Source organism: Coffea arabica, chromosome 7e (assembly GCF_036785885.1).
Source record: "Coffea arabica cultivar ET-39 chromosome 7e, Coffea Arabica ET-39 HiFi, whole genome shotgun sequence".
Classification (NCBI taxonomy): Eukaryota; Viridiplantae; Streptophyta; class Magnoliopsida; order Gentianales; family Rubiaceae; genus Coffea; species Coffea arabica.
The window spans coordinates 5103995-5378714 of record NC_092323.1 but is presented as its reverse complement, the minus strand read 5'-3'; the positions used below and the strand labels follow the sequence as shown (position 1 = coordinate 5378714).

General features: G+C 37.2%; 37 protein-coding genes, 4 long non-coding RNA genes, 1 other non-coding gene and 1 pseudogene across 81 annotated transcripts; 18 read left to right on the top strand and 25 right to left on the bottom strand.

The window, feature by feature from the left end:
- The first annotated feature begins 3411 nt into the window (after window positions 1-3411).
- LOC113701624 (patatin-like protein 2) lies at window positions 3412-5820 on the top strand. The gene is made up of 6 exons (XM_027222372.2): window positions 3412-3975; window positions 4090-4271; window positions 4402-4585; window positions 4675-4836; window positions 4990-5292; window positions 5446-5820. Exons 1-6 carry the CDS (start codon window positions 3796-3798, stop codon window positions 5668-5670), a joined length of 1236 nt encoding a protein of 411 aa, XP_027078173.1. The 5' UTR covers window positions 3412-3795; the 3' UTR covers window positions 5671-5820.
- Window positions 5821-8188: 2368 nt separating this feature from the next.
- LOC113701626 (peptidyl-prolyl cis-trans isomerase CYP40-like) lies at window positions 8189-13347 on the bottom strand. Of its 3 annotated transcripts, XR_011818335.1 has the most exons (10): window positions 12924-13345; window positions 11752-12252; window positions 11393-11480; window positions 11230-11282; window positions 10064-10168; window positions 9372-9447; window positions 8936-8973; window positions 8748-8820; window positions 8606-8671; window positions 8189-8403 (listed from the first exon to the last, which is right to left on the bottom strand). XR_011818335.1 is itself a non-coding variant. In XM_072059273.1 (9 exons), exons 1-8 carry the CDS (start codon window positions 13092-13094, stop codon window positions 8761-8763), a joined length of 1092 nt encoding a protein of 363 aa, XP_071915374.1. In that variant the 5' UTR covers window positions 13095-13345; the 3' UTR covers window positions 8441-8671; window positions 8748-8760. The 3 variants fall into 3 exon arrangements, 1 of the variants encoding a protein (XP_071915374.1); XM_072059273.1 differs by lacking the exon at window positions 8189-8403 and having other exon boundaries at window positions 8441-8671; XR_011818336.1 differs by lacking the exons at window positions 8189-8403; window positions 8606-8671 and having other exon boundaries at window positions 10069-10168; window positions 12924-13347.
- A 2106-nt stretch (window positions 13348-15453) lies between these two features.
- LOC113701432 (peroxidase 10-like) lies at window positions 15454-17214 on the bottom strand. 2 transcript variants are annotated; one of them, XM_027222086.2, is made up of 4 exons: window positions 16928-17214; window positions 16374-16565; window positions 16103-16268; window positions 15454-15960 (listed from the first exon to the last, which is right to left on the bottom strand). In XM_027222086.2, the coding sequence occupies exons 1-4, from the start codon at window positions 17150-17152 to the stop codon at window positions 15551-15553; spliced, it is 993 nt and encodes a 330-aa protein (XP_027077887.2). In that variant the 5' UTR covers window positions 17153-17214; the 3' UTR covers window positions 15454-15550. The 2 variants fall into 2 exon arrangements, with proteins under 2 accessions (XP_027077887.2, XP_027077888.2); XM_027222087.2 differs by lacking the exon at window positions 16928-17214 and adding an exon at window positions 16662-16900.
- A 2683-nt stretch (window positions 17215-19897) lies between these two features.
- On the bottom strand, window positions 19898-20767 carry LOC113702271 (uncharacterized). The gene is made up of 2 exons (XR_003451099.2): window positions 20326-20767; window positions 19898-20165 (listed from the first exon to the last, which is right to left on the bottom strand). It is a non-coding gene; the product is annotated as an uncharacterized lncRNA (long non-coding RNA).
- A 974-nt stretch (window positions 20768-21741) lies between these two features.
- On the bottom strand, window positions 21742-28851 carry LOC113701294 (mitogen-activated protein kinase kinase kinase 5-like). Its single transcript, XM_027221880.2, has 11 exons — window positions 27967-28851; window positions 26330-26947; window positions 26169-26256; window positions 25360-25422; window positions 25117-25280; window positions 24745-24820; window positions 23811-23870; window positions 23606-23731; window positions 22771-22980; window positions 22589-22686; window positions 21742-22378 (listed from the first exon to the last, which is right to left on the bottom strand). The coding sequence occupies exons 1-11, from the start codon at window positions 28506-28508 to the stop codon at window positions 22318-22320; spliced, it is 2106 nt and encodes a 701-aa protein (XP_027077681.2). The 5' UTR covers window positions 28509-28851; the 3' UTR covers window positions 21742-22317.
- Window positions 28852-32493: 3642 nt separating this feature from the next.
- Window positions 32494-35858, bottom strand: LOC113702350 (uncharacterized). The gene is made up of 3 exons (XM_027223514.2): window positions 35421-35858; window positions 35096-35225; window positions 32494-33197 (listed from the first exon to the last, which is right to left on the bottom strand). The coding sequence occupies exons 1-3, from the start codon at window positions 35802-35804 to the stop codon at window positions 32977-32979; spliced, it is 735 nt and encodes a 244-aa protein (XP_027079315.2). The 5' UTR covers window positions 35805-35858; the 3' UTR covers window positions 32494-32976.
- A 9808-nt stretch (window positions 35859-45666) lies between these two features.
- LOC113700475 (uncharacterized) lies at window positions 45667-48535 on the top strand. Its single transcript, XM_027220952.2, has 2 exons — window positions 45667-46094; window positions 47501-48535. Exon 2 carries the CDS (start codon window positions 47541-47543, stop codon window positions 48516-48518), a length of 978 nt encoding a protein of 325 aa, XP_027076753.1. The 5' UTR covers window positions 45667-46094; window positions 47501-47540; the 3' UTR covers window positions 48519-48535.
- Window positions 48536-52473: 3938 nt separating this feature from the next.
- LOC113701667 (transcription factor HHO5) lies at window positions 52474-54846 on the bottom strand. Its single transcript, XM_027222429.2, has 5 exons — window positions 54486-54846; window positions 54123-54370; window positions 53650-54031; window positions 53093-53169; window positions 52474-52996 (listed from the first exon to the last, which is right to left on the bottom strand). The coding sequence occupies exons 1-5, from the start codon at window positions 54703-54705 to the stop codon at window positions 52730-52732; spliced, it is 1194 nt and encodes a 397-aa protein (XP_027078230.1). The 5' UTR covers window positions 54706-54846; the 3' UTR covers window positions 52474-52729.
- A 4594-nt stretch (window positions 54847-59440) lies between these two features.
- On the bottom strand, window positions 59441-64092 carry LOC113700492 (uncharacterized). 2 transcript variants are annotated; one of them, XM_072059638.1, is made up of 8 exons: window positions 63527-64092; window positions 63117-63167; window positions 62136-62250; window positions 61860-62031; window positions 60487-60540; window positions 60038-60213; window positions 59778-59899; window positions 59441-59665 (listed from the first exon to the last, which is right to left on the bottom strand). In XM_072059638.1, exons 1-8 carry the CDS (start codon window positions 63862-63864, stop codon window positions 59626-59628), a joined length of 1068 nt encoding a protein of 355 aa, XP_071915739.1. In that variant the 5' UTR covers window positions 63865-64092; the 3' UTR covers window positions 59441-59625. The 2 variants fall into 2 exon arrangements, with proteins under 2 accessions (XP_071915739.1, XP_071915740.1); XM_072059639.1 differs by lacking the exon at window positions 63117-63167 and having other exon boundaries at window positions 63527-64088.
- Window positions 64093-66859: 2767 nt separating this feature from the next.
- Window positions 66860-67517, bottom strand: LOC140011430 (uncharacterized). Its single transcript, XR_011818587.1, has 2 exons — window positions 67383-67517; window positions 66860-67261 (listed from the first exon to the last, which is right to left on the bottom strand). It is a non-coding gene; the product is annotated as an uncharacterized lncRNA (long non-coding RNA).
- LOC113702163 (serine/threonine-protein kinase SRK2I) lies at window positions 67442-72727 on the top strand. Its single transcript, XM_027223196.2, has 9 exons — window positions 67442-67802; window positions 69308-69382; window positions 69472-69573; window positions 69687-69740; window positions 69874-69966; window positions 70277-70369; window positions 71300-71404; window positions 71497-71595; window positions 71992-72727. The coding sequence occupies exons 1-9, from the start codon at window positions 67617-67619 to the stop codon at window positions 72280-72282; spliced, it is 1098 nt and encodes a 365-aa protein (XP_027078997.1). The 5' UTR covers window positions 67442-67616; the 3' UTR covers window positions 72283-72727.
- Window positions 72728-73021: 294 nt separating this feature from the next.
- On the bottom strand, window positions 73022-76886 carry LOC113701944 (probable disease resistance protein At5g66900). Of its 2 annotated transcripts, none has more exons than XM_072060253.1 (5): window positions 76020-76886; window positions 75125-75525; window positions 74521-74891; window positions 74185-74369; window positions 73022-74033 (listed from the first exon to the last, which is right to left on the bottom strand). In XM_072060253.1, exons 1-5 carry the CDS (start codon window positions 76645-76647, stop codon window positions 73192-73194), a joined length of 2427 nt encoding a protein of 808 aa, XP_071916354.1. In that variant the 5' UTR covers window positions 76648-76886; the 3' UTR covers window positions 73022-73191. The 2 variants fall into 2 exon arrangements, with proteins under 2 accessions (XP_071916354.1, XP_071916355.1); XM_072060254.1 differs by having other exon boundaries at window positions 75125-75457; window positions 76020-76472.
- A 3804-nt stretch (window positions 76887-80690) lies between these two features.
- Window positions 80691-81149, bottom strand: LOC140011088 (RPW8-like protein 2). Its single transcript, XM_072059233.1, has one exon. The coding sequence runs from the start codon at window positions 81147-81149 to the stop codon at window positions 80691-80693; it is 459 nt and encodes a 152-aa protein (XP_071915334.1).
- A 1005-nt stretch (window positions 81150-82154) lies between these two features.
- On the top strand, window positions 82155-84701 carry LOC113701349 (pentatricopeptide repeat-containing protein At4g37170). Its single transcript, XM_027221951.2, has one exon. The coding sequence runs from the start codon at window positions 82390-82392 to the stop codon at window positions 84523-84525; it is 2136 nt and encodes a 711-aa protein (XP_027077752.2). The 5' UTR covers window positions 82155-82389; the 3' UTR covers window positions 84526-84701.
- A 548-nt stretch (window positions 84702-85249) lies between these two features.
- Window positions 85250-85321, bottom strand: TRNAW-CCA (transfer RNA tryptophan (anticodon CCA)). Its single transcript has one exon. It is a non-coding gene; the product is annotated as a tRNA-Trp (tRNA).
- A 171-nt stretch (window positions 85322-85492) lies between these two features.
- On the bottom strand, window positions 85493-87057 carry LOC140010936 (reticulon-like protein B13). 6 transcript variants are annotated; one of them, XM_072058602.1, is made up of 4 exons: window positions 86694-87057; window positions 86357-86552; window positions 85969-86180; window positions 85493-85890 (listed from the first exon to the last, which is right to left on the bottom strand). In XM_072058602.1, the coding sequence occupies exons 1-4, from the start codon at window positions 86797-86799 to the stop codon at window positions 85670-85672; spliced, it is 735 nt and encodes a 244-aa protein (XP_071914703.1). In that variant the 5' UTR covers window positions 86800-87057; the 3' UTR covers window positions 85493-85669. The 6 variants fall into 6 exon arrangements, with proteins under 6 accessions (XP_071914703.1, XP_071914704.1, XP_071914705.1 ...); XM_072058603.1 differs by having other exon boundaries at window positions 86357-86540; window positions 86694-87056; XM_072058604.1 differs by having other exon boundaries at window positions 86357-86537; window positions 86694-87055.
- Window positions 87058-92388: 5331 nt separating this feature from the next.
- On the top strand, window positions 92389-96634 carry LOC113701640 (L-ascorbate oxidase homolog). 3 transcript variants are annotated; one of them, XM_027222394.2, is made up of 9 exons: window positions 92389-92635; window positions 92870-93063; window positions 93163-93272; window positions 93600-93870; window positions 94486-94582; window positions 94715-95063; window positions 95557-95922; window positions 96001-96079; window positions 96222-96634. In XM_027222394.2, the coding sequence occupies exons 2-9, from the start codon at window positions 92917-92919 to the stop codon at window positions 96423-96425; spliced, it is 1623 nt and encodes a 540-aa protein (XP_027078195.2). In that variant the 5' UTR covers window positions 92389-92635; window positions 92870-92916; the 3' UTR covers window positions 96426-96634. The 3 variants fall into 3 exon arrangements, with proteins under 3 accessions (XP_027078195.2, XP_027078196.2, XP_027078194.2); XM_027222395.2 differs by having other exon boundaries at window positions 92389-92640; XM_027222393.2 differs by having other exon boundaries at window positions 92389-92669.
- Window positions 96635-99672: 3038 nt separating this feature from the next.
- On the top strand, window positions 99673-103062 carry LOC113700448 (L-ascorbate oxidase homolog). Its single transcript, XM_027220900.2, has 9 exons — window positions 99673-99768; window positions 99899-100074; window positions 100318-100427; window positions 100586-100856; window positions 100979-101078; window positions 101191-101539; window positions 101731-102096; window positions 102255-102333; window positions 102734-103062. Exons 2-9 carry the CDS (start codon window positions 99931-99933, stop codon window positions 102926-102928), a joined length of 1614 nt encoding a protein of 537 aa, XP_027076701.2. The 5' UTR covers window positions 99673-99768; window positions 99899-99930; the 3' UTR covers window positions 102929-103062.
- A 1772-nt stretch (window positions 103063-104834) lies between these two features.
- LOC140010861 (uncharacterized) lies at window positions 104835-106457 on the bottom strand. The gene has a single exon (XM_072058413.1). The coding sequence runs from the start codon at window positions 106135-106137 to the stop codon at window positions 105094-105096; it is 1044 nt and encodes a 347-aa protein (XP_071914514.1). The 5' UTR covers window positions 106138-106457; the 3' UTR covers window positions 104835-105093.
- Window positions 106458-115649: 9192 nt separating this feature from the next.
- On the top strand, window positions 115650-119595 carry LOC140011033 (autophagy-related protein 101-like; annotated as a pseudogene). The gene is made up of 7 exons (XR_011818259.1): window positions 115650-115967; window positions 116103-116139; window positions 116760-116845; window positions 116920-117015; window positions 117891-118056; window positions 118157-118319; window positions 119350-119595. The product of XR_011818259.1 is annotated as an autophagy-related protein 101-like (transcript).
- A 717-nt stretch (window positions 119596-120312) lies between these two features.
- LOC113701387 (geraniol 8-hydroxylase) lies at window positions 120313-122818 on the bottom strand. The gene is made up of 2 exons (XM_027222007.2): window positions 121868-122818; window positions 120313-121183 (listed from the first exon to the last, which is right to left on the bottom strand). The coding sequence occupies exons 1-2, from the start codon at window positions 122741-122743 to the stop codon at window positions 120578-120580; spliced, it is 1482 nt and encodes a 493-aa protein (XP_027077808.2). The 5' UTR covers window positions 122744-122818; the 3' UTR covers window positions 120313-120577.
- A 4040-nt stretch (window positions 122819-126858) lies between these two features.
- On the bottom strand, window positions 126859-128726 carry LOC140010951 (geraniol 8-hydroxylase). The gene is made up of 2 exons (XM_072058657.1): window positions 127792-128726; window positions 126859-127690 (listed from the first exon to the last, which is right to left on the bottom strand). Exons 1-2 carry the CDS (start codon window positions 128665-128667, stop codon window positions 127085-127087), a joined length of 1482 nt encoding a protein of 493 aa, XP_071914758.1. The 5' UTR covers window positions 128668-128726; the 3' UTR covers window positions 126859-127084.
- Window positions 128727-132124: 3398 nt separating this feature from the next.
- On the top strand, window positions 132125-133617 carry LOC113701609 (salicylic acid-binding protein 2). Its single transcript, XM_027222356.2, has 3 exons — window positions 132125-132582; window positions 132707-132838; window positions 132951-133617. The coding sequence occupies exons 1-3, from the start codon at window positions 132208-132210 to the stop codon at window positions 133236-133238; spliced, it is 795 nt and encodes a 264-aa protein (XP_027078157.2). The 5' UTR covers window positions 132125-132207; the 3' UTR covers window positions 133239-133617.
- Window positions 133618-138689: 5072 nt separating this feature from the next.
- Window positions 138690-140059, top strand: LOC140011410 (salicylic acid-binding protein 2-like). Its single transcript, XM_072060214.1, has 3 exons — window positions 138690-139149; window positions 139318-139458; window positions 139584-140059. Exons 1-3 carry the CDS (start codon window positions 138769-138771, stop codon window positions 139866-139868), a joined length of 807 nt encoding a protein of 268 aa, XP_071916315.1. The 5' UTR covers window positions 138690-138768; the 3' UTR covers window positions 139869-140059.
- A 1803-nt stretch (window positions 140060-141862) lies between these two features.
- Window positions 141863-143624, top strand: LOC140011087 (protein FAR1-RELATED SEQUENCE 5-like). The gene is made up of 2 exons (XM_072059232.1): window positions 141863-143416; window positions 143559-143624. Exons 1-2 carry the CDS (start codon window positions 141863-141865, stop codon window positions 143622-143624), a joined length of 1620 nt encoding a protein of 539 aa, XP_071915333.1.
- Window positions 143625-143941: 317 nt separating this feature from the next.
- On the top strand, window positions 143942-144445 carry LOC140011005 (uncharacterized). The gene is made up of 3 exons (XR_011818219.1): window positions 143942-144127; window positions 144214-144279; window positions 144370-144445. It is a non-coding gene; the product is annotated as an uncharacterized lncRNA (long non-coding RNA).
- A 4735-nt stretch (window positions 144446-149180) lies between these two features.
- On the bottom strand, window positions 149181-150835 carry LOC140011485 (methyl jasmonate esterase 1-like). Of its 2 annotated transcripts, none has more exons than XM_072060458.1 (3): window positions 150323-150835; window positions 150085-150240; window positions 149181-149789 (listed from the first exon to the last, which is right to left on the bottom strand). In XM_072060458.1, exons 1-3 carry the CDS (start codon window positions 150689-150691, stop codon window positions 149505-149507), a joined length of 810 nt encoding a protein of 269 aa, XP_071916559.1. In that variant the 5' UTR covers window positions 150692-150835; the 3' UTR covers window positions 149181-149504. The 2 variants fall into 2 exon arrangements, with proteins under 2 accessions (XP_071916559.1, XP_071916560.1); XM_072060459.1 differs by having other exon boundaries at window positions 150085-150216; window positions 150323-150830.
- Window positions 150836-158070: 7235 nt separating this feature from the next.
- On the bottom strand, window positions 158071-164974 carry LOC113702115 (uncharacterized). 6 transcript variants are annotated; one of them, XM_072059001.1, is made up of 15 exons: window positions 164662-164974; window positions 164475-164537; window positions 164323-164382; window positions 164073-164171; window positions 163624-163710; window positions 162940-163542; window positions 161614-162096; window positions 160840-160892; window positions 160655-160757; window positions 160491-160570; window positions 160026-160349; window positions 159068-159268; window positions 158688-158824; window positions 158367-158583; window positions 158071-158278 (listed from the first exon to the last, which is right to left on the bottom strand). In XM_072059001.1, exons 1-12 carry the CDS (start codon window positions 164725-164727, stop codon window positions 159211-159213), a joined length of 2079 nt encoding a protein of 692 aa, XP_071915102.1. In that variant the 5' UTR covers window positions 164728-164974; the 3' UTR covers window positions 158071-158278; window positions 158367-158583; window positions 158688-158824; window positions 159068-159210. The 6 variants fall into 6 exon arrangements, with proteins under 6 accessions (XP_071915102.1, XP_071915104.1, XP_071915100.1 ...); XM_072059003.1 differs by having other exon boundaries at window positions 164329-164382; window positions 164662-164971; XM_072058999.1 differs by having other exon boundaries at window positions 158071-158604.
- Window positions 164975-165822: 848 nt separating this feature from the next.
- On the top strand, window positions 165823-168072 carry LOC140011113 (pentatricopeptide repeat-containing protein At3g50420-like). The gene has a single exon (XM_072059333.1). The coding sequence runs from the start codon at window positions 165945-165947 to the stop codon at window positions 168045-168047; it is 2103 nt and encodes a 700-aa protein (XP_071915434.1). The 5' UTR covers window positions 165823-165944; the 3' UTR covers window positions 168048-168072.
- On the bottom strand, window positions 168024-172867 carry LOC113702118 (nuclear pore complex protein NUP58). 2 transcript variants are annotated; one of them, XR_011818346.1, is made up of 7 exons: window positions 172369-172867; window positions 172166-172280; window positions 171106-171573; window positions 169200-169491; window positions 168987-169101; window positions 168534-168574; window positions 168269-168427 (listed from the first exon to the last, which is right to left on the bottom strand). XR_011818346.1 is itself a non-coding variant. In XM_027223123.2 (6 exons), the coding sequence occupies exons 1-6, from the start codon at window positions 172719-172721 to the stop codon at window positions 168392-168394; spliced, it is 1518 nt and encodes a 505-aa protein (XP_027078924.2). In that variant the 5' UTR covers window positions 172722-172866; the 3' UTR covers window positions 168024-168391. The 2 variants fall into 2 exon arrangements, 1 of the variants encoding a protein (XP_027078924.2); XM_027223123.2 differs by having other exon boundaries at window positions 168024-168427; window positions 168987-169491; window positions 172369-172866.
- A 1416-nt stretch (window positions 172868-174283) lies between these two features.
- On the bottom strand, window positions 174284-175729 carry LOC113701425 (dof zinc finger protein DOF3.4-like). The gene has a single exon (XM_027222077.2). It carries the CDS (start codon window positions 175366-175368, stop codon window positions 174640-174642), a length of 729 nt encoding a protein of 242 aa, XP_027077878.2. The 5' UTR covers window positions 175369-175729; the 3' UTR covers window positions 174284-174639.
- Window positions 175730-182341: 6612 nt separating this feature from the next.
- LOC140011207 (GDSL esterase/lipase At2g23540-like) lies at window positions 182342-184216 on the bottom strand. The gene is made up of 5 exons (XM_072059912.1): window positions 183907-184216; window positions 183660-183790; window positions 183180-183428; window positions 182797-183052; window positions 182342-182686 (listed from the first exon to the last, which is right to left on the bottom strand). Exons 1-5 carry the CDS (start codon window positions 184169-184171, stop codon window positions 182463-182465), a joined length of 1125 nt encoding a protein of 374 aa, XP_071916013.1. The 5' UTR covers window positions 184172-184216; the 3' UTR covers window positions 182342-182462.
- A 3441-nt stretch (window positions 184217-187657) lies between these two features.
- Window positions 187658-191383, bottom strand: LOC140010865 (uncharacterized). Of its 10 annotated transcripts, none has more exons than XR_011818017.1 (5): window positions 190545-191383; window positions 190356-190469; window positions 188965-190279; window positions 188407-188841; window positions 187658-187901 (listed from the first exon to the last, which is right to left on the bottom strand). It is a non-coding gene; the product is annotated as an uncharacterized lncRNA (long non-coding RNA). The 10 variants fall into 10 exon arrangements; XR_011818022.1 differs by having other exon boundaries at window positions 188471-188841; XR_011818016.1 differs by lacking the exon at window positions 187658-187901 and having other exon boundaries at window positions 188494-188702; window positions 188788-188841.
- A 681-nt stretch (window positions 191384-192064) lies between these two features.
- LOC113700339 (uncharacterized) lies at window positions 192065-195689 on the top strand. 2 transcript variants are annotated; one of them, XM_027220762.2, is made up of 7 exons: window positions 192065-192568; window positions 193032-193271; window positions 193556-193639; window positions 194515-194644; window positions 194726-194798; window positions 194901-195279; window positions 195360-195689. In XM_027220762.2, the coding sequence occupies exons 1-7, from the start codon at window positions 192288-192290 to the stop codon at window positions 195418-195420; spliced, it is 1248 nt and encodes a 415-aa protein (XP_027076563.2). In that variant the 5' UTR covers window positions 192065-192287; the 3' UTR covers window positions 195421-195689. The 2 variants fall into 2 exon arrangements, with proteins under 2 accessions (XP_027076563.2, XP_027076561.2); XM_027220760.2 differs by having other exon boundaries at window positions 192066-192568; window positions 194901-195689.
- A 6248-nt stretch (window positions 195690-201937) lies between these two features.
- On the top strand, window positions 201938-206287 carry LOC113702293 (uncharacterized). The gene has a single exon (XM_072058755.1). The coding sequence runs from the start codon at window positions 203063-203065 to the stop codon at window positions 205898-205900; it is 2838 nt and encodes a 945-aa protein (XP_071914856.1). The 5' UTR covers window positions 201938-203062; the 3' UTR covers window positions 205901-206287.
- A 1337-nt stretch (window positions 206288-207624) lies between these two features.
- LOC140011199 (uncharacterized) lies at window positions 207625-212901 on the bottom strand. 3 transcript variants are annotated; one of them, XM_072059873.1, is made up of 11 exons: window positions 212405-212901; window positions 211896-212074; window positions 211591-211813; window positions 211365-211506; window positions 211092-211292; window positions 210753-210884; window positions 210470-210598; window positions 209840-210243; window positions 209422-209638; window positions 208930-209120; window positions 207625-208267 (listed from the first exon to the last, which is right to left on the bottom strand). In XM_072059873.1, exons 1-11 carry the CDS (start codon window positions 212767-212769, stop codon window positions 208090-208092), a joined length of 2361 nt encoding a protein of 786 aa, XP_071915974.1. In that variant the 5' UTR covers window positions 212770-212901; the 3' UTR covers window positions 207625-208089. The 3 variants fall into 3 exon arrangements, with proteins under 3 accessions (XP_071915974.1, XP_071915975.1, XP_071915976.1); XM_072059874.1 differs by having other exon boundaries at window positions 208976-209120; XM_072059875.1 differs by lacking the exon at window positions 208930-209120.
- A 1077-nt stretch (window positions 212902-213978) lies between these two features.
- Window positions 213979-215797, top strand: LOC140011500 (putative B3 domain-containing protein At5g66980). 2 transcript variants are annotated; one of them, XM_072060500.1, is made up of 4 exons: window positions 213979-214136; window positions 214340-214703; window positions 215073-215194; window positions 215312-215797. In XM_072060500.1, the coding sequence occupies exons 1-4, from the start codon at window positions 214014-214016 to the stop codon at window positions 215558-215560; spliced, it is 858 nt and encodes a 285-aa protein (XP_071916601.1). In that variant the 5' UTR covers window positions 213979-214013; the 3' UTR covers window positions 215561-215797. The 2 variants fall into 2 exon arrangements, with proteins under 2 accessions (XP_071916601.1, XP_071916600.1); XM_072060499.1 differs by having other exon boundaries at window positions 214340-214718.
- A 1398-nt stretch (window positions 215798-217195) lies between these two features.
- Window positions 217196-219482, top strand: LOC140011182 (B3 domain-containing protein REM5-like). 2 transcript variants are annotated; one of them, XM_072059804.1, is made up of 4 exons: window positions 217196-217492; window positions 217729-218107; window positions 218504-218607; window positions 219276-219482. In XM_072059804.1, the coding sequence occupies exons 1-4, from the start codon at window positions 217361-217363 to the stop codon at window positions 219330-219332; spliced, it is 672 nt and encodes a 223-aa protein (XP_071915905.1). In that variant the 5' UTR covers window positions 217196-217360; the 3' UTR covers window positions 219333-219482. The 2 variants fall into 2 exon arrangements, with proteins under 2 accessions (XP_071915905.1, XP_071915904.1); XM_072059803.1 differs by lacking the exon at window positions 219276-219482 and adding an exon at window positions 218763-219143 and having other exon boundaries at window positions 217202-217492.
- Window positions 219483-223669: 4187 nt separating this feature from the next.
- Window positions 223670-227344, top strand: LOC113701736 (B3 domain-containing transcription factor VRN1). Its single transcript, XM_072059230.1, has 7 exons — window positions 223670-224099; window positions 224226-224703; window positions 225097-225113; window positions 225684-225911; window positions 226017-226515; window positions 226624-226751; window positions 226875-227344. Exons 1-7 carry the CDS (start codon window positions 223989-223991, stop codon window positions 227121-227123), a joined length of 1710 nt encoding a protein of 569 aa, XP_071915331.1. The 5' UTR covers window positions 223670-223988; the 3' UTR covers window positions 227124-227344.
- Window positions 227345-227537: 193 nt separating this feature from the next.
- On the bottom strand, window positions 227538-231889 carry LOC140011111 (protein root UVB sensitive 4-like). The gene is made up of 10 exons (XM_072059325.1): window positions 231115-231889; window positions 230805-230951; window positions 230554-230700; window positions 230069-230131; window positions 229907-229983; window positions 229477-229582; window positions 228795-228897; window positions 228571-228722; window positions 228403-228468; window positions 227538-228208 (listed from the first exon to the last, which is right to left on the bottom strand). The coding sequence occupies exons 1-10, from the start codon at window positions 231640-231642 to the stop codon at window positions 227981-227983; spliced, it is 1617 nt and encodes a 538-aa protein (XP_071915426.1). The 5' UTR covers window positions 231643-231889; the 3' UTR covers window positions 227538-227980.
- Window positions 231890-232237: 348 nt separating this feature from the next.
- On the bottom strand, window positions 232238-239400 carry LOC113701655 (extra-large guanine nucleotide-binding protein 1). Of its 3 annotated transcripts, XM_072059201.1 has the most exons (9): window positions 237477-239400; window positions 237248-237385; window positions 237060-237164; window positions 236690-236875; window positions 235676-235856; window positions 234587-234828; window positions 233999-234162; window positions 233526-233574; window positions 233215-233382 (listed from the first exon to the last, which is right to left on the bottom strand). In XM_072059201.1, exons 1-8 carry the CDS (start codon window positions 238824-238826, stop codon window positions 233568-233570), a joined length of 2373 nt encoding a protein of 790 aa, XP_071915302.1. In that variant the 5' UTR covers window positions 238827-239400; the 3' UTR covers window positions 233215-233382; window positions 233526-233567. The 3 variants fall into 3 exon arrangements, with proteins under 3 accessions (XP_071915301.1, XP_027078210.2, XP_071915302.1); XM_072059200.1 differs by lacking the exon at window positions 233526-233574 and having other exon boundaries at window positions 232238-233382; window positions 237299-237385; XM_027222409.2 differs by lacking the exon at window positions 233526-233574 and having other exon boundaries at window positions 232238-233382; window positions 237477-239399.
- Window positions 239401-245562: 6162 nt separating this feature from the next.
- On the bottom strand, window positions 245563-247068 carry LOC140011086 (protein JINGUBANG-like). Its single transcript, XM_072059229.1, has one exon. The coding sequence runs from the start codon at window positions 247045-247047 to the stop codon at window positions 245563-245565; it is 1485 nt and encodes a 494-aa protein (XP_071915330.1). The 5' UTR covers window positions 247048-247068.
- A 2357-nt stretch (window positions 247069-249425) lies between these two features.
- Window positions 249426-274251, top strand: LOC113701943 (uncharacterized). Of its 4 annotated transcripts, none has more exons than XM_072058732.1 (36): window positions 249426-249934; window positions 250046-250145; window positions 251449-252926; window positions 254072-254189; window positions 254762-255571; window positions 255731-255998; window positions 256072-256589; window positions 257150-257276; window positions 257359-257483; window positions 258427-259094; window positions 259181-259298; window positions 259377-259493; window positions 261154-261248; window positions 261880-262028; window positions 263388-263443; window positions 263537-263750; window positions 264554-264970; window positions 265040-265317; window positions 265389-265474; window positions 265563-265649; window positions 265861-266119; window positions 266216-266644; window positions 266725-266821; window positions 267781-268103; window positions 268978-269094; window positions 269229-269396; window positions 269553-269681; window positions 269837-269926; window positions 270109-270215; window positions 270295-270443; window positions 271488-271570; window positions 271653-271748; window positions 271837-271959; window positions 272136-272219; window positions 272428-272571; window positions 273586-274251. In XM_072058732.1, the coding sequence occupies exons 1-36, from the start codon at window positions 249654-249656 to the stop codon at window positions 273919-273921; spliced, it is 8844 nt and encodes a 2947-aa protein (XP_071914833.1). In that variant the 5' UTR covers window positions 249426-249653; the 3' UTR covers window positions 273922-274251. The 4 variants fall into 4 exon arrangements, 3 of the variants coding, with proteins under 3 accessions (XP_071914833.1, XP_071914832.1, XP_071914831.1); XM_072058731.1 differs by having other exon boundaries at window positions 250702-252926; window positions 254075-254189; XM_072058730.1 differs by having other exon boundaries at window positions 250702-252926.
- The last annotated feature ends 469 nt before the right edge of the window (window positions 274252-274720 follow it).

Here is a 274720-nt window from a genome sequence, read left to right as displayed (position 1 = left end):
AAATCGAATGAACAGTCGATCAAATTTAGATCAAAAATTGGATACGGATGAAATAGAATTCGAGAAAATCGATTAAGATCTAATCTTAAAATTTGATGAAACATTTTGGAAATGGATATTGAAATTCTATTTCTGAACTCCTGATTTTACTAAATTTCATATTTTAAGTCAATATTTTATATATTTCATGCCTAATAATATGTCATATTACATATTATTGTTATATGCTATAATTTATGCTCATAAACAAATATGTGACCTTAAAAGCACATTAATTAACATATTAATAACTTTTATATTATTAATTACATATTAAATGTACTTAACTAATCTATATTAGAAAATCAATATAAAAATCTTGGGTATTTTATCGAAATACCGATTATTCGACTAAAATTCAATTACCAAGTAAAAGTTTGGACGATAATTGAATGTTGACGTTATTGAAAAAAAATTGAAAAAAATTAATTTTTTTTTCTTTTTACTGAATTACCGATCACCGGGCCGATGAACAACCCCGCCAATTAGTAATATGTACATCAATAGTTGGATGTGATAATCTGGTGTAACTAATTCTTCGGTATGGCAATGTTAGACAAAGATATCATTCCGTGCATATTTTCTTTTTATCTTTCTTGAAGTCTTACTAAAGTCGGTTTTGCTACTAATTGGAAAATCGAATTACATGCTTTCTATATCCTAAATGGTTCTTCTCTATAGGAAAAAAAAATTCATAAATGGTTGAATTAAAAGAAGCATTTTGAAGATAGAAAGGATGAAATTATGAAATTCAAATTAAGGATTGAGATCAGTTTTGATTCGACTCGGCCGATCTCAGCCATTAATTGCCTCATGCGATTGCATTTACAAATTACAATCGCAGAGGATCCAATCTCCAATGATTGAAGCCCGACGGTGCCTCAGCTATCATACATCGGAGAAGTCATTTCAGACTCCCAGCGGTGAATTCACCCTAGAATCATGGAGTCTTTTCCCCGTGACACTTTACCTCCTGCGACAACGTTAAATCAGCTGACTAATATGCTATATTTAGTTATAAAAAGTGCTCAACCTGAACTGTTTCATACATTCAGATGTTTTGAGTGTTTGATAAATGAAAATCCATCTATTGAACTTGTTAAACAGTGCTAAATTTGTGTGTATTTTTTTCAGTACAAGAATCCTAACTGAATGCTTAATTTTGATAAGAATCAATATAATTATTTCAACTAACTTATTTTATCTATCAAATCTACCATTGTTTGTTAATTATGTTCAAAATTTTTATCTAATTAAATAATTTGATATTTTCTATCTAACGGTTCTCTATTTCCCTTTTCTTCCTTTTTAATAACTTTCACACCTTCTCCATACTCCTCATATAATATATTTAATCTTTTATATCAATTTGATTTAAAAATAAATATTATTGTCATTTTCATACCTAACAATTTTAAACTAATTAAATCATAGGTTCTATTTCTTTTTTGGATGAAAAGATATAAACACAAAATTGTCAAATTTAACTTATTAAGCATTTAGTTATAAAATATTTATCAAACAGTATAAATAGATTTAACATTAAAATTCAGATATTCATGTATTTATTTTCAGTACTTAAAATTTAGCAAATTAATTGTTTCAGTATTCAGATTTTAGAATTCAGACTTAAGAATTCAGACGGAACCTTAGTTTGAGTTCAGTGAATCAATCCATTTTGTTTCTATTACACACAACTGAATTCGACATGTCTATCGTTCATCGTTCCAACTAGGGCTGCAAACGAGCCGAGCCGAGTCGAGCTTTGAGCTAATCGAGCCGAGCCTCGACTAAATTTTACCAAGCTCGAGCTCGACGAGCCGGCAATTTTCAAGCTCGAGCTCGACTCGAATCAAGTCGAGCTCGAAAAAAAAAATAATTATTTTACTTTTTAAAAAATAAATAAAATAATATTTTTTTCTTAATAAAGAATAAAATATTAAGGATATATACGTAATTTTACTATGAAAATAAAAAATAAAAATATATAATATACGTAATTTTATTATTAAATAAAAAATAAAAAAAAATAAAAAATATATATATACTCAAGCTCGCGAGTCAGCTCGCGAGCTAACGAGCTTAATATTCTGAGCTCGAGTTCGAGCTCGAGTTTAACTCGAGCTTGACTCGAGCCGCTCGCGAGCGGCTCGATTCGTTTGCAGCCCTAGACTTCCAACCCAAACATTTTAGCAAAGAAGAACTTATTGGGTTTTCTCATTCTCAAACATTTTTTCGTTAGGTGTGGACAAAGAAGGCAAAGATAAAGATGATTCGCCCACAATGCATGCGGGGCTTTTACACTTTACAGCGAATGATTCATCCATGCTTCCCACTCACAATTTTAAGTGGTTATCACATGTTGGTCAGGAATATTTATGTACCTCTCACAATCAAGAAAAAACCGATGCCATTCGGTCGGAAGTTGCAAAGGAAGAACACTTCTTGGTCGGGTCAGCTCAGCCCTTGAACAAGATGCTTTGTTGACGACGATCAAAAGGACGCTTTTGAATTCAGGAAACTCCGGTTCGTAAGTAACTCGCCGAGAAAAGACTAAAGAGAGAGAGATAGTCGAGCAGAAAAACGCGTTGGGAAGACCTTTAGATCAAAAAGCGATGCTGTTATTGCTATTGAGAGACGTATGATTGTGAAGTTCAAAGGAAGCATTTTATTGTGACTGGGTTTTCTACGCCCTAATCCTTTGCTAAGGGCAATAAATAATCCAGGGAATAGAAAAATCAAGAAGGGAGAAACTGTACTATTTTACGTCTCATTTCATGTAATTACAATCCACGTAATATACTTGTCATGATCAGTCAAATAATTGGGTCACATTATTGAGATTGTTGCGGGGATTAGAACATATCAACTTCCTAAATCCTCACTTTATTATGTTCGTCATTCTCCTGAAACTCTTTTATTTTTTGCTTTTTCGACATTTAAAAGAGAATTAACTGGCTTCTCCTGTGGTAAGCTTCAGTTTTTCTCCCCAAGTTTAGGTTGTGTTTGGATTGCATTTTCCATGATTTTTCGTGAAAAAATTACTGTAGTGATTTGATGTATGTGAGAAAAAAAGATAATAGGGAAATGTGATCACGAAAAACGATGTAATTTTTCGACGAAAAACGTCTGAGCTCATTTAGCAACGGTATGGTATGAAGAAACGAAAAATCATCCAGATTTTTCTTACAGGTCTAATACGTAAGTGCTTTTACAATAAAGAGTACGCAGCTTAATTTGCTCCGCAGCCCAAAAGAATAGTACTTATTCAATAATTGATGACTGCAAGAAAAATCAACAAACTATTATGAAATCCTACGGTTTGAAAAAAAAAAAAAAGGAAGACAATTGCTTTGTCAGCTTTCATATATGGTGTACCATAAATGTAGTATGGTACCGGATCGAAAATAGCTAGTCAGGCGACGAAAGATAAGAAGTTGACACGTGAAGAAACTTTCACTGCCAATCCCATTTAGGAGGAAATGGGACTATTCTTTTTCCGTAAACAGATGGGACGTTGATGATGGAAAAGTCTACCCATGGCTGCAAACCAGAACTGAGATCATACTCGTAGAAATCTCAAGTACATATAGATCCTTCTCTGCAAAATACTTGCCAGTTTCTTGATTCCCCCTGATGCATATTTTAGATTTGAGAATATAAAATCCAGTTCCTCGCCGAAAAAAAGGAAGAAAAGGGAAGTACTAGATTATATCTGTGTATATATATAGATCCTGTCGGAATTTGGCCCAAAGCATGAAGATGAATCAGCTAATCCTAACACTTGCCTTATTAACAACCTTCAACCTCCTACAACCTCCTTTGACAGATGCTATAACTAAAGGAAGGTTGGCTACAGTTCTAAGCATAGACGGAGGGGGTATCAGAGGCATCATTCCCGGCACCATTCTTGCTTTCCTGGAAGCCAAACTTCAGGTATTTCAGATAATCATGTTTTGAATTTTTAAGTATACAACATAAAACCCCATTTACAACCAATCTAAGTTTGTAGTAGTACTTAAAAGTACGTCATACTTGACTGTTTGGTAGGAACTCGATGGACCGAATGCAAGAATCGCAGATTACTTTGATGTAGTTGCAGGGACTAGCACAGGTGGGCTTGTCACCACCATGCTCACTGCCCCAAATAAGGACAGCCGCCCTCTTTACGCTGCCAAAGACATAACCAGCTTCTACTTGCAAAACTCCCCCCAGATCTTTCCCGAGAGCAGGTATACAAGATAACCAAAAACTTAGTAAGACCAAAACTTTTTAGTTCCTCGAAATTCAGATTCCTTTCAAAAGAAAAAAAAAAAATTTCTGCCTCTATTTTATTGTTGAACGTTTGTGTAATCAATCAAGCCGCAAGGACGTGGTAAAATCGCTTACAAATTTGTTGGGAGGACCAAAGTACGATGGCAAGTACTTGCACTCGTTGATAAAGAGACTATTGGGCAATCTCACCATGGAAAACACGTTAACAGACGTGGTCATACCCACTTTCGATATCAAGCGCCTTCAACCGATTATCTTCTCCACAATTGACGTATGGTCCCTGTAAACTAGTAGTGCTATAAAAGACTTTACTGATGGATGCTAGATCACACTAACGTGCCTGAATATACTTTTAAGCAGGCCAAAGCAAATGCTTCTAAGAATGCTCTGCTATCAGATGTCTGCATCAGCACTTCCGCAGCACCCACCTATCTTCCACCGTACTACTTCGAGACCAAGGACGCACAAGGGAACACACGCAGCTTTGATCTCATTGATGGAGGAGTTGCTGCTAATAATCCAGTCAGTATCTCTATCACCATGTGTTGCACATCTTCCCTCTCCTTAATTTAGCTGCTTATAGAAGAGACTTGCTTTCTGGTACTTATAAAGCTGTCTAAAAGGAGCTGATTTATTTATATTTTTTTTCCTTTGAAATAATATAATTCTCCATAGACTCTGATGGCCATAACCCATATTTCCAAACAAATTTTGACGGGCCAATTTCAATTGACGGATTTGAAGCCCATGGAGAGCAATAGAATGCTGGTGTTGTCGCTAGGCACAGGAATGGCCAAAAACGAGGAAAAATACACTGCCGCAGCGGCTAACCAGTGGGGGTTGCTGGGATGGGTATACAGCAATGGTGCCACGCCGCTGCTGGATGTTTTTGGTGCTGCAACATCTGATATGGTTGATATACACGTTTCAACCCTCTTCCAATCACTTGGCAGTGAGAAAAATTACCTTCGCATCCAGGTAACCAAACAAACACAAAGCCAAAATAACAAGTGCCGTGCTAATTAATAATAATAAGTTTCCATATACCCGTGACCATATTTTAATGAATGTTAGCATCAAACCACAACACGAGTGCATGCTAATTGAGGCCACTTGGTCTTTGAATAACAGGAAGAGGGATTGACTGGGGATGCATCATCAGTTGATGTCGCAACCACGGAAAATATGGAGACTCTAGTCCAGATTGGCAACAGCCTGCTGAAGAAGCCAGTGTCGAGGGTGAATTTGGAGACCGGAAGATCTGAGGCTGTTCAAGGAGAGGGCACCAACGAAGAAGCTCTTACACAATTTGCCAAGCTGCTTTCGGATGAAAGGAAGCTCCGACTAGCCAACTGACGATTCTCGTCTTAGAATGTTTTATTAGCATTTTTTTTGGTTTTGTTTTGTAGGCATTTTACTAGCATCCAAAGGATTAATATCCTTTTCTCGCCGGGCTAAAAAATTCCAAGCATTCATTTCTCTCTCAGATGGTTGAGAGATCATTAATTGCTCGATTCTTACGCATGTCAAAATTTATTTTTCACTGAATTTTCCCACAATGAGTTTCAGTGTATTACCAACCAAAAAAAAAAAAAAAACCAAACTCATAATTGACGCAGGTATCAATATCAATTTGCTCAAAAGTAGGAGAGTTCGCTAGCATCGGGCTTAGAACAAAACATCATTACCAAAAAAAATTATGAGCTAAGATACGTGAATATGTTTTGGAAATATCTAGTAACTAATGCCATGTAATATAAAACTTACCGATTAATGGAATAAAACAAAAAAGTTTAGCAGGAAAAAGATGGTGGAGAGTTTGAGTCAGATCAAGAGTAAGTACTCGATCAAATGTTACTTGGCTGGGCTGGCGTTCTTACCCTATAAAACTTTTGATTTTGTGAGGAACGCTATGGAAAAATCGAGTTGAGTTACCAAACAGATTTTGTACAGTGTCAACCCACTCCCAGGCCCAGGGTGAGTGGTGGGCCTAGTGGCACATCTCTGTCGCAGGCCAATCTCATTTTCAAAAGACACGCAAAGGTAAATGCATAGTAAAGGTGCGTTTGATAAAATTAAAATATAAAATATAAAATTTAAATTTATTAAATTATTGAATTGTTAAGTATTAAATTTAACATAATTGAATACATATCACATTCAGTGAAAAGTGAATAATTTAACACTTAATTTTGAGAGCAAGTTTTACCTAAAAAATTCAATGCCAATTAATTAATTCAGATACTCAATTTTTAATTATCGAACAATTTAAATATATTAAAATCTAAATTTATTAAATTTAAATGTTAAATTAACTTATCAAACAGGCCTTGGCGACATCAGCGCCAGGCTGCATGTTCCCCGTCCCCCTAAACCCCACCGCACCACATCTCCAGTCCCCAGCCAGAAAACATTTGTTGTTTCTGCCCTTAAAAAGCAAATAAAATCGCAAGACGCTTATTGTTGTCAATTGTTTAATCTGCTTAGTATCAGTAACCAACGTCTTTAGACGAATGGCTAAAAGGGGGTTCGAGCTAGCCAAACCAATTCATTAGGTAATAGCTGATTCGGGGAAATTAAAGAAAGCATAAGACAGATGATGCTGCCCCGGCCGACTGACTGGCATCTTGTCCTACGTAAATGTTGAACCAAAATTCTAACGGCTAGCGTCCGATCCCAAAACCTACAAAACAAGGCGATATCCCCAAAGCTCCAAACCCGCTTAAGGAAAACAAATCCTAAGATCCTCAGAAGCTCATGTCGAGTATTGTTCATCGAATATTTATGGAACCTGTCAATTCATCGTAGTCCAATCTCGCAGGGAACCAAACAGAAAGGAAAAACCAATAAACAAGGTTGCTCTACGTCCACGCATTGGAAACGAACTCAGCTCAATTCAACATGAGTACCTTTCTTCATAAGCGCAAAAGCTAAATGGACTCCTATGGCGAAATGGAGGATCAGTCTGAAGTGAAGGAAGGAAAACCAGGAGAAACTATTGGGACCTTAATGGGTGCCAAGATGGCAGAACTACAAAAACTGAAGGAGAAACTCACGAAGGCTAAGGATGAGGCGGTACAATCCTGGTTAGATTCCAGACCTGTGATTGATGAGCTTGAAAAGCTACAGTCAGAACTTGCAGATGCAAAGAGCCGAACATCCCCATCCAACGTTGCTATTTCAGAGCTCGAGTCTCAGCTTGAAAGGTTGAGTATCTCTATCAGGGCTAAGAAGGAGGAAGAACTGAAGATCCGAACAATGATCAACAGGATAAATCAGGTCTTGCAACAGACGCAGGAAGAGATGGAGGAGCTCAAGATGGAAAGAGACGAAAAACACAGAACAAGATTGAAACTGAAACAAGTTCTACGTCTAAGGAGGCAGACTCTTCGCACTTTGCAACTCACCCTTAGAGCAATACGATTTGAATCAGAAGCTTATGCTGCATCAGCTCATGAAGCACAACGCTACATCAGCCTTTTCCAGACAGATGACACTGTGGTCAAGCTTACTCAAGAAGAGTACCATGCGTTAACAAAACGAGTTAGAGACGAAACTTCGCTGGCAGAATGGCGAATTGCAGTCTCTATGGAACAAAAACAGGCAGCCGAGGAAAGTCAAGAGACAGCTGCCAGAAGATTGCAGAACTTGTGTTCAAAGAATGGATCAAGCAAAAGGAAACATCCTGCTCATGGGGTCATTAATCAACATACTGCAGCAGAAGGGGAAGAACAAGAGCAAAATCTCAAGGCAAGATTCCACTCCAGAAATGGACAAAACAGTCTCCCAAAAGTTCAGGTCAACTTACAGGCCAAATCTAGCCAGAGGCAACCACAACAGAGCTTTAAAATATCAAGAAGTAAAAACAGCTATCTGTCCAAGAAAAAGAAATTATCCACATTTTGCGGAATAAGAGCTTTGGTAGTCAAGATCAAAACATACTTCAGATGATGTCAGATGCATACATGTACTTGCGATCTACTTGACACATAACATCGCTTTGAGTTCAAGTCTGTATAATTATCCCTATTTGGTGTTTGAAATTTCATGTTTGTGTTCAAAATAACTCGAACTCCACAAAAAGACTGCCTGTATGGAAGAAAGAAAATGATTTGCCATGTTACTATTGAGAGCAGAAACAAATGTACTAAATTTCATATCTTGTGCAATTCAGTATGTCCAGCAGCAATGTCAGAGGGAGAAAAGTAGAGGCCAGAGCACAAAAAGTCATCTTCTGAAAGAAACAAATAACGATCTTCACGTTGACAAAAGTAACTACAGGTGAAAGTACCTGATTTCAGTTGTTAATCAATGTATCCTAGCATGTACAGAAGACCTGACAACTGTTGAATACTGCCTGCAAATGAATTTGTAATTCAAAATCTCCATCTATCCATGTCAAGAAGAGTATCCAAGAAATCAATTCAAATTACCATTCATCTGCATTTAGCTCATCTGGAACATTCTTGAGTAAGTCTTTTTCTCCCTGTCACGTCTATCAGCAACCTGCAATTTGAGAAGCCCTTTTGGGAGTCGGATTACATTTTTGTATTTGGATATTTTGACAAGAAAGACAATGTCTAGCATGAAGCTGTTGATATCAAGATTCAAATTCACTGGCCTTTTTCCTTGCTGCTGCAAGCTCCTTCTTTATTCCACCTGAAAACAGTATGTGTAATGCAATTATTGATCATTTATAGGAGACGGTAGATATTTTAACGTACTACCTCTAAGCATAAATTTAACCCTGCTCTTTCAGATTAGTCATCTAATTGCTGTTGACCCGAAATACAAACCTTCACAAAATCTATGGATATTATTACATTCTAAACAAATTTTTTTCTGCTAAAGCCAGATAATATCAACTATTTTCCAACAGTGGAGATTTGCAAGTTGAAAAAAAAAAAAGAAGTTTAATGTCTAACTATCCATCTAGTCATATGTCTGGAATAAATCTACGCAGGACTGAAATATTTCAATTAGTGCGTCAAAACTCAATACAGTTATCCAAAATTTGGTCTTCCATTTCATGAACATCTATAGTGTATGCTATTTACCATCATTTGGCTCCAAATCCAGTGCCTTCTTGAAACTTTCAACTGCTGCATCGATGTCGTTGAGTGCCATGTATGCCTGAGAATTTAGTGAGGACAGATTAAAGGCCTTCAAAACAGTTGATCAAGTGCAAATGTCTACCCAGCTGAAGTAGATCAATCTACAAAAGAAATAGTGCAAGCCATACATGCTAAAACATGGCATATAGATGACGCAGATAAGGATATACATATAAAACACAAGTGAGAATGCACACAAGCAGCAAATAGTTATGAATAAAATTTGACCACTCCTTCTTAAAAGTTCTCTCATACATTCCTGTGTTTTTTTTTTGGAGGGGGGGGGGGGGGGGGGGGGGGGGAGGGGGAGGGGGAGAGGAAATTTTCATTATTTTAATTGAATACTGGTTTATCTCAAGTCTCAACAACAGGTAAATACTTATCCTGTTCAAATCTGTCTAATCTTTACAAAAGAGAAAATATTGCTTAAACTACATTATAATCACCAGCAAGAAAGAATGCCAAGTTCTTTATAGTATGGCAAGCAACCTAAATGGTGAAAGCACAGCAAGCAAATACTGCAAATAAGCGGCAAAACATTGCAATTAAATGGATGAGAGTAAAAGTTGAGAAAGTTAAAAAGACAAAATGGTTAGTTTTAGCCTATTTTAATTAAAGCTACTGAAACCACTGACCTGACCTTGGCGATAGAAAGCTTTTACATTGTCATCTGCATCACGAATGGCAAAGTCTGCATCTAGCAATGCTCCTTTAAGATCTCCTAACTTCAACTTGCAGGCCTGGAGAGGAAAAGTAAAGACATTGGCAGAACAAAATAGAACACTGACTTTGTTATTTCTCAAGATACTTTCCAATACAAAAAACGGAGTGGGTAAATGCTTCACATGCATTTAATTTATATGCAACTAATGCAAGTGGCAGTGTTCATATTCAACTAGGATACAATAAATATTTAGGAAAATAAAAAGTGTGGACAAAGTACACGCACGCACACACGTGTGTGTGTTCCTCTGTGTGTATGTGTATGTATACAGCAATTAGAGTCTGACGTATAAAAGTTTAAAACCACATAGCAGCAGTTGAAAATTTCTATTGTTTATTTAACAAGAATTCTGCTATTTGTATTTTTAGGTTTAGATCAAATTCTGAAAAGACAGCCATTGAACAAATATATGAGAATAGTGGAGTTTTATACACAAGTAAAGTAGAGGATGCTCCTTGGTTAGAAGTTCAGCATTTGAATAAGAATGTGCTGTTGCACAAACTAGTTGGAAAAAAAGATGTTGGAGACATTCTCAACACATGAGATACTTTCAGTATCAAATTATGCTGACAGATGGTACACCATAAGAAAATCTTAATCAACCATGTTGCTTGTGATACAAATGTTGCAATGTTGAAATCAGTAAAAAACTGCTGCACAAAAGGAAAAAGAAGAAAGGAAGCAAAATAGCTCAGCACTGGTGAGATGTTTTGAATAGTTGATGGAACTTGGATAGCATAAATTAATCGTTCAACCAGGACAACAAAAGAGAGCATTTAAATCGCATGTAGAGAACTGAACTAAGGTTGCAGTAAAGACAAAAATTTAGTCAGAATTCTGTATTTTCGTTAGAAAGCAAAGCAAAGTATCCCAATTTTCAAAGTACTAGCCCAGTACAAATGTACGTTATGGTTGAACAATTCAAAAGATGCTACCAGCCAAATTTGAATATGTGGATAGTAATTTTGAATAATATTGTATGAAGATCTTCAAGGTGTACAATCGTCTTGAAAATTTGATACATTGTCAGTTAACTTGGAGCAATTACAATTCAGACATCACGGTAAAATAACTTACAGAACAATTAGTAAATATCTGAGACTTGGTCTTCTTCAGGGAATCACTTTTCTCTGTCCAATCACACAGTTACAAAAGTTAGAAGGACTTGTCATCTGGTGATTCCTAGTTTCTGCTTGTCAAAAGTTTTAACTGTCATTGGGCAGAGAATGAAGTAACTAACCTTCATCAACATCATCCATTTCCCAGCATGTATTCAAATAGCGAAGAGCCTTACAGTACTTTCTGTGAGCCATTTTGAAGTCTTGCTTCTGTATCAGAGTAGTTAGGCCATCCAGTAATATGCAAAATAAAGAAGGCTTAAACAAATATAAAATACAGGCCGATGATCTAATTTGGTGGCATAGGTGAAGGATAATGTGGCCTATTTGGAGAAATTACACAAAAAGCTGTCAAGTAAATGGGAATGTTATTGTACTTTCTCGTTTCACAAAGCTAACACCTAAGCAAATACTGAAAGACCAGCATGCTTAAATTTACACGGCTATTATATGATGAATAGGCTCTTAACTAGACGTGTACCTTAAATCTTTCATTTCCAAAAGCTTTTACAGAGTCTACAGCGGTCATCCACCAAGAAATGTCATCTGGTTTCATGCTTAGATCAGCTGGCCAATCAGGATAACAGTCACCATCTTTGAAGAAATTAGATGTCCCATCATCTGCACCTTCAGGAATTTCGCCACAATCAGCTATCATGACATCAAGAGTCGGATAATAAGCCTCCGTCGTGGTGACATGCTCAATTGAACGAATCACGCCCAATCCCTTGATTACTCTCCCGAACACAACATGCTTTCCATCCAGATGAGAGGTTTGAGTTGTAGTGATGAAAAATTGAGAACCATTAGTATCGGGACCAGAATTAGCCATGGATAGCATCCCTTTCCTTTCGTGCTTGAGTTTAAAATTTTCATCTTCAAATTTCAAGCCGTAGATGGATTCACCACCAGTTCCATTTCCGGCAGAAATGTCACCACCTTGTACCATGAAACCCCTAATAACACGATGGAAACAAGAGCCCTGCATCCATGAAACCACACCTTTCTTTTAAATAATTTTTTCCAGTTAGACAAACATTCAGAAACGACATAATTTTAATTTTTTTTGCCCAGTGACTTCACTTTGTCAGAGAATTACTTACCTGTTTGCAGACATTCTCTGCTACTCAGACGGAGCCTAAAGGTGGGAGTTCCTCACTATAACTTAAGCCTTTTAGACTTGATTTACCGATTTTTATATTTTCGGCGATGCTATCTTTCTGTACTAACTTTTTGGTTAATAAAATATGCAGATAATCACAATGTGAAACAGTAGAATGCAAAGCCGTCCACTCGAAACAACATTTACATCACAAACACGCGAACTGCACAGGTTCTAAAAACAAAAAAATGCAAGCTTGTAACTTCATATGACACCACCGAACTTGTAAAAAAGCTCGTAACGAAATTGAAATTTCTACTTCGGTATTAAAACGGAAGCAAGTAAGTCGAAACTCGAGAAATTATGTCATAATAAATATAAAAATAATTTTAGTGTTTCACAAAGGGGAAAAAAATGAAAAGCAAATTCTGATACAACACAAAAACCTATACAAAAAACATTGCAGAAAGTTGGCATATGTAATGAATATGTTGAAAAGAAAACTGTAGCATTAGAGTTGAGATAATCACTAGGACAAGGAAAAGAGAAACCTTGAAATGGAGGGGAGCGCCGGTATGAGGACCGATGCCTTTCTCGCCAGTGCACAGAGCCCTAAAATTCTCGGCAGTTTTAGGGACAACGTCACTGTAAAGCTCCACCACTATCCTTCCTTCCAACTCTCCCCCAATGCTCATGTCCAAGTAACATCTCGGATTCCCCATCTCTCTCTAACCGGGAAAAAGCTTGTTCGCCACGCCTTTAGCTTTTCTTTTGCTTCTCTGCTCTGCTGCTACCTAGTGGCGGTGGTGGTGGTAGTAGTGTACTAGGAGAAGCGGTAGAGCATCTGCAGAAGTAGAACTGTCTTTTTGTTTTTCCCCTTTTTTTTTTTTTTGTCGCGGAGCTGGGATTTGGTGGGGCCACTTTTGAGGAGTGTACGAGTCGTGCAGCGAAGAAACCGTTTAAATTTTCCAGTAGGCAACATTCGTCTTTACCAGGTTATATGTTATGTGGACCAGCAATGGGCGGGATTAGGGACGCGAAGGACACCACCAAATCGACGACTGATCTTGCTCTGGGGCCTGGTCTGCTACTGGCCCATGGGAATATATGGTGCTGCAACGACTAGTCTATTGCCTCCGACAAATCCTGTGTTCAGATTGGATTGATTTTACATTGTATCACATCAATTATGGTTAATTCCAGAAGTGAATCTTATGTACATATTGATGATTAGTGTGTATATTACCATTACACAGTTAGATACGTAACATATGAATAAAATTTATATTTTAAATTTAAATTCAAATAAATTATCATATATTTAATAACGATAATTTATACACTGTCAATCAATATATATAATTTTAATTTGAGCAGAAGAATTTCTTTTTCTTCCAAATCATCCAACATTCACCTTTAGATTGTGTCAAAACGATTATGGACATAGTTAACTAAATATTCTTTCAAAACAAAAAAAAAAACAGCTAATGCAACTAATCGTTCTAAGCCCCAATTCTTTAATTTGTTAGCCAACTAAATATATTGATGAAAGTTCAAGGCAAAACCCAGTGAAGCACAATGTAGTTATTTAAATTCAATTATGTCTTTAAAAATAGGGAACACAAGATATCAGTTAATCATTTGGATTCGGCTAACAACAGCTGTTCAATAAATTTCAACTTTCAGGTATTAATTTTGATATAACCAGTGTGTGAATACACGAGATGCAATAAATGGGATGTGTGTGCTCATATCGTAAATTAATTATAATTAGGTGTATTAATAAATTTTCAGTGGACGCTGATAAAAAACAAACTCCTACTAAAAAAATAAAATGCAATGAAGTGGACACCGATTAGAAAAAAAAATCTCATTTTGTTTTTTTACTATTATGCATACAAAAGCCATCGGCTATCAAAATGCATAACTTGTATTACCATAACTAACTAGGTCGTGTGAAGAAGAAGAAAATTCCTTGTCAGAGTGCATTTCTTTTCTTTATCACTTCCTCGCCATAATTGGCTCGTGCATAAATTATCACGACCGCTATCTCGAGAAAAACCAACCAAGCCGGGTCCTGGTGGTGGCGTGGAACTGGCAATAGACTGGTAGGAATAGGATAAGAATTGAGCTTACAGGATTTCAGCCTTAAGCCCGGACACCGTACGGGAGACCTCCAACCATACAGCGGGCTTTTGTCTGTCTCCTGCAGCGGACTTGTCATTTGACTACTGGCAAAAGTAGGACTACTGCTTTTATAGCACTGCCTATGGCTATGGCGCGTGGACTACTATTCCTGCTGGGACATTGATACGGATACAAGCAAGGCCTATGGTTTCGGGCCTTAAATGAATGGTAGTACTAGTACAACTACAACTACTTTTTGTGCAAAATAAGAACACGGCGAGAGCGAACAACTATTGGTCCAACAAATACTACTTGCGTTTTTATCCCATCCCATGTACTATGGTTTAGGATTGTAATCCAACTGAACTGTTCAATCAAAAACTTGATTCGAATTCGGGTTATCCGAGTTCAAATTGTTAGATAAATCAAGTAAGTCAAGTTTGAATATCCAAATACAATACAATAAGATTCGTTCAGTCTTATCGAGCTTTTTAAATTTAATTTTTTAATATATTATTATTATGAAATTATTCTTATATCCAAAAGAGTGATTGTATTTACGAAATGTTTCGGATCGGATGAAAATTTTTAAAGAACAATAATGTCTTTTAACTAAAAAATTATTAAAAAAATAAAAATTTCTGACTCAAACTCAATAAGGCTCGCATTGACTCGAGCCAATGCGAGTCGAGTTCCAGTTCTGAAAGCAATCATCGAACTCGAAACTCGAACTCGAGTTTCAATAATACTACTCGCTCGAACATCTTTCTTGCATATCGAGTCAAACTCGAGTATAGTTCGAATATAGCGATACTCGAATTCGATTCGAATCGATTACATCTCTGGTATGGCTTCAATCTCCAACTCAACTGAAGCGTGAAGCGTAAATAGAACATGTGTTCTATGGAAAATGAATAATTTACTAATGCATCTGGAAAATGCAACTTTGGGGGATTTATAACAAAAGACGCATTAATTCCAAAAAACAAAAAGCACCATGAAAACATAATTGACAACCATTGATGATTTACAGGAATTGAACGACATTTTTCTAGTTCACAACTCTACAATTCTTCCTTATTTGTCCATCCTGCCCCGTCAGCACACCAATATTGCCCATCTTTACCATTGACACCCCAAAGTCCTTGGAGAAGAGGAAAGGGAACTTGCTGTAGTAGGAGACCATTGCAGCTGTAGTGTTGTCGCTCATAAGAACTTGGTCAGACCCAAGAAGCCCAGAATTGTTCACGAGATTCTTGTAATAGGAGTTGTCGAACTTGCTCACGCTGGCTGCGTCCAGTGGAGCCAGATTGGAATCGGAGCTGGCTTCATTTGGACACAAGCCACGCAAACTGGTTAGAAGCGTTGCGTCTAGAGTTGGATCAGGATTTCCCGCCCCATCAAAATTAAATAGCCTCGGCTTGAAGGTGAAACATTGAGCGAACCCAATGGTGTGTCCACCTGCAGGTTGAAATTGCAAATTTCGAAGAATTAAAGGATTAAGCTTTTTTGCATTAAGGTATTATGAAAGGAGATATCATCATATCAGGACAATTGAACTTGATGATTCCCCCCAAGGAAAAAAAAAAAAGAGAGAGAGTACCTGAAAGCACGACCACGTCTTTCATATCGAGTCCCTTGTCAGTAAACTTTGCGGTGATGTTAGCCAGGGACTCGAAAGGTGAGGGTAGCTGTGTGTTGGCCGCGTCTTCACTGGCAGTAAGGCCGTCTCGGCGGCCCAAAAGCACAGGCCAATACGGCCCTCCTGCCTGAGAAAATTGGTGTTATGTACTTGGGTAAATTTATTAGGAGAAGAACATTGATCAAAGAAATGCAAATGGAAGTGGAACTCAGAACAAGGAGAAGTTCCTTACAAGGTAGACGGCTTCTCGAGCAGCAAGTGCCAATATATCAGCGCAAGAAACAGTGGATGGACAGGCTTTCTCCACATTAGCCTTTATTGCATCAATGACTTCAAATCCTCTAGCTGAATTCTTATTAGGAACTGCATTCTTCTCCCCCTTTATTGTGCTGCTATCGTCCAGTAACACAGATCCCTCGCACCCCTTTACCACCAAACGTAATCTAAATTAACCATCAAGCTCTAGAGACTTGTGCAGGCAAAGTACTTTACTGTGAATTCAAGATTATTCTTAAAGTACCATTAATGCGGATAGTAATTAGTAATAGCATCAGTTGATCCTGACATATTATGCAACTCGTTCAAGACAACATTAATTTCTTCTTTCGTCACACAAGAATGAAAAACTTTGCTGTATGCTCAGTTCCTTCTTTAGTTGAAGTTTTTGGCGTCTTGATGCGGACGGAAATTCGCTTCGGTGATTTGTTTTTACTTTATGTAAAGTAGTTAGTGGTGTTCAATGTGCACGAAGGTGAGGAAAGCATACGAGATAAGAAGTGTGATCACATTAACAAAACAGTCATGAAAGTGCAGGCGTAGAATAGAGGCAGCCATTCGAGTTTCGTTGTAGATGGCAGACCAGACACCATAGCGAACGATCCTGGTTAAGTTGGGACAAGCATCATCGTAAAACTTGTAATCAAGTTGACCATGAACAGAACAACACAGAAAAAAGATGCAGAACCAAGCAAAAGTTGAGGGTCTATAGGCAACTATTCTACTAGGACTCATATTTCGGTGGCACAAGTGCAATAAAACTCGGATTCGAAAGTTAATTGGCTGTGCAGATGAAAAGGAAAATCTGTCCAATTTATAACGGAAGGGAGCAGCTCGTTCTAATATGCATGCTCCCTCGCAAAGAATTGAGAGCGGATAGTGGCAAGGTCACTAAGAAGTAAGATGTCACTTTCAAGTTCCAGTTTTTCAACCCAGTTGGGCGGAACACCACAACTTCTCTCATGGGAGTGAAGATAACAGTCAGCAGTGCACCACCTCAAGGTGTTTTAAGTATACAAATCCTGAGTGCTGGGATGAGGCATATATTTCTCCACAATACACCGAGTCATCAATAATAGACTATCTACCTACATAAATCAAACCTCAAGATTCAGTCGGACATAAAAAAGTTTTTCTACGGAGAAAAACTGGGATGCTGGTGCTCTGCATTTGTCTCCCCAATTATTGTGCTGAGAGAACTGTACCGACCGAGCTCTTTTCATCATTAAAAGGACTACTTTTTTTTTTTAACTAGCTAAGTAGACTGGATGATGAGACGACGAAGACTTAATCTACGCAGGTAATAGCAGCTCGTCAACCTGTGGCCTGTGCAGTGCTGAAATGCTGCTTTTTCTGGACCGAATCATTTCCCTCCACATTTGTTACTACTATGGTCGTGACTTATCTGTTAAGAGTCTAGAAGCGCTGCAATTTGCAACTTACCTGTTAAGAATCTAGTTGCATCAATATATCTTCTGCTCAAAACCAAAACGATCAGCGAATGAGATGAAAGATCTCGCTGATGTGCAAAGAGAACAGGCCAATAATCATATGCGCCTATGTTGGAATCGTGCAAATATTCAGGTCAACTGGGAGATTTTTATTAATGCAGACGCACCATCGCATCGAGGGACATTGGATGTGGTTCAGTTTCTTGCTACTGTGACCACTTGATTAATTAAAAAGTGACCATGACGGCCGGGATATGTATAGTGGCCACGAAAAATGTTGATAATTTGTTGGTATTGTGTTTTGTTCCAAATGAGACACAGAAAAAAGTAGTAGTTTACGCTGCACTCTTATATCTCGAGTCATGTTACATGTCTCTTGTCAAGTTTTGCTTGCATGGCCACTAATTTCAAGAGTGGTTTTTGAAAAGTCAGTTGTGCTATATTCAAAATAGCCTCAACATCCGCTCTTGATTCATTAAGCACGTGATTTTCAGTGGTTGAGCATTATTTCGGATTAGGGTTATTATTTAGTTTGACGAACAAAGATATAGATCGAAATTTTAGGCTTGGTTTGGGAGTTTAGGTCAGAAAAGAGAAGAAGGGAAAACTTAAGTTATGAGAGAAGAGAAGAGATTGTTATGTTATTTAGAAGTTTTGAGAATTAGTGAAATGATTTTGGACATGAAAGTCATGAAATATTTGTTCAAAATATTTTTAAGGATAAAATAAGAATTTTAAAAAATTTTCACAAGCTTCCTCTAACTTTCTCTCCAATTTGGGAGGAAAAATTTTGCCTACTATTCATCATTCCATTTCCTTTCTTTTCTCCCTTGCTAAAAACTCACAAACAAAAGAAAATCAAACTTTCTCTTTTTTCCTTTCTTTTCTGTTCAAATCGTCAACTCCCATATGAACCCTTAGCTTCAGTTTGCAAATTAGAATTTAGCTGGCTGGAGTAGCTCCAGCGGACTGGTAAAAAAGGGGCCCAATAGGAAGTTTGGGCTAAAATTGCTGCTCCAACAGTATAGCACAAATGACGGGCTTGCACTTGTACCTCTTAAGGGAAGAAAATGGAATTAAATTTAGTTTTTACCAAGAAAAAAACGTACGTGTGTGTGTAACAGGATTCCAGTAGCATACCTCAAGATTTTAAATATTCGCGAAAGATAAGTTAATCATAAATTTGCGAAGAAATTCCCAGCCGAAAGTGGTTTATAGTTTAAAATTATAACGTGGGTCACATTCCTATTTTCTATTCTACAAATGATAAAAATCATTGTTTTAAGTAGTTACTCGTCAGCCATTTGAATAAAGTATTATTTAAAATAATTATTATAACACTTTTTGTGATATAATGTTCATGAGATGAGATAAAAATGTGATTAAAAATATAAAAAAAGTGGATTGAAAAATGAGTTATTTGGCAAATTTGAGCTATCCAAATAGATTGATATACCTAATATCCGGCCATGAATTGAGGCATGAATTATACACATTTAAGAGGCGCAAATGACAATGGATTCGGGAACATTGGCTAGAAAGCGAATAAAATCCCCTTACAAAAGGAGAAAAAAAAAAAAAAAAAAAAAAAGGAACAAAATCCCTTGATGCCTTCGGAAGCTGTCAATCTTTCACTTTTTTATATCTATAAAAATCTAAAGATATATGCATGGAAGTTCAATGGTAATACCTTACAACTTGTGGTACTAACATTGAATTAAGTTTACATCAAAACCATTGATCTTAGTACCCTACCAATGCGATACACAGTCGACCAAGCATTTAAAAAGGAATGAAGTAGTAGCATATAAATCTTGATTTCTTATCTATCCTTTTCTTATTTTATTTTTGCATGATTCCTCCCTTTTATTTCTTTCCATCCCCAGCAGCATTCAATCACAAGTCGGAGTGAATTTTTCCCGACAAGCTCCTAATGGGTCGGCCGAATTCCATGCAATTTTGTTTCAGAACAAGGCCCAATCAAGACAAAGAAAAAAAAAATAAAAAATCCCATGATTCGAGCAATCAATATCCACAACGCAAATGATCATATCATATCAGCCACAAATAAAAAACGAAAGAGAAATAAAAAGTTAAACAGATCTGAAGAACGAAGAACAAAGACCATAAACTTGTTCCTTCCGTTGAACACCAAGAAAAATGACAGCTCTTATAACTAAAGCAAAAGAAGTCGATAAACTGTAAACGTACTCCCGTGGCATCCTAGAAACTAACAGAGGTCGTAGCAGCAAAAGTACTCGAGACGGCTATCCGAGCAGTCATAGAAGCAAGAACAACTGCATCAAACAAAACCCATTAAAAGAACCAAAAAATTTATTAAAAAAAATGGCAACAGCTAACTAGCAGTATTAAATCTTGTAATTTTACTCGAAAGGATTGATGGGAATTTCAAGAAGAAACTAGAAAGGATTAACAAGAATGGAGAAGTAAAAGTACCATTCATTGATAACTTTGTCCTGCGCATCTTCCTGTGGAGGGTAGTTGCCGTCTATTGCTTGGACCTGGGGAGGTTCCATCTCAAAACTTGCACTCTTTTTTGTCCGTGAAGACGTAGAAGCGTGGATGGATATGGATGATGGGCCAGTAGCAGTAGTGACTACCGTTGTTGTGTTGTGGGGAGGACTTTTTTAACTTTTTAGATTGAGTGGATATATATCCGATTCCTAAATTCCTAATCAATGGCTTTCCCGCTTACCTTTCCGGATGATTCAATTAGAATTAATTCTTTATTCTTACCATTGTTAACTAGTAGTTTTGACGGAGGGGACTTTACTTTGACCTGGGACTTTACTTTGACCTAATCTTACACAATTCACGATAACGAAACGCCATGCACGGAACGATGTCGTTTCTCGGATTGCCCTGGAAGGTCCCTCGCGTTCGCTTCGCGCGCTATTTCCTCTTTAGTTTCATGGACAAACAAATATTAATCGTTCGACGAAACAGATGCTTAGATGGATTGCTGACTTCGTGGTTTGTGCATCAGTCATCAAAACATTAGCTCCCACTATCCTACTGGGCGCATACAATACATAAGCTCTGTGAAAAATCTTCACAGGCTTCTCCGGTTGCACCCTCCTCCACTCGGTAGTGGCTCCACACCTTGTTGCACCCTTGTTTGGAATGTGAGTTTACACACGAAAATTTTTAAGTTTTCTCTAAACATATGTATGTTCTATTTACCTTTTTATCTTACCTCCATCAAATTTTTTCCATAGAAGTTCCTAAAGATAACAACAATTCAAATGGGCCAAGTCAAAAGCTATTACTGTATGTTCTATGATTGTTGTGATTGAGCAGGTTGTGAAGGATGTTTGAAGAATTGGGGTCTGGCTGGAAGGTTCAAGGCATATCAAGATGCCTTTTGTAAAAAGCTGCACATTTCCTGTTTCTAGTTCTTTTTGCGTTTGTTGATTCTCGGTGTGTTAGTCTGCCGGCAGTTATAGGCTTTTATTGCAGGTTTGCATGTTTGATATACTTGTGTGTTAGCTGTAGGGATCCCCCTCACTAGTGTGTACGTTTTCACTATACCACTAAAAAGAGTTAATTACCCCCAAAATAAAAAAAAAAAGACAAAAAAAAGTTGCAGCATCCTCCACCTCAGTCACAAAAATATTAGGAACGAAAAATGGCACAAGTCTTGTTGCTGCAACAGCTCAAATTTGTGATATTATCTGTCCAAGAAGAAGAAGGAGAAGGCTTACTATTCTCCACAGATCTTATAATGGTAGATCTTCTTCCTCCCAAAGAGTATCTTCCGACAACAGAGGCGCACGGAGAGGGCCACAGATGGGAAGTGGGACACACACAGCAACCTCTTTCAAACATGCTGGCGACATTTCAATCTGTGGATTAGTTGACAAGTAAATTTTGTCTTGCTAGAAAAAATCCTGAAGAGCAGGAGCACAGTGACTTGATCAAATATTCAAAATGATATTTACAATTCTTTCAACTCTGGCCCGGCATGCTTATAAACGTTCCACATCAGAGAAGAAACGCGTTGTTGAATTCTCTGACTGAAGAATCATAATTGGGCTTTGGTTGCTGCTATATTGTTCAAGCCCTACACCTTGTGAATAGACACAAGCTCCTACTTCTGAAAACCCAGGTCCTGCAAACTCTTATGACTATTGTGCTTCTATCTCTCAAAGTATGAACAGAAACAAAGAGGCAAAGAGCCTACTGACAGCAATTCCTATGGCTGCAAGCTACCTACAAGAGCACAATAAGTTCCAATGCATCTGTAAACTGAGGTCTTTATGGAAAACCACGTTAAAATAAGTGTTAGATCGCCTTCCATTTCTGTAATGGTTCACTGTTAGCCTCTCTTCATGAATAACTTCACATAATTGAATCCAGGTGTGGAGATGGACTAGGAAGGACCTCCAATGTTGAATGAGGTGAATGACAGGGCTACCACCTGTAGTGTTAAAGTTTTGTAGCGACATCGTTGGCCAATCTCACTGGAGCAAGAGAACCATGAATGTAGCTGAAGCACAAGGACATTTCAAAGTTAACACTAATTCAACTGCCGACTCAGTAGTCAGCGCTTACAATAGATGGTTCACATGAATGTGGTGAAATGACAAGATTTTAGAGATGATTTGGCATTAATATAGACCTGCTTGTAAAAGTAAAAACTTGCAAAGATGGTGTATAAAATATTAATGAACATTTTAAAGCATAGAGTAACTCTTACTTGTCAGTCAGTTTTCCTTTGGCAATATGCATATCTGAGTATGCAGGGACTTGATCAAGCTTACTGTTTGAGCGCTCTCTTTGGGAATTTGCATCATCCTGTCAACACATAATAGCATAAACAATAATAAACCATAAACATGGAGAAGCCATCCATTAGGACAATGTGCTGAAGTAGTTTACCCTCAATTTCATCCCACTAAGAGACAGACTGCAGGATAAAATATCTGGTGGATGAGAGGTTGTAACAAAACGGTGTTCCAGTAATGTGCTAGCTGAAGCCCTTTCTGCAGGATTCCTACGAAAGCAACAACGCAAAAAATCCTTCCCTTCTGCTGACAGATTTTCAGGTATTGGAGGGGTCTCTTTGAGTACCCTAAACATGGCTGCAGCCTGCAGATTACAAGCTCAAATGAAAGACTAAAAATTGAATCAAAATTTTCTGATGCAAATGGAACATAAGTACACGTGTTGTATTAATCGTATCCTTCTTCTTCTTCCCTCCCTCCATCCCTCTAGAGAAAAAGAAAAATATAAATGTAAATGGGGACAGAATTCCTTGGAATCTTGATTTTAGTAGTTTTATTTAACATATTGCAACAACAAGATCATGCTGACACTGATACATGATAGTAAGTCAACTCTTTTTGTCTATGCTAGTTAGTACCATGCATAAGGTGCCTTGTACTATGGCATAAAATCCTATAGGTTCTAGTGTAAGGTACCGACACAATCTCATGAGAAATTAAGACAAACTCTATTTAATGAGTTGTGCTTAATTCAATCATGAAAGAGAACAAAGGAAGAAGTGGAAGGAAATGGTTCCAGCTAATCAACCAAAAAAATTTATCAAAGAGATCATATTCAAAAATGTTATTCTGCACTTGAAGTGAATCAAGAAAAGCAAACAAAATGTGCGAATTTTCCAACATTCTGAGGGAGCTACCACCAGAAAGCAAGCTTATTAATCAGCTAATATCAAGTAAATTCAACGATAAAAATGAACATCGGAGCTTACCCCTTCATACTCACTCCATGGAGGTTTTCCATTCAACATTTCAATAATTGTACAACCCAAACTCCATATATCTATAGCCAATGCCAGATCGCTATTAGAATCCTGTTGCATCACAGATTGCAAGAGCTGCATGAAATAAACTAATATCAGATCTAGAAGGCGAGACAATGTGCTTTCAGAAACATTATCTTGGAGAAGATTATACCTCTGGGGCCATCCAATATGGGCTACCTTTTAAAGAAAGATTAGCAGCATGGCCGCTGAGCTGCAGAAAGAGAAACCTTTAAGTTTGATCATGATAAAAATCAGAAATAGCCTGCCAACAAGAAGTCAAAGTAAATAGCAACAAAAGAATTTTCAATATATGAAGAGATGACATCAGATGACATGATCACAACATCAATAATTCTTCCGTTGGTACCACCAAAACCTCAGATCTAATCTTACAGTTCCCTGGAACTATGAAATTCAACCTTGAAAAAGTGCAGTACTGATGTTTCATTGGCAAGGAAAGGCTCTATAACAACTTGCTATATGTTCAAGCTGAGATATTTTTCCACAAAGTTTGATTCCTCAACAGCTTTTTGTTTTTACTTTAGGAGCATAAAAATTCTTTATAATTGATATAATGTGCTTCAACTATATTTTATAAAGAGCATAAAAATTTATAACCATATTTTATGAATGTCCCAAGATCAAATAATGTGCTTCAACCTCACCAAACACTGAACTTAACGTCGATTTTGTAGAAAGAATTAAGGCAATCCTCACCTCCAACACCGCAAAGCTTTCCTAGCTAGCTACCCTTGCTGTTGCCTTAACCAAATCATAACCCAACAATATATGATGTATCAAAATATTATGATGCAACAAGTATCAATGTTCATACAACAGTTAAGGAGAATGCTGAATACATTGCCTGGCCGCAAAACAGGAAGAGAGAGAGAGAGAGAGAGAGAGGGAGGGAGAGGGGGAAAAGGGGCGGGTGTTGAGGACTGAAGAGTTCAATCAACAGCAAACTCCAAAAAAACAAGTAAGAAAATTCTTTGTATATATAGGCCTTTTTTAACAAACAATAATTTCCCTTCTTTCATTTCAAAATGATACAAACTGTAGTAGATACAGAAATCATCACCTACATGTTTGGCCATCCCAAAATCAGCAAGCTTCACAACCCCATAAGCATCCACAAGCAAATTTGCCCCTTTGATATCCCTATAAAATCCGGTGATGGTCAAATTTATGTGAAGTAAATCTCTAAACTCAGATGTAGGTCTTACGACAGAAATTCAAAAGGGGATCACCCGAAATAGAAAACAGGCAAAGGTTACAGCAGAGTATAACATGAAATCTTCATACAATCTCTAATAACAGATGCACAAGGCGTGGAAAGGCTCCCCTTATTACAATCCATTTATTGGCAAATCAAAGAAGCAGGAAATCTACCGCGCCAGACTCCACTTGGCCGCATTAGTAAATCCTGAAACCAGACTTTGGAGTATTGAATTTACCTGTGTATTGTTTTCGTACTGTGCAAGTAAGCTAGCCCACAAAGAATATGGCGAGTAAAGTTCCGTACAACAGATTCCGTAATTGCTCCACAGTGGTCGTGAATGAATTTATTGATTGAACCAGGATGAACATACTCTAAATATATGTAAAACCGATCACCAACCTACAGAATCAAGAAATTGCCTTAAGGCCTGTAAAGAGGTCACTGAGGAGCATAATGAATGGCCCACTGGAATACTTACTACTTCACTACCATAATATTGCACAATGTTCGGATGCTTGAGATGACTGAGAACCTTAATTTCCTGAGACAATGATATAACATTTAAAGAAACAGTCAATTTTGTGGCTTGAAAAGTAGAAAATGGAACCTGTAGCCAAAATTTTGGTACTTAATTTCAAACCATCAAAGACAAAAGGCAAAATGCAGGGAAAAACTAATTTTGCTTCAGAAAATAGGCATGCAAGTACATGGAAATGTAGTATTCCCCACAAATGTCATCAGAACACATATAACACTAAAATATTGTTTGAAACCTAATCAAGAGTGATCTGTTAAGTGTGTTTAATCAAATGCCTTGAAAAGAGATGAACACAATTTGCCCTTAAAAAAGTGCACAAACAAGTTGTACATTCAACTGATTGAATTATTAGCATATTCTCATGAAGCATGGCTAACCAGAAAAGAAACAAGGAGCTGTGACTGCTTTAATTACAATAATAGCTGTAACTGATACACTTTTTTTTCTACTACAAATAATTTTCTTGTCGTTTACTTGCCAATATCACTGTGGACATGATGGATGGGATGCAGTTTTCATGCTTTTCCTAAAAGTTTTGTCAGATAGAACACAAATATTCTCAAAGTTGCCAACTTGAAATGTTGTGTTGGCCAATAGGATGGTCATTATCAGCTAATAGAAGCAGCCAGAAAAAGTCGGATTTAGCAGCACACTCTGTATTTTTCAAATATGAATTACCAAGCTAAAGAATCAAGCAGAAGACCAACAAAGTAAAACACAGCACAACAGAATGCATACTCGAAACTTACCTGCTCTAACTGCCTTATGCACTCAGCAGATTTTGGGTCATCTGGCAACATTTCAACCTCTTTCATTGCACATAAAGCTCCAGTTTTTCTGTCAAAAAGAACAATCTAGCAAATGTATAGAAAATAGAAAAGAATTGGAAAAATGTTCAGAATTTCCATACTTGTTGGAGGCCACGTAAACACTTCCAAAAGTCCCACGCCCAATGAGCTTTCCCTTTTGCCACTGACTTTTGATGGGAGCTATATCCAGTTTAGGAGTTAGCTGGGGAATAAGGGTAGGCTGTGAAGCCATGGCAAATCCTGGAGGGAGAGGTAAGGGATGGACACTGACACTGGCTTGAGCATTGCAATCATGTCGTGGCACTGAGGTCTCACTTGATAGCTTGTTACACAATGGTGATGCAGGCCCATTAGGACTTTTGGAGAGGTTAATTTTTGGACTAGGCAGTGAAGAATTATCTACAGGAAAAGCAGCTATCTCAGAGGAGCTTTGATAGGAGAATCCAGGAACTAGTGTTGAATCCAGAGAAGGCATCTCTGGTGCAGACCAAACTTGAAAAAGACTCGGTGGAGTCATGTACTGAGGTTTCAAAACATCCCCAGCATTTCTGTGTGGGCTAAGTGCAGGACTTGCATAAGGACTAGCAGGAGCACTAAGGGGAGTACTCATTCTATAGTTATCGGGATTTCTCTCTGAACCATTCACCTTTGGAGGTGACTTCCTAGATGACCAATTGTCAGTATTTTCTACATTTTTCTGAGCATCTTGGCTTATTAACCTGCATAAGCATGATTTGAAAACAACATCGATAAAGGTCAAGCTTTTCCAGATTCAGAGGGCATCAGGAATGCAAATCCAATGGAGTGGTTTAGTTGTATGACGAAAGACACAGCAAATGGTGCAATGAAAAATCAAATGTTGCAATTATCTTAAAAACATAATTGTTAAAGATCCCTATGGAGTAAAAGTGTATAATTCTAGATATTTAACTTTATAACTTTTTCATCCAACTCAACCAACAGATGGGCTTCAGGATCTCTGCTCCTAGTATTGGTTTTTGCTCCAAAGAGTTTGAGAATAAAAATTTCAAACGATTGAAAATCCACATGTAGAACAGGTCATGTTTCAGGCAAATAAATTCTAGATTGATAAGCTTAAAGTATGAAAAAATAAATGATTGGATAAGAATAGATTGAGCATCCAAATCTGGATTTTCAACTGCATTAACCCACATTTACAGGTTGTTGACATATTCTGCTGCCTTTGACTAGTGTTATATCTCTCCGTTGCAATCTCTGTAGCACCTTCCTAATAAATTAAAATTTCTCGTTAAAACTCTAATCTTGAAGCTTTGCCACTTGTCAATTGAGTATATTTCCAAAAATACTAACCATGCTAATCCTCTCTCTAACCAAAAAGCAGCACGAGTATAATCAGTGCAACGAAAAAATATGTCTGCCATAATCTGGTACCTAAACAACCAATTCTTAATAGTTATTCATTCCAACCGAGCTGAAAATGTACACAACCGACCATCTTCAGAATCTCATTTAAAGCTTGAAACGAAGCATTGCATTTTTAAAAAATTCACCCGTGAAGAATGGAGGATATTTATAGTCTAACCAGCCTCCAATAAGCCAAATAAAATGCTGAAGATTTCTGAGCTTGTGAAGGGCAAGAAAAAACCAAGCTTTTAAGTGCAATTATGATTAATTGTAGGTATATAAAATAAAACGAATCATTAACGTTCATTACTTGGAATGTGAGCCAGAAGTATCAATTTATTTTCCTATTTACCTCCCAGCCGCATTGCTCGACGTGGCTGCATCATTAGTCATAACTCCATTGAGACAATCGCTCTTCTCTTTTTCTTTCTCCTCTGCGCCAGACTCCCTTTGATGCGCCTCCCCCGGCGACGGCAGAGGGACATTTTTTGACATTGTCCTGTCGGAAGCAGATTTAGAATCACGACGGAGCAACATCTGCAATTCCGGCAAGGGAAGGGGTTGAGGAGACGGCGGAGCGGCAGCCGCAGCAGCTGGGGAAAAAGCGCCCATAGATAATCTAGCAGGCGAATCGTCGAAAGAAGCCCGAGTGCTGCGCGAGAATTCGACGTCGCAATCGGTCAAATGCCGGAGCTTTTTGGCTCGCGTGAGCAGACGGCCGCTCCGACCACCGCGGCTGGAGAACAGAGACGGTTTTGCAGCGTAGCGGCCGCTGATTATGCTATCATCGGAAGTTGATTTGGTGGAGGAAGACGAGGAGAATGAAAATGCGTTTTGCAACCAACTGGCTGTTGGCTTTTTCATTGTTAGTGGAGAGGACAATGTGGTGGGCATGCATTGTACGGTGATATGGTCGCTCCGGTGTTCATGGGCAAGGAAATTATGGATTTCAATTCGCAAAATTTAAAATTTTATTCGAGCTATGAGAACCAACCAACCGTAGGAAGATGGAGCTTAATTGAATCAAGAAAACAAACTAAAATTCACTAAACAAAATGCAAATCTAATCAAGGAGGAAGAAGATGAAGCAAAAATCTGAAGAAACGCGGTTACGAGAAGAACGTAGCTCCACCAGACAACCCAAAAAAAAAAAAAAAATGGAGGAGTGGGGAAGACCGCGGAGAGAGAAGGAGGCTGTCTCCCTCCAAAGGTCAATATGTCCTGCCACTTTTTAAAATTAGCTAAGGTCGACAGTTAGACTTTTTCTCTTTTCTGTTTCTGTTTTCCTCATTTTCCCTTTTTGCAATTTGTTCACCCCTATTTTTCACAAATTTCTCCCTTATCATCCTCGTATAGAGTGGAACGGGATTGAGAAAAGTTGTTCAATTCACTCTGTCTATTTGGATTTTTAAGTACCAACTACCAACCTCAAACGACTTCACAAAAAGCGTGTTCCAAATTACTTTTAGTTCTCAAAATTACAGTTAGAAGTGAACCCCCCCAAAAAAATATTAGTTTTTAGTTTATTGTGTCTTTAAATAAATCAAATTTCTTTTTGAATTAATCTTTTACACACTGATTGTGTATACACTTTCACCGTTAAATACATAATAATTCCAATCATGATGATGTATGCACCGTGAGTGTATAAAAGGTTTACTTAATTTGTTTTATAATCAAAGGTTAAAACCAAGTCCTTATACCCATTTATGAACAAGCCCAAAGTCCACTTGGATTTTTCTTTTTTATCTTGTAAAGTAAGTAACTTTTTACCTTCTTATTATATCAAAAAATTTACTCTTTCTTGTTAGAAATGTACGATTAGTTATGATTAGTTTGAAAATAGAAAAAATAATTTAAGCAACCTTTCTTGTAAGTTACACTCATAATCAAGTGCTATTTTCTATGCTTTGGTAACTAGGAAAGAGCACATACAACACACTAGATAATCGAGTTTAACTTTGAGTGTTTATAAATAAAATAAAATAAATTTTGTTACTCAAAAAGAAAAAGATTATAAGGTTAAGGGGACAAAGTGATGCATGCAAGAAACTAGGGGTGTAAAGTGAAAACTAAGCAAAATCGATAAAAATATATATATTAGAATTTAAACTACAAATAATGTATAAAAAATTGGCACTTTTGATTTACTAATAATTTTAGTTGTTCTTTTTTTTAAATATAAATAAAAATAAAAATACTCCTAGTTGTTAGTTGTTACTCCGTCCACCGTTGGGCATATCTGGACATAAGAGAAAATTGTGTAGAAAAACTCTCTATCAGTGAAACTCGTTCTAAAGATGAAACACCAAAAATTTACCTGCAAGAAGCAATTAAAAATTACAAGTTTAAGCGATAAATATAAATATAAAAATTTATAAAGTAAAAAAAAAATTATAGAGTAACATTTTTCGACTTTATATTACCATCGCGCAGCTGAGTTATCTTTCACTTTATTTTAATAGAGTAGCATTTTCCAATTTTATATATTACAGTTATCGGAATATAGTGTTGACTGATGACCCAGTCGCCTGTCGCATAGGGGCTGGCACGGAATGCCAAACAGTTCGCCGTACAACCTCGAACCCAGTAAGCCTGGCGGAGCCTCAGAGAAGAAATCAATGAAGAAAGTCTACGGAGCCTGCCTCCGGAAGACCGAGAAAATTTTCCACGCTCACTATACTTTGCATTTGACTCTCTTCATTTGCAAGCCAAAAAATATGTACTGTATAAAAAAAAAAAAGAAGGGATGATGCATGTGAATATGGTAAATGAGGTTCCAATTGGATTGTTGAACTTGACTGCAAATTGGTTTAAATCCATTTTTCTGTCATGTTACTTATGCAAAAGATAAAATAAGTGGATTTAGTACATATTCTCAATTAATTTTAAGGAAAAATCGTTCAAAATATTTTTTATATTTTACAAAATGACTTTTTTTTGTTCTTCATTTTTAAAAGTGTAATTTTGCGTCCCTTACAAATTGACGTTGATCAAATTTGGTCCCTACCTAAATTTTCGACTAATTTTATGTTCGAATCCACCACGTGCCTTACGCGTAATCAGTTTTTAAGAACAAAATTGTCAAATCAAATTTTACATAATCCGATTCATGGTCCCTCACATTTCACAAAATGAATTTTTTCATCCCTAACATTTTACGAAATAAATTGTTTCATCTCTCAGATTTTACAAAATGAATTTTTTCATCCCTCATATTTTTAAAAATAAATTTTGCATCCCTTATTGATCATGTGCACCAATAATCTCTTTTTTTTTTAAAACCCATGTATATATCTATTTGATTTCAGTTAAATAGTACGAATAACGTATAATATATCTCTACTTGATTTCACCTAAATAGGCTAATCGTAGTTATATATATGCTATTCAATAGATATATACAGGAATTTAAAACTAATAATTTTGTTTTAAACTTATGTAAATATCTATATGATTTCACAATGTGAACCTATTCAATATTTGTGACTATCTCTTTTGGTAATAATTTATTTATTGAGTTGTATAATAATACCATCTAATTCGAATTCTATAGTTATGCTAACAAATTGCAATTTGAATCTAAAATTTCTACTCGTCACTTTTAAGACCAAGAGTTGAATTATTTGCCTTGTGATTGTCTTTAATTTGAAAGTGCCAATCACTTATTCTTTTTATCATATTTTTCTTTGTTTATTTTTTCTATCCAAATTTATTTTGATATAAACATTCGATAATATTTAGGATTAAATGTCTTATTTGTTTTTAATTATCGAGTAAAATAAAATAAATATAAGTGAATAACTAAAAAAAATTTTAAATTCATGTATATATCTATTTGATTTCACTTGAGTAGTACGGATAACATGTAATACATCTCTATTTGATTTCACCTGAAATCAAATAGATATATGCATGGATTTTAAAAAAAATTATTCGCACACATGATCAATGAGGGATGAAAAAATCTATTTTGAAAATGTGAATGATGAAAAAATTTATTTTGTAAAATGTGAGGGATAAAAAATTTCATTTTGTGAAATGTGAGGAACCATGAATTGGATTATGTAAAATTTAATTTAACAATTTTGCCCTCAAAAAATAATTACGTGCAAGACACGTAGTGAATTCCAACAGAAAACTAGTCGGAAATCTAGGCAGAGACTAAATTTATTAATATGAATTTCAAAATTAGCTTTTCAACTTTTTTTAAGAACACCAATAAACTATTAAATTAGCCTTTTTAATTATAAATAAGAACGCATGAGTTACTCTGACTAATCTAATTTTTAAAAATCAATTCTACAAAATCAATTTTACAAAATTAAAATCAATTGTCAAAATTTGAAAATTTGACCTTAAGAGTAGTCACTAGTGATCATTCTTTATCTGTCCAAAAATCTTATCCAAACACGAACATGTTACTACATAAAAAGGAATATTCAACCTTAATCTGCTACACATGAAATATTCAAAATTTACAACTGTTTGATCTAGAAGTTGACAAAAGGAAATTCAGTCTTGAATTGAGAATTGAGGTCAAGGCTTCTTACCATTTCAAATTTCAAGTACAATCGAGAATTTTATTTGATATATGGACAGCTACGCAACCTTGGGTCCTATTAGTCAGAGACCAAGTTATGACCTCATGTACTTGTGTCGTTAGAAGACCTACAAGCAACATTTATTAATTGATGGATTAATTGATGGATTCTGAGTTTTAATGCGCCCGTGTGGCGATTAAGTACGCATTCTTCCAAGTCGCACAAAAGCAGTCCGCCAATCAAAACTGCCGCCAACAGACTGGGTCTCATGGACACAGTCCACCTTATCAACATAGAAGAAGCCCACTAACCAAGCATATTATCAAGCACTCCAATCTAGAAAGTGTCCATCTTATCAACATAGAAGCCCAATAATCTAGTACATCATCAGGCACTCCATTCTAGAAAGTTTCATTCCTATGCTTGACACATTAGCCAAACTTGACATGCCTCCAAATGCACTAGGAAAGACAAATGTTGTATGTAGAGATGCAAAAATTTTCATTGGTTGTCGGGGTGCTAATCAGGGGATTAACACCATACAACTAGAACATATCAGTCGTTTTTTCAATTTTCTTCCAACTGTCTCAACAACCATTCTTCGTAGATGAACTAAAAGCCTCTGCAATTGCTATCCAGCTGAAATATTACACGAGCAATTCACCAACACTGAACATCCAAGTAGGAACCCACCAATGCATACATCCAGAATAAAATTGAGCATTCTGACTCGTCTCTGTGTGTGTGTGTGTGTGTGTTCATTGAGCATTCTAAGCGAAAGTCAACACAGCAAGCCTGGGGATTTCATGCTTTGCCTACTATGCACTCTCCGAGTCTTGCATCTTTGAAGCCAAAATCTTACATACAGGCATCGCCTCATTCTTACTCAGAAGCTTCAAGGTTGGATGAACATCAATCTCATGCATCAGTACTTTATCTTCAATATCTAGTTTACTTACATCCACCTCGATCTTTGGAGGGATGTGCTCAGCTGGACATAAATATCTTAGACTCCTCCTCACAATATGTAGATAACCTCCTGCTTTTACAGAGAAAAGAAAAGAGCAGAAATTCACATAAGTGTCACGATTATCTCACAGGAGTTAATGACGTGCAAGAAAGTTTAACAACCATTTGCAAGAAAGAGTAGAACTACAAATTTTCAACATTCAAAACCAGATGAAAGAGATAGGTGCCTAATTCCACAGGCATCAAAATTTTGGTCCCCTTATCAATTTCTAAAACAGAAAGACAGTAACAACTAATCAAATTGGTCAAGAAATATTTGCCTTTCCCATTTCTGGATATTTCAAAGTAATGATGCTGGAATTTATCAAGTTGAAAAATGGTCAAAACAATAGGCACATACAATGAAGTCCATTCTTTCAAAGCATCGACAAGACAAATTCTATATGTTTAATATGACAAGATAAAGACCAAAACATTTCTTCATCTAAATTCTAACGCATTTGATTTCGACCAGGTCGGCAAAAACCTACACCATTAATCTCAATGGCGAGTGGGTTTGCCATAATGAAGCAGAAATCTAACAAATAGTAGTGAAAATCAAGTCAAAACATAACAACAGAAAACATACCATATTCTAGATATACAATCACCAAGATATCTCAGAAGGAGCAAAAGAATAGGAGTAAAATAGTAGGACCAAGTACAACCATTAGCAGCACCTATTTATCATGGACCCTGGTCATACATGGTGATTCTAGAAGACACACAAATATTACCACTCGCATTCTGACAGACATAAACAAAATTAAATGATGAGTGATGATATTACACCAAATGCTCCTTTTAAACTTTTCCTGAAAGGATTAAGCGGGGTTTGATGCAATAGCACAACCTCAGAGGAAAGGCACCTAAGAATAGTCGATAATGGACGACCATATCTTTTGAGCCCATAAAGTAATGCCTAGTCCTAGCTACGGCATGCATCTCATTTAGAATAGAAACTAAAAAGTTTAAACCATTCCTCAATAAGATAACTTAGTTTAGCTTCACAGCAATCACCCTTGTTTACTTCCTCCAGTTTCTATACACTCCTCCTGCAAACATACCCCATTGGGAGAATTAGCATAAGCCAACCAATAGAAAAGTGACTTCTCCTCTATGTTCACCTTAAGCTCCTATCAAATCATAAAGCTGGTCAATCTGTAAGTCCTCATCTTCGAAATCCATAAACAGATTTGAAAAGAGTTCAATTGATTAAAATACAGAAGCCATATTGAGATGGAAATAGTTGGACAGAAAAAGAAGAGCAAGCTGCTAAACATAAAAGCTCTTTGTGAGTTTCAGGTCAAAAGCAAAATAAGAATAATTAGAAAGTTTAATAGTCTGAAAAAGAACTCCCTCCAATGAAGAAGAGAAATGGGTAGAAACAGATAAAAATGGTACTAAATTCTGTCAAATGATAGAGAACAACCTCTCAAAACCTAATTTGTCCATAGTCATTTGTTTTCTTTCCAAAACTCGCAAAAGCCTAAAGAAAGCTTTCAAGTTATCTCTTCTCTTCTCTTCTTCACGAACTAAGCCTAAAAGATTTCACAATTTATAGCTCACCCATCCTCAAATTACAGAAAAATTTCAGCCAAGTGTAGCATTAAGAAGGAAAAGAAAAGGATAAGCTCATAAAAGGTAAAAGCAACAAACTAACGTTTAGTTTTTACATTTGCACTACAAATTTTTGGGCGTCACCAATCGAAGCTGCCATGAGCCATCTCAATCAGCTAATGCGCAACTAAATCACCTTGACACTAATCGTTTCACAAATGCTACAATAATCCTCTCTTTTCCGTTTCTAACTAAAATCCTCCCATAAATAGCAAATTCTCAACATGTTAAATGTGAAAATTGGAAAAAAAAATATAAAGAAAGAAATGTGAAGAAAAATAACAGAATGCGTAGCAAAGAAAAATGGACCTTTTTGAATCCCGGGACAAACATCTTCCCCTTTAAAGACGAGGGGCACATCCACCTTTATTTCCTTTCCATCCTCGGCCCATGCAAACACCAAGTTCATTATCTCCCCTGTCTCTTCATTTCTATGAATCTATAATCAAATACTCAAGGAATTAGCACAATGTCCATTTTTGCAATACAACACAATTATTAGCATGTCCTACCACCTGCACTCTAAGCTACTACTACCACTTAAAACACACTGATCGGCGGCCTGACCAATCATTTGTCCGCCAAATTGAATTAAAAAAAATGGGGATTCCTGAGTGACGCAGCGCATACTTGCCTTGATGGGAAGCACTCTGCCGGAGTCAATCAGAGTAGAAGAACCCGACCCGGCCCGGATTTGGAGCGGAAATGTGGTTGAATAAAAGAAAGGGAGCTGCACAGAGTTAAGAATAGCTTTAATCTGCTTCTTCTCGGTGGTGAGGAGGCGTTTTCTGGAGACGGATGACGAAGGAGAAACGGACGTGGGATCGCCCGGCTTCGTTTGGATGTAGCTCTGAGAGAATACGACGGCCGGGATGCGGCCTTCGGCCCTGTCTCTGGCGGAGCCTCTGCTTCCTGTGACCTCTCTTGGAATGGCTTGGATGGTATGGTAAGATCGGAGTTTGGGAGTCTCCGCCGCTCTTTTGAGGCTTCCGGCAGCCGCGCGCCACCACGTGGACATTGTATTGCGGAAATGCTGAAAGATTCAGTAATGACTCGAATGTAGGGTTGATTGTTGTAGATTGTCTTCAAGGGGTTTAAGCCTTTGGGCTGAACTTGTAAATGTATGGGCTTAAATGTGGCTGGGTAAACCAACTGGACCGTAAATATTAAGGGGCTTTTGGGCGTCTAAATGCAACGGAAAAGTGTGGTGGTTGGATCGTCAAGTGCAGTAATTCTAATTTTTGAATTCTTATGCGACTTGAAATAAAAGGCTTGTTGTATACTGGTAGTAATAGCTTACTGTATTGATTTTGTCATAGACGAGCAGGCAAAACTGTATTTGTCGGATCAAACTCGAGTAACTTGGTACTCTCAGATGGAAAATATGAAACCCCCTCGTTGTTGTGACTCTAACTTTGGAAGGTTAAAGAACATGAAATTGTAATTATACCTTGTTTAATTCGTTGACAAAGTGATTTGAATAGGATGTGGTCAAGTCAACCTTAAATCAATCATTCAATGGGTAAGATTGCGTTTTAATAGTATTAGACATATGGGTGGAGAAACATTAAAATTGGGTCCTAATGGATCTCTTATCTTCTAACGCCGCTTCATTAATTCTTTTTTATCCCCTCCAGGGTCAGATTGAATTTTTTTTTGGGGGGGGGGGGGGGGGGGGGGGAAGTAACGGCAATGTAAGGGAGGCATCAACTAAAAACATCATTCATTCAGGAATTATTTTTATGTGCACTACTGCATGATCACTTTTTCAAGTTTGGATGACCTATTTTTTTTTTATGTGTTTCTGAAAATTTTCACTGTACCAGTGTATATAAAAAACTTTTTTTAAAGATTTTTTTTGACTTGTTTTAATTTGTGTTACTGTAATATTGTATTTGAAAAACTTGTTTTTTTTTTTTAAAAAAAAAAAGAAAAATCCAAACGGATATGAACAAGAAAAATGCCACTACTAAGCTGTTGTTGTTGTTTTTTTTTTTTCCAAATACTCAAAAATAAAAGAAACGGAAATGCTACTATTATAACAAAAATTGCACAAAACTACTACTCACTATGGACCAATGAGAAAGCCACCACTTACCACGACTCCCAGTCTCCTTATATTTAGGTTTGGGATGCCTAAACACGTTGTTTTGACTTTTGGCATTAAATTTGTCATTACTTATAAGAATGTGATATAGGAAAATAGTATGAAAATAATTTTGAGAATTATGTTCGTGAATCATGGCATTAGGTGGTGTGGAAATTCTAATGACGAGCTTAATACTTAATAAAACAACCCCCCTTGCTGACCGAAATATTGCCAGACGGGGGAGTACTGGAAATATCTTCCATTCATTCATTGGTTGCAGATGCATGTATGTGATACCGATACTAATTCCTCCGGCTGACTAGTCAGCCGTGCATGCATGAGCCACCGCCTTCCAACTTTATATGAAAATTCCAGAATCCAATAGTATGGCAAGGAAAACTCGCCTTGTATCTAGAATTTTATGTTCAGTAATTCGATGCTCACCATAATTTCTTGCATTATTTCCGTGGAGGGCCTCAAAATGAAATGCACTAGTAGCACGGACACGTTGTCTAGTTGGTAATTAATGGAGAATTCTAGAGCACGCATAAAAATCAAGTTCCATTGCTTATGTTTATGTTTCTTGATCGATCTCAAGCTCTATTAGCTGGCGGGCCTAAACTCCTAATTAATATAATACGACATACATGAATAGAATAGTTATTACATTGTGAGACTCGAAATTTCAATTATGTGTCTGATGACAGTTGGAGTGAAAATGCCGTAGAGAGGGATGGAAGATTAAGAAATGAATAAATAAAAAAATACATAGAAATAGCAGCTAGCATGAAAAATGCTGCAATTTTCATGGCTTGCTATTTTTTGAGTTCTAAAGAGAAAAAAAAAACCGAAAAGAAATACTAAAGGGTAATTTGAACACGTGACTAAGAGAAAAATGTAATTTGCGGAAGGGTTAAAACACTGGCACATTCAATGAAATGTGAGAGGCCGTGCAGGAAGAAGCAATTGCTCACTGACACAGACACGGGCCTACCGCGCTCTGCCTCCGGGTCAGGGGCCAGGCACGGCAGTGGGGCAGTCGTCCGGATATCAGTACTTCACTACATTTTGCCTGGGTCTCACCCGTCGCCCTCCAACCATTACTCCAAACCTCAGTTGTTCCTTTTTGTTCCCTCACCCTGGGTCCCAAATTTAACTACAGCAGTGCTTCTTCTCGTAGCTAGCTAGGAGGTACAGGTGTAATGTAAGTGGGGTTCCGTCTATGGTGGAAAGCTGACTCATCTGTGCAGCCACGGATTTATGGGGGGGGGGGCTGGTGGGGGCTTAAGCCCCCCCCAAGCCGCCGGAAAACCCCCTATATATAGGGGATTCCGACGGCCAGCCCAGCCATTCCGCAGAGGGCAAGCTCAGGCTCCTGCTTGATGATTTTTTCTTTGTCTGATGAGGTCAGACATTCCGCAGAGGGTTGCACGTATCCATACCCAAACCCTATGGCAGAGTTGCAATAAGTCTCTACGGTACCATCCCTAGATTCTAGGTTGATGTTGTTCAGCACAATGTGGCTGCAAGGAACCGTGTCGCTGCATGCAAATTTCATGGCGTTTTTGCTTTTGGAAGTCCCGCTAATGTTCTTGTACATGATTTCACTTATTTCAACTGCAGAACTCTGGATATAAAAAGTCGTTGTCAGGATATTTTAAGGATGAGTAGATAAACAATTGCCTGCACTTTTTTTTTTTTTTTGTCGAATTTTAGTATCATTCAGAGTTTATTCACCAAAGAGAGCAGAAAATACAAAGTCCGTCTGGTTCCCAATTAACCAGCTATTCTGGAAAACCATGAAGCTAGAGGGTGAATCATACCTGGTTCTGGCAAGGCGTCGGCGAATCACAGTAGAATTGGTCAATGATAATGGGATTTGAAACGTCATCTACTCTCACATTCTGATATCGTACCCCTCGAACATATCCAGATCCTCCCTGCAGAGCTACCATTTTTAATCATTCTCCATATAATTATATGTTTTTATTATTTTTATAATTATTGATTCTAAATTTTACTTATTAAATATATTTATTTCGTCACAAAAAAAAAATTTTAATACACTTCGGCCCCCCCAAAAATAAATTTCTGGCTCCGTCCCTGCATCTGTGCATGGTAGGAAGAGCAAACGAAATTTGGCCAAGACATCATTGCGGGGCTGGGCAAGAGCTAGCTATTAAATGAACTACTAGACACCAGGTGGGTAGAAGTGGTTGATTATGTGGTTCCCTTCTATTTCAATGAGAAATAAAAAGCAAGCTCCTCGACAACATATGGGCACTTGTTTGCACCCAAAAATTGGCATCAGCTGGGGAGCAGCTCCCAGGCCATAAATGTATTTAAAGGGCAATTTTGGTAAGTTAAAAGCCCATAAATGTATTTATGTGTACTCCAATCTTAAGGATTAAATTTAATTGTTAGTTCGCGTAGATGAGTAATTATATACATAAATAATTAAAAGGAATTAATTTTATAAAAATTTTATTTTTCACAATAATTTATTGAAAAATTTTGGTTCATAAGGTTATAGTAATTTGGTAATTACAATACTTAGGGTAGTTATATTGGCAAAATGTGATTAAGCAATTAGAGCAAAAATTAAAAGTTTTTCCCTAAGGATAAAATTGAAAGTTTAGAAAATGATATTAAAAAGTTTATACTAACAGCGATCCCTCTAACTAAGTCCTCATAGATAGTGATTTTTTTAATTGGAATCAAAATTGTAGATGAATACTTAGAAACATAATTAACATAGTGTTACAAAAAACCAGAATCGTGACATAATTGACTTGGTAGATTTTAATTTTAATTTAGAAATTAGATAAGTAATCTTATACGAAACATGGTAACTTTCAAATCGATATCAAATTTGTAGATGAGTAATTATAAATATAATTAACATAATACACCAAGAAAATAGAATTGAGATTGTAGATAAAATAATCATAAACATAAATCACATAATACAAAATTTCAAAAATTGAACGTTTGAACTATTAAAATAACTAGATGGTTATGAATTTAAATTCTAACTCTGCAACTAGTTGTACTGGATATGACAAACTATAAATCACAAATTTGACCAGTAAATTAGTGCCAAAATTTGAGAATTTTTAAATATTAAAATGATCTAATGATAAGGATAATCAAATCATAGTAAAAATCAAAATGTACACTTAAAAGTAAGTGCTGAATTAAAAGATTTTGTTGTGATAGGATTATCTAATGATAGCAAATCCATTGAAACAAGCAAGCAAAAAATGCAATTGATGATAAAGTAAAAATCAAAATTTACACTTATAGGATCTTTTGCTATTATTGTTATTCCAGTATAGCATCTATGGTTTCACTAATTTATTTAACCACCCAACCCAATTTATATTAGTATCTGCTCTTAGCTCCTTCAGATGATAATAGGCTTTGCCGGTCACCTTCTCTCAATTGGGCCCCAAAAACATGGATAGAGATGCTTGTGCTGAGCTGTCCTTCTAGCACTCTTTGTGCCTACGGTGGGCAGGTCAACCTACTTTCCACCATAGAAGCGACCATGTAAGTGGCAAGTCTACATTGATACATGGTTAAGAGAACAAATTTTTTGTATACACGCTATGTTAAGTGTGTGTTTGGATTGTAATTTTTTTTAAAAAAATTGTTATATTTTTTATGGATATATTTTTCAATTACTTTTTTACCTCATAAATATTAAAGAAAAAATGGTCAAATTCGTCCCTAAACTTTTTTTTAATGTCGATTTAATCCTTAATTTTTGTTTTCGGCCAATTTGATCCCTAAACTTATAGTATAGTTTCAATTAAGGATTTTTACCGTGGCGCAATCAGAAAAATCGATCAAACTCCTTATTAACCAATTAAACATGGGTATTTTAGAAATTTTAGATATCTCCTCCCTCTATTATCAACCTCCACCGTCTGCCACCTATCTCCTCCTTCTTCTCTCACCCCACATTTCTTTTCCCTCCCGCATTCTTCTCTTTTCCCTCCCTCTAATGTTTGCATGTTCTTAGCCTGGTGATTACTGACATGATAGAGGGAGGGGAAAGAGAGGTGGACTGAGAGAAGGAGGAGACGAGGGAAAAAAACCATTCCTAGTGTTTGCCTGGTCTTAGCGAGGGAAAAAGACAAAAAAAAAAAATCATAACAAAGAGAAACAAGTCAGCTTCTTGGCTGGATCCGATTGCTAAATAGCGGGCCAAGCAATTAATTTCAAAAAATCTTGCGATAAGAAAGTCACCAGTATCACTCTCCTAGATCTAATGCTTAGCTGATTTTTCAGGCCCTTTTTCTACTGGTACGTGGAGCAGCAGCTACTACTTTACTTTTACTCTCATTTTTCCCCCGTTTTTTCTTTTGGTTGGTAATATTTTTGGAGAAGTAATTGGAATTGGGAGTTTTGTTTTGTTTTTTTTGTGTTTGTGGGGAGGGGGGGAGGTTTGTTCCGGCAGGCGCACTCTGTCCCAAAACTGTACGCAAGTGTTTTGTGGCAATTTCTTCTTTTGCCAAAGTAATAAAAAAAAGGCAGAACTCTTATTTGAGTTATGTGTTTCCAATTAACTCGTTCATTAGATCTTTCCTTCAAATCCTATAATCTAAATGGACAAATTGTTGGATTACATTTATCCATTATTTTCCTTAATCATCATTTGTTTCCCTGTTTGATCATTCTGAGACGAGAAAAACTAGTTATTGCGATTGGATTCCTTCGAGATGGAATTTTGTTGCTTAACCAACGACTTAAGCTAACTTGATGGCAAATGGTTCCCACTTCCCACAATCCCCAATCCCCCGAAGAGAACGTCGGTAAATGGGATTTCAAAACTTTTAATTGTTCGGTGATGAATAAAGCGTGAAGAAGTCATGCCACAATGGATTGAATATGAACCAGGCAAACACTAGGAATGGCAGGCATAATTACTGACATGATAGAGGGAGGGTAAAGAGAGGTGGGATGAAAGAAGAATAGATGGGTGGCAAGCGGTGGATATTAATGATAGAGGGATGAGATATCTAAAGTTCCTAAAATACCCCTGTTTAATTGGTTAATAAGAAGTTTGATCGATTTTTCTGGTTGCGCCGCCGTAAAAATCCTTAATTGAAATCATAATATAAGTTTAGGGATCAAATTGGCCGAAAACAAAAATTAGGGATTAAATCAACATTTAAAAAAAGTTTAGGAACGAATTTGACCATTTTCCCAATATTAAATCGTTACAATAATTTTTCTACAAAAAGTTCAGAAAAATATAATCTAAACAAAATTTTTCAAAAACATTCTCAATAATATTTAATCCATACGGAGTCAAAATATAAACACAACCATAGCACCTTTATGTACTACTTAAACTATATATATATATAGAACGACGTTAATTATGGTTAAAAAAAAAGTCATGAACTGTAGTTGCAATTGTAGAAGTTCTCATCCTTCTTCTCTTTCCCTCTGTTTCTTTTTTTTTTTTTAATTTAATTTTTCTTTTGCTTTTTTTTCTTGCATCATTGACTATGGGTATTGGCTCCTCCCTTTAACGATTGGCTTCGGGAGATCATACTGACTAATGTGCGAAAACTAAGAGCATTGCTATTTTGCCTATGAAATAAGTTTTAGTATTATTATTGGAGAATGTATTTTGAGGAAAATGCCATGTGAAATGGCGCAAAGGGATGAGCTATTGCAATCGTAATTCCGTAAAAGTGAAATTTAAGTCGTTGTAGCCAATGGTCAAAATGTGGAAAGTCATAAATGGTATGGGGTTTTGGTGCGCAGCCTTTCAGTGGATGGTTTATGATACGTCACATTTGTCACTTCGATGACATTTTGACAGCAAATTGGGTTAATTAATGTCTTTAGACCCCGGTGCCCTGAAAGCCCCAAAACCACCGCATTTGGTCTTCGAGCTTCCATGCATGGCGGCACAACTGGTTCGGGTTAGTGACACCGTGGCCCAAACCAGAAGGTCCCTGGCTAGTAACTTGTGCGGAATTGGACGGCTTAATAATGACCTTGTATCAAATCATTTTTATTTCATAATCATACAAGATCCCCCGTAGACAACCAATTTCACTTTTCTTTTATTTTTTAAAGTGTAATTGAGCGGTTCGAATCTGAAACCTCACATTCACAATCTCTTCTATTGTACCGTCTAACCCATTCCACTTAAACTAATTTTTTTTAATTTCATTTTTTTCTTTTTTAACCTCTTAACCCTCTATACATTATTTCTTATCTCTAACTGTCAGATCCAAGATTGAATCTGACAGCGGGGAGTTTGAGTCCTCCATGGCAACGAATCTCACTTTTTACGAAATGACCTAATCTAATGAGCCATAGAGAGTTAATCTCCTATTGATGGGTTTGTTTGGATTATAAATTATTTGGGATATTTCTATTGTAGCACTTTTTGTGATGTGATGTATGTGTAATAAAAAGGTAATTGGGAAGATAAAAAGATATATTGAAAATTGTAATGATGATGTAAGCAAATAAAATTGGGGAAATAATACTCAATCCAAATTGTTTACATGAGCACTAGGCACTCTGAGATTTTTCTTTTCTTTTCTTTTCTAACTTTTTTTATTTTTTGGGAAAAAAAAAAAAGCGTTCATGGAAGACTAAGATCCTGGGTAAAATTGACATTGCTACTCAAACAAAGTATAGTTACAAGTTGATGAAAATCATAGATAAATCACCAATGCAAGTATAAGAATAATAAAATCAAAATGGTGCATGCAGTAGGAGAATATTCTATCCCGAAATAAATTTATAGCAAGTTTAGAACTTTTCAAGCGTTGAATTGGTATTGCATGCCAACCAACCGAAAGGATAACACGATAATCTGCTATCATGTTTGTTGTAATCCATGTAGTTATTGTGTCATACTAATACCAATCTGACATAACAAATTTTGGATACTTGTCAAAAAAATGAAAAGACAAATGAATATCAAGATAAATTCATATATATTAAAATAGAGAATTTGAAAATTTGAATAGATGGTATACATGTCAAGCATCTAACTTGCTTATATATATATATATATATTGACACACACAATAGTACTGTATGAAACACGAATTTTGTTTAGATTAGATTGCATGTTGTATTTAACTAATTGAACTCATTCATGTTATTCTTTCAAGTATGCATTTAAAAAGTGAAATTAAGTATAAGCATAGAGAACAACGGAGGGCACAGCACAATTCTAGATAAATTAGGTTTTTTCATCTTAAAATATTAAGTATTTTTATTAGATTTAAACTTTTGCCCCCACAAAAAATTAAAAATATTTTTTTGTTATATACCTTAGTTTTAAATATGTTAAACTTCATCTGGTAAATTTTCTCAATCTATCTAGGAGTATGATATACCTAAATTAAAACCAAAATTGAGTTTTCTAAAATTCTTCACATATATTTTCAAGGCTTAACAACAAACAAAAAGCTATATTTTGCATTTTTTTTTAATAATATCGTCTCAACAAATTTTATGATTGCCTATCGCCCAATAACTTATAAAAAAAATTTGGAACTTAGATAACATAATACAATGTAGTGATCAAATAATTAATCTTATACTTGAACTTTACATAAGATTCTTTCAAATTTCCCTTGTATTATGACCCAATATTTAACTCTATATTCATATAATGCAAATAGAAAGAAATAATAAACCTTTAAGAGGAAAACTAATACAGCCAAAAAATTAAATTTAAAAGTGTAGTTTTTTCTTCCTTTTTGTTGACAAATCTAAGATTAGTTTCATAGATAACAAGTACTACTAATTGATGAATGGTAACCTAAGTCTTTGAATTCATCTATATCTATAAGTCACATTCCATAGTTTTAAACATATTTAATTAATCACCATCAATTAATGATTGGTGTTTAAATGTAATTATGACTAGGCATTGCCACACAAAATGTTAATTTGCAAGTTTCCCATCACCTATGAAGCAGTACTGGATATACTTGGTCAAAAGACACTACTAACTTCAACCTATATTTTGGTGTGGTTTTGTTGCATAGTGATTGACATTATGTTTTTGCCACTTCATTTGTTTATTTAAAAACAATTCGAGACATAGTATTTGCATAGAAATGAAAAGAAGAAAAGAAATAAAAAGAGAGAAAGAATTTGAAAAATAACCTTCTATTAAAAAATGATTAATTCATGACAAGGGTTCATAAACTTTGCATATTACCAAGAAAAAAAATACACGTATTATAAGCAACCATGGATGAATTGTAATCTTTAAGATTCTCATATTCCAATAACGGATGGATGGTATTAGCCAAAATTGGATAATAATCTTCCTAATTGATGTACTTGTTTTGACAATGAAGAAAAAAGAATAATACAGCCAACCCTCTAAGCTTTTGAGACGTGGTTTTTTTTTTTTTTTTTTTTTTATAAACTTGAATTTGTTAAAGTGTGAGATTACACAATCTCTTCAAAACAACAAAATTTGCAAATTTGCAAGAGAAAACATTTGCTAAAATAATAATAAAAAAAAGGAATGAGTAATGTGTTAATTGTTTCGGTGGAATTGAAATGAGAAGAATTCAACACGAAAGTCACAATAAGCCGTAGTTCAATTGGTTGCAAAGGCGCTTGAAAAATCAGAAAAAATACAAAAGGTCAAAATGTTAAGTTTGACACAAGCGAGGATCTAAACTAAAATAAAAATAATGGTGAGGACTGCATTAAAAAAACATGCCAAGTGCTACTGACTTTACCCATTAAACCTTTCAAACTTTGCATTCCGAATATCGTTTATTCCTTTTGTCTCATTTATTCACACTCTGTCTCTCTCCAACTTCTTTTTCATTTTTTTTCTTTTTTCTTTTTTTTTGGAGTGTTATATGATACCTTGCTATCTTTATATATTGGGATCCTGGAAAAAAAAAAAATTTTGAAGATCGGATCCAGCGTTTTTGCACTACAACCCTAACCACCACGACCTCCACTCTCTCCGACGAGCCCAGGTCCCATTCATTTCTTCTTCTGCATTCCCAACCGACTTCTTCTGCATTCTTCCTGAGCGAACGACGTCACTTCTTTCATCATTTCTTCTCGCTCTGTTGGGCTTCCAACGTGTTGAATAGTTTCTACGTGGTCAGATGGTATGAGTTGCAAGGAGAGAGAAAGGGTTGAAGATATTGATCTGGAGAAACTTTTATTTTCTTGAGATAAAAATTGCAGGTGAGTTTTACTTTATTTTATTTTTTTGGGGAATCTGTGGGTTTTGTCTGGCTACGGTGAGTTGGGAGCGGGGAGGTTTGGTTAGATAAGGAAAGATCTTGACGTTTGGATTCTTTGTTAAGGAAAGTTTACGCTTGATTATTTATTGATTCATTTGTTTTGTTAGTGTCATGATTGATAGACCATTGAGTTTCTTGCATTCCAAGTTGATGGAGAAAGTTTGTCCAGAGGGAATGGATGAAACGGAATGAAACTGTTCCTTCTTTTAGAAGAGTCAAGATAATCAAGAATTTTCTTTGGGGTGTTAATCCAATTCGGTTCTTTAACTTTCATATCAATTGGGTCTTTTCCATTTTCTTCCCTTCTCCAAAAACCCGTAAGGTTTTTCTTTTATCTTTATCTGATGATTATGTCCATCTGTTTTATTGGGGTTAAGACGGAAAAGAGGTCATTCTGTGTTCTGAAATGTGATGTGCAGTATTGGTTAAAAAGAAAAATCAAAGTAAAAGCCAAATATATACGTCCTCTTTTTTTTTTAAAAAAAAATAATAATAAATTGTATTTGTATGCATTCGATGGGCTTTTATTTAATTCGAGTTCGGATGATGATCATCACAATCTCATGCCCAAAACCTTGTTTCTTCCAGTCCCATCGTAAAGTAAAGCAGATTGTTTTCTGGCATTTTGTTCAAGGGTTCTGATATAGGTTTTCCAAATTAGTAATGCTTATTATTCAGCTTCTGGGTTTGAACTTGAACCCAATTCAAATTATTTTTCTTAAAGAAAAGATTGCATTTTTGTGTCTAGTAGGGAAAAAAGGGGATTTAGTTGATATGAAAGAGCAAGGGAACCATGGTCCAGCAAAAATTTCCATTTGTCAACTTTTGCTCCAATGTTTTCACTCCTACCTTAAAATTTCACCGCAACTGGGAAAGCCATTGTGGGTAATTGAATGTACTTTTACGATACTAAAAACAAAGTCATATAAACTGTGGTACAATAGTTTTCCCTTCTGACTTTTTCCTTGTGAATTTACTGCCTTGATTTTATGAAAAGAGAAAGAAATCTGTATTTTAGAATCATTATTTTGACTTCTGTGCTTAGATTTGCTAGCCCTTTTAATTTCCAGTTGTTTCTATTTAATAGGTAATTGAAACTTTGCTGATTCCTATATATTCTTTTCATAAAATATTTCTGCAGTCTGTACAAGTGTGTGCAAATATGGTTAGTTAAAAATCCATTGTCATTTGAGTCAATAACAAGAACACACACTCTCGCTTTGTTTACATCTACAGTTGTATAAATGTTAGTTTTTTCCAGAATTTATCCAAAGAAGTCATTCATTTAGCTAGCTTTGTCATAGATGACTCAGAAAAGTCATTGATGTTAGTGGAATTAATGTTCAGTGATAATAACACTTTGCTGTTGAGGAAGAAGAGGAAGAACATGTCCTCATCAAATTCTCCGTGCGCAGCATGCAAATGCCTCCGGCGGAAATGCACTCAAGAGTGTGTATTTGCACCCTATTTTCCGCCAGACCAACCCCAGAAATTTATCAATGTCCACAGGGTCTTTGGAGCAAGCAATGTTGCCAAGCTTCTCAATGAACTTGGCACTGGTCAGCGAGAAGACGCAGTTAATTCGCTTGCCTATGAGGCTGAGTACAGACTCCGAGATCCCGTCTATGGCTGTGTAGGCCTAATCTCCATCCTCCAACAGAAGCTGAAGCAAGTCCAACATGATTTAAACAATGCAAAGAAGGAGTTAGCTACCTATATCGGGCCCTCCGCCATGTTGCCACTTTTTCAGCACCCGGGTTTCATGCAACAGCATCCTAATAACCCCTCGGCATCTACAGTGATGCCTTATGCTATGCAGCCGATGATTGGGTTGCCAACAGGTGTGGCGGCTCCGCATGGTGGTCCATTGATTATCCGCGATGCTCAGCAGCAGCAGCAGCAGCAACAGCAACAGCAAATGTACGAGGCACAGCAATATGCAGCTGCAGTTGCAGCCAGGGATCAGGAGATGTATAGAGCATATGAGCAGCAGCAACAGCAGCAGCCACCACCGCAGGAGCTTATGAGGTTTAACAGTGGGTTTGAAGGGGCTGGACCGGCAGCTGCTACGGCCTTCAATACCATGAGTTGTGGTGCTGCAATGTCCCCATCCTTGGCTTTGGGCTCATATGAAGCCGTCCCTTATCATCAGATTTCTCAACAGCAGCAGCAGCAGCAGCAGCTGCCTCCGGAGCATTCCCATTCCCACCATCACCACCATAATCAGTTTCAGCTTCAGTCTCAACTGATGCTTCAACAGCAGCTGCCACTGCAGCAGTCTCATCACCAGCCTCAAGCTGCCCAGCAGCAACATCCACAGAGAGCCAAGAGTGAGGAGGGCAGGAGCGTTGGTCCTTCCTGTTGATATGCTTGTTCCCAAAAGTCTCAAAATGCTTTCTCTAGCTTAGTTCTTGCACCAAATTTTCTTCCTGGTAGGTAACTACCTTCTCCTACTTTCCTAGATTGCTAGCATCTCTTTGTTTCGCTCTTATCTAATCATGCGATGCTTTAGGAATTAGGCTGTCTGCTGCTTGCACTTACATAACTAACTAGAGTTTCTTGAAACGAAAGAAGAATTTACTGACTGTGCATGCAGTAGGGATTCGTTTGGAGAATTATTGGCGTTTTCATAGCCATGATTAGAAGTCACATTCATTAATAATATCCCTTGCCTTGCCTGTTATTTACTGTCTGTTGTCATTTATGTTCCTCATTTTCTCCTTTGGCTGATATCTAATTTTGGAGTCACCCCCAAGACTTTAAATCAGTGGAGTTATTAATTCTCTCTTTCTATTCTCGGTAAAATCAACTTCTCCCATGACTTGCCAAAGTTTTTTTTTTTTTTATTGGTTTTTTTTTTTAACTTACACAAAAATAAATAAATATGTATATTTTTTCTTTTTTGAAGAAAGTATCATCCTCGTTTTCTCTAATTGATCTGAATGAACCGCAAAAGTTGATTGGATGCTTAGATCTCCATGACTTGTGTGGGCATACTTTCAATTTTTTTTTTTATTAATTAATTTTGGTTTGTGTTGACCATATCTAATGATCATCAGCTCAGGGAATTTGCGTGAAAGAACTTCTTACACTAACGTGCAAAATTGAAACGGTTGTGTATGATCAGCTTGCAGCACTCTAACGTTGAATATCAACAAACAAACAAAAAATAAAAGTGAACTTCTTCTTTCTTCCACTATAAGCACCTTCTACCTAACTCATAGTAATATACTTAAGCAGCTCGATCGATCTTTTAAGAGTACATGTTAAATATTCGCGGAGGGCCAAATAAGTAAATAAATAAAAAATCAGATGTGTTCCCTTTTTCAAAGCAAGCAATTTATTTGCCCCTTGCTTTTCTCCTTGATTATTTGATTTGTCAATTTCTTCTCGAATTGCATCAAAGTTTTCGAGCTCTAACTCTTTTTTTTTTTTTTTTTTGGGTGTCATTTTTTACAGGTCATTTTTGCTGTAAACAATCGCACAAAGGAGAGAGAGAGTGCATGCGTGTGGAGGGTGGAAGAGAATCATATAAGAGCGAAAGTCGTAACTAACTTCTTCTTCTTCATTTTTTTTTTTTTTTTTTTTTGTTATGGTTCTTCCTGTAAAATTTCACTTTTTTGGAAGCTTCGAGAAGATATTATTGGAGGCACATATTAAAAAAATGTAGGAGTTTCTTTCTTGTGAATTTTACAGAGAGTAAGTAGCGTAGAGTAGTATAACACTTTAATTTTTTTTGAGGCAATTTTTTGTTCATCCCGAGAAGGTTGTCGAGACGAGACTGGTCTTCTTCATGTGATGGAAATGGAGTTTTCTATTTTCCTCTTTTCTTGTTGCCCAAAGGTGGCTTTGTTTGTTGATGAATTTTTGAAGCATCTGTTCTATATGTTTACAAGTTTCTACGACAAACATCATCATCTCCTCGTCTTCAATATGGAGGATGGTCGATTCGATCAGAAATTTTTGAGGCTGTGTACGTAGTAATGGCTTTTGATGGTCCTGTGGAATTAATTAAATAAGATATGAAACCAGGAATACATATTGGGTGACCGTATAACTAGAAACCATGTGGTATAATAATTAGTCATATTCTTAATATTAATATGTAACAATATTCTAGAAAAATAGTAAGTTATATTTATTTTTCTAACAAAATTAATTATGTTTTTAATTGTGCAGGGGAGAGGAAAAAAAAAAGACTACTATTATTAAGGTATGACGAAGGGAATAGGGTCATTAATAGCGAAACCTATGAAGCTTAGGAGACTTCGACGCCCGTCTGCACGTGAACTCGTCTTCTCTAAGAAACCAGTAGTGGATTAAAGTTTCGATGTCACGCTCTCATTGGTGATGGTCTGACGAAGTAATCCTCCCTCGAAGTTTTAAGTTGACTTCCCCCTCTGCCCAGCACCCACCCCCAGAAAAACAGCTTCCTGCGTCTCTAAGTCTAAACACGGTGATTAAGGAGTCCCAAATCAAAACCTGTTACCTGAGTCAGAATTCCCTTTTTTTTGTTTTTCTTTTATTAAAAATGTATTATTCTGATCAGCATATATATATATACACTAGCGTTGACTTGGGTACTTAAAAAATTGATGGTATTGGGATACGGAGGAGTAATGAACGAGGCAATTGGTGAAAGACGAGTAATCTATTTCTTAAACTTGGGTGTAGCAAGCAAAGTGCCGAAAGCTGTTTCTTGAGTGCACTTTTTAAGTTTAAACTCTTTGCTACATTAAGTTAAGAGGCTGAGGCTGACAGTTAAGAGTCGTATTAAACAGTAAGATAATATAATGCCTCATCTCTCAATTTCCGCTGCAAAACGCACTCTACCGCTGTTGTATGAGTGCCTTTCCGATTATTCTCCTGGATAGAGTAGAGTATTATTCACATTCTACTACCGTCTAAGTTTTTCACATTCTCTTCTTTCTTTTTTTTTCTTTTCTCTTCTTTAAATGAATAACAATAAGGTTAATCATTTTGAAATTTGAGATTCTGGTAGGTGGGTCTTGGATTGGATTCTTGTCCTAATTTGATAGGTGGATTGGATTCTTGCCCCAATTTGCTGCTGCCCAAATCAAAGTATCCGGTAATAGATCGCATTCCGTCGCAATCATTTTTTTCCTCTTTTTTGTTTGAATTACACCAGAGAATTAACTCAAAGATCGTACCACTACTGATACATCATTTTCTGAGCACCCAGATGTTTCTTGCCATTTAGGATGCGACACCAAGGAAACGCATGAAACGACGACAAAAATGTAAAAAAAAAAAAAAACACATTTAGTAATAATTTCAAAGACTTCAATGATCTTAGCGCTGTTCATTTCGATGAGGTATATATAGAGGAGTACGTTGCTCTTGTTTTTTTTTTCCCTCGTTCTTTTCAAAGAAAAGAATTACTGCTAGCATTTCGGTTATGGTTGGTTGACATTCACTCAATCAAAAAAAAAAAAAAAAAAAGCCGTGTCCATACCTCATGCTACTTGATTGATTGGACCACGAGCATTACCGAGTCGAAGAAAATAGCCACCTTTCAAACGTCCGCTCGGACGGGATGGTTCTGGTTGCAAATGCTTCTTCCCTGTACGAAACCACCATAACTTTATATTGTCCACAGAAACAGAATAATGTGCTCGTCCATCCATAATAATAATAATATCAATCCCCCAGTTGTCACGTGATAATCTTACTTATCCCCATATTTTTACTATTAGAGAGATTTTTTTTTTTTTAAAAAAACCTCACTTTTATATTTTTTAAAATTTTTTCTTTTTGCAACTTAAAACATTATTATTATTGTCTTCAAAATGATGTGGGCGTAGTAGTACAAAAGATGGGTGAATGAGATTAAAAATTGGAAGTGAATATTAAAGTATCTTTGGCCCAGAAGCTCTTTCAAAGTCATAGGGGATTTCCTGACTGGAGTCAAGCCATGAGTTTACCTCCTTCCTAACGAGAAAGTAGTAGTGTTCTTTCTTGTGGGAATTAGAACGAGAGCTCATTAATCATTATCATTATTGCTGGAAAGGTTGTAATCTTCTCAAATCCAGGCCAGCTGAGCTCTGTAGCCCACGTTGTCACCCACCCTATACATCCTCTGACTTCTTGTTGTGGGTTATAGTTTTTGGGCCTATTATCAGCAGACCCATTCTACAATTGTTTCTTTTCATTTTTTTTTTTTTATTTTGAGCTGAAACCTATTCCCGAAAAAAAAAAAAAAACTGTGATTACAGAACCTTAATTATATTATCAGGGGGAGCAGCCTGAATACGTGAAACTATAGTAAACGTTTTTTTTAAAAAAAAAAAAAAAAGAAATTCAGAAGAACAAAGGCTTGTTTATTTCCATTACGGGAGGCTATCATTGATTGATTGATATGTCATCGTAACAGAATAAGATTTAGAAGATTCTGTATGAAAACTAAAAATGCTAAAAATTGCCGAAAAGTCCTATCTCTGAGATGAGACAAAATCTCAGCGACTTCACTACTGTAATTTTCAGTAAATTATTTGGTTCTCCTTTTTTTTTTTTTTTTTTTTTCTATCTGCAAAATTCAGGGCCCTCGGCACGCAATTAATCTGTTGGCTTCTGATGACGATCCTTCCAACTGCAGCTTTCCGATCTCCGATCCTCTTCCTCTTCCATGCTTTCACCGCCAGTAACTGACGCCCCTTTAGCTGAGCCGCCGCCTGCTAAATGCAAAGGCCCTTCAGGAGAAGCAGACTGCTTGGCGCTTGGCTTTCGTAAATAACTGCGTTCTCCCCTTCTCAGCCACTCGTAATTTGGCGACGCACTTGTTGAGGAGCTTGGCATCAGCTTTCGGATATGAAGCCTGTATTTCTGCAAATTCGGACCAAGTTCCACGTCATTGCGTGGCATTCACCAAAACAAAGCCAGATAGTTATAGGAAGCTTTGCATGCAGATTGAAAACTCACCTGCAAATGGCTTTTCACTTCATCATTGGTCAGGCCATCCACTTGCATGATTTCTCTTATGTGCTTTGGGGTGGCAGCTGCGAATTGGATGAACATATCAGGTAGATGGTTCTAAATTCACGACATGGTACAGCAATTTCCCGAATGTAGCAAATGCAGATTGGAACAGGGCAGGGAAGTTTTAGAGAAAGAATGCATTTTGCGCTCGCAGATCCTTAGATCAAGGCCTCCTTGTTCATGAATACAAATTTATTTGCTATTCTATTCCAAACTCGATTCAAAAAAGTCGATTGGAAACCGATGGAGGACGAGGGAAAAGAAAAAGATACCCAAAAAAAAAAAAAACCAATGTCCTTACTCAGACACCCGTTCAGGATAAATTATGTCAGATTCTCAGACACCTGAACCGAAAAATTCGCAAGCCCTCGTAGACCCACAAAAGATTCAGATAGTATTTACTCCCGTGGGAATGAAAGATGAATAGGAGTAACTTAATTCCAGAAGAGACAGCAGGAACAAAAACAAAAATCCCAGAAGGCAGTGAAATTTTTGGATACCTTGTGCACCTCCAAGTTCGAAGAGGGCTTTAACAAAATTTTGATGCAAATCATGCGACCAACACCGCCTCTGTTTCTTGCCCTGCGTCGTCTGGGATGAACTACCACCCTCTGATAGCACAACAGTACCATCATCACTGGCAACACCAACATGTTTGCCTTTTGAATTCGTAAGATCATCTGAGCCCACCTCAGCCAGTGCTGGCATTGACAAAGACAGCCCATTTAGCGGGTAATCCTCCTCCTCCACCTCTGTCTTCGTCACCACAGCACCACCTGGCTTCTTGAAAGGCAAAAAGGCCCCTCCCAACTTCTTGTTGAAACTCCGTGCCTGATCAGATAGGCTCCACCTTGCTGCTCCATCACTCCGCTCTTGATGCCTCTGGAATCAGCAAAATAAATATAAAACAAGTGAAGAAGAATCAATAAGGTTACCTAAAATGTTCAGGGAAAAAAAATGACAAAAAACTTACGGCTTGATGGAGAAAAAAGGCGTCTTGAATTTTGACAGTATCAAAACCGTTTTCATATTGGATGGGAGTGGTCCAAAGCTGAGCAGAGCTCATCCAAGTCTTCTTGTCAGTCCAATCAGCTGACTTTCTTTTGGGTCTTTCATCTTCACGATCTGAATTACCTTTTAGAGGCATGAATTCTTCCATCACAACTGTCTCCACCTCTCTCTTCTTCAACTTTACCACCTCCTCCTTCAATTTCCAAATAGCTGTAGACCAGATGAAATTGAAAAAATGTATACAGTAAAGTTAACACCATATCCCTTTTTTCTTTTCAAGCCGAAAAAAGGGGAAAAAAAGGAGTTGAGAAAAAACGGGGCATACCATCGTTCAAGAGGAGCATGCAGAGGGGGAGTTCACGTCTGAAACCATCGATCTTTTTCATTTCTTGCTCCAAAACACAGACATAGTCGTTTAGTTTGGACAACTTCAGGGGAATATCGGGGATCATTGAAACTTCTGCTAGCAAATCTGAAATGGACTTTGGAACAAAACCACTTGAGTTTAAATCCAGCAGCCTGAATTCCTTTGAATCGAACTTCATTTTCCCACTCACGTAAAAGAAAAAAAAAAAATTCTCTAATGGGTTTCTTTTCTTCTAATCTCTAGATGAGTTCGGATGTTTTCTGTTGTGATTTCTATCTAACATTGTCAAGATAGAATATAGAACTAAAATGCATGGTGACAAGGAGGAGGATTGGGATTGAGTTAAATAGCACGGTTGGTCGGCTGAAATGGGAAAGAAAGGGTAAATATGGAAAGGGAATGATAAAGTCGGAAAATGTGCCTTTGGAACAAAAAGAAAAGATTCCCTGATTTTTCACATTCGGGGCGTCGCATATTTTGAGCGTCTCCGTGAAACTCAACTAAACTTAACCCTCAGCTGAACGCGATTAGTTTGGCTCAGTCAAATTTCACGTTTCAAAAAAAAAAAAGAAAAAGAAAAAGAAAAGAAAAGGTGGAATCATGTTGACTTTGTACAGATTTTCTATACATTTTTCTACCATTTCTTAGTGAGTGGGGGTAGGACTTTTTCTGATTATTATATAAAGGAGGAAATTTTGCCTCCTTAGGTCCCGTATGAATTAATGTTTTTTCAAATTTTTGTAAAAAAATATATTATAACAATTTAATATATATGAGCTGAAATGATAATTAGAAAATATGTTCATAGAAAGTGTAGAAATTTGTTGTTAGAAAATTACAATCTAAGCATAGTCTAAGATTCTTGGTTACCAGGGTAATTCAGTCTTTTTACCTTAAAAATCAGTCTTTTTATTAGGGGTGGCCGACTTTGTAGTTGATAAGTCATGGGACGATTGTCAAATTACAATCTAAGAATTGTCTAAGATTCTTGATGACCAGGGTAATTCAGTCTTTTTACCTAAAAAAAAATCAGTCTTTTTATTAGGGGTGGCTGACTTCATAGTTGATTGTCAAAGGTAACCAAGCCATGCAATTTGCTTTTTTTTTTTTTTTTTTTTTTTTGGGATCTGCCAAGCTGTGTGCAGTGTTGGATTTTGGAATTGTATTCGAGATCCATGAATATAATCAGCTTCTTTAGGATTTTGAGGTTTTTTTTTTTGGTAAAAGAAATTTTGTACATTTATTTTTCCCACTCGAACAAACCCAAAAGAAAATCGTTGTTCATCAATGTTTGAACAAAAAATGCCAATTGATGTTGAATAGCGCATTTGGTTAGCAAATATAAGTAGAATAACCATTAATTACTATTTGCTAATTGTGGTTCAGCTTATAAATTTACATTTATGTGGAGGACAGATAAGTAATGCGTATAAATAAATCTTCAATAATCTCTAGTCAGAGTGGCTCTTCTTCAACGACAGACAAATAAAAATTAGGAAGATATCAAGAGTTGTGGTCAACTTCTTCAAATATTTAGCCCTAAATGTGAATCGAAGGGGACATTAACAACGTGGACCCGACGGTGACTGCTTTTATAATCAAAATTATGAAGCCAGACCAACAAAACATTAATAAAGTGACTGGTGAAAAAGATTTATTTACATATTCGGCTCTGTGATTTGTTGAATATTCAATGAATCAAATTTTTTTTTTCCTTTTCCACAATGGTAAGTAAATCTCGGCCATTTTAATGCCCTAAAATTGAGAAGATCGCATTTATAAGCGGAAAATGATATCCGCACACTCTTGCATAACATGAATTTTTTTTTTAAATATATAGTATACTTGTCAGCGCATCTAAATCATCCCAACTACCTCATAATTATAATAATGTAAAGATACGCACCTTTATCTTTTCAAAAAATTAACATTTAAAGTACATTTATTAAAATTACAAACATGCGCGTATATTAAATAAGTACGCGTCGATGCATACACGACAACATAAATGTTCTAATTTTCCTTTTTTTTAAAAAAAAAAAAAGAAAGAAAGAAAACCCGGTTTACATTTATTTTTACTTTACCAGTTTGGCTTGAAAGGGAGGAAAAAGAGGGAGGAGATAATCCCTGAAGAAGCATTCCATTCATTCAAAATACTGAAAATAGTAGTAGTTGTAGTAGAATACAACTAAGGGGATCCTATTCCTATCCTAGCAAGAAAGATTCCCGTGGCAAAGCTAAGTATTTGCAGAACCCTTTTCAGTTAAATTCTACCTAAATGCTAATAATACAAGTAAGTAAAACATGATTAGCACGCCATCTGTCCCCAAATTCTCCTGCTCCTTGTAATATGATATTATATGTAATGTGGGGTGCGTGGTCCTTGCGGATCAGACCTCCCAAACCAGCACACAAGAATCTCTCATCAGTCATCGCGTACCACCTTAACGCTCAGCACATCTACTCACATAATGACACGTGGTTTGCTGAGCAACTCCCTTTTTGGATGAGAGCTGTTCTTTAGATTCCTCTTCAGAGTTCATTCTCTTTCGTCCGTTTCGAATCCGTGGCGTGGCTGTGCCACATAATTTAAGGAAAATTTGGATAGAGAGAATTTGGATGATTTATTTGAGATATTTACTGTAGCATTTTTTGTGATGTGATGTATGTGAGATAAAAAGGTGATTGGGAAGATAAAAAGGTGATTGGGATTTGTGAGGATAAATTTTGCAAACCAAATTCTCTCTATCCAAACAAACTCATATGATGTACAAAAGCAGAAGTGACGTCCGAAAAATGAGAGCGCAAAACTAAAATAAAATAAAATAAGTAGAAGAGGATATTTTATAGGGTTCTGATCCTAATCCGCAACCACAAACGGGATAAGGATTCTGGTTTGTGGATTGAGAGATTGTGTTTATTATCTTGGACATTATTAGGCCTCTCTAATCGGCAACCAAGATGCCATCCCGAAGTAGAGGACAGACATTTGATCGATGCTAGTCATTGGTAGGTCTCATTTACCATTCAAACATTTCGAGAAATGGTTTCTTTACTAAGTTTTGTGAGTAAAAGGTCCATGGATGAAGACATGAAAAGATGTCACAAACCGATGAGAAGTACTTAATGACTGTAACAGAGAGGAGAAAGGAGGATCAGAACTTCTGGGATTTCTACGGATAAATGTGGCAAATGGAGATAATTAGATGATTATAAAAACGATTCTGAAATTTCTACGGATGAATGTGGCGTAGAATCTCAGCTTGTGTGATATAATATAAGCAAAAGTCGTTTCTTCAATTAATCCTACGCTCAATTGCACCACTCGGAAACAATGAAAGAAAATTTGTTTTTCTACCATCACTTTTGAGTTGTGAATCAATTGTTCAAACTAGGTTGGATGTGGAGCCTACCATATTTGATGGTCGAAAGCTCGCTTGCCCGCATCTCTCATATCTGCTGCTGTCTGGATAAGGAAGACGGGGCCATGGTCAGTTGTATCGCTCCCTTAACCATTTGGACAGCTGCTCAAAATTTTTTTGCTTGCATTACAAATGTTAATTTTTAACTTTTTTTTAATCTTTTTATTCACTGTATTTTAAAAAAAAAAAAATTTCATATACATCATCATATCATATGTATCACAACAACAAGTGTTACAATAATTATTTTCAATAATATTTCAAATAATCTCCTATGCAACGCAAAATTTTTTTTTTCTTCTGCCTTCAAAAAGGATTTAGGCCAGCTATATGATAGCGGCACGTGGTGCACAGAAGCACCCGAATTGTGTTTGTATAATGGAGGATGGGAGTGTTTTTCAAAAATTAATTTTTTAAATACAATAAAATTTTTAAAAAGTACTCTAAAAGGTAATATAAAAATTAGTTTAAATTTTTTTAAAATTTTAAAAAATATCTCAAAATATATACTAGAAACTCTTCTACTCTTAAATATCTCAAAATATAATATAAAAATTTTGCTACAAAAACACCCCAAAAATAGCTAATTCAAACGGAGCTCAAAAAACAAAAAGGATGTTTTTCCACGGAGTAAGCAAGCTCCACTCATTACTCTTTTTGAGTGCTAAATTAGTACACAGTTATCCGACAGACAAAAATAGTTAATCGCCGTAATAAATTAAAGTATATTTGCATACCAACGGAACAAGCAAAGTACATATGCCCATTGCCATTTGTGCACAGGCAGACGCGGATGAAACATTATAAAGCACAAAAGTAGAGAAGGGTACGTTACTCGTCTGGTCTCTCTAACTAAAGGCAAAAATACTGCTGGTAGTACATTTGATCTCAAAAGCTGCTCAACCATGGGCGGTGCAAATTAACTTGTTGACCTTTTTGGGTCGAATTTGTGTTTGTAACCCAGGCCAAGATTGCTGTCTATTCAAATGCCACCACCACACAGCTACGATCGTGAAATCTCTCCTTGAAAACGACTGGGGGAATCGAGCGGAAGGGTATGGGATTCCACTACTTGTGTGTTTTCTTTCCAACGACATCCATTCGCCTCGTACCAAGCAATCAATAATGGCATCGACAGTAATTGAGTAGGGGATGCCCTTTTTCTTTTCTTTTTTTTTTTTTTAATTTGCCCGCTTGAGATTTGATTCTAACCTGGTTCAGGTGATCTATCTTTTCTTGGGTAGGAGACGGCAACCTTTTGCCATCCCCCCACCCACTTGTCCCTGTTATTGTTCATTTCTTCATGGGATTTTTCTCATTATTTTTTGACAAAGTAATTGCAACCATATAAATAGTTGGTTCCTCGTTGTAACATACCTTTAGGCATGCTAACTCGTTTGATCATTCATCTATTGTTTGTGGCTTACCGACTACAAATCTGTGTGTTTCTACGTGTCTCGATTCATTTTTCAATTTACAGTGCATTCCACATTTTCAATATATCAACTCGGAAAATCAGATTCCACTAACAAAAATGAATTCTCCAGCAGAAACAGCAGGCTAACTCAGGGAGGAGGAGTCAAGGGGAACATAAAGAGGTGGGTGAAAAACAGGACTATGTGGGAGTTGGGTGACTGTTACGACTTGCAATAACATTGAACAGGTCGCTTTTTCTCCTAATCGGCGCTCATTCTTGAGCTGAGTGCTGACAAAAGGCTACATTAGTCAAGGAAGACGGGGGGAAAAGAAAAGTTAGCATTCACTTGCATCTACTCCCTGTTAGTAAATCACTTGAAGGCTTCCAAGAAATAACGGAAAGGCAACTCACTGTTCCGGCTTTATGAAATGACCAGTCAGAAGTTTAGGAACTGTGAATCCTTGAAAATTGTCCACATCAAAGAGTTCTTTGAGCTTTTCATCGCATAGTATCCTCCTCCTATCAGATGGATCCTTCAACATCAAGAGAAGTAAAATGAGCATACGAGCAGCCACAAGGATTTGACAACGTTCGAGAGATATTATGGAGAAAAATGTAACACAGAAGTTCAAGTTACAATCTAATTTTCTGAATTAATTGCAAGCAATTACCTGCAGGTTATTTTGCTTAATGTAATCCCAGATTCTTTTCACAACATCAGATCGTGCTAAGGCACTTTCTCCCGTCCCAAGAAACTTGACGAGAGCATCAGAAAGAGGAAGGGGAGCAAGAAAACCTGAAGTCCCACCCTTCTGCCTCTTTTCCTTTCTCTTTGGCTCATCCATTTCTTTGATATGAAACAAGAGGAACAAAAGAAGCCCATGAAGAATTTCGTTAGATTTTCGCTGCTTCAACAGATATCTGATATAATTTATTTGGACAACAGATAAACAGGCAGCGAGGAGGCAATCTTTTAGATCCCAACTGCACATGACTTCAAAAATCGGAAAATCCACCTTGAAATAAAACTGGTGAAAAAAAAATGCGTAACAGAATCCTTTAAACATTTTTGCAGCCATGAGGACATAATACAATCTGATAGATCAATAAACAGAACTACCTTCTGCTCTCTCTTGTTTCCGCTGCTTCTCTTTTGGCGTAGATGAGACTGAAGCTGTTTAATTGCAGAAAAACTGTCAAGTAATCAAGACAATGACAATAACATGAAAAGCCAACTAGTGATAGAGAAATCATTAGACAACACTAAAACATAATCTCATGCCAATTAACCACCTAGCTGAAAACTTAAAATAGGTAGCAACGCACCAGAAATTTAACATTACTAACATCAGCTTCGATAATTCCTCAAACACTGAAGAAATGCTCATGAGATAATTGAAGACCTATAGCGCATAAAAAGTTAGGTCCCAAAAAACAAAGACCTGCTATATGGATGAAATAGAGGTAACTTAAGAAAGGAACTTTATGTCCCAAGTATGAAATCCAAAGCTTCACTGCATAGACTAGGCCAAATATAAACCAAGGCAGATGTAAAATCAATGACAAGATAATTAAGGCAAGTCCGCTCACTTAGAAAAGGCTTGTCGAATTCTTTGATGTTCTTCTATAACTTATGAACTTTAATTGCTTGAATTTGAACTACCCCAGACAATACTTCAACCCTAAATCAACTAATCATATTGTCAGATGATAAGAGAGTTTCCTCTTCACAATCAATTGTATATCTGCACACAGTAAACTGTAAATGCTCTTGAGATCACAAAATATAAAAGCTTCCAGATGACTCATCCCGAAAATTAGTTATGATATTTTCAATAATCATACGCTTGACCTCCTCATAAAGCTGTATACTGTTCTTCAATGAAATTTTCATCAACACAGCCAAAGGGCCCATGGATGTGCGCAAGCTGCATTAAAGAAAAAAGGACTACCAGAACAGCATGAATAGACTTTGGGTAATGCAGTTAATAAAATGAACAAAGCTATTCCTGTTCATAGGAACTCCCTTAACACGATAACTTATTATCCCTCTCAGAGGTCAAGGTCTTCCAGAACTTGTACCCTGAGCCAGATACCAGGAAGGAGCTATACAATCTGATAACCAAAACTGCAATAGTACACAGCTCTAATAGTTCATCACATTTGAAAGCTGCTCTTAGCAGACAACAAGACATATACATAAAATCTTAATGAAATGTTATTCCTATCAGAAATATACAATATCCTTATTCAAGTTACAGCATTTTCCCTGCTTTGATGTATTTCAGCAACCATCAATTGAGACAGAGCAAAACAAATTAAAAGGAAAAAAAATGTTATCTTTATCCTCTATTCAAGCAGTGATATCGATATTGTCCAGTATCAAGCAAACTCCAGTCTTTCCTAACTAAAACTCTGAAGTTATATCAGTTTGAATACACAGAGAAACAAACAAATATATCTGACATAAGAAGAGGTAATAGGAAAAATTACCATTGGTTTCTAAAGGCCAGATATGCTGTGCTAAGGCCTTGTTCATTTGGAACATGTTTATACTATCCACACCAAAAAGTTCCCTCAGGGTATCATCACATAATATGTTCCGCCTATTGCTTGGGTCTTGTAAATTATTTTCCCGAATATAGCTCCAAAGTTTCTTCACAACCTAAACTCTCACAATTTGGAAAAAGATCATTAATTCGAATTGTCAGTCACATTAAAAGTAAACTAATGTATAATGAAGAGGAATATCTGCAAAATACATTATACCTCAGTTCTAGCTAATTCAGGTACGCCAGTGAACTTTTGAAGTTGAGGAGAAAGGCTACAGAGCTTGGTAAATCCACCACCTCTTCTCTTAACCTCTTTATTCTTCTTTTTTGACCTATCCAAATACATAGCATCTACATGTTTTAGTAATAAACAAACTAAAACCTTTACTGACATAATTACTCATCTTCAAGTAGCATTGAATATGTGGACTAGAATCACTAGTATTTTTCACATTCTTTAAAGTATCTCAGTCTGTTTCCAGGTCCAGCAGATGTCAGATTGGGGGAAAGGGAATTAAGGAGAAAAGAAAGGTGGTAAAAAACCCACTCTATCTTTCGAAGCAGTAAAATTCTTAGTTACATTCAGCACCGCCATTTTAACAACATTATCAAAAAAAAAAAAAAAAGAAGAGCAATTTCACTAAAATCTCAAATAATGCACTCTGAACATGCCACATGAATGGAAGGAGCACAACTAACACTTCATAAACTAAGCCTAATGTGGAACAACATATCTGCTACTCATTAACCAATGACAGCTAAAATGGAGAAGCCATCCTATCAACTTAAAACAAGAAAGGGAAATGCCTCAGCATATCCCTTTGCCTAAATCAGCAATCCACGACAAAGGAGCTTGATGTGAAAAGAACGTACAAAAGCCTCTCCCATAGTCCTTCCAGACCATCGTTAAGAAGAGAAAGGAAAGCAACAACAGGATTTGCATTCTGCATTTGAACAGTTTTTCTGCCAAAGATATGGCTAACACCATCAACTATTTAGTGAGTGCCATTGCAATTTTGCAAACCACATTGGCCTTATTCACGCTTGCAAGCAAAATTAAAACGAGAATTGGTATCGCGCAAGGGGACTAGCCTTGTTTGCCAGTAATTCATACTTTGTGGTTAATACGGTGACAGAACTACGAAAATGACCAAAATAATTATTCAACGAGGACAAGATAAGCTGTTAAAAGAAAAACCTCCTAAGCAGTAGAACCATTTCTGGGCAGCATCCATCCATACGCTTAACCCTGATTCAACACATTGTACAAGAAACGACTATAAAATCCCTGGTTGCCAGGTTCCACTCAAACTCCTCAGCTACACAACCTATTCTCTTTCTCCAAATCAAATTTACCAAAAATTTCCCATAAAAAATTACTACACGACAAGAAGGGGAAAAAAATCATAAAAGCAGCTTCTTTAAAAAGCACAAAATTTTCCTAAAACACGAAAGAAGAAAGCATCGAACTTCAAAAACATAAATAGAGCCAAACACTATATATGCAGCTATGCATGCTCATACAAGATTAAAAATCCCAAATCATTTTCCCACCTGAAATAATACCAGCTACTGCATTTCTATTTCTGCCAACAAAATAAAACTTACCCTTTCTTAGAAGTTGGCTTTCCATTACTGGGTTCCTCTGATTCCTCCTCCTCGTCTTCCACCGCTTCTTCTTCTTCTTCTTCTTCTTCAGCGTCCATCTCGGCGGGAACCTGGGCCTGGGCATCTCCATTCTCCTCTTTATATTCCTCAGCTTGTTCTTGAAACTGAGTTTGAAGGTAAATATCAACTTGTTCTCTAATAAAGGCTTTTCTATCCGACAAATCGATTCCGAAATCTTCTTCGAGTTTCCGGCGAACAATTGCGGTCGTCGTCGTGTTTAGGTCCGACGTGCTAAGAAACTCCCTCAGTCGGTCCACTAGTTCCGTCTCCGTTACCATTTCCGCTTACTTTCGTCGTTGAAAAATATCGGTTTTTTTTTTTTATGTTATGACTTAAGTCGGAGTCTGCGATGTACTACTAAATTGTTACTCGAAATGACTGTTTAGGGTTTCCCGTGGATGACAACTCCAGGTGAAAATTCGGACGGAGCAAAGGGCAAGCTTGGCAATTCGGATGTTGCCCTTTACGGTATGTAAGTCCCACGAAACGGTAAAAGGAATGCCCCCTCGAGGCCCCGTCCCCGTTTAGCAAAGTTTCTCGTTTAGCAATTCCGCGTGCCTTTTGAGGTGTTAGCGTCAATTTGACATATTTACCCTTGCATTTCCCCAGTAATCACGAATTACACGTCACGGCAGGGATGAGTCTCGTGTTGCCGTTTAAAGATTTGCTCGCTGAAGCGTTACGCTTTCATGTGCTTGAAAACGACTTTATGGGTTGGTATACGCTTTATGGGGCATCTGTTCGTGCTCAACTATGCAAATTTTGGTAGTTTGTTTTGATACTCGTGGACGGCCGTGGCTGGTTTACACTCCTGCGTAGCATGGTTAGCTCGTTCGGATTGCTATTTTCAGAAGTTTTTGGTTTAAAAAAAGGTACTATTGTGATATATATATATATATATATATAATAAAAGAATAAAAAAATTTTATCATAAAAAATATAAAAAATTTTCTGCAAAAAAATTATAATTCAAACAAAGCCACCGTGTTAGTTTATTTCATAATTACTTCTAATTGACTCTATGGGTTAGGTATGTGTGGCCGTGTAGTTACTAGTTAGTTGAATCACAGACCTATTTCTAAAATGCTTAGCGCCTATAGACCCAAATGTGATCGTCGATATGGGCTAAATGGTGTATACGGTGTTAGGGTTGCAAACGAATCGAATTGAATCAATCTTTAATTTAATCGAGTCGAGTTTTGACTTAATTTTATCGTACTCGAACTCGGCGAACTGATGATTTTGAATATGGGGCTAGTGGTAATCCACTCATATATTAACGAGAGAACTTGAACTAACCACTAAAATGACAAATAAAAGATGTCAAGGGTTGGCATTTTGTTTTCCTTATAGACAGATATTTTTGCTTTTTTTTTTTTTTAAATAAAAATTTCGCTTTAGTTGTTCTTTTCCTTCGGGAAGGAGGCTTCTTTCGACTGATAGGTTTCCTTCTCAGACAAATGGTGCAGCTTCTATCTTTTATCTTTTAACCAAGAACTCCTAAGTTTAGGACGGAATGATACAAAGGCTCGCCATTGTAAAGCTAAAATTAACATAGTATAAAAAATGACCAACCGAAGGTCAAAAAGTTCAGCCATTCAAAAAATTCACAAGGCCGAAATCCAGAGCCTGGATAAACCGTGTCGCTGTCCTCGATGCCTATAGTTTAAGACACCCGCTATACACAAGGGGAGAAGATTAAAGGGCTTGACTGATCATCGGCCGAGGTTCTTAATAGCTAACTATCGATTGCAAGAAGCAAAGAGGAGCGTAATTTTATAATCCTTCCTTTTGTGCTGTTTGGTTCTTGGGAGTTTCTCTTATTCCGTCAACCTGCAACCAAGTTTACGGGTAAGGACCTCCAAGAAATAAATTACTATGAGGTATGAGAAGGCAAAGCAAGAATATTCCTTGAAGTAAAAGGTCATTTAACGTGAATTGGAATCCACTGTTCTGGATGGGAATATATTTCCGTTTCAGTCATTATTTTATTCGGCGAAATACAGCAAATTATACGTCCCCCGCCACCCCCCCTACCCCCGCATTTTTTTTTTTTTTTTTTTAATAATAAGGTCCCCTTCTTTGTGCATATGGACCAGACACCGGATGATGCCACCATGCTTTGTCTTACTATTATTATTATTATTGAATTGTAGATTATTTGCTCACACCATTAACATATTTTTTAATTAATTTTTTATTTCACATATATCATATAAAAAAGTGTTATAATATTTTTTTTTTCAAAAGAGTATCCCAAATAATATAAAACTCCACATAACTTGGCAGTGTGTGTTAATTTTTTGGTGTAAAACGTAATTGGTTCAAATCTTATCTTCCATACTTATTTCTGCTCAGAGGAGCACTCCATTTTCTTGACAAATAAAACTGAAAATACATTTCTTTTAGTAAAAATAGCCCGCTAAACTTTGTCATGAGACAAGTTTCGTCGTTTGGAACGTTTCGATATATTTGAGGTGAAGCATCACTTCTCTTTTGTATGTTTATAAATTATAACATTAATTAGACACGCGTAAAAAAAAATACTCTATCCTTGTAATGAAAAATCTATGAGACTTAATATGGGATATCTTTATACAGAATTGCGTGACCATCCTATTGAAGTTCTTTGTGAACTTCAACCCAAGGCCGATGGGAAAAATTAACAAAAAGGAAAAAACGAAAAGCAAGACGAGGAAAGCAACTTTGGAGATCGGTCCCCTAGTATATTACATTGGTTCCACAGTTTTATAAGGGTTTCGTGGTATGAAGAAACAACATCTGTTGTGCTTACTTTGTACGACTATCTTTTATGTTGAAAGGCATGAGAATGTTTACACATATCATTAAATGAAGAAAATGTACGCGATCAAAGACATTTTATGAACACTTTTACTATATTTTTGTACTCCACTATCACTCTTTGGCATTGTTAATCCTTACAATTAACTTGCCAGATCACTGGTCCTATTCCCGATATGGTGGATAAAGTCATTTCATTTTGCTTAAAGTTGGTTGGTCATCAAATGATGTTCATGTACGTGTTCGATTGTAAGTCAGAAATTTAAATCTCTGCATTACATTTGCAGTGAAAATTCAAAAAGTATATCATACAGTAATGCATTCTTTTGACCTGGAAGTGGGAATCTCCCCCTATAATCCACCTTAGCCTTCCTCTAAGATTGGTCAAGTTAGAAAAGGAGTAGCAATAGGAGTTGACACTTGATTTAACAGAAACCAAAAAAATAGAGGGTCATTTCATTTTTGCAAGTATGGCACACAACTGGCTCTGAAATTTATCCATAACGGGGGGATACATTCGTCATTTCATTGATACCCTATCCATTTACTGTTTTTTGTTAAAAAAAAAACACACACACACACACACACACGCACGCACGCACAGAGAGAGGCGCAAATTTCAACGAAAAACGAAAACTAACAGAAGGGACCACTACTGAGTTGCGAGGACGAAGCGGGCATATTCTTGAAAAAAAAGAAAAGGACGATGGAGATCAATAACGACAAAAGAAGCCATAAAACGCCGTCGTCTCAGGGTGGGAGCGACCGAAAAGCACCAAAACGTCACCGTCTGCTTTTGTCGTTCCCACATCCTCCAGGTATATCCTCGCCCTCGCGCCCCACTGCTAATGTTGCCTTGTCACCATCATGCACCTACACACCATTTTTAGATATTTGTTTATTTTATTGAAGACAAAAACAAATATCTTCCTTCTTTCCTTCCACCACTTGATGGTTCATAGAGTATTTTTTAAGAGCAATTTACGAAACTGACCTCCCCTGCGACGCCCCTTATCCGCTGCGCCTGAAGCCTGAAACTGACATTTCGCACGCCCCTCACCCATCTCCTCCCCAAAGCAAAGCCAGCGATTGGATTTCAGAAATTTGAGAGTCAACACTGGCTACTACTGCAGCTGGTATTCAGCCTTCCCTTCCCTAGCCTACCGCCCGGAGTGGAAAACGTCGACGCTTCTCTGCGACTGATGTTGTCTAATGTAAAGAATTATTGATGCGTAAAATGGATCGGGCAGCGGTAACAGTGGGTCCGGCTATGGATATGCCGATCATGCACGACAGTGACCGGTACGATTTGGTCAGGGATATCGGTTCCGGTAATTTTGGCATCGCCAGACTTATGAGAGACAAGCAGACCAAAGAGCTGGTCGCAGTTAAGTATATCGAACGGGGCGACAAGGTTAGCTTCCGAATTTCGTCTTTGAAGCCGAAATCGGTGTTTTCTATGGCCTTGGTGCTAAAATTTGAGCAACCACCTTATTGATACTCTTTTTGCTGGGTGCAAATTCGGAAGCATCTTTCTTCTTTTTTGCCTTAAATAACCGAACTGGCCTTGGTTACTTTGTTTCAGGATAACTTTATTTTGGTTATTTCTGGAAATATTTATGTCTCAGGAGCATTTCTCACTTTGGGCCTTTCCTTTGTTCTTTTTCTTTTTCCTTTTTTTTTTTAAAAAAATTTTTTTTTTTGGAAACTTCAATTACTAACTAAGTGACTATATTGCTCACACAGGAGGATAGTAATAGTATGAGGATAAAATGCCCGTTCTCTGAGTTTTTGTGCTGCATATTTTCTGCTGGGCAAAGTCAATTCAATAATGTGATTGGTCCTCAAACTGATGGTTAAAAGCTTGTGTAGCATATTTTCTCCACATTTATAGCAAGAAAGGAAACAAAAAGAAAAAGAAAAATTGATTTCGCAAAATATTTGAGTGAAAAAGATTATGTTTACTGGAGTAATATGACCTGTTTTGGTAATTGGCCCTATATGATGTGGCTGGTCGAGAATCCCTATGGTTTCAAGCTGTGGAAGGAAAGAGAGGTGCTCGGAGACCTGAATTGTTATGACAGAGATTTGGGTGATCTTTTCAGTGCCCTTCTCTCATGTATGAAATATCTGTGGACAGGGTCTATCAGAATTAGGATTTTCACCCTACAAGCAGCACTTCAGCTGAATCAGCTCAACTTAATAGTAGTCTTACTCCATTCTAACTTTAGCAATTAGTTCATCTCTGGTCTCTATATTTCTCCTGCCTTGCTTTCAATCTTTACCTTCTGAATCCTAGTATTTGAGGCGCTTAAGCATTTTAGCCATGTTCTATCTTACTATGCGATTAAGTAGATGTAATGTAATGCTCTATTGGAGTTTTGTGTGAGATGGTAGAAAAACTATTCTTTGTTCGTGCAACTTGATTTTTGAAGCTCTACTGGATCGTGCATTAACACTTGATTCCACTTGCACTGCTGAGGCTGGGATTTCTATCCCTGGTTGGTACTGTCATATTTCTGCTGTTTAAACATTCGAGTTGCAATTGAGCCATCAATTAACATTCAGCTTTCGGATACTTATAATGCAATGGTGCCATATTGTGAAAACTTTGACCATTCTAGGCTGCCATTTGTCTGTGTAATGAATACAAGTGACAGAATTCCAAAATGTTTTAGGGCCCCTACTACTGAATCTTTTATTTGAAGAAGAGGTAGGAGGCCAGGAAAACTAGAAAGAAATGATCAAATATAGACTGGTTTTTTAGATAGGGTGCTTTACTTCCAAGATGCTAGCTTCAAGTTGGAGAGTTTCCCCTCTTTTCTCAGCTTGCCTTCTGTCCTCATGTAAAGCTACTTCTGCTGTGCTGAGTAATTTTATTTGTTTGATTGCTGAATCATCTTGTATTGCTTTTTGCAGATAGATGAAAATGTCAAGAGGGAGATTATTAATCACAGATCTTTGAAGCATCCTAACATTGTTAGATTTAAGGAGGTTTGCTACACATTTCATCTTCTCACATTATTTTTTTGGAGCTGGTTTGTTACTTGTCCACAGTTGATGAGCTGGCATATATAATTCAGGTGATTTTGACACCAACTCATCTGGCTATTGTGATGGAATATGCTTCTGGTGGAGAGCTTTTTGATCGAATCTGCAATGCTGGACGCTTCAGCGAGGATGAGGTTCATTGATATTCTTCTCTCCATTTTTTTTAGTTTTTTATTTTTTTAAAAGCTCCCACTCCCTACAAGATTGTAACATTCTAAAATTATCTGAAAGTTTGTTTATGCTGCAGGCTCGTTTTTTTTTCCAGCAGCTTATATCTGGAGTCAGCTACTGCCATTCAATGGTACTCAAAGTTTAGTTATAAAGTTCATTATGTTGTCGTTTTGATTACCCAACCCTGTGGCCCAAGTAAATAAGAATACAGAAATTGATTAATTGGCTTGACTCATCTGTTTTACCTTTTTTTTCTGGTGAAGCAAGTATGTCATCGTGACTTAAAGCTGGAAAATACATTGTTAGATGGAAGCCCAGCTCCACGTCTGAAGATATGTGATTTTGGGTATTCCAAGGTATAATAATCTCTTATGAAGTTGTGTATCTAAATCCTCGCATTCTACTTGTCTCTATATGCAGAAAGTCGGGGAAATGCTTTATCCTGAATGGGCAGGTTACATGTTTTGTGTGTGTCCATGTTGGTTTTGGGGAGAAAGGTCTTCCTTCCAATTACTATCAATGAGGATTGTTGGCTTCTGGATAATTGCACATTATTAGATAACTGAAACCAGCTACTTGCACATGTTATTGTAATACTTGTTTTTTGGTCTTCTTTTTTCTTTGTTCATTGTGTAATTTACTGATGATCACTGTGTGTTTTGCTAGTCCTCTTTGTTACATTCGCAGCCGAAGTCTACAGTGGGAACTCCTGCTTACATTGCTCCTGAGGTTTTACTCAGGCAAGAATATGATGGCAAGGTACAAGGAAGTTTTTGGTAGAATTTCTACTAATGTTAAGTTCTCTAATTGGATTTGCCTTTATGTACCATTATCTTAATTGGAGAATTATTATGACTTTTTTTTGCTTTCTTTGACTTGATACTTCTCAGTGAGTACTTGTTGCTGCACGAAGCATTTAGGGTTATAATCTGCTGCTGGAGTTCTAGAACTTTACTAGATTGTAGTGAGTACATCTTGATGGATAGCCACATCGGCCTTGTTTTCTTGTTCATAATAATGCAATTGTGCCTGCTTTCTTGCATTGATGCCCTATGTGTGTTGTCAGGAAAGTTATTTGTACTTGGATTTTCTTTGATCCTTTGAGGATGTTAGATATTGTCATGATTGCAGTGATGCTTCCTTTTTTCCCCCCTTGAGGATCAATATGGAGGAAATGAAAATAAGTGGAGGATAAAAGTTAAAATACTATAGTCTGGCTTCATTGTGTGCCTAGACTGTGCTTTTATGGATTCTGGAAAAAAGTCAACAAGTAATGTGAATAAGCTGCATGAGGAACATCGATAGTGTTATTGAACATTGATAGTGTTGTTGAATATTGATGTTCTTTTCCATGGTTATTTTGAATCAGGTTAGCCATGCACTAAACTACCTGTTGAGTTCCTGGGTCTTGTCTGCTCACTTTGGAATTTATTGGATGATGAGAGCAATTAAATCGTTCAAGCATTGTTTAGTGACTCTTTATTGTGAATCAACTAGTAACTGCCTGATTAGCTATCCATGCCCTTAATATCCTTTTCCTGGCACGAAGTAATTATTGCTGTTTCTAATTGGTTCTTCATGGCCAAAGTTTGGGATGATGTCTTACTATGCTTGCTTTATCATGTTTTTATATGTATCTTAAAGGCAAGCTGACATCCTGATGTAACTTGCATGCTATCTCTTTTTCAGATAGCAGATGTGTGGTCATGTGGGGTGACATTATATGTCATGTTGGTTGGCGCATATCCATTTGAGGATCCTGATGAACCAAGGGACTTTCGGAAGACAATAAATGTATTTAGTAAACTCATGCTATGATTGCTACATGAATTTGGTGCTTGTGAAAAACTATGTTTGGATTTTTATTTCTTTTTCATTCTATACAGAAAATATTAAAGGTTCAATATACAATTCCTGATCATGTGCAAATATCCGAGGACTGTCGCCATCTAATATCAAGGATTTTTGTTGCAGACCCTGCCCAGGTTAGTGCATCTATGGTTGAGGATGCAAAAACTTCAATTATCATATCTTTTTTTCCCAATTATCATTTCTTGTAGTATGGGTTTTTTTACTGTGTCCTTGATCCTGTTCTGTAATTTCATGATAATATAGTAGAAAAACAAAGGTGGAGATCACTTCCATTTTTGACAGGAACTGGAGTGTCCATCGAGTTGTTTAGCAATTTGTTTTTCCAAAAAGAATGTATGTTTTGTTCCTTATTGGGTGCAGCCCCAATGTCATGTTTGTACTTTTACTGTATATTGACAATGAAGTAGTGATATCTGGACTCAATCATGTTTCACTAAATTTCAACTTCTGTTATGGTACACTTCATTTAAAGTTTGAACCTTATGCCTTGTGTTATATGCACGAAACAGAGGATCACCATTCCTGAGATCAAGAACCATGTTTGGTTTTTGAAAAACCTCCCTGCAGATCTGATGGACGAAAATACCATGGGCAACCAGTTTGTAGAGCCTGACCAGCCAATGCAGAGTTTAGATGTTATCATGCAGATAATGTCTGAGGCCACCATACCACCTGTTGGCCTGTGTAACCTGGACATCATGGATGATGACATGGATGACCTGGATTCTGATGATCTTGATCTTGATCTTGATCCTGATCTAGATATTGACAGCAGTGGAGAGGTGATATATGCGATCTAATGTCATTCATGGCTGGGTTGTAAAAGTCAGTCTCTAAATGGAAAAGCTGCTTTGGGCTTACGGCTGCATGATGATGTGAATTTGAAGTATGGATGTAAGATTTTTACACACAATATGCAGTAGTCTGGTCATAAGATGAAACATCAACGATCTTTTTTGTTACAAGGCCTGCATCATATGCAACTTTTTGGAAATTTCGTTTAAGAGAATTCAAGCTTTTGCGCATGGAGAGGAGAAAATTAAAGGAGTGCATGACCTGGAACCCCATCCTGTTGTTATTAGTTGTCATTTTTTTTTTTTGGGTTGATCTCGTGCTTTTTGTTGTTTGTTTTACTACTAAACACATGTTGTGCTCAGTGATGTATACACTGAAGTAATTTTTACTACAGATACTTGAAGATTTTTTGACTTCTCCTTGTTCTGTATATATACGACTGCTTTGTAATGATGGTTGTTCTGGAGTGGTTTTTTCTTTAATAGTAGTTCATTGCCACTCTAACACGTACAGAGGTCTTACCAATGGCTTAATGCAATGACTTCTGACAATCGGTATCCCATTCTGGTCTCTCTCCCCGTGAAGACTTAGTTATCTAGCTTTGGTTGACTTGGGCTGATTCGTTTAGAAAGTGAGCGAGCGCAGCTCTTCCGACAGAAGATGAGATGGCGGTGTCTTGGACAATAGTGGGAATGACTAATTTGCAGCTGATCTAATGATTTATTCAAGCTACAGTCGTAACGATTTAAGGAAGCAACTTTTCGACAGATACGAAGCAGTGCCTTTGACAAGTTTATAGTGGGAATGGACTGAATGGCATCATGTGTAACAACTTGAGAAATAAATAATTTCACGTATCAGAATATTGTGTGGAGTAGTGAAAGCCATGCTGTTCTCCAGAAAGTGAACGCATCTCAAGGATCAAATCTATGAAGCCAATTGAGGTTTGCTTCTCTTCTTATCACCGTAATGTTCATTTTCTTCAAACATTCGGCATGCGATCTCCAAAAATACGAGATCTCCTCGTCACAGATCACCTTCTCCAATTGCCCGAGATCCCTGACCGAAGGTGGCAACCCCCGTAATTCTCCGCAACCTTTCATGTGAATTGTTCCCAGAGCCTCCAGCTTACCAATTTCGTCTGGCAAATGAGCCAACTCTAGACAATCAGACAGGTCAAGGTACTTCAATTTCTTCAGGCCACCAATTGAACCGGGCAGCGAAGACAGTTTTGTACAAGAATAAAGCCTCAACGCCTTCAACTTTGTCAGGTTTCCAATTTCTTGGGGAAGTGCAATTAGCTCTTGGCAGTAAGTAACGCTGAGCTTCTCAAGACTGGCAAGATTGCATAACCCAACTGGAAATGCAATCAAGTCACTGCAGTAGTCGATGTTCATCTCCACTAAATTTGGCCAGATACTGGGAGCCCTAAAGCTACAGTTCTCGAATGCCTTCTCAATATCGCACATAACTAATGATATCTTCCTCAGATTCTTTAACTGCAACATGGGAATACCGATGCAAGGAATGGAAACGCGTTCCAACCTGATTCTCTTCAGATTAAGCACGTGACCAATCAGATCAAAATCTTTCAGTTCAGCCTGATGGAATCCATAGTTTGTAACAATTAGCACTTTGAGGTTGCTCATTCTCTCCATGAAATGGGGCAAGGCGTAGATCCTCGTTTGAAAATTCAAAACCAACACTTCAGCTTCCGGTTGACGCAGATCATGCCATTTTGAAGCAAATAATTCATCTGCAATCACGATATGAAATGCTCTTAATTGAAGCAAGTAATTCTTCTGCAATCACGATATGAAATGCTCTTACTCAGAGGAAATGCAAGAAACTCCACAATAGACACTGTTTAAGGAGCAAACACCAAGTGGGAAAGGGATAAAGAAGACCTGTAGTGATGGACAAAAGACGCGGATGCAAAGATGGCTGGTCTCCTTTAGTCCACCAATCAGGAAAGCTGTTCTCGTTTATCTCCACGATCATTCTTGTTCTCTGTTCTATGGGATCCAGAGCGTTTTGATAGACAACCAAATCTCTGAGTAGATCATGCTGCATCGCAAAATGCCCATCTTCGCTGAGAATGAGAAAGAAAAATTAACATTAGGGAGGAATTTTGTTTGCAAAACAGTAAGCTCTTGCAGTAGCCAAAACATCCCATTCCATGGCAACTGTAATCATGTGTTGTTAACAGTAGCAAATTTATATAGCAGAAATCGAGAAACTACCTTTGAAGTACAAGATTAATCAGATTTCTGTCGGAAAGTTCAAGGAGGTGGACTAGGGTATGTACATCCTCTTCATCTAGGTTGTACAGTTCAACCCAGACATCCAAAAGTGCCGTAGCAGGTATTCTCTGATCCTCAGGGAACGACCCCAAGTCCAGGTAACATTCCTTGAGGTCGGGCAGCTCTGGTATTTCAGTGAGAGCGTCTAAGCTGGACTTGAGACAATTAAGTACATCACAGTGGGGATTGAAAACGGATACTCCTTCAGACCACTTTTGAGTTCTGTGTATCCACTTCGCTTCAGGCTCCCCACGAAGTGATTGGCCAATAACTTTAAGGGCCAAAGGAAATCCACCACAACCTTTCACCACCTGCCATTGGATAATCAGGTGTAGAAATTAAAACAAAGAAAAGAACGAATTCAAGATATGTACCAACAGATTACCTCTCTGCACTTAAAAACTGCCTTCAAGCATGCTGACTCAATCAATCATAGGTTTTAGAGTACTACTAAAGAAGTTTGTTATGGATTAGGAAATTTCGATAGGTGAGCCGGTGTTTGTGAAAGTAATTGCTGTAGAGCATGCAACGACTGGTATCCTACCTTGTCAACAAGGTCATTTTGGACATCAGGGATCCCATCTTTGAAGGCTGAATGGCAGAAGAGAGTCTTTGCATTCTCATCATTCAAGAGTTTCAGTCTAAATGTTGTCTCAAAACTCCGGAATACAGATCTAGATGTTACTAAAACTTTGAATCCTGGTTGTGAAATTCTAAATCTCTCGATCAGGAATTCTGAGCCACGCCACACATCATCGAGGACCAGAAGTGAAGGATGAGGTTTCAGCCGCTTTAGCAGTGACTCAAACTGATTAATTGCATCTTCATCACTTTGGAATTCAGGCACCTGATGCTTATTCTTACTTCGAAAAATTTTCTGAACAATGAGCATCAGGTTAGGTGTTCTTGCAACATTGACAAAGAAGATGTTGTCCCTGAATCTATCTGTGCACAGACTACAAAAATCAGCAACTGTTCCATGCAAAGTAGTAGAAAAGAAACACAAGCAGGGTGGTAATGAGAGCGTCAAGTAATTCATTGGTTAATCCGTATAAGTTCTACTGTAAACTCAAGAGGCATATTAGATCACTGCATGAAAGTTATTTTGGGTGGGATAATATGAGAGCAAACGTGTCCATGGATAATTTGAAAGCCCGAGAGTCAGATATATATAAAAAAAAAAAAGTTTTAAACTCTAGCAAAGAAGAAATTCATCCATAGCTTGGAAAAGTAGTTTTACCAGTATAATTGTGATCACAGTTGGAAACCAATTAATGGAACCAACCTGACATTTTTTCTGTCTTTTTAACTAAATCTGGCATGCATTCATCATAGTGTCTGATCAATAGTATTTAAGACGAAAAATCCAACCTTTTGACCATATTGAGAACATTTAAATATCCGAAATTAATCAATAAATAAATAAAAACCTAAGATACCTCTGATTTGTGGATCGTGACAGAGCATCTTTGCCAATGTTGTCTTGCCACAACCCCCAGGAGCTGAAAGCACCAACACAGAGACGCCATCTTTGAGCAGCATCAACTTCAGTTCTTCAAGTGGCTCATCCAATCCAACCACAAATTCTGGAAATCCCGGAACATCGCACCAGCCTGGAAATCTATGACTAAGAAATGAAAGAATTTCATCCACCTTATCATCCATGCCTCGCATCCCCACCATTATCCTTCTACTATCTCTGACCAAGTGGAGTTGTGCATCCAACTTAAAGAACCTCAAAAGGGATTGATCCAACGCATTCAGTTTCCTCGAGTAAGTATACTTCTTGTAAAAATTCCAACTTTTGATCTCCAAACACTTGCGAACTAGCTTTTCTGCTTTTCTTAATTGAGTAAGAAAAGACTCTGTTTCTTCCTCTGGACGATTCAATATCTCGTTCAACCTCTCTATGTCATCAAATATGGGTTTTATCGAATTAAGAGTTGTTTTCAGCCTGTCTAGGCTAAATTTGAAAGTGGCTACCTTTTGAGTTACTTCAAGAACTGCCGCCACCAATAGATTGCATACTGATCCAAGAGCAGCCCCTTCAGTTAAATTTGCAGCCATTTGTGCTCAAGAAAAATATCAAGATCCTTCCCTATTAACCCTTTTAACTGTGAACTAGCGAAGGTCTAATGATGATGAAGAAATTTCCTGCAATGCTGATGAAGTTTCTCTTTTTCAGAGGAAAGTGCATTATTGAAGAAATGGAGTAGCACCACTTTTGAACAGATTCTTTCTGCTTTACAGTGGGTTTTTGCTTTTACTAGAACGTGATATCACGTAAGAAATGGGTAAAGGTCTAAACACTACTGATTTGAGTTCGATAAATGGGAAAGGTCTAGAATAGATTCTACCGTAATCACGAAAAAAGAAAAAAGAATAGTTAGGATCCGATTAATTAATTAAAGACTCGAGTCAAGTTGAATTTTTAGCGACCTCAAGCTCAAACTTAAACAAGAGTTAAGCCTCCTTTAAAGTTTCAAATCGAATTCAAATTTAAAATTTATATTTATTTGACTCGCTTGCACTTGATAAAGCTTGAATAAATTTTTTTATTATTTGTAATAAATATATTTAGTTATTAATTTTTTATGTAAGGATTAGGTATATATTACAAATAAATTAATAATAAATATAAAAGACAAATCGAGCTTTCGAAGGTCAAATCTATTGAATATATTTATATTGAATAGAATTAGAGCTTAAAAGTTGGATTCGATCCGATTCATTTGTCACCCTAGCTATAATTGAATTTTGTACACATCAAAATACACGAGAGTAAATTTTATTACTGAGATTGATTTTGATGGATAGGGCTGTTTCTCAAAGTCTACGTGAAGAAATGGAACCGTGTCTGACTTGGGTAATTTCCTGGAAATTCAACTGAGACGTGGGACAAATTCAAAGCTGTTCACATATTAATAATATCATCAGATTGTCACCGGTAAAGCCTTGGCGATGCGGATGATCCTTCAGGTTATCAGACCACAGTCATGTATTTATGTCACACCAGTGTATAGAGAGAGAACATTATTATTGACAAAATGATAATTTAGTAGAAATCCGAGTACACTTGAGCCGGAAAGTTTGAAATTTTAGATGCCTTCGGGTTAAGTTGTCTTTACTGTAACAAGAGGTTGAATGATTCGTGTTAAAATCTAGGGAAAAATGCACTTTTCATCCTCAAAGTTTAGGTTGTTGACCAATTTCACCTCAAAATTTCATCCAAAACACATTTCATCCTCAAAGTTCTGTAATTTTGACCAATTAAGGACAATTGACGGGAAATGAAGGATAATTATTTAATTTGGACGGAACTTTGCACGTGAGAAACACGCTCTGTCAGATCCAACTTTATACCCAACAAAAAACGGGTAAAACTGATTGAAGCCACTTTTTGTAACGAACGAAAATTTGGAAAATAGCAAAAGGGAAAAGTTCCAGTCTTCTCCTTCTTTCTTCTCCATTCTTTTAGGAACTTCGGGAAGAAAACCTTAGTGCGGCCGTCAGTCTTCAAGTTCTGGAAATAGCGGAGAAATTTTCAAGAACTGCTGCATTCCACAGCATCGCAACTGATAATGGGAAACTTGACTGCCTGAATTCTATATTTATGAATGTCTTCTCTCGTAATCAACCCCTGGCATTCTGGAAAGCTCTGTTCCCTGTGTTCAACAGTGTCTTTGAACTCCATGAAGCAATACTAATGGCAAGGGAAAATGATCGATTCTTGAAGCAAGTTGCTTTTCATCTTCTTCGTCTTGCAGTTTTTCGGAATGACAGTATCAGGAAAAGAGCTGTTAATGGCCTACAAATACTTGTCCGGGTATAGTTACTGATTTACTTAGGATAGTTATATGGCTCCAGCGGTAAATATGCTTCTTGACATGTTGAGTAAAGTTTAGCTTTATCATGTTGTTGAGCTCTTTCTCCTACTTCACGCAAGCAGCTAGGCTAAGGGTCATGGTAACTATTACTCTTTCTGAATTGATATCTGAAGTTCAAGTGACTCAGATGAAATCTGATGGAACACTTGAAGAAAGTGGTGAAGCGCTCTTAGAATATCGTTGAGGGAAATGGCAGATGAATCTAAGAGTCCTAACTTGTTAAATGATTGTGGTCTTCCAGATAATTCACTTGTCTTTGTTCCTCAAAATTTATCAGAGAACCATTGGTCCTGGACTGAGGTCAAATATCTTGCTAACAGCCTTCTTTTGGCTTTTGATGCTAGCTTGGAACATGCGCTTCTGGTATATTTGATGTTATGATCAATCCTACCACATATAATATGCATGATGAATTTTTATTAATATATGGTATTAATCAAAAAATCTTCTAGGCATCTATTATGACTGTGGATCGATATACAGTAGCAGAGGGCTTTTACAAACTTGCATTGGCCTTTGCTCCTGCTAGTTGGGGGCTGAAGTCAATCATTTGGTCGATTAGAGAACAGTAAAAACAATACACACTTGACATATGCTACCGTTAAGGGAGCAGCCCATGAAGTCCCCTTCACTTCTCCCTCCCAAGCTCTCACACTTTTCAAAGCATTTCTAAGTGGACATCCTCCCCCAAGAACCAGTAATATTTGAGTTGGAAATTGCTGGGTTGAGTGCTGTGCTATACGTTGCTATTCAAGATGGAAGCTTTTGCTTCGGATTTTAACTTACCAAGTCAGCGAAATGTGCAGTTCGCTGTGATGATACCACATACAGAGCAATGAACATGAATAATACTACACTGCTCCAATCAGAAGATTGAAGAAAATTGTTGCAACAACAATGTATGCTATCGTCTTCAGGGGATGCTATGTAACAAATGCATTCGAAACCTAGTAACTTGTATATGATAGCTGTTGAATTCAAACCAATGGCCCCAATTTCTGGCCCCTTATATCCTTACCCTGTTACCTATGCATCATGCATGGTGGAGGTGAGTTGAAGTTGCATATTGTTTCGTAACTAAATTCTACTTCACATAAGAGATCTTTGTAAAAGAAGCCAGGCAAGCTTTCCACAGGGTTAAACTATTTTATGAACTGTTCAGCTCTAAAGGGACTAGTACAATAGTAACTCCAAAAAGAAGAGTACCAGATATAAATATAAGACTAGCATATATACACGAAAAGGATTTAACTTCCTGCATGACGCCCCCTAACTTCAGTAAAGATCACCAAGGAAGTAATAATACGCTAGTTGTTTTGACAACGCTAGTTGTTTTGACAACACTACTTGGTTACAGAAGGCGTTCCAGATCTTTATATAATGTGGTTACTGCATTTGTGTGATGCATATCAGGAGATGCAGTCTTGGGCTGAAGCTGCACAAAAAATTTTGGGGTTGCAGAAAGACAAAGGGGAGAAGGTAGAGGGAAGAAGGAGAAGAATGTTGGTTTTTGTCCGTTGCAAATTATTATTTCGTTAAAAAATGGCTCCATTCGATTTTACCATTTTTTGTTGGGTTTAAAGTTGGTTCGAACGATAATTTTGCAAATTCCCGTCAATTGTCCTTAATTGGCCAAAATTACGGAATTTTGAGGATGAAATGTGTTTTGGGTGAAACTTTGAGGTGAAATTGGTCAACAATCCAAACTTTGAGGATGAAAAGTGCATTTTTCCCTAAAATCTAATGCACAATTTAGGTCCCTCTTCATAAGTCGATTTTTTACTTTCGTTGGTTCCGGATATTGCAAAGCATCACCAAATCTTTCCCTGCACCATTTTACAACCCCAGAAAGATTGACCAAGCGGGTGAACATGACGAAAGACAACGGTTTCAGCCAATTAGCAAGCGTTTAAGATCCAGAGGGGCGAAACACGAAATCTACGGGAAGAACCAATCAAAATATCTGGCTTCAGCAGCAACTTAAGTTGGAAATGGTCGACTTTACCAACATTTGTTTCATCAGTAAGCAGAAGAGGATTAATACATTGATAATCATGTCAACATACATTATTGGATGATATGAGCATCAATGATTTTAACCGTTTCTACAAGACTGAAAATCAGTAGCGGCAGCCGAAATAACTTACAATTTCAGCCGGAATCATCGCCACCACCCCCCATTCCCCCAAACCCAGACACGCAAAAACCAAGTTGTAGTTGTTCTTAAACAGCAGCAGTATCCTTGAGAATTGCGAGCACTTTGTCCACTTTCTTACCCATATCATGCACTCCAACCAAGACTTGTTTGGTGTCCCTCACCAGAAGAGCTTGCACATCCACCTCAAAGAACCCGATGACCGAATCTTCCAAATCACTTATTTTCTTGGAATAAGAATACTTCTTGTGTAACTCCCAAGACTTCATTGTTGAGCACTTGGCAACAAGCTTCTCACCTTCTCTTAACCGATGGATGAACAGCTCTGTTTCTTGCTGCGGCCGGTCCAGTGCCATATTTAGCTTCTCTATATCATCGACAATCGGCTTTACTGAAGCGAGAGTTGACTTCAAGCTGTTAAGGGAGGAACTGAAAGTGGTTAACTTCTGGCTTATTCCTAACACTGCTCGGAATAAGCTATCGAAAGCTGTTCCCAAACCAGCCCCTGCGCTTAGGTTTACGCCCATTTGTTGTATCTGGGAAGTTCCTCCTCCAGTACAACGCCCTTTTTAATCTCAATAATATATCTCCTCCTCTTTTTTTCTCCTTTCGTCTTTTTTTTTTTTTTTTGTGTAAATGGAGGAAGTTTCTTTTGCATCCGATGCCGACGCTGGTGCAGTTGAGCTTTGATTGCACCGACGTCGAATATGATTCCACCAGATCAGTGCTGAAGTGGGACCTTCATAACTTTCCAAGCAAGAGAGAGAGAGAGAGAGACCAAGACTTTTGTGAAAGGCTAAACGCCACGTGCTATTAATAGGCAAAGGTTATGTCCCAGTGAAGGATTACATTAAGTAGTAATAAGTATATGTATAGTATTAAATATTAAACATAATTAGTACTAATTAAAAATTGGTTCATCATTTATGTTTAAATTATTGAATATTTGAATATGTAACCTTCGTTTTTATATTCACTAATTACTAATCTTGTTTTACGGCTTTAAACATAGATAACCAAGACAATGCATATGAATTTCATGTTAACATATTAGTGTGCTATCTTTCACCGGTTAAAACAATTAAGTCATTTGCAAATTAACTATTTAGCGTATTATCTTTTTTCGTTGAAAACGGCTAATCCCATTGTCATTACAAATTTCGAATTTAATTAGGAAGTGAAATGAATTCGGTTATCTCCAATTTGAAATTGAAATAAGTTTAAAGATTCACAAATCAAATAATTGAATTTACTGAATTCATTGTATTGAATTTAGCGAATTTGTACGTTGTCTACCCCCAGTTACGCTTTGAAGGTAGTAGCCCACAGCAATTGGTTTTATTTATTTTCCCTTGTCTTTTGCTTTTATTTTTAAAAGAAAAAAGCCCTTTATTTTTTAAAGAGAATAAAAATGAAAAGAGAAAAGAGTGAAAAAAAAGAAGAGAAAATGCTCAACTCGGTTGGTATCAAAAGGAAGAACAAAGCAGCAACCCAATGTGGACAAAAGAATAAAAAAGCAGAGGCCCAAAGTCATCCTAACCTTTGACCTGCACTTGTGGGTCGAGACACACAGGTGACTCAAACATGCTGCCGCCTTAACAGAGGCTCAAAAGGACAAAATTCATCGCCATGCAGCTGTGTCTCCGCTTTGACAAAGTGGTTACTAACTTTTAACCAACCCAACTTCCATTGGTAGCAGGAAGTCATGGATTGGATTGCAGAAGCGATTTTGAACGTTCCCTTGACTGGGATTCCGGCGCTCAAACCATGAAACTAAGCCCACGGCATTTTCGTTCACTGACGAAATCGTTAGCTCCTAATCATTCCTTTTCATATCTGACCCGTTTTCAAAAACCCGCTGCTTCGTCCCCTCGTCCCTTTTCTATGCAAGCCCAGTTGGATCAGCAGTCGTTCCCGCCAAAAGTTTTCTTCAAGCCGGACGCCAGAAGAGATCAAGAGCAACTGATTGACCGTTTGTGCGGGGAAAACAAATTCAAAGAAGCAATTGAAATCTTATGCCAACAAAAGCGTTTGAAAGACGCTATCCAATTGCTCCAACACCACATACGACTCCCCTCTGCTGCTATTTGTTCAACCCTTTTGCAATTTTGCATTAGGCAGCGAGCTTTAGAGGAGGGGAAAAGAGTTTATGATCTGATCAGGCGATCTAATTTTGTACCTGGTGTTTTTATTTCGAATAAGATTCTTGATTTGTTTTGCAAGTGTGGGAGTCTTGAAGATGCGCGTAGACTGTTTGAGGAGATGGGCAAGAGGGACTCGTGTTCCTGGAATACGTTGATATATGGGTATGCGAAAATTGGTCGTATTGATGAAGCAAGGAAATTGTTCGATGAAATGCCCGAAAGAGATCATTTTTCGTGGACTGCGATGGTATCCGGTTATGTTAGGCATAACAAGCCAAGCGATGCGCTTGAGTTGTATAGGTTGATGCAAGAGAGTGGCAAAGTAGTCTGTAATAAGTTTACAGTTTCCAGTGCTCTCTCAGCTGCTGCTTCTATGCAGTCTTTATACTTGGGCAAGGAGATTCATGGTCACATTATTAGGGGTGGATTGGATTCAGATGCAGTGGTTTGGAGTGCATTATCTGATATGTATGGAAAATGTGGGAGCTTAGATGAAGCCAGGTATGTTTTCGATACGACGTTGGAGAAGGATGTCGTATCATGGACAGCAATGATCGATAGGTATTTTGGTGATGGAAAGTGGGAAGAGGGGTTCTTGTTGTTCTCAAATTTGTTGAAGTCAGGAATTAGGCCTAATGAGTTCACATTTGCTGGGGTTCTAAATGCTTGTACGCAGAATACTACAGAGGGCTTAGGTAAGCAGGTTCATGGGTACATGATGCGGTTGGGGTTTGATCCGTTTTCATTTGCAGGAAGTGCTCTTGTTCATATGTACTCGAAGTGTGGCAATATGGAGACTGCATATAAGGTTTTCAGATGGCTGCCAAGACCTGATTTAGTATCGTGGACCTCGTTGATTAATGGTTTTGCTCAGAGTGGTCAACCCCATGAAGCTCTCAGGTTGTTCAAGTCGCTGCTTGAAACAGGTATTAAGCCTGATCATGTTACGTTCGTTGGGGTCCTTTCTGCTTGCACCCATGCTGGTTTAGTGAACCAAGGGCTTAGATATTTCTACTCAATAAAAGAACAACATGGATTAGCTTATACTGCAGATCACTATGCTTGTGTGATTGATCTCCTGAGCCGAGCTGGTAGATTTGGAGAAGCCAAAGACATAATCAGTAATATGGCCATGAAGCCTGATAAGTTCATGTGGGCTTCCTTACTTGGTGGTTGCAGAATTCATGGAAATCTTGACCTTGCGAAGCAAGCAGCTGAAGCTCTGTTTGAAATTGAACCCGAGGATGCAGCTTCTTATGTAACTCTTGCAAATGTCTATGCCACAGCTGGCAAATGGAGTGAGGTGGCAAAGATTAGAAAAATGATGGACGAGAAACGAGTGGTAAAGAAACCAGGCATGAGTTGGATTGAGATGAAAAGAAAAACTCACATCTTCTTAGTTGGGGATCAGTCTCATCCCAGGTCCAAGGAAATATACGACTTCCTGGGAGAGATTTCAAAGAAAATGAAGGAAGAGGGTTATGTGCCTGATACAGAATATGTGCTGCATGATGTAGGAGAGGAACAAAAGGAGCAAACCCTCTTCTATCACAGTGAAAAGCTTGCAATTGCGTTTGGGATTATTGCTACTCCGCCAGGGACACCAATAAAAGTGTTCAAGAATTTGAGGACTTGTGTGGACTGTCACACTGCTATTAAATTTATTTCAAAGATCTCAGATAGAAGAATTACTATACGGGATTCAGCTCGATTCCATTATTTTGAAGGCGGAAGCTGTTTATGTAAAGATTATTGGTGATCCTGGATGATAGATTTTTTAGAATGTATACTTCAGGTTAGGAGATTAAGATATGGAGAAGACTGCATTGCACCATCTGATCAAAACAGATTAGTACCCGTGCTATTGGATCATAATCAATTTTCTTTTCCATTCCTAAGACACATCTTATGATAAAAGTTTCCTATTTTCCTTCACGTTTCGGGAACTGCTCCATTATGTGATACTTAGAATGAGGCAAGGTATGATTTTTCTTTTTCTTTTTTTTGAAGAAAAAAGGTAATATTGGAAGAAGAAAGCATCGGTCTCACAAGTTATCTATAGATTGTTTAAACGTATTCCATGCAATACAGTAGGCCATACAGTTTCGTACTTTCGTACTTTCGTACTTTCGTGAGTATCTGGTAGCTCTAGTTCTGTAGCTTCAATTGAAAAAGGGTTTCCACACGTCTTACCCTCACAAAAGGTTTCTACACGGCTTTAAAGCAACTTCATTCTTGTCTTCGGGGTCCTACAGCAGAGAGAATAAAAATAAAAGAGAGTTATCACTTATCAGTAGTGGGATTTCGTTGGTCAATTGTTAACTGGCACTAGGATTCTGTTCAAGTTTAAAATGAGAGGACTTGTGGGATTGACAAGCACAGCCATAACAAACTCAAAGGCGGACGTTCAGTTCAATTGGAAAATGAAAGAACTTGTAGGATTGACTACTAGTAAAACCATGACGAACAAAAAAGGCGGGGATTGAACCCGACGTGAATCGAACACGCAACCTTCTGATCTGGAGTCAGACGCGCTACCATTGCGCCACGGATCCACATTGCCTAAGAAGGAAGACGAAATGCTCAAGTAACTCTGTCTTCTTTTGACCTCCTCTTCCATAATTTGCTCCTTTTTTTTTTTTTTTTTTTCAAATTCAATTAAGAACGAGGGAAAACCTGATTAATGTACAATGGTAGGCAAATTACTGAACTGAATATGCAAGAAGTGTAAAAGGAGTATATATATATATAAAATTTCCTGAAAGCAAATCCTCATGAATGATACATACATAATACGTCCATGCAAGCAAAATATATTAAATAAAAAAAAAAAAAGCTATTACACTGTTACCCCCCCTCTCTTCCCAAACAACAAAAAATAAAAGAAGAAAAAAAAAAATTTTTTACTCGATCTTTTTGTGTTTCTTTCCTGCAGCCACTTTGCTTCTTATCCTCCGCAACACGCCTTTACTCAAGTCGTAATACTTTTTAGACTGTATCCTTGATCGCATTCCATACTCTATGATCTTGTTCTCATGCTTCACGTAAATTGCAGGTACAGTCATACCCAACACAACCCCTGCATAATATCCCATCACGAACACAAACTTCATATCTTCTTCTTCTTCAAAATCAATAAAACGACATACTTAAAAAAAAAAATTAAGTAGTAACTAGTAGTAATTGATCTGCCGAGACTCACCCATGTAAACAAGAGTAAGCAAATCAAAACGGGTAGCGATCCACGAAAGTAACCCCAGAGCAGCTACAGTTGCCCCAAACACAGACCATTCCCTCTCCGCACCCACCCGAAACAACCATCGAATGCCTTCTTCAATCCATTCCCGAATCCCATGCGCCATTTCTGCAGCCCGCCTCTCGCTTATCTCCATCCCTGAAACGTCCGGACCCTCTCTGATAGTAAAGCATGCACGAGGAGTAATTAGTACTCCTAATCAAGCATTTTTTTTAATATATATATATATATAAAAAAAAAGAACAGAGAAAACTAACTGCAGCTGATGGATAATTAATTAATTAATTTACAAAAAAAAAAAAAAAAAGTACTAGCTGATGAAATGAATGCTTACATTTTGAGGAGTCTATGAATATTGCCCCAAACAAAGATAAGCGTGAAGAGGAACATGGCCGCCCACGAGCCAACTTGTACCGCGTTATACTGATAGAGTTGGAGTGCTACCCAAGTTGCCGTGGCCACCACAAGAACAAGGATGCTCACATGTATTCTCCTCCACAATAATACGTCCCTTACTACTAAAGCCGCAACTAGTTAGTTTAATGAACAAATTAGTCATCATTGAATTTCAAAACCTCCTAATTAAAGTAGTATATAAATACTTTATCCATCCAGTCCTTCCTGTAGTAGTAGTAGTAGTAGGAGTGAGAGAGATGATATGATATACATACCTGCAGCCGCAGCAGGCTGCTTTCGTTGAAGGCGCAGGGTCTCCACCCCGACGGCTACGGTTGGAGGAGGTGAAGTTTCCGATCCAGTGTCGTCGTCGTCGGACATATTCTTCCGAGAAAATCAAGGCAAAAGTAATAAGTAGTACGCAGTAGATATTATTATGGAATTGATCAAATTAAAGCTGATTACAACCGTATATAGAGCAAAGAGCAATTCAATCAAAGGACGCTTTTCTTTCTTATCTCCGATGCTTTTGTTTTTTGGGAAAAATTGTAATGCATGGCCACGAAATAAAAGATCAGCAATCGTGGTAACCTACAGGCTACAGGTCAGAGAGAGAGAGAGGAGGAAGGTGATGTAATGCTAATACACTTGGGGCAGCGGGCAATGGAAATAAAATTTGGGGAGTACACGTGCTTCTTGTCAGCACGAAACGTGGAAGCCATGCAGATCATGCAGTTATCCTCTCCACACTTGGACTGACTGGAATCAGCTGCAACGCAAAGATCAGGTTGGGCTTTGGGCCATTTTCTCAGCTGTCTGGGCTTTCGGGGTGTGGTTTCCTTGCCCCGTTCTCAACTATTTGGGCTCCACCGTTTAATTCGGTGTTTACGCGTAGTCCATTGGACTATCAAAAACTAACTGGAACTCTCACCAGTTATCTTATTTGGTGAGTTATATGCGGTCAGAGTGACGCTGACATGTAAATTTATGACAACGCATTAATCAGCAATTTTTATTTTGTTTTATTCTCAGTAGTTAGAAATTAAAAAAAAAGAAAAGGATTCATTAACTTAGCCAACCCACATATGCTGTAATACACTGGCTAGTATTTTTCTACATGTCTATATCCATCGTACTTCTGAATACTACATTTTTTTCCCCTCAAATTTTTGAAAACCAGCAAACGTATCAAGTGCAATACTTAGGCAAGGCTCTGAATAGGTTGAAACTAGAACTTCATGACTCATTAGTCAGTAGTATAAGTGCCAGTAATGCATGTATAGGATTTTCTTATTATCTTAGATGTGAGGTGGTGATTTAATTATGAGGTATTGGCAGCTTGGAATTCAGATCATTCTGTACGAGGGGTAATGGCAGCGCAATCTAGGTACAAATGGTTTGTGTACAAATGCATTTGTACCTAATGGTTTGACCTTAGCATTTGCAGCGCAATCTAGGTAGCACCGACTTGAAAAGCATCTTTCTTCTGACTGTCTGTTTTTCGCCATGCATGCACGCTACCTTAATGCTTTGATGGTCAGAGGATCTGCACATGCATCGTCCTCCATTACTACTCTTAAAGAAAACGTAATTCTGAAAAATATTAATGAAAAAGAAGGTAAAAAAAAAAAAGAAAGGTAAATTGATAGTAATCAGCTTTATTACATTTCTTCCGTTACAAATCACTAGCGGGAACAGGATTGCAAACTAGTTGAATCGAGTCGATTTTGAACTTATCGAGTCGAGTTGGACTTGTTAATATGCGAGCACAAGTTTGGGCTTGAGTTTGTCGAACCAAAAAAATGAAACTCGAGTTCAACTCCATTTAGGAAAAGTAAAGTTTTGTGTTTGGATTGCATTTTCCATGATTTTTCATGGAAAAATTACTGTAGCGATTTGATGTATGTGAGGGAAAAAGGTAATAGGGAAATGTGATCACGGAAAACAACGTAATTTTCCGACGAAAAATCGCAATCCAAACAAGGCCTTTGATCTCGACTCGTTTCTATTTCACGAGTTTGGCTCGCAAGGAGCTCGATTATGATTGATATAGGAACATTTTTGTAATTTCACGTCAACTCGAGTTTTTCGAACGACTCGTCAAGCAATCGAGCCTAATAAATGACTGTTCAAATTTGACTCGTATATATTAACGCTTGACTCAAACTCCGCTCGAAAGTCACTCGCGAGCAGCTTGAGTGAATTGCAGCCCTAAGCGGGATTTCCCTGCAGCAGCATATTTCTAGAGGAGGAGAACTGTAAATTGATCAGAATCTTGGAATTTCTAAAGGTATTTACGTCTAGCTGGCAATATGATGCATAATACGACGCGTAAAGCATATACGAAGCGCGGTCCCCATTCCTCAATTCAAGTGTTTGAAAAAACAAGGGCACCTCACATGGTTGTCCATAATTAGCTCAAAAATTTTTTTTTGTTGTTGTTTATGTTAATGAAAATACACTCCTCGGCTCCTCCTCATTATTCCTTAACCCCAAATACTCAGGTCCAAGGTCCAATCTATATCTTTACTTATTCAATTAATGTTCCTCGATATTCCATGCAGTAGTGGACGGTGCTAGACAATAATTAGCAATGATTGTCAGTTGGTATTTTACAGAAAGTTTAGCCCGGAAGTGTAATAGTACCAATGTTGACTCATCTTACGCACAGCGAAAAAAGATTATTGCTGGAATGAGAAAGGGAATGCCAATGTGTCTCCTACATATTTTTTTTAATCAATTATCATTTTATCTATAATATCCTGCATAATTCTAATATAAGGGGAGACTCAACTGGATCTAGGGGACGGTGGGGATTGAACCACCAATATGTCTCCTATCTTGTTGAATACATTTTCTGTAGTTAAAATTGGAGTGCCAAATGTAGAATTTATGGATACATATGAATCCTAAATAGATGCGCTTCGCAGCCCACTTCTATTGTCAAATAAAAATCCTACTTGAAATTCAAAAAGGTATTTCACTGTTCACAATAAAAATGTATGCTATTAATAACTTGCTAAGCTTTATTTAGTTTTTTTTTATTTTTTTTTTATTTTGACGTCTGCTTATTAGTAAATCCAAGAAATGCATGTTACTTTCACTCTAAATAGTAGAGTATTTCCTAAAATTGTTAGACATTTAAAGGTTAACACGAGAAGTTCGAGCGACATTATGAGACAAGCAAATTTCTGCCTGGGCAAATCAAGTGGTACATGAGAAGAACCTAAAGAGGGAAGAAATATGAAGGAGGCAGTGCTCATGTTGGTGTTCAAGTGCATACTACTCCCTCCGTCCCACTTTGATAGTCCTGTTTCTTTTTTCACACAATTTAAGAAAAAGTAGTTAATTTTGTTGAAAAAGTAAATTTAAATTGCTATTTTCTTAAAATATCCTCACATTAAATAGAATACAACTTTATGGAAACTTGAATTGATAGTAAAAGAAGAATCAAGTCTTATTAAATGGGGTAGGTTTATAGTAACAACAGCTTACATTGAATAAGGGTATTTTAGAAAAATTAAAATACAACTACATTCTTCAATTGGAAGACTACAATTTGGGACAGACGAAAAAGGAAAATAGGACTATCAAAGTGGGACGGAGGGAGTAATATATTTATGAAATTCATCAGTTGTTGGTCTGTCAAAGGTTTTAATTCCGGTTATGCATGTGAAGTTGTGAACAGTGACATTCATAATTTCTATCGCAGATTTCCGCCTACCAAAAAAAAAAGATTTTTTTTACTCAGGGTTGGTGGGACTAGTCGAGTGGTCCCGGATATCCCCAACTGAAAACAAAAAAAAAAAGATTTCCGCCTACCAATATTTATATTTCCACCGCACACAAAAAAAAAAAAAAAAGTAATAATGAAGCTAGTGCAACACAAGTTGTCGCTTCGTGACTTGAATCATTTCGAAATGCTCACATACCCTTATGGACTTATGACCTGTCACCTGTGCACGGATTCTGCATCCCCAGCCAGCAATTGCAACTGAGAAAGAGTCCCCCCTCATCCAATTCAACCATTATAAAGACAGAGCAAGGAATTCGTTTAACTAAACAAGAAAATCCATGAAAACCTTAAACAAAAAGTACGTAATGTTTGAAAGAGAAAGCAAGACATATGGATATATTAGAGACATGGCAATCGTTTAAAAAAAAAATTATATATTTGACTCAGTACCTAACAAAAAGACAAAAAAAAAAAAAATGTTAAGAAAAGCCAAATGCGATTCATTAGGCTAAACATCACCGGATTTCGTATAAGCCCCTGAATTTTTCAAGCATACTATTTTACCATGTTATGTTATTTATTATTTGTGGTACAACTATTTGTCTCGAACCAACTCAAAGTCGCCCGGAATGGGAATTTGAAATCTACCCTCTCCCTCTTCCCCCCTCCCTATGTCCCTTTTTCCTTTCTCCAGCGATCTCTTCCTAGGTCTCCCGCAACATTGGACTTTGCCATGAATTAGGGCCTTGTTTGACAAGCAAGTTTTTGGCCAAGTTTACCTGCTACAAGTTTTTTAACAATTTTAACTACAGTAGTCTCAAAAAACTTCTAAAAAATTTTTAAATTCTACACTTCAAAATATCAAAAAATCTATACACTTCAAAAATTTTTTCTACAACTTCTACAGTAAACTACAGTAAAATTTTAGATAAACATCCAAAAAAAACTCACTTGCCAAACGGGACCTTGGTTGAACATATTTAATAGGGGTAATTTCAGAAACCTCCCCTGAGGTCTCTGACAATTTCACTGAGCTCCCCTGAAATTTGAAAAATTACACATACCTCCTTTATTATTTAAAATGATAATTTTACTCTTAAACATTTTAATGAAATTCCTTTATTTGGTATGCTTATACTTAGAATGAGTTTTAAATTTATGTTTTCATTCTTTTCCTTCTTATTCCTTTTTTTTTTTTTGATTTTTCGTCAATAAAACTATATAACTACCACTATTGCCTCTAGTTTCTATTATAACAAAATGTCGAACTAGTGATTTTTTTAACGAGTTAAATTTATATGTTATCCAATGTTTTTGTTGATCTTTGTTTTCTATTTTTTGGTATTAAAATTAGCAATAAATCAAAAAAAATGGCCCAAAAGCACTACTAAATTATGATAATCCTACTACTCCAAAATTTCATAAATTCTAAATGAATTATTTCAACATTTTCTTTTATATCTTATAAATCTCAATTCATAATAAAAAACTATCAAAAGTATCATATTATAATAATAAAATTATTATTATAGTTGTTTATAATAGTTATGGACATGAAAAACTTGACACTTTTTTCTTATAATTATACTAAATAATCTTATAATTATATAGAAAAATAAATTAAAACTTATTACACAAGGGTATTTTTGGATATTCATTTAAAAAATTGACCAAGTCAATATTATTTTAAATTTTTGTTACTAAAACTATCAAATTAAGGGAGGTAAGCATAATTTTCCAAACGGGGAGCTCAGTGAAATTGTTAGAAACTTTAGGGGAGGTTTCTGAAATTATCGCTATTTAATATTGTTGATAGTTGAAGGGAGAAATTGCAATATACCCTCATCAAGATTTATCAGAGAATAGAATAGAGTATGACGGACTGGAGAAAAGGTGTCAATTGATTTGGAGTATTTTAACTTTTAATCATAGTAGTATTATTATTAGTATGCAGTTTAGTTAACGGATTTGACTACTAGCGTTGTGACTGTGAAAGTGGTTTGAAATGAACAGACTACGCCGGCATTCATGGAGTTTTAAACAATCAACCACTTCTTCTCCTTTTTTGTCTAAAGAAAGAAAAAACAAAGAAATAAAGAAAGACGTGTGGAATAATGAAAGTGAAATCCATCCTGAGCTGTAAAACCCGGATCACAGTTTTGTTTATGATGATTACGCGGAAACGCGTGATTTGCGGCCGAATGAATTGGCACTTCGGATAGGCCCCGCCATCCCCTGTGACCATCCCTGCCCGGTGGGGACTGGTGACTGGACCCTTCTCCCTTCATTACTGGGGGAGAGGGGGAGTAGCAGACCAGGCACCGCCCCTCCTGTGCTGCTACTATTTATTTCCATTTCTACTTGCCTAGCTTCTGAGCTGTACAATAGTCATAAGCAGAGAACCCAGAGAAGCAAACTCAAGACAGAGAGATTCTTTCATTCATCTATTTTTGTAGTTTACCTATTTAAAAGACAAACAGAGTAAGGTCTAGTACCATCACTCTTTCTTCTTGCAGTAAGTATCATAATAATCTTTTTATAGATCTGCCAGTTATCTTCATTGACTTTGAACTTGAACTTATGTACGCTTGCCAGATTAATATTACTGCATAAACTTTATATGCTGCATAACTGGAGTAAATGTATTTATCCCTTCTGCGTACGTGCACTTGTCTTGTATTGGCAGCGTCTGATGTAAAACTTGCAACATTGCAGATTTAGAGGTTTGGGGTCTGTCACTGAAGTATTAGCCGGTGTAAACAATGGGGAGACCAGTTATGCTTTATTTGGTTTGTGCGATTTTAGCTTTCTGGAGTAGTGGCTCTCTGGTCACAGCAGAAGATGCTTATAGATACTATACATGGACTGTCACCTATGGAACTGCTTCTCCGTTGGGTTTCTCTCAACAGGTTGGTTGTAATTCAGCTTGCACTTTTGTTTGTTTTGCCATTTGTTGAGGTTGATCTTGTTCTATATTCTTGGGGTGTGTTGAAAATGATATTGGGCAGGTCATCCTCATTAATGGTCAATTTCCTGGTCCCAAACTCGATCTTGTAACAAACGACAATGTCATTCTCAACCTCATCAATAAGTTGGATCAGCCTTTTCTCCTCACCTGGTGCGTTCCATTTTACCCTCCAACATTATCTACTTTAGCGTACCTATCTCAACGTTGCCCTGAAATTGTCTTCTGCCGTTTTGGGTGTTTAAATTAAATGGTTTTGTTATATTTGTTTTCCTAATAACTAATTTTTTGCTGCAACACATTCAATCCTACTTTTCATAAATGTCAGCAACAAAGTTTTTCGATAGGAAAGCTGCCTCTTTTTTTCCTTTGCAGTCATCATAATTTCAACTGGAAATCCAATTTTAGACTACGGAAATTTTACTTGGGGCATGTATGCATACGAGGAGTGTTAACATTCATCTCTCATAAAAAAACTAGGAATGGGATAAAACAAAGAAAGAATTCTTGGCAAGATGGAGTCTTGGGAACTAATTGCCCTGTTCCTCCAAACTCAAACTACACGTACAAGTTCCAAGCAAAGGATCAGATTGGGTCCTACACGTATTTCCCATCAACTCTGCTGCATAGAACTGCTGGAGCATTCGGAGCGCTCAATATCTGGCAGAGATCTGTAATTTCCATTCCATATCCTAAACCTGTTGGAGATTTCACTTTACTTATTGGTGACTGGTACAAGTACAATCACAAGGTGACTATCCTTGCTATTTCATATACCTTTTTATGTCTTTTTAATCTTTATTTTTTATTGTTTTGAAATTGAGGTATATCTTCCAACACATGTTTGTTTTGTTGCTTTTTGTTTGGAAACTGAAAATTAACCTTTTTTTTCTGAGTAAAGAAGAATATCGTAATTCAGGCTCCAGATCTTTATATTGTGGTGAGGGCTGGACTTGTTTTATGGATTCCTTCTTAAACAAAACATTTACTACAACATTATAGCTGGTTTTCTAATTTTTTAAAAACTCTTAGCAACATGACGTTGAGTTACTGAAATTTGAGTAAAATGGTGTTACTAGGATTTTTTAGTCAATAGATCTTACACTATTTTCAACCTTGTATGATAGATAATCGCTGGCCAATGTCCTTAAACTACTACCTGTCACAATCCCTTCGCATTTTAGGTTGTTAGCGATTCTTTCATTTAGCAGGTATGAAAAAATACTTGTAGATTTCTCTGCCCCATTAGGTGATGGAAATCTCTTGTTTGCTCAAGACATAACTTTGTTTCTAAACGCCACTAGAATGGAGTTGCTTTTACAAGAACTCTGGGTTATGGACATTACTAAGTCCTGGATGTCTGCAGGTCCTGCAGCAGAGGTTGGATGCTGGGAAAAATCTGCCTTTCCCAGATGGTGTCGTCATAAATGGCCAGGCCCATCCTTCCTTCGGCGGTGACCAAGGTCAGCCTCAGTAGTTGAAGCTCTTTACATTTCTTTCCTGGAACAGTATTAAGACTCCATACATTTTTTGCTATCAATGTGTATCCTGTCATATCTTGTGGAGATAATAACTGAACTCTTTTTGCTATTTAGGTAAAACTTACATGTTCAGGATCTCAAATGTTGGCTTCAAAACCTCCTTGAACTTTAGAATTCAAAACCACAAATTGAAGCTTGTTGAGGTTGAGGGATCTCATGTCATTCAGAACACTTACGATTCTCTTGATGTTCATGTGGGTCAATCTGCGACTGTTCTTGTCACTTTCGACCAGCCTCCCAAAGATTACTACATTGTTGCATCTACTCGGTTCACAGAACAAGTTCTTACTGCTACTGCTGTTTTACACTACACAAACTCTAGGACTGCAGTTTCCGGACCCTTGCCAGCTGGTCCAGCACCTAAGGATGTCCAATGGTCCTTGAATCAAGCCAAAACCTTGAGGTATGAATTTGCAGATACGTACGAGTTGCAAGTGATTTGGCATCTTTTTGTACGCACGTTGTCTAATACGAAGCATAAGTTGCTTAATGAAATCTGATCGTAATTTGAAATTAAAAATTGGGGAACTGGTAACTGATTCTTTTTAAGAAAGGGTGTCTTAATTTAATAAACCATTTGTTTTCGGCGAGGCACTCAACTCTTCGAGAGTCAGATTATACCATTCTTTTCCTTCACTTTCTTTGCATATATGACATATCCTTGGAACCACTTCTTTTATATTTTGGAAGATTATTAAAACTGCTGCAGATTTGCATCTCCAACTTAAGTTACACAATGCTAGCTTCTTAAATCATCTCTCAGTGGCAAGAGTGCTTGATCGTTCTCATCCTTCCATGAAGATGATGATATTTGTTTACAGATGTCGTAGAGATTCTACAGTCCTCATGGTTCATAAAACACCAGTAGTGAATGACTCGAGTAATCCTTCTTGTAGGTGGAATTTGACAGCAAATGCTGCCAGGCCAAACCCTCAGGGCTCTTTTCATTATGGGAAAATCAGTGTAACAAAGAGATTCGTGCTGGCCAACTCGGCACCTCTTATTAATGGGAAGCAGCGTTTTGCTGTGAATGGTGTTTCCTATGTTAATCCTGACACTCCACTAAAGCTTGCTGATCATTTCAACATTCCTGGAGTTTTTGGTTTAAATTCCATTGAGAGTTCTCCCTCCGGGGTCTCTCCTCACTATGGTGTGTCTGTGCTGTCAACATCTCTCCATGACTTTATCGAAATTGTATTCCAGAACAACGAGAGATCTCTGCAGTCTTGGCATCTTGATGGATATGACTTCTGGGTCGTGGGGTGAGTGATTCAACTTGGAATGCCTCTTATTTTCCAGAGATAAATAAAATCCTAATCCTGTTTGTTACTGTGAAGCAGTTATGGGGCTGGGCAGTGGACTCAAGCCAGTAGAGCAACATACAATCTTGAAGATGCTCTTACTAGACATACTGCACAGGTACTTAAAAAGGCCCAAATTGTCTCACTGTGCATGCTTAACGGGCCTAAATTCCTCCTTGATCCCCTCCTGTTGTTGTAATCTGAGTTTGCTAGTTCTTATTTTAACTGAGGTGGAGTTAAAATCCGTTGCATTCGTGCAGGTTTATCCCAATTCTTGGACGGCTATTTTAGTTTCCCTGGACAACCAAGGCATTTGGAACTTAAGGTCTGCCATATGGGAAAAGCAGTATCTTGGACAACAAGTTTATCTCAGAGTCTACACTCCAACTCGTAGTCTTGCCAACGAATACGACATACCAACTAATGTCCTCCTATGCGGCAAAGCTGTTGGAAAACATCCTTAGTCCATTATCTAGTTATGATGGCTAAATATGTTACTTCTCAGTCATAAGAGTTTGACTGTTTTATACAGAGAGAGAGAAGAAAATTATGGGCTTATTTAAGTGTATACCTTAAACATTATAGCTAACTTATTATTCTTTTGCTTGACTTATTCAACAACTGGTGATTTGATTTAGTCTGATTTATATGTGAATTCTGCTTAATTATCTGATTCCTTCTTGTTATTAGCACTTGTTGGTCATATCACTTTTTATGAGATGCTGAAAAAAAAGAAAAAGAAATGAGCGGTGCCAAAAGACTACCGTGTACAATTTTAGCACAAAGGGACTTCTTGTTTCAAGCGTGCAATATCATCATCATCATCTTTTTTTTTTGAGTAGGACTTGAGACTGCAGGCTATATGGATCACTATAACTTGATCTCGTGGATTGTAAGAAACTCATGTGCTCCATTGCTAAAAAATTACTGTATAATCAATTCGATGCAATTGCTAATAGTTGGCTTTTATATTTTTCCTTTTTTGGGGGCTTTTTTTTTTCCCATTGACATATTTAAACCGAGCAATATTTAGAAGTTTAGTAACTTTAGAATTATATTTTTTATTTGATACCTAAATTAGAATTGGTATCAAAATTGGTTTAGAAAATAGAATTCGGCTGTATTTAGGTGCGAGTATTGGGATACTCTACATGATTTTTTTATTTGTCTATTTAAGGACCTGAAGTCCTTGAGGAAAATCATTCGCAAGTTTGCAATTTTGAGTTAAGTTAACAATTGAAAACCTTACTTCCTCCCTATCTTACTTGTTTTTTTATGTTATAATTCTTGAGCTTGGCTTCACCATTATAGTTCCAATTATCAAAGTGAAGGGTTAAGGCCTTATTCATTCAACTAGCCTTATTATTGATTTATACAAAATTAAATACATTTCGCTGCGTGAGATTTTTTGTGCTTACATTTTCCCTTGTGGCAATGCGTAAGTTCTCCTGCCAAAATAAATGGATGATACATCCACATCTAGCAGCGAGATTTATATCCAGTATGTACAGCCTGGATGGCTCGATTAAGCAAAATGAAAAGTAAAGTTACTATCAAATTTACCCCCACCCCCCCTTTTTTTTTTTTTTTTTTTCTAATAGGGAGAGATAGGATCTAAGAAGTGGAGAGGGAGCACGAAAACGGGGAAGCACATGAAAATTAAAGTTACTTCTAAGTACCATTTGTTTTTGTTTTAGGGGTGCTCTAGTTGTTCAACTCATCATATTTGTCTTGACTAATGTATTTCCCAAGTCATCATTTCACTTAAGCACAAGCAAAAGTACTTCTGGAGAACAATGTGATTTTTTTTGGGGGGGGGGGTGGGGTTTACGTAAATGTGAAATTTATGTTAAACTTCCACACACAGGCGTCATATATTAATATATAAGATGAACACTGTTTAAGTGCTTTTAATGTCTCTCATTTGATATCAATCAGTATAATGAATTTGAGGGTCTGTTTGGTTGGAAGTAAAATGTTTTCCTTGGGAAAATATTTTTCGTGGAAGTAATTTTCTATGAAAATCATTTTCCTTTCATCATATTCAGGTGTTTGGTTAGCTTATTGAAAATATTTTCTTACTTCATTTTTCTGGTGTTTGTTTAACTTTTGAAATATTTTCACTTTTATCTCTATCTTTACTTTCTACACATTATAACTACATACTTCTTCCCATGTAAAATAAGAAAATTTATCTCATTGTTTAACTTTAAAAAATCTTGGAGAAATGTATATATGAATAAAAAATATCTCCTTAAGTAATAAACAAATTGCTGGCTATTTAGTGTCAAATATCAATCACATGCAATGCTTATTGTGACATATATCTTGCACTCTCACTGCTGAAAATTTCTCTAGAAAAGAATTAATTACTAGCATAGGATGAGCAGGATGAGGTTTTTTTTTTTTTTTTTTAAATATACTAGGGGGAGGGTTGGGTTGGGTTGGGTGGTACGGGGGAGGGAGTGTAAGGAAGAGGTCTTGGGTTCGAGTCCTCCTGTTTACACTAAAAAAAAAAAAAGAACATACTACAAGATGTTTTCAGTAAGTTTGGAACATACTACAGGCGGGATGCATGCATTTCGAAAAACAACTTCAGTAAGTTTGGAAGGGAAGTTGTTTTCCATAAGATGAGTGAAAATATTTTACATAAGAAAATGTTTTCAGTAACTTTTGTGCAACCAAACACGGGAAATTAGGAAAATATTTTCCTGGAAAACATTTTCACCCGAAACAAACGGACCCTGAATGTATAACATTAATTATGTTCTCAGTACTTCAAAGTATCAGTACATTTAATTAAAAAAAAAAAGACATAATACTAGCTATATATAGCTAGTACCATTTCAATTCATCGACTATTTGGGCATCGAACATGCCTAACAAAAAGAACTAATCTTGAGCAAAATGTCCTTGTGTCCAAGCAAAAGTGATGGAGCATAGGCGGGAAAGAAGTAAAAAATTATGCCCAGAGAAGAGAGACTAGAAAGAGTTCTTGAACTTCCTTTAGAGTTTAATTTAAGCCTGGCACTTGCCTGAATGGAGCTTTAGATGCCTAAACCAAATACGAATAGAAAATGTCGTCAAGTGGCAAGCTGCAGTTAATTCCGATCACGAGACCCCAGAAAGGAGGGCCGGGAGTCGGGAGTCTGTGCTGCTGGATTCATCATCCATGGATTGGAAGCCTCACTTTTGTCCTAATCCTAGTTTTTATGCTTCCATGTGATTGATATGTGACACCCTAATTACTAAGATGGTAGTACTAGCTGTTCTAAACATCTGATTTTCCATCGTAAACCTTAAAACATCTGATTAATATAATGATGAGTTGATCCGCTCCAGGCTGCGTTGTTTTCGCCTTTTTTCTTTACTTTTACTACTTCATTACTCTCACCACCGACAAAGCCCATGCATGCAAAATTCAACGCAGAATTCAGTTGAATTTCCCTCAATTGAAACTTACAAGAAAGTGTAGTCAAACTGATCAACCACTAGTTAACCTGTTTTTAAGCTTAATTAAGCCTGTGAAGTTCGCAGCAATGCAGAAAAAAAAAAATAAAATTAAGCAGCACTAATGAGCATGAAGTGCGGCGTGAAAAAGCTTCGATTTCTCTTCGAAATCTGAGCCGTCGTCTTGGCATTGCTGATGTTATACGCAGCGTCTCTCGTTATATACAAGTGTTTTTCCCCTGCGTACTTTGTCTCCTATCACCCCAATCCTCCTCACTTATTTGAGGAGGCTTCCACAATCTTAGTAGTAGCATTTGAGGAGGCTCCATTGGTTTCCTGTTCATTTTGCTTCTTCCAGTAAGTACTTAATGAATCCTTCGGCTTATTTTTGGCAGACGTTTAACGTCAAAATTCATAGGGTTTTTCATTTCGTGGACTTGTAATACGAAACTCTTTATTTATTTATTTATTTCCTTCTTGGTGGCAGAGATTAATTTGTTCGAGAAATTCTCATTGAAAATGAGAGGGGCTATTTTGCTCCGCATTTGTCTTGGTCTCTCGGCTTGGTTGAGTACTTCTTACGTGAAAGCTGAAGATCCATACAGATTTTTTACATGGGTTATTACGTACGGACAATTTGCTCCTTTAGGTGTCGAGCAAAGGGTAAATTTTCACACTTGTAGTGCAAGATTACTTTACCCTTCCTTTTAAAAAAAAAAAAAAAATTTAACAAAGGTTTTAATAATTTTAACAAAGTATGTGCTCAAAGTCCCCTTCCCCCTCCTCGCCTTTTAAATTCCATTCTTCCCTCGTTAAAAATAAATAATTACGAAGCATGCAACTCCTAATTATCATACAATTTCTAATATTATTAGTATTTGTTACCACTCCGTTTGCATATATCAGGGGATTCTTATCAACGGGCAATTTCCCGGTCCTACCATTAGTTGCATTACCAATGACAACATCATAGTTGATGTCATCAACAAGCTAGATGAGCCTTTCCTTATTACCTGGTTAGTGTTCATGATCTTCTACATATCCTAGCGTGCTTTTGGCGGGTTTGTGTGTCACCAATAGCGTCCACTACACAGACCTATCATATTATCTCGACTAAAAATTGCTGTTCCAAAAAGTGACTTTAGATTTGTTGTTTGGTTTATGGCCAAACTAGGCACGGTATCAAACAAAGAAAGAGTTCATGGGAAGATGGAGTACTGGGAACCAATTGCCCGATTCCTCCTAATTCCAATTGGACTTACAAAATGCAAATGAAGGATCAAATCGGAACCTACAATTACTACCCATCCACCTTGATGCACAGAGCGGCCGGTGGGTTCGGAGGATTCAATATTGTGGCTAGGTCCGTCATACCTATACCTTATCCAAAACCATATGATGAATTTACTCTGCTCGTCAGTGACTGGTGGAACAAGGATAACAAGGTTTGCTACCAGTCGGTTTCTTTCGTTCATTCTTAATATGTCCCCTTTTGTAAAATTTTCTCTTTTTCCCCGGACACGGGATTATGGTTAGAAGAAGAAGTCTTAATGTTATAAGCTTCCAGGTACTACAGAAAATATTGGACGATGGCAAACCATTTCCTCCCCCCGATGGCCTTCTTATCAATGGCAGTCCAAAATCTACTAAGTTCACCGGAATCAAAGGTAATCCTGCATGCACCTAATTGAAATGGGGTATTCGTTTTTCCACGTTTTTATCCGTTCCACGGTTTACATAGAACTGATAGTACATGTGATATATTGTTCTCAATTACAGGCCAAACCTACTTGATTAGGGTCTCAAACTTGTGCCTAGTAAGTTCAATTAACTTTAGAATCCAAGGTCATACCTTAGTCCTAGTAGAAGTCGAAGGATCCCACACCATGCAAGATTCCTACGAGTCGCTGGACGTTCATCCAGGCCAATCCTCCACTTTCCTGGTCACCCTACGCCCTTCTATCCTCAAGGATTATTACATAGTGGCCTCCAGTCGTTTTACAAAGCCTCTTCTGACTGCAACGGCGATCCTTCATTACGATGGTTCTACCACCCAACCCGCCGGACCATTGCCCTCCGCACCCGCAGGCCAATTTCACTGGTCTATGCGGCAAGCAAGGACTGTCAGGTACCTAGCTAGGCCAGCTAACTGGTGCAAATTTATGAACATCGTCAACACCAATTTTTATTAGATAACGACTTTGTAATTCGGAAGCTAGCCATGAGATTAATTTGTTCTCTTGAAATCCCTCATCGAAAATTGTTGTAATCGAGTTGTCCTTTTTTTCTTTTTGGGGGGTGTGTTGAACTGTGGTGAAGATGGAATTTGACAGCCAACGCTGCTAGGCCAAATCCTCAAGGGTCATATCATTATGGAACCATACCAATTGTGAGAAAAATAGTGCTAGCCAACTCTGCCCCACAGATTTCTGGCAAGAAACGGTATGCGCTTAACGGGGTTTCTTACGTGAACCCAAGCACTCCATTGAAGCTTGCTGACTACTTCAACATTTCTGGCGTGTTCGTGTTGGACGCAATCAAGGACTTCCCTACTTCTGCCCCCGCAGCTCAAGGCGTCTCCGTCTTTGGCATCACTCTTCACGATTACATGGAAGTTGTTTTCCAGAACAATGAGAACAATTTACAATCTTACCATCTTGCTGGCTTTGATTTCTGGGCTGTCGGGTAATTAATAAGCTTTCTATTCTTCCCCACATTAATATTTTTTTTTTGGGGTTTAAATTCCGGCTTTTGCTTTTGCTTTTAATTTCCGCTTTACCTCATTAAAATCCATACAGTTCGAGTATAACTAACGACTGACTGTTTCTTATTAACTGATCCAGGTATGGTGGTGGACAATGGAACATTACAATGAGGAAACTCTACAATCTTGTTGATGCTACCACCAGGAATACCGTTCAGGTAAATGCAAGCAACCCTCTGCCAATTTTCTTTTTTTTTTTTTGGGTTAAATTATATAGTTATGGTTTGTTCAGCAATTTAGGTTAAGCGGGCATTAGATCAGTGGCGAATTTAAGGTGGGGGCACTGGGTGCCTTAAATTTCACTGTGGTGATTTAATTTGGTTTATGAACTAATATTTTAAAAGGATATGTGGGCCACAAAATTCCATTTGAAATAAACTAAAAAAAAGGCTTTTCATTTCAACTTGTTGGAGAATAATTTTTTTGCTTAAAAAAATAGAAAAAGAGTAGGTAAAAAATTTTAGTGTTGCTTTTGTTTTCGTTGAGAATTTTTTCTGGCTCCGCCACCGCATTAGATGCACGCATTTGACTAGGGTCTGTGGTGGCATGCTTATTCAGGTATATCCCAACGGATGGACTGCAATTTTGACATCAATGGACAACAAGGGTATGTGGAACTTGAGATCTCAAATCTGGCCAAGGCGCTATTTAGGACAGGAAGCATACATGAGGGTTTGGAACAGTGAACGTAGTCTTTACACTGAGTATGACATTCCAGACAATGCGTTGCTCTGTGGCAAGGCCAAGGCCTAGTCGCCTGTAGTTGCACTCCAAATTCTTTTTCTTTTCTGTTTTCTCTCCCATTTTTGACCCCCCCCTTCTGCTTCAGTTATGTCGAGAAGAAAAAGGATGTGAAATGGAACCAATTCCTTCGTTACCATTGCCAATTCAGATGTCTTTATAGTCTTCATCATAAAATGGGTAGCTTATGCCCTTCTTTGCAAGGTACCGTGACAGCTGCTGCTGCTGCTGTTGTTTGAAAGAAGACTTCTACTTCGCGCATGAAAGAAAACTTTATAACCAAAAAAAAAACGGATATGGTGAAATAAATCACAAAAAAAAAAGGAGAAGACAGGCCTTCCATTGTGCTGGGAGGCCCAATTCGGGTCATAATGAAAACCCAATTGGCCCATAAAGGGACCACCCGGTCCGAGTGGCCCTAATCGGTAACCCCACTTGTCAAATCACACTGGGAAATTGCGACTAACAACTTAATTGATTTCAATTTCTTTGTCCACTTACGTCGATCGGGGCTTCACCAAAACTAATTAGGTTATCATCTGGATCCATGAATTTCGTTCCTTTTACAGCTCGAAGACCATTTTTTTTTTCAATTTCTTATATTCGGAAATGTACATAGAAAGTTGAGGTCTTTGTTTTTAGTTTATAATTATTAATACTAATATTCAGCAATCATCCACATCACTCTTTGTTTCTCGCATTGTTCCTGCCACTTTTGAAAGAACAAAATAAAAACAGGATTTGACTCCTCTCTCCAGTGAATTCTATCTCGATTTCTTATCATGCACATCATCTGGATAGATGGCATGTATCTTCAATCATTAAGAAGAGACAAGATCATTTTAATTTGACTTATTCTAACCCTTGTTAATGAACGAAGACACATGTTATATATCCAAATGTGTATTGTAGCAAATAGAGGGAGAATTCATTAGAGAGGATCCAAGTCCATAAAAACATTGTTCAAGAAATTGAGTGAACGAGGAAAAGAATACAAGGAAAAACAGAACTGAATCCACTTTTTATGACCTTGTACTCTGCTCAATACCCCCTTTGTACCCCAAAAATTTTGTTGAACACTTTCCATTTTAAACTTGCTAATAATCCCAAGATACTTATATGCCTTCGTCATATCTTAGGAAAATACGACCTATCAGGAAAAATCTCAACCTTTTATATACATTGTGCTAAAAGACCAATGACGAGAGGCATATCATGCCCCCTATGATGGTTAATATCAATCAGTGACAGGAGAAAGTGATTAATGTCACTATTGTTCTGAGTTAAACACTATCATATTGTCATTTTAAAATACACCCTCCCAAACCCTCCCCCCCCAACCAAAAAAAAAAAAAAGAAAGAAGCAAAATCAGATTGTCTGAATCACATGGATAGTATTCTAATTAAGTAGGATTTGCTCAGAAGCAGTCTGACTTCCTGTAATCTACATATAAGCAGATTTGCCTAATATTTTAGCGGAATCAGGAATCTAATGACTGGTAATTTTGTTACTTTAGTGCTGCAGGAGCCATCTTTCCCACTGAAAGAGTCACTTTTTCTGGTTTCGGAAGAATATATTTCGAAAGACTGCTTTTTCAAAAGCCACAAAGAAACAAATAACCCATCAATGTACGTAAACGGCAAAACCCGCCCTTACACCACCGTCACCTTCACAAATGTTAAGTTAAACGTAAAGCAAAGGTCTGAAGTTTGAGAAAACCAAGACGATAAGTTATTATTCTCCCATGTCAAAATTTGTTTTAGCTGCATGCTTTTCCAGACTTGTGAAGTAAATTGAAGCAGTCCCAAGATATCTTCTAAGATATATACGAATCTTCATTTGCATGCATATGTAGAAGATTTGGATCATGTGTTTCTCGTATAACAACATTAAAAAGTAGTAATTAGGATCACCTACTTAATTAAAATTCGTCGTTTTTAAACTTCTAAATTCTTGGTTTGTCCTTACAAATCAAACACCCCGTAAAACACAAGTACACTCTGGAACAGGAAGGAAACTATCACTGGTAGTAGTAATATATAGAAACAAATTCTAATCAAATAACCCCAATAAAGACAACAAACACTAGACACTGAAGAAATTAAAAAAAAAAAACCCTTTTTTAAAAGAAAAAAAAAAGAAAAAGAAAAAGAAGAAAGAGTACAGTAATTTACTCTCAGGGATATGCGCCATTAGTTGTAGGCATATCAGACCACGACGAAAGGATGGAATTCCAGTAGCCGGATTCAGCTACAGCAACCGGAGCTGAGTCTAAAACTTGGATACCGGAAGACGAAGATGAAGAAGAGGAAACTACATTACCCAGGACTACCGGAGCATGATCTGGATAAGTACAATTTCTTGATGATCTAAGCCTTTGGTAAAAATCTTGAACTCCAGTGAATTCTCCTTGGCCAAGTACAAAACCAATCTGCTGCTGCTGATGTTGTTCACTGTTTCTCCAGCCGGAGCTGCTACTGATAAGACCAACTGAAGGAACCTGCTGGCCGAGTTCTGAATCAAACCCAACCATTCTGCTACAAGCATTTAGGGAGTAGCACCCTGCAGGCATGGCTGCCTCCTCCTTTTTCATGCTAGTACTAACAACACTATTGGACATGGGACTAGCGTTAGGGTTAGGGCTTTGGTTAGCTTTCAGTAAAGAGAACAAATGAGAGTTTTGAGGTGACGCCCACAGAATAGGGTTTGATGATGGAGAAGAGGAAGAGAGCTCATGTTCGAAGGCACTCAGAAAACTGGATTTTCCCATTTCTGTTGCCATGGTCTTGAACTTTCCAGCACTTGACTTGATAACTGATGAGGTTATCATGGCAGACTTGTTTTTCCTGCAACCGCCTCCGATGGGAACGTTACGCAGCGCACCTCCTTTAGTCCAATAACGGCGACACGTCTTGCAGAAATGACGAGGCTGGGTGAGGTTGTAGTTGTTGTAGTAACAAAACTTGGTGTTGGTAGAATCGCAACGCGGACACCTGAGGTTCTCCGGAGTGGATGAGCCTGTAGGAGGAGGAAGGGTGACTGCGGAAGAAGAAGGTGACGGTGACGGTGACGGAGATGGCGAAGGGGAAGGTGTAGGAGAAGGTGAAAGAGAGGGAGAAGCTGACGAGACTCCTGAGACCCCATTATCAACGGGCAGCTTTGATCTTTCTCCCCCAGTTAATACTCCGGATGCAGCTTCCCCTAACAGTTCTTGAATCATCGTTTTCTTCTTTGTAAATCTACAAGAATCCAAAAACAGGAGAAGAAGAAAAGAGAAGTTAAGTTAGCCTCCCTATCTTCCCCCTTTTTCTTTCTTTTTTGGTGTTGTTTTAGCAAAAAAGGTGAAGAATGTAGAAATAGTTGATCACGAGAGACCGAAACATGGTTGCTTGCCTTTGCTCGTTGATCGATCAGTTGAATTGGATAGGTTTTGGAGTTTTGGCTTTTGTGAGGCGAAGTTCATGTGGCAACAATAAAACAACACAGGAAGGGATACTAGCTAGGCAAGCTTTAAGATAGTCATGAGTCAGTCACCCCAGAATAAAACCATAAATAGAGACCTGTTGTCGTGTATATCTGAAAATTAACCAGTGGTATTGGATTTTGGCACGTAGTTTCTTTCTGCTTGTGGCTTTTCAGAAGGATAATTGGACCTTTCTCCTTTTCCAAATAGTAACCCGCAAATTGCTTCATACATGAGAATTAATGGCTTGCATTTTTGTACCTTTTTTTCTCCTCCTATGTTAAAAAAAAAAAAAAAGAAGCTTATCTGTACTCCCTAATATAAACCACCATCTTATTTTTTCTTTTATCAGTTATAGCAAGAGAATTAAATAATTTCACCTTCTGAATGTTTAATCATATAGGAGCTGTATTTTTCTTATTTTCCTGTCTAAATGGTAAAGATAGTTTTTTTTTTCATAAGCAAAATGCTTATGAGGAAGTGATTTGGAAATTTAAACATGTGGCTATAGTCTTGGTCAAGCTGGGAAACCGAACACGTGGAAGACAATGGTTTGAAGACCCTTTTGAATTGAGAGCGACGTAAATCCTAATTAAGCGTCTTCCAGTGACTAAGCCTATTCCAAACTTTGAACCAATATAAGTTAGTAGATGCGCTTTTGATGAATGGTATCTTGCTTTGATTCTTTTAATATTGGTATGGCTAATTATTCATTGCTGAAGTGGGATCGAATTAGATATATGAATGATGATGGCAATCAAGTTTCTGGCAAGGAAGGATAATGTTTGATTAGGCTTCGTGCTTCCAACATGAAGATGCTGTTCATATACAATCATTACGAGTTTAAGGAGAGAACAAATCACATGGAAGTACGTGTAAAGCCCGAGCCCCACGTCGCCAACCCCCACAACAAGAATTTGCACTGCCCCGAAAGTCATGGCTCCAAATTTGCCCCCCGCCATTGGTGTTTACTAGTACTACTATTTATGGAAGGACTTGGTTCGGAGCTCACCATTGGTAGGGTAAATGGTCGGGTGATTTCACACCTCAGATGTCTCTATATATCATACCGCATTTTTTGTTCAGTTTAATCCATATTCATACCTTATCACGTTGTGTCACCTTCTTTGATTCTTGCCGCTCTTCTTCGTTTCATTGCAAGTGTCATACTTTTCTTTTTTGACTGTTTCAAAATATTTGTCATGTTTGACATTTCTAACTATTTTATACTCTGAAATTTCCCTTATACCCTTTCATTAATGATGCATACTCAAAGACAAAGGATTAATTTTTTTTGGTGGAGTATACCATGCATAAAAAGCACATATCTCTAAATATAACTAAATATATAGGACGAAGGAAGTATTAGATTACCACAGTCACAAGCTGAAACTAATTATATACTCCTCTTAGTTAAGGAAATTACAGCGTCGTAATTTGATCGCAATGATCCAAACTGTTGAGATACCTTAAATTAGATCTTCGACTTTCGCTGAGCTATTCGGGGATCCAAACTGTTGCGCCTATATTTGGGTCCAGTCCGTTTGATTGTATATATATACACCTTATTTTAGTCTGTAAACTATTCCGATTACAACCCTAATAAAATCTGATTTCCCCCAAGTTGTTCTTGTCTGTTCTTGTTTGTTCTTCTGTTCCGTTGCATCTATTATAACACAAACTATAATCAGACGCTTTTTAGTTGGCCTAGTTTTCATTCGCCAAAAGCTCGAGATTTAGATGGGAATCAGAAAACTGGATTTGTCTAATTCAATAAATAGCATCCCCGCCAGAATATAAAAGATCCTGTAAAAATTAGAAAGAATGTCGAAACACTGTTGGAAAATGAAAAAGGCACTCAATGAGAAAAAGCCCATGTTTTCTTTCCCCCAAAAATTATCGGGGAACACAAAAAGAAAGAATGAAAATCGCAAAACATCTTTATTGTGGAATGCACATTGCAAGTGACAGTTCAGTGATAAATGGAACTTGGGTCTAAATATGGAGGAACCGAGACTGCCTTTGGGCAGCAAAGCAGAATAAGTTCTTGTTTTCTGTAACACTGAAACGTTGTTTGGTGGCTGGTGTAGCATAATTGTCACTATGCCTATGACATTGGTATAACCTGGCCTGGTCTTGGCACGCAGTTGTAAAATTTTGTAGCAACAACATATACATACATATATATGTACATGCAGCTAGCTTATTCATTCATTTAGCCTTTTATCCAAACAAACGACAACTGATACGGGCATGACCTGACCGCGCGTGCCGTCCGGATGGGAGACGGCCTCAGACTTCACACTTCACAGCACAGAACTCTTCATTCTGATGGAGACCCTGATAGAACAAGGACATCAGTGCTCGGCGAATACATGATAAACACGCCCTGATCACGACTAAGGACTGATGGGGGCTCTAGCGCTTGACCGACTCACTAACTCTTTTTTTTGATATACTACGTCCATTATTGTTATGGTGGGGACTTGAGGGGTAGCGGCGAGCTGAAAATGACCTGAGAGATTGATTGTGGCCGAGTACTGCGCGATAGGTGGGCATTCCAGAAGAGATGATAAGGTCTCGCCTTCAGTGAACCTCCTCGACCCTCGGGCTCTATGTTCTCACCCTGGCTCCTCCCTTTCTCCTTCATTATTTTCTTTAGTTTTCTCCTGATTCCTTCCTGGGAAGGAAGCATTTGGGATCGATGTCCCTTTCCAAATAAGTTACTGTTGTTTGTTCCTGGGCACAAGTATGAATAAGTTAAAGAGTACGGTATAAATAAATTTTAGATTAATTGTTCTTGGGTGGTATAAATGAGTTAGAGTATGGTGTAAACAAATTCTAGGTGGTAGGTAAAGAAGTTACAGTAGAGTGTAAAAGAAATTAAAATGACCATTTTACACTGAGATCGAGTGAAGGGATCCTTATTCACAAGAAATTTTTTTTTTTTTTGGAGCATGAGCAGGGTGAGTTTTAAGAATAACGGAGGAGGAAAGGAGAATTAAATCCAGAAATTTTCAATTCTGAAACTTCAACCCTAAGTAACTATTAAACCAAGTTCTCTATAATTTGTTCAGTTTGGTAATTTAATTCCTTAACTTGTAGGTGAACTTTCAAATAACTCCAAAAGAAAGGTTTAATGACGTTAACAACGTAACTAAGTACTCTATTTGTGGCTAGATCATGTAACTTACTCCGAAAGACAGCGAGACTGAAAATAACAAACACACAAACCCTTAATAACCCCTGCTATTTCATACGTACAGCGATATTGCTAAAACGCATAATTGACGTAACTTCAAGTTTGCTCTTTCTTCTTAGTGAGTGATAGATTTATTCAGTGATGATTAAACAAAAAAAAGGGGCAAGAAAATGACGGTAAACTTTATACTAATTGAAATTGCCACAATGCTTGACCAAAAAAAAAAAACAGTAGATATGGGAGGAAATTAAGCCTGCCCGTTTGGTGAAATGAGGACTGCCGTGCCTATGATATTCATAGATTAAACATTGAGGAGACATTCGTATGGGGAGCAATGCACGGAAATGGAATGGTGAAATAATTGAGTTCAACATTCCACATTCTACAAAGGGTCTCGATCCATGTCTCCCTTTAAGCGGCAGGTCAGCTTTGATCGGGTCCCGACCTCCTCTAACTTTCGTTAATTTCAAGTGGGTGAAGAGGTACGGCTTATTGCAACTTTTGCATGTTAATAATGCTGTCAATGATTCCCTTTCTCAATCCTTCCTCATCTTTATCGTCACTTCCATAGGTTTGCGGACTAAAAATTAGCCAAATTTTGAATATTCCTTCTCCTTTCTAGGCTCACATGTTCTTGTAACACAAAAAGCGCAATGTATCATCAATTAGATTTCAAGTAGTAGTAGCAGCAGCATCTCTTATTAGTAAAAGTTTGTAAACAAATCTAATCAATGCATGTGTACTGATCTTTTTTCGTATTTGTCTATATCAAATCGTATAATTTGACGGGGCTGCAATGTTCTCCGCCCATAAGTTTGCAGTAGGTATCTATATTTTTACCTATTTCTTGTGCCAGAAAAACAATTAGTCGTTGCACAATATGGGCAATTTGCCCCCCTCCTATGCACCGTTAATATATACATTAATGAATTTAAATACATATCACATATATAAAATTTAGTGTTCGAATTCAAATTAAATAACTATGACATTAGTCCAATGGCATTCTCTATTTTGCAACTATACATTAAACTAGATTCAGGAATGATTTAAGAAAAGGGAGTGGATTTGGGATTGCGGGAAATGGATGGCTCCAAAACCCTAAAATCTAAATGTACTGTTGGTCCTTCCCCGTATTGTGGAGTCCATCAGGTAGGGTCACACACATGATGAGAAAGATTCAATGGTGGCTTCAACCTGACATAAAGCTAAGGACGCACAGGATCCTTATGAAGGAATACCAAAGATCATGTCTCTGCCAGAGATTAAGAACGTGGCATGCAAACTTATATTGCTATTTATTATTTTATATGAATTGAAAATCAACAATGCAGAAATGTTTTGGAAAAGGGCAAGCAACCATTTCTGAGGATTTGCAGTCAAGATGTTCAAACTTTAAAATTTAAGATATATTACAGTGTGGAAATCGTTCTTAACATCATGTATGATGTATGGCCACCGAACATTGCCCTAATTTACATGTTATATATATATGTATCAAGGGATCGAAAGAGAGTCTCTTGGTGATCAACTACTTTAAAGATAGTTGATTTAATTTACATGTTATACAACAAAAACTTATAACAATGAGATTATGAAACCCATCCAAAAAATTTGAAACTGAGAGAATTTGCTTCTTGTTGTTTCTGTCAACTTATTAAGGACTCCTATCCCGAGTCTCATGCGCAACTTCGTCTCCTGATCCAACTGTGCAATACCAAGATTGAATTAGGTTCTCTGCAACCTTATGTAATCGAGGTTTAAGGACATTTTAAACTATGGCATTCTCATGATCAGCAGTCAAGCAATATAATTGCTTGAAGGAACTAGATTAGCAAGACATAGTTATTACCATATTGCTTGCAGCATGACCATCTGGACACCTTTTGGGACATTTTAGATCAAAAAAATATGGATCTAGGAAATGTCTCTACGACATTTTACCCAGAAAGAGATTGTTACAACATTCACTGGTACGACACATTTTAATAAAGTAGGATTATTCAAAACATTTACAAAGTTTAAACTCTTTGGTGGATCACAAGAACCTCTTCTGCATTCATTCAGGCAGAAATGCCTTATGGTTTTTCATATATACATGTCAAACGAATAATAAGATCAGTCAATTTCATGGTTTTAGTAGTTATTGAAAATTAAGGGGTGGTTTTTCATATATACATGTCAAACCAATAATAAGATCAGTCAAAGAAAGAGCAAATAAAGCACTCTAAAGTGCAGAAAAGTTCAGGTGATAGAAGACAGAATCATTGTGATTGACAACATGCTTCCGATGCATTCTTTAAATATACTTCCACTGATCATTATCAAAGGCATGACGAATTCGCAGTTTTCTTCGGGTTCTGCATTGCTCTTGTTTTGCTGATCAAGTCTTTAATCTTGACTTAATCACGCCTTATTGATACTTAAGAAATTAAGTAATACATGTTTTATTGCGCTTTATTGTGGTGGCCAAATTCTAATTGAACACAATAGCCAAAAAAAATTTTGAATGTAAGCAAATTGCAGTGGGATCAAGTTGAAATTCAGTTGCAGTTCTTTTGGTGTTCATCCATCACAACTAGGCCGGAAGCATATATATATATGGATCCAAAAAGCTGTGTCAAGGGATCCAAAGAGGTGTTTACTCACGCTGCTAGCTTGTGCACCAACATTTTATTACAAATAGAAATGTAAACAGAACCAAAATCAAGAAGATAAAGGGTGAGGTGGCGATGAATGAATTACAATTCGCACATCATCCTGATTAAGAATAAAATAGTGAAAATTACTAGTCGAGGACAATCTGAACAGAAAGAAAATTACGCTTCCTAAAGTTTATTAATGCCATACTAATAAGATAATGGCAGTAGTTTTCACTCGGACCAAAGAGAAGCCAAGCACAGGTTACCAGAATAACTAGTGGATTGTCACAACTCAAAACAAGAGCTGGTTAAATATGCAATATATATCCTTATCAATTGCCATGATTAATTATGAAGAATTGGAATGTGGGAGAAGAAGAATGACAAAATTCTGATGTTAAGTTGTCACGCTTTTTACATGGTTATCCATTAAATTTTATGGACAAACCTTGGTGGTAGAAAGCCATGACATTCCTTTTCAAAGCAAAAAAAAAAAAAAGAGCCCACCATAGGATATGATGTGATAAGGTTACCAAATCCCCACCTCGTGACACACACAATATATTAACAGTATATATTAAACAAAAAAAAAAGATCCAATTCCACGAAAGACCTTCATAAAACAAGCTATCAACTCATAAATAGTTAAACTTCGACTAACTTCACATGTAAAAGATGATGTGCAGATAATGATTTGTAATTTTGTACAGCTACCATCAACCTTCAAAATTCCCAGATGATATGGCTATAGAGATGCTACTATACTCGGTTCTTAGCACCAAAAGGTTGTTTCTGCTTTAACTTTTTTTTTTTGTTTTTTTTGTTTTTTGGTGGTCATAGTCGAACTTTTTTTTTAAAAAAAAAAAACCATAAAATGATGTGGCTAATTAACCAAGTCTGACGAGTTTACTCATGCTGCCATAGTCATTCTTCGCGGGGAGAACCAGTGGAGAATTCAAGAGACATCATATACAGCTAAAGTACTAGAAAAGAGAAAGAACACATACATCCATCCATCATATTCATTCTTTGCAACTGGTTGATTTCTGAAGAATTTTGCAGGTATAATCCCATGTTTTTTTTTCTTCTGATGTATGCTCGGCCCATAAGTACACCATTCTTCTCACAAGTAGGTGGTCTATACCAACATAACCCTATTCAGGTTTCTTTGCCAGCATCGTCTTCGTACGTTACATTGTAAAAGAAGATCATGGCATGCATGCCTTTGATCATCCAGCAGTTTTTCATTCCCGTAAAGCAAATTAAGATTAAGCTGCACCATCAGTTTGATCATGATTACTTGTTGCTTTTGCACTAGAATATATACTACCAGTTTGATAATCTCGAATGAATTGTCAGTAATTGTAGTGGTGTATACTGAACAGCTTCTTTATGAGTATAACATCATCACCAATGCTCAATGCATACTTCTAATAACTTTCACGAATCACGACTTTGAACTGTGTGTAAAGAACGCTAAGCCAATTTACAAGCATGAGCAAGTAAATAAAGTTGAAAGACAAATGGAAAATGAGAGCATTCATTGTCTATCTTGCCTTCCCACGTTGCCAAAAGTGGAACAGAACTTAAATTTGACCCTGAAAAGAGTGTTGAGAATACTCGGTATTCGTGAGGAGCCAAAGGAGCAAAAGCCTTCAGCAGCGTCTTTTTATTTTTTTTTCCTTTAAATTCTAAATTAACGCATTTTATTTTCAGGGCCTCACCCCTTGCGTACTACATTTTTATTTTTTTTTAGAAAAACTCCAAAAAAAAAAAAACAAAGTGTAATCCAAACGGGATTGACAGACTTTCGGAATTTTTTTGGTCAAAGGAGTTCGTATGATCTACACGACTTTAATTTGCTGATCACTTTTGGAGTTTGAATTTGGATGTTCGTCGGCTTTTCTCAGTTTGGGGAAATCATCTCAGGCTAGTAATCAAATTTCCATGGTGGCGTGGAACCAGTTTCTGTTCTTTTCTTCGGGAGGTGAGCTATAGCTTCTTCTTGGCTCCCCGCCTTTGGGAATACTAGTAATCAAGCCCTTTGCCTACTTTCCCTGCCTTCTTTTATTTTTCATTTTTCTTGTCCCTTTTCATACTGTTTCCCGCGATGGTGATCTCTAGTATGCTTAGTTTACCAAGAAAATCAAAATTAAAAAAATAAAATTGATCAATGCTTTTGTATCAAGAATATGGACGATGTGCTTAAGATAAATGAATTTTCGAACTCTAATAAGATGTCGATTTGCCAACCACGAAAATTTAAAAAAAAAATTGAATTGAATTACATGTTGATATGTCCGCCATTAAAATAAAACAGTTTGAATTTAATTGCAGAACTTTGGCAACGATTAAAGGACTAAACTTATATCACTTTTCTCACTTTGCATATTGAATTTTATTTTTGAACACTTTATACCTTAAACTCTTAATTTTGGTCACTTTACATCCTAAACACTTAAATTTGTCTCATTTAAATTCGATCAATGATTATATTCACAAAATAAAACGAGATAAAGGGCGGTGAAATTTGATGATAATGCACCTTTTTTAATTGCGATTCCTTGGCCTTTTTTTTGACAATTTTTAGCACATTATTATTGATTTATATCGTATCAATTACTAGTATTGTGTGTTTGGATAGGAGATTATTTGAAATAATTAATGTAGCATTTTTTGTGATGTGATGTATGTGAGATAAAAAGGAAATTAGGAAGATAAAAAGGTGTGTTGAAAATTGTATTGATGATGTAAGTAAATAATTTTTGGCCATTATTTGGCTATCCAAACACACTATTTTTTTTAAAATGAGTGAAAATTAAAAGATGATGAAAATTAATGACAATGATTTTTTTAAAATACCTTGGTACTTTTGGTTACTTTCAACATATTATCATTGATTTGTTGGGTTCTTTATGCTGATAAGTTTGTAAAAGTTATCATTGACTGAATTTAAATAGAGCAAATTTGAAAGTTTAGGGTTTAAAGTATTCAAAATTAAAAGCTTATGGTGCAAAATGTCTAAAATTAAAATTCATGAGTGTAAAGTGAGGAATTGATACAAATTCAAGGATGCAAAATAGAGTTTGCTCATGTTTTAAAGATATATGTGGTTTGCAGGTTTGTACATGTTGACTTGATTATTTTTCTCCATTTTTTTTAAGTTGCTGATGGTGAGAATTTCATATACAAAACCGATAGGGGCATTTCTGTCTTTTAAGGAAGGAATGGCGGTTGTACAAAGGCGCACTGCTTCTTTCATAATTCAGAATTCACAAAAAAGCTGAGAGTGAAACTCAAAATCAGATAAAAGTTCATCCTATGAAAATAAAACTGAGAAGTCCTCCAGAATTTTTTTTTTTAAAGAAAAAAAAGGAGAGTGCCATTGCCAATTCTGCCATTACTTTCCTTTTTTTAAAAAAAAATATTTAATCCACTGACCCTGTTGGGGGGTGCTGCAGAAGCAACAGAGTCTTTACTCTTTTAGTCGACCATCTGAGTTCTGACGACGGAACCGATTTGTCACCCGGCCTGATAGAAACCGGATTGCCCCATATTCGCCGGCTGGGAAAGGCCGAACAAATTACTTCTCCGTCTCCAAACTAACAGGAGGATACATCTCACTAGGCCTAGGGTATTCATCTCCCCGATCAAATTTTCCTGTCCAATAATTCAGTGATCGTCGATCTTCCTCTTGTTGCCACACCGTCATGAATTGCGAAGTTTGCCAGCTTAAAGAACTGGTAAGCCTTGGACCACCAGAACCTCGCCAGGTTTAAAAATTTTGACTTTGTTTTTCAGTTTTATTTGACCGCCGATGAAGCTAAGCAGCATTACTTAATACTAATTTATTCTATGCAATTGTGTTTTGTATGCAGGAAGTGGAGCACTTTGAGGTACGCGAAGTTTTGCGATGTGAGTCAATTTCTGATGTTCATCTCCCTCTTATTTCTGCTCAGTTTGTTGTTGATGAGAACTATGAATAAGCTTTTACGTGATACGCTGTCTAGCTGGTTTTGTAGATTACCTTATGGTTTTAGTTTAAGGTTGAAACTTTTGCAAGTTTCAAGTGGAAGTGAAAGTTTACTTGGATGATTTTTAGGACTGTGAGTCTGTAATAGTGACATTGTTCCATTTTAGTTGTATTACGGGTTTGTAAATCGCTTGGTTTTCCATTTCACATGTGTAGTAGTTAATTTCTAGTTTAGCTGAAGTTATCATACAATTACTGTTCTTCCAATATAATCGTTAGTAGCCTTTGCAACTGGTAATGCCAGTGAACAAATTTCCTTTTAATCCAAACAAGTATTACCAATTTACTTTTCACAAAAATCATGTAGTGTTACCGGGATTGGAGATTAACTAATGAAAATGATTGATGCTTCTTTACACTCGCGTAGTTGTATGTTGTATAGTGATTACTATTTTCGTGCTGTTCTAGAGGTTGATGCTCTGTTGTGTTTTCATAACTTCGGTGGGTAGCTTCTAAAGTTTTGTTCTATTATTATAAGTAATCCTAAGGTGAAAATTTGCAGGCATTCTACACACTATTTTATTCCACAGAGCTTTAGGTCTTGTGCGGCCGAAGGATGTTGACTTGGAGCTCTTTGACATCACTTATGTAAGTCTATGAACTTTTATTAACATTTTAGATATTGAGTATACTTATTGAGAAGTTCTTTTCTTAATCTTCAGGTACAGTGTGGTGATGTTGAACATGAAAAGAAAATAGATGAGAAGATTGACCACTTCATTGACAGGGTGGAGAAGCACCCCAATAAGAAAAATCAGGTTCATAATTGTCACTGACTTTGAGACAGCATAATATTGTGTACTTGCATGATATATGATATGTTAATATACTAAATGATTATTTGATCCCATTATAAGGCATTCTAGTTTTTACAATGTAAATTGGGATGATTTCTTCTGGATTCTATCGAGGTATTGATAATGGGTTACTTGTGCTCATTTTGATGCTCTAAAAATGTCAAAGTGTTTGACAGATCTACAACTTGATGGCAAAAGGATATTTTGTTTGGTAATTTACTTAAGTTATTTTGACTTTGTAATTGCAAGAAGCACAAGCTTCGTACATTTTAACATGCACCTCTGTGAAGAGGCAATCATTTCTGGAGGGTAGGGGGCAGCTGGTTTTACTGAAAACATGTTGGAAGTCTGTCTACCACCCTCTTTTCACGAACAGATCTTGTAATCATTGAGGGGTGCACTGGCTATTGGTCTTGTTATAATTTATGTTTGCATAGAGAAGAATATTTGTGCTTGATGAAAGTCCTTGCCTAAAGGATGAAGTTTGAAAAACCAAGTCTGAGATAGATGTCATTTATGCCTTGAAACCTATTCAAATTCCTGGTGATAAGTGATCACCTCGAAATGGTAGCACAATTCTCTTATTAGCAAGCATTGGCTGTCAGTTCACCTATTTTCTTGCGCTTGTTTTGCAGAACTAGGCTTATTTTGGTTTCTTTTATTTGATTCTTCTGTCTTTTGCACTTTGCTTAGATTATACAAAGGTGGTCCTTTCAGAACAGCAGTTTGCATTTCTTGAGTACATTTGTTTTATGTATTTTACATTTTTCCAGTTTTATGACACGAAATAAATTACTAGTTTTCCAGACTATTGACATACATCAAACACAATGCAGATATGTTTGTCTTTCTATGAAGTTAAGAACAAACAGGCAACATGGTTTACTAACAAAGTTGAGCGTCACTACTGGGAGCAATGGTACATAAATTTGAATACAGTACAACATCCAAAGACACATTCTGGGAAGTCTCATCACTCCAAAGTAGTAGTTGATCCAGGAGGTACTTTCTCTGTCCTGGCAATTTGTTATAACAAGTCTTAATGTCCATTGACTAAAGGGATTAAAAGAATCACTGCCTCTTTCTCTGTGGACGATTGCAGAAACTGCCTCAGAGGAGAGGAATGCTCGTCGGACAGCGCTAGAATCATCTCTCCGTGAAGTTTTATTTCAGATAATAAAATTTGTAAATGAGAAGAAGGATCATGTTCCCCCAATTCCAAATCTTGATGGTGTCTCATTTCCTTACGAGATTACTATCTCAAGGTAATTGTTCTGCTGAAGAAGATGTTCATGTAAAATTAAAGTTATCATATTTGCTTTACTTCCCTTAATCTCTGCAAATTGCACCATTCTCTTTACGTTTTCTTTTCCTTTTTCTCATTGACATTGATGCCTGTGTAGATGATTTGAGATGGATTTCATGTGAGTGGTTTAAACTACCATGTTAATGCTGCAATTTTTAGGGGGTCAGGCCTCTTTTTCTCAAGGGATGCAGGATGCAGAAACAAAGCTGTTTAGAAAGCATTGAACTCTAAAAATTGTCTTAACCAAGTCGCTTATATGCATGGTATTGATTGAATATCTGTCATTGAATATTTCTCAGGTAAAGAACAAAAAAGAAAAAAACTTTGAAAAACCTTGATACTGCAGGTTTTTTCGATGATTTGGCACACAGTAATAAGGTAACTCAACATCTTGACCAACTTGAGGGTGGGAAAATATACAAAGTATTAGCTGCATTTTTATGCAGTGTAAACAAGGTCAAAATTGTCTTTCTTTCTATTGAAGTGCAGTGTATGTTATGAAGTCAGTCAACATGCAAAATTATGTCGTTGTTTTTCTACAAATCCTTCTCTTTGATCTGGGACCTTGCAAATAGACCTTTACAATTGCGATTTATGTTGTCGAATTTTAGAAAGTTTCTGTAATTGCTAAAAGAATCACAGAGGGGTAAACCTTGATGTTTGGCAATAAAATAGCGTAAATTCATGGTATCTGGGTAATGCTTTTTCCGGGTGGTAGGTAAAGCTATTGCTTATTGGTCATCAAAGTTTGATTGCCATGGCATTTCATGGGTAGATCCCTGGTGGATGGTAATGATTTCGTAGTCCTTTTGCCCTGGATAATGAGAACCATGTTTTTTTTTTTTGGGGGGGTTCTTTTAGAATGGTTGACTATCCTCTTTGCTAATTTAATCACTACTAGTATTTCAATGACACTTCTTTCTTAGCTCTTCGTTATATATATCTGAAGCAAACCGTAAAGCTGCTAAGTTATGTGCTGCCTTGTTTAGTTCATCAGATTCTGCATTTGGGATGGATATGTTGAAGAGGATGCTTCAGACTGGGCATCCAACCATGCTCAGCTGATTAGCAATGCCTTCAAGCTGGATGAGCGTAATATTTACTTTGTAAGGTGCAAATGATTGCTGATATCTGATGGTGTGAATATCCATGTCCTACAGTGGTTTACATGCCTTCAGAGAAGTGATTTTTATGTACTTACCATTGCCAATCAATTAGATATCCCCTCTTCCATACTTTTCTTGAATCATATAATTTGTCTGCCATTTCTTCTTTTGAGAATATGACACCCAGTGCTACAGAACAATTATCTGGCAAGATCCGCGTTGCCTGGTGTGTCTATATCTCAGGTTTACCTTAAAGCTGTTGATTTCAATACGCCCTTCTTGGGCGCCTAACTAGTAGCTGTTCATATTTGTCAGCTTTGTAGTCTTTTAGTTTCTTGTAAACTCGTAAATATATTATGAAAGAGACATCTTCAGTTTGGTGTCATATCTACTTCCGGCACTTATCTCATTGCCGCTAGATCCCAATTGCGTCTAAGGAAATGTTTTGTTCTTTGGGTGCTCGGTTCATTCTTGCCGTCTGCTATATTTATACTGAAAGGAAGTGATTCGTCTATATTTACAACCGAGGTCCACTATTTGGTTACAGCCATGAGTACGTCACGCTTTTGTTTATTTGCATCTACAAGCCTATTACAAAGTAAATAAAATAGATACAAGCTTGACTACGCCTAACCTTGGTAGTTCTGCTCGACATTTCAGCAATTAGATTGGTAATCCTTCAGTATTTCTTCTATAAAGTTTGTTGTTGTTAAGCCCAAAAGTAATTAAGATGTGATCAGTCGTATTTAGTTTTCAAGATGGGGGAAATGTAAAAGTAATTAATTTGTTTTCTTTCATCTGAATGTCTGGGAAATCAACTCTTTAGCAAGAAGGGCAAGGAATCAATTGTCGCTGAATAATGCAAACCTTTATTTGGGAGGGCAAGATAAGGGATGCTACACCAGAATAAACAACGAAAACTCATTGACAGTTTCCCTCCTAGATGATTGTATAATAGTTTTACCACTCGTTATTCATAGGAAAATGACTAGCAAACAAGCTGCAAGATTTCAGATAATCTACATCAACATCGGTAGCCTGCCAATTAAATCATCATGTTCACATTGTGGTGGCCTTATTTTGAGCTCGCTGGGATTTGGAACATCAGAACTCAGAGAGGGAGTGGGACAGCTCGCAAGGGAAGTGCCTTTTGCAATGTAATGCCATACTTTTCCTCCATGTCCAAGTCCTTTGGCGTATTGCCCCCTTCAAGTTTCCAATCGAACGAATTTAGCAGCGAACCGAGCATTACCGGAACTGCCCTAGCTGCCAATGATAGTCCTGGACATATTCTTCGCCCAGCACCAAAAGGAATCAGCTCAAAATCTCGCCCCCGGATATCTATTTCCGATTCCAAGAACCTCTCTGGCTTGAATACCAAAGCATTCTCCCAAACTATTTCATCACGGCAAATGGCCCATGCGTTCACTAGCACTTGAGATCCCTTAGGCACGTTGTAGCCACACAGTTCAACATCCTGTTCCACTCTGCGCGGAATCAAGAATGGAACTGGCGGATGAATCCTTAAGGTTTCTTTCACGATACATTGCAAGTAAGGCAGGCGAGCAACGTCGGCTTCCTCTATTGCCTTGCCTTTGCCAATGCCTCCTGCAATCTCAGCTTGGGCTTTCCTCATTTTCTCTGGATTTTTGAGTAACTCTGTCATTGCCCACTCTAATGTGCTTGACGTTGTATCTGTCCCTGCTACAAATAGGTCCTGTAACATATATAATTGCTGCGTGAGAAAATTTTGCAATAAAAATCGCTAGAACTTCTCATGCAGAGAGCGCAATGATACTGATATTCACACTGCGTTGCATTACTTAGCTGCGGATTAAACAATTAAATATGGGGACACTTGTGCATTCAAACAAGTAATCCAGTAATCGATCTCAATAAAGAAAAAAAAAAGTAATCGATCATAATCAGGCTTTTGCCTTCTACCAACTGTTAGGGACAGAAGTCAAAAGTGGGATATCGATATGATTTGATTTGGTATAAAAAAATTAATTTGCATAGAAAGTCGAGTATTCAACGCAAAGCAATAAGCCCACTAAGGAAGACATGGAATCAACAAGAGTCCAGACAAGCCAGAAAGAACCATTGACCTTGGCTCAGTGGTCATAGAGAGGGATTTGTCCTTCTTTGTAGTTGGGGGATTAAATTTCATCTGTAATAAAAATTTAAGAGTGGTGTCATAGCACTCGTTTGATTAAATCAGGTCTGTATATCTATTAATCCCTTACTCACAAATTTTCTTGGGCTCCTCTCCCTGTAGATTAGCATAGAATAAGTTGTATAATTGTAATTATTGCAAAAAAAAAAAGGACTAAGAAGAGTACTGACCAAGACCTTCTAACGTTTCCGAGAAAAAAAAAAGAAGAAAAAAAAGAGTACTGACCAAGAACATGTGCACCATATGAATCCTGTCAAACTCCTGGGAAGATTCTTCACTCGTAGTAAGCAGCTCATCAAGCACGTCACGCCCTTCGTCTCCAGAATTTTCATTCTCCAATCTTTCATTTATTAGACCCTCAAACAATTTCAATACCTTCTCAAAATGAACGGACATGCGGCGCCTGACTCCCTGAGGATCAAACTTTTTAAGTAGAGGGAAGAAATCAACCAGGTTGGGCTTGCCGGCTTCCACCATGATATCCCAAACTAAGTCCTTGAATTCTTTTGCAGTATCAGAATATGGATCGGCCAAGTCCTTAGAGAAAATGGTATTGGACAGCAAATTCAAGGAAGTCATAAATCCTGCTCTGCCAATATCCACTGCCTCACCAGTTTGGCAATTCTTTTGGCAACAGTCAACCAGCTCCTGGACCTTTCTGCACCTCAAGTGCTGGTTAGCATCAAGACTGTTGGCTGAAAACATGTTGGAGTTCATGATTCTGCGAAGGCTTCTCCACCGAGAAGCGACAGGTAGCCACACCACAGAATAGTGGGAATGATTGTGTGCATGGACTGCATCAGAAATTGATCTGCTGGAGAAGGCCAAGTCTTTCTTTTGAAGAACTTCTCTGGCCATGCTTGATGAAGAAATGACGACTGTGGTTAACTGGCCAAGTTTTAGGCTCATGACGGGGCCATGGATTTTAGCGAGCTTGGCTAAGGACTGGTGAGGGAGATCACCAAGCAAGTGGAGGTTTCCAATTAGGGGCAAAGGTGTTGGTCCAGGAGGATGCCTTTTGGCTCGTTTTGCTAGTGAACTCAGGCCCTTGATCAAAGTCAAGGACAGCAGTGACACTAGAACAACCATCAGGCTATCCATTCTTCCTCTCAAACTCAGAGCAGAAATCTGAAGTTTGCGATATTTTGAACTTCAAGCTTTGATATAAGCCACATGATTCAGGATTTTTGTCTATGTAAGTCTGCCGAAACAGCGCAGCCAGAAAAGTCTACGAAGAAGACAGAAGCTGCTGTTAGGAAATTGGCTTAATTTTTTTAAAACATATTTTTTATTTTATATGAAGGTAACTATTTTTTTAATTAATTTTAGTTATTTAAAATAGTACCCCAAAAATTTTTTTTTTAGGATTTAAAAGTTATTTCCTATTTTATATAAGTGTAAGAATTAACATTGATTTTCTATTATTATTTAGTTTTTGGTCAAATAATATTTTGTATAAATAGATGGATTGATATACTATAAAGTGGTATACAAGGAATACGCAAAAAACATACGAGAGTGACATGTAACCTTATACATGGGGTAAAAGATGGTTCTTGACAGATAAAGATGGTATATAGGAGTTAGATTTGGATTTAAGTTGTATTCTTATATAAGATTTTTTTCTCATAATAAAGAATACATTTTCTTTCTATGGATGTAGATTCAATGATGAAATCGAACCACGTTAAATATTGAATATCATTTATCTTTCATACTTGTGACTTATTTATCATTAAATTATGGAAAATCGTTTAAAACATCCCTCACGTTTTGCAAAATGACTTTTTTTATCTTTCACTTTTGAAAGTGTACTTTTACGTTCCTTATAAATTTATATTGGTCAAATTTAATTCCTATCTAGATTTTCGACTAGTTTTTTATCGGAATCCACCACGTGTCTTGCACGTAATCATTTTTGAAAGACAAAATTATCAAATCAAAATTTACATAACCCGATTCATAGTACCTCACTTCCCAAAATAAAATTTTTTATCCCTCACATTTCACAAAATGAATTATTTCATCCCCCATATTTTATAAAATAAAAATTTTCATCTCTTACATTTTTATAAAATAAATTTTTTCATCCTTCATTGATCGTGTATATGAATAACTTTTTTTAAAAAACTCATGTATATATTTATTTAATTTCAGTTAAATAATACGAATAGTATGAAATATATCTCTATTTGATTTCACCTGAACATACTGTTCAAATAAAATTAAATAGAGATATACATGAATTTCAAAAAATTGTTAGTTTTTCACTCGTATTCATTTTCTTTTACTCAAAAATTAAAAATAAAAAAGATATTTAATCCTAAATATTATCAAATGTTTATATCGAATTAAATTTGGACAGAAAAATAAACAAAAAAGTATAACAAAAAGAAATAAGTGATTGACACTTTCAAATTATAAAACAACTACAAGGTAAGAAATTCAATTGTTGATCTTAAAAGCGATCAGTAAAAATTTTAAATTTAAATTGCAATTTGTTAGCATGACTATAGAATTTGAATTAGAACCGATTATTAGATGGTCTTACTATATAACTCAATAAATAAATTATTAGCAAAAGAAAAATGATCACAAATATTGAATAGATTTACATGATGAAATTAAATAAATATATATATGAGTTTAAAACAAAATTATTAGATTTAAATCAATGTACATATGTATTGAATAACATATGTACAATTACAACTAGTCTGTTTAAGTGAAATCAAATAGAGATATATTACATGCTATTCGTATTATTCATGTGAAATCAAATATATATACATAGATTTTAAAAAAATTATTTGTACACATGATCAATGAGAGATGAAAAATTTTATTTTATAAAATATGAGAGACGTAATAATTCAATTTATGAAATATAAGAGACTATAAATCAGATTATATAAAATTTGATTTAACAATTTTGTCCCTAAAAAATGATCACATGCAATGCATGTGATGAATTTCGACAAAAAAAACTAGTCGAAAATCTAGGTAGAGTTCAAATTTGATTAATATAAATTTGTAAGGGACATAAAATTATAATTTTAAAAGTGAAGGTACAAAATGTGAGGGACGTTTTGAATGTTTTTATCTTAAATTATTGTATACTTAATATTTTAATAGTCATTTATTCTGTATTTAGATCCCAACAAACTGGTATCAGAGCGGGGTTTATGGTTGGATTCTGGTTGACTATTGAAATTAAGTGGATTGGTGACTCTTACCAATTGAACAATTTTATGGGTGACATATTTTGTTTCAAGGGTTTGACAAGAAACATTGATGATGAAGGATGAAAAGTCGAAAAGTATAAAAACATTTGATGGTGAATTTAGACAAGTAATCTAAGAGTCAAGAAAAAAGTGAAATTCAATATTGATTTTGGAAATGAATCAGTGGAGATATTCTCATAATTCCAACGGTTGATATTTCATCCCAAATAATTTTTAGATTCGAATTATGTTCTTTAGGTGATGTGGCATATATTCTAAAGAAATAAAAAAAGTCTAATTTTCAAATGTCGGAAAACTTATATGGTTACGAATTTATATCGCAAGTGTAGTCTTAGAAATCACATATGGTGATACAGTCCTAAGAATAGGAAGAAATGTGATGATTTTACTAGTTGATTGCCTCAATTGATAGAAATAGAATTCACAGATGGGAATCCTAAATTGCAAATTGTGATGAGAAAAAATCTTGCAAAGAGAGATGGTGAATTAAGGCACCTTCTCACCAATCAACAGGAGGTTAGATTCAAAATAACTGCACATATTCATTTGCCAATTGAATCAATTAGATGTCAGAACTGTATTGATTCGAATGTGTAATTTAGTACCATATTATTTGATATAGTTGCTAAAAGAAATATTTCCCAAGATAGAGATTTATTAGGAAATTAGTTTAATTTCTTTTAGACATGTTTTTTTTATTTTGTGTGGAAGTAATTAGTTTTTTAATTGAATTTTGTTACTTAAAATAGTAGCTAATAAATTTTCTATTTTGTTTAGAATTTATAAGTTATTTTATATTCTGTATAAGTTTAGGAATTAACATTATTTTTCTGTTATTATTTGATTTTTAGCCTAATAATATTATCTATAAATATGTGAGTTGGCATAGTACAAAGTGATACACAAAGAACATATAATGCGACATGTAATCTTATATATGGAGTGAGAGATGAGAAATAGTATACAAGAGTTAGACTTGATTTTACATTGTATTCTTGTATAGAATTTTTCTTTCATAATAAATAACAAATTTTCTCTCTGTGGAGGTAGGTTCAATGATGGAGTCGAACCATGTTAAATATTGTGTGTCTTTTATCTTTCATATTTGTAACTTATTTGTTATTAAATTATTACGTACTTGATATTTTAATAGTCTTTTGTTTCGTGTTTGAATCCCAACAACTACTTTCTTAGAATTAAACATTGTTTAATATGACGGATGGGCTCAAATTACTGGTACATTTCAAGATGGTTATTATTCAGCCCTTACGTTGATTTATCAAAAAGAGAAAAATCACTTGTATCGGACTAAGTGAAGAATAGGTGCACTCCCATTAAAATTTTAGTATTTTTTAATGCTAATGATTAGCATTATATATTTCAGCTTGTTGAAAAACATACATGTACCTTTGCGGCCTATAGTGTTCATATCTTCTGTCTAGTTGTTCTTATTACTGCTATTCATATTTACACAACTACATTTTTCTAAGAGTAGCTGCAAGTACAACTTCTGCAGAAGAAATTATCATGGCGTGATTCAACCAGTAAATATTCTCCTTTCCATTATGTCAAGTACACAACACGCAATAGTTGGATCCATGGTAATGGAGGGAATCAGTATGATACTGATATCCAAATTCTGAATAATTCCATATCCGTGGTGACCCGTTTTGACTCGATCAATATTGGTCGATTCAAATCTGTGATGCATAGAATCGGTCAACATATTCGAGTCAATTCGGAGTTGATTCGGATTTTTTTTTCGATTGTGCCTTTCATGATATTTTATAACTTTAGTAATTTTTTTAGATTTTTTTGGAAATTTTTATATTTTTAATATGCCTATCACCCGATATTCAACTGATATGCATCGACAAATTTGGAACAATCGCAACCGCGACAATAACCTGCGACGGCAAACCATGGTTGGATCCTCAATTCTTTTAGCTGCGGGCTTCTGGTGGGGATAAAAGCTTAAAGGCAAAACCAAAAACAAAGAGACTCGCATTTTCTGTCATTTATCATTAATTCTAATCTGCTAACATGAGCTATTGAACATCCATCAAAGACGATATAAAAGAGTTGGTAGTACAATAAACAAGCTTGAACTCATATAAATTATCAATCACAGCCAACCCAAATGAACAGTCGTAAATTTGTCCATTTCTTATTCTGAGCAATTTGGAGGGCCGCAATTTCAAAGATTGATTGGCACGGCTCGAAGGGGCAGGGCCTTCTGCAGTGTAATGCCAAACTTCTCCTCCATGTCCAAGTCTTTTGGTGCAATCCCGCCTTCAAGCTTCCAATCAAATGAATTGAGAAGCGAGCCAAGCATTACTGGAACCATCCTGACCGCCAATGGCAAACCTGGGCAGATTCTTCGGCCAGCTCCAAAGGGAATCAGCTCAAAATCTCGGCCCCTGATGTCAAGTTCCGACTCCAAGAATCTCTCGGGCTTAAATTCCAAAGCGTTCTCCCAAACAGTTTCATCACGGCCAATTGCCCATGCATTCACTAACACTTGCGAATTCTTAGGCACATTGTAGCCACACACCTCAACATCTTGCTCCACTCGGCGTGGAATCAAGAATGGAACCGGTGGATGTAACCTTAAGGTCTCTTTGACAATGCATCGCAAGTAAGGCAGGCGAGAAACATCAGCTTCTTCTATTAGCTTCCCTTTTCCGATGACTTGTACGAGCTCGGCTTTTGCTTTCTTCATTTTCTCTGGATTCTGGAGACATTCTGCCATCGCCCATTCCAATGTGTTCGAAGTAGTGTCCGTCCCGGCTACAAACAGGTCCTGTAAGATAGTAAACAAACAATACAAGACTTACAAATTCAAAACGAGAGAAAGGATAGGACCTAATTTTCCCGTTCATATAAGTTTTTGGTGGTACAAACCAAGCACAAGCGCTCGATATGAGTCCTGTCAATCTCTTCGGGAGATTCTTCGCAGGTGGTGAGCAGGACATCCAGCACATCACTGTTTCCACCTCCGGACTTGCCATCCTCCAATCTCTCATTTATCAGGTCACCGAACATTTTGATCACCTTCCCAAAATGAATGGTCATGCGACGCCTAATACCTTGAGGATCGAGTTTCTCCAGCACAGGGAAGAAATCAACCATATTAGGTTTACCGGCCTCCACCATAATGCTCCACACCAAGTCCTTGAACTCTTTGGCGGAATCAGAATAAGGGTCGGTCAAGTCCTTAGAGAAAAGGGTGTTGGACAGCAAATTCAGGGAAGTCCTGAATGCTGCTCTCCCGACGTCCACTGCCTCTCCGCTCTGGCAATTCTTCCTGCAATAGGCCACCAGCTCCTGAACCTTCCTAGCCCTCAGGTGCTGGTTAGCATCCAGCCTGTTGCCCGAAAAGATGTTGGAGTTCAAGATTTTTCGGAGGCTTCTCCAGCGGGAGGCAACCGGGAGCCACACCACGGAATATTGGAATTGGCTGTGGGCGTGGATGGCATCCGGAATTGATCTGCTGGAGAAGGCTAAATCTTGCTTCTGGAGAACTTCTTTGGCCATCCCTGCGGAGGTGATGACGACCGTGGTGATTTGGCCAAGCTGTAGACTCATAAGTGGGCCATGTTTCTTGGCGAGTTTGGCTAAGGACTTGTGGGGTTGGTCACCTAGTAAGTGGAGGTTACCCAAGATAGGCAATGGGGTTGGACCTGGAGGAAGCTTTTTGCTTCTTCTTGATAGAGAACTCAGGCCCTGAAGAAATGTCAGGGCGAAAAGAAATCCTAGCACAACCGTCAGATAATCCATTCTACTGATATGTCTTGGCGTAACCTTCGCTGTGGGAGATTTGATGCAGTCTTGGGGACTGCTGCGCAATGTTTAATATACTGGTAAAAGTTGAGTTAGCCACGAGTCGCTCGAGTTCCTTAGAATAATCATATGAATAATCTTAGTAGTAGGAGTGTTCAATTGCTTATGTTGCTTGGATTTTTTTCCATGTGGAAGACTGTAGACTCCACGACCATTGCAGGCGTATGATAGTCAGCAAAACGACTATTCCTTTCAATCGCCGACCTATCACAGTCTCGGACACGTACTTACATAATAAATGAGAATCCAGTATAGCTGAGAGGACTTTCTTTTTTGGGTTAATTACAGTTTGTCTCCCTAAATTTGACCTTTTATAACACTTTGCCCCCATAAATTTTACATATATACACTTTGCCACTTCATTGACTAGTCAAACGTTAATGATGAATTCTCCATCCAAGATTTTAATAAAATTATATTAATGCCCTTACACAATAGTTCTAGAATAATACTATACTTTTAATTGAAATATGAAACATCTTATTAGAAAAAATACAAAGTCACATGATCTTACAAAATTAAAAAATAAAAGATGGTATAATACCAAAGAATTGAAAAATTGTATTGCTGAGAAACAAAGAATTTAAAAATTGTTAAAACATCCACACAAGTTTTCCCATCGTTTATCTTTCTTCCTTTAAATTCTAAACGGATCCATTTTGGTAATTTTCATTTACCTTGCAACTTTCACAAGATTTTTACGAGTCAATAAAATGCTATTTGATAATTTTATACCGCATTCATACCTTATTTTTTATTTTGTTTGAGCTCTACATTTAAAAAAACTAAAAATTCTCTGAATATGTTTTTCAATACATTTTTATTTTTAATCATGTTTTTATCTCATATAAAAACACATAAAAAGTGCTACAATAAAAAAAATAAGAAAATAATTTTATTCCAAATGCGCTAATTAATTATATTCCATTAAAAATAAGTATTGCTATCGGCATTGAGATTAATACATTGAGTCACCTAGACTTCTTTTTTGTGAATTATCTAATTCATTTTAGTGCTAAAAGTTCGAAATGCATAGCGTAATTGTGTTTAGATGCATTTGGCAACTATTAAAGAAATATGTATTTAAAAATTAGTTAGGGATATTTTGATCATGAAAAATATAATTTTCATGAAAAATATATTTTTTAACCCTGTCAAAAAAGTTGACTACAAAGGGTAAAGTATACATATTTGGAGTTCAGGGGGGGCAAAGTGTTACAGGGGGTTCAAGTTCAAGGGGGCAAAGTGTAATTATTCTCGCAAAGGGTGTAAAAAAAAAAAAAAAGAAAAGAAAAACCTCATTGGTTAGATAAGGCTTTTTAATCTCCCAACCCCCTGACAAATTAAGGACCATCCTTTACTCTATCCTCGCGACGCTCGTGCAGTTCTTTTAATTCATTATTATTAAAACAAATTAGATACAAACCCATCATGCTTTACCTCTTTTCTTTGTACAAAATCTAGAATACAATCAGTTGGTGCAAAACCAGTCTAGTCTACCTATAATGTTGCCCTAGCTATCATCCGTTCATGCACTTTGTTCAAGGAGAGAAGCGACCTTCTCAGATGATGTGCTTGTTAGTTTAGCTTGCAGTAATTGTCTCGATGAAAGCTTTTGACTTAATTAACCACCCCACTTGTTGCCATTTTCCTAACAAAAAGAATGCATGATCATTAAAGATCTGATTCCTTCATAATCAGATTATGTTTTAGAATTGGTATTGCATTATTATTTATATTTTAAAATCCGTATAAGAATTCCAGAAAGATGTGACAATTGAATTTCAGTAATTATGCTGCCGGCCTAAAAGTAAACGTTCGGGTCCCAATATCTGAATAATCCGCATCAATTCAGACTCAATTTCAGGTTCTCCACAATTAGAAAGTATATAAATGTAGGGTATGATAAGTAATTATAAGTGTGTGCATTTATGTTATAGGTAAGATATGATTTAGGTGAAACTGTATCAATGAGCGTGCGTATTATAGAAAAACCTATAAGGTTATAGTGATAACAGCGAGTTGCATGCTCAATAGAGGGCCGTGCTTCAATAATTTAATTTTTTTAAATCATTTTCACTCCTCACACTCAATTGTCGACGCAAGATTTAAATTCTAAACTTGACAGCAACGAAAGCCTTAAGAGTCCATCGGCAGACCTATTGGTTTACCACCATTTCAAATCAAGAATTCTACCAAACACAACCACGTCTTTTTTTTGGATTATTATCACTTTATCCCCTTAACGTTTGGTGTCATTATCAATTTCTCCCTTAACGTTATTTTTTAGTCACTTTACCCTCAAGACTAACGGTCAAACTTAACGGAGTTTGTTAATTAAAGTGAAAAAACCTGTTTAACCCTTAAAATTATTATCACTTTACCCCTATAAACTATAGTCTTATTATCAATTTACCCCCTAGAGTTATTTTTTAGGCAATTTATCCTACCATTAAACCAACTTAGCAAGTTAAAAAATTTTAGAAAAAAAGACCCTCCTCTTTGCATAATAAAAATAATAAAAAATTTAGAGTGGCTCTTCTCCCTTTTAGTATCAAGAAAAAAAAGTCAAAATATTAATTTCTTTCTTCTTGCCAATCTTATTAATATCAAAAAAGAATAGAAAGATGGAGAGGGAGAAGGGGAGGGGGAGAGGGAGAGAGCTCAGTTCTTTTTTTAAAAATTACAAATAATAAAGAATTAAACACTTTTATTATTTTAAAATTATCTCACTTTTCTGTTTACTGCCAAATTTCAATCTTAATCCCGACAACCTTAAAATATAATACGATAATGCTAGACTTTTCTTTATTTTCTTTCTTTGCAAAATCTAATTTTCTTTCTTCTTTTTTTCTATCTCTTTTTCTTTTCCTAGTATTAATGAGTGTGAAAAAAAGAAATTTGAGAAAACTCTTTTATTTTTATATTTTTCGATCTCTTAAAGTGAAAAAAAGGGAAGAATAACCATTCCGACTTTTTTATTTTTAATTATATATAAAAAAGGGTAAATATATTTAAAAATTGATAATGACACCAAACGTTAAGGGGATAAAGTGATAATAACCCTTTTTTTAACAGAAAAGAGTACTAACGTGTCTTTGCTTGATGGGTTCTAGCAATCACTTGCTATTATTCAAGTTCTGCTTTAAGCCAATCAATCAATGCAAATCTACTGTTTTATCAAAGGGGGAAAAAATTCTCGGAATCTAAGGGCTGAATTGAAGAAGACAAAGATAATGAGATACTGCTCATTCCGGGACAACTCGAGGGCCTCGTGGCGACAATAAACAATCCGATTTGTTGGATGGTTGTTCTTTTTCTGGGCCGTAACTTTAATATGATTGCTACGAGAGTCAATAAATAGTAGTATGATTTTAATAGTGTTAGACAATGTTGAGAAATTCCAAATTGCATTGCTATATAACCCCTGCAAGAATTGGAGGACCGCACAAGCTTCCCAGAATCAGCAATTGCAAAATGGAAGCCACCAAGGAGCAGCCAAAGCACTTCGTTGCGGTTCACGGTGTAGGCCACGGAGCATGGGTGTACTACAAGTTGAAACCCCGCATTGAGGCCGCTGGCCACCGTTTCACCCCAGTCGACCTGGCGGGTGCCGGAAGAAATGAAAAGAAACTGGAAGAGATCAGAACAATGGATGACTACACGAGCCCGTTGTTGGAGGTTCTGGCCTCAATTCCAGAAAATGAGAAGGTGATACTGATAGGCCATAGCGGCGGGGGGATGGCCGCAGCTGTTGGTTTGGAAAAGTACCCCAACAAAGTCTCAGTTGGTATTTTCTTGAATGCAATCATGCCTGATGCCAAGAATCGGCCATCTTATGTTTTCGAAGAGGTTTACTATTAGCATTATTTTTGTCCTCCTTTCTTTCTAACTTGATGATTACATTTACATAAGTACTTAGGTTGCATCTTTTGTCAACTCCTAATTCAATCGAATTGATTTCTTGAAAAAGTAGTACACGGCAAGGACCCCGATAGAGAAATGGCTGGACACTAAATTTTTCCCCTACGGCGACCCACCCATTATGGCATTGCTCTGTGGCCCCGAGTTCATCTCCAACAGCCTCTACAATCGGTCCCCTAAGGAGGTTTGTGTTTAGTCGATTCAATTGTTAAAAGACAGTTCACATATTTCTTTCCCCTTTATTCTTTAATTTTAAAAAAAAAAGTAGTAATTTTTTTTAATGGAATTTACAACAGGATCAAGCGCTGGGGAAGCTACTGGTAAGACCAGGGTCACTATTCATGGAAGATTTACAGCAGACAGAGAAATTATTCACGGAGGAGAAATTTGGATCAGTCCCGCAGGCTTATGTAATAGCGAGTGACGATATAACCATAACAGCTGATTTCCAACGTTGGATGATCCAAAACAACCCGTGCGTGAAGGAGGTGAAAGAGATCAAGGGTGCTGACCACATGCCCATGTTTACTAAACCCGATGAGTTGTGCCAATGTCTGCTGGAGATTGCGAAGACATATGCTTAAAACCCAAAAAAAAAACTTATTCGTGATCCGGATTCCAGTTCCAGTTCCAGTCCCTGTCCCTGTCCTGGGAAGTGGGAAGTGACAAAATTCCATCATCATAATCACAAGAATAATAATGTCCTCACCCCCTCTCCCCCAAGTTGTTTGTCGTCGTCCCTATTGAGTGGAGTATATTTAAAGTTTTAGGTTTAACCTTTTTAAGAGGGAAGAATTATGAGTGTTGCTCTGATCGTCCGTGAAGACGATGCCTTCCGGTTCCTTGTGCTTATTTAACTAGGTGATACTGGAACAGTAGTGTGTGGCCGGTATTTCAATCTTTTTAAGAGTCATTTGGTCCAATAATAATTGCCAGAATCAGCTCTAGTGCTTTGTTTGCTTCCCTTGTCTTTGCATTCCGCGGAATATTTTTTAACGTGTATGGCTCTTTCTTTTTCCGTCTTCTACGGCGACATCAGTCATAGTCTATCTTTTCTATATGTTGACAAAGTCTTTTTTTTTTTCTGAAAATGGTAGAAGTTTTTATTCATAGAACAAAACTGTACAACAACTCAAACATCTTTATAAAAATGTATCTTGACACTTAAGAAAATATATAAATTTTCTCTTCATCCATTAATATGCCTACTGCATATTCATTAATTTTAATACATAAATTCATATTAACGGTATTTGTTACACAAAAGAGTACAATTGAAATAAATTAGCTAGGTTATTTATGTCTTCTACTTTTTTTTTTTTTTTTTTTTTGCTGACAGAGTAGGTGTTCGGGTCAATTTTTACAGGACCCGACTAATCCCACTCCGACCCGGGAGGAGATACCCCATCCCCCGAACACGATAACCACTACTATTTTTTTTTTTATGTCTTCTACTAGCATCGCATGTCTTGTGCTGCCGCTGTTTTAATCATTGAGACTAAGTGATATGTTGACATAGTCACGAGCAATTTTTAGACGTCTTACTGCTCTTTGATACTATTTACCTTTCATATACACGTCGTTGTCCTTTCTTCATTTTTTAGAAAGATGATAATCGTACTGATGGGGAATTTTTAAATGTACCGTACAAATATTTTCAAAATGAAGAAAATATCAAGAGCAGCAGCTTTTAAACCAGAGGAATGATCTTCACAAAAAGAAAGTACTAGATGACATTGACACTGTCCAAGCTATAGGAGCAATTTTTTTTTTCCCCAAAACACTAGGCACTAAGAAATTTGAACTTGTCCAGGTTACGGAAACAATTTTTGAGCCCAAAACTCTTGGCTGCCGCCAAGACATTTGCCCAAAACACTTGGCTGCCGCCAAGACATTTGCCCAAAACACTACTAGTATTTTAAGGACTTCTGGCGTTACAAAAATTTTAGTTGTACTGTGTACTCGAGGACACAAGTTGTCTATGATTCTTTCACCATGTACTAGTGTATATTAAAGAACGAGGCATGCGAGAGACTCCTGATGTATGGCTTCACAATAAATACAAGGAGAAAAAGTTTCAGTAGCTCTCAAATTATTAATTGGGTGAACTTTTGGTCTCTCAATAATTAAAAGTGAACTTTTAACCCCCGATCTATCTAAAGTGTAAAATTTTGGATCTTCTGTCAAGTTTAATAGTTAATATCGGTGGAAACTACGATCATGTGAGACGCACGTCAAAATACAACGGGTATTTTTGTCTGCAATAAGCTATGTTCCACTTGGAAAAATGAAACTTCTTCCCGAACAAAGAATTGTACGAAGAAAAACTCCATTGCAGCCAACGAAGTTGTTGAACAAAAAAATGCGAGGAACCAACAATACGTCTTTCTCCATGTGTAGGTATGAGAAAGTAACGAGAGTCATAACTTCGTAGACCTCAAGGAATCTTGGGCGAAGATTTGTGGAGTGCGTGGATGGTGGCTGCAGATTTGATAGTGGATCAACAAGGAGATGTGTCGCCGGTCAACGGAGATCATACTTGATCTTCTTAGAAGAATTAATGTAGCTGAACAACAAAGAGATTGGTAAGAAGAACAAAAAAGAAGACAAGAAAGGAAAGTCACAAAATTGAAGGTCAAAGTGAAAGAATTAGAAAAAGAAATTCACAGCAAGAAGTGGGTGAACAAGTGTCTAGTGAGATTGCTTTTGTTAAGATGAATGCTTACAACTGTAATCATGGTTAGTTGGCGCAAAGAAAATGGAAACCTATGGTTTTTAGGCAAATAGAAGGACCAGTTTGAAGATTAATCAAGTGGATTCATGTCATAAATTTTCTACTCTATAATAATTGTATCCGTAGAAAGATATTGAAATCTGAGTTTTTATTTGTTGAATGAAAAAATTAGGCATGCTTTGTTAAAAAAAATCAACTTATATATGCAATGCTTTGTTGTTTGATTGAGAGTGTTGTAGTTTATTTCGTATGCATTCATTATTAAAGTACAATTCCATTAACTGAATATACTAACTAGACAAAGACATGAAAAAGTGCAAATGTGGGGTAGGCAAACATAAAAATCATATTATATTTTGCTGACTCTGTATACACAATACTATTGTCAATGGTCTACAAAATTATAACCAGAATACAAAACACAATCACCACTAACAAACAGTTGATTGGAATTCATCCACTAACATCCAATAAGACTGGAGATTGTAAGACAAAAGACAGTTGGTAAAAAAAGTGTTGTGATCAACACAAGACATATTTTAGGCATTCTTGGCTGCTGCCCCCTCTTTCATTAGCTATTCCTTGTCCCATTTCTTTTCTGGTTTGTCTTCTTTTCCCTCTACCTCTTTCACTCTAGTTTTCTCTCCAAGAACCAACTATAAATGGTGGCTCCTTATCTAAATATGTATAGTTAGCATTTACGACTCCCTCTTTGCATCAGTGAGTGGCTTTGTAGTTGAAGTTTCCCGCTATGGGTTGTTGAACATGTCTACTCACTTTGGTGTGGAATAGATATTTGTTGCTATTGTTGTAGTTGTTGAATATCTCGCTATAGTTGCTGGTGTCTAGTTTCATGAACATGGACTTGATGTGGCTGCTGATACACAGCTTCATGAACCTACTATTCTGCTATTGGTATGTCATTACTGATTGTTTTACCTGCACAGGTTTGTGAACTATGTTAGTTGCTAATCAGGGAAAAGTAAAAGTCAACCTTGTTTGGTTGTACTTACTGTTGCCTTCTCCTTCTTGCACTTAGTTGCTGCCTCACAGGTTCAGTTGAAGTTTCTTGCTGGCTATGTTCATTGGTTGGCTACTTGCATGTTGCTACATTATGATCAGCCTTCCCACATTTTCGATAGTGAATGATAATCCTTCTTCTTAGTCTTCTATCATAATTTTTGTTTTTAGTTGTGTTCTTTCTCCTAACCTATCTAAAACTACCAGGTTGAGCTACTGATATTAAGGGCTCCAATTCAAACATTGTTGATAGGAACCGATGATCCTCACCATTAATTAATTGCAACACATTTTGATAATGTTTAAGGAATAGCCCCCAACTATAACAAACATTCAAGTACTCCCGTAGGTCTTCATTCATCAAAAGAATGGTAGTAATGGTGTGACAACAGGGAATGCCACTAACCCCCCATAACTTACAAGTGCAATTCATTTCTCCATATCTACAGCAAATCGAGCCTCTCTTGGTCTTTGCATCTGGTAGCCATGTAATGCATTCCAAATAGGCATCCACTAACTTGCAATTTTGACCTTATTTTTAATAATTTCATTGATTAAAGGTCTAGTTGGGCTCTTATATCTTTTCATTGCTAATTTTTCTTCTAGATCCTATCCATAATGTACTTCCTGACCATTTTCAGCATTGTTATAATAGGCTGGTTTCTGACCTCAAGAATATGTGCATTAAAAAACTCGCACAAGTTGTTGACCAACATGTCACTCTTTGTGTGAGTTGGAAAAAAGGCCTTGCACCAATGTCGAGGAGTTTGAGCATTCTCTCGTTATCAAAATCCTTGAGTTCAATCATTGCTTTACTGAAAAGTTTTTCTATTGTACAATTGACAATGTTTCATAGCCCATTCATAAGTGGCAATCCTGGATTCTTCTTCTTAAAGTTTCGTACATATGTTGAACACAATACCTATGCTCACAATTTGAAAGAACTTCAGTTAATACTCTATCCAGCCCCTATAAAAGGAGAATGAAATATCAATGGTTGCTACTATATATATGTATATACACACACATGCATATATCAGTTCAAATATATATGTATACACTTTTTGTTGATCAGAAATAATGGTATAATGCAACTAATTTTCAATTTTCAAGTCATCGCTGAGGTATTTCAAGAACCATGCCCACTGCTCTATGGCTTTCCTCTCTACAACTGCCCAAGCAATAAGTCACTACCCATTATTAGAGTCAACAGCAATGACAGTTAATAACTGCCCTTTATAAGTCCCCTTCAGATGGCATCCATCCAATCTTCTTATTGGCCTACAATGATTAGGTCAAAGTCATTTTTACTCCATTTTATTGAGTGGAACACAATTTATCGCGACACAAGTGTCTTTCGTATTTCGGCGTACGTCTTACCTGGTCGTAGTTTTCGTTGTTATTAATTACTGAACTTAACAAAAAAAATCCAATATTTTGCATTTTGAATAGATCGAAGGCTAAAAGTTCACTTTTAATTGTTAGGGGTGCCAAAAGTTCATCCGACTAATAATTTGAGGGCCACTAAGATTTGTTCCCCTAAATATAAATACCAGAAGCGCAATTGAGGATCCAAACCCAACAAGATAGCAGGGCAATGAAAAAAAAAAGGAAAAACTGCAATGGCCTTCCATCAATGTTAGCCCAAATCCAAAGTTCACTTGTCATGGGCTAGGCTGTAAGGAGGAAGTGATTTTATTACACAGTTCCTAGGGCTGAAAAAGAAAAGATTGGTTTATACAGACTTAATAATAGATCAGACTAGCGAGAAAAGAATATTATGCTAATTTGAAGATAATCAATGTTAGTCGTTAAAAGATATATCGACATTAATGAAACTGTTGCGAATCGTCCGTCTTAAAAAAAAGGGACAAAATGAAAACTATCTTTGCACTTGATGATTAAACAGGAAGTTTAGGTTGATTTCACCACTTTTGCAGAGTTCAATTACGGCAAGCAAAAATGGAGCTACAAAGATGTAGGTACCTGCTGAAAATGAAAAAGTTAATAATGCCCAAACAAGCAAACAAACATTAGGTTTGTGCACGCATAAGTTGACTGGAACATGAGATAGTAGATGAAGAGACGGAAAGCAAAATCAACTCTGAAGACCGAAGGAAGGAGATCCGTTGGTTCCTTTTGAAAATTGACAGGCTACATGATTTCCGACCTTGGGCAGACATGCCAGATGTGTCTCCTCCTACAAAGTCCCAGGCACTCGTGCACTCGTGCACGCATCTGCAAAGTCCCAGGCACTCGTGCACGCAAGTGCTTGCTAGCATCTAGGCGGACCTATAAGTTTCTCAACCTCCTCTCTCAGACAACCAAAACAAAATAGTCCTAGCACTAGTAGCAAAGCGATGGAATTTGATAAGAAGCAGCAATTGCAAAAGCACTTTGTGCTAGTGCACGGTGCCTGCCATGGAGCTTGGTCCTGGTACAAGCTCAAACCACTTCTCGAGTCCGCAGGCCATCGGGTCACCGCACTTGACCTCTCGGCCTCTGGCATAAACACCAAAAACCTACAAGACCTTCGTACATTTCACGACTATACCCGACCATTGTTGGAGCTCATGGCTTCCCTTCCTCAGCACCAAAGAGTCATTCTGGTTGCCCACAGCCTCGGAGGTCTGAACATAGCTTTGGCTGCAGACAAGTACCCGGAGAAGGTCTTAGCTGCCGTTTTCTTGGCTGCTTTCATGCCAGATTCTGTACATGCGCCATCGTATCCTCTGGATAAGGTAACTTTATCTACTACCATACCATATTACTACTATTTAGGCCATTAAAACTCATAATAATTAGTTACATGCAAAGAACAACATTACTTGATAACCTGTATTTCTTCTTGCTCTTCATCCTTTTTTATCAAATTAATTTTAATTTGATGGATATTACATTCTTGAAAGTATGTGGAGCGGACCTCAGCAGAAGCATGGTTGGACACAGAATTTGAACGCTATGGTAGCCCAGAGGAACCAACTGGAACTTCATTCTTTTTCGGGCCACAGTTCTTGGCTACCAAACTTTACCAACTCTCCTCCACAGAGGTATGCTGCGAAAAATATCCACGTCTTTCCTGCCTCTACTCTAACTCTAAGGGAATATTCATCATTCAATTTAACCCCGAATGGGCGATCTTGCTTTATAAGAGTGATAATTTTTGTTGTTTTAGGATGTGGAGTTGGCTAAACTGTTAGCCAGACCAAGCTCGTTTTTTCTTCAAGATTTGTCAAATGCTAAGCCTTTTTCCAAGGAGGGTTATGGATCAGTTGAGCGAGCTTATATCATATGCGCTGAGGATAAAGGAATACCGCAAAATTTTCAACGTTGGCTAATCGAAAACAATGGGGTGTCGACGGTAGAGGAGATAAGTGATGCAGACCACATGGCGATGCTTTCCAAGCCCCAGAAACTTTGTCAAGTGCTGCAGCAGATCGCAGATCAGCACGCAAGCTAGTTCTAATAACCTGCCCTGATTGGATATTGGATGTTGGAAACAACTTCTCGTAGTGTTTCTGCTTTATAGATAAACAACTTGATCACATGCGACAAGTTTGCAACAGCACTCGAGTCTGGTCTTATCCAACGTTGTATAGATGGCACTTGGGATCCTCGGTGACATGAATCCAATGCCAAACCAGTGCCACCTATAATATTGCGCCACTTGGCCTATTATTATTTGCATTTTAATTTTTTAATAATTTAACTTGGTTTGGTTTAACACAAATTTTGTGTTAACTCTAAAACTTTGAACCAAAGTAACCAACCGGTCTAATTCCATTACCGGTGCTTTCATACAGCAACCACTCAAGATCGGTTGCTTTGGGAAAAAGAAAAAGATAACCCTAAACAATTGCCTCCAAAGTTCAAGCCTTCTTATCGTTCATTGCTTAGAACAATCAACCGTAGCCTAATAAGCTAAAACTGCAGCCGCCGACTATTGAAGCAAATTGACTACAAAGATTCAGGAAGTACTCAAATTAAAGCCCAACCATCCCTAGCTTTCTCCAGCAAAGAACAAACCAAAACGTTTCACATCATTCAGGTAATTATCCAACCTTGCATCCGGTTTAAGTCTAGAGTTTTTTCAGCTTTGATTTATTAAATCAATATCACTATTTGCTCCATGATCTTGATTTCGAATTTCAATTTTTTTAATATTAAGAAAGTTAGGAAATAGACAACAACTCGTAAGTTACATAATAACTCATAAGCAATATCACCCTACCTTATGTTATGCAATTTTATATCTTCATTTTCAATTTCCATTAAAGTGAAATTTACATTGAATTGTGAGTTTGGAAAGATTAAATATTAATTGAGTGGTCAAATTGACTACTTACACGCTAATTGTAATATACCTGGAAAATAAGTTACTTTGTGGGATTAAAAAATTATTTATTATTTCAAGAATTGTTATAAATTTTACTAATGTACCAAATTTAAAAAAAAGATACAAGAAGTAACAATAGCTTTTCTGACTAGTTGCAAGTAGTAGTAGTGAACAAATAGAATTGGAAATTCAACTATTTTAATAAATTATTGAGGGAAAAAATTTGCTTACATTTTTTCCTTATTGTATTGCAATTAACTTGCATGAAATTCTTTTGTTAATTTAGGGTTAATTCAGTTAGGTTTCAGTAAGAAGACTTGTTGAGATTCAAAATAGTAAAATACATCTGGACCTGGTTCCTCTTTTGACCCTATTCCTTGGCGGTGTTTGAGGTTTTAGTCCTTACCATGGGATTAATTTTTCACCAAATTTAAAACCCGTGGTTCCTTAATCATGCAAGCTGTATGTCGAATCATTCTACCTGCCTAGGACGAGTTATTTGATGATTCAATTCAACTTTAGCAATTTTCTTATGTTACCAGCTAATTGTTATTGTTCACTCCTCGGAACAGGTCAGGTTGGTGCTATTCAATTGGGCATCAGCCGGGCACTGCAAAACTGGGCACCAGATTTACGTCCTCGTTTGAGAGAAGGTACATTTCCTTGCAGTAATGTTATCTTTATTAATTGGTTTCTTCACCTTGCTGCTTCTTCCACCTTACAATAGGGAAAGACTAGATTTTTGTTTCTTTCTTCACCAAATCTGAATTTTTTTGAGTACAAGCATGCATGTACTGATGTTGAAAACATGATGATTAAATCAAAAGTAATCTATTATTTTGTTTGTATAGTTGTACGTCAAATGTGTGTTCTATTGCAACCTGAAACATTGCCTTCTTGCATTTCACGTTTCGTTGTATGTCAAATTTGGAGCTTTTGACCTTAGTTGTCATTTTTAGGTGGTTTAGTTGTCATTTTTAGGTGGTTTTTGTTGACACGGGATTCGAGGGTTATTGAAAGGAAAAAGCCCGGAAAAGCAAAAACAAGAAGGAGCTTCCAGTGGGTCAAGCGTTAGAGCAAGTCTTGCCTGTGTCACGACTCTTGAAAGGTTACAGGATATGGATGCTAAGGCTTCTATGGAAACTGAGGTATCATCCTGTCGCAGATTGAATTTTGACAAGGTAGATCAAATTACCAATGATGAGGTTTCCACTCCACCAGTTTTAAATGTGATAAAGGATATAAATAAAATTCATACATTGATTCCTTTTGAACTAATTCCGAAGATGGGCATGGAATTTGAGAGTGAAGAAGATGCTTATAATTTTTACTTAGCATATGCAAAGGAAGTTGATTTTGGAATCAAAAGAAGTAGCTTCCACAAAGATAGTAATGGTAAGCTCATGGATAGGGTATTTTGTTGTAGTGCTGAAGGAAAACGAGAAAAGGATAAAAGAGATCTCAATGTAAGAGCCCCTCGTCCTGAAACACGATTTAATTGTTCGGCGAAGATGAAGGTTAACAGTAGACAAACTGGTAAGTTTCGTATATGTCAGTTGATCATTGAGCATAATCACTATCTTTCAAGTCCCAACAAAAGTCATTTACACAGATCACATAGAAAGATAAATTATGTTCATGCAGCTGAAATTGATATGGCATACCGTGTGGGTATAGCACCAAAAATTTCTCATGAACTTATGGCACTACAAGTAGGAGGACGGGAGAACTTAGGTTTCATTCCTGAGGATTACAGGAATTATTTACGTTCTAAACGAACAATACAAATGGAAGTTGGAGATACAGGAGGCGTACTTGAATATTTGCAAAAAATGCAATTAGAGGATCCTAATTTCTTCTATGCAATTCAAGTGGATCAGGATGCTTTGATTACAAATATTTTTTGGACTGACGGATTAATGAGAGCAGATTATGCAAGTTTTGGAGATGTTGTTTGTTTTGACACGACGTATAGAAAGAATAATGAAGGCCGTCCATTTGCATTATTTGTTGGAGTGAATAATCATAAACAGATTGCAATATTTGGGGCTGCTTTATTATATGATGAAACTGCTTCAACATTTGAGTGGTTGTTTGACACTTTTGCGAGAGCAATGTCAGGAAAAAAACCAAATACTATACTTACGGATCAGGACGCAGCAATGGCTAAAGGACTAATTTCTACATGGCCTGAAACACGTCACCGTCTTTGCATATGGCATATATTTCAAAATGCAGCTATTCATCTCAGTCATGTGTTCGAAAGTTTTAAACAATTTGCGAATGATTTCAGTAAATGTGTATATGATTTTGATGAAGAAGAAGACTTTATATCTGAATGGAATACTATGTTGAAGAAGTATGGACTTGAAGACAATGATTGGTTAAAACGTATGTTTGAGATTAAAGAAAAATGGGCATTGGTGTATGGAAGAGAAACATTTTGTGCAGATATGACAACAATTCAAAGGAGCGAAAGCATGAATAGTGTGATAAAAAGGTATGTAACCTACAAGAATAAATTTCATGAGTTTTTCAATCATTTTGAGAGGTTAGTTGATGATCGTAGATATAAAGAACTTCAAGCCGACTTTAGAGCATATATGAGTACTCCAGTACTACCATTTGATGTTGATGTTTTGAAACAAGCTGCAAGTGTTTATACTCCTGAAGTATTCAAATGGTTTGAAATTGAGTGGGGTAAATCTTATGATTGTGGTATAATCACCTACAGTGAAGTTGGAACAGTGACAGAATATAAGATCACTCCTAAAGGCAGAAAAAACTATCATATGGTTAGATTTGATTCAATAGGTGATCAGATTTCATGTAGTTGCAAGAAGTTTGAATTCTCTGGGATTTTATGCTCGCATTCTCTGAAAGTTCTTAATATAAGAAATATCATGAAGATCCCTAGTCAATACATAATAAAGAGATGGACCAATAAAGCAAAAGCTGGATATGTTAAAGACAACAATTGTTGCAATATCAATAATGATTTGGATCCGAAAGTGGCTTTTACGAAGCGTTACAGAGATTTGTGTAGACTATATACTCAATTGGTCACAAAAGCTGCTCAAGCAGAAGAAACTTATAAAATTGCTAAAGAAGGCCTTTTGAAAATATTGGATTTGGTTGATGCAAGGTTACATCAAGAGGGATCGAGCAATGAGATGTCAAATGCAACAAAAGTTTCCAACCCCACAAATAACACTACTAATGCAAGTGGTATCAATATCAAGGGTATTAAAAAAAAGATGAAGACTATTTCAGGCAAGAGATTGAAGAGTAGTCTAGAAAAGGCTACTAAGAGAAGAAGATCAACCAAAAAAAGTTTGCAAAATAGTATAACTATGGAGTTACCAGCGTCATCACATAATGAGGTTTTATTACATTATAAGTTTACTATATTTGTAATTCAATATTTTCTTATATTATGCATCCAATCTTTGTTTTTTCTTTTCATTAGCCTATAGGAGATACTATAAATATTGTATCTACGAGGTGCAGTATGCAACAGCATGGATTACAAGAGGTAATGATTCGACATTATATGTAGACTAACAATTAAGTATTATTTACTGTCAAACTATTTATAAATGTGTTTATTTATTTTTATTTTTAGGCAAATACAAATGAGGGGAGCATGGTAGAATCTTTACGGTATCAACAAGAAACTTTTATCCAACCATGTTATTCTATGCCAGTAAGTATGATAGAATCTTTGCAATCTCAACAAAGCAACTTTGTGCAACCATATCATCCTACACCGGTAATTTTTTAGTTTCTTATTTGCATAAAATTATTTTATAAAAATTTTATGTTTTGGTTTGTACTAAAGTTCATGAATATTTTTCACTTTTGTGGTTGATAGTTTGTGAATTTGGATGTTAATCAACAAAATTATGGCCAGCTATGCACTTTCAGTTCCATGAACATGACCGGCTTGCTCAAGGTAAATTATTACAGTTGTGATCATGAATAATTACTTCTTTAAGAAAAGATTGTTTATTGTCTTTTTTTATTCATCCATTTATTTATGTGTTCAATTTTTTGGTGATATAATTCTAACCATAGGCACAAGAATTACATGGTTTCGAAGGAGCGAAAATAAATCAGTTCGAGTTGAATGACAACTCTTGCACTATGGGGCAAGAAGTTGGAGTTGATTGCAATGATAGGTGTGGTTGTCCAGTTCCATGCATCAATGATATTTCGTGCAAGTGTTCAAGTGGACAAAAGACCTGAAAATTTGACAGAAATTGACAATGGAGCTTTTCGTGCTTCTCAAAATTAATGCACATTCTTCTATATAGAATATATGTTTCAATTGACACTAGTACTGAGGTTTTTAGATCTTTCATTTGAACACTTTGTTACCATTCCAAAATTCAATATGACATTTGGATACTGTGGAATGTGAAGAGGCTTGGAAACCATAGTATCATCGACTATCGCCCCTCTTGACATAAGTTTATATTTTCAATTCTGATAATGGACACAACACAAGCATAATAATCCCTGTAAAACATTAATTATTTAGCATGAACTTCAATTTAACTGAAACAAAAGCTGACATTGTTCATTTTGCATGCAAATAGCGAATATGGAGTGCATACAGTAAACAAAGGGATAAAAACTTCACGCCGAGAAAATGCAGTCTACTCTTACATATCTTGTGTCATAAAACATAATTGACTTAGATGCTATGCTCTGACAAAGAACCAACAGGACAAAGTTCTTGTTGCAATTTCCCTGCTGCTCATGTTTCTGCTTCATATTCTTCAAAAGAGAAGGATGTCTTGGAACAAGGCTACGCCACTCTTCTTTGTCAATCTTTCCATCATGCTTGGTATCAGCTTCCTCAAAGGTCTGAAAACAGAAAATGGATTAATATATTAGCTTCTTGCTCCAAGAAAGTGTTCCAAATAACTTCTAAGAATTTCCTGGAAGCGGATGCATAAAAGGTAAATGCTTGTCTTATCAAGAACAAAAGGCATGAGTTACTGCAATCGTTAACAGAGCATCATGAACCATTTCCCTATAGAAACAACTATAGATAATAGCAAATTTTTCTGCATTGCAAAATATCAAAACTTTGCTGTTATATTTTCTAAACTATTCCAGCAAGTGGTGCGACTACCATTTGTTTTACCTACAGTGAGATCACCAAAAGTCAAGTTCCTTCCAGCAAGGCAAAGACCACAGAAGAAAAATGAAAGGGTGAAAAATAAAGGATTCCACAATGTTTAGAATACGTCAAGGAAAACTTTGAAATTCATGCAACAACCACCTCTGAATTATGAAAAGTAAACCAAAGACATTAAGGTTAATTACAAATAGATTAAACAAAGACATCACAAACTTAACATCACCATTCAACTAATTCTAGTCATGGATTTAACTAGGATCATTCTATAAGTTGCAACATAAAGGGTGTTACAATTGATAAAAAAAGAATAGGTTCCCTATATTTCTCCTTTGCATTTGTTCTCCCTATACAACTGATACTAGACTGCATTACAAAACCAAGTACCTACTTAACATCTCCCTGGCGTGTTACAATTTCAAAACCAAGTACACTTCTATTTCTTTCGTTCTTTCTACAAGCAACAAACTGTGAGCAAAAAGATTTGCTGCATGACAAAGCTATAATAATGGAGCATTTCATCTTACTTTCTTCCAAGCAACTGAAGAAAAGAAAGACAAAATTCCAGGCCGAGAAAAACCATATATCATCATATACTTGTAACGATTGATGGTTGCTAGGGTGCTTCACATTTAATTGTAGAAAAACTATAACTTCCTTACAAATCATAAACAGACAAGTAAAATATAACACAATAATACTCAAAACCGAAAATGGGCATGGAAATTTCAGCAATTCCCTACTCAAATGAGGTCTCGGTTGGCTCAAAATTGTTCAATCAACAAGAGATTTCGGTCCAATTCAGCATATAAGGCACATACAATCCAAAATTGTGAACAATTAATAGGAAAATTGTAGTGAATAAAGGCTCGGCAGACTGCTTTGTGAGCTTGACAAGAACTGAAATTTTTAAAGAAAATGACTTACAGTGCTCTTGCATTGAATGGCGGCAATGGTGGATTCCGGCTCTTTCTCAGCCGCACGCCTCTTCGTCCACCGCCATCCTTTCTTTCTCTGTTTCTTTCTGCCGTCATCCCCTCTTCCCTTTCTTGGTTTTTTTTCAGACGAAGTCCTCAGTTCCTCTCTTTTGCTTGCTCCTTTCCATCCGTTTTACCCTGCCCAGAATTCCTCCTCCAAATTCCAGATTTTCCCCCTTTCCTCCGTTCTTTCAACTCTCCATCCGCCGCCCCTATTTCCTTCTCTGTTTTTTTTCGCTCAGCCCCAAAATCTCTCCCCCGTCGCTTGTTTCCTTATTTCTGTCATTTCCCCAAAGCTCCTCCGTTCGCCGCCCTCCTTTTGCTGTCACCTCTCCCTCAATCTTTCTTTTGCCCTCAACTCTCTCGGTCTCTTCTCCTTTAGGCTCTCCATTCGCCGCCCGTTTCTTTTATTTTCTTTCCCTTGGCTACCAGACGAAGTTCCCCTCTGCTTTTTCCCTTAGCTTTTTCCAACCCCTCTTTCACCTTCCCTTCTAACCGAAGTCCTCTTGCTCTCTTTTTCTCTCCTTTTTCTTGTTCCCCCCTTTTCTTCCCTTCTACAAACTAAGCCATGAAGTACATGGTATCCCTGCCAGTGGAGAGCTCGAAAGAGAAGGGCTTGTTAAGGACGTCCTTGGTGCCTTTGACGGTGAGGCAATCGGCAGTGAAGGTGATGCCACGTGGAATGGCGGAGCCGGTGGTGGAAAAAAAGGACGACGACTCTGAAGATGTGGACCTCATCAGAGTGGATTGGAGATGTTGAAGGTAATCAATGATGAAAGCACCGGTAATGGAATTAGACCGGTTGGTTACTTTGGTTCAAAGTTTTAGAGTTAACACAAAATTTGTGTTAAACCAAACCAAGTTGAATTATTAAAAAATTAAAATGCAAATAATAATAGGCCAAGTGGCGCAATATCATAGGTGGCACTGGTTTGGCATTGGATTCATGTCACCGAGGATCCCAAGTGGTATAGATGGTGCTCTGGGAAGAGGGCAAGAACGGTTGTAGGAACCGACCGTTATTGAAATTTCATGGTCAAGATTTGATCGAAAATAATTGTAAAATTCAGATTTCATCTTCTACTTTATATTTCACACATTATATGTAAAATTCACAAAATTTTATTGTATAATTATATGTTATTGAAAATGAATTATATCGTATAGAAACAAAATTACATCGCGTGTATTTTATATAAAATCGTCACAAATGATTTTCTTGATAACCATTCAACCCCTTATCGGCGCTTTGGTAACATGGGCTGGGGCAGTGGGACTACTGCACTGGGGGTTGGGTATTTCGTAGCAGCCAGCCAAAAAGCGCATATGATTAATGACATCTTCCTGCAAAAATGCATTTTTCTCAATGTCGGCGGTGGTCCGGTTTTCGACCTGACTGGATTTTTCAATTGTACAAAGTACGAAGGTAAATTCGTGGAATTTTACCCTTATTTTATTATTTTCAATGAACACAATACCCTTGCTTGCTTAATTAATATTACAACCAACTTTAAAATGCAATTCTTAATAAATATTACAAATTTATTGCAACTTTTATTTTTCATAAATAATAAGTAAATTTAAATGGTGAAACATGCACGAATATTTTTACCTATGACCTCTGACTTTTCGCAATTCAAGCTTAGTTGATGCACAATTGTACTAGGTGGGTATTTGGTAAATGGGCATGAGGAGTTAGCATTAGATATATATATATATATATATATATATATATATATATATATATATTCGCACGCTAAGAACAAATTATTCGGAAAATCATCAAACTTTTTAAATAGTAAAATTTTGACCCTTCAACTTTTAAGAATATGAATTTATCCACTAAACTATCAGAAATATAAATTTTGACCCATTATGTCTGTTTTTAATGTTAAGCCAACCATATCTAAAGGAAATTTAGCAGACTTACTGGTGAAAATAAATGAAATGATTCAAAATTTACATTTTTAATAGTTTAGTTAGTAAGTACATACTCTTAAAAGTTGAGTCGTCAAAACTTTACTATTTGAAAATTTTGATGACTATCCAGATAATTTGTTCTATTTTTTCTTAACCACTATGGAAATCTTAAATGATTATGAAAGTATTGAACTTTGATTTTGATCATTCTCTATTTATAGTATGGATTTCAAATTGATTAATTTTCTTTTAATAAAATGCAACTTATTCAACTTTGAAATCCAACATGTGAAGAGAAATAACCAAACCCCATAATCATAATAAGGTTTATAGTGGCAATTTTGGTATCCAAAAATAATAATAATGTTGCAATGATATGATGGCGTGTAATAAAAGAAGAAGTTGACATCCATTTATTTAAAAAATAATAATAATTTCCAGTGTCTTTACATGGAAGAAGTGGATCCTCACTCTATTTCTAGAATCCCATGAAAAGCGACACTAGTTTTTTTTATTTCAAATACAAAGACGTCGTTGTAACCCTTTGTTTAAATCTACACATTTTTAAAATAAAAAAAAAATCACTGTGTACGAATCTTCATCCATTGATAGACACACAATGCAAATTTATTTATGAGTTGGCCAACTTTGGAGATCATGCCATCTCGTCCACCACCACAAAAAAAAAAAAAAATGAGCTGGTGTCAATTAGCATCAGGCAAATTTCTCAGCAATCCGTTCCAAACAAGAGCATAACTCTAATGGCCTGGATAACATGACCATATGATCCGAATTATAAATCTCCTCCACTTCTTCGACTGGATTCTTCTCAATCATCCATCTCTGCAAGTCCTCCTTTATCACGTTGTCTTTATCGCTAATAATATAAACACGACGAACAGCTCCGTAATTTTCGTCCGTGAGTGCGATGCCCTCTGACAAATTTGCATCAGCAAACGGTGCTATGGGCCTGACCAAAAAGGTTGCCAGCGCCAAATCCTGTCTCGTTTGGCACCGTGGCCCCAAAAGCCGAAAACGAAAATGGAGGCCAGAGCAGAATTAGCATTAAATATGCGCAAATTAAAAAGATAATTTAAGAAGAAAAAAAAAACTTCTGCCCTTCATAAAATATTAAGGAGAGACAATAATACTAATATTTGTTACTGTTTTCATCCGTATCAAGATTCAAGAGCGGCGGTTGGATAATTCTTTTGAAGGACGGACTGAGAGGATACTGAATGAAGCAGTAGGAAAAGTTGACAGAATATCTTCTGTTAATTGACAAAACACTAACCTCCGGAGGGGACAGTTGATACAATTTGGTAGACAAAAACTTGGGGCCAAAGAGGAGTGAGGTAGGAGGTTTGTCTTCTCCGTTCTCAAACCCATGTTGGATGTCCACGGTGGAATCCAATCTTCTATTATACTGCGAACGTAATTGCGATGTCGACTATCAATTGCAGAAAAGCAAACAAGCTGTAACCAGTTCCTGGAAGGGGTTTATTTTATTGGTGGTAAAGAGGAGTCAGTACCTCTTCAGTCATGGTGCGAATGGGGAGATGAGGAGCAGGAGTGAATGCAGTGAGGAAAACAGCAACAGCAATCTTTTGGGGGAACTTTTCCATGGCGAGAGATATGGTCACTCCTCCCATGCTGTGACCGACCAGGATAACTCTATCATCTGGTGGTAAATCCGCCATGAATGCCATCAGTGGCTCAGCATAATCAGAGAAGGAATTGAGCTCTTCCAGTCGTTTGGGATTGACCCCAGAGGCTGCCATGTCAAGGGCAGTGACTTTGTAACCGTTGGATCTTAACAGTGTCACCAGCTTGTACCAGCACCATGCCCCATGACAAGCGCCATGAATGAGCAGAAAATGTGCTCTCTCTTTCTCACTCATTTTCTTGCTTTTAGCTAAATTCTATGCTTTCTTGGTGCCGATGAAAGTGATCTTTATAGCCAAGCGGGGCTCAGAGGAAAGCCCTTCACCATCTGCAAGCGACGTTCTTGTAGAATTCTTGCGATGAGAACTAAATTACTAATGTTACAATTGTCTTCAAACTTCTATAGAGCATCTTACTCAGTCTCAGGGATCCAATTACATCCAAACACGCAAGTCAAAAATTCTAGGGAAAATAGTCCAAAACGTCCCTCACATTTTATAAACTAACTTTTTTCGTTCCTCACTTTTGAACGAAAATAGCTTTATTGGCCAACTTGACAATGAATGCAAGATTTTTTACTACCTAATACCAGATGAAATCAAATGATCACGTATAATATATGGTATTCGTATTGTTAAGTGAAATCAAATAGACACATACATGTGTTTATGCTATTCATATTATTAAGTAAAATCAAATAGACATATACATGTGTTTAAAAAAAATGTATTCACACACATAATTAGTGAGGGATGGAGAAATTCATTTTGTGAAATGTGAGAGATGAAAAAATCATTTTATAAAATGTGAAGGAGGAAAAAATTTGTTTTATAAAATGTGGGGGGCTATAGATTAGATTATGTAAAATATAATTTGACAAATTTACCCTAAAAATGATCACGTGCCTTGCACGTGATAGATTCCGGCCAAAAAATGATCGAAAACCTAGTTAGGAACTAAATTTGACCGATGTGAATATGTAAGGGACATAAAATTACACTTTTAAAAGTAAAGGATGAAAAAAGTCATTTTGTAAAATATGATGGACGTTTTAGACGATTTTTCCAAAATTCTACTGCTTGGAATTTGATGATTGCACGTACATGCACGCAAGGGGACGGCCGACTCGATGCTCGATAGTCAATATACCACCACTAAGGTTACCATCAACATGCATCTCCAATCGCACGGTGCCAGTGCTTCACCGTCGTCAATGTACAGAAAAGGACGAACGAAAATGCCAACAAACTAATTTTACTGGAGAAGGTAATTAATTGTAAGGCCAGAACAAGAGCAAATTATCCCAGTGGCCACTAAACTTTTCCCATCGTCGAGTTTTGGTCACTCAACTATTAAAAGGCTGGTTTTGACCATCAAACTGTATAAAAGGTAGACTCGAGCCCATTCTGTTAGATTTAGTCGTTAACTTCGCAGAGGTGTCTGTCCGCGCGATTTTCAATACAAAAGGTAGGGTCAATTTAGGAAGTCGAAAATATCACTTGCACCTCTTCTTCCTCTCCCATGCATCTGTTCTTCTTCTTCCTTGCCTAAACCCAAACATCAAACAATTGACAATTAAAGAAAAACGCAACAACGAAGAATTTTGGGGGATTGAGCGACAGCAGAACGGGTTGACAAACAAGATCTTCATTTCGTGGAACAATGGAGTGGCCCAAGTGGGTGATTAGACCAAGGGGCCAGCATTTTGATCCATCTGATGCATACGGTAAAGTTTTAAAATCCCTAAGTTTGTTTAGTTATCCACATCCCAGAATAGATTGTGTGTTTCATGTATGTATGGGCTACATTTTATCGTTGTTTTGGCTTTTTGCAATAAAGCATAGAGATTTCATAGTACACTGATTAAAGTATTCTTAATGCTGGAAAAAGGGGTTAATAAATAATTCATTCATTGAATTTGGGTTTACTAGTTTTGACTAAAATTTTAATTTTTTTAACTAATCGCATGTCATGCAGTGCCAGGTTCTTCTCTGTTCACCATACGAATGTATCATGGGGGTAAATTCAATTGGCAAAATTACAGATACATTGATGGGCATGTAGATTATGTTGATTTATGTGATGCGGAAACAATGTCTGTGCATGAAATAAACTACATGGTGGATAAATTAGGGCATTATGGATGTATGGTGTATTACTATGTTGAGCCTGGAAAAGATTTTCGAAATGGGTTGAAGGAATTATCTACTGATAAAGCCATTATCAGTTTTTGCAATTGGGCTTATAAGCATAAAATCATGGAGGTGTACTGTGACCACCAGTCAAAGAATGAAATCAAGATGATGGCCACAAAGTCCCTTCCTTCTGATCTACAGCTGAGTAAAAAAGTCGCAGTCACCATCGAGGAACTTGACGAAAATGGAAATGTTATTAGGGAACCTGGATTTGAACTAGTGTCATTTACAAGATCAATTGGCAAGATAGATGTTGGGAACTCTTCTAAAGAGAATGCCTTGAATAATGGGGATGATGGGGATGCAAATGATAGAGGAAATATAGATGGCCAAGTGGAGATTGATACTGATTCGGATGGAGACTGTGATCGCTTTAGTGCTGATAGGGATTTCTGTAGGGATGAAGAAATGTTAGAAGAATTGATTTTTGAGGGGCTAAAATCTGGTGTGGATTCTTCAAATACAGAGCAACCTAGATCTTCACAGCATCCCAATTCTAATGATGATTGTAATAATGCTGCACAACAGCAAGAATCAGTTGTAGATGAGCTAGGCAGACAACAACAAACAGCTGGGATGGATCCATGGTCACAACAATCAGGACTTGAAACTGAATTTGAACATCAGCAGCAGCCTGAGACAAATGAAGAACAACCCACGGATGTGGGAACTGGAAACCAACAGTCGCGGAGGAAGAAGCAAGTTAGAAGGAGAAGAAACAACAATAGAACATCAGGAGAAGAGGCAGCTCCTCATTTAGATGATGTCCATGCATTAGATAAAGACACAGTGGTGACTGAGTTGCATAGTGATGCTGGCTCCTCAGATGAAGAGAATGATGATGACTGGAGGAATAGGTATGTTGATTTCAATCCGGAGAGAGATCTAAAAGACCCTAATTTTGAGTTTCACATAGGAATGAAGTTTGAGTCAGCTGAACAGCTAAGATTAGCTGTTAGAACATATTCCATCATGAAAGGAAAACCAGTAAAGCCATACACAAATGAAAAAAAAAGGTTTAGAGCAAAATGCAAACCTCCTTGCCAATGGTTTGTTTATGCTTCAGTTGAGAGGGAACTTGGAATAGCTGATTTGGTTGTCAAGAGCATGAATAATGAGCACACAAACTGCAGTCATGTATGGAAGAACAAGAATATTTCTGCTAAGTGGCTTGCAAACAAGTACATGGAGAGATTTAGATGTAATGTTGAAATGCCTCCAAGATTATTAAGACAAATAGTTGATGAGGACTTCAAAGCTGAAATTTCAAAATGGGTGGCATACAATGCAAGGACAATTGCTAAAAAGGAGATTCAAGGGAATGCAGAGCAGCAATATAAGGACATATGGAGATATTGTGCAGAAATTAAGAGGACACACCCAAATACCACAATGGAAGTTATGTTTACTCCCTTCAGACAACCTGGATGCAACCCAAAATTCATGAGACTTTATTGCTGTTTGGGACCATTAAAACAAGGCTTTCTTGACGGTTGTAGGCCCATTATTGGGGTTGATGGATGCCACATAAAGGCTGAATATCGGGGACAGCTGTTGACTGCTATTGGAGTAGATCCCAACAATGGATGGTGGCCCATTGCTTGGGCAGTGGTTGAGAGGGAAGCAACTGAACAGTGGAAATGGTTTTTTGAGCTGCTGAAGAATGACTTGCAGATTGAAAATGGGTACAGCTACACCTTTGTTTCTGACCAGCAGAAGGTATTAACTCCTTCCCTTTGTATATGCACAGTACACAAATCTGTTTCAATTTACTAATGCCTTTTGTTTGTAATAATTTATAGGGTCTTGACCGAGCATTATCTGAGGTACTACCAAACAGTGAGCACAGATACTGTGTGCAGCACCTGTATAACAACTTCAAGAAGAAACATCGTGGACTTGCCCTGAAGACAAAACTGTGGAACATTGCAGCAAGTACTACTGAAGGACTATTCAAGAAAGCAGCAGCAGATCTGGAAAATTTTGACAAGGAAGCATATGAATGGGTGAAGAAAGCACCACATTCCAGTCATTGGTATAAGACTTTTTTTTCAGAACATACTCGATGCGATATATTGGTTAATAATTTGTGTGAAAGTTTTAATGGTCATATACTTGAAGCTAGGCAGCAGTCAATTATCACAATGTTAGAGTCCATTAGGATATTTCTGATGGAGAGGATACAGAGAAGGACAACTGCAATGGAGAAGTTTGAATTGTCCATTGGCCCACTAATTAAAAAAATAATTGATGATAGGGTGATAGAATCAAGACAATGGAGGACCATTTGGAATGCTGTGGATGGATACCAGGTTAGGGGACCAAGGGGGGCCCAGTTTGCTGTTTATTTAAAGAAAAAATCCTGCACATGCAAACTGTGGGATCTATCAGGTATTCCTTGCTGTCATGCTATTGCAGCAATTCACAGAAATAATGGCGACCCCTATAAAGAGGTGTATGACTGCTACAACAGAGATCTGTTTCTAAAAATTTACAAAAATGTTTTGTATCCTATCAATGGACAAGTAATGTGGCCTGAAGCTGATGGGGTGGATCTTGATCCACCAGAAAGGATAGTGCAACCTGGCAGACCTAAGAAGGCCAGGAGAAGAGATCCTACTGAAACTCAAAAGACTGGAAACAGGTTGCGGAGAAGAATAGTCATCCATTGCAGAAAATGTAGTGTTGCCGGCCATAATGCAGCTGGTTGCAAGGTGCAGCAACAAGACAATAAACAACAGCAGAATCAGGATAGCGAGGAGCAGCAGCAGAACCAACAGCAGCAGCGTGGTTCTAAGAATATGCAGCAGCAACAGCAGAACCAACACCAGCACCAGAGTCAGCATGAACAGACCCAACACCAGCACCAGAGTCAGCATGAACAGACCCAACACCAGCACCAGAGGCAACATCAGACCCAACACCAGCACCAGAGGCAGCATCATCAGACCCAACAGCAGCACCAGAGGCAACAGCAGACCCAACAGCAGCACCAGCCCCAGCACCAGCAACACCAGCAACAGGATCAATATCAGCAGCAGCAAAATCAGCAACACCAGCAACAGAATCAACATCAGCAGCAGCAGCAGCAGCAGGATCAGCAACAACAACAGAATCAACAGCAGCAGCAGGATCAAGAGTATCAGCAGAACCAACAAGAACAGCAATCACAATCTGCTGTTGAGGAAAGCGAACATGCACAGCATCGACAGCAGGAAGTTGTACAAAACCAACAACAGTCTCAGAGCCAAGGGGCTCATCAACAAAGGAAAGCAGGAAAACGAAAGTTAACAGATTCAGAAAAGGGGCGGATCAATGCCAATTATGCATATTTAGGTAAAGAACCTCCTTTCACTGTTGGAAATTGGAGAGGAAAATGGAGTAGAGCTGGTACTAGAAGAGGAGGAACTTCAGCAACAACTACCAGAGGACAACCAAGAGTCAAAAGAGGATCAAATTGAAGAGGAAGTAAAGCTATAGCTAGATTGGGACATAATTCAACTGCATTTTGTCTTTTTGTATGAAGTTTGTTTTGGATTTGATATGCTGACCTATTACGAACATGGTCCATATGTACAAACAATTTATTTTGTCCAATCTACACAGATTGTTCTATGTTAATGCAGCACTTTTGTTTAGTTCTTATGTCTCTGTCATTTATTGATGAAATTAGTATAACTGAAATGTGTTGTTTCAAACCTTTTTTGACACCAAATAATAACTATTTATTCATGTGAACAATACAACTTTTATACATCAAAATGTTTATACAGAGGGGTACAAAAGGGGCTTTATAAAGCCATTTGCCCTTTCCCTTTCAATATGCTACCATTACAACAGAGTAGCTATTCTTCAAGGATTTTCAACGATGCCACAAATTTGTAGCATGCCACCAGAATTATCTATTCTCATAACTAACATTGCCAAGACAACTATTAGCCAAGGCAACACTGCGCATCGAATGAGTCGCTTATTGGCTGATTTGTACTTGGCAATTTCAGTTTGAAGTGGCTTCATTTTACCCTCCAATTTCACAGCTTTTGCTTCCCACTTTCTTGTAGCTTTTTCAAATTCAACCATTTTTTCCTCCATTCCATTGATCTTTCTGAGTAGACCCGGTATAATCATTGTAGATTGAGCGCACATTTCATCATCTATCCAACCCCAATAGCCACAGCCATCCTTCAAAAAAAAAACAAATTCATTATATTTCTTACACAATAATAAATTAAGTATCTAAAAAAATGTTACAAACCTCCCCCAATGCGCATTTGGCAAATCTTCTTCCCGGATTTTGTGCAGTCCATGAAGTTATCATTACTGTCTTCATCCCACAAACACAAGTAGGCAAAATGGGTGTCAACGATGTAGGTGGCATGGATCTTGCTGGCCCGGCTCTTGGTGGCGTTGATCTTGGTCCTGCTTCCTCTAATCCAAGTTGGGCTTCTTCCATTTCCTTCTCTTGTAGTTTCTCTCGGGTAAGTAATTTTTATTAGCTTTATACAAGAAGAACAAGAAGAACAAGAAGATCTATTTTCGACTTCCTAAATTGACCCTACCTTTTGTATTGGAAATCGCGCAAACGGACACCTCTGCGAAGTTAACGACTAAATCTAACAGAATGGGCTCGAGTCTACCTTTTATACAGTTTGATGGTCAAAACCAGCCTTTTAATAGTTGAGTGACCAAAACTCGACGATGGAAAAAGTTTAGTGGCCACTGGGATAATTTGCTCCCAGAACAATGATTTGAGGCATTTTTGTTGTCATCAACTTCAGAAAAACATTTGTCGATGAGGAAACCAGAAAGAATGGCTGGCACTGATGATCTGATTTGAACTTACAAAGAAGAAAGGAGAGAGAGAGAGAGAAGGTCAAAAAAATGATGATATGAAACGGCACTTTTGCCAATGATTTTTCCGGTAATTAAAGAAAACGGAAAAGACATGAACAACACGACCTATGTTTGTCAAATATCTCTTCCAGCAAAAGAAAGTTAAGAAAGTTTCTGTTTTCACTAATTTCCATCTCAATTCTAATGTAACGCTCAAACATTTTCGTTTTGAACTTAAATTCGTTTTCGTAGGTTCATTTGAGACAGAAGCTGCAAGTAAACTTACCAAACCATCAAAAACTCACATTTGAGACACATAAATCATTTCTTTGGAGTAGACAAATCATCAAATAATTTACGTTGCTTTCAACTGGAGAGTGTGGCATTGCACAGTTCACGAATAAAGAGAAAGAGGTGGTGGCAAGATTTTTAAAATACACCATGAACTCTAATTTCCTTTTCTATAGCTAGAATATTCTAAAGTACAAAGGGTTAACTGGATCAGAAATAGGAATCACCATCATCTCACCCATCTGGTGGATTCTTTTAAACAATCCATCTCGGCATCTGATACATGACGTAAAACGTGCCAAACCAAACGTAATTTTCATTAGAGTTCATTTTCCTCGGAAAGATCGTTTCAAGTTTCACTAAAAGGCATGCAATAGCAGATCTGGTCTTAATGTGGAAAGATACATGCAAGAACAATTACAAACTGTCTTCCAGCTATGCACCTGAACTTCTTCGAAGTCGCAGCAGTTTTGGAGAACCAGTTCACTTATAAGTTGCAGGTTCCTGAGCTCAAAAACATGGAACAAGTCTTGACTAATACGTGGGAGTAGACCAACCTCAGGCTTGATTGCAAAAAATAAGATGAAGTCACCTTGGTGAGGACATTGTGCTTGAGCAAAACAGTTCATAGAAATGGCTGAGCAACTTGGCAAAAGTTCGACGATGAATTACACTGCAACTATGCATAACCTTAATGGGTGAGGCCAGTCTTCAATGGTTTGCACTTTGCATGGCTACAGGATTCTTGAGCAGCAATTTCTTTTCTTTTACTCAATTTTCCATCATAAATGCAGCCAATATGTGCCAGACTGCAAATCACAGTTCCACTCCTCAACCAAAAAATAAAGACAAAATTGGACCTCTCAAACACCAAAAAGCTTTGAAGGAAAGGAAATTAGAGAATAATCACTACCTCTTGATAGATGGAGCAAATGCAGACGTTAAGACCAGGCATGGAGGCACCGAACAGAACAGCAATTTCCGTTTTTCCATCAAGAAAAATTGCTTTGTTTCTTAGGAATAAACCTGCTTTCCTCTCCTTTATAATCACTGCAGTTAGAAGAAAGTCACAGAATTACGGTAATCTTGGACCAACTAACTAGAATCTTCAGTCTTTAGAGGATTTTATCCATATGGCATGGCAAAAGCAGCTAATACAGGTCAGAATGTTGGGCATCAATATGACAACCAGCTTCATGCTGCGTTCATACTTGATCAGTATCCCTCATCTTAAAATTCTTACTCCTATGTATTCAAGCAAGACCATGACTAAAAAGAACATGAATTTGGAACCTGATAATACGATCAGATTGTTTCTTCCTTCTCTGGCAATAAAAGTCAGTTTAATTGATTATGCCAAAAAATAGCAATCTCTCCATTACTTTGATCTAAGCCACAATAAAGGAGCACAGCAGAAACAGTCTTAGCCCTTCAAATTAAAAACGAGTAGGTGCTTGGATATCCTGAAGGCTGAGCTCCTCGAATCTTGACAAACTGCAATAAGAAAAAGGTCATCATGATTTAATGTTCAGTATCCCCATTAAAACTTGTAATATGTAGAAAGAACCAGTGTTGGTTTCATTAATTAAAGAAGTAAAAGACAAAGGTGCATCACAATTGTAGCATAAGCAACAAAGGTGCATCATAATTGTAGCATAAGCATTCATGGTCACTGCCTTCAATTTCAACCCAAAACAGTAGACGCGTTCACATGAGTATCTTATACCTTCATTATTAATGGTACCATGACAAATGTTATAAAGGTTCTCAAAATAAATTTTTTAAACAAAGCAAAAAACATAGTACCTAAAACAGTTGTCAGCATAGATAAAATGTGATATTAGTGAAAACTTCCACTCAATGAAGGCACAGCTCAACGAGAAAATACCCGAGAAAAGACAAGGGCAATATGAGTGCAGATTGCTTCTAACAATTCTCCAACCACATCATTAACTAGAGGAGACATCATGAAGAAACAATATCAAAACAAAAACATCACCACACTAAAGTATCATATGCAAGAAAAATCACTGTCTGCCCATCTAAAAACAGGAAAAAAGTGCGATAATCTATACTCCAAATAGAGAACTAGAAGAACTATGACCAGCCTGAGAAAAACAAAATAAAAGCAAAATCACTTTTAACCTACGAAACAACAAAGTAAGAAATAAAAAGATTGCAATAATCAATGCTTTTATGAACATCCAGTCAAGAAGACCAAGAAAGGGATTGCAAGCAAAAGTTTACAGACCGTCGCAAAAGAACTTGTGGATTATATGGAAATAGATTTTTCTGGTAAAGGCTGTCAATAGATGCTTTCAGGCAAAGCAGACAGCCCTTGGCATCCTCAACCAAGACGGTCTTAGTTCTTCCGTGCTTGCCACTATTTTTACCCTCTGTATCCATAGGTGAGGGAACTGAATCATCCTCCAAGGATGCATGGCACTGATTACCTTCAAAATCTATACCATCTGCTAAAACTCTTCTTCTCTTTCGACAAGATGAATTTGGAGGTTTCACCCATGTTGAAAACTCCGCAAATAGGTTCCATGAATTACACACCATTCGCAGGCACCTATCGCAACCATATACAAAAGAATTTGGCAACTGAGAGTGTAGGCTAAAAACTATCCATTTCCACACACTTTCAGAGAACTTTAAGTCAGTGAAACGCAAAAAGAAGAAAAATAAAATATGAAGCTGGAAATATGTGCACCTCAGAAGATATTCTGCGCATTTGGCTCCAGTATCCTTCGAAATCAGGTAGTCAAGAAGCACTTCATGATCATAAAATATCTGCAAGCAAGATAGAAAATCAAACAGACAAGCACTACAAGGACAACTACATTTTTGTGATTTGCATACATGAGATCCGCTTACCTCTGCAAGAAATAAATGAAAAAATTTTATGGGGTGAAATAGATCTGATGCAAGGCAAAATATGTCATTCTTTGCTGTCAACAAAGAACCACCGCTATTAAACCTATAAGCAACCACAGAAAGGCAACTTACAAAACCAAATTTTATATCTGGAAATTGAAATGTGAAATATGTACAATTTTTACCATTTCTCTGGCAAGTGAAACAGTTGCAAGAGCATTTCGAATAGGATGTCGTCCTAGGATGCAAGAGGGGGAAATAATTAAGAACATATAAAAACAAAGCAGATAAAAGGGCAAGAAAGTATAAATATGAAACTCTTATCAGCATCACTTAAAAATTCTGTAACAAACCAGCAGAGTTCTGCATCAAAAACATACCATCCCCTTGGTGAATGGAGAACCTTCAGGCAAACTAATGACATCAAATGAATATTCAGTAAATGCTATTGATTTGATACAATCTCTAGTAATGGCTAAATATTTCGCAATGCTCAAGACTTGTGCATGCCTTTCTCATTAATTCAGAAGTCTAAAAGACTTCAGCAGATAATCTCCAAATAAAACACAAAACACAGGAACAGGTTTCAATCTCTTACAATGCCATAAAAGCTACAAGATGTCATAGACACAACTCTATCAACAATGAGGATGAAATCTAAGGATCCACTCTAAGAGGTGATTTATACCTAAGGCAAAAATAGGACATTGAAGCACATAGTGGATTTGACCTAAACTTTATGGTGACAACCAATTCAACACACCAACCTAGCATGAGAAACAGAACCTCCCAAAATAAGAAAAATTACAAGTGAACTTTTTAAGCTTGTTTATAATCGAGCCAAGAAATGTAAACCAGTGGATGTACAGATTTGTAAGTTAGAACTATTGAAACAAGAAATGAAAATTTTAAGTAGATTGAACTTAAAAACTAGCTTCCGAAAGGTTATAGAGTGTAACCTCTTGCATGTATAACTTTAGAAAGGCTAACGCAAAGCTCAAGCATCTTTGTGAATACATTTCATGGTCCACAAAAGTATCAGAAGGAAGGTGCCTCTGAACCCACTGTTCGAGCATCAGCGGACCTTCACTTCTACTGGAGTAGTTTGAATTCGAATAAAGGTCAAATGTGAAGCAAGTGTCTGAATTTGCAACTTTGAATTGCTTGTCAGCTTTCTCGTTCAACCTCACCAAAATGAAGGAACACCTAAGAAAAAGAAAAACAACTAGTCTTTGCAAATGGCTAGATGACATTTTCTGTCCTTCTGCATCACAATCATCAGACTGGAATGGGGAACCTTCTAGACAGTCATTTAGATTAAACTCTTGCATATCCAAAGGTTGACAAAGTAGATCATGAAAGTATTTCTCAATAAGATGCAACCATGTCATAAGATCTGAACGCTCCAGGTGAAGTATGGAAGTAAGCCTCATCATCAGCATCTGTATAAATAACAACATATCATCAAAACAATCTGTATGAACACATTTTAAGGAATGTACACCTCTGACTACTCCACAAACCCAGATAAATAGGATCACCATCATCATCTCATTCTCCTATCAACTTTGTGATTAGCAGCAAAACTAGTTCACGAGTAAGTATATTTTGCATGAAAACACCAGGCAATAAAAAAGCAGCAATAAAATCAATATAATTAATTATGTGTAATAAGACGAAGCACTACGATAGCCTTTTGTCAATTTATCAAGATCAACGAGGGGATAGAGGGCACATGATTGATGCAAGTACAATCTTCACCACCTAACTAGTTTAAATTTCCTATATAGCAAGTGTAAATCTTTAGTACGAGAAGTATAACTACTCAGTTTGTTTGCAACAAGCCTGCTAATTTACATCTATCAAATACCAACTTTTGCACCCAACAGAACAAGTAGCAACACTTCTGAACAATGTGACTTACCAAATATTCCATATAAAACAGCAAGAAAAGAAATACTTTTATGGCATGCAAGCAAAGTGCAAGAGTATCAAACTCATTGGACACAAACAACTTCGTCCAAAATAAACTAAGAACGAAGGATCAAACAACAGTTGTAGGCAGAATTGACAATAAATTTATTTCTGGCACATAAGTTTTCTGCAGTCTTAACCTTACATTTTCAGCAGTTTAAAACCAATTAGAAAAAAGGGGCACACAGAAGACCAATGCAGCTTGAATTCTCTTGATAGATAAAAAACCTTCACAACTTCCTCATTTATACTCAACTAAATGGTCTCTACAAACCATGAAGTAGAATAAGTTGATAAGTGTAAGCTAGTACCAAGATCTTGTGTCTCAAGTAATGAAAGATACGGACGTCATCCAGATGTTCTCGTCCGACAAAGCAGCCAACTAAAATTTTAGGGATTTGGTTTCTGATCTGAAATACAATGGGATGCATGTTGGAACCAGCTCCAGCTTCAGAGATGCCGCTTATGTCAACCAAGGAACAGAACAGTTGAACAACATTCCCATGATAGATACCTATTGACTTCAGATGGGTAGCATTTTTACATAACAAATCATGTCCAGCAGGGCTTGCTGGAGGCTCACCGTTTGACACAACATACGCCTCATTCAGTGAATCCCAAGGCAATTTTGAAAATAAATCAGTAATCGAATCCAGGTAACCTATCAAAAGTTTATCATCCATATTCAGCTTCAAAATTTTTAGAACATTACGAAAAACTCGAATAATAGAAGCAAGAGTCAAATAGCTTCCATCTCCCATCCTCAGCTTCATCAGCGAACCAGGAATAAATGAACCTATACCAAAATCTTTGGCTCTGGAAAGTTCATGACCCCCTGAAGCTAACATAGTGTTGTGAATGGCAAATTTCAGCCAACCACACAATAAGTGCATGTATTCAGCCCAACCTGATTCCTGCAGTACAAATATTAATGAGAAGATATAAATGTAAAATAAATAGCAAAAAGAATGGAGCTTAATTCTGCCATTACGTACAGTTGCAGCAGCAAACTCAGCAATAGCCACAAGGGTGTTGCCTGTCAAGTGCAGAATAAGTGGATTCTCAAGACTAAGTAAAGACATCTGTAGCAAAGGAACGAGGAAAAAGAATATAAGCTCTGCCCACTCAACAAGGCAACAGAACAGTTTACAATTTGAATTAAGCCCAAAAAAAGGCACCAAAAAAAAGAATTCTAACTGGCACCCAATCAATAACCATTTCCTAATCTTAGCGTGAAATCAAGTACTATTTTATGCCTTCATGTAACAAAGAAAATGCTGAAAGCTTCACCGTGCAGAGCACGAAACTAAGTTCTGAAACACTGCATTTCGAGTAGCACTGGACTCTAACGAACATAAATTTTTACGTAATATACTCGCTCTACCACACTGACAGAGGAGAAACTTGGAACCTCATAGCGTGATAAAATGGTAGAAACACTTACCAAGTGACCAACGATCTTAGCCATACACCGATGGTCATCAGGATGTGAATCAGAACAAACAGCAGCGCCGCCGCCATCTGCTGGTTGCTCAGCCGTTCCCTAATAAATTTCAGGATATGCAATACCAACCGAATTTAAGACTATAACGAGGTTCCTTTTTCTTAAAAATCCAAAACATAATAATAATAATAATAAATAATAATAATAATAAATAACAACAGAGAGGAGGAGTAAATAAAAGGGAAGAGACTCTGACATCGTCGGAAGCGGAGTCAAATTCAAGCGTCCACAGTTTAATTTGTCTATAAACCTGCAAAGCAAGAATTAGCTTTGAATTTAAGCTCAGAGAGAAAAAACAGCGTATATGCAAAAATGTATACACAGAGAAAGAAGCCGCGATACCTGGGAGAGTGAAATCAAGAGCTGTTTTACGACTTCAGGAGTTGAAGAAACAGAGACAATTTCCTGTACAATCAAGCGTCTGATTATTCAATTCTTGTAAAATTTCCCCCCCCCCCCAACAACAAAACCCCCCACCATGTAAATGGAAATTTTGAGGAAGCAAAAAGGCGATGCGGGTTGATCTTACGCCGAAGGGACGAAGAGAGTGGTCGATGAGACGGCAAAGCCGCGACTGGGCCGACTCGTGATTCATTATCCGTCCAAGCGAAACTAATTGGAATTTGGGCAGCTCCTTTTCTAATTTTTTTCCCCCAAAAAGTGGAGGGAAATCTGCAAGTAGTACTGTAGTAGTACCTATCTTGTAATAGTACCGATCTTTTTGTATTTATCGATCTTTTTTTTTTCCCAATTCATCACTTAATAATAGTACCGTGATTTGTTTCACAGTGTATATTTGTTTGGATAACATCAATACCAACGACATTTTACAAATCTTCCATCAAATTTGTGATAGTTACCCCCCGGCCCATCCATTACTTAGTACTATCAATCAAGAAGGTGCAAAACACTACTAATCTGAATGGTTCAAGATTAGTGATTTAATTCTAATTTTTTCTGTTGAAAGAAAAAGAAAGTATGGAGAAGTTTCCGAGTGTAATGGGGGTTAGTACACCTTTAGTAGCAGTGGCCTTACTGGCCTTTCCAAAAATCCCACATCGATCATTGGGGGGGTTTGGGGTTAGGTTATTAGTTTCTTGGGTGGCCTCAAGAGTTGCTGGCTGTTGAGATTTACCTGGGATTAAGGGTTAGTGATTTAATTCTGATTTCTTCTGTTGAAAGAAAAATTGTTATGCTTTTCGTGAACAGATTTTTCAATCACTTTTTATTTTACATATATCAAATCGTTACAGTAATTTTTTATAAAAAATTCAGAAAAATGCAATTCAAACAAAACTAATTTTTATATTTTTGGGGTGAAACCCTTTGGGATTTATTTCTTGCGTTTGTTTTGCACTCAAAGAAGAGGATGGCGCAGGTTTATTGCTCACAGCATTCACATTACTGTACACGATTAGACACATCAGCACATTATAAAATTTGCACTTTCTTTTTTTTTGAAGGATAAAATTTGAACTTCAGCACGAGATATTAATAGTCGGCATAGTCCCTGTACTCCATTACTATAGTTTGTAGAGATCAGCAACGATAATGCCTTTTTAGCAGTCAAACTTGTTTACCAATTTCCCCTTTGGCCTTGTTCTGCGTGCCTGCGGCCTGTAATTTGCATTCAGGTGTTTGTCGCAATTCGCAAATTAGGAAAAGGAATAGGAAAAGCAAGTTACATTTACATACAAGTAGATGTATATCTCAACGTAAGAGCATTCTGTTCTGAAACTAGAGGCCCCATTTCAAGGAGTTTGCTTTTGCCAGTTTGCTCAACCGTCGGTCTTTTTAACTCTTTGGTTATGAATGAGATCGCCAAATGAAGCCGCCTCCATAGCAGCTCTGCTCATCCAGAAATGCAGCTCCACAACCTCCATCAGGAGAGCGCGTCAACTCCACGCCCTCCTTCTAACCTCTGCCACTGCCCATCTCAGATGTTCATACGCATTCAACAGTATCGTGTCGATGTACGCCCGGTGTGGGTCGTTGACCGACTCCCAACTTGTATTCGACAATATTCCTCACCGAAATATTGTCTCTTACAATGCCCTTGTTTCTTCCTATTCTCGCACCACCAGACATGCTTCTCTGGCCTTTCGGTTACTTGACCAATTGCTCAATGAGAACCTCAGACCAAATGGGTCGACTTTTACGAGCCTCTTGCAGGCCTCCTCTACCCTAAAGAATGTGATGCTGGGTTCTTTTCTTCATGCCCAGTGTATTAAATTTGGATTTATGGACAATGTACGGGTTCAAACCTCTCTACTAGGGTTGTATTCAAGCTGTGGCGTCTTGGAATTGACGCAGAAAGTTTTCCATTTTATGGTTGACAAAGATGCCATGGCTTGGAATACTGTTATTTTCGGGTATTTGGAAAATGGTAAGATGGTGGAAGGACTTGAGATTTTCAGCACCATGATACGGGATGGTGCACGGCCTGACCAATTTACTCATTCAATGGTTCTGAATGCTTGTGGTAGACTGGGAGACTATGATACGGGGAAACGTGCTCATGCGCATTCTCTCATCCTTGGGACCTGCTTGGATTTGCCTTTGCATAATGCGCTGCTCGACATGTACTGCAGCTGTGGCGACACTGAAACAGCAATTAGGGTCTTTAGGAGAATCAGTAATCCAGACTTGGTTTCATGGAATACGATCATAGCTGGGTATTCTGAGAATGGAGATGGAGCTAAGGCAATGGATATGTTTGTCCAGCTGGTGCACGGATCCACAAGAAAACCAGATGAATATACTTATGCAGCAGTTATATCTGCCACAGGAGCTTTTCCTGCATGTAACTATGGTAAACCGCTCCATGCCCAAGTCCAGAAAGCAGGACTGGAAAGAAGTGCGTATGTTGGGAGCACATTGATATCTATGTACTTCAGCAATGCTGAATCCGAATCTGCTCAAAAAATTTTCTCTTCAGTTCTAGAAAAGGATGTCGTGCTTTGGACTGACATGGTGGCTGGTTATTCTAGAATAGGCGATGGTGAGACTGCTGTGAAGTTTTTCCACGGGATGTCACAGGAAGGACACGAGATTGATAGTTATGCTCTGAGCAGTGGAGTAAGTGCATGTGCTGACCTTGCAACTCTGAGGCAAGGGCAAATGGTTCATAACCTTATTGTGAAAAAGGGCTATGATACTGAAATGACCGTTTGCGGAAGTCTGATAGATATGTATGCTAAAGTTGGCGACGTTCAAGCAGCTGAGGCGATATTTTCAGAAGTGATAATGCCCGATCTGAAGTGCTGGAACTCGTTACTTGGGGGGTTCAGTCATCATGGGAAGGCAGAAGATGCATTCCAAGTGTTTGATTGCATTCTAAAACAAGGCATAAAACCGGACAATGTGACATTCATATCAGTCCTTTCTGCTTGTAGCCACTGTGGTTTAGTCGAGAGGGGCAAATTTTACTGGAATTATATGAAGGTCAAGGGCATAAAACCAGGGCCGAAGCACTACTCCTGCATGATAACTTTGTTTAGTAGAGCAGGATTACTTGAGGAAGCTGAAAAACTGATTATTGAATCACCTTTTGCTAATGATTATATGGTGTTGTGGAGAACTCTTCTTGATTCCTGTGTCATGAATAAAAATCTCAAAATAGGAACGCATGCTGCTGAGCGTGTTTTGAGTATGGATGCAGAAGACGCAGCAACAAACGTATTGCTTGCAAAATTATATGCTGCAGATGGAAGATGGGGTGGTGTGGCAGAAATGAGGAGAAAGATCAAAATACAAATGTTAGAAAAAGACCCCGGCCTTAGTTGGACAGAAAATTTGAATGATATCCATGTCTTCTCATCTGGTGATCAGTCACACCCCCTAAATGATGAAATGCGGGTTGAAATACAGAGATTGCTTAAACACTCAATGTACACGGAAAAAAGTGAAATTTGAAATAATTGAGCCTTCAGAATGCATATTGATCAGTCAAGAAATTGCTGAACCGCTGTATATGGATATAGAACACCTTAACTATACGACAAGTCACAAAGTCAAAAAAATATCTATAAAAGGTTTTATTTATACAATATTACAATCTGACCAATCTCAATCTACGGTCTTGCCACCACAAGAACAAGAATCACTAAGAACCCGAATGCAAATATCCAGCACCATTTGGATTCTGATTTCATCCGGGAACACCGTAAGCAAGAAAAAACATTGACAATTTGTTTTTCCCCGTCTTGTGAAAAGCAGGGTGCCCGAGACTCAGAGCGTGCAACTGGAATAGAGGTTGACTAGCGTCGGCCGGTTCGACTTTTTGCTCTTGTCCTCTGCAAGGATGAAGGTAGAAGGTATGAACATAATCTAGAAGTCTAGTTAAGATTGCCTATATTTAAGTAGAAAGATGGTTCTAACTCTGAGAAGGCAAGAACTTACGGATGCAGTGTTAAAGCTTTGCCCTGATCCTGTTAGACCTCCTATGACAACAGAAAAAGCAGTCTAAGAAAGCAAGCGGCTAATATGTGCATAAAAAGTAGCTCTTAGAAAGGAATAAGTTGAAGGGTAAGTGGATAACATCCAGGACTGGAAATCAAATGACAACTGTACATTTCTTCCTCAATTTTCTTTCCAGCTTTGATAATTCAGACCAAATATTTATCTATTAATGTTGTTCTTTTCATTGTCTAGACCTGATAGCCAACATCTATCATACATCTTAGCATTACAATTCTATATGTAGTCATGAACTAACCTCCACTCAGAAATTTCATATTTCAAAAAACGTAAACTTTCTATGTAAAAATCTGGGCAAATCATACTATACTCTAGTAGAAAATAGAAGGAAGAAATACCAGAATTCCAATCTCAAGGAAACCTAGAAAAAGTTACCTGAAGGAAATGGTGTTGTAAATGCTGAAACACTAGAAGAAGGTGTCGAACCAAATAATGAAGCAGCACCACTAACAACCGGAGTGGAAGCCGAAAGGGATCCAAAAGGTGATGACTGGGGGGAAGCACCAGATGATCCAAACAAAGATACTGGAACTGAAGTCATGGGAGTAGAGAATAGAGAAGAAGACGAAGTTGCGCCAGATGGAGTACCTAAGAGAGAAAGACCACTTCCAGATGAAGCTGATGAAATAGCAGCAGATGTAGGTGGTGCAGTTAATGCCCCAGGCATTGTTGAGCTTGAAAATGCTCCAGCAACTTGAGTAGATGGCTGCGAGACCGCAGGCAAATGCAGAGTTGGATGTACCCTTCGAGCAGCAGCTTCTAGCTTAGCTGTTTCCCGCCGATCAGCTTCAAGAAATGGATCGTTCCCATCCCCGCGACGGCGCTGGTCAGCAAGATACGCAGTCTTCATGGATTCAATGTACTGATGAATGCTCTCCACCTGCAGGATATAGGATCCAACATGCCTCATCAAGCAATATTATATAGGCAACAGATCAGCAAAGGAAATAATAGTCTATATGCAACTTGACAACAAGAACAATCAACTTAACTGTTGGAGATGCAAGGAATCAATTCACCTTTTTCCCTTTTTCTCAGAATGGCAATTGGGAAAAATAAAATCCCATTTCTGAACAGACTAAAGAATCACAAACTTATGAAGTGGCAGAAGACGGAATTCAAGATGGACCCATTCAATCAACACGTTGTGCAATTAGCCAACATGTACAGAAACTAAATTCATATGATCTCATGCAAACCTCAGCTTCCCTTTTTCGCTTTTTAGATATCCCAAACCGTTTTTGAGGTCACCTATGTGATTAATCTGATCCAATTCCAGATCTTGGATATCTAGCAACGTCTATAGGAGGCAGGAGAACATGGGTGATCATAATAACAATCTGTATAGCTCAAATCTCAGCAAAGATCTCTTTATAGGCTGCCATAACCTTCTTTTTTTCTTTTTTCTTTTTTTACTTCTCACTTGCCATTCAATAATATATAGTATCTGAACAGAACTCCATATAATCTACATAGATACCAGACACCCAGAAATAAAGCAAAATCACCACACTTTTGAGGGCAGAGTCAACTGCTTTACAGATCTGTAATCCATTTTGTATTCCATATAAAGTAAATTCTTGGGAATCTTCGACAATGTCCTATGCACACAAAGTGCTGGTTTTAAGCTGGCAGTCAATTAAACTAACTTCATCATAACTGCATGTATAGCCTGTTCACAGACTAGCGAATGCTAATGCTAAAAGATTAAAAATTACTTTTCCTGATATTGTAGTCAAATTTAGGGCTTTGTAAATGGCTACATGCAATCAAATGGGTCTGGAATTAGGTGAGATGATGGTGGTAATACACGTGACTAAATGGGTACAATAGTCGGCAGGGAGCATACTGCAGTCGGAGAATTAATAGTGGTTCAATGGGCTATCATGTTATCAAAGTAGAAGTTACAAATGCAGAGTCTGGGAGAAGTGGATCAGGAGGTGAAAGAACTCTATAGCTCTGATATTCTTAATGCAGTGCTGTACTGTGGGATGCTTTTAATGCAATGCCATACTGTGGGATGCTCCACCTTGGTACTTACAGAGTTCTGACATTTGTGGCAAAGCTAATCATAGTAGCAAGATGCCAATAAGCAAGAACAATGTCTGTGACTGATCGAATGAGATGATGGAACATGAAATACGAGTTATACAAAGAGGAAAGTGAAGAAAACCACTTTCAGTAACTTGAACCTTGGAGTCGTGCAATGTGTCAGAGAACATATTAAAGCTCCCACAGGGTAGAACAGTTACAATTTATTGGGGCCCTGTGCTCTGAAGTTCTTTATCAAGGAGTTTTGTGCGAATCAAACATTCATGAAGCAAGAACCTACCTGCTTATGCCTCTTTTATGGCAGGAAAGGAATAATTTAAGATCCAACTGCGTATTCACAAAAATCAGCAAAATTTTATTGCATTTTCAGAGCTTGAGGTGTTACTAAGTCTATGCATCATAATAGATAAAGTTACTTAGTGTTTAATTTGCAATCATTTACCTTTGCTGCTACATGAACAAAAAAGGCATGCACATTTGCCATGACTTTAGGAAGAGATTGCAACAAAGACGAACTAGAATTTAAGGAGTTCCGATCAGCATCTAAGAGAAGCAACTGCTCCAACTCTTCAATCCACTGACGACACTCAGCTATATACTTCTCAAATCTCGCAACAGTCTGCTGCAAAAAAGGTGATGGCTTTCTAGGTAGCCCACTATAGAAATCAAAAACAGGCGCTGCAGAAGTAGCAGCTGCTTGATTAGATGAAGCTTGAGCAACTGCTGTAGCCTGGGATGGTGCAGTAGCACTGGTTGCAGCACCCACATTTGAGTGAAGAAACCGTGGGCGTAACATCATAAAAGAACGAACAGCAACTTCAGTATTGTGTAGCATATCTTTGGCTACTGACATTAGTTCTTGACAGATAGCCCTCTCGCGTTCCATTGCTGTACAGATTCCACCAAGCTCCTGAAATAGCAACCTACTGTATGTTACATTTAATGCACTTAATTAAGAGTAAGAGAAGCAACAGAGTATATAGGAAATTGGAAATTGATCACATAGTAGCATTTTATACAGATTCTGCAGTGATGAATGAAAATCACATAATACCAGCATGGAAACCAAAACCAAAAGGCAATTTGATTCCAATAATCAAGGGTACAATGATGGTAGAGGCTATCTTTTCCATTGGTTTTTGGACTGTCGGGGATGGTAACAAGTCATGAAGCACGAGTCAGTACCATGTTAAGTTGACCAAACTATCATCAAATGAGCCAACCGTTCAGAATCCACAGATGCCAAAATTTAAGAAAAGCTTAATCTGTTTGTCTGAGAATAAATATTGTGAAACACTAAATGTTTTTCTAGACATTGCATCACTTTTTTCGTATTGCTCAACTAAGTTAGAGTACACTCAAGTTACAATGACGGTGAAACCAATAAAGTCCAAACTCAGTCTTGAATTACTTACATTTTTTTAAAGACAATCAAGAGCATCAACCCCAATGTTCAACTTAGAATTTTAAATCTACTTGAAGAATGAAATAAAGAAATTGACCTGAAAAATTCGACTAGCATCGAGCTCAAATTCACCACTGAAGACCGATGAATCGTACAGGCGGCTACACTGGTCCAGCCGCTGGCTTTCGTCTCTATACTCCAATATTCTCCCCCTAAAACCATTCACAAACAGAAACATGAACAAACACCGTAAAGACACAAACTTGCCAGCGTCTGTGCACAACTAAAAACTCTACATACTCAATTTGGAGGAGGAATTTCTGAGAATCTGGATGGAGGTCAGCCCATTTGGTGCTATAAGTAGCCGGAGTCTTGTCGTTAGTAAATAGAAACAGCTGTTGCTGCTGCTGCGGCTGCGGTTGCTGCTGCAGCTGGGGCTGCGGTTGCTGCTGCAGCTGGGGCTGCGGTTGCGGTTGAGGTTGAAATTGGAAAGGAGACGAGTGCGGTTGCGGTTGCGGTTGCGGTTGTGGTTGCAGTTGCGGCTGCTGTTGGGGAGTTTGAGAGAATAGTGAAAAAGTGGAGGCTGGCAGCTGCTGAGTTTGAAATAATGGAGAGGGTTGTTGCTGCTGCTGTGGAGTAAAAGAGAAAGACATTGCCGGCCGGCCTTTATCTTTCCGTTGTTGCTGAGAATTCTTCGAGAAATTTAGGGCGCATGTGGAGATTAGAGTTAAATTGGGCAAGAAAACAGAATTCCCGGAACCTCGAAAAACCCTAAATTTAAAACCCTAGGCTGCAAAAAGGCGCCATATTCTTTTTTTTTTTTCTTTTTTCTTTTTTTTTTTTTCAGTTGGGGGTGTCCGGGTCTACACCCGACTAATCCCCCAACCCCGAGGAGAGCGGGCCCCACCGATCCCCAGGAAGATACCCTGGTTGCTCAAGCTCAGGGTCGAACCCCAGACCTGTCTCACCTAAAAGGCGCCATATTCTCATTTGGATGATTGTGGGTAGTACTGTAGTAGCAGAGGCCAGTCTAGTTGTTACTACTTGTTAGTAAATATGCTAGACAGCGAGCAGAGTGGTTTCCACTCTCAAAACGACTTCGTCTCCGCAGGAAGTAAAGTAACCGCGACCGAAACGACAGCGGAGAGGGTTGGCTGTCCTGCTTCCCTCTTTCTTTTTTTCTCCTTTTGCCTTTTTTTTTTTTTTTGCAACTAACAAAAATACTTCTTTGTAAGGACTACCAATTCTCATCCCACATCGAAAGATCGTGGGGTTTTTACTCTGAACTTAAGGTCCATGGGGAGCCCTTCCTGTCACCAATTGGCTGGATAGGGTTTCTTTGTGGGTCCCCCTTAGATTGCTTCTTCTGGACCGGTTTCTCGATGGTCTCTGTGTGTGTTGAGTGTGGGTGTGTGTGTTGTGTTTCTACTAGTGGAAAGATAAGGACTACCAATTCTACTGGCATTGGAAAAATTGAAAACCCCTGAAAATTATATATATATTTTTTATTTTTTATTTTTATATGGGCTGTCTATGGTGTTCATCCATGGTAATTTTTTACACACTCCTACCAAGAAAATATTGTACAGACTACTTAAAATACAAGGTATTCGATTGGTAAAAATTAAGGGCACGAGTCTCAATTATCAGCTATCATCCAGTAGTATATTTTATCCATTCCTCCCTCGAATGTGAATGAATTTCTCCTCTAAATTATAAGACAGTTGTCCAGTTAATGATTCGTTTGCAATTTTGATGCTTATGTTCTCCTCCCCTCTTTGAGTAAATGCTTGCTTTAAGCTGTCTAGTTAACTTTAAGAGTAGATTTTCCTCGTTCAACCAAGTACTAGATTCAGTCCCCTTGGTTATATGCTCAGTGAGAACATCTCCGAAAGGACCCCAAAATAAGCGTAGCACGTAGACTAGTAGAGCAGCCAATGAATGGATAAACTCAGATCGCCGCCCCGCCCGCCTGGATTGACTGACTTTTAGGGAGCTTGCCTCTTTTAATTAAGACAGGCTCCCATAATGTAATAAGCACGCGTAGTTTAATACACTACTTCCCTGTCTGTGATAGATATATGATATACTGCATCTCTCAAAAACAAAAAAAACCAAACAAAAAAAAGGGGGGGTTTTCCTTTTGGTTGGTAATTAGGAAATCACTCTGCTGTCTTTTTCACATTTTAGTAGTTTGCCAATGACGAAAATCACATTGCAAAGATAGCGGAATTGTGGAAGATTAACACTACTGTCTCAGCCATTTTACAAAGAACAATTGCGGAAACTTAACTTCAGAAAGTTTAGCAGAAGAACTTCCTTAAATCAGTCAGCCAAGCTCCGACAATTACATGATTTTTTTTTCGTCTTTTTGTAGAGTCCTAAAAACTGGTACTAATTTGAACCTGCAAGATCAAATGTCCACCCATGCTGTGCTTTTCGACCATATTCACTTTCTAATCTCTTCATCTAATGAACGTGCTTCCAAAAGGCTTCATCACCAAAATATGACTGTTACCATAATCGCCGACCGAGCAGCAAGAAGGAAAATCCCAAGTCCGCACAGAGAACTCAGAACACATCTCGTTTCATGCCATGGCCTGCCGTGGAAATAGCAACATCAGACAAGGTAAAACAGTCCCCACCGACAATCCCAGCCTCTCCACTCTGAAGTTGCCACGTGCTCCCTAGCACACTTGGTCCACCAACACCAGTAGGGCCGCCCTCTCCCACCCCGAGTCCGGGGAAGGGCCATACGGCCCTCGCAAGCCCAAAGCCCATGTCCTCAACCCCAGCTCCCAGCCCAACCCCAAACCCGCCAAGCGCGAAGAACCCAGGCCCTTGGGTGTTCAACAGCGAAGTAAAACTTCCGCACGCGTTCACCCCGCTCTTAGCATCGCTGATCAACGGTACGGCACCGCCATGATCAACGCCGAGTGGAGTCAGGAGCTGTGACGTGGTGGCCTGCGTGTGGCGGTGCTCGTAGGTGGAAGCGCTGGAGGAGAAAGAGAAAGCGGAGGAGGCAGCAGCGGAGGCAACGGTGCGCGAACGTTTAGCATTCTTGCGGCTGCCACCGCCAACTGGGATGTCACGGAGGGTGCCACCGTGGGTCCAGTAGCGGCGGCAGGACTTGCAGAAATGGCGAGGCTGAGAGAAGTTGTAGTTGTTGTAGTAGCAGAACTTGGTGTTGGTGGACTCGCAGCGTGGGCACTGGAGTTGTTCGGGCTCTGATGGCGGGGCGCCAGAGCCCACCTGGTTTGCCTTTGTGCCTCGCCGTTCACTGCTATCTGCAGAAGGCATTTTCTTTTTGATTTTTTTTTTCTTCGGCTGTTTTGTGGTGTCTTGCCTTCGTGTTGTGGAAGTGAGAAGAGAGAAGAGAGAAGGAAGGAATGAAGGAACTTCTTCTACTGGAAGGTCCAAGGCCTAAGTGGGCATGAAGCTAGGTGGGGTTTTATGGATGGTTTGGTGTGGGTTGTGCGTGAGAGATAGAGAGATGGAGAAAGAGATTCTGTCTTGAGTGTTTGAAGAAACAGTTTCTGAGTTGAGTCCTGACGGTTAGGTCCCAACAGTGAGCAGCTTTTTCAGTTTTCTCTTAACGGGGGGATGTGAAACATATTTCAGTCGGCTCGAAAACAAGGCTTTGTTTTGTTTGTTTGTTTAGGGGTCGGCTCCTAAATGAAGGCTCTTGTTGGGCTACATTGGTAGATGCACAGGCATGGCTCAGTGTGCTAATTGTTATTCACATTCTGATTCTTTTTTCCCTTTAACTAATTATTATATTATAGTATAAGAGAAGAAGAACCGATACTCCTAAAAAGATCTAGTAGCCAAAATTTTTTGAAAAACAAATAAAAAAGAGTTGCGTCCCAAATTTGATTTATAGTAGTAGCTCACGCGAATTATATCGAAGGATAAATTTGCAGAAACATCTTCTAGAGGTTCGGTGTAGTAATGATCAACCTATGATTCAAGGCAAGTACATGGCGCCTCCATACATAGTACATACCAGTTTGTCTAGCAGCCCAAAAAAGGCTTGTCTTGTGTGGCATTTTTTATTGCCCAAGAAGTGCCTTTCAAGGTTAATGCACTAATCACACTAATTGATTCTATCAATCTTTAATGGTTTCGGTAGGGCTCGGCTCTTGTGTTGAGCTGATCCTAAGCTGCAGATGACGCCCAAGGGATGAGATTAAGATTAAATGCGCCATCTGTTGATTTGCTACTATTTCAGTGTCCGCAACTCCGTGATGCGTCCTCATTGTAATTGAGTCACTGCTGCTGCTAAAGTAAAGGATCGACAACATTGCTCACAAATCTCGCGTGTTTGTGTTCTGATGATATGATCAATCATCAAGCTTTGAGATAAATCATGTCCGATAATGGTTATAAGTAACACGTAAGGAGATATTGGACTAAAATTTGAGATAAATCCTAGTGACACAAATAATAAATAATAGTAACGTGACTTCAGCTTATCGAATACCACATGATGAAGCACTAAAATGACCGCAAGGCATCGACTCAACTACTATAGATATATTTCTACCGTGGACATTTCCTCAATTTCAAAAAAGAAAAGGTCTGATTAGCCTGCTTGGGATTTCAAGTAACCATCTGATCTAGAAGGAGACGGGATCCCAAGACGACGACTCTGGATGAGAGGAGCAAGAAATAGCACAGCAAAAGCAGACGAGTAAGGCCAAAATTGAAAGCCCTGAGCGGGATAACTCTCGAAGCGAGGGAATACTGGTAGTAGTTGGTACACAAATCACAAACACACAGAAGACATGCTTACTGCAACTACAGCGGGGCTGCGTGTAAGACGAAGATAAAGATTGAGGAGACGTGTACTGATAGACTGGTGTTGAATTTGTACAGACAATATCATGAATGTCGGATTAGCGTGGGAGTGCAATTATTGGATTGCACCACCCCACTGAGCCGGGACCCCCTCTCCCCCGCCCCGACACCACGAGACCCGTCGTTTTCTTCCCCTCTTCAGATTCCCCATCATCTTCCGTACTCTAATTCTTGCCGGATATTCCGCTCCCTTGTCCTCTTCCCTCTCGTATGTGCTCCTCCCCACGGTAACTACTCTGCTCCCCTCCATTCCCGGCCCTCCAGAAATGAAACTAAAATTCTTTGGTCAACCAATGAAGAAGTAGAGGTACTCTCTACTCTCTTGGTGCTGTAGTCTAAGGAAGCAACAGGTGTCAGATATGTCAGCTGACAGGGTTCAGAAATTTTGTGGCGATTCTCTCCGGCACGCGCACTGCTGCGCAAGTAGTCAAGGGGTGTGCATTAGTAGCAGTGGTACTTGTAGGACTGCAAGAACGATTCATCATGCATGCAGGCAGTTGCTGGCGCAGCCAGGGCGATTTTCCAGCAATTGGCCATTTGGCATGGGCTGCTGCTAGCTGCTCAAACTATCAATAATACACTTCTACTGCTGCTATATTAACTGCATGCCAACATTGCCTTTGTACCCTTTGGCTGGCTGGATTGGTGTAGTGCATAAAAATCTCTTTCTAACTTCTAATCTGCTGTCGCTTTCTGTCCAAGTATTCATGTTCACAGGATATGTGTGTGTTACTGTGCCAGTACGGTAATTTTGACTGTTCATTTGGTTGCCAAATGTAGGTCGACAGTGTGTACATTGGGTCTCTGCTCTTCTGCTTTTAGGACTTCCTTTTCTTTTTGTCTTTTGCTAAGGGGAATATTGGTAGTTCTCATTCTTGATCTGGTTCGCCCTTGATTCTTGATGTCCATCTTCTTCCACGCCGGCCCACACCCGAAGAAATCATAAATTTTGGAGTAAATCACGAAAAGTCCCTCTAATGTTTGCAGTGCTTTGTACTGTTTCCCCAAATGTTGTCTTTTTAGCACTTTATCCCCTCTGTTAGTTCAATGCAACAAACAAATCATACATTGAAACATTAAACTAGATGAAAATACCCCCCCCCCCCATTTAAGTTGTTAAAGTTTTTGATAGAAATGCCCCCATCTATTATTTATAAAGGAACATCTCATAAATATTTTGTTATTATTCCATCGTTCACTAGATCTTTTAATCTTCCAAATCCTAAATTGCTAAAAAAAAAAAGGAATAAAATTTCTCAAAATTCTTCAAATTCGTTTTGTTACTCTTCCTCTAGATGTTGTCCATCACAACATCTAAAAGAACCAAAGTAAGAAACCTGTGGATGTGGTAAAAACCACTCTTAAGAAAATCATAGACACCAAAAAAATTTGGAAGGAGATTTCTTGGATGTTCAAAATTATAAGGCATGATTTGTACGATAAATTAATGTCTTTTTTTTAACTTTTTGACAAAATAATTTGAAAATCAAAAAATTGGTTTTTTTAAGAATTGTCAAACATATGATCTTCTTGCTTTTCTTTGCAAAATATATAAACAATAGCAAGTTTTTTTCGTCTGAGAAGGGTATTTTTAGGAAAAAAATATTATTATTGTTTGACCCATACCCATAGGCAGTTTTGTCTATCCATTATTTTACCAGAGATATCATTGTCCTTTACCTATTAATTGTCACCACAATGATTACTTGAATGTTTTGACTACTAGTCAAAGGAATAAAGTGCCAAAAAAAAATAACATAAAAGGGTAAAGTGCAAAACATTACAAACCTTAAGGAGACTTTTTTGTGTTTTTTTCCTAAAACGTTACAATTGAATTGCCATTCAAATGATCATCATCTAGGAGTATTAATTAAAAACTTCCAAATCCTTGGTTAAATCTCGACTTTCTTAATGGAATAATCAGCTAAAGTACTATTTGAGGAGGAGATTTGGAGTAAGAGTAGGCGGATGAAGAAGGAAGGGTGTAAGACTTAATCTTGGACTTTGCAAAAAACTAAAATATGAAGTTTGAAATTTGAAAACTAAAATTCAGGGACTGAAGTCTGAATTGGCCGAACTGTTTGATGATATACTGAATTTGAGCATTGAATTACAAAAATTTTATTATATGTATATTATATAATTTAATACAAATAACTTGTTTTACTATTCTAAATTAGTTCTTTAAATATTACTCATTAATGTTGTTAAGTTGAAGTTTCAATACGAAATGTGAATTTGTGTGTGTTTACGCATGCAAATGCGAGTTAAAAATACGTGCGTACATGTACATTTGTGCGTGCGTGTATATGTGTGTGTGTGAGTGAGAGAGAGAGAGAGAGAATGTGTGTGTATGTATGCTAGTAAAAGATAGAAGGAGAAAAAGAATGTGTGTATGTGTGAAAGGGAGAGAGTAAATGTATATATTTGTGGGAAATTATGTAAGAGAGAAAAAATGAGTATGTATGTATGAAAGAGAAATAGTATATCTATATATGTGTGTACGAATGCACACTATTGGAGAAGACAATGCATTGAGGTAAGAAGAAAAAATAGACAATTAATCAATCGAACGCCCCCACGTGAATGGGCTGGTGGTTGGCGCCTCTTCCTCGGGTCCTCATGTCCCGGGGTCGAATCTCCGCAGCAACATCGATTCCTCCGTGCATCTAACGTGCTAGGTCTGGTTGGGGCGCCGGGCCGGGCCGAAGTGGGATTAGTCGGGCCGCCTTTAAGGACTTGACCCGGACACCCACCTCGTCAGAAAAAAAAAAAAAAATCAATCGAACGCTGGATCAAAGGGCTGTGCTACTGCAAGTCTAGGGCTTGCCACCGTTAATACTAATCATGCATCTAAGAATGGGAAAAAAAAAAAATCGGAAGTCAATTCTAGTCCACGTCTAAGTTATTATCCCAATTTTCTCAACTAAAATTGAATCGTGTAAATTATAGTCCCCGTTTTCTTAGTTAAATTCGAAGTGCTTAGAGTTAAAGAACATGATGGGTTTTTGCTATGATTATGAAGACCAATTAGTGTTTCCGTCTCAAATTTTATTTGCATTGAGTGGAATAATACAAGATCTTTATTAATTAGCTTAGTTGATCTTGACTAATCGGATGTGATATTAGTTTCTTTAACATGTCAGTTGTGAATTGGTTAATGGTTTCCTTACATACACAATTAAAAAATTTGTAGACATTCTGTAATGTTTTAAGCATTACGAAAGTAATAATCACACGCATGTAATGTTATAAGCCCTAGACTTTTCGATTTTTTTTATTTAATTTATTCCATGATAATATTTTTGGTTTTCTTAAAAAATTGAAACAAAAATTTGGTTTTATTGTAGTACTTACTAACAAGAGCTGACTTGTTTTTTTAATCTTTTTTCTACGTGATTATAGATTTTAACTTTTTTGACTAGTCAATACACACATATCCGCCTTCTAAGAGAAGATATATATATGTAGCCATTCTGCTTTGCTGGATCTTGAAGAATAAATGCTCATGCAATTAACTTGTATGCGCTAAATTTATTTGTTTATTACCAAAAGGATTTCATCTATGTACGAAGGTAAATACCCCAAAGTACCAAACACGAGGAGACGAGAGAATTATCATTTTCTATTTCGAATAGCTGCGTACTTGCTACTCTATATATGCAATCTGCAAGTATCGGGATATATGATCAGGATAACCGGCCGGCCCCAGCAAGTAACTTTTTTTTGGTTGAACCATAATGCTGGAGTGGTGATAATAATGATACAGAGAGACCCAGAAATATTTGGATGTCGAGGGTTTTTGGGAGTAGGATTATTATGTATACAGTACAATGTATTTAGAGCTTATTAAACTCATCGATTGCTAATATAATATAAGCCGTGCTACATTTTTCTTTCTTTCTCTTTTCTAAGGTTGAATAATTGAATTTTGATCAGCTAGCTACTGATGGCGTGACTAATCCATTGATGTATACTGTTGTGGCGGCGTCCAGAATCCAGACAGTAAACAGTTTAGGCCAACCAATTGGTGCCTGTTAGTAGCACATCCGCTTACCTACAAATCGAAGAGCCTACGAAACCAACCAGCGAATTCCGTTAAGTTTTGCGCAACTTTGTGAAATAATGAAGCTTCCGCACTCCATTATTCCACCAATAATGCACAAAACGATGAATGATCCGAAAGACATATCACGGCAACAAGTCGTATTTCGAACTAATTTTTCCTTGTTAAATTCATCGACACTCTCTTGAAGGCTCTGAGTGTGATGCCTGTGTGTCTCGAGCACTTGAGAAGACACGGACTATAAACTAAATTAACTAGGGGCTTGTGTAACGAATGCTTATTGAATACTCGTTAAAATATAAATCAGGTATTAACATTTTAAAAATATAAAATTGAATGAAAGAAATTTATAAACGCAGAGTAGAATAATAGTTATTAGTATATGCACTCACAGAGTAAATTAGATGTGATTTGAATATCTTAACGATGAACCGTTGAGCACCTCTCAGAAAAAAAAAAAAACCCATTAATTATTAGAAAAAATAGCTAATTTCGTCCATAAACTTTTTCATTAGTATTGATTTAGTTCCTAACTTTTATTCCTAACCAGTTTGATATGTGAACTTATTTTGCAATTCCAATTAAGGACCTCCCTAATGGCGCCACCACCTAAAATTGATTTGACTCCTAATTAACCAACTATGGAAACGTTACTTATGAAGCTATGATTAATCAAGTATATCATGTAAAAAAACCACAAGATTATACTTAAAAAAGTTTTATATGGTGATTTTTTTACACTATTTCCTTGTTTTATTACAGACCCGTAAGTGGTGTTCCCATAATACCTCCATTTAATTAGTCAATTAAAAGTCAGATCGGTTTTAGACAACGATACCATTACAAAGGTTCTTAATTGGAACTGGAAAATAAGTTCAAATATCAAATTGATCAGAAATAAAAGTTGGGGTTAAATCGGCATTAGTAAAAAAAATTTAGGGATGAAATTGGTTATTTTTCCTAATTGTTATCCTTAGAGTTTAAAGCAATTGATCAGTAGGTTTGACAATTGCAACATGCATAAAAGGCAGTTGCAGCGATTATCTTATTAAAAAATATTTTAAAATTTCTTGTATTTTTTAGATCTGTTCATAATTTTTTACATTTTTGTATCAGTTAAATTGCAGATTTGTTATTTTCAATGTATTCTTAACCTACCATAAGTGCATATTTTTGTTATGTAAATCAAATCGCGGTGGACGATTTTCAGCAATCTCCTTAATGAAATTTGCTTTTTTTTTAAAAAAAAAAAAATTTCTCTAAAATTGCGTCCAACTATTTCCTCAACATTTGCTTTATTGGATCATTGGGAAAGCTCTTACAAATGAAATTCTTTTTTCAATCGGATTAAAACATGACAATCTAATAAGAAATTCATGAACAGAAGAAATGTCAAAGGAAGAAGAATAGTTTTTTCATCTTTTTTGGGCACACACAGCACAGGAAGAAATGTCTATTGATTGTTTCTTTAGAGATCTCTAAGCTCTCGAAGATTGACGGGAGATACATATTTAGGACCTCCATCCACTAACTGCTTGGCAATAATAATATTTGCGGCCTCGCTTGGGTGATAAGGGTCCCAAAATACATGCTTGTCACGGTCCGAACACATACTAGATGTTGGCCCGCATGGAATTATTCCGGCAAATTGACCTCCGTTTCCACAGCACGATTTGCTTGCAGTAGTAAATCCTGCAGAAGGGTTCAGATCTTGGTTTAAAAGAATCAAAAGGGAGAATTTTTGCTAGGGGAAAAAAAAAAAGGTTACCCTTGCGAATACTAAAAAGGATCCAAGTGCTAACCATAACTCTTGTAGTTTGTCAGGAGCTCCATCACAAGATCGTACACATTTGCGTGCACGAATGTAGCTCCTTTGAGATTATCATTGAGTTCAGCAAGCAGATCCTTGAGTCGAGCATTATATTGAAGTGCAAGTTTGTTAGGTAATGCCACGCACTGATCCGCAGTTAACTGGTTGATCGTCTTCTGATATGGGATACAACCAATTGGTCCCACATTTCCGATGACGAATTTTCTAGCATCCAGTTTGTAAAGTCTCTGTCGCCCAAGAAAAATAACGTAGGTGATTCCAGAACCAGTGGTGTCAATAAATTAATGCATACGTGAATGAATAATAAAATTTAGGCAAATGAAGAATATGGTATTATTGCTGTGCCTTGCTTACCGTGAGCTGACCTCTTAGATGGTTGAGAAGATCATCTATGAAGGCATCCGGGCTTTGTGTTATTCTTGCACCCATCGAAATAACGGGAAGTAAATAGTTGTTGAGAAAATCGTTGGACCCAATCGTGACGGAGAAAATCGAATTTTTTGATACATGTTCTTTTGCCTCAGACGGACCAAGCAATTTGTCTATTTGTTTCCTAGTAATGTTGAAGTAATCAACCTGGATGTCCATTGAAAGCCGGTTTACCTGTTTAACATCATCACAGAACCCGCCCCTGATTATCATCATCAAGAAAGTTGAAGGAAAAACTGACAGCTCACTTCATTTAATAGTACTTGAAAAGCTCAGAGCAACATAAGATCCCAGACGATGGAGAGGGAAGAAAAAAGATTTAAAAAAATAATAATAATAAGGAAGAAGAGGGTATCTTGATCATGAAACTCAAAAAAGAAAAACATAAAGCTGATGATAACGTACGAAAATTCGTCCAGTGGCGTTCATGATCCCGCCGCCTCCAGAAGCATAATTAACTCCGTGCAGTGTGGCTTTTCCGGTACAGTTTGGAGCCAGAAACGGTGTTGCATAGTATGGTTGTCCCAATTCCTCCCCTAAGAAAATTGCAGAAAAGTTTAATGCACCAAAGAAAGAAAATCATGGGATCCTGTTAAAGCGAAAGTGGCACCTTGTCAACAAATTTAAAGCACAAGAACAAAATGAAACTTACCGATGATATCTCCAATCGTCCTTCCATTTGTGTACCTTCCCGTAGGACTTCCTCCCGATGCACGGAAATCTATTCCATTCGGCGGAATATTAGCTCTGGACAAAGTTGGTATATAGTTATTATTTCCCGCATCAACTAAAGAATCTCCAAAAATATATGAAGCTCCTTGTTTTGTGTCTTCATCGTATTGGCAATTTCCGAAGGAACTTAGGTTAATGATCACCAGGAGAAGCAAAGCTACTAAGCGGGAGTAATTTGGAGCCATAACTCAGACCGATCGACAACCCTCTGAGCTAATTAGGCCAAAGGCTCTTGAACACACCGTAGAAAGATGCATGCAGGAGGAAGTATTTATGTCACCGAATTAGACAAAAAAGAAGCCAAACTGGTTAGGAAACTTGCAATAGCTTGTCGCGATTGAAATGGCATTTGGTAAGACCCCATTGCCGGTCATTAACGAGGAAGACCTGCTGGCGGTGAAATTTCAACAAGTAGGTCATCAGCAAAGAGTTTGCTGGCACAACCTGCATGAAAATGGATCAAATTGCTTCTAGTAAAAGAAACCATATCACCTCCTGAAAGTCAAGTGGAAAACTTCAATATTTTAGATCAGGCTGGTTTTAAAAAAATGATCCAGAGGTCACTCCAAAGAATATTCTAGTAAGAACTTAGGTGTGTTTGGTATTTGGCATCTAGTCTCTATTGACACTCCGGGAAGTTGTGTGCAGTATGGACTCTTTCTGACATTTTCTTACTGAAGTAAGAACTTACGTAAAATAAACATAATCCCCACAGTAACTCCAAAAGCCGGTAACTTTTGGAGTCCTGTGAGGGACTTATCTACCGTTGAGTGCAGTATGGACTCGTTAAAAATAAAAATAAAAATGGAGTCACGACATGGACTGTAGTACCATGCAGTCCAATTAATCACGTACTGTCTATGTCCAATTTTCCACCTTGAGCTTATCTCTGATTTTCATACAAAAGTAATAATAATGATAGATAACGTGAACTCTGATTTTAAGTGTCTACTAAAATATCATAAGTTCTTTTTCAAACCAAAAAAAAAAAAAAAGTACATAATTTCAATACAATTTTTTTTAAAAAAAAAATCTTGAATTTAAACGTATGTAAAATGCGCGGACTGAAACTGAAAGTTTGCTGAAACTGATGGTCTGACCACGGCAAATAAAGAGGTTGAAGTTTGGTTCGATTATACTACAAGGCTGTCTGCAGTTCGATTATATCAGAGAGAAATGGGTCCTTTCGAGGCTTACGGGCTCACTTTTCTGGGTTTAGTTGGGAAACTTATCTTTCATCTGAGGCAGTTAGGCCCATTTCCCACGCCCACAGATCCAAGCCCAAGTTCGTGTATCGATCCAACAAATACTAATGGCATGTGCCACCAACGTGCTACTTTTGAATTGGTATTTGGGTAACTCATGTTGTAGAATAGCTAGGGTGCGTTTGATAAAATTAAAATTTGAAATTTGAAATATAAATTTATTAAATTAGTAAATTATTAAATATTAAATTTAATACATTTGAATGTATATCATATTAAATGATAAGTGAATAGTTTCACTAATTTTTTGGACCAAATTTTGTTTAGAAAATTCAGTGCTATTTAATGAATTCAGATGTTCTAATTTTGATTATCAAAAGCGCCTAGCCTAAATATGTTAACATCTAAACGCATTAAGTTCAAATATTGAATTAGACTTAATGTATAATGGGTGGCTAGCCCTCTTATTGACCAAAATCCATACTGGTATGGTCAGTTCACCATCACTATTCATTTTAGAGATTTTAGTGTGACTATTTGCCTTAAATTTTTGAATATAACGTAAAGTGGATTTGGTTACTAATTTTAAGATGTAATTTAGGTTGTATGATAAACACAATTTTTTTTTATTTCACATATATATACCATCACAAAAGTACTATAGTGTTCCTTCAAATAATCTCTTATCAAAAAACACCCATATTTTTTTTTCCTTGTGGCTTGAATTTGGAGCACGGGAGTCAACTGTATGTCTATACATTGCTCATATCTATAAAACTAGGAGGCATGAACGCGCTTCGCGCGATAGAAATATAAAATGCCTGCCCAGTTTTGAACTAATCAAAATAATAATTTATGTAGAAAAGTATATTTTTTAGTATAGGTATTCTGCAAGTCTTTTTTTGTCAGCGAATTTTTGTCTTTGGAGGCCAGAGAAGCTTTAAATACACAAAGTGAAATTCAATAATTTTTCCTAAATTATTGGGTTGCAATCACTTGTTTATGCCAAGTTCTAAATAATTATATACAAATGAGAGATAAATTTGTTCGTTTCATTATAGTTTTGCTCTGTCTACGTATATTAAATATGTATCTTAATTAAAATAACAAAATGATATTTTGTATTTGTTTGTCTCTTATTGATACATTTTGTTTCTTAATTTTAAAAAAAGGTTGGCATATTAATAAAGCTTTATAGTTGATCATTTCATGCAAGATTAGATCTTTTGTGAAATCTTTTTCGTTCTGGTGTTGGGTGGGATGGAAGAAGTAGGGAGTCAAAAGTTGATGGTGATAGAGACAGCGAGATTGTAATGATTCATTCTAAAGTCATAAAGAGCTGGTATTTTATTGGAGAATGAATTTATTTTTATTTTATCCGATAAATAAATTTGTTTATGAAAAAATGGGTACTCTGTTCTTATAATGGAGGAAAGTCATAAAGAACTGGTGTTTTTATTGAAAAACGAATTTATTTTTATTTTATCCAATAAATAACTTTGTTTATGGAAAAATGGGTACTTTGTTCTTATAATGGAGGAAAGTCATAAAGAGTTGGTCTTTTATGGAAAAATATGACTTTTGTGAAAGTGACCGCGATTTGTTTTATAAAATTATAAACAAAAAATTAGAATGAATTTGTTTATTTTGAAAGTTGTATAACGGTCGTTAAACTTCAAATATCCCTTCCTTAAACTTCAAAAAAAAAAAAAAAAAGAAACTGGGCAGGGCACTCAAAATCTTCTCAACGAATTTTCGTCTTTGGAGGCCAGAGAAGCTTGAAATACACAAAGTGAAATTCAATAAGGCACTTCACATTAAAAATGACATTACTTGTTTTTGTATATAAAAATGACATTAATTGTTTTGTATATAAGAAGGCATTTTCTTTTAGACACGTTAACAATTATGATATACCCAACACTTTTATAGGTTATACAAACGTCATAAAAAGAAAATTAAGATCTAAATTGTGGAACTGATTATAAATTAATTACTGTTGAAAGTATATTTAAACTATTAATCTAATCTAGGACGAACACAAAAAAAATGAAAAAGCAATGTGCAAAAAAAAGGAGGTCCAAGAATTGAACTTATTTCAAAAATAATGAACCAAATAAAGAATCAATTTTAGGAAAGCTCTATAATCTCGCCTTACATTACTTTCAACTTTTTCTCTATATGATTTCTTGATTCTTAACCCCAAAGTCTTTTTCTCCCATCAAGAATGCTTCAGAAATTATATGATCAATGTTCACTTGTATAGTGTGACTGCTATTCATCAGCGATTGAGTGGGTTTCAACTTCATGAGCTAGGAAAGAACATCTTCCCGAGCTCCTAATATACCATTTTCACATTGTACCCTTACCATTATTCAACCAATGTTCAAGCAGAAACATCTATCTAAGCAAATAGAACAAAATATGTTCAGAGAAAGTCACTAACTGCATGGAATACAAAAAAAGTACATAACATCATGATCCATAAATACATATAAAAAGAGTAAGGTATATACAAACTGAAATGGCAACAACGCTATTACAGAATTTCTGTGCTTGAGTCCTCTAACAACTATAACTACATAATACACATTAACTAAAAAACATCCAATGAAACTGCACTCATAATCAAACGACATGAATGCCTAACACAGGACAGCAGATTCCTTCCTCTTTACTGTTTAGCCACATGAACACTCAGTTCAGCATTCTGCAGCAAAAAATCAGAAACATAATCATAAAATGCATAAGCATAAATAACCAATGAATTCCTAGTCTGTACACACTATTTATTCAGTCAAAAGCATTCAAAATCATTCAAGAAGAATAAGTGTAATCATTCAGAGTCTGTAATCATTTAGCAAGATTTTGATGTGCTAAAAAAGTTAAATGAAATAAAAAGCTTTCATCATGGGCAGATTATTAAGTATATGAACTTGGGATGCTCTAAAAGCCAACAATGCTCCATATCCTTTCTTCTAGTGCATACAAACTGAACCAATCTAATAAATAATCATGACAATCATCCAAGTTCATTTCATGAAAAGCAATTGTAAGAAAAAGACGAAAAACCATCTACTTAACTCTTTCAAAATTCCTTGATAGATAAATAAGATAAGATAATTCAAAAATTAAGATAAGACAGATTTTTTCTTAAAAAATAATGAAAAAAAAGGCTGAAAAAAGAGTACAACAACTCAAGGTATATGCCTAACCTCATTTTTTCTAGGTAAGATTTGTTTTTCATGCAAAAGTTCAGCAGAAATACAGCCAACTAACCACATGTCTACTGCCGAATCATATTTCGTAGCTCCAAGAAGCAACTCTGAAGGTCTGCTCAATACATAGAAGAGTAAATTTTCTTGATTGAAAATTAAGTTATAATATCAAAGACATGGGTCAGCTATAAGGGAAAATCACCATCCATGGTCTGTGGTTATTGGAGAATGATTATGGTAGTCCAAAATCTGCTAGCTTCAGGTTTCCCTTATATCTATGAGCATACTGGAGCCTGCCAAACCAAAAACCAGAACATAGTATCATATGCACACCTAAAATCCTAGATAATATGTTTAGAAAAGAATAAAAAAGTTAACCTTTGATATCTGCACGTTATTGAGATGATAGTAGTGAAGACCAGTAAGCAGCTACTTCATATAACACAACAAATACATATTATTAGAACAAGTTGAGTGATGGATGCTTTGTTGACAAAAAAAAAGTGATGGATGCTCATTATAATGAGTAAATCCTCCTTGTCCAAGGTCACATACATTGATATGTTGAATTGTAAATCTCAATCCAGGACAATCAGCAAGTCCCGTCAAGCTGTGGTCCATATACCCAAAAATCATGTAAATACTGCCATTGTATCTATTACCTTCTGCATTTCAAAAACAAAATACCATTTTCGATCTCAGTATTTGGGAGTTCAGGGGCATTGAATTCTTACAGAAACAGGAACCACAAACTTGAAAATTTCTGCACGTCTAGTTACCTTGATTCACTTGCTTATCAACCTCATGATCTGAAAAAGAAGGATGAGTACCAGGAAAGGCCACAATCTCTTTCAGTTTAATGACATTTTCATGCTACAACTTCCTTAGAATTTTTATTTCATGCATGGCAGTTACAGGAAACTACAAGAAAAAATTATGAGTGTTCTAAAAAGAGCAGGCATAACCATTTATCCGCTAAGGAAATTAAAATGTCATAAGCTAAGAAAATAAGAAATTGGGTAGAATAACAACAACCCTTCTTTTTCATTGTCCATGCGTATCTTCTTTAAAGCAACAACTTCTCCAGTTTTGCTTTCTTTGGCCATATATGCTTGGTTGAAAATTTGAGAGGAAAAAGAAAAATCATGGACTAAAAAGAAAAAATATAAAATAAAAAGATAAAAAAAAGGGAAGCTAAGCATCCCAGAATGATGTGATAACAACAATACAAACAATAATCAAAATTCATGTAACCATCTAAAAGGCACAAGAGAAGGAAACCTTTATAATCATCAAAAGCAAATCTAACAAAACAGAACTCAAATCTAAGAGGGGAAGAAAATGAGACAGATAGAAACATAGCAAAATCTTTTGATACAACGAGAGGGGGAGGAGAGAAAGCAGAAGTAGGAGAATGAGAGAGGTAGGAATGGGAGAAAAGATAGAGGAAGTTTGAGGAAGAAAACTACTGAAAGCGGTAGATTAGTGGAACATTGAACTGGAAATATTATTGGTCACATAATTACTAACCTTCAACTCAACTGATACTTATCCACATACAATTCCAAATTATTTCATTGATAATGCAACTAATCATTCAACCTAATTATTTCCTCACACAACGAGTAAACCAAGATCTCAAAATTTGAAATATGCATTTCATTTGATGCAAAAAATGAGAAAGAAGAGGAAACCAACAAAAAAAACATCAAACCACCAAATGCAACAGGCCAAGCTATTAAAAACCAGTAAATTAGACCAAGTGCCCAACACCATTGTCGCCATATTGCGACCAGGAAATGCAAAAACGGAAAACATGTACCTCAGGAAACCCTTCGAAAAGTCAATGAATAGCATCCGAACATCGAATCTGCATAGCATCGAGAAATAGTTGAATTAAAGAACTATTTGTACAGTATTATCTCAAGCTACAATCCACAATATACCATCAAAATAAACAAGCACTTGACTCTCCAAGACGATCTCTTGCAACAAATCCTAACGGGCTCAACTGATTACATAACACCCATGAATCTCAGCAAACCCTATCCATTTCAAACCTGGACAGGATTAATCAAATAAAAAAATCAATTTACTCTAATTCAAAAAAAAATTGAAATATTCTTGGTTCTTACCTCATGGCACATGTGCTTTATTTGTTTCCTTGCAAGAACCAAATGTACCAAAACAGCGCAGCACGGGGAAGAAAAAGAGGAAGAAGAAAGCTGCGGCGGCCGAAGGTTTAAGAGCTTACTGTGGATTAGGGTTCTGCGGAGCCGCCCACGTTTGGAATGGAAAAGCTTGTTTGAGACCACATTTAAGAGAAAATGAGAAATTTGGTAGCCTTCACAAGCCAACGAGAAAAGCAAAATCAAAGGAAAAGATGAAAATCACCAAGCTTTAAAAACAAAACGGGTTCAACTGAATGGAGTTGGCAGAAGAAAGCTGAAATTAACCTATTGCTAATGAAAATCATGGAGACTAAGCAGAAATTAGGTCCAGAAATTAAAATAAAATAAAAAAAGAAAAGGCAGAGGAGAGGAGGGGCGGCGCCGTCTCTGCAAATGGGAATGATGTTGTAGAGTAAAGGGAAGGAGGAAAGGGAGTAATGGAGGTATACGGATAGGGCAAGGGAGAGCAAAGGGGAAAGAAGGGAGAGCAGGAGGAAGAGCGGCGGGAGATAAGATACGATACTCTTAGGGTTAGAAATTAGAAAAAAAAAAAAAAAAGAGGAGGAGGAAGAGAACCAAACGGTTGGACCCCTGCAACCCAGAGAACGCGAGAGACCGACGATCGATGCTCCTTGCGTGGTAAGAAGAGAAACGGATATCTTGACAGGCTCTTGTACCAGGGCTAGAGGATAAGAAACAGAGCAACATTGTGCAAAAGAAGGAGAGAGAGAAGTTAATGGGAAGAAGGGGCATGGGATACCGCCAGATAGAGAAACAAGTCCATCAATGCGGCAGGCAATGCAGCAGAAGGCACATGGGTTACTGTCAGGGGAGAAAAACAAGAACAAAGCGGAAGCCGTCGCGCAATGCGCGAACAACGTAATGCTCTCAATCCACATGCGCGGCACGTGAGAGGACGACGAAAAACCTCCAGGTCACCATAGCTCTTCGCATGTTATCTACTTATGTTGATAAGTCGTTTTTTGAAAGGGGAAGACAAGGAATACTTAGGCTATGTTTGGAAGCAATTTTTCAAAGAAAAAAGGTTGCGTTTTCTATTAACACATTTTTCAATCATTTTTTACTTTACGTATATCCAATCACTTCAACAATTTTTCTATAAAAAATCCTAAAAATTGCAATCCAAACAAAGCCTTAGATTGGCAGTTTTTATTTTTATTTTTTCCAGATTGAAGTTTTTGAGAGTTTTTCTAAAAGATATTATTACAGCATCTTTTTTTTTTGGGGTTTAAAAAAGGTTCATATCATAAAATAGTGATTGAGAAATGAATTAAAAATTATAATGAGAAAACAACAAAAAGAAAAGCAAAAAAAGAGAAGGCGATTTGAAAACATTCCGGAGTATTTCATTTTTCGTTTATGAAATTAAACAACTACCATTAGTATATTTTTTTCCACTAGGATCATAATGGTTGACTGGGTGGGACCAGGGATGGGATGGGGCGCCGAATTACCATTAGCAAGTTCTTTCATTTGTCACTCGAAATTTCCCTCCCTCCAACGCCCTGAATCCCTAAGCATCCGCTGCAAATCAAGTCCCTGCATGCCGCATGGGGGCTGTCCTCCCCAACAAAGCCACAATTGACCGTTGGAGACTTCTTCCTCAATGCTCAAAAGACTCCTGAGACAGCGTACGGACAAAGACGGATGAATAGTGAAATCTCATCCTTAGTAGAGTAGACAGCAATGGTTCCTCCAATCTCACACACCCCTGCAAAACTCAACTCTCAAGACATGAAAGATGATGGCCAAGCCAAGAAGATGCTATTATCTGAGTATGAGCAATCTAGGGAAGAACGAATCAAACAAAACCTTGAAAGAATGCAAAAACTTGGGATTTTTGATCTTTCTCTCAAACTCAAGTCTCTCAAGCCTGCTCCCCCCAACCCCAACCCATCCTGCACTCGCAGAAACCTTCGGCATTTCTCCCCTTTGCCTCCTCCTGGGCCCATTCGCCGCTCCTCAAGGTATAATTCTTTTCCCTCATCCGATCCTTCCTTTTTTTTTGGGATATAGAAAGGCACCTCTATATTGAGGTTTTCTAGATTTTATAGTATCATTTACAGCAGAAGATTCGTGCTGTTGGTTGCTGTATTTCTCAAGCCTACTCTGCTAAGCATCTGTGACTGTTATTCTGTAGAATAAAAATTGGGCTTTCATGCATTTATTTGATATTGATCAAAAGAGGGATTCTTTAATCAAATTTTTCTTCACAGAAAACTTATCGATTCTGACAAGACGATCTTTTTAATTTTTTCTTCTTCTTCTGGCTTCTAGCATTCGAATTCAAGATATGTTAATGGGAGTTTCCGTGTCTGTTTTTATGTCAGAAAGGTCGAGAATTTTGAGACTTGGCTAGAATTGGGCCGTTATAATGCTGCTTACTAAATGATAACAGTGCTCATATCCTGCCCTATTTCTGGTATTTAGGCTGCGGAATGGGACACCAGTTAGTTATTCTGAAGTGCATTTGACAAACGAAGATAAACCCTTTGAAAATGGGCTTGATTTGCTGAGAGAGGAGGGTTCGAGACCAGAAGTTTATACTGAAGAACATGAGAAGTTGTTGGGCAGCACTGAGATGAGCTGGACTCTTTTTGTGGATGGATTTGGAAAAGACGGAAAGCGTATTTATGATCCAGTGAATGGAAAGACCTGCCACCAGTGTAGGTGAGGAATTATTTTTCTTAAATGATGGCTTTGTGTTTTACTTTGTAGCATATCCTCTCTCTTTCCTGCTGATTTGGGTCATAAACCGGAAAGCACTTATCTTGTGCTTCCAAATTTGTAAGTCGAGCTTTGAGGACTTTTTTATATACCAAATTCCATTTAATTGTCTACATTTGAGTCTGTTGCTAATTCCTTTGGGTTATCGTGCTGTCACTTGCTGTTTTTGGATTAAAATTATAGCTAGAGTGTATCTGCATATTCTGGTTATTCCCACTGTTTTGCAGGCAGAAAACTCTTGGTCATCGCACTCACTGCAGCAACTGCAACAAGGTGCAGGGACAATTCTGTGGAGATTGTCTGTATATGAGGTACTAACATAACATAACTATCTCCTTCTCGGATCAAAATATAATACAACTCCATGTTTGACAGCGTTTGCTTATTGAGTGCTGGACTTAACCATACATTTGGCACAATGGTTGAGGATTTTGTTATCACATTTATGCCATTAAGAACTTGAACCGTATTGCCATTTAATTTTTTTTTTATTTTGCCATTTAATGCATTCAAAGTTTCTTGTATAGACTTCTTGCTGGCAAAAGATCACGGTTCATTGTGCTCTCTCAAGTGTTATATTTTCAGTCATTTAGTTCTCAATACCCTTTTGTGTTTTTTTGCAAGAAACTTTAATCTCAGTGTAATCCCTTGCGTTGGACAATTCTCTCAGATATTCTAATTCAATTATTTTGTCATCCAAACCTCATACCGGTTCATTCGATGTGGAAATGGTTTTTGACTGGTTTTGTATGCACAACTTGTTCAAACCATTTGAAAAGGGTTTTAAAAAGCTCAAAATGGTGTACATTAATTAGTCCTCTAACTCATTAGTTTTTGCTACATCAATCAATTGCGGCAAGGAACGTGAGCATTATTCAAATTATTTGGGATTTATTGATTTAGCATTATCAGTAACTTTGTGCTTTAAGAAACAATTAAAGGAAGTATAAAAACAGGCTGTTGCTTAGAATGTATACAATCCAAACTTTACATTCAATAGTCAACTCTGGTCTGTTCTTTTCTTTCTGGATGCTGGGGAAATCCAACCAGTACTGGAAAGTTGTTTTTCATTTTTTTTTTCCTTATAAATCTTAGTATTGTCGGCAACTGCTCAAAGATCAGGACTTCAGTTTGTTTCGATCATCTGTAACCTTAATTTTTATGTGCTGATGCATTTTTTGGACAGATATGGGGAACATGTGCTTGAAGCAAACCAGAACCCAAACTGGATTTGCCCAGTATGTCGTGCTATTTGTAACTGTAGTTTATGCCGTCAATCAAAAGGGTGGCCTCCTACTGGCAGCCTTTATAGGAAGGTGTGCTTGTTTATCATCCTTCTCATCATCATCTTCTTCTTCAATGGTACCTGAACTTGGTTTGTCTTGAACTGTTTCCAGATTTCAAGTTTAGGTTTCAAGTCTGTCGCACATTACCTCGTACAAACACGGCGCAATTTAGCGACCAATTCAGGTACCAAGCTTCTAACTTCTGTGAAGAGATCACTACCATTTTCTGATGTGGAAGAAATATTGATTGATAAGATATCTTACTTGTCAAATGTAAAACTTCAAGGATTGGAATGTCCTCAATCTGAAGGCAAGATGACTGACGATTGCCTTGATGATGGTAAACAAGAGGAGAGCACAGACTCATTAAACAATAAAAACCATGGCCACACCAATGAGCTACCTGACAGTATTGCTGGACGACTGAGGCAGAGGCGAAAAGCAGTCAAAGAGCATGAGGAAGCAATGTCAACAGGCAAAAAAAATGGAACGGCGGACATAAAGCAGAAATTGAACAATAAAAATTCACCTCCGTCTAAAGCTGAAGCGACCGTAAACCATTCAAATTCGACCGCTCCAGATGTCACACCAGTAGCAGTCACAGACAGTATTGCTGGAAGACTAAGACAGAGGCGTAATCAGGGCAATCAGTATGAGGAGCAGAGGTCAGCAGGGGCAAAAGATGGTATTCCTGATTTTAAAGCTGAAGCTTCTCTAAATCATACTAATTCCGCTACTCCTCCAGATGTTGCACCCATAACACGATCAAACTCCAACAAGAGACGCGTCTCAGAACCATCCCCTGACAGCATTGCTGGGAGACTTAGACAGAGGCGTGCTGAAGTCTAGGTGATGTCATGCGTTGGCACTAGTCGAAAACGTATGCGGCCAACCGCTACTTTTGGTGCTTGTTAATTGTACGAAGTCCTAGCCCCAAAAAAAAAAAAAAAAAAAAAATGAAGGTGTTGATTCTTTTTGCTAAAACGTTGTCCAGCATCAGTGTAGCTAAGGCATTAAATTCCAATTTCAGGAAAGCCTGTAAAATGTTTGATCAGAAAGTCATTTTCTTTCTCTATTTCCCTTGACCGCTATCCTTTGGCATTGCTATTTAGTTTATGGGTTCTCCATTCTGTCTTGCCCGTTTCTGATTTCATGCAGCCCATAATGGGGAGCAGCCCAAGCCAAGTTAAATATGTCTTTCCTGTGGACATATTAATCTACTGAGTTGCTAAAGTGAAAAACGAAAATTTGATAAAGGATCGGCAAGCCAGAACCGTTGTTGGGCTTCAAAGTTCAATGAAGCATCTCCTCTGCCTGCACCAGAGGAAACAACGACATGAGTAAAGAAGAAAAAAAATGAAAAAACCAAATATTTGAATTGACTCTTTATCAAGATCTGTAGGAGCAAACATTATGAATTGAAGTTAAAATGACAGAATTTAGGAAAAGTAATGTAAAGCTATAAAGAGACACCAAAGCAAAAGGCATGCTTCCAAAAAGAGACCACTATCCGCAAAACACTACTAGTTACTAATGCTAACTTACTTTATAAAAGTAAAGTCATACGACTTGGTGCTTTGAACAACATCATCCATTCTGATTTCAGAGACTCCAAACTCAGTACATCTCACGGCCCTTTTTTTCCTGTCTATTTCTTTACCTGAAATTCTTTTTTCCATAAGACGATTGACTAACAAATAAAGTTAAAATCTCACGAAATAACCAGAGGCAAAGGGAGAAAAATTTGACTAACCTCTTATGGAAAAATATAGCCTTGGTTGATTGTTGGATGTTGAGTTTGTCCTTGTATTCTACATCCAAAGTTTACAAAAAAAAAAAAATCTCTCTTTGTGGTTGTTACAAATATAGTGGAATTAAGTGAGTTTAAGGGTGTTAAGGACACCAGCCAAAGTACTATATGCACATGCACTAGATCTTGTAGCACTTACCAATGAGGCCTTATCAATTAGTATTACACATAAGAAATCAATTACAGACACTAATACAATTTGATATGTCTTTTATAGACAAACTTGGTATTTGCGATCCCAGATAAGATCGGTTCAGGATCAGGGATCCTTTTCTATAAGATAGGAAGGGCTGTAGCACAAAATATATTTCTAAGTAATTGCCCCATAGATCCTATATCTATCTATATGAAAAAGAAATCACGTAACGAGGGGGATTCTTATTTGTACAAATGGTACTTTGAACTTAGAACGAGCATGAAAAAATTAACGATACTAGCATTTTAAGGGGCTCACGTCCCCGTCTACAAAAGATTTTGGTTAGGCATCAAACCAAAAAGAGTAAGTTATTATAAACCTTTGGGCCGTTAAGTAATTTATGTTATTTAGACTCTTTTGTATTTTTACTTTTAGGTACCTTTCGGACCTTGGAATTATTTTCTAGGTTTTGTACTCTCTTTTTGTTAGATAGTAAATCCGTTATCCTTTCATTGGTGAATATAGATCAGTGCGACCAACTCACGTAAAATTTTGTGTTTCTTTGTTTGATTTATTTGTTTCGTTATTGTTTTTATTGAGTTGTGAAGAACCATCATATTATTTTCGTTAGCGTATTTCCTGGGGCAGACCGAACATTGGGGGCGGGGTATTTCAATCAAGAAAAGCATTTCGATGAGCTTTTTTTTTTTTTTTTTCCAGAAGTAAAAAGGGACATTATGGGTTCACCTCCCAAGGGAAAAGTAAAAGCCCATTAACTTTGAATAATATCATTCCAGCAGACAAACAACTCGGACATGCAATCAATCAATTTCAGATTAAAATGAGTAACTGGAAATAGCTGAGCGCATTTGAGTTCCTCTTTTCTCTTGCAAAGCTACAATTTTGTTACCAATAAAAGTTACACAAAAAAATTAGAAATATTTATGTTTAAATAGCTCAGATCTGTTGCACTTTTATTCTTCGAGACGAGAAGAGTCATATATCTACTTAATGTGTAAGCCTAGGCTTCCTGAAATACTACTACTGTTATTGTTTAAGATGTGGAAGCTCTTCCATCATTTATTTTATTATGCTCTTCCACCTGTATGGGTATGTTGAAATAAAACTAAACCTTTTAAAGAGAACCCCAAAACAAAAACACAAAAAAAAAAGCGAGATAATTATGTACCTCCACTAGGAGAAAGTTAACTGTGGTGAGCAAATTAATTAGGGAATGGCGGCCGGCACGATGATGATGTTTAATGTTTGATCAAGTTCATACTTGCAGAGATTAATCTATCTCCAGCCAAATAGTACAAATGATGAAGAAATCAGATCGATAATGGCCAGTATTGAATGGACGTTATATGCTATCTAGTTTATGTACGGGGTAGCTTTTTATCATCTCTCATTTCTCCATATGAAAAACGATGGGTTTGGCCTTTTCATGATCTTTGCTTTCTGGGTGAATGCGTTGCTTTCCAACCGTCATAGGATGCTATTGCCACGAAAGAGATTGCATTTGCATGCATCTTCAAACCCGCAAAATTCCACCCAAAATTAATACTACTACATATGATTTGTCAAGACAAGACAGATTCCATTCGAGATGTTGGAATTGGAAGCTACGGCCGTGGAACTTCTTGTGGAAACAAAATGGTCATCTCTTCATTCAGTAGAGCGTCTGCATCTTCAAAGGATGCATACGATAAAAATATATTTTAATGCATGATGCAGTACCGGAAAAGAACTTATTCATTTTTTACTTCAAGTAAATTTTTTTTTAAACAAAAAGGAAAAGAAAAGAAAAATAACAACTTGGCTTTTTAGAGTTTCACAGTTCACTACTCTTTTTATTTATTTATTTATTTATTTTTTTTGGTCGACACAGGAGTGTCCGAGTCAATCCTTACGGGGCCCGACTAATCCCCTGAGCCCCAGGCCCGGCGCCCTAATCCGGCCCGAACACGTTAAGTGCGCGGAGGAATCCAGCGGAGCGGTGACTCGAACTTGGGACCTCAAGGGTCACCGGTGAGAGGCGCTACCGCTGGACAGTTCACTGCTCTTTTTAAACAAGGCCAAGTTGGTTGACTTGGGAACTCAACTTACGAAGATAATTCATGATTTCTTGTTAGGTTAAAAAAAATAGATGTATATTCACCGTCACATGCATCGATGAGGCCAAGAGCCCATAATAAGGACAACATGGGAAAAAGTTTTGAGGCCGCAGCATTAAATATGGCTGTTATTTATTATTATTATTATTATTTTGGTATTGGGTCCAAAGTTTATACCTACCTGGTCTAGTAATTGGTGCTGACTAAAGGTCGTTGAGTTTGACCTACTGTCCTTCACTTTTAGTAATTGATTTTGCAGATTCAATTGAATTTTAGAAATTATCACTACTTAGAAGATATGTATAACTATATATATATATATATAGTATGAAATAGCTGATCAGCAGTCTTCATAAACAGCTTCAACTACTGCTAGTCTACTACTACAAAATAAATGCATATCCTAATTGATGTGGCCAATGGGCCACAAAAAAATATCTTTAAAATAATTGGCCATTAGAGAGTTCCGTACGTGCAAGTCAAGCGATCGAATCCCTTAACTTGCATTCAAAAAACACAGATTTTAAATTGTGACCAGGTCTAAATAAATTTGGATGATATTCAAGAACAAATAAGATAATCAAGTAAAGCACTGGTAGTAGTGAGTATTTTCCTGGCAATACAAGCTACAATGGAGGGAAAAAAGGACAAGAAGGAAAAGAGGGTATGTAGAAAGATTGCATTCCCAACCTTTAATTAAAGTCAATAACAGAAGGTCTATTAACAATCAAAAGTAAACAATTGCAGTCAATTAGCCCTTTCTCTTACTTCCTCCTGCCAACAATTTTTGGGGTTTTGTGCCATAGTCCACCAATTCACCACCAACTGATATCAGGGCAAGGAATCCAAAGGATGTGTTAGAACGGAGCAGTAGAAAAATGATCTTTATGCTTGCAACTAAGAGGACAAGTAGCTAGTGCGTTAAATACAATCAAGTAATAAACGAGTGTTTCAACAAAGGATTAAGGTGGTTACTTTTCTTTGCTAATAGTACTATAAATTAATATGATCCCTCAACGAAAAAGGAAAAATTTGAAGAAAAAAAAGAAAAGAAATAAGAAAGGCCGCTAATGATCATAAAATTGTGCTTGGTGGCTGTGTGGGACCAGTTTGGTCATATTCTCAACTGTGTTTCCATTATCCTTCCTTCCGATAATTGACCTAGTCTAATGTCTAATATGGGGATTTGGTGATGGGACTCCTAGGGTTAGAGCCAATCGACGGTACGAGCTGATTGTTGCATTGCAGTTCCTCGCTAACCAAATTGTCATTATCCTGAACCGAAACTTAAACAGGAAAGAATAATTAGGGTTTTTTTTGGGGTTATATTTCTTTTAAAATCATTCAAAAACCTCCCTCATATTTTATTGAAATGAATTTTTTGTCTTTGATTTTTTAAAATATTAACTTTAGATCTCTTACGAATTCAAGTTAACAAAATTTGGTATCAACCTAAATTTCTAATCACTTTTTAGCCTGAAATCACAAAATGATCCATATGCAGTCATTTTTTTTTATGTACAAAAAAAGATAAGATCTTGCTTTTTAGTGACAAAGATGAATATAAAATGGATCAAATCTTTATGTTTTTAAGGAAAACGAATCCGAATAAGGTAATTTGTTTAACTACAAATGAGATCTCTTAAAACGTTTACTTTACATTTCTTACAAATTCAAGTTAATGAAATGTGGTATCAACTTAAATTTGAGAGTGTGGAGTGTTTAAAATTGAAAGTTCATGATGCAAAGTGGTTAAAATTAAAATTTAGAGCGTAAAGCAAAAAAAAAAAAAAGAGTGAATTAAGTCCGACAGTGCAACGTGGAGTTTATCCTGAATTTCTAAGATGGAATTGGCAAAGTTTTAGTGATACAGTACCGCCCCTTCTAAAACCGAGCCATGATGAATTGTCACCCCACCTGCCTTACCCAGTGCTGCACTTGATAAGCATATGCACACATAAAAGGATTTTGATAAATCGGTAAACCGGTAATGATTTCGGAAAAAAAGGCAATGAGAAAGAAAAAGGGGCCATATAAAGTTATGAATACTACTACTACTTACATACAAGTGTTCTGTATCCAACAATGCATGCATTTATTGCATTGAATCAATTATTGCTTCCCCTTTTTTTTTTTCTTTTTAACTGTTTTTTCTTTTTTTCCCCCGGTTCGGGTGGTCCAGGAGCCTCTTGTTTTCTTGGCGAGATATGTGCATTGTGCAAATAAAGCAGTCCAGTTGACATGGTTTAGTTAAACCTTCGATTCTTTTTTTCCCAAGCCCCATTGTTTATTAGTATTTATTAAACCTTCCAATTTCTCAAAGCTATAAAAAAATTCTACAGGTATTGCTTTCCGGATACTCTTGAAAATTTATTGTCTATGTCTTAACAGATCACCTGAATTGTTAATGAGAAAACAATATATATATATTTATTATATAGGATTAATCTTTCATACACTGACAGTGCATATATTATCAGCGTTATATGAATTACAATTATACAAAATTTTATATATATATATATATTTTTGGTAATCACTAGAAGTCAACTTGAGGCAAATGCTTTATTGGATGGTCCCAATGGAGACCCAAAATTTTTTTTAAAAAAAGGCTTAATACATGGGTTTCTTTTTTTAAAAAAAAAAAAAATTGGGGTAAGATAACTAATGGAACATGACGTTGCTAAGACTTTATAATCTACTTTGATCAAAATTGTGATGTGTTGTATGTATCTCACAATTATGAGTTACATGTAACATCATATAGAAACAAAAAAAAGAAGGAACTCGAGATTGTAAAATTTTAACTTAATCCAAATGATTTTGACTTAATTTACTTCCCCCATCCCCCCGTTATAACAAAGGAAAAACAAACAGTACAGGCAATTTTGATTTAATTTATCTATGTCTTATTTTCCTATTAAATTTATTCTCAATGGAATTTGCAACAAAACGGAAAGAAAGAGTAGTATTATAGTACAATCGGTTGGACGGACCTTGGAGAAAACTGCATAAAACAGCTTTTACAAGCTAAGCAAAAAGCCAGCTGATTGGCGTTTGACTTTCAGCTAAAACTGTGCGTTAGAGAAGAGGGGTCATACTAGGTCCCACCAAGCACAGAAAACTTGTTTATTGCTTCCAGTTGATTAAAAATTTCAATTAATTAGTAAAACAAAAATATTATTGTCTGGCAGTAACAGAGGAGCACTTGGTGGTGCATTGAAAGTCAAAATGTGAATTGTCCCAGCTTTACAAATAAACGAGGAAAGGCGAGTGTTTTATTGTGCATAATGCAAATTATGCACTTTGGGATGCCCAAGTCTAAAGCCAGATAGGGTCAATGACAAAGAGAGATAAGTGCACAGTGGGGGGAGGTAATCAATAGGGGTATGTTTTTTGATTCACAAATCACAGAGGAAGTAAATGTGCATTTGCTGGGAGAAAGGTCTGCTCTTAGTAATTGGCTTCCGGGAAAGAAATAAAGAGAGAGAAAGCTAAGGGGGGAGAGAGAGAGAGCGAGCGAGATAGCTTGGAGCTGCTTTCAGGGGGTTCAAGCAACCTTGAGCTTTAAGGGGGGATGGTATTATCTTCTTAAATTGTCTAGTTCTGCTGTGCCGGTGCAATATTAGCAGTACTAGTAGTTTTCTGCAATATTCACTAGCAGTGTCTTTTCTGGTGTCTTTTCTTTACCATTTCTTGTGGGATCTGGATTTAAGGCTCTGGGCTTCTTTGGTTTTCCTCTACTCCATGGCTAGTTTTAGTTTGATTTTAATTGTTTGACTATTTTTAGATGTGGGTTTTTTCATAAAGACTGAATCTTTGAATCTTCGGTCTTGAATTTTTACTCTGGTTGTTCAATTTTCTTTCCTTTTCTCGTCTTTTCTAGCCATTCTTGGAAAGTCAGTACTTTTAAAATAGTCTACTATCTTCACTGGATTCACTGATTAAACCTTAAATTCTGTGGGTATCACTTATCCTCTTTCCTTGTATATCTTTGTTTCCAATTGTATTGTCTGAACGATTTTCGGCGGAGGTCAAATCTAGGGTTTCTTGATCTGATACTTTTCTCATTTTCCTCAATTCTTTTCTGCAAAGTCTGGTCTTCTCGTTTGAATTATTTGCTAAAGCCAATGCTCAGCTTCTTTCCCTCCTTAAGACAGGGAATTTGATTTCGGAAAGCAAAGGTTTTGATTCCTGGAAGCTTTTTAGCTTGATGACTTTTGCTTTTTCTTGAAATTAGGTTTGAACTTGAGCCTTTTTCTTTGGAGTTTGCTGGTTGATGGGCTAAACATACCCTTTTATTCTGGTGACTCATTTATTTGATTACTGTTTTCTGGTTTTCTCCTAACCTTCAGAGAGGGAAAAAAAAAAAAGAAGAAGCTTTGATGCATCTTTCACTATGGAAGCCAATATCTCACTGTGCTGCTCTGATTTTGGATAAGAAGAGCAGAAGAAAAGAGGGGTCTAGTCACTCAACGGAGGAAATTAAGAGAAATCCATCAATTTTGAGGAAATTGCAAGAGCACAAGCTTAGGGAGGCTCTTGAGGAAGCTTCCGAGGATGGGTCTCTTGTTAAATCTCAGGATATGGACTCAGAGTCGATGGCAAATCAAGACGAGGGCTTGGGCCGATCGCGGTCCCTTGCAAGGCTACATGCTCAGAAAGAATTTCTGAGAGCCACTGCTCTTGCTGCCGAGCGTATCTTTGAAGCGGAGGACACCATTCCAGACCTTGAGGAAACATATTCAAAGTTTGTCACCATGTATCCCAAGTACCAGTCGTCAGGGAGGATTGATGAGCTGAGGTCAGATGAGTACTCTCACCTTTCTGGCTCTATTCCTAAAGTGTGTCTTGATTACTGTGGATTTGGGTTATTTTCATTCCTTCAAACTGTGCATTATTGGGAGTCATCTACATTTAGCCTGTCTGAGATTACTGCTAATCTGAGCAATCATGCTTTGTATGGTGGTGCTGAAAAGGGTACTGTTGAATATGATATAAAGGCCAGAATAATGGATTATTTGAACATTCCTGAGCATGAATATGGTCTTGTTTTTACTGTTAGCCGAGGGTCAGCTTTTAAACTGCTAGCTGAGTCCTATCCTTTTCATACAAACAAAAGGTTGTTGACGATGTTTGATCATGAAAGTCAGTCAGTGAATTGGATGGCTCAAAGTGCCAGAGAGAAAGGTGCTAAAGTTCATAGTGCTTGGTTTAAATGGCCAACCCTTAAACTCTGCTCAACTGATCTAAGAAAGCAAATTTCTAATAAAAAGAGGAGGAAGAAAGATTCAGCAGTTGGTCTTTTTGTCTTCCCTGTCCAGTCTCGAGTTACTGGCGCAAAGTACTCTTACCAGTGGATGGCACTGGCTCAGCAGAACAACTGGCATGTCTTACTCGATGCTGGAGCTTTGGGTCCAAAAGACATGGATTCTCTTGGACTATCTCTATTTCGGCCTGATTTCATCATAACATCCTTTTACCGGGTATTTGGGTACGACCCAACTGGATTTGGATGCCTCCTGATCAAGAAATCTGTGATGGGAAGCCTACAGAATCAGTCAGGCCATGCTGGGTCTGGCATAGTGAAAATTACTCCCATTTTCCCTCTATATCTGAGTGATTCAATTGATGGTTTTCCTGGATTGATTGAGGATGATGAAGTTGGTGAGAATGGTGAAACTAAAACTGAAACTCGTCCAGGATCTCAGTTGCCTGCTTTTTCGGGTGCATTCACTTCTGCCCAGGTAAGGGATGTATTTGAGACTGAGATGGAACATGATAACAGTTCTGACAGGGATGGCGCGAGCACCATATTTGAAGAAACTGAGAGTATTTCCATTGGGGAGGTAATGAAAAGTCCAGTTTTTAGTGAAGATGAATCCTCTGATAATTCCCTCTGGATTGATCTGGGTCAGAGTCCTTTGGGTTCAGATAGTGCTGGTCAATTGAACAAACAAAAGGTGGCCTCTCCAGCACCACCATTTTGGTTTGCTGGCTGGAAGAATAATAAGAGGCTGTCACCAAAACTGGCAAAGACACTGAACAGCCCCATGTATGATCAAGAGGCAACCCCAGGGCACACTGAGGACCACATGCTGTCATTTGATGCTGCTGTTCGATCTGTGTCTCAGGAATTTGACCATGTACAGGAGAATTCTGGTGAAGAGCAGTCAAACGAAAGAAATGTTAATCTTAGAGAAAGCAGAAAAGCTCCTGGTAATCGCCATATTCAGGAAATTGAAGAAGAACCTGAAACCTTGGAAGCAGTTCGGATGTTAAATTCTGCTGTCAAGGGATCTAATCTTAGAAACTCAGATTCTCTTTCTCAGTCACGAATCCTTGAGAATGGTTCAGCTGCTGCACTGTGTCCCGAGCCAAAAGAGAGTGCTATAAGGAGGGAGACAGAAGGTGAATTCAGATTACTTGAAAGGAGAGAAGGAAACAGATACGCTGGCGGCAGATTTTTTGGCATCGAGGAGATTGAGCAGCCTGGAAGCAGGGGAAGAAGAGTATCCTTTAGCATGGAAGACGCCCATAAATCACGTCTCAGCCATACTACGGAGGCAGGAGAGCTATCTGCCACAAGCCTGGATGATGAGGAGTACGTTAGCGATGGGGAGTATGGTGATGGCCAAGAGTCCGATAGAAGAGAACCTGAGATAATATGCCGGCATCTTGATCACATAAATATGTTGGGACTCAATAAGACCACCCTTAGACTACGGTTTCTCATCAATTGGTTGGTAACATCATTGCTCCAACTAAGAGTACCTGGTCCAAATGGGGAGGATAATCTTCCCCTTGTCCACATTTATGGGCCAAAAATCAAATATGAAAGAGGTGCAGCTGTTGCATTTAATGTAAAAGATCGGAACAGGGGCTTAATCAGTCCTGAAGTTGTACAGAAGCTCGCAGAGTCACATGGCATCTCTCTTGGTGTGGGTATTCTTAGTCATATTCGGATATTAGATAGCCCAAAGCAGCAACGTGGTGCTTTCAACCTGGAAGATACCACACTCTGCAAGCCAATGGAGAATGGCAGGCATGATGTTAGAAGCGGGTTCATCAGGGTTGAAGTTGTCACTGCCTCTCTTGGCTTTCTAACTAATTTTGATGATGTTTACAAGTTGTGGGCTTTTGTGGCTAAGTTTCTCAACCCCACATTTATTAAAGAAGGTGGCCTTCCAACTGTGATGGAAGATGCAGAAGCACAAGGCTGAATGCTAGAAATGAGCTTTTGCTGACCTTGCCTTGGGGGTGGGCGAGATCTAAGAGATGTGATTGCCTAAACTGGGCTAAATCTCTGAGACTGCAAATATCCAGATGCAAGAGCGAGGAAGAGAACTGAGAGATTTTGCTGGATTTTTTCCCCCCTTTGCGCCATTATGCTGCAATCTGGGTATATTTGTTCATTCGTGGTTTTTCTTGGTTAAAACTGTCATATTTTACCTCGTTGAGTTTCTTGTAGAGTTAGCATTAGAAATTTGTATCATCTGAGGTAGTAGTTATGACCTAAAGCAGATATACCAACTGACATTTGGCTCGTGACCAAATTGTTCTCTATTGTATGTTATTGAGATTATATTTTTGCTTGTTTGGCTCTTCAATGTCCTGTTCGGATGTACTAGTTTCTTAGCTTTTTTCAGTAGCTAAGATGAAGAAGCGGCACACTTCGTTCCTTTTGGTTTACTTATTATTTTTATTTTACGTATGGAGGATTGTTACAATAAAACCAGCCATACTTCGGTCCAATGTGTTGTAATATATCCAGTCCAATTTCAACGGTGGAATTCGTCAAAACAGGACAAGAAGTTGTTTACGAACCATTTAAGTTTACGATGGTGGTTATCCAAGCTTATCATCTCATAAATTTGATCGGTTGCTAATGTCAAACTCATCCTCAACAGGACTTAGATTAGCTTCCCTGGTCTTAGCTTTTGTCCTGATTCAATCTTGTTTTCGTTCTTAATGAGCTTCTATCACTTTCGGTAAAATGACACTTTATTTTCCCGGACTTGCGGGCAAAAAGCTTCATCAAATTTTATTCCTTGAAAAATGAGGAGTAGTAGTTTCTGCTGTGTCCAAGGAACAAGGACACATGAATTTTTTATATTAATTCAAGATAATCTATTCACGCTAATTTAAAAATCTTGTGCCCATCCACTGGTCGACAGAGGACTCTAAAGACCTTTATCAAATTTTACTATGAGACTTAATATTCGAATCTTGTGTGCTTAATAGTTAAGAGTGAAAAGGATACGAGAAGAAAGATTGAAAAAAAAAAGAAAAGAAAAGGGCCTTGTGCCCCATCAACTGCACGCTTTTTAACTCTATCCGTAGCTCGGTCATTAGTCTGACAACATGTTGCAGAATAACGTTGGGCACAAAGTAAACAAACTATGCATGGATGCTGCGATTCATTGTTCCCGCGTCTTCGGAGGAATAAGTCCCAAGACATGGAAGAATTAGAGAATAAAAACTCAGGGGAACTGATAATTTAAGGCGATTGGACATTTGCTCTTTTCCTTCGGTTTTAGTACTAGCAATTATTGTTGTTGGGCCACACCCATGGGGTTTTGTTTGCCATGAACGCTCAACTAATGCAGATAAATATACACACATCTGTGCGTGTGTGTAATCGCTCATTGCTCATCCTTTTGGGTTGAAAACTTTTTCCGACTTCGAGATTTTGTAGATTATGCCATCCCCACAAAGTTGGTGTTGAAGAAGACACAGCTTTTAAAATCTTTTGTTTTTTTTTTTTTTGGAGAAATTTATTCGGCGCAATACGGAATCTTGATCGTATATCAGACCCATGTTCGCTAAGCTTCTGCAAAAGGTAGGTAGCCCGATAAAGTGCTGGAGGAGCAATTCCAAAAAGCCTTTCTCGGATCAAGTTTTAGCACAATAAAGTAGTGCCGTGCTCAGTGCTCAAGGAGCAACATTTTGACAAAAAGTCTGCGAAGCCTTTATCGGATTAGCAAACCCAAAAAGTAACTTTGCATGGTAGAAGATTTCTACCAATGGAAAAAGTAGCAACCAGGCTCAAGATTTCTTAGATTTACCGATTTACCCGCCCGGGTCATCAACATATCAATAGCGGTCAAGAACCAGCTATGCCAAACAGAAAAGCAAAGCAGCCAGCAACTGATGTTAAACTAATTCATCGTTCATATGAACCAAGAAGCTCGACTGGATCTCGGCAGCATCAGAAAGGCTAACGACCACCTGGAACGAAGAGCACAGATTGGACACAGCCTGAACTTTGTGTGTTCGAATGTAGTCGTCATAATAATAGAATACCCCGACGGTTTGCATGCATCCACTTGCTATGCATGCCCCCATTGACTCGACCTTGCTTCTGATTGCACAGGTCAAGGAACAGAGGTGCTGTGTTAAAGAAGCATCCCTAAAGATCCATCATTTTGATAAGAAAAGCAGTCTCTAAAGCAGACTCCTTGCAATGCAAGTATCTATTTTCCTCGACTATATCCGTTGTCAAGTTGAGCAGTATTGGGCGTTTGGGATCATAAATAGAGTTTTCACGCACCAGTGCAACCCATTTTGCTGCTTCCCAAACTCCAAACCTGGAAAGGGGGAAAATTTTTTTTTTTTATCACGTCTATAACCATGACACCAAAAGATGAAGAACTTCCGTCCTAGGCAATTTGTTAGCAGGACACAAAATTACCCCATGTCCAAGCTGCCGTGGTGCAGCCTATCACGAGTGCCAATTGTTCAATGTGTCCATTTCAGAATAATTAACTCAACTTAGTCACCAAAATACTCCATCTGATATAACTAGACTCAAAACTATTTATTTTTCTGTTCATCTGATTTCTTAACATTACCATGACCATGCTATCAAAACTTGTAGAACTCATGCAATAAAAATGTACTGGCTTTGGATAATTTCCCCGCTATAGTCGACAATTCAATACTCAATAAATATCCTTGAAGACAATTCTATCCACATGTAACAGCACCCTTACCAAAGTCACAAAGCTGTGATTTCCTACTAATATAACCAGAGAAAAAATATGGAAACTGGCATGTTTAATTGGGATGGACACTTAGCAAACGGTTAACCTCTCATGAACTGCTTTTACTTATATATTATTTCAAAATGTTTTCAGTCCCCCAGATCGGCAGTTTTTTAGCATGAAGTTTTCAACACACTGGACTCGTTATCCCAATGTGAGAATAATAGTTATACAGATAGCCAGAAAACGACAGGAGTTGGAGTTACCGGGTATTGAATGAAGAGGTCACTAAAACAGATGGGTAGTGAACACCTTTCTGTATGTTATCATAAGGAGAATAAGCACGCATAGCCTGAAAATCTTCAACATCTCCCGGGTACCCAAATTCTTCATAATCAACGGGTGTAAGTGGTAAAATGGGATAGAGAAGGGTATTGGTTGGATCCAAAAATGGAACCTAATCAAGAAAGACAAGAGGACAAATTTCTTCAGAAAGGAGAATAAGCACCTCTTTACGCTTTCTAATTCATTGTGGAGAAAGCAGAACAGCTAAATAAAGAGAAGGATGTGCTGAATCTTTTTAGCAAAATGATTAGTTCTTTAAAGAAGAAGTGCACAGCATATTTGACAGAAAATTGGTCTAATTTGAAAATCACTTAAGGCGCCTCTTGGTAGAACATAGTCAAAAGACAACTCAAGGCATCAACTAAAAGGAAAGGACAAGGAAGTAATAAAGGCATTAAGAGCTCTAGGATCACCTTCAAAACTGCAGCACGAAATAAATCAGGACAAGAATTAATTGCAGCAGCAACCAACAATCCTCCAGCACTATATCCCCAACCAGAAAGCTTATTTTCTTGCACAATCTTGTTGTCAACCAGAAATTTCGCACAGCAGATATAATCGCGAATGGAATTTATCTTGTTTGAGCGCTGGCCATCATGATGCCATTTTTTACCAAAGCCACCGCCACCTCTGGACATAAAGGCAATAAACAGAGAATCAAACTAGGGATTTATGGCTAATTAGGAAACAGAATTGAATTCCAATCCTTACACCCCAAATATTTGTAATTTTACAAGGATATTTTTAAGAATAGACAGCCAAAATTACCTAACTGCATGTAAACACAAGTTAAAAATGGATATAAACTTTCAAATGATTTGATGCACACACCTAACATCAGCATATGCAATCACCCAACCACGATCAAGAAGGCTTTTTAACTCATTGCGCCATCTTTTATCAAGTATCTCTCCATAAGCTCCATGGCCATGGAGCAGGCCAGGACTCTGATCCTCTTTCCTTCTATGACGTGAATACACTATGGTTAAAGGAACAACAACTCCATCAGATGGAACACTGTACTGATCACAACCATAATATTCAACAAGGTCATTCCATGGATTATCATTTGCAATATTGACTTCATCTACCCTGGACAAAGGTGACTTCTCACCCCTGCTACCAGATGATGCTGACCCATACAAAACACGTGTTCTTTCATGCAGCAAATTCTGCTGTTGAACAATATTCCATTTCCCATTTGACAAATCATAATCAACTACAGCATCGGGCATCTACAAGAAGAAATTCCAAACCAAGTTATCAATATTCAGTATAGAGAAAAGCAGCGGTACAAAGTTGATTTGATTGACTTGGCACTTTTAGGCATAGAACTCTTCCCTCCTATTGTTTGGAGATTAACAGCAATAAATCAGTGCCAGTGACCCATTTATTGCCAGGTACATGACTTGTTTTCAAATGAAAACCAGCATTACCACTAATTAACAAATGACCACATACCACGGGTGAGGATATCGTAAAGCGCATGGTTGACGAAAGGTAATCATAATTTGGTCCAGGCGATATTTGAGTAACATTACTTGGAAGTGGCAAAAATTGTGGATAAAGCTCTTTGAGATGAAAAGATCCCTGTCACATGAACAATGAATTGATAAGAAAGCATGCTTATTCATGACAAACAAGTAGAATCTACACATGATACCAAGAAACTCAAAGCATGGGTGAAAGAGTTTTTCCACAACATGGTCAATTTGTCAAATTTCAACCTTAACTAGTATATTACCTTGCCACTAGGCAGAGGAAGAGAAACTGAACAGAGCTTAAACACCCTATTTTCTCTTACAATTAGTGCCAAATGTGAGTTACTAAAGTCAACATCTTCAACAATCAACTCATCGTCATCAGCAAAGACATTCTGCATCAGATCAAACATAAAAAAAAATGGCCTTGATTTATGAAGATAAGGACGAGTAGGAATTCAAAGATAATTTTAGAACCGCTCAAAAAGAAAGTAGTACTCGATATAGCAGAGCAACATCATAAAGTAAAAAAGAAGACAATGCTTCAAAAAGTGTCTATAGATGCATAACAAAAGCATGTTTATGACATAAGACATTTCAACCTCCCATTTTCTGAGACTTGGTGAAGGATCAACAGGACTACGCAGGAGATAGTGGTTATCAACAGGCTGGCCCTCTTTGGCAGCATCAGTAAAGAGGTAAAGAAAACCTTGATGGTGCTCAACTATGCAGTGGACTCGTGTCTCACACTCCCAAACTAGAGTCATGCCAGATAAGGGATCAGCTGCATTTATTAGAAAGATCTAAAAATCGGTCACAGATACAGAAACTGGTTGAGCAGGAAATAAATGATAACCGAGCATATAAGACAATACCTTTGAAGATGTGGTTGAGAATGTATTCACAGTCACAAACTGAAAATCCTTGGTATGTCTTATATTTACATAAACATTTTCTTGAGGATCCTCTAAAAGCAGAATGTCATCTTCATCCGATCCAACCATGCTACAGTATAGCCTGTCAAGAAATCCAAAACAAAGGTGACTTCATGCTACACATCCAACATACACACGCACGCACACACACATATGAATTACCAACCTGTAAGGCCTCTTATCATGATTGGTTACAACATATAGCAATGCTTGTCCATTTTTGGCCCAAGCTATATTTGAAACTCGATCAGCCTGAGGCTTGCTACAAAGTGTACCAAAATTCAAGTCCCTCACAGATAATTTAAAGTAGTCATTGTCCTTGTCATACATAGTGTATGCCAGATAGCGATGGTCAGGTGAAACTTCTGACAATTCCTCATAAGCATAACCTATTAACATATCATCAGAGTCAAAGACAGGCTGAACAAAACAATCGAATAATATCAAAAGCAAGCAGGCAAAAAAACAAACCCCCGAATCTTTCAGCTTCCTGGTTATAATCAAGCAACTTCTGCTCAATTCTCTGCCCAGAGGTGAAATCAAAGCCGGCTGATGGAGATTTATGAGAAATAAACTCTTCATTTAAGCTAGCTAATCTTCGACATAACACTGGATACTGCTTCCCTTCTTCTGCTCGTCTGTAGTACAACCTGCATTAACCAAAATTCCCTCCAATCCATAATGTAAATGGAAAAATCTTTAGACTATAATCCTAAGTCACACCTAAAAGACTCCACTATTTGAATCAACTTTCTTCCCAGCCCCCCCCCCCTCTTCTCTCGTGGGATTTCGCTTTGAGGAAAAAACCATCATATGAACGAATTTGCAAGAAACATGCATCAGGACCTAAAGCCTGCTAAATTCTCTCAGTTTTCTTAATTGCTAAACCAAATTGGGGGAAGAAAATCAAAACCACTATGAACATTCTTTTCTTGAAATTCTGGAAATAGAAAAAATTAAGGAAAAAGTTGAAATTTTACCAGGGTCCCCAGCGGAGGGGAGGAGTGGAGAGGTCAAATGAAAAGCGAGAGGCCATTTCAGACTGGAGTTTGGACTGGAGGCGTTCAGTATCGGACATGACGGCCTCAATATACTTCTCTTCTTGCTCCATGTAGACGTCCATGTGGCGCATGGCTACCTTATCATTCAACTGCGACATCCAGCTATACGGGTCCTCCCATGACTCCCCATGGAGGCTAAATTTTGCTGGTTTTTTGGGAGGTTTTGGTGGTGAAGGTGGGGCAGGTGGTGGCTGAGGGTTCTGGGGTTTGTAGTGTGCACGTTGGATGAGGGGTTTAGGATGGTAGCAGTAGCGCCGGCGGAGGGTGACCAGGAGGTGTCGCATGGCACGGTGCTGCAGCGGGACTTTTCTGACAGGGTTCAGGGTTCTAGTCGAACACTCGGACTTGAACTCGCAGACATAGCCTCACGACTTAGTCAGGAAAAGCGTCACATTTAAGTCGTGCATCGAGCGTTAGATATCCCGTTCATGCTTTGTCCTTTGTTAGTAATTTGGGAGAACCATCAATTGGGTCGGGAAAGACGGATCTTGGCCCGCTAAAATCACAAAAACTAGAGCTGGGCCTAGACTGAAGATAAGCCTAATTAAGTTCATCAGCACAAAAAAATAATAATAATAAGAAAAAAAAGGAAATACTGATTCTAATTTTTTAAGCTAGAAATTAATAATCAGTGTTGTGATTCTAATGTTTTAAGCTCGAAATTAATCATCAGTATTGTTGTGCTTTGTTTTCTTTTGACATTTAGTTTAATTGTTTTTAACCGAAAAGCATATTAAATTTTCATGTACACTTGTTTTCAAAATTATTAAACCAATAAATCTTTCAATTTAAACAGTGTTTTCGACGGACAAATTGTAGCAACTTTTGATTCAAGAACAATAATTGTTAGTGTCCTAAGTGTTCCTCCTATAGAATCGGTTGGTGGGATAAAATCCAAACCTAACAGTTAGTGTTACTTTGATTAGGTTATTCTAGAATTTAATATGCAAAGTGCAGTTATTTTTAGTATTCATTTTATACCGTTACTCAAACTAACGCAAAATTAAGTCAAGGAATAGTATACATAAGATATGGTGTTCTTTTTATTTTATATAAATCATATTATGGAAAGTGCTACAAATTACAACAAAAAAAATCTAAAACGCAATCCAAATGGAAAGCAACATGATCTTGAGTTCGAGGATGAATGAATGTTAAGCCTTAAAAAACATTAAAAAAATATTACTTATAAAGCATTTCGAAAATGATTTCAAAACAACATAAAACGAACCGATGAGAAAACCTTATAAACCCATTTTTGTGGTGTAGGATATATTAGAGCACGGTTGTGGTTGTTTACTGTTTTTAAACGTTAGTCTGCTAATATATTTGTTAAGAGCTAAATTATCAGTAAAATCAGTACAGAGCTTTAAAAAAAGAAAAAACAGTATACATTTTTTTTAAAAAAAAATTAATAAAATTGGGGAATCCATCTCGGCACCTTTTTTGTCTTGACACCGAGTCCACGGTGGCACGGACTTTTGCATTCTGTAGCCAAATGTCCTGCATGCAACGGCCCTGTACTTAAATGAGTTTTAGACCGCAATTGCGTGGAAGGAAGGAAGGGCAAAAGAAAGGAGCACCGCCTCTGGCTGCCATGGACTTCCCTTCATTCTTCAAAGTCCTAGTCCATGATTCCAAGTCCATACTCGTAAGTAATAAGTTCCATTTCATGTATATGTCTATGAGAGGGGGAAGAAAGGATTGATGACTCATCAATGAATGTGACTTGCATTTTATGTTTTTTTTTTCCGGTTCTGATTAATTTCTTATTTGAGCTGCATGCACTGACTAACTGTCTGAGATGTAATATATAATGCATTGCATGCTGTGTATGATATGTCCTCCTTGCAGCGTATACCGACTCTATTTGTGAGTAGATTCGAAGAAATATTGCCTCAACATGCCCTGCTTAAGACCAAATCTGGAGAAACGTGGCCCGTAAAGATTGTGCGCATTGATGAGCGCTACTGCTTCACAGATGGCTGGCCGAAATTTGTGAATGATCTTAAGCTGGAAATCGGCGATCTTCTGGTGTTTTGGCTCATCATCGAGGCAAGATCCAGCTTCAAAGTTGCAATTTATGGAATCAGAGGGTGCGAAAAAGAGTTTAATTCAGCAGCTACAAACCATTGTCCCATCAAAGTTGAACAAGCTGAATCTACTGAATTCGACCTGAAAACTATTCGCATTTTACAACCTAAGCCGTCTGATACCGGTATCACCACCTACGGTTTGCTCTTTTAACTTTTGTTTTGCATTTTCTGTTTTTCTGAGTCTGCAGTCTGCAGGTCGAGTTTGTGAATTATCTATCCCTTGTCAGGCAAGTATATATAGGATGCCGTTACAAAGGAATTGCGTCCTGATTCAGTTAACTAAGTCCCAATTTCATCGATCTTCTGGAACTATATATCCTGCTGCACTTGTTTACTATTTTGAATGCATAGCATACGAGTGCTTGGTACACTCCCAGTAACAGTACTAGCTATTGAGTTTGGTCATTTCTAGTTTCTCCATCAAGTGGGAAAAGTAAAGGCAAGTAAAGCAGTATTGCTGAATCCCAATAAAGTGCTTTTCTTTTGAATAGATGCAAAAAGAAGAAAACTAAAGAGGAATGAGAATACTAGCCGTGGTGCTCAGAAATCTTTTAATTCAGTGGAAGATAGGCGCTTCACCAAGGTTATGGCTAAGCATCATCGATACAGATTGGTAAGTAAGAGCGCCTTGAACCCAAAAGGGAAATTAAACTGAAGAAGATTTTTGACATGGGCATTGGTGGGCTTGCCTTGTTAATTTGAATGGTTTAATTTCTTGTGTGAATTTAAGCATGTTCCGCTGCTGTTTGCTGAGAAAACTGGACTAATGGGCAAGACACAGGTGGTGCTGCGATATCAGAATGGGTGGTCAACCAATGTGGTACTAAAACAGTCTACGAAACCTCACATGCTGGACATGTGTGCAGGCTGGCCTGAATTCCGAAAAAAGAATAGGCTACTGTGTGGGAAAAAGTGTGCATTTGAGTACGTTCCTGAGACTGATAGCATCCAAGTTCAGCTGCTTGAGGAACAAAATTAGCCAGCAGCCTGTTCAATGCATCTATTGTACAGTATTATAATTCATATGTGGTTAGCAATCTTCATAAGGTGGCATAGCAAGTTTTTCACTGTTTTATGACAGTTCACGGCTAACGCCATGCAGGTTTTGTAGTTTTGAACATCCAAGGACAGGTCTTAATTACCATGGCTCAGTGCTCTTGGCAAATTTCTGTCCAGGTCTTTTGCTTGTAATAATACATATGCAATTATCGTCTAACCCGTTTATGTAGAAGGAGAACTGATCTTGAAGGTCGGATTAGTTTTTGGTCCTGCTTAAAGCAAACACCGTGTAAAGAAACTGATTTCACCCATGGGACTTGTCCAGTGAACACTGATAAATCTCTGCACGCAGGCTAACAAGGACAGGGTCCAAATCCTCCTCCCTATCTCCCTCTCGTTCCACCTTTATCTGAAGTACTCCCATTGATTCTGGTTTTTCTTAAGCAGAAAGGATATGACCATTAATTGTGTCATTGTCCATTTCAAACTGAAAAATCTGATTTTAGCAAATAAATTTGTATAATTTTTTGTACTTAGAAGTTTTCAAGGCAAAAATACTCGACCAACTCAGAGGTTGGGGGACTTGGAGATCCAGGATCCTAGTATAGGGAGGGGTGTTTTTTTTTGGGTGGGGGGGGGGGGGGGGGGTTGGGTGTTGCAAATGATCCATGATATAAGAGTAAAGCATACTAAATGCAAAATGAAAGTTTAATAGATTATAATTGGGAATAAGAAAATTTTAAAAATAAAGATAAAGTATAAAGAAAAATGTGAAAATTATACTTATATGGTTTTATTTATTATCACATTTATAATCGTGGTTGAAATTTTTTCCACTTGTATGACAGTTGATTTTTTTTTGTCTTTGATTTTCTATGTAATATATATATAGTGTTATTTTGTTTGCTATTTTAAAGTTATAGTGATCAAAGAAAAAAAGGTGGTTTGTTATAAGAAATTTAACGTTTTCGTAATTGTTATTAAAAATAGTATTAATCGTATGATAAAATAGGTACTAGTAATATACCTTTATAAGAAAATTAATTGTTAGATTGGTATGGCATACTTTCCAAAAAATAAAATAAATTAATAAAAAGGATTAAAGTGATATAATTTTAGTTGATAACTAAAATTATAAAAAGAATTAGCAAAAAAAAAATGCTGACCGTACAATGTAGCATTTTACACAAAGGAAACAACAGTCAAATCAAAGTCAACCCAAGAGCGACCGTAGTACTAAGAAGTTGCTTACGTGTAAAAAGATATTCCAAAAAAAAGAGTAAAAGAAATCAATCACAAATCTCGATAACCTTGGGTGGAGAATGTAGAGGAGACTAAATCACCGCCGATCCAGATAAGTGCTTACACATATGCTAACTAATGATATTTTCAGGAAAGTCCGAATTGTTTGGAAAGCCATTTTTCAAAGAAAAATTGTTACCTTTTTTGTGAACATATTTTCTAATCATTTTTTTATCTTACATATATCAAATTACTACAATAATTTTTTTTATAAAAGAATCTAAAAAAATGAAAACCAAACATGACATTAGGTAAGAAAATTTGATCCTTAACGCAAGTAGAGCTTTAGAGCTCTTTTCGTGACCAACTTGGTTTTGCGAGCTGACCTTACGTCCACGGCTATACGCACTCTACCGTAAAACTGACAAGGGCACGAGTCCCCAGCAAATGGAGCGCAGCGGTGATAGACCGGCCAAAGTTTTTTCATGCTCGTGAGGCTAAACCCATCTAGCTTTGGTTCCCCATTCCACAAACTAGAATGCCATTTTCGTCAAGGACAAAACCTAAGAAGACAGAGTGCGAAGTGCGAAGAGAAGTGATCATGACAAGTAAGGCTAAGGCATCGCCTTCCTTCTTTAAAGTCCTCGTCCCTGGCTTTTACTCCAAGCTCGTAAGTAAAAATGCTGCTATAACTGCATATCTACTCTCATCTCTTTTGGTCGGGCATTTATGAGTGTATCTGCATGACTAACACCTGGCAGGTTGCATTTGTCAACTTCACTTGCCATTAAATACTACTGTCTGTTGCTCAATGGAGATTGTTGACTCCAATTTTCGTACATTTAAGTCTAGTAACTATTTGCTATCCGTTGGGAGTATGATGCATCGAGTATTATTGTGCTGCAGAGTATACCGCCACTTTTCTGGAAGACCTTTGAACATCTGTTGGCTGAAAGTGCCCTGCTTCAGATTAAATCTGGAGAAACATGGTCCGTAAAGATTGAGCGAATTGGTGAGCAATACCTTTTCACTGATGGCTGGCCAAAGTTCGTGAAAGATCATGGCCTGAAAATGGGCGAGTTTCTTGTGTTTTGGCTTATGCTTGGCAAAAAGAATTCCACTATCTTCGAAGTTGCAATGTATGGAACCACTGGGTGCGATAAAGATTTGAATCCATCAGCCCCGATCCATGATCCACGTCATTTTTTGCCTCAATTGGTTGATCAACTGAACCCGGAGATCAATCGCAATCCACTTACTCAGCCATCCAAAAGTGCAGTCCAAGGTAATTAGCTTCTTTTTAATTCTAAAAAATGGGTTCTTTCACCCACCCTTCACCTATTCTTGCCCTTTTCCTTTTAGGGTCCTTTACTGATAAGCTTGAATTTTGGGTTTTTTTTTTCACCCCTCTTTCGGTTGCAATTGATATTCTCCAACAACCCCACCAAAAGAAACAAAAAAAAAAAAGAGGAGTAAAGAATGCTAGTATACATTAAGACAGACTGGTCAATTTTGGTACTGTGTGTTATGAGAGTGCTAAAAGAATGCTCCCCCTCTCAAGGGTTTAAAGCCATTTAAATGCAAAATATTAAAATCTACAATTGCTTTTTTTTTCCCCACTAGAAGATGGAAATCTTGCACCGTTCATTCCAACTTAATTAGTCTATAATGCACCATGCAGGTTCAAGAAAGAGAAAATCAAAGAAGATTCGGTATGACAAGCGATCTCTGGATGCTGGCAAGTACTATACCAAGGTTTTGGCGAATTATCACCGATATAGAATGGTAAATTAATTTTTCTATCCAAATAAAAAGCAGCAATAAAAAAAAAAAGAATAAAATTCACAAGGCGGTAAACCAGTTTTGCCTGAATATTAGTTACTATATTTTGCTTAAGGTTGTAGTTTTGTCTGAAATTTTATCGTAATATTTATTATTAGAACGTAAAGATGCCATTTGCTAAGAAGCATGGACTCGTAAACAAGTCAGAAGTGATGCTGCAAAATATGAATGGAGCATCTTGGCGTGTTGAACTGCGGCTCTACGATAACGATATGCTATACATGTGTAAAGGGTGGACTGATTTCCTGGAAAATAATGCACTAGAGTTGGGACAGGAGTATGCCTTTGAGTTCATTCCTGAAACTGATAGCATCCGGGTTCAGCCGTTCAAGAAACGTTAGTCCAATACCCCACTCCCCATTCCCCAACAGCTTCCTCTCCCTAACCGCAGTAGAGTTGTGTGCTTGTATTTGGAAGTTGATAAAGTAGCTTTTGTTGTTCTTTCTGATATTAAAGGCTAAAGCCTTTGCCAGTGGTTAGTGGCTCGGTAGTTACTCCGAGTTTGTGCTAATTAAATCTGTCAACTCTTCCTTGTAATTTTGGTCTGATCGACCTTTCAAAAAAGATAAAAAAAAAACAAATTGGTCTGATCAAGACAGGATGTTTTGCAGCCGCATGCACCTCGTGGAATGGAATCAACTACAAAGCCGGTTTGGAGTCATATCTAAATGACTGGCCGAAAATAAATTCAACAGGGATTACCTGCGCTAGCAAGCCTCCTGAACCAAGTCAGCCATTAGGTGAAGCATAAATTGCAAGTCTCATTGTAGGTTGGGAATTTAGACATTTGTACCTCCAATAAAATTCAAAAGTTGCAGCAGTGCATTTCTTTGAGAGTAAATGACCTGGGGAGCCATTAAATTATCACCGTTGTCAAGTTTTGACCCTCGATCTAATTTTTGTCTCCGATGAGTCCCTAAACAATAAAAAATGCATAGTTTAAATGCTTCTGATTATTTTATGTGTGAGTCAAGCCGGAAGCAAATGGCATTATTGTCCAATCATATTTGAAATATCAAGAAAAGAATATATCTCTCTCTCTCCAGCTAATGATTTCATCTACAAGTTTAAGTAATAGTTGAAGTAGCAGAAGCTGGATTTTTTATTATTATTATTACTCAAACATCTATAGTTATTTGATCATCCACCAAATCCAGACAATCAACATCAATAGCTTGTTCCATTTTTTTTTGAGTTCAAAAGCTTAAAGTGAGCTGCAAAAGGAAGACAACAATTCAACTTGTCTGCTTACAACCTCAATGCTTGCAAAACATGTAGAGATTCAAAAATTCACCGATAGCCCAAAGTGCTTCCTGAGTTAGATTGTTAATTAGGAGTAGAAGAAGAGGATAGCATCTCCATGAGCTTCTTGTCCTGTCTTTCCATGGCCACATCCCAAACGTCGTTATCAATGTGTTTCGGCCAGCCATGGGTGGCTTTGTGGATAAAGTCCTGAGCATTCCCCATCACGAAAAGCATGTCAAAATTTATTTGTTTATATCATCATTACAATTTCTAACACATCTTTTTATCTTCTCAATTATCTTTTTATCTTCTTAATTATCTTTTTATCTCACATACATCACATCACAAAAAATGCTACAATAAAAATATCTCAAATAATTTATAATCCAAACAAAACCTAGTAAAACACTCCTTCGATCTAAAGGTGGCTACTCATTTTTATATTCCCCTTTGATTTAGATTAGAATCTTTTGATCTAGAGTTGGGATACTTTCTGACTCCTTTTGGTCCAATTGAGCATTCTCTAAAATAGGTTAGATAGGTTAGAGTAAAAGTACGAATAAAAGTTGATAATTGACAAAGCAAACCTGGTCCTACGCATGTACAAATCTGGTGCGGTTTTACCTGATGTTGTCCAGCAGAAAAGCAAGCCTGACCTGTATACAGGCCTTTAGTACAAGTTGCGGTTCAGCAGTTCTGGCGTCTAGAGCTATCAGCTATGTGCTTGCGTGCATCTCGGCCGCACTCGAAAGTCGAAAATACTTTTCGAGGGGCCTGATTCTAAGTCTAGCCACAAGCCACGCAGCCAATAAAGCCAAATCATTCCACGGGGAAATGGGACAGGACGGTCATCAGTATGACCGTCTCTGAACGGTTAATGGTCATGATCTAGCCTTAAAAATTTATGCGATTGAGATCACAAGTTGTAACTTGATTTTCATGTCATGTGTGAGATTCACAAAAATTTGCTCTAAAATTACACGATGTGTAAAAATAGTTACCCGATGTACAAAAAAAATTACGCGCAGTTAAAAATGGGCAAAACCGTCGGGACGGTTGCAGGTGCCCCTTGTCCATTCCACGGGTGCCAAATCTGACAACCTTTTCTACATGTGTTACAATTACATGTACTCCCTCCCTTTTTTTATAACTGACGTTTAAGAAATTTGCTCTTAAGTACTTTTATCTGTCGTTTTATTATCCCCATGCAGCATTAATTATTTTTTCACAATTTTACCCTTTTATCTCTCTTTTCATAATTGGTGGGAGTTAGTTTGCATTGCTTTTGGCCTAGTAAAACAGCACCATTTAATACTCTAGTGAGAGAAAACATGGGTGAATTAGACAATTAATAAGGGTACAAAAGGAAAGTAGTGTATAGATTTAAACAATGAAAAACTTTTCTTAATTGGTGTGCAAAATCTTAAACGTCAGTTATAAAAAAAGGGAGGGAGTATATATGAGCATTTTGAAAACCTTCTATAAACATATTCCGAAGTTATCTTTTTATATTTCACCTAGATATTTCCTCAAAATCTTGATACACAACCCAAACAAGCTTGGAGAACAGTTTGGATTTTTTTTCCCAATCGAGTTAATAATTATTAAAATTCCATTCAAGCATATCCCATTTATCATTTTACCTCCTAACATTTTTTTGTCTCATTTTATTTCCTATTGGACAAAATTACCTCTATATTATCCTATTCTTATTTTTCCTATCTTTTGTTTTTTGTCTTTTTTCTTTTTTCCTCCTTTGTTTTCTCTATCTCTTACTTCTTTCTTTAATTCCTCCTATTTTTTCACAAGAAACTCCGTCTTAGTGATTGAAATTAAAAAATAAAAATTGCAAAAATCAAAGATCTAATCTTCTCTTTAAATGATTACAAAATATTTAAATCACTTCTCCAAAAATCATTTTTTAACATTTTGATTCTTTTGCTTTCTTTTCTTTCCATTCCGATTTCTCATTTTATTCTTAAAAAAAAAAATCACAAGATGAATTTTGTGACTAATTAATAATCATTAACTATAATGTATGACACATGACATCACACAAAAAATTAAAATTAACTTTTGATGCCTTTAAAGTTTCACGAAAAAAGAGGAATACAAATAATACCAAAGTAGGCGTTTACCCGCCTTTATGTATTACACGGCACTAGGCAGTCCGTAGCATGATCAACCAAATGTTCCATAGACAGCACCGGGCAGTCCATAGTCAAAAATGAAATGTCATGCTACTAGGGCCTAGGCCCATGTGGGAAGCAAATGAAGTACTAATTGACAATTTGGTGGCATCCGTCAGAAGTCTGAGAAAAAAGTCAATTGGGTTATGCACTCCCATCATAATCTCGATGGTTATCCTTATAAGCAAGTATTTGACGTTTTCGCGAAGAAAGAGAATTTACCGGACGAGAGATAGTAGATAGTAGTACAAACCCACACTCAAGATGGCAAATATGGGTTTACCCTCGTTCTTCAGGGTCCTGGTCCACGACTTCAAATCCATACTCGTAAATCCATCATGCTGTGTTATATGTCTTCTTGCAGCGTATACGTTCAGTATTTGCGAATACGTTTGAACAAATTCTGCCCGAGCGTGCCCTGCTAGTGATAGAGACCAAATATGGAGAAACATGATGGTCTGTAAAGATAGAGCATGTTGATGATAGCTACTGCTTTACGGATGGCTGGCTGGCCAAAATTTGTGAAGGATCTCGAGCTGAAAAAGGATGATTTTCTGGTGTTCTGGCTTGTGCTTCCCCGTAAATTCCATCTTCATGTAGAGTTGCAACATATGGTGGCATCAGTGGGTGCGAGAAGGATTTAAGTTCGGCAACAAACCACAAGCCCTGGCCCCAAACGGCGGAGTAAGAGATCCCGTCTTTGTGTTAATACTGGACTGTTCCAAATGCATTTGCGGAGGAGGCTGGGCGTAATAGCCAGGAAGGAAGTGATGGTGCGGTGTCTGCGTGGGTGGTCAACCACCGTCGGACTCAAGTTCAGCCAGAAATGTTGGGAGGGTCGACATTTGCGGATCCGGATGGACTGAATTCCGCACAAAGAACAATTAGGGGATGCGTTCAAGTTGATTCCTAAAACTGATAGCCAATATCAAAATCTTCAAGGATAACGACTTCACATGAAAAAGCCAGCCAGACTGTTGACTTCAAGAATGAAGATAAATGGGGTGCCGTTGTTTGTGGAAACTATTCCAGTTTTTTTTTTTTTTTTTTTGGCAAATCAGGTCTCTTCCTTTCTAACTATGTATATTGTCAGTTCTCTAATTCTCTTTTTGTTGGATGCATGTGGTACACTGGCAATAGAATTGGCTACTCATGCAATTGTTACACGTCAGTCTGCAACCTTTTTTTTTTTTTTTTTTTTCTTGAATTAATAAATGGCACAGCTTATGGCTAAAGTCCCGTAAAGCTATTATATGACAATTCAATTTTGATTCTTGAACTAAGGGAGTTGAAAAAAAAAAGAAAGTCATGAATGTAATTACACTTAAATCGTACTATACTATAAAATGACAGTAAATGCTTTTCCAGTGTACGACTGTTTACCTTGTGCCTTTACTAATTACTTTTATATATATATATTTTATATATTACTGATTACAATAGATTTACACCACTCTATATTGAAAAGAGTGAAATCTATATTGAAAAGAGGGAAATCTAAAGAGGTTTAAGGGTATTTCGAAGGAGCATTTCAGAGGAGACTAAATACCACGGTCCAACGACACTCCTATTTTCAAAAAAATCTAAATTTTTTAAAATATAGACAAGAGGATTTAATCTCTTTACCGTGGAGTTTTAAAAACCTCTTGTTAGCGAACTATTTCTGTTTTTTACTAATTACTTATTAGCTGCACCCTGATGCTGTATTTAGCTTCCATTCAAATTCGTTGGCTGGTCAGTTCCTCTGCTCGAGATGCCAGGAGCTACACTTCAAGAACAATAACTACATTACTTGCTCTTTGATTACTTCCTCAGCTAATCTCCCTCCCATCCATCTTCCAATTCCGTCCCCCTTTGCCCCTTCCTCCACCAAGTAATCAGAAGCCATCCATGGCCACCGGTCAAAGAGGAAAAAAGAGATCACACCAGACAACCAATAATCCGGCCAAGAACCCACCACACTTCTTCAAAGTTGTGCTTTCTTCTGTCGGCCAAGGCATAGTAAGTAGCAGTAATAATCTAAATTAGTAATACTACTGAGCTCTGTTATTAGCATGTCATGCTCTTCCGCTACTGTAAGCTCTGTACATGGTGATTTTTCTGTTTCCTAATTATATAAACATTCAGAGAATTCCGACCGCGTTTATGAGAGAACACGGAGAGAGTTTGAAGAAAGTGGTGTGGTTAAAGGTTCCGACGGGAGCTTCATGGCCAGTAGCATTGCTCCAGACCGATGTTGGAACCTGGCTGCGGAAAGGGTGGCGGGAATTTGCTGAATACTATACAATTGACAGAAGTTATTTCTTGGTGTTCAGATACGAAGGGAACTCCCAGTTCTATGTCATAATATTCGATCCAACTGCTTCAGAAATTGAATATCCCGTCGAAGCCGGGAAGGAGCAGGGTGTCCATGTTAATGATTTGGACCAGCTGCCTAGGAGGAGGACGAACCCAGTGCAGATATTTGATGAAATTGAATCTGATGATGATTCTATTGAAATCTTGGAGGAGATTCCGGCCGCTGCATCATCATCCCATGCCCATAACCGAAGAAAATCACCTCAAGTTGATGGGAACAGGCGTTCTATTCGCGCAAAAAAGGAGAGTATTTAAGTTTTTATAAAGCAAAGAAATTTCTCTAATCAGTCCCTTTAGTTGTAATTTTCGAATCATATATATATATATATATAAGTACCAAAAATGAGTTTGATTCACAATATTGATGTTAATATTTATTTGTCAGCAGAAGCATCTTTCCAACGCCAGTAACAAAATAATATGATCGCTAAAAGACAATTTTATTGCTTAACAAAGAGCAAAACCTTTCACATCCAAGAATCCCTTCTTCATTCCTTTGTTGCAGCCATCCTATAATGTTACTAATTTAATCATTCTGATAATTAACTTTACTTTGTTTTTTTTTTTTGTTTTGGTAGGGCACTCTTTCTACTTATTCATATTGTATTCATATTCATTGATCAAGTTATCTTTATTTCAGCTTTTTGTTTCGTCAAGGTTCCTTTTTTTGTCCCCCTTGTTAGATTTCTGAGTGTACTTGGTCCTGCATTGGCTATTCCAGCAGGCATATGTAACTTACCCTTCCTGAGAAACAAAAATCTATGTTCACATTCGAGTTGTTATCCTTACTATGTATGTCATAAGACTAATAACAGTAATGACTAGTGTTCTTTTTCTTATTTTTAATTTACGGAAAAAGAAGATTTGGGTTATGAATAACTGTTAATTAATCCAGAAAAATAAGGTAAGTACGCGAAGAAACATGATCTAATTCACATTTTGTAAGACTGTTTAAATCCCTGTTCAGTAAGTATAAAGCAATTTCCGTGATTCTGATTTTGTAAAAGTCGATAGAACAGAACCGGGGCATATAGTAAACACATGGCGGTATGTCTATTAGCACAGACAAATCAATCCCATCCATTAATTTGACTAATCAATACGTATTGCCATTTCAGTTCATTTCCCACTGAGTTTCCTTTCCCCGAGGAATCAGAAAAGTGTTCAACTATTAGCATTATATTACGCCTTGGCAATTTGGCATTGTAGTACGATGCTTGCTCTTAGATTTCTCCGTCAGCCCACAATTCACCTTTGTTGTGTGAGAAAGAGCTCTTAGGAGTAGCAGTTACCAAGCCCTTTAATTTGTTTCTACCTTCTGCTATCACATTGCTCCTTTACTGTCAAGGAAGCAGCGGGATGGCCAACACCACCCATTCCAGACGCCGCAATCTTGTAATCAGCGATGCACCGCACTTTTTCAAAGTTGTCTTTTTCCCCATCAACAGAGGCATGGTAAGTACTACTATTAGTAACATTATGGTTTTTCATTCTAGTCACCTGCATGTATGTTACTGTTGAATTCTAATGCTAGCTTCTTCTTCTTGCTAATCCTCACAGAAAATTCCAACAGCGTTTATGAGGAGATATGGGGATAATTTGAAGAAAATGGTGTGGTTGAAGGTTCCAACTGGAGCTTCATGGCCTGTAGAATTGCTTCACGGTGACGAGGGAACTTGGCTACATAAAGGCTGGCTGGAATTTGCAGAATACTATTCCATTGAAAGATTCCATTTCTTGGTTTTCCGATATGATGGAAGTTCCCGGTTCCATGTCGTAATTTTTAATACAGCAGCTTCGGAAATAGAGTATCCAATGGAATCCGCCCACCACGGTATGCATGATCGTCAGGGCCAGCTGCCAAGGAGGACAAGCCTGGTGCGGAAGCTGGAAGAGATTTATTCGGATGATGATGATGTTGATGAATCTATTGAAATTGTGGAGGAGATTTCTGCACCATGCAAGGGTAAAAAGTGGGGAAGAAAGTCAGAAAACACCCATCAGATTGGAAGGGATGATGGATTTGTGCATGGTCTTCAATTTGGAGGGAGGATAAAAGGTGAGTAGCTAGAAGTTTTTCCCTCGATCAATTAAATACTTTTTGTTTTGTTAATTAACACAGTACATTTTTCTGATTCGGGTGAATATATCTTTCAATTTTTTACAGCCAGAGGCCGCTCTGCGTTAAAGAAAAGTACTTCTATAGCTTATCAAAGAGCAAAAGCTTTCAAATCGAAATGCCCATTCTTTATTGTTTTCATGCAGCCAAGTTATGTTTCCCGTTCATTCACGGTGGTAAGCTAATCGTAGTACTACTAGTATTCACCTTTTCAACTTATTTATGTTACTATTCCTGGTTGATTTTCTTCTCTGACGATGTGTAACAGATCATTATCTCTCTTTTTTTTTTCTTTGCAGAATATCCCATTGACCTTCGTCAGGGACTACCTTACTACTACACATTCTCACATGGATTGGGAGCTTCGTCTCTCGGAGGGGAAAAAGAAATGGTCTGTGAGGTGTACCTTTCATTCGCGGAATGCCAAAATTTATCGTGGTTGGAAGGAGTTCGTGGTCGAAAACAACTTAGTAACTGGTGATGTTTGTGTCTTCGAACTGGTCATGGGAGCTAAAATCTTCAACGTTACTGTATACAGAAGATGTTGAAGAACGTTCAGCAAAGTTATGTCCACTGCATCCTGATCCTGCCATGTTTATACGGAGCTTTAGCGGTTGACTTGCGAAGTCTTTTGTATGATGTTAGTTTGCTCTTGGCATTTTTTTTGAAGTACTTTAGTTTTGCTCGCATGCATGGCATCATCCGATATGCCTTTTGGTAATAGTTTGTAGGATTATTGAATGAAAGACCGAGTATTGTTCTGGTATCAGATTGCAACATTTCTGGCTCCTGAACTTAGCATGGCTTTTGTCTTTTTGATGATTAGTTTGCTTAAAAGCTGCTGTGGTGTTCTTCTCTTTCTGTTATCCTTTTTGCTCCTCCTGGAAATTATGTGTTGAGTGGAGGCTTTACCATTACACGGTTTACCTAAATTACCCAGTTTCGTCTCATTCACATATCAATGGAATAATAGCAGTAACTTTTCTGAAATTGAAGCATGACACAACCTGGCAAAAATCTACACGAGGTTGACAAAGTGACAGGATGCTAAAGTTCGCCCTCTGAAAGTGGACCTTTTAATTCCGCATTTTGCTTCTAAACTGCCCTCAACAACTACAAATTCTGCTTTTAAGTTCCTATCTGTCCAAAAGAATATTGCCACACGAAGCCGTCCTCTAGCATGGAAATTAAACTGACTTCCTTTTCTTCCGGTTACTGGATTAAATGCTTTTCTTCTCTTCTGGTAAATTGGTTGTCCTTGTGGCTTTTTTATCTTCTGATTCTGTTTCGAGTTGGACTTCTCCCTTGTCACCATCCTCCCTTGTCACCATCCTGCCCCCCTACCTTGGCTTTCTGAAAAACAATTTGAAGCAGGAGAATGGGTTTCTGTGGATGCTTAATCTCTTCAGTCAGCCACAAAACTATATCGAGCTTGCTCCTGCGCAGTCAATAGAATGTTCTTACAAGCCCACCCCACAGCCAACATCTCTTCATTCAAAATGTTCACATTCAATTTCGCTAACTTCTTGCTGTCGTCGATCAATTTGAACCATTCTTGAGAATGTGGATAGGGGCACTCAGAGGATTCAACACTGTTCCTGCCACTTACAAGATGTTTGCGGATGTAACATGCCTACACAGAGAAGAAGATTTCTTTAACTTTACTAGTGTCTGGAATGATACAACTTAATCCAGTAGTCATATCCTCAAATTCTAAATTTAAGTAAAACACAGAAATTTTAAGGAAGAAGCATAAGTCGAGCCTGCCGAAGGAACCATTCTAGCCACATTACAAGAAATATTATGGAGAGCGAGATTCCTGCTTACCTGCAGTAAACCTGTCATAACATCTGAATAGCATGCTCCTTCCCGTATAGAAAGAACAATCCCATGCTGTAAATTTTTTTCCAACAATAAAGTACAACAAAGAGTCAGGAAAAAGCAAAAGTCATTAAACACAAAAAATCCCAATTATGGTTTCACACTGGGGCATACTCGATCAATTCTCGACAATCCTTTGCTGAATCTCTCCATGCATATGAAATAGAAATCCTCGTCCTTCAAAGCTTGCATTGTCAGCATTGCTAGCTGAGGTAGTTGACCTCTCACATTTAAGCAACCAATTCTAATTGGCCAAAGTTCCCTGCCTAATGAAAAACTATCTAAGAATTCATGACATTGAAGCTTCAATATGGAAAAATGCAAACTGGGGGCCTCACCTTTTCTCCACGAGCAATTGATACCTTCCTCTCTACTTATGTCAGCAGGTGATGGAATGTATTTTTGATGAATCCATGCATTAATAATAATCTCAAGCCTATCCTGGACGAGTAAATTAGAAAATAAGAAACTCATTCAACACCACAATTAAATAGACTCTGAATCTTCTTCCTCGTTAAAAAGGTACGAGAACAGAGGGAATAGAGTCTATAATGAAAAGATGAATCTGCATTTCAAACAAGTATACAAGAGGAGATCTCATCATACCTTTAATTGGTCAATAGGACAGGAAATATAGGCAGCAAAAAGTAGCTTTAGAACGGAATCAGATTCAAATAAATAGGCAATCAGCAAACTTGCAGCATCAAGTGCGAATCAAACTAGTTTTGCAAAATGACCACAATAACACTTCCTAAGTTGGATTCAGTGGGAATGATTCTTGCATTTAGATAGCAGGCTAGGCTATATCAGTACTAGGTAAGGACCATTTTTGTGAGTGCTGGCTTGAAAACTACAATTGTCAATGGGAAAGAAAGGAAAAAGATATATATTGTTTAATTGGTCGAATTTGAAGCAAGAGGAGCATAAATAGACACATATAATTACCTGTAGGCTTGATTTTCAAAAAATTTAATGCGAAACTGAGGAGCTGGACACACTGGAAGCAGGAAAAATACCAACCTTGGTCAGTGTTTGCAGATGCACATGCTTCAGCCCTTGATAAATTCCAAAAAGATCAATTGCCGAGAAGATTGGGTATACCACAAATGGTAGAGCTGCCTGCAATCTTTCACATAATTGCAAAGAAAGGCATATAGCAAGTCTCAAATCACTTCAGTACACATCTTCAACTATTAATTACAATATAACTAAGCATCATAAAGGAAAAGCCACAATCTACCAAAGTAATCTAAACTGATCTTTATTTTCGTACATTTTCATTTCTATCAGAACCTGATATGCAGTTAAAAGGGTCTAATCTCAAGTACACACATCTCACTAACTCTTACAGCAAATTAGTCTGTCGAGTACATGAAATGATTGTAACCCCTGCTTTGAGGATCATGCACAGATATAATCTAATAATAACAGCAAAAATGAAAGTTCAAACCTTTGGTTATTTCTAAGCATGATATTTAAGAGCACTGCTAGCACAAGACCAAGGTTATCAAAACAAACTGTTTGAATCTGCAAACCAATAAAAAATCAGATGTCATGACATAAAAGACCATGAAGAATAAACAACTAACAAGCTGCAAAACTTATAGTTAACCTGTGCCTTCGCAGAAACTTCACCAAGGTTATCGGCAACTGCAAAGCTTCTATGCACAGCTGTCTGGTAACAATGGGGCAATAGTGAAGATATGGTATCAAATATATTCTTAAAATAAATATAAGAAAAGCACATGGTATTCCATCTGTGACTTTAAAAAAGTTAACTTGTGAAGTATGCTATAGGGGAAAACTACACGAAACGCAAGTGAAATAATCATATATTAGAAAACCATGTGTCACCTAGATCCCCTTTATCCAGCCTGAAGACGTGAGAGAGATGAAGCTCTATGGCACTTGTAGTTTCAATTGGCTCATGACAATGAAATGCACCATTATTGTGGTGTTAATTACATGCCAGATATTATATTTTGCAAATTTGAAGTCTTATCATGAGGGAAAGGAATTAATTCAATGAAGAATAAGTAGTTGTACAAAAGCCGAAAACACGAAAAACTAGTAAGCTAACGTCATACAGAAACTTACACCAGTGGCCAAGTAGCATGCTAGGCTTATTTGCTTTGCAATATTGGCAACCGAAGCAAGCAGCAAGAAGTAGCTGGGAAAAAGCGGAGTCAGCAGCTCAACTCCAATGCTCAAACTGAAGAGAACAGACGTTGAGAACCTGACTCTCTTCATTTGGGAAGAGAAAAGTGAAAACGATATCATAAACTTCACCTCACATTCCTAAATACGCAAAATGCTGCACCAATATTCTTCTTAAATAAAGTCTATACCTTAAGGTTGGTATCAAAAGCAGATGCTAGGCTAGCAGTGTAGATACACCTGCTCAGCCGTCCAAGCCCATCCTTCAACACCCAATTCAAAGCGGCGGCCGAGGGAAGCGACCTTTTGTAGCCTATTCCAATTGCCCTGAACATTGCCTACACACGCCTTGAAGTTTGGCCTATTAGCTTCCTTTACATTTGCAACGCAAATTAAGTAGCTTTTTAACGTTTAATCCAGGATACTGCAACAAGAAACCATGCAAGTCTGGTCCATGGACCGACAAAATTAAGCTGATGAAAATACTCTCAAAAACATTACCTGGGTAGCAAGAACCTGAAGAGCTGAGCTGAAAACTCTGTGCAACAACTTCCATTTAACATATTCCAGATAATTTCCACTCACTTCCCTTGGGAGGAAGAAGTTTCTCAAAGCAGAATTGCAGATTCTAACCAGCCTCCGAACCGCATCATCAAAATCAAGACAAAAGTCCCATAAAGAAAAAGAATTCTCGTGAATAGATACCAATTTCAGTCCGTTACCATCCCAGAAGTACCTTGAAGCACTGCCGGAACTTCGAATAACAATGGGAAGGTGATAAGAATTTGTGGGTTGTTCTTGTTCTTGTTGATTTTTGTGGTTTTGGTGGTCTTCTTTTTCAAAGTCAAAGTCCTTGTGAAAGTTGAACGAGGATTTCAGGGAGCTTACAACTCTTAAGGGTTTAACGAGGGTTATGGGTTTAACTGTTTTGGCCGGTTCGATTAAGGAAATTTTGGCATTGGGAGAAGAAGCCCACGAATGGTGGCAATGAGTAGAGTTGATAGAAGTTGCACATAAACTGGATTGCATGAGAAAACCTCTAAAATGAAAACAATAGAAAGGGAGATAGGAAGAACTGGATTCTCGTGCGCGTTCTGATTTCTCTAGTAGCTGAAGATGGAGCTTTTCTGCCTTCGCCTTGGCCTAATTGCGGGGAATTTACTGTACGACGAAGAAGGCAGGCGGACTGGGAATGGGATGTCCCACTAAACATACACCCAGCCGCCGCTGTAACGTGCATTTCTGTTGCTCTATAAGTTTCATTCTCAGTTCTTTCTAGATGTGATAACAGGGGCCCAAGCATCAGGTAGAGAATTTTCCTATTTCCGCCGAGATCGACTTAGTGTTTAATAAGCACCTTTATTAGTTATTAGTTATTACTTATTACTAATGAGAAGTGCTATTTGCAATAATATTTTATTATTCATGCTCCCACTGTCATTTTAATCATATAATTTTCATTTGTTAGACCATGCAATGAAATAAAAGCAACGATGAAAGTGCAAATCTAAGATTGTGTTTGGATTGCATTTTTCGTCATTTTTCATGAAAAAATTACTGTAACGATTTGATATATGTGAGAGAAAAAGATGATAGGAAAATGTAATCACAGAAAACGACAATATTTACCGACGGAAACAAGCAATCCAAGCAAGGCCTAATATTTCCTCTTACTAAATACTACTCAAAGATAGATTAGAGCGATTCCTTCCACACTTTTAATGTACAATTTACACGCTCTGGCTGGATGGAAAGTAGAGCATAAACATTGGAAAAATTACATTTTACAAATATCACCATCATCATAGATCTTCATTTCGAACTGTTGAATGAATTTGCAAGGACGAGAACTGGTATTTTTCTTTCTTCCATTCGTGTCAAAGCTCGCAGCAACTATGTCAAAGTAGCAGTGATATCAGAAGAAAACCAAATCACTTCGAGAACGTGTTAAAGCATAACCAGCAGTGTATTGGCATCCAACTCGGTGTGATTCAGTCCACAATAATGTCATGCCAGCCCAGTAGCCGGCGGCAACAACTCACAACACTACCAAATTCCAGACGTCTGACCATTAGAACTATGATTATCTTGTTTTATACAGTGGTGCTGTTTCTGTACAGTGGTGCTGTATATTGACGTATCTCGGCTACAAAAGCCATCTAAAGCCTCACCTGGTATCAATGAGAGAAAGAACTTGCCTCAGTGCTATAAACTGAATACTCACTGGCGCTAAAATTTGGCCTCTCGTCATCCCACTTGACAATCTCCCTTGCAAACATGAGTGATTGATCTACGCTATTTGGCTCCAAACCATTCACCAATGAAACATACAACTTTCGATCGGTGAGAGAAGAAAACAACCTCTTGAATTTGACAGCAATGTAATGGAAACCCAGCTGTCCCAAGGAGGGTGCATGGTTGACACTGCTGTTAGAACTGTTGGCACGATTACGACTCGTTACTGGATGAAAATCATCAAACCATTCACATTTGGTTAGAGAAATCCGTTCTATCTTTTCCTCGAACAAATCATATTTGTTAAGCAATAGAAGAAAGTCCATCTGATCAAAAGTTGGATGAGAAACAATGCTCTCAAAGAACTTTCTGCTCAACATCATCTTGTTCACCAAGCTTCTTTTTTCATCAACGGCAAACTGATCATAGTCACTTAAGGCCACAGCGAATATGACAATTCGAACATCTTCAAACATCTCCAGCCACTTGCAGTTTTCTCCAAATCCTCTTGACTGCACTCTGATAAGCTGGAACCTGCAAAAGAAGAATGTCACCCTTTGATTACCAGAACAATGATGAAGTTCAAAATTAATAACAAGCCCGAAAATAATGCAGCAGGAATCATCAATTTAGACTGCAGCATTGTCTTCCAGACTTTTGGATCTTTGATTGAATACCCATTCTTTTTGCACCATCACCAGGGATAGATTAACAACACATCATGTCCTGTATTAGAATTGGAACATTGATAATCTGATACAATAACTGCCCTATGCAAAACATTTTTTTTTTTTTGCTGACAAATAATGAAATGGGACCACAAGACAAGCAAAGGTTCCTAATGGAATACATGCCAACAATGCTTTTTCTGTGATCATCCAAGGAATGATGATTGCTCGAGCAATTCTGCTATACATTATAAAACTCTCTATTTGTTTTGGTCTTTTTCCCTCCTAAATCATATTAACACTAAGAGTCAATTGTTGCAATTCACTAAAAGAATAAACATTTTGCAAACTAAGCCTATGACTTTCACCAATTGCATGAACAAGAAATATTGGATATGGACCAAGACACGAAAGAGCAATTTTATCAGACATAACTCTGAGCAGTTAAAAGTAAATTAAAATGAAGAAGCATGAAGAGTTACCTGAGCAGAGAATCATGCTGATCACTGCTGTTAAAGTTTTCTTCATATGCTGGTTCGGGGAATAAGAAATCCACACAAGCAACCCCATTGGATGAAGTAACACCCTCGGCATAAAGGATATCCACGTCAGTTGGTTCATAATCGAATCTCAGTATGTCAACCATCTAAAGCAGACAGGAACAATCAAATTAGACCGACATGTAAAGAGACACATCCATTAATCCATATGTTACTTAGTCCAAATACTGAAACCATTAAAGCTATAACACTTAGAACTTCCCTAATCACACATTAGTCTAAGACAAGTGATGGTAAATGCTTGTTTAGGTACTTCAGAATAAATCAAGCAAACCCAAAAGCCCAAACATGCAATCACTAAAAGACTATGCAATCTCATCAACCAATCTGAAGTAGCATAACATAAACTTCTTCAGAAGATGCAATCCAAGTCTGGATCAAGACTATGGGAAAAAGGTTTGCTAATCATTATGTTTCAATCAAAAGTAAACTCCACGCGTATATCTAGTCAAAACTGAGAAAGAAGTCTTTCCTGACAAAAATTAAACACCTAGGGAGGCACCATCTTACCCGCTCTAAAAAATAACCAGCAACACTTGGTAGCATTTCCAGCTCAGACCTCCGCTTATAGGCTCCCTGAATGGCTGAGCTGCTCCACATTTCCTCAATCAGAGGGGCATATTCCCGAATAGAAGCAGGGAAAACAGCTTCAAGATTACCTGACACCATAACTTTGAGAAGCCAATCAGAGAAAGCTTTCAGCCTTCGACAAATGGAATAGATGGTTTGTTCCTCTCCACCATCAGTACGCCCTGTAATTAGCCAGAAGAATTCCAACTTAAGATATTACTCATACCGAAAATCAGAATTGGTCAATTCAATGGTGTTGCAAGCATGCAACAATACAGCAATCCTTCAAAACCAATCCAAGTATCAGAAGAATGAAGGTATATCTCCTTTAAAGGTTTTTAAAGTGTTTAAACTGGTCTTCATTGCAGGACTCCATTGTTATGCAAGTTTAAACCTCAACTTCTTTTTTGAATTGTCAATGACTGGTTTATTATACCTATGATATGGTAAAAAAAGTTCCAAACAATTAAATGACTGTCTCATTAACACAGAAATACAAATACAGTTTCCATGCAGCACTATGTGTAGGATATGGTCAAAGGAGGACAAATGGGACCCGCCAGACTGTCACTTGTTAAATCTTTAGACTTCTTTGTCCTCTGGTACTCCAAAACTTTCAAATTGAAACACAGGGCAGCTATTTTAAGCCCTATAAACTTCATGAAGTGGCCTTGTGGAAGATCCTTTCTGACATAGCTAATATTACAAAAGAGAATAAGCTACACTCATAACTTCAGAGTGAAATAATCAGGGAGGCAAATGAAAGAACCACCTGGATGCTTAGTGCCCCATTGGAAATAAATGCAGCCATCTAAATAGAAAAAACTAGAGCATCCACTAATCTTTTTCTTACTGTTAATCATTTCTTTGATAGGTACCATGCATCCTTTCACTCAAATAATAAATTTTGATGCATAATTGAATAACTTGAACAAATTGTTGATCCATTCCAGCCATACTAAGAACGTCATGGTGCATGGCTGTACTCAAGTCAAAGGAAATCTACAATATAAAACAACTATATCATACCTATGAGCTCATCTTCACTCGAAGGCTGATTTACCCTTAAATCGTTCAAATTCTCCTCTTCAAAACGCTCGCGCCCCTCGAGAAGTATACCAAGGTATCTATACACATTGCTCTGGATCAATAGTTTAATGTTCTCACGCTCATCCTCTGAGAAAGGGACGTCTTTGTAAAGTATTTTGGCCTAATACAGCAATTTACAAGAATTTTTTAGACATATCCAATAGCACAAGAAAGAGACACCTAAAGAATAAACAACAAAATGTTGAGACACACACAAACAGCACCAACAAGAAAAAGGTTATAAGCATTATGTACATACATAATTTGCAGAGTTGTCTCATATCTGCTTAAAAGAGAAAAAAGAAAGCAAAAAATAAAAGCAAAAGAAAAGAGGCAATAGGCTATGGCTGCAGAATAAAGACGGAACTCCTATAGTCTGAACCAGCATCAGCAAGACAACTATCATATAGCTTGTTAGAAATTCCTTAGTGGAACCACCACAATTATATAGGCATGTTATAGTGTTTTATCACATGAAGTTATTAACAGTTTGTTATCTTTTACCCTACAGAAGAATTCTATACTTGAAATACGTATTTAAAGCATGACTAGAAAAGCAGGACATAATTATCTACTTCAAAGTCTATGAAGCTTTGAGTTCTTTGTGTCTTTAGAAGCAGACAGAATTTAGCTCCGGTAATGTTACAAGGCCATATAAATATATAAAGTTCTCCATCACCATGGACCAAAAAGGAGCCATTGCTACTCAACAAACTATTTGATATTTCAAAATCATTATTCCATACACAAAATATTGAAATTGTCAAAAGCAGGATGATGGTTATTCCTCAACAAAAGGACAGCTAATTTGTCTGTCAAAGCAAAAGACTGCAAGAAATAGATATAACGCACCACAAAGAAAGGAATCAGTTAAACTCTTGCCTAAGCAACAGAATTGATTACAGACATAAGAGCAAAACGTTCACGAACTAGTGCAGTGGATAGCAAAATCACCTGCTTAAATATGGTGCTTGTTCCAGATCCGCTATATCCAATTAAAAGAAACTTTTGGAGTGCCCTCTGCTCAAGGTAGTCAGGTGCTGTATGACTGACAATATTACTGAATTGATCTCCAGAAGCACAAGAGGATTTTGAAGGAACTGGAAGAGAGAGAACAGCACAAACCAGCTTTGTTCCAGCCTGAATAAAGAGGACGCAGAAAAAGAAAGTTGAGGGGAAAAAATGTGTTGACTTAATATCCAAAATCGATTTGTGTGCTGAACAGGTGTATTTGCAAGTGAGAGAATGCATGACAAGTTAGAGAAGAAAGGCAATTGGAGAGAAATTTTACAAAATCAAGCATATCTTTTCCTATTTTTCCCACCTTGCCCCAGATATACCCTTTGGTATTCTTCTGTCCTTCTTCTTGGTAAGAACCATCCTCGTTCACCCAAAAATGTGGGTTTCCTGCACATTGTACACCGGCCAACTGTAGCAACAGAGACAAGGCAGTTAATAGCTATTTTGTAAGAATTTTCATTACTGACTTAAGCAATTGATGTGAATAAGCACCTGCAACATTCTTAGTTCTACTTTTGTGATTTCACGGCCATTAATATAAACCTGAGTGTTTCCATTGCTAGCATCTGGCTTGATAGGACCACCAACATTCAGATGGGGACTAATAATTTGAGAAGGCTTCTGCCCTTCCTGTTAAAATCAGCAGAAAACTCAATGAAGTTGCCCAAAATTGGGAAGAACAATATCTACAGTAAATTCCCTTTAAAAAAATTTTCATCACCTTTCCCCAAAGACCAGATACTTTGTCGTACCAATAATTTCCTGGTTTTAATTTTTTTGGAGGGGCTGGGCAGCTTTGCAAAAGAATTAGCTCCTCATAACAAAGAGGTCTTCCATTTACACAGACATACTCTGGTGGCAGCTGATTTACTTCACATAGTTTCTCAGCTTTCATAATCTGACGGATCTCCAAGTCATTGAGCAACCGCTTGAGCATTCTAGAGCACTTTCCCAAATTACCTCGCTTTGACTCATCAATCTGAAAACCAATGCAACTAAGGCACTTTCTTCCTTCTGGCATAGACCCCATTGCTCTCAGCACACAATTACTGCAAAATTTAGCATCACAAACTGTACAGACCTCCTTCTCAGTAAACCTATTTCCTTTCAAGCATCTATAACATGCCCCTTTCCTCACCCTGACTGCAGGTTCCTTCTTTGCACGAACTACCTCAGGACCAGCTCGACTAAAGCGGTCATTAGAGTCCTCATCCTCAGACTCAATATCACAGAAAGTCACAACTGGGGCTCGTTTCACATCACAACCAGGTTCATTACAGCCATCTGCAACCTTAAGAGAGGATACCCGAGAAGACGGGTAATCCACACTAATTACCGACTCATTTGAGGCCCAATCAGGCTTGTTCAAATCATTATTATAGTCCAAACTCCCTTTATAGTCTCTAGAAATCATCATTTTACGGGAGCTTTCTGATAATTCCCTTGACTTCTCAAAGCTGCCAGAGAATCCCAATGGCCCGGAACTCCCCACCCCGTTCAACAACTCGCGTGAGTGATCATGGCTAATGGAGGAAGATCCCAAACCATTTGACCTATCAACCATACCAGACAACTCTCCTGATTCATATTGACCGCAGGGATAGTGCGTATCAAGAGAACTACTTAACTCTCCTGATAAATCGCAGCCATCATTACCAGGCCGTCTTTCCTCAAATGCATATACCGAGCTAGGAGAAACAGTAATTTCAGACCCTGAAGCTAGTTCTTTACTCAGAGACTCATCCCTAATAACAGCACCATTTGGCGATTCAAACGCAATAACAGAAGTTGGCGAAACATTGATGGGTAAGAAATTGGATTCAGACCCTAGGAATTTCAACTCTTTGGAAAACTTTTTAGTTAAATTATTCGCTAATATTGGCTGAACTACTGGTAAGGACAACTTATCAGGCAAAGGCATCTGTGAAACCACCGCGGCCACCGGAATCCGATCGACATTGATGGGCACCGCCCGCGGAAGCTCGCTAGTAATTGGTGGGCCGTGATATTCCATGGCAAAAGCAAACTCCAACCTCTCCTCCACCACTATGTTCCCCACTTCCGGCGACATTTTCCCTCCTCCGGATTTACCCCTTAACAGCTTTTCGCTAAAAGTACCATTCGCGATGTCGAAAAGTTTATCCCAAGTGGAGCTAAATCAAGATATACACAGACCCGAAACCCAAAAAAAGACAAAATGTCCAAACGAAAATTACAGAAAAAAATAACACGAAATAAGGGATGGATTTTTTGGGAGCATAAAGAGAAGTGCTTATCTTGGCCTGCAGCTACTAGAAAAGAAGGGATTCCTGGGAGAAGTGGAAAAGAATAAAAGTGAAAGAGGAATTCAGGGAGCTACAAGCATATGTCTTAATTGAACTGGGATTAAGGAATAGGAACCGGAGGTAGAGCGGACAAGATCAAATGCTGAAGGTAAAATCCTAAGCTAGGGACCACAGAGACAGACTTCTGGTTGGGTTGCAATGGAGGAAAGAGTGTATCGGGAAAGTGACGAGGAGTTAGGCCTCTGTTGCTTTCGAGTAGGGAGAGTGGGGGAAAAAGACGGCAGAAGAAGGAAACACTTGTGGTGACTGGTGGGTGCTTCCCACTGTTGTTCTGTGTGAGAGGAGAAGGAGTGGCACTCTTTTTTCCTCCCTTTTTCTTTTTTCTAACCCGTTTCCCATTTTGTTTTACCGTAAACTCCTTTTTTTTCTTAAACTAGCGCGATGCGCGCATGTGTTTGGTGCCTGTGGTTAAAGAAGATTTTACGATAATTCAAGTGAATATCAAAAAACTCACGCGCATTGAGTAACAATATGAAGTAACAAAATATCTAATGTATATTGGAAGATGGAGAAGAAAATTATGCATGCTATCTTGCTCAGTTCATATATTTTGAAACAAACACTTGTATATGAATTTTTTATTAACAAGACTAAATAAACTTTAAACAAATATCTAAATGATTAATGGCAATAAACAAAGTGATTATCCACTTAAAAATGCATCTACACAACATTCCTGTTGATGAAAATAGCCAACTTTTTTAGCAACGACAAAGCCTAATCTCAAAAGGTTTGGTTCCATCCAAGAATTCAGCAATGGATCATCAACCCCCCATAGATTTTGGGTGAACATAATGCCAAATGCCCTTAACATAGGCATTTACCTGTAATTTCATTAATTCAATACTAATTAGATCTTTTCCCAAAAAATAAGGACAATTGAGAAAAATCACATCAAGATCGAAACCGTCTAGTATCTCCAGCCAAACCCTTAATGCCATGTTATGTGCTAAATTGCCACCGGCACTATCCCCACCAAAAAACACCCTATCAAAGCTAGCATAATCTCTAAGCCATACCTCAGGACCATCGCCATTTGAACGAGGAGCAACCCATTTGACTACAATCTAAAAATCTTCATAAGCAATAGACAAAGGATGCTCAGGGGCAAGCCGATAGTTAATTGAAACTGCTACAACACCAGCTTCTACAATTACTACATTAAGGTGCGCGTGATATGTAAGAGAGAAGGCAGATTTGATCAAAAAGCCTCCACTGTGTAAGTAGATCAAAAGAGGAAGTTTTGTATCTCCAAATCTATTCCAACAAAACCACATCATTTAAATTGTATAGAACAACCAACTTTGTGGGGAAACAATAATATCAACATTAAATTGCACTAACAGAGTATCCAATTTTGGAATGAAAGCATTTAGCTAACAATAGAAATTACGATTTTACAAAGCAAATCATACCATTAAAAAAAAGAATAAACCTCACCTCAAGTTGAACCACCAAGAATAACTTCACCAGATAACCATATTGAAATCCAGAATACAATGGCAATACAAATAAGTATTTATCGGAAGACGAAAGGAACATAACGGAAGAATGTGAAGGGACAGACATTTGAAGAATTGAAGTTGAAACTAAAGTTCAATCATAAATTCCTTAATAAACCACATTGTCCTTGCTTTAATTGAGATGAAAATGACGTTTGAAGTTCTTCAAGTTATAATAGCAAAGTAACAGTAATAATTGATACAAACCAAAATGAATGTCTCTGCAAGGACATTTAAGTAATTACACCAATAAAGAAGCTATTATGGGTTGTACCCATTGTAGAAAAGATGATCAAATAATCTCACATTCCCAAACTACCCAAACCTTTGAACAAATCATCACTGCATATTTTAGAATACAAGGACATTTCAGTAAACACAATAATACACATGCTATCTAAAGTAGTACCCAATACTATAACTACACTCAAAACAATCTCACAATCCCAAAATATCCCTACTCTTGCGGTTGAAATTCAAAACCATTTTTTGATCCAAACTCATTCTTATATGGTATAAGGATACACATGATTATATAATTATTGCACCCTTACATTTAAAAATTTTTAAAATTAATTATATTTTTTCTCTTAATAAGTGCCTATTTGACATTGGTTAACCAAATTGATATAATTTTAATTAATATTTTGATAAGTTGAGACTCATAATCATAATGCTCCTTATGTTAAAATAATATCAGATGACTTTCAACATTTCTAAAGACGTGTGATACACTTACATAATACTCGTAGAAGTGAATCTTTTAGTTGTTAGTTTAAGTACAAGATGTTACAACTATCAAATGCGGTAGTCTATTCAAGTTTTGAATCTTCAATTATGTGAGCTCAATAATATCTGGAAAAAAATATAAAGTGTTCTCAATTTTGTTTGAATTGTCATTTTTTTTAAGAAAAAAATTATGGGTTAATTAATATATTTTTTAATTATATTTACTTTATATATCAAATTGTTACAATATAATTTTTGCAAAAAAAAATTCAAAAAATAGTAATCCAAACAGGTAATAGAGTATATTTAAAGTATCTAATTTGATCTTGTTTAGTATTTTAACTTCTTGAAGAAATACACTAATGCTTTGTGTGATTGAGAGAGACAGACAGAAAATGGAGGTAGTCAAATAGAGAAAAATTGTTCGTGGTGGTGGGTAGACTTGTGGAGGGCTCAATCGAGTGAGTGAGGAGAGGGATTTGTCTTTTACCTCGTGATTGGTATCGAAACAGTTGCTTTATGACGACCATGGTCCCGGCGTCCTCCTGGGATTTTGAGTTGCTTTATCTTTTTTAGATTAAATATTATTCGGAAATTTCACCCCTTATTCTACTTTTTGTTTTGATCGGCGGCAGATGCGCGTGGAATGTTTTTCAGTGGAACCTCGGTCACGAGACTCCAGCTTTAGTTTGCTTGAGTTGCAAAATTTTTTTTTTTTTGAAAATTGCTACTTTTTCTAAATAAATGGAAACACAAAAATAAATCAAACTCAACTTAGTTAAAAATCTAAAACAAGAATAGTTATCAGGCAAGTGAATGTTTTCATTTGTCAAAGGAAATTCCAAAAAAAAAAATGGAAAAAGAAGCACATGTTTATGTGAAGTTATTTTACGGCTCACGAGATCTTTTCTTGGTCTGCGTTGGATTTTTCTTTTCTTTTTTTTTTTTTTGTCGAACTCAACTCAAAGAATTGGATAAGAAACTTAGCGGAAAATTTGGTTTTAAGCAAGTATTACCACAAAAATCCAATTTCCAATGACACGTACAAGTTTCCATTTTTTTTTTAAATCAACCCCTGGATTTTATTTATGCATCGACTTTTGTGGTTGACATTTTTGTCATTCTTCTTTAAAAAAAAAAAGCTATTGCGAAACCAATTTAAGCAACAGAATAACACATATATAGGATATTATAGCGAGATAAATAGGATGTGATGAGCCCAATCGACTATAAACTTATGTCATTTTTAGAAGAAAAAAAATTCACTGTAAAGGAATTTAATTGGACCAGAAAGAGGATAAAATTCTTTGTGCAAAGCATATTGAAATGGGAAATTTGCCAAATTGGTCCCTAACATTTACCAAAAACACTTTTTTAGTCCCTAATATATAAAATCAGCCAAAATTGTCCTTCACATTTAAATTGTGATCCAATTTGGTCCTAATGCTCGTTTTTGCTCCTTTCTCCGGCTAAAAATAGCACGCTCCTCTCACGTGGTCATATTTTCAAGGGCAAAATTGGAAAACACAAATCCCAGATCCACTGGGGACGATCCCTGACCTCACGATCTTTATCTTGCTTCGACTCTCTAAGCACAGGTTCACCACAACAGTGACTAAGTTCACCTGAACAGAAGCATATTTGGAGGTGATCAGAAGAGGTGCCGCGTGTCGCTGGTGGAGGCGCGAGGAGAGAGAAGAGGGAGTGAAGTGAGGTGAGGTGAGGTACGCGACGCGCGCCAGTGGCGTCGAGCAGCGGCGGCGGCTGCTTCTCGTGGATGCGGGTTGCGGCGTCGGGGCAGGCGGAGGATGAAATAGAGCCTTGCAGTGGCGGCGCGCTGAGCAGTGGGCGGCGTGCGCTGGGGTCGCGGGTGAGCTGGTGGAAGGATCACGCGGGCAGTGCGTAGGGCAGCGGAGCAGAGATCGCGTGGCAGTGGAGAGAGATGGTGGACAAGTGAGGTTGGAGGGGCGGAGGATGTGGTAGCGGTGATGAGAGCTCTCGGTCGCGATGGAGAAGAAGAAACAGGGGAAAAGAAGAAAGAAGAAGAAAGCTTTTGTTTTTCAATTTTGTCCTTGAAAATATGACCACGTGAGAGGGGCGTGCTATTTTTAGCCGGAGAAAGGAGCAAAAACGAGTATTATGACCAAATTGGATCACAATTTAAATATGAGGGACAATTTTGGCTGATTTTATATGTTAGGAACTAAAAAAGTATTTTTGATAAATGTTAGGGACCAATTTGACAAATTTCCCTATTGAAATTCACGCTCTCAAGCACGGAGCATGAATTTCAAATCCCGAATAAAGGCGTGGTCCATCACCATGCAGAAAAATATATCCAATCAATCCTCTCTATGAAAACGTGTTTAGTTATAATGTTGCAGCATATCATGCCTTCAAGCTCTCACGCTGTTTGGGATTTTATTTTCTAGAGTTTTTATTTAAAAATAGATTGTAGTAATTTAATATATATAAGGTAAAAAGGTGATTAAAAAATATATTCATAAAAAACGTAAAAATATTTTTTTTTAAAAAAATGACAATCCAAACTAAGGATCACTGCCATCCACCTTATACCAAATTCTTGCAAGCAAATTGAAATTCACACTCTCAAGCATAGAGCATGAATTTCAAATTCTAAATACATCACCAAGCAGAAAAACATATCAAATTAGTCCTCTCAACGAAAATGCGCTAGTTATAATGTTATACAGCATACCACGCCAACAAATTCCCATCTCACAGATCGTTTGAATTGTTATTTTCTGGAGTTTTTATATAAAAATAAAATATTGTAGCGATTTGATGTACATATGATATAAAGGTGATTAAAAAATATATTAATTAATAATATAAACATTTTTTGAAAGGGAATAAAAATGGCAGTCCAAACAAGTTCTTTCACGAATCACTGCCATGCATGACGTTCTTAGCACCCAGTTTCAATGTCCCAGATGCTTCAATCATACAAGTATCAAATGCAACTCTAAGTAAGTGACACAGTTGACCTATTGATCATGAATCTCCCAAGTTGGTCAGGACTTCAGTTCCACTCTTGACAGAAGGAGTACGAGGATCAAATAACCTATGACGAGGATATTAAAATGGGACGTATACCTAACAAATTCTCATTTTTTTCTCCAAAGAAGATAATGACTGCCAAACAAGTTAGGCCACCTGCACAAGGCAACCATAACATATGCTCGTTGCAATTGCAGATAATTGACTGATACCATAGAATTGCACTTGCACGAGGCCAGTACAAGTATCTGGTCTCCTCAGGGTCTTCTTAGATTCCTGATCTCTTTTTTTTTTTTTGGTCCCTTCCATTTTCCAAACGTTTTTTTTTTCTTCTACTTGTTTGCTGATTCGTTAACCAGTCATAATAGAGTCTGGAACCTTTCCTCAGCTATAGCGTTCTGGTCCTTCGACTACTAGAAATTACGTACGTTAGCTGTGCGGCTGATCATGAGCTCACGAGATTGCATAGAAAGTCCACAGCGCAATGCGAAAACGAGAGGAACAATGTAATGCAACCAAGAGTCAAATATTCAGAAGATTCTCCGATCGTCGGAGACGACTTTCTTTCGGTGATCGATGCCCAAACTTCTCACGATCGATAGTTTTCACATTAACCAACCATGGATGCAGAATTGCCTGTCAACTAGATATGATTACCCTCAGTACATTCCACGGGAGGGAGAAGATGCAGGTTTGACCCAATTATCTAGATCTGCCAATTTTTATTTTCTGCCAACATCTACTGTTCCTGATCAGTTTAAACTCCAGAATCATGATATTAAGTAGAAACAAAAACTAAAAGAAAGCTGAAGATCAGGCTTCGAACGACTGATCTCATCAATCGAGAGGTCATCTCATCATATGCATGTATTAACATCTTGATTGCGAGCCAAACTGTTCTATTGCTTGCTTTGTTCAAACTTCAAAGAGACCCATCAGGCCCCTTGTATAGAGCTTGTAATCGTATATACATATTTAATTTTGTAATTTGCAGTTGATTAATGAATGGGAACCCATGACAGCTAGCTATATATAGGGCTAGCTATAATTACAATGAGAAGCTTTACGTTAGTTAATTAGCTCCGTCTGTCATACACGCAGTTCAAACTTCCAAACCAAATTCCTAGCGCAATTGATATGCCAGTGCAAAATTCTAATATGCAAAAATCCGAGAAAATTGAAGGTTACGTTGTCTCCCAGCATAATTCCCCTAGAAATGCCTCCTTTGACTTACCCTACTATTTTGTGACGAGAAGCTATGGATTGATGGAAAATTTCTGGGTTGAGCACAACGCTCGGCCTCTTGGGTGATCTGCTGCTGCTGCTGCTGCACATGTGCCGGCTGCGGGGACACCCTCCATATCTTGACCGACTTATCCAGGCTACCACTATACAGAATACAATACCCATCAGCCCCCATTGCAACCTTGTCCTCTTCAACAGCCAAGCATTTCACCGGGCCAGAATGGCCATTCAATACTGACAAACAAATATGATCACCCTCCTCCCTTTTCCAGACACAAATATTTGTGTCAGCTGATCCAGTAAAGACTAAGTTCCCTGCTGTAGCCAAGCATAGAACAGCCAGCTTATGACCCCTCAAAATTCCACAGTGACTTAGCTTTTCACGGTCCCAAAAATTCACTAGCCCGTCTGACGAACCACAGTAGAGAATAGTAGCAGAAGGATCGACAGCCAATGCTGTTACTGCACATTCTTGCTTTAACAGAGTTTGCGAAAAGAAATGTTTTGTTCCCTTTCCTTGCAACTCTCTTCGCCATACTTTGACGCTTCCATCAGCTGATCCAGAGAAGACTAACCCATCAAATCCTGCAACGACAGTGTTTACTGCATCGTCGTGGGCTTGTATAGATTCCAAACATTTTGAATCTGATATTCTCCAAACCTTAATGGTTTTATCCCATGATGCTGAATACAAAAGGCTCTTATCCTCGCTGAGGCTGAGAGATGAGATGGCATCAAAATGCCTGATCCAGACCACATTACGGTTTCTCCTCACCTCAACGTAATTGCTCGGTTTGATTGAACTTTTAATACAGGCTTTCATGGTCGGCAATGTGCCAATGCGCTTGTGAATGCTAGGGTCCTTGGCAGATACTTTCCACATTCTTATTTTTCCATCTTGATGACCCGTAAATATTCTTTCACCAGCAATACTAATTGCTTTAACCAACCCACTGTTTGATTTGAATCCTGAAAATTCCTTCTGATTCTTCCACACCCTTATGCTCTTGCTATCTGATCCCGTGTACAACATGTCTCGCGTAGCTGCTAACGAATAAATGTGACCTTCTTCACGAACCAGGGACCCCATTAGACCAGTATAAGAATAACTATCACTTGCCATCTCAACATGGGAGGACCATGGGGACCCTGACAAAGGAGATACTAGGTCGGTTGGAATTTGAGATGCTAATTGATCCCATGAGGGTGCTGAACATGGAGATGATTGGTCATAAGAAGGCGTGCTGTACAGGGAGGTATTGATCTCGGAACTCAGTCGAGAATTTTGGTCGTGATTTGCTGGCGTAGCGTCAGATGTGCTGCTGATGCGGGTATGGTATTCTTCTTCATCGGCGGCATGATCAGACTGGTGCAAAATGTTTCCGAATTTTTGTCTCCGTTGGTTTTTACTGCTTTCCGTTACCATTTGGCCGCCTCTTGAGCTTCTCATGATGTAATGATCCGTTGAAACTAAGAATCAAGAAAATATATATGTGTATGTGTATGTATATGTCTTGATCGAGTATGAGAAAACAAAATCAGACTTGTGGAATAAAGAGGAAAATTGGTTCCTAAGCTAACCGAAAGAAGAGATGAAGAGAGGAAAGTTAACTATACGGAAACAGAAAGAGCAAAAGAAGCTACGGCCATGAAGATATGGGGAACCGAACACATTTCCACGGGACAGATGTAGATTGATTGATATACTAATTGATACATCTTACAATCAAAGCAAAGTACAGTTTGTCAAACAAGATTGAAATATTTGAGCCAACCAACTAAAGCAGCAGTTATTTTCGCGGAAAAGGGGCTAAGGTATCTGGATTCTGAAAAGGCTGCTTTCGTGCTCTATTTATCACACAATGCGCGAGAGACTGGATAGGCAAAATGTGCATAGAGGGGGAAGAAAAATAGAAAATTACCATAGCATTTAGCTTGACCTCATTGCTAGGAGTATGCTCCTACTTTCAAGGGCGGCGTTGGAAAATGATTGGTTTCAGCAAAAAAACCATTAACACTGTCCAGACTAGAAATCAATCGTCAAACACATCCAATAACAAAGAACATTAAAATAGATATATATATATATATATATCTCCATGCTGAGTAGTCTGTTGTCTGTACAAATGATAACTGACCTCGTAAGTAACACTTAAAATAGTAGCACTTTCGAATTTTTTTTTTGTTTTCCCAGTTTTTGGTATGCTGGCTCTTCTTTAGAAATGTCCTTACCACTTTTAATAATATCAAGGTTTTTGTGGAAACATCGTTTCAATGCTTTTTGCAATTTTTTCCCCAAAAGCTTTTACTATTAAACAATGGTGATACTGAATTTCCTGTCAAAAGTAGATAATATAAATTCATTACAATATATAGGCCATAAGGGATGGATATTCAATTACCAAAGTTTACTTATTTTCTACAGATGTATGCATTGAAAGTATATATATAGATTAACAAATACATTTTGTCGATCCTTAGATCTCAAATTACGTTTACTTTTGATCATCTAACGTGTTATTGTGTTTCATAATTTTCTTTTATGTCTTCTACATGAAGTTCAATGCTTGGTATGTATCCTTCCTTCCTTGAGCTAAAAAATTCACAAGCCCTTTTAATGCCGGTACCGCCATCGCTGACTAAAAGCTATATTCCATCAACTAGGAGTTTTAAAGAAAAAATTTGATTGCATATGTTAGGCCTTTGAGTAATGCACAATTTCTTTTGTATCTAGAACAGCTAATGTAGCCAGTCATAAGTTAGCACATTTTACAACAAAACTAATTAATGACATAGAATGAGTAAATAATTTTCTAACTTGGCTAATTGAAGCAGTTAGGAAGAATGAGAGGGTGAATACACCCCTTTTTGTAATTAACTTTTATATTTTTAAGTGTTAATATATATATAATGATAAATTAATTTTTTTTTTAAAAGAAAACTTTCCCTCAGCGTTGGCTACAAGTTTAAGGGTCTGTTTGATAACATAAAAAAGTACTGAGTCTGAACTTTTTTTAGACATTCAAATGTTTTGAGTGTTTGATAAATGAAAATCCATTTACTGAACTTGTTAAATAGTGCTGAACTTGTGTGTATTTTTTTCAGCACAAAAATCTTAACTGAATGCTTAATTCTGATAAGAATCAATAGAATTATTTCAACTACCTTATCTTATCTACCAAATCTACTCTTATTTGTTAATTATGTTTAAAATTCTTATCTAATTAAATAACCTAATATTCTCTATCTAATGATTTCTATTTCTATTTTCTCCCTTTTTAATGACTTTCATATCTTTTTCATACTTCTCATAAAATATATTTCATCTTTTATATTAATTTGATTTAAAAATAAATATTGTCATTTTTATACCTAACAATTTTAAGTTAATTAAATCATAGGTTCTATATCTTTTTTGAATGAAAAGATATAAGGGCGAAATTGTCAAATTTAACTTATTAAGCATTCAGTCATAAACAGGTTTAATATTAAAATTCAGACATTCATATATTTCTTTTCAATGCTTAAAATTCAGCAAATTAATTGTTTCAATATTCAGATTTCAGAATTCAGACTTCAAAATGCAGATTCAGTTTTATCAAACGGAACTTAATTCGAAAGACCCGTGGCAGAGCATAATTAGATATATCAGGGGCATTGATGTAATTCTGTAATTGTTCAAGATCTTATATACGTTCAATGCCCTAATTAGCCCCAACAAGTCAAAGAAAGACACAGTGAAAGAAGACGACGAAGCGGCGCCGTTTAAGACTCCCCAACTGACAGAATAAAGCATCAATTCTTATCTTTCTCCTCCCTCAACTGCTATGCTAGTTTTTGACAAAAAAAAAAAAACTGCTTTGCTAGTTTGCTTCACTATGCTCGAAACCCCGCGAAACGTCCCTTCCATCTTTCAAGTTTCATCCTCGTCTCCCTGTCTTCCTTACCATCCTAAATAACTCCAATTATCAATTTCACCAAAATTCCACTCTTGTTCAAGCTCTCGCCCATTGAGGTATTCTAACAATGTCATGAAACCAAAAGAAATTCAGGATAATGGTTTTTAACGACTTCATTCGACGGAGACTCGCTTCTCTACTGCAGCCGTGGTTGAGTGACGAACCGGACCTCGGCCTTAAGCTAGGGTTTCTCCGTTCCACCGGTACGGTGAAGAATCTCAACTTTAACACCTCAGTTCTCAATCAATTACTCGACGAGTCCACTTGCTACCGTTTCAAGGAAGTTGCCGTCGATGAATTAAGCCTTGGAGTTTCCTACTGGTCTTTCCCTGCCTTCATCCTCCGAGTCCGTGGCCTCCGCATAACTCTATCAGTAGGGTATGCTCCATATTCTTACGCCACTAGTGGTTGTATATTTATGCTGTTTTCTCGTTGTTGTTGTCGTCGTGCTTCGGATATGTAGACTTGTGTTTGGTTTGAACTTTGCAGGGAAGAGGAGGAGGAAGGAGGAAACGAGAGAAGGAGAAAGAAGCCGAGAGATACATCAGTGGAGGATAAGAAGAAAGTTCTTGCTGAGATTGATCCCGTGGTACTTCTGATTTTCGTTTTGTGTTTTCTTGATTGAATTGCATTGTTCTCCGGATTCATGTCTTTTTCTTTTTTGTCTAATGAATATGTTTTTGCTACTTCATTGTCCCTTACCTGCAACTGGAAATTTGTTTTGGACCAGTCTTCATGTATTTTCTTCCTCACTCTACTCTATTTAGTCTATACACTCGTAAAGTTTTTGAAACGAGTAAATACCATTGGATGGATAGCCAGAAAACAACAAAAGGAGCTTCAAGCCTCCTGGAATTAGAAAATAACACATGAGAGTTCTTATTTTCTTGGGAGGCAATGACCTCCTTCAGATGAGAAGCTCTAGTGTAGCTCCATTTTCACACGTTATCATAGCATGAATTTCTTCTATTGATCTATAATTCCTATTTTGTTTGTTGGATCATCAATAAGTTCCACGGTGCTGCATATATATTTTGAATGCATTTTCTGCCGAATACAAACTCATCACATCCTAAGCTTTCTTTGGTGTGCATGTTAGTTAATTTTGTATTTCAAATCCTGATAAAGGGGAATTGGCATTTCAGGGCAGTGCTTTGCATGATGCCATTGCACAGATTTCCCAGATTATTGTCGGAAGTCGGAAAGATAATCTATTGACTGCCTTCCTTAGACATTGTCAGTTGCAGATAAATGAAATTCATCTTCTCCTGTTGCCTCCTAGTTGTTATGATCCAGTATCATGCTTGTTGAAGATAAAGGAGGTTGGTGCACAGTCTAAATGTAATAGACAGACATGTTTTTTTGGAGGGCTCATTAGTTCACTTTTTATCGCTTCTAGAAAGTGTTCTTTTGGCCTTGACCTTAGAGATGTTGAGCTTGGTCTACAGAGTGAAAGTAGTATCAGCTGTGTTATTTCTCCAACGGATATGTTTATTTCTTTTAAGCTAAAAGATCTTCAGATCACAGATTCTGCTCTCTGTCTTCCAGCGTTAAAATTTTCCTTTTCTCCAGCAGATATTTATGTTATATCATTATTCTCTTCATTATCATGCAAAGAGCCCCACTATGTTAGAACTGGTAGGCAACTATGGAGAATAGCAGCGAGCAGAATTAGCTCTCTGATTCCTATCCCTAAGCTTTCTTGGTATAGAGTTGTTAACTTTGTAAAACTCTGGTTGTACTATTTACGCATTTATGAGGACATGCTTTTACTGATTGGATATCCTGTCGGTGATATAGTAAAAAAATCTTCTACTATGATGTTGTCTGATAAAACATATTCAAGATCTGTTAAGAACCATTGGGATGTAATTTCTGAATGCGAGGAGAAGCTGCCTGCAGAGGTGATTGCACAAGCACGACATATAAGCCGATACAGAGCATCGGAAAGTTCTCAAATGGTGAAGCAAAAATGTGATAAGCCACAAGTCAAGAGACTTTTGTGGAAGATTTATCAACTTCTAGCCCTTATCTGGGCTATCACTTCCCATGTCTTACACTCAGTTGGACGATTGCTCTACATACTGAGAGTTCTTAGCCATTTGGCTAATCAGCCAGAATCTGATCAACGTTCCAAGAGTGTTCCTGATGATTCTTTTCCAAAAACTTGCTTCAGTCTAAATGTTGGGAAATTCTCCATTTCAGTCTCTCCTGAAAAGAATGTTCTGTCTTCCGTCAGTGGGTTACCACTCTCAGCCCTTAGATTCTCCTTTGATGATTTAAGTTCATTTCTCATTTCTTCTGATGCTATCATCTTGACATACCTTAAGAATATTTCTGACCAGCACTTGATGTTTGCTTGTGGATGTGTAAAGGTTGTTGCTGAATCTCTTAAGGAAGATCAGTCAGGTCATAGTAGTACTAGGTTGACAGAACATCGAAATAACAAGATTATTGAGCCACAGGAACTTTTATGGTGTGAACCTGTACAAAGCATTGAGATGATTAATAATCATGCTGATGATACTGAAGGAGCTTCTATCCCACTTCTAGAATTTCTTGTGAGAAAATTGTGGTTGAATTGGAAAATTGCTTGCTCTAGCTTTGAAGGTGATGAGTGTAAAATTCCAGAAGCTCCATGCTTTCTTTTTGAGAATAACTGTTCTTTGATTGATCAAAGTGCCAAGAATCCTACGTATGGGAGTTGTGAAGTGTTGATGGTGGTTGGAAGATCAAACTTTGTATTGAAAACCTCATCATTTTTGTCATCAGCTGTGATCTATCTACAGATTCAGCAGGCTCTTAGGAGGATGAGTTGCAGAAATGGGACAGATGGCGATCTACATCTTAAAGCAACCTGCGAGCATTTACCTGTGGTTGATTTAAGTCCTAGATACAAGTCTGTTTTGTGCCAAATTGAAACAGCAATGGTTAAACTGGTTCCACAAAAAAAATTTCAAGTTGGTATGATGATTGCTGGGCCCAGAATTAGGCTTTCATTTGAAACACAGGGGTTTCTTGGTGAAAATGCAGATTTATATTCTATAAGCAAGAAAGATGAATTAACACTTGTATTTGATGTTGACGACATTAAACTTGTGGTTTCACCAAATCTTGCATCTAATTCTACGGTATCAACTGGGTTGACAGTCATTTTTGATGGGGCACCCAGTGGTCTTAAATTAGAGGAGCCTCTAAACATTGACATTCCTAATTCAACTAATCAAATTTATTGCTGTCAAGAGCGTGTTTCACATAGTGCTTATTTGAAAGTCAATGGATTGAAAGCTTACTTTGGTGAATTATGTAATAATCGACTCCAACAAATTGTCACATTGAGTTCAACAGCTGTTCAGGCGTCCTCATCAAGGTACTTTATCATCCCTCTCCTTTTGTTCACTTCCATTTTCTGCTTGGTGCCACCTTGAAGATAGGGTTTGTTTTTAGTGCTGTAAAATTTTGCAATGGAATTACATGGGACCTTGCTGGTTGAAAATGCTTTTGGCTGATTTCTACATATCTCAGACAATTGATCATCAGTAATTTTATTTCAAATTCTATAGCCTGTTTTGTACCTTGGCTAATTTTTCATGGAACTAATGCTATGTGTGGTGGCATGACTATTTTTCACTCTTTTTTTTTTTTTTGGAGATTGCTCATCTTACTTTGACATTATTTTTGGAAAACAAGGAAGGACTCGAGATTTTTTTCGCTCAAGTTGAGTGAGACTTGGTACTATAGTGGTTCAAAATCACGTGGATGTGATTTAAGCATGAAAATACCAATATTAAATCTTCTTACAACTTCGTTCAGTCACAGGAGTACAAAACAAGTGAATGATGCTTGCTAAGTTTCCAAATAAAATGAAAATCTGTGATCTCTTTTCTGCATGTTGTTGGAATGCTTGTTAGGAATTGATCTGTGGGCTTAGTATCTCATCTTTTGGTTGGTGCATTAAGCATAAAAATTTTACTCGCTTATCATGCTTCTGCGTGTATTGTTCTTTTTATGGATCTGGGAGCATATTTCTGGATATGTATTCTCTGAGACTATTGTAGTGGCCAGGTTCTGCAGACAGGACTCCATATCTTTCTTATATGGTTTTATATCTTGAGTTTTATATCTTTTTTCTTCTTTCACCCCCATATCGAATAGTCAAGTGGACTATAATTGATTTATATATATATATACGTACTATATATATATATGTATGTATACCTTTTTTTATTCACCCTCATATGGTATGGTAATGTACTTATTTCTTTATGGTGTGTGGTATTGATAAATTTGCAGAATGCTGATTTTTTGCTACATGCATATCTGTGTTCTTTTCATTTTTGTTGAAGGTTTAATTTAGTTTTTTGCAAGGCATGTTGGTAATTGGAAAAGTTTTTTAAGTAACAAAGCATCTTTCTTGAGTTCTGTATGAAAGATGCTTTGAATTGCACATTCTACAAGAGGCCTACCATTATCATCCCATTTTATCCTGATGGTGAAAAATTGATTGTAATGTAGCAGGAAGGAATCTTGTTCACTTGGTTCAACAATTGTTGCTCTCTCTACGGCTTTGCATTGGATAGCTCCTGGGATCACTGCTGTAGTGTTTCTGGATGAGTTATCTGTTTTGGTTAAGGTGGTTTAATTCTCATTTTGATCTCTTTATCGCATTATTCATGCTACCTGGTTTTCTTAACTGTTCCTAATGCTGCATTTATCTTTTACTGTTTTAATAGTAAGCAGTACAAAGAACCTATTTAGTCCACATGGAAACTCGAACAAGAATTGTAGCAGAGCCTATCAGAGATTTGTGATCATGGCGGACTGTATGCCCATTTGTTCAAATGACCAATCTGACTCAAAGTCTCCTGGTGGTTTGCTTGAAATGGCTTAAATGACTCGTATTGGCTCATATTAAAAAGGAAAAATGAGATTGGTAGAAAACAGCTACTAATACCTTATCCATCTGACAAGTAGTTCAGGACCGAGATTTGATGTTTCTTTGTTTTAAGGTGCAAAAACTTGTCTTAGAAATTGGAATTGTGGACTTCATTGTTGTCTGATTATGGTCAGATCGAGTGTAGCTGGAGATTCTACATTTTGTTTTGGTCAATGTCCAAGTTGTTTATGTGGTGCTGCATCTTTCTCTAACTTTTCGCTACAGACAGCTATTTGATTCTCTTACTTTTCCACTTACTTTTGTGGCAGGTAGTTTCCAGTTTATATTATGATGTGTCACATGCATTAACCTTCTTTGGTTCAAGTCATCACAGAAGTTGTCAAGAACTACTAAGGCCACAGGTTGCATGTGCCTCTGATGAAAATGAGGAGACTTTAGTGAATAGAAAAGATCAGATTCCTTCTGCTTGTATGGATACCATCTTTGGTTTTAGAAGCATTTGTGAACTGGAGTTCATGGATGTAGTTGTATATAATTCCAGGAAGAGCCATAACACCGAGGACCACATTATAGAATCTGATGAAATAACGAGAAGAATGCTGACTATGGCCTCCGCACTTGATTGTGGTATCCACATATCTATTCAGCTGACATGTGGAAAATTTTCTTTTGAAGATGGGATTCCAGAACTTGTTATTGACTTGTCTGGATTTCAATGTACTATAGTCAGATATCCCACACAGATTGCAGAGTGCTCTGATCTATCTGAAGTCAGAAATCTCCTGCTTTCTGTACAATGCCTGTCTGAAGCATCATTGTCTCATTGCAAATTGGCTTTATGTTTGAGAACTTCAGAGAAATCTTTATCTGCAGCTCGTCAGAGATATGGACTTGAAGCTTCTACTTCATACGTGTTGGAGAATCCCATTATGGAAATGAATACTAAAAGATCCAGAGATCATTCTTATCATTGGTTATCTGCAAATGTTTCCCTTGGTGAAATCAATTTGGCTGATTGTGCAGTAAAGAATATGCTACTCAAGACACACAAATCCGATAAACTCAATGCATCTTTCTCTGTTGGGGATCAATTTCAGACAATCTGGTGCCAGTCTAAGGTGTATTTAACTATTAGTCTCTCATATTAACCTCGTCAATCTTCCATGTATTTCTTTGGCACTTTGTCATCCACATAGTGTTATCACTCTTCACTTATCTATTGCATCACATTTGTATATGGATGAAATATTTGATAGATGAGAAATAATGCATGGCAGGGGGGATCTACTTTCCTTCAAATGGAAGCAGCATTGATGTTTGTTCATTGCTTGACTCTATATTGTCATCTGATAGGAGAAATTTGGCATTATGTGCCATCTCCTGACAGAGTCATTGCTGCTCAATATGGCGAGCCTATGGTGGCCTCTGATGATAAGCCTGCACAAGATTCTCAGCAACTTCAGAAAACCAAGTGGGACAAATTGGAAGCATTCAGCATTAGTATATCAGATTTTACTCTCGCACTTCTCGCTAGAGATGAATTTGGTAACATATATCCTTGTCGTTTTATTTTTTCTGATGTTATAGACATGTTATTGACTTGTTTAATCATGTGCAGGGAGATTCCAGGAACTTCTATTTGAAACTAATGTCAATTTGAGTGCTGAAGGGCCAAAAACACTAAATAAAGTTTCTTTTGAGATTTCCAAGTTTTCCATCCTTTCTCAGTTCCTTCATGAAGCTGCAGAACACCAAGCTACGGAAATTCAAGTTCCTCATTTTTCTGCTGTTGCATGTGATGATATTTCATCATCCATTATGCTTGGAGATCCTTCAGTTATCGAAGAGCATGAGAATACAGGACAATCTGTCACTCATGATTCAAGTTTCATGAGTACTTCTGCTTTTCAACATGAACCTTATGCTGATACTTTGCCAGATTTATGTGATAATACAGGATCCAAAAATTTGCATTCAAGTCCTCAAAGCTACATACTGAAAGAGTTATGTGCAGTCATTGCAGTTGAGTGGCCTGTCAAAAGAGATGGGACTGGTCCGCTGGACATAAATCAGCTTTGGGTTGGCAAGGGTTCTATTTCAGGTTTTGATATGGTCCTCTCTCTAAGTCAGTTACGGGTGAGGAATCACATAGCTTCATTTTGCTTTTTACTAAGATGGCCATATTACAACTGACATTTCCCGATCTTCAATAAATGCCTCCTTTTCCCATTACATTCAAACTTGCTTTTGTTCAACTATTGTTGCTAGAAGCATTGTAGAATGGCTATTTTTGAATAGAAGTATCATTCAAGTAGGAATTATCCTAAAAAGATCACCCATCAAATGACCTGAAAACATCTTTAGAAAGGATGCATATGCTTCAAAATACCCCTGGTTGAGTTAATTACACTCTATATAGAATCAGATAAGATAATGGGACAGTGAGGTCCTTGACCTTTAAGTATCTGCCAATCTTTTATTGTTCTTTTCGAAAAATTTCTTAGAGCTTTTCTTCCTTAGTCCCTAAGTATAAGTAAGAAAAAGGAAATGGCGACTTAGTATGGCACTGAGGGACAATTCTGCTTTTGCTAATTAGCGTGTTACTTTGAGATTTTAGGTGTAAGTATCCTCCTTTATGCCTGTATAACTATTGGTTATGATCATTCACTTATTTTAGCTTTTGCCACATGCATCAGATGATACTCTCTGTTGTTGAATCTTTGTCTGGAGTTTATAGTGAAGAGAAAAGTAGTAATTCGACACAAAAACGTTGGTCCCTGAAACAAGAATCTGAAGGAAGTTTCCGAGAAAAAATTCCTGATGGTATTTATTTAGCTGTTGCAGAATGTCTCCTTGTTGTCTTCTTGATTGGTATTGGCTATAATGGTTGTTACCATGTGTATAGGATCAATAGTCGCAATTGAGGATGTCTATCAACACACATTTATTGCGGTTGAGGATGCAGAAAGTGGATACAACTTAGTTGGAACAATTCATTATTCGCTTGTGGGAGAGAGGGCTCTTTTCAGGGTAAGTGATTTCTAAATTTTTTGTATTATATAGTGCAGAAGTTGGCTATTTTCCAGTTTCTTACTTAGCTTTTCAATTTGTTATAGACACTGTACTGAATCCAAAATTTTGGCACTTACTTTTCTTGCTGCATTAGTTTGTCAGTGTCCGGCATCTTTTATAAAATGTTAAATTCATGGTTTGCTATATTGAGCAACTGCAAAATCCATGATGGCTTTTTTTTTTCTGCCGTGTGAAAATTCATAGCCACCTCTGATATGGTATATTATGGATTTTGATATTCAATTGACTTCAACCATACTAAAAGCTTGTATGCGATGCATTATGGGCCTGTTCTCTTCTACTTTGAAGCTGAGTATATTTTTTCTATAAGCTAAAAGCTAAGTGTAGTTGTTCAATAAGACCTTTAGTTTTTTTATTTCTTTGCTTTTGCACACATATTGTCAAGTGTGGAGTGTACCTAAGGAACGATCTTTAGCAGTTAAAAACTTGGCACAGTTTGATTATGATTAGATCAGCATTTCAGAACTTTAGATCTTGTCTTCCAGCTCTCTGAACTTGGATGGTAGTGTGATTTTCAGTAGTGTTGCTGGCTTTCTAGAGAATCTCTAGTTATTGCCTCTAGATTTTTAATCTCTATTGTGCACCAATAAATGCGTCTCCTCCTTTATTTTCTGTAGAAATGTATTCTTTTCTTTTTCTGAAGCTTCCTAAGAAGTTAAGCTTTTCTACAGCACTTAGAATCATATGCTAAAACGTATTTTAGACATTCTCCTGCTGGTCACTAAACTTTCTTGTGATCAGTGAGGTTGAAAACAATCTACCAATGGGCTTAACTATTGTTATGTCTTATTGTGTCTCAAATGGCCAGCATAGATTCAGTACGTTTGTCAAGAAGTTTCTCTGAATCGTGTTGCAATGTTGCTTGTCAAATTTTTGCTAGGTGAAGCATCAGAATCCTGGGAGATGGAAGCCACGAGCTCAATCATTTTCCTTGATTTCATTGTATGCTAAAAATGCCTCTGGGGAGCCATTGAGATTGAACGGTCGGCCAAGATCTGATTTTGTTGATGTTTCGGGGACTACTGATAGTTCATGGGCCCTTTGGACTATGCTTCCTTATGGATCTCAGTCTGATGATGGCAATTTTGAGTGGGAACATTACAGCATTCCTGCTAAAAACACATTTTACCTTGTGAACAATAAGAATAATCGATCAGTAGCTTTCATTGATGGAGTTCTTGAATTTGTCAGCAAGCCTGGGAATCCCTTTAAGTGCAAAGTGTTTTCGGACTTGCTTCCATTTGGTAATAATCTGTTCCAGGAAAACTGTTCAGTGGGTGTGCCTGGTACTGTTCTTGAATATGGTTCAAAAATAAATGATGACAGAGAGTTGAAGAGTGCTGGAAAGTTGCAGGAGATTACAATTGTAATAGACAAGGCTACATTGACAGTAGTTCATGAACTCTCAGATACAATGGAAAAGTTTCCACTCCTCCAAGGATCTTTAAGTCCCACTGAAATCATTGTACAGATGTCAAACACCAAAGTTAGGTTTATGAGCAGCCTAGAGATTATGCTGCATCACTTTGATGCCCAGAGAAACATATGGTGAGGATTCTGTTGCAAGGCAACATGATCATTTAGCTTTCCCAGTACTTGCAAAAATCTTCTTATGACACCGACTTTTGTTGCAGGAGAGAACTAGTGAATCCACTTGAAATTTGCCTCTTCTTCCGTTATCGGTTTCTAATTCAGGGTTCAGAAAATGTTTTGTCTGGGGTGCCTGGTCATTTGTATATCAGAATTAAAGAAGTGAGTTTTTTGATTGTTCATTTGGTGTCCTCCTATTTTTCTTATCTTGTTTTAATGATTTAATTGTGGCTTTGGTAGTTAAATATATCAATAAGTGAGCTTTCACTGGACGTCCTTCTGTTTGTCATTGGAAATCTAAAGCTGGCTGGTCCTTTTGCTGTAAGAAGTTCCATGATTTTAGCCAATTGCTGCAAGGTCTGGATCCTTTCCCTACCCGTACTTTATATGACACTAGTGTGCCTTGAACACAACAATGTGGCTGCAACTAATAGAAAAAATATCTGTAAAATTTTTAGAGTATATTTGTTGAAATCATTTTCAGTAGAATTGGTTTTATATTTTGACAATAGATATGTAGAAAATTCACTAAAATAAAATGTATAAATAGATAGGCATTTGGTAGTAATCCATAAACCATAATTGCTAGTTGCAATAAAAATTAAGGTTTAGTAAATAAGTTGAAAAATAGAATAATTAGAAATACATGTTGCTTGGTAGAAAGACATATTGATAGTGGGTAGTTATCAAGGGTAGTTTGGGAAAAAAATATAGTGACAGAATTTTGTTTACACCAAAAGCCCCCTCTCCCTTTATATATGGTATAGATATAGATATCTACTTAAAAAATTCGAAAAAGAACAAAAAGGCATCTCACTTGTATTGCTGAACTTCTTCTTTTTGAAGTTATTGCTTTTGGTTTTCATTATTGCGCCTATCATCTTTTAACAATGTTAACATTTTTTCTGGACTAGCATGTCTTTGCCTAATGCATGCCTTTTTTTCCTTTTGCTGGAAAGAGAAAGAAGGGGGGTGGGGGTGGGGAAGGGGGTTGGCACTTTGTATAATAGTTTGGTTACTCTGGAGTAAATTCTGTAACAGTCTGGTTTTAATTCATTCCTTCCAAAAGTAAGTTAATTGATAAAAAAAAAAAAGATAATGGCCACAATTATCCTAGGCAGAGCAGCAAAGCAAAAGAAATCTTAACAACTGATCACGCAGCTTTTAAGATATGATAAAGAGGACTTTTCATTAGGGGAAAGAAAAAAGGGTCAGATTCATTTCTCTTGGTAATTAAGCTGATAATGAGCTTTTCTAGAACTGGATGCAGTGTGAAGTTATTTGGGCATAATGTTAAAAAGTTGTTATCTCATTGAATAGAACACTACCCAGACCTTGACTGTTCATGGTTTGTTAGCACCTTTGGAATCAAACCTGAAATATTGCTGCTAGCTTGGCTTCTATACATTAGATTTTGGCATGAACCAAGTAAGGGACCAGAAGTTCTTTATTGCAAGCTAAACAAGATATAGGCTATGAAGTTTTCTCATATTCTCCACTCCTAGCATAATTTGGTTGTGGGTTCGATTGTCTATAGTCAAATCTTTTGTTATCAAGATTCGCTGCCCCACCTTTCTATAGTAGTGTTGTTTCTTTAGGTTATTAGTGCTCATCGTTCTAGAATATTAGAACAGTGTGAATTTGTTGCTTAGTTTTTATGAGGCAAATATCACATTCTTGATAAATAATGGTCTAAATTCATTTGAGTGCAATTTGCATCTCATTGGTGTATATTTTTCTAATGGTCCATTTATAACTCCAAAGTCACAGATAACATACAAAAAAGGTACCACAAATGATGCAGCAAGTGCTTGACGTATGAATGCATACTATTGGTTTGATGTTATCACTGTAATTATCATGTCATTCTGCATTTTGAATAAATCTGTTTGTGGTCCATTTCGTTGCCGGATTATGAGACTGTCATTCAAACTGTATCACAATGCAAGGAGTTCTCGACATCCTTTTCCAAGGCTGGTTCTGTCAAATATGTGAGTTTGGTGTTGTCCGTATGCAGGTTGAGAACAAGTCGGGCTTGACCCTTCTATGTCAGTTCTTTGATAACCAGAATGTTTTAGTAGCTGGAAGACAATCCAGCACCGTTTTTCTTAGGTACTTCCACCGGAACTTCTCTTCCTGTAATTGAAAATTCTAGACAGTTTGTGCATCTGATATGACAGTCATTCTCATGAATCACTTTCCCATGTGAAGCCTTAGCTCAGCAGTGGGTGAATCTATTTAAGTTAGAGAGTATATACTATAATTACCAACCCTAAATTGTCATGGAGACATTTGGTCAGTGGTTTCTAAGTATACTTTCACAATGAGTAGTGTGAACATTTCAACCATAAAAACTTAATCTAGAGGATTTAATTGGCTTTGTTGGACTAAGAGAATCGCACATATCTGAGTGCAATTAGTTGTATACTTTAAAATTAGTTGAGATGATTGATGGAATGAGATGCTTGTAGTTTGTAAATGATGACATGCGTTATTGACTTTGATTAGTATGGAGATGCATTATTCTGAGATCAATTCTGTCTCTTTTGAGTGCTTTTATTGCTAATTATCTGTCAGCCTATCCACTTAGCCGGATTTATGTTATGATGACTACACATATTAAGTATTTCTACTAGCTTTTGGCAGATGTCTTGTTTATCTGAATTCTTCGAGTGGTCTTATCCAGTCAAATGCTTCTCTATTAGATTCAATAAATATGAACCCATAAAAATATGCTTTGCAGGCACTTAGCTTTAGCAAATCGACCTCCTGAGGCATCTTTCTTCTCAATCCAGCTTGCAGACAAAGGAACCTTTGCTACTTCTTTGATGCATCTTTCACTTTCAGAAGCTAGGGCTTTTGCTTGGAGAACACGCATAGTGTCATCTCATGGTAAAAGTAACCCTTTTTCTGCTGCATACTAGAGTAAACTGTTGGAGTATGGGCACATATTTCTGCTGAAATGGAACGTGAAATTGTTGGAGTAAAAGTGACCCTTTTTCTGCTGCATACTGGAGTAAATTGTTAAAACTACTGCATTATGTAGGACTTTTTTCCGAGTAGCTGCATTAATTGCTTTTTGAGGAAAAGCTCTAGATTTCTGAATTTGAAGCCCTTGTGGATGTCTGCATTAAGATTAGAATTTTTCTATGCCAAAAAAGGGAACATTTGGTACCACAGAGATTTTATGAAAGATGCTATGGGCCTATGGCTGTGTTGATGTTCACTTTGTTTGCCAGTGCTGCCCTGGTAAATCAGGTATAAAAAGATTTTTGATGCAAATGTCTTGTAGTGCAACACATGCACCATAGAAATCAGAAGGAGAAGAATATTGCTGTTAATTTTATTGAAAGGACTTGTTCGGGTAAAACATTACGTGAATTTTGTGATGATTCTGGTTCTGTACATGTCAATATATCTGTTGAATTGATGTTTGATGGAATGTATCTAGACCAGCCAGTAACTGTTATCACGGAAGATTTTGGAGGTAGGACAAGGAATAGGTTCAAACCAAAGTTGGCCTCTCTGGAATTGAGACACAATCTTAATGTGATGTTATGCAAAGTTGGTCTAAACTTAGCATCAGCTCTGTCCTTGACAGATTGAGGTTTTTAAATTATATGTATTTCATTGCACGCAATGTTCAGTAGAGGCTGGTATATGAAGTATAATTTGTTGGAAGCATATGGTCAATGGCTCCATTCCCATTTTTCATTTCTTTGTTGAAGATAGGTTCAGAATGAGGGAAAGATGCTTTTAAAGTTTATTTGCATTGCATTGGGACAATTGTGTGCTCTAAACTTCTGTGGAAAATTAAAAAATAAGCAGCAACTAAAACCAGGATTTTTTGATAAGTTTGTACTTGTTTAAGCTTTTGATTACATTTTTATGCAATAAGATCACCACAGGTTGTAGAAAGTTGAACAGAGTTTATTAATATTGCTGTTTCGTCGCTTGATCTTTTGTATTGCTATTATTGTCCTTAATTTGGAGTCAGCCTGTAAAGAATATGCGGTGTGGCGAAGCTTGATTTTGCTAGCTTAGATGTAGTGATGATAATATTGTATCGCTGGTTGCCATAAATCAAACAGTGATAGCTGGGTGATTTATTTTTATTTTTCTTTTCTTTTCCATTTTTTTCTTTGGAGGGGGTGTTTGGTTCAAGATTCCATTCTCCTTGGCTGCGGAAATTTTGAGTTTGGTAAAGTAGAACAAATTGACTGCTTTTCTTTCTTCATCATTGTCTATCAGAATCAAAGACTTCTCCAGGTCCATTTATCGTTGTTGAAGTTTCACAAACGACTGAGGTACTATTCTAGACCATTGTGCTAGTGGTGAAGCTACTGCATGTTTGAGAACATGTGCGTATTTTGTTCATAGTGTTTCCTCGGGTGTTTTAGGATGGTTTGTCAATCATCGTTTCTCCTTTATTGAGGATACACAATGAAACTGATTTCTCAATGGAGCTCCGTTTTCGACGACCAAAAGAAGAGGAAAATGAGTTTGTTTCTTTAATTCTAGATGCTGGGGATTCTGTTGATGATTCTATGGCTACTTTCAGTGGAGTTAGTTTGTCAGGTGGTGCGAAGAAGGCATTGATGTCCTTAACTGTTGGTATGAATTATGCTCTTTTGCCCATCCTTCTCTTGGATTTTTTGTTCTGGTCAAAATAACAAAATATTTAGTTAAGGAAAATTTCCTGATTACAAGTAAATAACTGGGTAACTGATTAGGGAAGATTCAAAACATAAATATACTATAATTAGTTTGGGAGTGTTTTTTACATTTAGGCTCAGTTTAACTATTTTCCTGTGAAATGACAACCATATAGGGTGAACTGTGAATCATAGTGAATAGCTGTGGGATGTTGAAAAATTGCCAAATATGAGAATTATTATCTCATAGAATTCTACATGCTTCCGGTAGCCGTATTATTCTTGTATGCATAAGATATCTAAAAGAAGGAACATCATCTTTCCTCTTTGAATTTATGATGAAATGGCTATCATCTATCAGCTATATTAGAGTGTGTTGCCACACTTTTCCTTCTTCAGTGGTAATCTGCATTTTTTCTGCTGTCAGGTGAAAAGCTATTTTCCATGAATGTACTTCAGCATATGGATATGCTGTGCTTTTATTGTTGTTCTTTGGTAAAATAACCACTAGGCAGTTTATCCAGTTAAAATCGCCTTCAGATGTTGGTACTTTTGCATATACTTGATAAGGGGCAAACTAGGTCTTTGTACTTTTCCCAATTTTTTTGTGTATTTACTCATGTAGTCTTCGTGCTAAGAAACCAAGTTAAAAAAAAAAAGGATGAAGGGCAAAGGTTACACTTTAAGAAATAAAGATAGGAAACTTATATTTTTGAGAATGAGACTTGGAAGAAACTCACATGATTGCACCTCCATTTGCAGGAAATTTTTTATTCTCTTTTAGACCTCAAGTAACAGATGACTTGCTGAATTTCAAGTTATCTTCAGTGGAGTGGTCTAATGATCTTAGCGGTGGGAAGCCTGTGCCTTTGTCTGGGCTATTTGAGAAATTAAGTTACCAAGTCCGGACAGCATTTGCTGTCGAATCAGTGAAAAGTACTTTAGGAACCGCACGTTGTGCTTTTAGATCAGAGGGTGGACGTGTTGCTAATATCTATTTTTTGATCCAAAGCGTTGCAAGAGATGTACCCATTATCCAGCCTGACAATTTAGGATATGCTCCAGGCAATAGGAATGTGCCTATTGCTTTGCAAGAGCAGAAGGAAATCTTTCTCCTTCCTACTGTTCATGTCTCTAATTTGTTAGAGACAGAGATACACGTACATCTGACTGATGCAGGTACTAGCATAACTAATTTCTAGCTTAGTTAGTCCACAATTTCTTTTTTCTCAACAGACTCTTTTTCAGACATACGGGCGAAGGTCAATTATGACAACATATGCTCTCAGGCTACTATACCATGTGGATCAGCTGTAAATTTATATGCCAACCCTGCTAATATATTCTTTACTGTTACTTTGACTTCATTCGGTTCAAGCTGCAAACCAGTCAATGGTAACAGGTGGGTTAAAAAGTTACGAAAGTCTAACACTAATGCCCATCAATTGGACGTTGAGTTGGATTTTGGTGGTGGAAAATATTTTGCATTCTTAAGATTGTCTCGGGGGCAAAGAGGCATATTGGAGGTAATTATGCAGCAATAACGTTTTTGTTGGGAAACTCAGTTAGAATTTTGATCTCCTATGGTTTTTTGCAGGCTGCTGTCTACACTTCATATACATTAGGAAATGATACCCAATTTTCCCTGTATTGCTTTGCAGGCAACCTTAAGCCTCTGACTAGGTAGTTATATGACTTGTTACTGTATTTACTATGCCTTTTCAGTCAGTGAAGGGTTTGTGCTTGTCCTTAATTGTGTGTGCATCTGCAGAGATGAAGTTAAACAACTTGGCTCAGGATTTCCTCCAGAGCTAGGAGCATATTTGCCCCCAAACTCGAGAAGATCATGGTTTATGAAGTAACCACTCCTTTTTCCTCTTTCTTTCTTTAGTTTTGGTTTTTGAAGATGAGGTGGTTGATTTATTTGCTCGTTTGAACTCAAGCAAAACTATAATAAAATTTGTGTCAGGGATGCATGAAATTATTCTGCAGGTAATTGAAGATGTAATTGGTATCATTAGGTAATTGCATCAACAGTTGGCCTGATGTATCTTTGATTCTAATTCTAGACACCACAAGCTGCGAATTAAATTGGACAACGAGCAAGCATCAGAAGCGTTTCTGAACTTGGATGCTTTGTCAGGCCTTACAGAGATAGACCTGGAAGTTGAAGAAAATTCTGGAATTAAAAATGTTACAAGATTGGGGATCTCTTTAAACCCATCTTTGAATAAAATAGTCCCGTCACAGTTGGTATCTATGAGTCCCCGACACATTGTGTTGAACGAATCACAAGAATTCATCCATGTTCGTCAATGTTATCTGGAGGTTTGCCATGTTTATATTGTTGTGTACCTTCTCATGTTGTGCAGGTGCAAAAAAAATTGAACTTATATTCTGAGTTTTTCCCTTTTTGTTGACAAGGATGACATGCAAGGGATAGTTACGATTAACAGTAAACACAGAGCAGCCTTAACATTGCAGAAGAGGCCAAGAAGAAAGGGTGAAACTACTATATTTGAGAATCTTCTCAGAAAGCATTCAAAAACTCTTGATGATTCACTGCTGTTTATTCAGTTCCGGCCAAATGATGCCAGCTTTGGTTGGTCGGGACCAGTGTGTGTTGCTTCCCTTGGCCAATTTTTTCTGAAATTCAGGCGCTCCTCAGAATATCCTGCAAGCAATTCAGATTACATGACATCACACGAACCCAGCTCATTTAAATTCGCAGCTGTTCATGTGGTAGAAGAAGATTCTGCCCTTGTCTTGCACTTTCACAGCCCACCCAATGCAAACCTTCCTTATAGGATTGAGAACTGCTTGCATGATACTTCTATAACATACTATCAAAAGGTTGAGTGTGAGGCCTCCCACTTATCTTGCATAATTCAAGTGTTGTATGGCACATTTTAAATCATTTGTTTATTTTCCAGGGTTCATTGGAGCCTGAAACTTTAAGATCTGGATGCTGTGTAGACTATGCCTGGGATGATCTATCTCTTCCTCATAAGCTGGTTGTCCAAATAGACGGTAGCTGTTTCTGTGTTAATCGAACTTTTGGTTTGTTAAACTAGCTGATGTAGCTATGCAGGTTGATGAATCTGCTTGCCATTATGCCTGCAAAAAGTTTTTGAGTTATGGAAGGTTTAAGTCTTTCTGGATGTTTGAATTAGGGGAAGATCTTTCTTCATTGCTTTGTTGAATATGTGTTGCAATAGCTGTTCTTCAATCACATGCTTATTTTTCAAAGATTTACTTTATTCATAGCTGCTCAAGGGAATACAATATAACCTGTGTCCCCTTATCTGGTTTGTATGTGGATTTTGACTTTAGTGTACAAATTTATCCTATCGTTTGTAAGTCCTCTAACTTGGTAAAAAATGTGAGATTGCTATTAGTGCATTGCACTTTTGATTTGGGTGTATTACAGGTGGTTTTTTCTTTATGCTCCTTGTGTGCTCATTAGAACTTTAGCATGGAATAGTAAATCTATCGTTTGATAGGTACCATGACAAGAGACTCTATCATTTTGATTAATGAGATGTAGTGTTGTTGGTTGCTTTACGCTCCTCCATAAGTGCTGATCTGAACTTTGTCTTGGGATACTTAATTCATTTTTGTGAGGTATAAACAGACTGTCGGTTTGTGGGGGTGTACTGGTTCTTTGACTAAGCTTGCTTCATGACTTCGGAGAAACATGCTACTGTGGCCTACCTTTTGTCTTAGTGCATTTGTTAGTCTAATAACAACAGACATTTTGAGAATCCCAATTCTCCAATTAAGTATTGGACCCTAGATGTCAAGATGCCTAAGCTTTTTGGTAAAGTTAGGGCTTATTCTTTCCAAGCTTTGGTTTGTCAAATATGTAATTCAGTAGCTTCACTGCTGTGGTTTTTAAACCAGTAGTCATCCAATGTCTGGTGAATTACTTGTGGATACTAACCTAGACGTCCCTTGCATCGGTATTCATTTAGTCTCAATTCTTGCAGATGTGCATCTATTGAAGGAAATCAGTATGGATAAAGTGCGTGCATGGAAACCCTTTTACAGACCGAAACAACAAATGAGGATGGGGATTCATTTTCTGCTGGATATGAAGCCTGGAGAGAAGAACAGGAACAATGATGGTCAATTGATCAACACAAGGACAGTGAAGTTGGGTTATGAAGTATATGCAGAAGGCCTTACCCGAGTTCTGAGAATATGTGAATTTTCTGATGGGCACAAGGGCAATAATATGTTCTACTCCAGCTCAAAGATGCGACTCAGAATCTCTCATTTTGCATTTCAGTTGCTGGAGTATACCGATAAGGTCAATCCGCTTTATGAAGTGCTTTTTAAGCATGTGCTATTCAATCTGTCGCTGTTGAATTATCTTTAACTTGTTCATTCTTGAATGGAGATATATACTGTATTTTATGTTTCTGAACAAAATACCTGGTGATGCTATTGCATTATCTATCTTTTCATTGGCATATCATGGAAATTATCCATTCAAGAGGCTAATACATTATTGGCTTCATAACTATGGATGATATAAGAGTTGTCCTTTAGATCCTGTTGGTTGGGGAGTGAAAATTAGAGAAAGAAACTGAAAACCTGCATTCTAGAAAGAGGAATTCAAGTGATGCATCAGAGATAGTGCTAGTTTCTTTTCTTTTAGTAATATTTTGCTGGATAATAATTATTTTCTAAAGAATGAAGAAACAAGCGGTTAGTTCATAAATGTGAATCACAGTATTTTGTCTGCCAGAGGTGGATGATAAATTCTTTTGCCTGAAAAGGAATATAACGATTTGGATGTGCATCATGTGGCAGAATTAACTATAAAGGTAATGTGATTGCAGAATAAATATCATTTTGGTTAACAAGTAATTTGTTAGCAACATAAAGAATTATTTTTGTCAACATAGCTCTTGTAGGATTATTAATTAGTGGTAGTAAGTAAATAGGCCATGCTATTAATGATGCTGATGAAATTTATCATAACCACAAGAAAACATCTCTTCTTACAAAATGAATTGTGACACTGAGAACTCTGTACCAGCTGGTTTAGACTAAAAAACATTCAGTCGTACTGCTTCTACTACACAAATTGTTGCTTCCTGTTTATCGGTCTTCTTGCAGCTTTTTAAGGAGGGTAAACCATTTTCCTTGAAACTAACTTAATTTTTGGCCTATTGCAGGACAAAGACTTGGATGAAGCATTGAGCTACTCACCAATTATTGTTACAAGGCTTGAAAATATTGATTTACATTCGATGTTCACTGACCAGCATAAAATCAATTGCATGACTGTGCAGGTGATGAGAACTAGATACCCCTACATAGCTTATGGTTGTTCACCTGTATCTGGAATGGGCTTGTTTTGGGAGAACAGTATATGTTAGTGCAAGCTGTATTTGCAGCTGATGCCTTGCTATTTTCGGTAATGTAGTCAATCACTGTGGATCAAATGCGGGTAGGGGCTCCTTTTGCTGCAGTCCTGCGTAAGCATCAATCTCAGTACAATGACATGAATAGTAGTATGCTCCAAGTGGTTCTTCTTGTACTTCCATCGAGTTCTGGGGTTACATATATCAAATATTTATCCATAGTCTTGCAGGTAATAAATCCACATGCTATCTTTGACTGCTGCTTTCACTCTATGTTCTCTTCCAATTGTGAATGCTACAGCTCGTCAACAATGTAAGGTTTCATAATTATTAGCCAGATGAGTAACTTAGATGATTTGATTGTTTGAAATTGGCTTCTTTTGCAGCCACTTGATTTAAACCTTGATGAGGAGACGCTAATGAGAATTGTTCCATTTTGGAGGACGTCGCTTAGTGACCCAAATGCTCCAAGTCGGCAGTATTATTTTGATCATTTTGAGATTCACCCAGTAAAGGTTTGATATTTTAATTATCTTCAACTTTGTTGATGATTTTATGCCCACTTCAGGTCTTTAGGCATAAATGTGTATCATTCACATGGTTTGTCCACGACTTAAATTTTTCCTTGCAATGGCATTATCTCATATTACTTCTGTATCTCTTGTTAAAGATTGTTGCAAGCTTTCTTCCAGATAACTCGTATTCCAGCTACACCTCTACCCAGGAGATGCTGAGATCCCTGCTTCATAGTGTTATAAAGGTCCAACTTCATAATTCTTTTGTTTATTTTCTATGTTTTTGGTTTGACATTCAGTGAGGGGTTTTTACTCTGTTATTATGCATGATTTGATGGCACTCAACCTCTCTTCCAAATGGAATATCCTCCAAAACAAAGAAAAGCCACTCTTGTTACTTTTCTAAGTGATCACTGTGTTGCTGCAGATACCCACCATTAAGAATACGACTGTGGAGCTCAATGGTATCCTTGTCACACATGCTTTGATAACCTTGCGTGGATTATCTATTAAATGTGCCCAACATTACTCATGGTAGGCCTGTCTTGTTTTTTATAATATTTTCGTCTTGAGAGATATTTGATTTAACCGAGAATTTTTTTTGTTCTTCTAGGTATGCCTTGAGGGCAATATATATTGCAAAGGGAAGCCCTCTGCTTCCACCTGCTTTTACATCTATCTTTGATGACTTTGCATCCTCCTCTCTTGATGTATTCTTCGATACTTCAAATGGCCTGGTCAATCTTCCTGGTCTTACCATGGGTATCTCTCTCTCTCTCTTTCTCTCTTTGATGGAGTTATTACAAAGAGCAAGAGATACATTGAAGTTCTTTTACTTGCCCTTTCGTAAGAGAAAATTTGAGCAACTGGACCTGTTGGAAAAGAACTCTACTCTCTTGTGGCTGTTATCTTCTTAAATTTTGTTTCCTGTGTATAGATTTTGTGGCTATTGTCTTCTTAAATCCTGTAAAAAATCAGCCCATATGTTTGCATTCTGATTTTTTTTTGTCCTCAATGTGGAAGTCACGTCTGGATTAGTGAGAGTGATTGCTATGCTCCAGCAGGATAATTTTCTATTTTCCTCCATTTTCATTGTTGGAGGGAAGTTCAGGAGGATCATTTTGTGTCCTAAAGTTTGTGCTAGATGGTCGAATTTTTTTTTTTTTTGCGCCCTAACGCTAGCTTTTTATTCATAGTAGTTTTCTACACGGTAGACATGATAGCCTATGATATATCAAAGTCAAAGAAATAGTTTAATCTTAAGCAGCCCCCACAGTTCTTTTTATGCAACATTTTCTTGCATGCCACTGGGTAAATAACTTTTTGGTAGTTCTGAACAATCGGAATGCTACTTTGAAATAAGATGAATAGCATGATTGATGTGAATTTCTTAATAGAATTCCAAGTAAGAGCCAGTGAGTATTAATGTATCTTAATCATAAATTTCTGCAAGAAGATTATTACACACTGGCAGTGGCAAGCATCCATGGTGATTCTGTAGAATGTAATATTGAAATTATATTTTAGTAATAAGTATTCTCATTAATATGCAAATCGTCATGCATGAGTGTGCCCTGTTCCTATAGAGTATTAGTTTGGGAAACCAACTTTTTTCTTCTCACACCCCTCCCCACACCCTTCCCATCCCCAACTGCAAGGCACAAGATTCGAACCCTGAACTTAACAGCAGGGAAGGCTCTAAGAGCCCTCCCCTGGCCATTGGGCCGATCCTAGTAGTTTTTTTGGGAAACCAACTTGATTGCTACCTAATGATAATTTTCATCCAATTTGAAATTGTTGAAATAGGTACATTCAAACTCATCAGTAAGTGCATTGATAAAAAAGGGTTCTCTGGAACAAAGCGCTACTTTGGTGATCTAGGGAAAACAGTAAGATTTTTTCTTTTCTGACTATCTAATTGAGATGCATCTTTTAGTTGCAAAAAGAGTCTTATAGCATGTCTGGTTACAGTTAAAAGTAGCTGGATCAAATATACTATTCGCCGCCGTGACAGAAGTATCAGACTCGGTTTTGAAGGGTGCTGAAACAAGTGGTTTCAATGGAATGGTAGTATTCATCTCTATTTCATTATGAGTAGAGTACTATTTTCTTTAGCTTTAAACATGATCTCTGTGATATCCTTGGCTTTCCACAGATGCGTGGGTTTCGCCAAGGAATTTTAAAGTTGGCAATGGAGCCATCTCTGTTAGGGACTGCTTTTATGGAAGGTGGGCCAGATAGGAAAATTAAGCTTGATCGAGCTCCTGGGGTTGACGAGGTAACTGAAGCACTATAGGGTCCCATGTCTACCTCTCTCAAGTCCAAATTATCAATTTTGACTAATGGAGGAAAATAAAATTTTTAATTAAGAAAAGGTTTTAGATTGCTTCATATCTTCATTTACAATTGTTATTTTCTGTGGGTAATCTTTTGTAACTGGGATGTATTATACAGTTATACATTGAAGGCTACTTGCAAGCTCTGTTGGATGCTTTATATAATCAAGAATACCTCAGAGTGAGAGTTACGGACAATCAGGTATTTCTACATTGCATATTATCTCTTTAGTTAATTTTGTGGTAACTTCAGGCAATACATCATCTACGTACATTTCCATCAACCTGTAAAAGAACAATTTGGTAGGCATGATGGGTAATATATACATAAAAGTGGGAATTTGGGAATTTACTTATGTTGGTGCATTTGACATGTATAGTATTTACCTTCTTTGTGCTTTTGCTTCCAGGTCATTCTGAAGAACCTGCCTCCTAATAGTTCTCTTATAAATGAAATTGTCGAACGTGTGAAAGGCTTTCTTGTGAGCAAAGGATTGTTGAAGGGAGATTCTTCAACAACTTCTCATTCTTTGCGGCATATTCGAGGGGAGAGTGTAAGTCAATCCTACTCTAATTACTAATTTTACAGGGGGCGTCAAGCATTTAATAATAGAGTATGTGCTTAGTGTTTACCTGCTTGCGTAGGCCTTTGTTACATGTTTTTAACTGTTCATTGCAGTCACATATGCTGGAGAGCTCTTTATTGTATTTGCAAAAATAAATTAATTGCGTCTGCTTTTCTTTTTGGTGGGGATCAGGGAGAGCTAGATTACCTTTATGGAGGTAAAGAAGAACAGATGGGGAAGATGATCAAAAATATTGTTTAAGCATGACTGATGAATTTTGTGCATTGCTAAAGCACATTTTTTGTATGTCTTGCTAGTTTTCTGTGTTAGATAACTTTACAATACCAAAATTGTAATTCCACGACTTAATTACCAAGTTTGTTCATTTCATCTGGAAATGGTTTCCAACAAAACAATGAGAGACACACATACTTGCACATATTCACGTGTATATGCATAGCCAAATTTTCAATAATGTAGCAGAATTGAGATGATCTATCTCTAAAGTGGGGGCATATCTTGAACACATAGAGCACGACTCACGCTAGACTCAGGATTGTTCAAGACAATGAGCACGATTCAAAACAATGATACATACATGCACACCCATTCGCAAAACACGTATCCCACCTTTCACGTGCGAGTAAATTTGTAACTTTTAATCCTATTCAACTGTTGAGATCAGGATTCTCTGAGATAAAATGAATTTAGCTGAAAGTTGAAATGAAAATGAAACTCAAGTGTGGAAGGTAATATGCTGACTCAATTTAAGTTTATAAAAGATAGACAAAAGGCTCCCTGAATAAGCCTGAGTAGAGCCTCATTTTTATGAAGTGGTATATTCCAGAAACTAGTTATGCAAGAGTTGTGTGGTATATGATGGATTCTTGCAATGGTTTATTGGTTGCAAAATGATATGGAGGTAGGAACTTTTAGATACAAATCAGTCTCATTGGTTACTGAGAATTACTTGTTTAACCAGCTGATTTTGTTTCTTACCAGGAATGGAGAATTGGACCAACTGTGCTCACTCTGTGTGAACACCTTTTTGTGAGCTTTGCAATTCGTTTTCTGCGAAAGCAAGCTGGAAAAGTCATTTCCAGGGTAAATGTGAAAGAGAAGTTGGAATCTGATACTGAGAAAGCCATTGTCCCTATTTCGACTGTTGTGGAGCAGAAGGTGAAGCTTGTTTGGCAATGGGGAATCGGGAAGTTTGTACTGTCAGGTATTGTGGCTTATATTGATGGACGCCTATGCCGTTCCATTCCAAATCCCATCGCAAGAAGGGTGGTTAGTGGGTTTTTATTGAGTTTTCTTGACAAAGAAGAAAAAGAATAAAACGTGTCTTTTTATTCTTCTAAGTTCTACTTATTTCTTTCTGACTGTAAATTGGTTGTTGATAAAAATCATTCAGGGTTTTTCTGGCATAACCCCCTTAGCTGTAGTTATTACTGACACTAGGTTGCTTGGTAAATCATTTTGGCAGTGCTCATTTTCCTTTATTAATAGGGAAAGGAAACTTGGTCATCATGGTTTGGCCAAGTTGGCCATTAGCCTCTTGAATGAGATCAATCAAGTGTAAGGACTGCTTTGTGTGGCTAAATGAAGCTGCATGCTAAAATTATCAACTGCCGCTCTTTTGTAAGGTGGCGTACGTCCTTGCAACTACTTTTGACCCTATATATACAAAGGTGGCTATTGACGAAAAAAATATTTTGTAAGATTAAAGTGAGAGGAGATTGACAAAGAGAACATGTCAGGGTCTGGACTCGCCCATTGTTTCCTCAGACAGGACATGTTTAAGCTATAAACCGTGGCTGAATTTCAAGCATTCAATTTTTTTAGGCAATTGTATTTGTTTTTCGAGGAGGTATGCTGTGTGGTCACTCAAAACGGTCGAACTAGTGGGATTGAAGAAATCTGAAGACTGAAAACATTCCAAGTGAACAGGAACATTGAAATTTGATACATTTAAATGTATATCATATTAAGTGATAAGTTATTATCACTTAATTTTTGAAGTAAATTTTGTTTAAAAAATTTAGTGTCACTTAATTAATTTAAATATTTTATTTTTAGTTATAATGCATATAAACATATTTAAAAATTTGAATTTGTTAAATTTAAGCACTAAATT

Bases quoted from the DNA above. Each gene is read 5' to 3' on its own strand.
- LOC113701667 (XM_027222429.2), bottom strand. From the start codon at position 54,705: ATGAAGTTCGATTCAAAGGAATTCAGGCTGCTGGATTTAAACTCAAGT. The intron at 54,371-54,485 runs GTATGCCCCGTT...TCTGGTCTACAG, and splicing joins CATGCTCCTCTTGAACGATG to CTATTTGGAAATTGAAGGAG. The intron at 54,032-54,122 runs GTAAGTTTTTTG...TGCTGATTCCAG, and splicing joins CCTTTTTTCTCCATCAAGCC to AGGCATCAAGAGCGGAGTGA.
- LOC140011500 (XM_072060499.1), top strand. From the start codon at position 214,014: ATGAGTTTTAGACCGCAATTGCGTGGAAGGAAGGAAGGGCAAAAGAAA. The intron at 214,719-215,072 runs GTTTGCTCTTTT...TCTTTTGAATAG, and splicing joins TACCGGTATCACCACCTACG to ATGCAAAAAGAAGAAAACTA. The intron at 215,195-215,311 runs GTAAGTAAGAGC...TGTGAATTTAAG, and splicing joins AGCATCATCGATACAGATTG to CATGTTCCGCTGCTGTTTGC.
- LOC140011113 (XM_072059333.1), top strand. From the start codon at position 165,945: ATGAGATCGCCAAATGAAGCCGCCTCCATAGCAGCTCTGCTCATCCAG.
- LOC113702115 (XM_072058999.1), bottom strand. From the start codon at position 164,727: ATGAATCACGAGTCGGCCCAGTCGCGGCTTTGCCGTCTCATCGACCAC. The intron at 164,172-164,322 runs GTCTCTTCCCTT...GAAATTTATTAG, and splicing joins CCGCTTCCGACGATGTCAGA to GGAACGGCTGAGCAACCAGC. The intron at 160,571-160,654 runs GTAAGCGGATCT...TCTTGCTTGCAG, and splicing joins TTCATTTATTTCTTGCAGAG to ATATTTTATGATCATGAAGT.
- LOC140011111 (XM_072059325.1), bottom strand. From the start codon at position 231,642: ATGCAATCCAGTTTATGTGCAACTTCTATCAACTCTACTCATTGCCAC. The intron at 229,583-229,906 runs GTTTGAACTTTC...ATTATGTGAAAG, and splicing joins ATGCTTAGAAATAACCAAAG to ATTGCAGGCAGCTCTACCAT. The intron at 228,469-228,570 runs GTATGCCCCAGT...AAAAATTTACAG, and splicing joins GATTGTCGAGAATTGATCGA to CATGGGATTGTTCTTTCTAT.
- LOC113702293 (XM_072058755.1), top strand. From the start codon at position 203,063: ATGCATCTTTCACTATGGAAGCCAATATCTCACTGTGCTGCTCTGATT.
- LOC113701943 (XM_072058730.1), top strand. From the start codon at position 249,654: ATGGTTTTTAACGACTTCATTCGACGGAGACTCGCTTCTCTACTGCAG. The intron at 266,822-267,780 runs GTAGCTGTTTCT...CAATTCTTGCAG, and splicing joins GCTGGTTGTCCAAATAGACG to ATGTGCATCTATTGAAGGAA. The intron at 271,571-271,652 runs GTAAGATTTTTT...GTCTGGTTACAG, and splicing joins TTGGTGATCTAGGGAAAACA to TTAAAAGTAGCTGGATCAAA.
- LOC113702118 (XM_027223123.2), bottom strand. From the start codon at position 172,721: ATGTCTTTCTCTTTTACTCCACAGCAGCAGCAACAACCCTCTCCATTA. The intron at 171,574-172,165 runs GTCAATTTCTTT...TTGCTATTTCAG, and splicing joins ATGCTAGTCGAATTTTTCAG to GAGCTTGGTGGAATCTGTAC. The intron at 169,492-171,105 runs GTAAATGATTGC...TATATCCTGCAG, and splicing joins TTGTTCATGTAGCAGCAAAG to GTGGAGAGCATTCATCAGTA.
- LOC113701944 (XM_072060253.1), bottom strand. From the start codon at position 76,647: ATGGCTGCAAATTTAACTGAAGGGGCTGCTCTTGGATCAGTATGCAAT. The intron at 75,526-76,019 runs GTATCTTAGGTT...GTCTGTGCACAG, and splicing joins TCACGATCCACAAATCAGAG to ATAGATTCAGGGACAACATC. The intron at 74,892-75,124 runs GTAGGATACCAG...ATCCAATGGCAG, and splicing joins AAAATGACCTTGTTGACAAG to GTGGTGAAAGGTTGTGGTGG.
- LOC140011410 (XM_072060214.1), top strand. From the start codon at position 138,769: ATGGAATTTGATAAGAAGCAGCAATTGCAAAAGCACTTTGTGCTAGTG. The intron at 139,150-139,317 runs GTAACTTTATCT...CATTCTTGAAAG, and splicing joins CATCGTATCCTCTGGATAAG to TATGTGGAGCGGACCTCAGC. The intron at 139,459-139,583 runs GTATGCTGCGAA...TTGTTGTTTTAG, and splicing joins ACCAACTCTCCTCCACAGAG to GATGTGGAGTTGGCTAAACT.
- LOC113701294 (XM_027221880.2), bottom strand. From the start codon at position 28,508: ATGCCCACCACATTGTCCTCTCCACTAACAATGAAAAAGCCAACAGCC. The intron at 23,732-23,810 runs GTATAATCTTCT...TATTTCATGCAG, and splicing joins CATATTGGATGGCCCCAGAG to CTCTTGCAATCTGTGATGCA. The intron at 22,981-23,605 runs GTAAGCTCCGAT...TGTAATCTGCAG, and splicing joins CATGGAGTGAGTATGAAGGG to GCTGCAGCCATGTTTAGGGT.
- LOC113700339 (XM_027220760.2), top strand. From the start codon at position 192,288: ATGGTTCCTCCAATCTCACACACCCCTGCAAAACTCAACTCTCAAGAC. The intron at 192,569-193,031 runs GTATAATTCTTT...TCTGGTATTTAG, and splicing joins CCCATTCGCCGCTCCTCAAG to GCTGCGGAATGGGACACCAG. The intron at 194,799-194,900 runs GTACCAAGCTTC...TAAAACTTCAAG, and splicing joins CAATTTAGCGACCAATTCAG to GATTGGAATGTCCTCAATCT.
- LOC113701626 (XM_072059273.1), bottom strand. From the start codon at position 13,094: ATGGGGAATCCGAGATGTTACTTGGACATGAGCATTGGGGGAGAGTTG. The intron at 12,253-12,923 runs GTTTCTCTTTTC...TCATGGATGCAG, and splicing joins GCGCTCCCCTCCATTTCAAG to GGCTCTTGTTTCCATCGTGT. The intron at 11,481-11,751 runs GTACACGTCTAG...ACTCTGATACAG, and splicing joins TTGGAAATGAAAGATTTAAG to AAGCAAGACTTCAAAATGGC.
- LOC113701609 (XM_027222356.2), top strand. From the start codon at position 132,208: ATGGAAGCCACCAAGGAGCAGCCAAAGCACTTCGTTGCGGTTCACGGT. The intron at 132,583-132,706 runs GTTTACTATTAG...TTGAAAAAGTAG, and splicing joins CATCTTATGTTTTCGAAGAG to TACACGGCAAGGACCCCGAT. The intron at 132,839-132,950 runs GTTTGTGTTTAG...AATTTACAACAG, and splicing joins ACAATCGGTCCCCTAAGGAG to GATCAAGCGCTGGGGAAGCT.
- LOC113700448 (XM_027220900.2), top strand. From the start codon at position 99,931: ATGAGAGGGGCTATTTTGCTCCGCATTTGTCTTGGTCTCTCGGCTTGG. The intron at 100,075-100,317 runs GTAAATTTTCAC...TGCATATATCAG, and splicing joins CTTTAGGTGTCGAGCAAAGG to GGGATTCTTATCAACGGGCA. The intron at 102,097-102,254 runs GTAATTAATAAG...TAACTGATCCAG, and splicing joins TTTGATTTCTGGGCTGTCGG to GTATGGTGGTGGACAATGGA.
- LOC140010951 (XM_072058657.1), bottom strand. From the start codon at position 128,667: ATGGATTATCTGACGGTTGTGCTAGGATTTCTTTTCGCCCTGACATTT. The intron at 127,691-127,791 runs GTTTGTACCACC...ACTATCTTACAG, and splicing joins ATATCGAGCGCTTGTGCTTG to GACCTGTTTGTAGCCGGGAC.
- LOC113701640 (XM_027222394.2), top strand. From the start codon at position 92,917: ATGGGGAGACCAGTTATGCTTTATTTGGTTTGTGCGATTTTAGCTTTC. The intron at 93,273-93,599 runs GTGCGTTCCATT...TAAAAAAACTAG, and splicing joins CAGCCTTTTCTCCTCACCTG to GAATGGGATAAAACAAAGAA. The intron at 95,923-96,000 runs GTGAGTGATTCA...ACTGTGAAGCAG, and splicing joins TATGACTTCTGGGTCGTGGG to TTATGGGGCTGGGCAGTGGA.
- LOC140011088 (XM_072059233.1), bottom strand. From the start codon at position 81,149: ATGGGCGTAAACCTAAGCGCAGGGGCTGGTTTGGGAACAGCTTTCGAT.
- LOC140011485 (XM_072060458.1), bottom strand. From the start codon at position 150,691: ATGAGTGAGAAAGAGAGAGCACATTTTCTGCTCATTCATGGCGCTTGT. The intron at 150,241-150,322 runs GTACTGACTCCT...TGCAATTGATAG, and splicing joins TTCGCACCATGACTGAAGAG to TCGACATCGCAATTACGTTC. The intron at 149,790-150,084 runs GTTAGTGTTTTG...CAAACGAGACAG, and splicing joins ATCAACTGTCCCCTCCGGAG to GATTTGGCGCTGGCAACCTT.
- LOC113701349 (XM_027221951.2), top strand. From the start codon at position 82,390: ATGAAACTAAGCCCACGGCATTTTCGTTCACTGACGAAATCGTTAGCT.
- LOC140010861 (XM_072058413.1), bottom strand. From the start codon at position 106,137: ATGATTCAAGAACTGTTAGGGGAAGCTGCATCCGGAGTATTAACTGGG.
- LOC113702350 (XM_027223514.2), bottom strand. From the start codon at position 35,804: ATGTCCACGTGGTGGCGCGCGGCTGCCGGAAGCCTCAAAAGAGCGGCG. The intron at 35,226-35,420 runs GCAAGTATGCGC...ATTTGATTATAG, and splicing joins GCAGAGTGCTTCCCATCAAG to ATTCATAGAAATGAAGAGAC. The intron at 33,198-35,095 runs GTCCATTTTTCT...CTGTAAAAGCAG, and splicing joins TTGTCCCGGGATTCAAAAAG to GAGGTTATCTACATATTGTG.
- LOC140011086 (XM_072059229.1), bottom strand. From the start codon at position 247,047: ATGAGAAGCTCAAGAGGCGGCCAAATGGTAACGGAAAGCAGTAAAAAC.
- LOC113700475 (XM_027220952.2), top strand. From the start codon at position 47,541: ATGTCCTCATCAAATTCTCCGTGCGCAGCATGCAAATGCCTCCGGCGG.
- LOC113700492 (XM_072059638.1), bottom strand. From the start codon at position 63,864: ATGGTAACGGAGACGGAACTAGTGGACCGACTGAGGGAGTTTCTTAGC. The intron at 63,168-63,526 runs GTAAGTTTTATT...GTGTTGAATCAG, and splicing joins AAGCCAACTTCTAAGAAAGG to GGTTAAGCGTATGGATGGAT. The intron at 59,666-59,777 runs GTGAGTTGCCTT...TGACTAATGTAG, and splicing joins CATTTCATAAAGCCGGAACA to CCTTTTGTCAGCACTCAGCT.
- LOC113701425 (XM_027222077.2), bottom strand. From the start codon at position 175,368: ATGCCTTCTGCAGATAGCAGTGAACGGCGAGGCACAAAGGCAAACCAG.
- LOC140011199 (XM_072059873.1), bottom strand. From the start codon at position 212,769: ATGCGACACCTCCTGGTCACCCTCCGCCGGCGCTACTGCTACCATCCT. The intron at 212,075-212,404 runs GTAAAATTTCAA...TGGTTAATGCAG, and splicing joins CCCCTCCGCTGGGGACCCTG to GTTGTACTACAGACGAGCAG. The intron at 210,885-211,091 runs GTTGAAATGTCT...GATCTGATGCAG, and splicing joins CAAGTCTCAGAAAATGGGAG to AATGTCTTTGCTGATGACGA.
- LOC113701655 (XM_027222409.2), bottom strand. From the start codon at position 238,826: ATGTCGCCGGAAGTGGGGAACATAGTGGTGGAGGAGAGGTTGGAGTTT. The intron at 237,165-237,247 runs GTGCTTATTCAC...CTGTTGCTACAG, and splicing joins TAGAACTAAGAATGTTGCAG to TTGGCCGGTGTACAATGTGC. The intron at 233,383-233,998 runs GTAACTCTTCAT...CTTCTTTTGCAG, and splicing joins CAGCATGATTCTCTGCTCAG to GTTCCAGCTTATCAGAGTGC.
- LOC140010936 (XM_072058602.1), bottom strand. From the start codon at position 86,799: ATGTCCGACGACGACGACACTGGATCGGAAACTTCACCTCCTCCAACC. The intron at 86,553-86,693 runs GTATGTATATCA...TAAACTAACTAG, and splicing joins GCAGCCTGCTGCGGCTGCAG to TTGCGGCTTTAGTAGTAAGG. The intron at 85,891-85,968 runs GTGAGTCTCGGC...TTGATTTTGAAG, and splicing joins GCTTACTCTTGTTTACATGG to AAGAAGAAGATATGAAGTTT.
- LOC140011182 (XM_072059803.1), top strand. From the start codon at position 217,361: ATGCCATTTTCGTCAAGGACAAAACCTAAGAAGACAGAGTGCGAAGTG. The intron at 217,493-217,728 runs GTAAGTAAAAAT...ATTGTGCTGCAG, and splicing joins CTGGCTTTTACTCCAAGCTC to AGTATACCGCCACTTTTCTG. The intron at 218,608-218,762 runs GTAAATTAATTT...ATTTATTATTAG, and splicing joins ATTATCACCGATATAGAATG to AACGTAAAGATGCCATTTGC.
- LOC113701387 (XM_027222007.2), bottom strand. From the start codon at position 122,743: ATGGATAGCCTGATGGTTGTTCTAGTGTCACTGCTGTCCTTGACTTTG. The intron at 121,184-121,867 runs GTCAGTACTCTT...TATATGTTACAG, and splicing joins ATATGGTGCACATGTTCTTG to GACCTATTTGTAGCAGGGAC.
- LOC113702163 (XM_027223196.2), top strand. From the start codon at position 67,617: ATGCGTAAAATGGATCGGGCAGCGGTAACAGTGGGTCCGGCTATGGAT. The intron at 69,383-69,471 runs GTTTGCTACACA...TATATAATTCAG, and splicing joins ACATTGTTAGATTTAAGGAG to GTGATTTTGACACCAACTCA. The intron at 70,370-71,299 runs GTACAAGGAAGT...TCTCTTTTTCAG, and splicing joins GGCAAGAATATGATGGCAAG to ATAGCAGATGTGTGGTCATG.
- LOC140011087 (XM_072059232.1), top strand. From the start codon at position 141,863: ATGGATGCTAAGGCTTCTATGGAAACTGAGGTATCATCCTGTCGCAGA. The intron at 143,417-143,558 runs GTATTCAAATGG...TTGATTCAATAG, and splicing joins CAAGTGTTTATACTCCTGAA to GTGATCAGATTTCATGTAGT.
- LOC140011207 (XM_072059912.1), bottom strand. From the start codon at position 184,171: ATGGCTCCAAATTACTCCCGCTTAGTAGCTTTGCTTCTCCTGGTGATC. The intron at 183,791-183,906 runs GTAAGTTTCATT...CAATTTTCTTAG, and splicing joins GACGATTGGAGATATCATCG to GGGAGGAATTGGGACAACCA. The intron at 183,053-183,179 runs GTAAGCAAGGCA...CTTGGGCGACAG, and splicing joins ATCTAAGAGGTCAGCTCACG to AGACTTTACAAACTGGATGC.
- LOC113701432 (XM_027222086.2), bottom strand. From the start codon at position 17,152: ATGAGTCCTAGTAGAATAGTTGCCTATAGACCCTCAACTTTTGCTTGG. The intron at 16,566-16,927 runs GTGATCACACTT...TTGGTGGTAAAG, and splicing joins TTCATGACTGTTTTGTTAAT to GGGTGCGAGGGATCTGTGTT. The intron at 15,961-16,102 runs GTACTCTCTCTC...TTCAACCTGCAG, and splicing joins AGACGTGGTCGTGCTTTCAG to GTGGACACACCATTGGGTTC.
- LOC113701624 (XM_027222372.2), top strand. From the start codon at position 3,796: ATGAAGATGAATCAGCTAATCCTAACACTTGCCTTATTAACAACCTTC. The intron at 3,976-4,089 runs GTATTTCAGATA...ACTGTTTGGTAG, and splicing joins TCCTGGAAGCCAAACTTCAG to GAACTCGATGGACCGAATGC. The intron at 4,837-4,989 runs GTCAGTATCTCT...AATTCTCCATAG, and splicing joins GAGTTGCTGCTAATAATCCA to ACTCTGATGGCCATAACCCA.
- LOC113701736 (XM_072059230.1), top strand. From the start codon at position 223,989: ATGGCCACCGGTCAAAGAGGAAAAAAGAGATCACACCAGACAACCAAT. The intron at 226,516-226,623 runs GTGAGTAGCTAG...AATTTTTTACAG, and splicing joins ATTTGGAGGGAGGATAAAAG to CCAGAGGCCGCTCTGCGTTA. The intron at 226,752-226,874 runs GTAAGCTAATCG...TTTTCTTTGCAG, and splicing joins TTTCCCGTTCATTCACGGTG to AATATCCCATTGACCTTCGT.